The 226,314-nt window shown below is 38.0% G+C and overlaps 2 protein-coding genes, 1 long non-coding RNA gene, 1 other non-coding gene and 2 pseudogenes across 8 annotated transcripts; 1 reads left to right on the forward strand and 5 right to left on the reverse strand.

The window, feature by feature from the left end:
* Positions 1–2,180: 2,180 nt before the first annotated feature.
* Positions 2,181–139,420, reverse strand: CPLANE1 (ciliogenesis and planar polarity effector complex subunit 1). Of its 4 annotated transcripts, XM_078066651.1 has the most exons (54): positions 139,064–139,410; positions 130,817–130,953; positions 127,586–127,721; positions 127,352–127,471; positions 126,682–126,914; positions 123,632–123,738; positions 122,030–122,186; positions 121,515–121,618; positions 119,909–120,091; positions 117,317–117,566; positions 116,987–117,142; positions 116,047–116,816; positions 114,864–115,072; positions 114,589–114,669; positions 111,005–111,169; positions 106,320–106,493; positions 101,904–102,132; positions 100,611–100,750; positions 97,154–97,371; positions 94,881–95,045; positions 91,197–91,335; positions 90,155–90,264; positions 89,838–89,996; positions 89,610–89,718; positions 87,532–87,832; positions 84,488–85,391; positions 66,631–66,779; positions 65,867–66,030; positions 63,342–63,424; positions 62,517–62,596; positions 59,023–59,215; positions 56,005–56,298; positions 55,048–55,818; positions 53,551–53,717; positions 52,141–52,273; positions 51,276–51,330; positions 46,853–46,957; positions 44,594–44,665; positions 42,855–42,964; positions 42,305–42,500; positions 41,763–41,912; positions 36,856–37,109; positions 33,076–33,160; positions 27,657–27,821; positions 23,964–23,994; positions 23,102–23,233; positions 13,689–13,854; positions 11,557–11,615; positions 10,928–11,095; positions 10,065–10,177; positions 6,630–6,719; positions 4,819–4,902; positions 3,606–3,781; positions 2,181–3,166 (listed from the first exon to the last, which is right to left on the reverse strand). In XM_078066651.1, exons 2-54 carry the CDS (start codon positions 130,895–130,897, stop codon positions 2,999–3,001), a joined length of 9,813 nt encoding a protein of 3,270 aa, XP_077922777.1. In that variant the 5' UTR covers positions 130,898–130,953; positions 139,064–139,410; the 3' UTR covers positions 2,181–2,998. The 4 variants fall into 4 exon arrangements, with proteins under 4 accessions (XP_077922777.1, XP_077922778.1, XP_077922779.1 ...); XM_078066652.1 differs by lacking the exon at positions 4,819–4,902 and having other exon boundaries at positions 139,064–139,412; XM_078066653.1 differs by lacking the exon at positions 111,005–111,169.
* Positions 139,421–141,481: 2,061 nt separating this feature from the next.
* On the reverse strand, positions 141,482–143,169 carry LOC118524456 (elongation factor 1-alpha 1 pseudogene; annotated as a pseudogene).
* Positions 143,170–144,031: 862 nt separating this feature from the next.
* LOC144380945 (uncharacterized) lies at positions 144,032–147,227 on the reverse strand. The gene is made up of 2 exons (XR_013445301.1): positions 146,858–147,227; positions 144,032–144,405 (listed from the first exon to the last, which is right to left on the reverse strand). It is a non-coding gene; the product is annotated as an uncharacterized LOC144380945 (long non-coding RNA).
* A 6,007-nt stretch (positions 147,228–153,234) lies between these two features.
* NUP155 (nucleoporin 155) lies at positions 153,235–216,789 on the reverse strand. Of its 2 annotated transcripts, none has more exons than XM_036074672.2 (35): positions 216,416–216,789; positions 213,451–213,588; positions 211,200–211,296; positions 208,466–208,536; positions 204,419–204,511; positions 203,482–203,648; positions 201,478–201,583; positions 200,675–200,748; positions 200,292–200,383; positions 198,404–198,501; positions 197,756–197,908; positions 196,691–196,791; positions 194,265–194,435; positions 191,826–191,936; positions 190,583–190,677; positions 189,753–189,841; positions 189,212–189,274; positions 188,538–188,643; positions 187,121–187,187; positions 185,616–185,731; positions 179,705–179,802; positions 175,982–176,112; positions 174,156–174,347; positions 173,352–173,490; positions 172,500–172,635; positions 171,467–171,620; positions 171,156–171,260; positions 169,947–170,101; positions 168,696–168,825; positions 167,429–167,542; positions 166,554–166,674; positions 165,989–166,099; positions 162,821–162,957; positions 156,274–156,380; positions 153,235–155,703 (listed from the first exon to the last, which is right to left on the reverse strand). In XM_036074672.2, the coding sequence occupies exons 1-35, from the start codon at positions 216,570–216,572 to the stop codon at positions 155,565–155,567; spliced, it is 4,134 nt and encodes a 1,377-aa protein (XP_035930565.1). In that variant the 5' UTR covers positions 216,573–216,789; the 3' UTR covers positions 153,235–155,564. The 2 variants fall into 2 exon arrangements, with proteins under 2 accessions (XP_035930565.1, XP_035930564.1); XM_036074671.2 differs by having other exon boundaries at positions 188,538–188,685; positions 216,416–216,788.
* On the forward strand, positions 160,674–161,232 carry LOC144380946 (ribosomal biogenesis factor-like; annotated as a pseudogene).
* On the reverse strand, positions 184,507–184,634 carry LOC118524461 (small nucleolar RNA SNORA30/SNORA37 family). Its single transcript, XR_004911625.1, has one exon. It is a non-coding gene; the product is annotated as a small nucleolar RNA SNORA30/SNORA37 family (small nucleolar RNA).
* Positions 216,790–226,314: the final 9,525 nt, after the last annotated feature.

Genomic DNA, 226,314 nt, shown 5'->3' on the forward strand with positions numbered 1-226,314 from the left:
CAGGTGCCCCGTCAGTGTTTTATTTATATTTTTTTGGCGTAACCCAAGTCAGTGTTTTAAATCCAGGTCCACGTATATAGCTTCTTGGCAGAAGCTTTGAGCTTCCTTTGCTGGTGGATTCCAAGCTCAGCCAGAATACTTTGGTTTAGTGATGCATCATGCTCAATGCTGTATTACCTCTTCTAATAAAAATGTAAGCAAAGTAAGATTCAGTTTTGAGAAATTGGGGAACACTTTTGATAACTAGAGGTATTTACCAAGCATGCTGTTTAAAATCTATATATGGAAACTGCTTCCTTTAGTCCATGTATGGAGGGGATGAAGTCTAGACCCTTCCTTAGAAGGAGCTAAAACACTCATTTGGATGATTCCTCTGTGTTCAGATACACTAAGCAAAATCATCATATTGCAGTTTTTTGAAGACTGAGGACGTACTCAAGCTAGGGGTTGAGACTACCTAGGATTATCTGCCCTCTGCTGATACTGTCTGCCCTTGTTCCTTCCTCCTTTTCAGGTTGACTATACCGATGTTCCCCAAGAGACGACTTCTACTTCCACCCATGACAGAGTAACCGCCGACTAGTTTGCCTGTCTCAGCCATAGAGCTGTCAGACATTGGGCAACGTGCAGCACAAAACAGTGATCGTGGAGAGAAGGGAAACTCATGGGTAAGTCTCATGAATGCCTCGCTGTCTACTTAAGGGTATTATTCTGATGACTCCAACATAATGAGCTAGAGTCCAAGCACGCCACTGTGGCCCTACGAAGCTGAAGAGGTAGAGAGCAGGGTTCAGGGTCGTCACAGTGGCTGGAATCTGCAGGGAGGGCAACAGAGAGAAGGAAGCTGCACAGAGAGGATCCCCAGAAGCCCGTGTGCGGAGAGGGTTGAGCTGCTCGTATCAGTAGGAGAGTACCTGAGGCGTACCAGAAGTACTCACTACGAGGTCGAGAGCCGACAGACAGCAGAGGTGGAGCTCTGCTGGGGGATGAGGGAGGCCCGGCCCAGCTGGAGTGGAGACACCTTGCTAGCAGCACCTCAGTAATACTCCAGGCCTCCAGTCTAGACACCATAAAGGCCCATCTTAGAAGTAAAGATCTTGCCCTAGAATAAGGGCTACAAAAAAATACCCTTCAATAATGAGGGTAAAATCTAGAATTCTGTCAATGAAACCTGAAAGAATTGCCAGAAGATCTGTACTATAAGAAATGCTAATGATCTTCAGGCTGAAGGGAAACTAGATAGAAATTTGATCTACAGGAAGAAATGAAAAGCACTGGAAATGATAATTGTCTTAAAAGACAACTGAATGTTTAAATCAGAACAGGAGCCGGCAGGTAAAAGGGATTATACTATTGTAAAACTCCTTTATTTCTGAAGTGGTGTGAACTGTCGGGTTGGTAAGTTAAGGGCGCACATTGTTAGTCCTAAAGCAGTTCTCAAACTCTTTATACTCATAAAAATTACTGAGGGTCCTAAAGAGCTTTTGTGTATGTGGGTATATCTGTGAGTATTTATCATGCTACAAATTAAAACTGAGAAAAGTGTTTAAATATTTTTAATTACGGTGACCCATTCGTTTATTTTTAGGGAGAGAGAATGCGCACAAGCGCTCACACACACGTGCATGCACACAGAGGGCAGAGGGAGAATCTTTTTTTTTTTTTAAAGATTTTATTTATTTGACAGAGACACAGTGAGAGAAGGAACACAAGCAGGGGGAGTGGGAGAGGGAGAAGCAGGCTTCCTGCTGAGCATGGAGCCCGATGCGGGGCTCGATCCCAGGACCCCGGGATCATGACCTGAGGAAGGCAGATGCTTAACGACGGAGCCACCCAGGCGCCCGTGCAGAGGGAGAATCTTAAGCAGGCTCCATGCCCATTGTGGAGCCCAGCATGGGGCTCGATCTCACGACCCTGAGATCATGACCTGAGTCAAAATCAAGAGTCAGACACTTAACCAACTGAGCCACCCAGGCACCTCCCATTCAATGTTTGTAACACATATTTACAAAAGCAACTATTTTCCAAAACAAAACTTAGTGAGAAGAGTGGCACTGTTCTGTAGTCTTACAAATCTCTTGAATGTCTGGCGGAATTCTCATACGTGCTTCTGCACTCAGCCTGTTGCAGGATGTTGTTCTGGCTGAAGGACATGAAAACAATCTGGCCCCACACAGGTATGCAGTTGGAAAAGGAGGCATATTTAATAGCTTTTTCAGACAATAGTATTCTTTGATACTACACCAAAAATTGACAAATGAGTGAAGGTTTTTAGTTTCTTCTCATTAAAATTATCATCTCCAAAATGATGACATTATTTGGGGGCAACACCAGAAACTACCCAGGTTTCTGCACCATGGTCTTTACAAAGTTAACACGAGCCCCTGGAGTCAGGAGTCCTATTTCCCATTCAAAGGGCTCTTCCCTGGTTCTTTCCCCAAGGCTTCGCAGGCTGCAGGGCACAGGACAGGTGGAAGGTGGTTGGTTTCTTTTCACTCAGGGGCCAGGCCGGCCCAGGTGAATTTTAGGCTGTGCTCTAAAATGGAGTTCATTATCGAATCTCAGCGTGAGACTGTGACTTTCTTCTCAATTTTTCCATCAGGTTTATCCATATAAGGTTGTTTCTCAAAACTCAGGGGGTAGTAAAGAAGGAGACGAAACAGAAGATTTTTATTTGAAAGTAACTTAAATATTATGTAAACTTGACTTGAAAGGTACTTTTCATTTTTTCATCATTTAAAAAACTGTGTCTAAAGATAGATCAAATGCAAAAGCATATCACAGATCTATAGTTAAACAACCCTTTACCCATGAAGGCAAAATTATTGAGAAGTGTTTATTTTCCCTCTTGAAATGGCTAATCTGGGTAATAATATGGCTGCAGGTGTATATTCACATTGCTTCCTTCACTGCTTTTCTCTTTCAAACACACCAGTTTTTCAGAACTACTGTCACTGAAGCGCCGGCCTTTGTTTGGCAACAGAATGATACTCGGGTCTTACAGATCCAAGGCCCAGTGGACAGACAGACTCTTGTCCTCCACGCTGGCCACCATGTCTTCAACGGCATTCCAGTCAAGCTTGCTGAGGATGCTGCCGGTGCTCTCAGACATGCCGTCCGTGCCATGGAAAGGAGGCTCTAGCTCTTCTTCAGCTGCTGACAAGTCCTATCAAAGTAAGAAAGGCAGTAAGTTGTGTCTGAGCCTGAGAAAAAGTAAATGTAACATGAACTAAGCTTTCCAAAGATTCTAGAGTTGCTCATCCACCAACTGGTGAAGCAAACCAGGGCGGTGGTTGCCCAGCACATCTGGACGGACAATGGCCTGAACATCATCTGACACAACCAGATCTGAAGAATGGACACAATGGATTTTTATACTCATAATACAATTATCTGTTCTTTGTTATTCTTTAGTTGAAAGGAAAATACAAATTCAAGGAAAATTCTGAAAGATAAATGCTAGAGTACTAAGCCAAAAGTGTAGACGCTTTGAATTACTACTTCAATCTTGCAGGATCTCCACATCCCACAGAAAACAATAAGCAACAACAACTGGATAACACAGAGAAGTCACTAGGCAGACTGAAATCTGGAATAACACTTACTTGTAGAAGGGAACTATGACTCTCATGAAGAATTGTTTGGATGTGTGACGGTACCATCCAGGGACTCACCATGGTCTCCTCTCTCTCGTACTCTATACACACCTGCTTTGATCGAGGTGAAAGCTCAGCACTAATGTGATTTTTTGTACACTGCAGACGACATGGAGCACCAGAACCTTTCAAGGGAAAAGGACAAAGCTACAGGGGACTGATTCATTTATAAGCTTGTTTGTTTATTCTGACTTTTATCATCAAATCCAAGACAGTCACATTCTACCTAATATTTAAAGTTTTGTTTTTTTTTTAAGATTTATTTTTAAGAAATCTCTGTACTCAACAGGGGGCTCGAACTCACAACCCGGAGATCAGGAGTCACACACTCCACCAATTGAGCCAGCCAGGGGCCCCTTACCGAATAATCGAATCACAAGGTTTAGATATGGTTTTAACAATTTCTGCCCTGTCAGTGTAATAGAAGGAAACTGAATTCTGGCCATCTCTTCATTTTAAAAAGAACAGTAACCTGTAGGACAAGAGAGTCCAGGGCGGAGAGGCCGCAGACGTAACAGAACTGTGGAGAAGTCCCAGCTGCAAAGTTCGGTGAACAAACACTGTGGCGAAAAAGAAAACAGCCAGCTCGGGACGCCTGGGTGGCTCAGTCATTAAGCGTCTGCCTTCAGCTGAGGTCATGATCCCAGGCTCCTGGGATCGAGCCCCGCATCAGGCTCCTTGCTCAGTGGGGGGTCTGCTTCTCCCTCTCCCTCTACCTGCTGTTCCCCCTGCTTGTGCTCTCTCTCTCTCTCTGTCAAATAAATAAAATCTTTAAAAAAGAAAGAAAAAGAAAACAGCCAGTAAAACAGAAAGAGAGAAACCACCAAGTGGTTAAGCAGTAAGATAACCACGAGGGCAGGCCTTCTCCAGAGCAGACGGAAACTCGTGGGGCCGGGGAGCTGAGGCGGCTGCCCCAGGTGTTCAGGCTGTGAAAGGGCAGAACAGCTGTAACCACCAACTAATCCCAGCCCCACTTCCGCCACAGTTAATTTGGTAACCAGACTTCGATACTCATCAAATGAACATAATTACTGCAATCTAAAAAGAATGACAAAATCATCACCAAAATTAAGAAACTAAGGTGAACGGTCCTGCACTTTAGGATGAACCTTTGCCTGTGGGGAAGGCACACACCTTGGGAAGCTGTCTGGCTTTCTCTCACCTTGCTTCCTGCAGGGATGGCCTTGTAATTTTCTTCTCTTCAGATCGGAGTGCATTTCTCCAGGCTTTGTTCGGGATAGCCAATCTTAAAATACAGTATGAAAACAATGCTGCGAAACTGAGCATGTGCAAAGCTTTTCAAGTCTGGGCGTTCGTGCCCCAGTGTGGACAGTGGACGCGTTCTAAGGTAAAAGGTCAGTGATACATCAGGAAGAAACCCCACTGTGGAAACTAGGCCGGCAAGTACAGCAGCTTCCCTCGAAGCAGGACAGTGGCCACCGCCCCCGTTTCTTTATGAAGCATACTGCCAAACAGTGTCTATGGAGTCCTGCCTGAGGAATCTGAAACTGAACAGCAAAACTGAATCCATTCCCTGTTCCACCCCCAGAAGAAAACCCTGTTCCTCCGCTTGCCCCTCCTGTGTCTGATCCTGGGCCATACTCTAGACCCACAGCCAAGCTAGAAACTTGGAGTCATATTTAATTTCATCCTATTACAGGCAGGGCTACCCCTGGACAATGAAAGAAGTACTTCTGTTCGCCTTTCTATGGGCAAGGCCTCACGCTGGATCATAATTCACTTCGCAAAACCCTGGATCTCTGGAGCTTTCATAAATATAATATCAGTGTACACAGAATTTCAGCTATTTTCAGGGGCAACACTGTATTTTGGGGTATTTTATCTGTTAAACGAACATTGCTAGATATTTGTTTAGAAAATAATAAAATAGCTTTGGGGTACTCTAAACTAGAAAACACTTTATAAAAGATTAAAATGGAGACTTTGAAAGAAAAAAAAAGTCTGGGATTATACAATTAAAAGCACAGGAAATGATGCTTCTAGCACTCAAACTGATCCTAGTAATTACAGCCTTGGGTTTTAAGGCATTGAGTGGGGGAAAACCATGGAAAAAGAACCAAAGAGAGTTTCTAGGAAATACAGCCATCAGCAGTAAAACCTGACAGGTTAAAGAGCAGACGCAGCTGAAGAGAGAGGCGGTGAACTGGAAGATGGTGGCACTGGAGAGAGGCCTGAGGGTAGGAATAGACTCATTCATGTTTCTCATCATTTTTATATTACATATAATCAGTGTTTGCGTCGTTGTCCCTACCAAAATGTAGTTCTTTCTGTAAATCAGGATAATGCCATAGAGCTCACTCAGTTAATGTGAGGATTAAGTGAGATCATGCACAGGCAGTGTTAATACAATGCTCGGCATCAAGCATCAATCCCCTAAGCCTCCCTGGCTTCAGCAGGAAGACGGGGATCACAGGTGCCCTGTCTATCTACCAGGGCCGTTACGGAGAGCTCACGGGAGAATCATGTGAACGTGCTTTTTAAATGGTGAAGAGTAACACGGGGCAAAGGGTGGGCCAGGGCTAGATCTGAATTCTTAGGCATTAAGATCATGACCATTTCACTCTCTAGTTGATCAGAGCACAGCTAATTTAGAATCCCCAAACTGAAGGGTCTGTGTGCTGCATGACTCTGTGACAACGGCCCCCTCTGAATACTTGTGTTTATGTTCAGTACTCTGCTAAGCCCATAATATATGCTCTCACTCTAATAATCTGGAGTTTGCAGGTGAGAAAGTTGAGGCTTACACAAATGGGTTAGGAATTTGCCCAGAGCTAGAGAGTAAGTGGTGAACTAGGATTCTAAAGAGCTAACTCCGCAGCCTGATCCCTAAACCACTCTACCACACCGCCATACCCTTCATTCTGAAATCTGTATTTGAAATTTCTAAGAGGGTCTTACGATTTTTAAAAATTTAAGTTGAAGAAATAAAGTTATTCTCTATTTCTCCCTTACCTTTTTGGAAGGTAACTGGAGATGGCACAGCCGCTCTTACTGCCGCTTTGGCTCCAGCACCTTTACTCTGTACGGCAGGAGGAGCAGTTCCTGTAGAAACAGGCAAACTTCTTTAACCTTCTGTATGCGGCCATGACGTTTCACTACCGTACTGTACATTCTTTGAAGACAGAAACTACTGATTAGGAGGGGGCCCAATATATGGTGGTTGATTTGAACCAAGAAAGCAAAACAAAAGTGCAGATGCAGGAAGGGAAAGCTCTACTTTGAAACTTGGTATCCTCATAGCAGGACCACGGTCCTTTCTCAAACTGGCAATGTGCCTTGACAACCTCTTGGGCAACTGGAAAAGCCAGCCACATACGCCTATTAGCAGGAAACACCTTGACAGAATGCCAGGTTAGATGTTATCAAAAGAATGATTCACTAAGATTTCTTAAATTCCAGGATTAATAACCACCATTTATTATTTATGTTATGCAAAAGTTTTACTTTTTACCTTCAACACCCCTATGAGTTAGGTTTTAAATAACATAATTGAGGGCACCAAGTAAGCAGCAGAGTTGGGATATGAATGTAGGCCTGGATGATTCGAAAGGCTGGAACATTTTTTTATGTTTTTGAGGCCTCTCAGTTACTTATCATATAGCCTTTATATTGTTTTTGATAGAACTAAACATAAAACAAGCCAAAAAAAAAAAAAAGGCAGGGAGATCTCTAAGTATAATAGCCTGTAATCGGGGCTGGAGATATTTGCCAGAAACGACACACTGCTTTACAAGACAGACAACAACATATAGTCAGACGCATAAGCATCTTCAGAAAAACTCTTCTTTTACAAACGAGCTGCAGTGAACTTAAAAGTCTTGGTGAGTCCTCACTTCCCCATCTGCACTGACTGACCTGCCTCACGTGGGCCCCGGGGATCTGCGTCACCGACTAGGGGAGGGCCTGGGATCCACCATGCCTGCATTTCTCCCACTGCCCCACAATCCTGGGGGACCTGAAGCCTCGGAATGTAGCCAGGGGAAACGCTGGGTTCTAGGGGTGGTAGATCTAGGTCACACCGAGGCGCAACCTGGACAGAAGCCAGCATGGTCACCGGCCCCTCCAGTTGCCTTTGTCTCTCCGCTTCTGGGGAAGCTAAGGGACAGGTGAGCTGGGATGATGGCGAGTTACACGGTGGTCTTCTCGGACATAGTATGAATACAACAATACCCACCCACTAATATCCCTGAACAGTAGTTTATAAATAGCTATTTTTAGTCAGAAAAGCTAAACAGCCATTTTTTTCACGTATCCAAGTATTCAATAATCTCATTTGTTCAATGTGAGTGGTATACCAGATAGAGAAGACAGTGTTGCTACCTTCAAAAGATTTAGTCTAGCATGGGACAAAAGTGGGACAAGTTTACCAGTGACTACATGAGACCTGTGGCAGCAACGCCTCAGACTCACAAACGTGACCAGGCGGCCAGAGGACACAAATAAATGGCAGCAAAGGCAGCTGAGACAGTTGTCGCTGATACAACCACCAGGCCAGTTAAGTATTGGCCCCAATTTAAAATTCATTACATCAGTTTAGAAGAACTGAAGAATTAAGATGAGGGATGGCTTCCAAAACACAGAGGTGAGGCATTCAAGGTGAGGGAGACTTTTGAGGGGAGAGAGGGGTGCCAAGCACAGCCTGTGGCTGGAAAGCAAGCTGGCTCGCAGCACCTGTGAGATGGGGGAAGGGGTCTAAGAAGGCAGAGGGGGAGGCTGCCCCGAAGGCCGGAGATGAGCTCTGGACTGGTCTGTGTGGGGTGGGGGTCCCTGAGGGCTTCTGAACCCAGCGTGCAGGAGCACCTCTTCGAGGACAGTCCAGCAAGGGCAGGGAGCCGACCAAAGAAGGGCCGAGGCCTCAGCCCAGGCGAGTGCAGCGTAACCATGCAGGCCTGACACTGGACAGACCCAAGACAAAGACACATTTCCACAGAATCCAAGACTTTTCCATCTGATATTAAGAAACTGTGGATTCAAGTTTAAAATCCTTCCAATTTTTGGTATTTCTTTAACTTTGGTATTTCTTTAACTTTGGCAAATGTAAAATAAAAATTAAAAAAAGAAAACATGGTTACTATTTTGAAATCTTAGTTTAAAAAGAGCACTGTTTTCTTATTGTAATTTGTTAATCAAGAGCAAGAGTTAAACTATGAAGTTTTATTAAGAGGACTGGAATTTATGGAAATTTCAATTTTCTAAATTGAGGCAGCATAATAAAGCGTAGGTTCTAAGTGTGTAGCCTCTAGACCCAGACTGAGTTTAAATCCCAGCTCTGCTACTTCCGAGCTATCTGATCTTAGGCAGTTATTTCAACTTTCTCTGCCTGGGTTTTCTCATCTGTAAAATGGGAACATTTGTAACTAAAGAGTGTAACCAGAACCTGGCACGTTAGTTTTTATACAGCTAAAAGCTGTCTGCATTTATACCACATATTAACTATGATTATACATTTTTTAAAGATTTTCTTTATTTTTAGAGAGAGAGTGCGAGCAGGGGGAGGAGCAGAGGGAGAACCCCAAGTAGACTCCACACTGAGTGCAGAGCCTGATGTGAGGCTCAATATCATGACCCTGAGATCATGACCTGAGCCAAAATAAAAAAGCCAGACACCTGGGGCGCCTGGGTGGCTCAGTCATTAAGCGTCTGCCTTCGGCTCAGGTCATGATCCCAGGATCCTGGAATCGAGCCCCGTGTCGGGCTCCCTGCTCAGTGGGGAGTCCGCTTCTCCTTCTCCCTCTGTGCTCTCTCTCTCTCAAATAAATAAAATCTTAAACAAAAAAAGCCAGATACTCAACCGCCTGAGCCACCCAGGCGTCCCTATGATTATATATTTTTAATGTGTAATCATTTCACAAAATAAGTATGTTTTACTCTGGCAATCAAAACCCAAATATGGCAAAATTAACTAAAGGAAGGCTAGCAATAAATAACAGATATTATATCTTCAAATGTGGAAAAGGATGTTCAAAAGGTAAAAACATGGTATTTCAATATGAGCCTCATAGTATTCCTCTTCTGTGATATCCTGATACCTATCTATCTAAGTCCATCCTGACATCTATAAGAACTTGATCTGTAAAAATGCCTACCTCTTTAGCCAGACACACAAAAGAAACAGATTCCCAAATAAGTCTTACCTAAATATTGACTGTTCAAGTTTTATTATAAAAAGGCCATTTGTTTAAGATTTCTGGAGTCTTCCTATTTCAAAGCAATAGAACAAACAAAATCCCAGCATAGGTAAGTCTTTATCAATCCTGCAACTTGTATTCTGCTGGAATGAGAACTGCTTTTCACTAAGATTTCATTTTACTAATGAAAACCAACTCTGGAGACAAGGAGGTCCAAATTATACAAAATTTACAATTTAAAAAAAGCTTAAAGTCTTACCACGTGACCAAGGAGGGCCTTGAGGTTTCCCCTTTCGGATGTAACTTGGTCTGGATATATATTTGAATTTTCCAGGTTGATTTATTGGAATATTGTGACCATATTGATTCTCTCTAAAGTAGAAATTACATAATTATTATATTCCTAGAATCTCGTATCAGTAATGAACTACATTTCAAAAGACCCAAATTCTAGCTCAGATTAATACATTCACTTGACATTGCTTATTCTGTACCTTAGTGATACATTTCGTGTTATAACAATTCTCAACAAATTATTCTTCATGTCTCACACCTTAAACTTCACTTGTTTCTTTCAAAGAAATTGGTTTTGGTTATCTGTCCATTTCAAATTATCTATGTATTTGGCAGTTATTTATGTATTTAATACCCTGCTTTATATTAGAAAAGATTCAAGGGAGTCTCTGGTATTTTGAGTAGACCCCAAATTATACACACACAAGTGATCTGATTACATGTGGGTTTGTGTTGAGAAGAGACAGAGAAGAAGTGATAAGCTGGTGAGGACTGTTTCTGTAAGAGTAGAGCCAAGGGGAGAAACAGGGAGAACAGTTACGTGGCAGATTACAGAAAAGGAGGAAATGGAATTGAACGGGTATCAAAATTGTATTAGGTATGCCAAAGTGCTTTGTCATATCTTAGAGATATAATGACATTGTTATCTTTTTCCTTGGTGATTCTATAAACTTATAAAGACGTCGTAATTATGGGACCATGTTTTTCTTGATTTTCTTATTTCTGAGCAGGGTAGATGCAAATACACTGAACTTGGGTGACAAAAGCACTAAATTCTTATCAGGCCTGACATAATCTTGCTGAACAACATGCCAAACTCTGTCTTACCTTCTTGGAGAAAGAGAGTGTTGCTCTCGGGAAATGTGAGCAGTTCTGGGTTTGTTAGGCAAGGCTTTCTGGGCAGTTGTTGGTAGTTGTACTGATTCAGATAACAGTTCATTCATCAGACTATATGCTTGTGAGATCCGCCGACTATAGTGGTCAGAGAGTAGCAATCTTCAGACAAAGAATTAAACAACATTTAATAAAAGAGTCATTTTCAGTTCATACCTCTAGAGGGAACGTAATGTTTGAAGATCGCCTAGCATTTGTTTTTTCCAATGCTTTTCAAATGCAAATTCATGTTTCAGATTTCTGAAATCGATTAGGTGGAAATTAGTAAAGGTACCTGTAGTTATGGCCCTTTGGGTATTTTCCAAAATGCACATACATATCTGGATTGGGAGAGGGAGGGCAATAGCAGAAATAAAAATCATGAAAATTCAATGGAATAAATGATATTTGAAAGCAAATTCCTAAAAAGCCTAGTAGAGTCTATTTTCCTTGCAGTTATCTCTCATAATTTTCTGTTTATGGACAAAAAGGGGCTACTGTGAAGACTAGAGTTCCTCAGGCATTGTCTGTGCCTCAGGTGTGCAAACTGGAGAGCGTGCTGGGGGTCCAGCTACCCAGCTCACCTGTCCTTCTCGTTCTTCATCTTCTGTCTCAGCCTGATTTCCCGTGAAGTCATGTAAAACTGCATGAGAAATACCCAGTTACTCCATTATGGTTCAGTTCAAATAATTAAGCCCTTGTGATCCATGGAAAACATGAAAATTCCACTAATCAATTTTAATAGGAGGTTAAAACATATTTTTGCTATTCAGGAAACAGTGCAAAACACTGTCATATTTGATGAAGCTTCCTATCCCAAGCACCAAACACGAAAATGTTAAAGCATCATGTAATTAAAAACTAGTTTAATAAGTAGAATGCTAAATTCATGTATTTTCTCAAGAGAGAACCTTAACAGCTGCATTTATTTTAATTTAAATTCAATTAATTAACATATAGTGTCAGCTGCATTTAAAATGGGAAACATTTTAAGGATGAAGACACATACACTTCATACTCAGTCTTGTGATTAATCTCACTAACAGTGTGCTTGATAAAGCAGAAAGAAGTCAGACCTCTAAAGCTATCATTTTGATGTTTTAAAATGTCTACCAGTCACCTAATGTAGTATGTTCACTGCGACTTGAAAACTCCTCAAAACTTATGCACCAGGAGGCAAACTAGCAAGTGTCTTATTCCAGAATATTAAGAGTTACTATTGAGTTACGAATGAAGTCAAGTCCTTTTACACACAATTTTGTATATAAAAATGTGCACACAGAAGTGCATGCACTCTGTAGGTCCTACATGGAAGCAGTGAGTGACAAATTAAAGGTCTTATTAATTTCTGATATAAATTCAAATGAAATTTTTAATCACATTAACCCCTCACTAATCCCATACCTTCACCTAAATAGAAGCTAAAAATAAACAGGTGCTTGCAGTTGTGAAGGAACAGTCACAAAGTCAAAGAACCAAGTAATCCCAGTGCCCTCAGAGTTAATTTGTTCTAAATTTGGACACAATTCTAACTATCTGGGGTATTTGCTTGGTTGACAGAGAGGCCGATATCAGAACCCCCCGCCTGGGGGGGGAGGAGCACATACATAAACACATGCACTTGAAGCTTCTAGTCAGGTGCCTCAGCAGCCTTGATGGTCATTACCGGGTCCTTAACACTCTCCACACAACGTTGTATTAACATCAGGGCACCCGGGTGGCTCAGTCGGTTAAGCCTCCACCTCTTGATTCTGGCTCAGGTCATGATCTCAGGGTCTTAGGATTCTCTCCCTCTCCCTCTGCCCCTCCCTCCCACTCGTGTGTATATACGCGAGCACATGCTCTCTCTCTCTTAAAAAAAAGTTATATTAACACCAACATACTTTCTCTAGACACAAGTTAAGTAAAGTATGCAATTTATGTACTAGTTCACCTACTTTTGCACCATTTGGTGCTTAAATGTGACAGCCATATCTGGAAAATTCACTTTTATAGAACATGTTCCTCTAACGATGTCGAAAAAAATTAAGTACTATTGTATTTTATTTCCAATTACAAAGTAAAAGATAAACTAAGTATAATTCAAATGCAATTTTTATAGTAACGTGATATCAAAGTAACATTGCTTTATTTCACCTTCTGAAGAAAACTGCTTCTGACCAGCCACGGTGATGCCCACGGTCAGGGCTCAGTGCATAAATGTGGACAGTTTAAAGGGCAGCTGACACACATGCACACGCGTGCACACACACGCACACGTGTCTCACACACGCACACATGCCACTGTGCCCTTGGGACCTGACTGAACCATACTCTATTTTTTGTAGATAACTTGTGGATACAAAATTATTTTTTTAAATGGCTTTACTACACACAGTCAGTTGTTCAACTGCCACTGACTCTCACTGAAAATTAAGGGAACAGCTCCAACTGGTCACCAATCACTCAGTCTCTTCACTTGGTTAAAATCAGCGAGAGCCATAATTAGCCTGGGGAAGAAAAAGTATTTAAGATAGTTCAACAGAACATGGTTTGTAGAATACCCTATGTTTTGTTAAGGTAATTAACATTTTCTGACAAGTAAAATGGTGACATTTCTGTCTAATAAAAAATGCATCCAAATTACGTCAATCCTTTTCTTGAATATTTGCCAGGGAAACACTGCACGTATTCAGTGCTATCCCACTGCCCATTGCCCCTGATATTGCACACTTACTGGATTGCTCCTCGGGCAGAAAGGGTCATGTTCTTGCCCTCTCTTCTCCGCCAGCTGGTTTAAGTACTCTGCCATTCTTTCCTTGCGTTTTCTTTTCATCCACACCTGAATTTCTCTTCTTTCCTTCTCAGTTCTTTGTGTTCGTCTACCAGAAGAATGCTGAATTCTGAGAAATTTAACAGACAGGTCATCACTTGATTTTACATTTTTTATGGATCTAAGTAAACTAAATACTGTTTATTTAGAAAGGGATTTTTTTAAAAGATTTTTGTAAAGTAATTTCTACACCCAACATGGGGCTTGAACTCAAAACCCTGAGATCAAGAGTCACACGTGCCACCGACTAAGCCGGCCAGACGCCCCTGTTTGGAAAGATTTTTCCCATTCTCAAAAAGTCGTATACATTCATGTCTCTATCGACTTGCACCAACCTGTTCCCTGAAATCCACTGAAAATGATCTCAGAAAGCTCATCAACCACTACATCAAAAACTAATGATGTACTGTATGGTGACTAACATAACATAATAAAATAATAAAATAAAAAGAGATTAAAAAGAAAAAACAAAAAAAAAGCTCACCAACAAGAAAAAAAGAAAGGAAAGGAAAGGAAAAGAAAGAAAAGGAAAGCAAAGCAAAGCTCACCAACAGCCTCTTCATCCTACTGGACTTCTCTATAACATTTAATACAATTGGCTCCTCTTTTCTCTTACATGGGTCTTATTCTAACTCTGAAAACACTGTGCAGCCTCCTACGTTGGCTCCTTTCATCTCTGCTCACCATTTCAATATTAATGTCTTATTAAAAGTTCTGTTTTGGACTTCTTCACCAATTCTCTTACTCCTGGACTATCTCAATCACTTTCAAAACTTACACTACAGAGATGACTTCTAAACAGCTGCCCTTGTGGATCTAGCGTCACATGCATGCCCACGCCATACGCCCCATGGGCTGGCCTGAGCTAGTTATGGCTGGCCCATTCCTGCAAGACACAGGACTCCTCTGATGGGCAATGCTGACGGATGTCTCACCGATGACCCAGCTGAAACTTTCCTGGAACACCGTACTCCGACACTCCACTTACTCAACCTCCTCTTCCCCCTTCCCTCTCTCCTTCAAGGGGTGGGCACACCTACACTGTGGTCTGATGCTTCCTCCCACTTCTGTGTCCCCCCCCCTTCCCCTCACAGGCCTTTCTCCCGATAAATGTCTTGCACATCTAATCCCATCTTGGCTTCTGCTTCTCAGATGATAGGAACTGACACAAGTAGTACTGAAAATAATCCAAGAAAACAGGTGGTGTGAGACAGGGATTTGGGGCAGACTCATCACCCAGCATGAGAGGAGAACATCATCCATCATCCTAAATGGCAGGTCACTGGTGCAAACAATGTGGTTTATACTGAAAACCTGCTTTTCCTTCTGGAAATCTGGATTTGGTATGTGCCAGGAAGAGGCTGCCTACTCAACCAGCACCCAAGAAAAACTCTGGGCACTGAGTCCCTAAATGAGCCTCCGTGGTGAACATAATCTCACGTGTGCTGGAGGAATTGTGTCCTGTTGGGCCCGCACTGGGAGAAGATTCTTAGGAACCTGTGCCTGGTTTCCCTCAGAATTCACCGCATGCACTCTCTTCCCCTTGCTGGTTTTGCTTTGAATTCTCTTGTTGTAATAAATTAAGTCATGAGTATGACTCTGTAAGTTCTGTAAGTCCTCCCAGTCAATCCGTGACCCTCAGGTGATCCTGGGGACCCCTAACACAGGATCAGATCCACACTGGGACTGCAGTCTGACAGCTGTCCCCACTTCCTCAGGCTCCTGCCCCTTTCTCCCTCACAGGTGTTTCTCCAAATAAATCTCATGCTCACCTAAATCTCATTTTGGCATTTGCTTCTGGGATGACCTAAAACTAATGTGCCAATGAATATTACTAACGGAATATTCTCCTGGCACTTATAACATATCTGAAACTACATTCTCTATCTTGCCAAAGAAATCACCATCAACTTAGTCATCCAAATAGAAATCATTCTCACTTCCTCCTGACAGCCTCCAGGTTTACTCATGATTATTCCCTACACTCTCCATTCTGAGCCCCTTCATCTTTAGATTACTGAAATAAGACCTCCAGTTGGCTCCCATTTCTAGTTCAAAGCCCTTTGCTGACCCCCTTACTCTTGCAGATAAGAAATGAGTGCCTTTGGTCCCCAATCTACAGCCAGCACACCCAGCCAGACCCTCTCTCTCCTTCCAAGGCATAAACTCCAGTCCTATCTAACTCCCAGCCCATATCTAATCATCACTCCTTTGCATTTTATATTCTTGCTGCCTTGAATACCCTTTGTACTATTTATAAGCAACATGACTTTCTATCGGTCCTTTGAAATACAGCTCAAACACCATAACTAGTGAAGCTGCTGCCTTGGACTGACTCTCCCCGCAAGCTCCCATAGCACCCTGATACAGTTTGGTCTTATGTCACACTCTTCCTATAGTTCTATCTCCATTCAAGAGTACAAACCATTTTTTTTTTTTTTTTTTAAGATTTTATTTACTTATTTGACAGAGAGATACACAGTGAGAGAGGGAACACAAGCAGGGCGAGAGGGAGAGGGAGAAGCAGACTCCCTGCCGAGCAGGGAGCCCGATGTGGGGCTCGATCCCAGGACCCCGGGACCATGACCTGAGCCGAAGGCAGATGCTTAACCATCTGAGCCACCCAGGCGCCCCACAAACCATATTTTTATTCTAAATCTTGATACTTAATATATTATTGATGAAATATTCATAACATTCATAAGACTCTTTTTTTTTTAAAGATTTTATTTATTTGACACACAGAGAGAGACAGCGAGAGAGGGAATACAAGCAGGGGGAGTGGGAGAGGGAGAGGCAGGCTCTCTGCCAAGCAGGGAGCCCGATGCGGGGCTCCATCCCAGGACCCTGAGATCATGACCTGAGCTGAAGGCAGACGCTTAACGACTGAGCCACCCAGGCGCCCCAAGACTGACTCTTATATAAACAAGCCAATAGGTATATATATATCCCATGGAAGCATTAGTAGGAGAGCCAGACTTTATTCTATCAGGAACCAGTTCTTGGATCAGGACACGTTGCAAGGAAAAACATTTTAACCTAATATTCCAGGAAAAGACTACTTAATACGTATTCTAAGGATTAGTATTTAGGGCAAAGTACTATGGATGAAGTCTTTAATTGGGGTGCCTGGGTGGCTCAGTCAGTTAAGCACCTGACTCTTGATTCTGGCTCAGGTCATGATCTCAGGGTTGTGGGACTGAGCCCCATATCAGGCTCCACACTCAGTGCAGAGTCTGCTTGTCCCCCTCCCTCCCCCTTTACCCCTCCCCCCACTTGCATGCAGGTACACACACACACACACTCTTTCTCTAAAAATGAATGGATAAATAAAATCTTTTTAAAAAATCTTTAATTACTTCTACAAAGAAAGGATTAAATTTATGTTGTACTTAAAGTGATGAGAGCTTCCAGGGAAGACAGTAGAGTAGGAGAACCCTAAGCTCATCTCATCCCATGGATATGATTAGGTAACACTGATATCAGTGTAAATAACCCAGAAAATGATCAAAGACTGGAAGAACAAACTCTCCACAGCTAAATGTAGAGAAGATGCCATATCAAAGAGGGCAGGAAGGGTGGAAACACAGGGGCTAAATGGAACCACAGTACTGTCCACTGGAGGGAGGGATGCTGTGGGCATGGAGAGGGGAGAGAAACAGACCCTCACACTGAGGAGCTCACACAGGAAAAATGAATCCCCATAACATTTGGCTTAGAAAACCACAGGGGTTGAATTTTGCAAATTCTTATGATCAGCAGGACTTAAAACCTGGAACTTTAAACATCAGCAGGCTCAGCTCTGGGAGAGCCTGGAGGGAGAGAGGAAACTGAGTCCCTGCCCTTAAAGGGAGAGCACAAGAGACAGCCCTGCAGGATACAGCAGAGAAGAAGCAGTTTGAAAAATGCCTGGGGCATAGGGGAGGGAGGTTTGTGAAGACACAGAGGAATATGTCCCAAATGAAAGAACAGGGCAGAATCACAGAAAGAAACCCATGTGAAATGGACATAGTAATATGACTGAGAGAGAACTTAAAATAATGGTTATAACGATGCTCACTGAAAAAAGAGTAAAGGACATCAGTGAGACCCTGAACAAAGAGATGGAAAACATAAAAAAGAACCAATCAGAGATGAATAACGCAATAAATTAAATTAAAAGTACACTAGATGGAATGAATAGTAGACTAGAGGAAATAGAAAAATGGATCAACAACCTGGAGGACAGAGTAATGGAAAGCAATCAAGCTGAACAGGTGAGAGAAAATAATAATTCAAAATAAAAATAGTCTTAGGGCCTCAGCAACACCATCAAGTGTAATAACATTTGCATTATAGGGATCTCAGAAGGAGAAGAGAGAGAAAAGGGAGCAGAAAATTTACTTCAAGAAAATAATATCTGAAAATTTCCCAAATCTGGAGAGGGAAACAGAAATTCAGATCCAGTAGGCACAGAAATCCCCCAATAAAATCAACCCAAGGAGGTCCACACCAAGACACACAGTAATTAAAATGGCAAAAAGTAGTGATAAAGAGAGAATTTTAAAAAGCAGCAAGAGAAAAGAAAACAGTTACATACAAGGGAAACCTCATAAGGCAATCAGCTGATTTTTCAGCAGAAACTGGGCAGGTCAGAAGGGAGTGGAATGATATATTCAAAGTGCTGAAAGGAAAAAACCTGCAGCTAAGAATACTCTACCCAGCAAGGCTATCATTCAGAATAGGAGATAAAAGAGTATCCCAGACAAACAAAAGTTAAAAGAATTCATGACCACTAAACCAGCCCTGTAAGAAATGTCAAAGGGGACTCTTCGAGGTGGAAAGGAAAAATCGTAACTAGGAGTAAGAAAAGTAGGAAGTGCAAAAATAAGTATATGTATAAAAATCAGTCAAGGAACTCACAAAATAAAAGGATGTAAAGTAGGACACCGTACACCTAAAACACGGGAGGTGGGGAGAAGAGTAAAGAATGGGTTCAAACTTAAGCACACTTCAACTTAATATAGACTGCTATATGCATAAGATGTTATATACAAACCAAATGGTAACTACAAATCACAACCGATAATAGATATGCAAAAAATAGAGAAAGGAATCCAAGTATATCACTAAAGAAAGCCAGCAAACCATGAGAGAACAGAGCAAGAGAAGAAAGGAACAGAGAAGCAGCACAAACACAACCATAAAACAAGTAACAAAATGGCAATAAGTACATACCTATCAATAATTACTTTGAATATAATTGGACAAGCTACAAGAATTCTTCCTAGAAACATATAACCTCCCAAAACTGAAGCAGGAAGAAATAGAATATTTGAACAGACTGATTACCAGCAATGAAATTGAATCCATAATCAAAAAACTTCCAACAAACAAATCCAGGACCAGACAGCTTCACAGATGAATTCTACCAAACATGTACAGAAGAGTTAATACCTTTCCTTCCCAAACTATTCCAAAAAACAGAAAAGGAAGGAAAGCTTCCAAATTAATTCTATGAGGCCAGCATTACCTCAATACCAAAACCAGATAAAGACACTACAAAAAGAGAGAGAGAGAACTACTGTGGCACCTGGGTGGCTCAGTTGGTTAAGCATCCAACTCTTGATTTCGGCTCAGGTCATGATCTCGGGGGTTGTGAGAATGAGACCTGCATTGGGCTCCATGCTCAGCAGGGAGTCTGCTTGAGATTCTCTCTCCCTCTCCCTCTGCCCCTCCCCCCACACTCTCTCTCTAAAATAATAAATAAATCCTTAAAAAAGAGAGAGAACTATAGGCCAATATCTCTGATGAACACAGATGTAAAAATCCTCAACAAAATATTAGCAAACCAAATTAACAATACATTAAAAAAATCATTCACTACAATTAAGTGGGATTTATTCCAAGGACTCAAGGGTGGTTCAATATTTGCAAATCAAGGGGTGCCTGGGTGGCTCAGTTGTTAAGCGTCTGCCTTCGGCTCAGGTCACAATCCCGGTGTCTTGGGATTGAGCCCCGCATTGGGCTCCCTGCTCAGCAGGAAGCCTGCTTCTCCCTCTCCCACTCCCCCTGCTTGTGTTCCCTCTCTCACTGTCTCTCTCTCTGTCAAATAAAATATTTTTAAAAAAATCTCCAAATCAATCAATGTGATACATCACATCAAAAGAGAAAAGATAAAAAATATGTAATCATTTCAATGGATGCAGAAAAAGCATTTGACAAAGTACAACATCCATACATGACAAAAACCCTCAATGAAGTAGGTTTAGAGGGAACATACCTCAACATAATAAAGGCCATGTATGAAAAACCCACAGCTAATGTCATACTCAATCATAAAAAACTTGAGAGCCTTTCCCCTAATATCAGAACAAGACAAGGATGTCCACTCTCACCACTTGCATTCAACATAGTTCTGGAAGTCCTACCTACACAATCAGACAAGAAAAAGGGAAAAAAAGGCATCCAAATTGGTAAGAAAGAAAGAAAACTTTCATTATTTGCAGATGACAAGATACTATATGGAGGAAACCCTAAAGACTCCACCAAAAAACTAGAACTGATAATTGAATTCAGTAAGGTGCAGAACACAAAATCAATATGCAGAAATTCATTACATTTCTATACACTAATAATGAAGTGGCAGAAAAAGAAATTAAGAAAACAATCCCATTTACAATTACATCAAAAATAATAAAATACCTAGGGAAAAACCTCACCAAGGAAGTGAAAGACCTGTATTCTGAAAATATAAAACAATGATGAAAGAAATTGAAGATGACACAAACAAATGGAAAGATATTCCATGTTCATGGATTGGGAGAACAATTATTGTTAAAATGTCAATACTGGGGCGCCTGGGTGGCTCAGTCGTTAAGCGTCTGCCTTCGGCTCAGGTCATGATCCCAGGGTCCTGGGATCAAGCCCCGCATTGGGCTCCCTGCTCCACGGGAAGCCTGCTTCTCCCTCTCCCATTCCCCCTGCTTGTGTTCCCTCTCTTGCTATGTCTCTCTCTGTCAAATAAATAAATAAAATCTTTAAAAAAAAGAAAAAAGGGGCACCTGGGTGGCTCAGTTGGTTAAGCGACTGCCTTCGGCTCAGGTCATGATCCTGGAGTCCCTGGATCGAGTCCCGCACCGGGGTCCCTGCTCTGCAGGGAGTCTGCTTTGCCCCCTGACCCTATCCCCTCTCATGTGTTCTCTCTCATTCTCTCTCTCTCAAATAAATAAATAAAATCTTTTAAAAAAATAAAAAAAAATTAAAAAAGAAAAAGAAAAAAAAGGAAAAAAAAAATGTCAATACTACCCAAAGCAATCTTTTTTTTTTTTTTAGGATTCAATGCAATCCTTATCAAAATACCAACAGTATTTTTCACAAATAACCCCACCATGTGTATGGAACCACAAAAGACTCCATGTAGCCAAAGCAATCTTGAAAAAGTACAAAGCTGGAGGTATCACAATACCAGATTTCAAGATATACCACAATGCTGTAGTAATCAAAACAGTATGGTCCTGGCACAAAAACAGCCATGTAGCTCAATGGGACAGAACAGAGAGCCTAGAAATAAACACACTATTATGTGGTCAATTAATCACTGGCAAATCAGGAAAGAATATGCAATGGGAAAAGATCGTTGTTTCCAACAAATGGTGTTGGGAAAACTGGACAGCAACATGCAAAACAATGAAACTGGACCACTTACACCAAACAGAAAAATAAATTAAAAATGGATTAAGGACCCAAATATGAGACCTGAAACCATAAAAATTCTAGAAGAGAGCACAGGCAGTACTATCTCTGACATTGGTTGTGCAACATTTTTCTACATGTCTTCTGAGGCAAGGGTTATAAAAGCAAAAATAAACTATTGGGACTACATCAAAATACAAAGCTTCTGCACAGCAAAGCAAACAATCAACAAAACTAAAAGACAACCTACTGAATGGGAGAACTATTTGCAAATGGCATATCCAATAAAGGGTTAGTATCCAAAATAGATAAAGAACTTACACAACTCCACACCAAATAATCCAATTAAAAAAATGGGCAGAAGACATGAACAGACATTTCTCCAAAGAAGACATCTAAATGGCCAACAGACACATGAAAAGATGCTCAACAAACTCATCATCAGAAAACTGCAAATCAAAATCACAATGAGATATCATCTCACACCTGTCAGAATCGCTAAAATAAAAAACACAAGAATCAACAAGTGTTGGTGAGGATGTGGAGAAAAAGGAATCCTTGTGCATTCTTGGTGGGAATGCAGACTGGTGCAGCCACTCTGGAAAGCAGTATGGACGTTCCTCAAAAAGTTAAAAATAAAACTACCTTATGATCCAGTAATTCCACTACTAAGTATTTTCCCAAAGAATACAAAAAGACTAATTCCAAGGGAAATATGCAACCCCAATGTATATTGCAGTATTATTTACAATAGCCAAATTATGGAAGCAGCCCAGGTGTTCATTGATAGATGAATGGATAAAGAAGTGGTATATATACACCATGGAATACTACTCAGTCATAAAAATGAATGAAATCTTGCCATTTGCAACAACATGGATGGAACTAGGGAGCAGAGTATAATGCTAAGCGAAGTAAGTCAGCTTTAGAAAGATAAATAAATACCGTATGATTTCACTCATATGTGGAATTTAAGAAACAAAACAAACAACGAAAAAGAAAAGAGAAAAACCAAAAAACAGACTCTTAACTATAGAGAACAAACAGATGGTTACCAGAGGGGAGGTGGGTGGGGGATGGGTAAAATAGGTAAAGAGGATTAGGAGTGCACTTGTCTTGATGAGCACTGAGTAAAGTATGGAACTGCTGGATCACTATATTGTATTTCTGAAACTAATATAAGACTGTATGTTGGGCGCCTGGGTGGCTCAGATGGTTGAGCGTCTGCCTTCAGCTCGGGTCATGATCCCAGGGTCCTGGGATCGAGTTTCACATCAGGCTCCCTGCTCAGTGGGGAGCCTGCTTCTCCCTCTCCCTCTGCCTGCCACTCCCCCCCACGCTTGTGCTCTCTCTGTGTCAAATAAATAAAATCTTAAAAAAAAAAAAAAAAATATATATATATATATATAAAACACTGTATGTTAACTATACTGAAATTAAAAAAAAATCTCAAAATAAATAAATAAAGATATAATAATGACAACAAAAATAAAGTAATGAGACCTTGGGAAAACTCCCCAGATAGAAAAAAACCTAAGTTTTGTGTTTGTTTCATAAAAATCACATTAAAATATGGCCAATTTTGAATATTCTTGAACCGTAAACATTTTAAATGGGTTAAAAATGAATTATTCAAAGATTACCTGGAGATATTCTTAGCTTGTTGTTCTGTTAAACCGAGCTCCTCACTGGAAACACCATCTTTTGTTATAAGGTCCTCAATAATGTCTGCAATATCAGTTAATCCAGTCATCTGGAGTGGATCTACTGAAACGCTTCATTTTCAAATGCAATTTGAGAAATATAAGTCAGTATCTACAATTTAATTACATTAAGCAAAAATTAATATGTAAAGTTTAAAAGTTATGTCCTCTAAGAGCATAAATGAACACAAAAATAATAAACACAGATCTAATGTTCCTTCTACTTTCCAGTAATCCTCAGCTCAAGTCTAATCATCAGTAATTGATGACTTCTTATGTGCTCTTAAAAAAGCGAACATAAGGGGCGCCTGGGTGGCTCAGTCGTTAAGTGTCTGCCTTTGGCTCAGGTCATGATCCCAGGGTCCTGGGATCAAGTCCCGGATCGGGCTCCCTGCTCCGCGGGAAGCCTGCTTCTCCCACTCCCACTCCCCCTGCTTGTGTTCCCTCTCTCGCTGTCTCTGTGTCAAAAAAAAAAAAAAAAAAAAAAAAAAAGCAAACATAAGGCTCAGGAGATAACCTCTACCTGTCCTGCCTGCTGAATACACATGCAGTGAAAGGTATAGCAAACACAGTCTACTGCATTTTAATTACCTATACTAAAACATAGGTATATAAAGGATATAATAAAGTAATCCTCAGCTTCTTAAAATACTCCATTCCCGATGAGAATTATATTCTTTTAGTCCATGAAAAAATATGTAGTATAGAAGCTCACATGCACATGAACAACAAAATCTCCAAAGCACACAGTTTATACCCAACCTTAAGTAAACCTGTGAATTAATTCTTAAAAGATATTTACCTCTCAAATAACTCATCACTGTTATTCGCACCTTAAAAGAAGAGAAACATTATTACTAAAAATTGGGGGTCAATAATTTTTTCTATTTCCATCTATTAACCTGATTTGGAAATTATATAACCAGAAATTAAAATATTTTTAGGGATGCCTGGGTGGCTCAGTCGTTAAGCGTCTGCCTTCGGCTCAGGTCATGATCCCGGGGTCCTGGGATCAAGCCCTGCATCGGGCTCCCTGCTCACGGGGAGCCTGCTTCTCCCTCTCCTCCCTGCTTGTGCTCTCTATCTCTCTCTGATAAATAAATAAATAAAATCTTTAAAAAATAGATAAATAAAAGTAAAATTAAAATATTTTTAAACCTCCAAATAGGTTTAAAGATATATATGTGTAACCTATTTATCCTCCTCTTAAATATGCTATTTGTGAGGTTTTAATAGCAATTAATTAAATTTAACTATTTTTTTAAAGATTTTTTTTTATTTTTAAGTAATCTCCACACCCAACATGGAGCTCGAACCCACAACCATGAGATCAAGAGTCGCATGCTCTACCAATTGAGCCAGCCAGGCACCCCTTAGATTTAACTATTAAGAAAATCCTCAATTACTAAAAGAAAAAAAATGGTAATGATGTAGGTTATAGAGTAAACAGATATAAAAGGTCTGCCTGCTGTGAAATAAAATTTCTTTCTGATTCCTTTTATCAAACGGCAGAAAAGTATTATATCCAAATAAATACCTTTAACAGTAGTTACACAGGAAGATTTGATCCTTACTTCATTTTCAAACCATTTTTGGAACTCTTCCTTTGGGGACTGCCTTCCAATTTACTGAACACAGTAGATCAACTTTATTCCTTGAAAATCACAATTCCTTTTTTTTTTTTTTTTTTAATTCCAAACTGTGACACTCAGCCTTATTATCTACTCCACTTATCAGAAATGCCTCTGGAAATCTTGTGGCTGTTAGCCAAAATTAAATCCATCCTCAGTGAATAAATTATTTGCCACTGTTAAGAACATTCACAAGAATGTGCTAAGAAATGGAAGTCAATTTCAAAAGAGGAAATCTGAGCTTTTTTTGAGCACTAGAAGTAAGGGAATGACTATCCATCTTTCTAAGATGCCAACTTTGGAAAAGGAAACACCCATTAGGCATCTAAATCCTGCACTCTAAAAAATAGTAATTTGGTTTCCTTTTTAATTTACATTAGACATTGAATGCTAGAGAAAAACATTTTAATTATCCATCTTTATATGTGTTATGACATTTATTCACATTTTTCTTTTCTTCTCTTGCATCCTAATTTAAGAAGCTATTACAATTTTGAATGTATACTTTCAATCTCACTTTTCCTACTCCTTTGTTTTCTTCTTCCTTTAAACATTAAAGAGTTCGTCTCTATCTCCATCCTGAAATGATCTTTGACTTCATTTCTCTTATTCTTCTACTTCCTTTTACCATCAGAACTGTTAAGTAGTCTATACGTACAGATTCTTGAGCCTGTCTCTGTCCCCAAACAGCCTTCTACTCTGGATATTACCTGAAAGTCCCTGAGGTCCTTAACAAATTCAGTCTTTATTCTTGACATTCTGGTAGCTTGTGCAACTGTGAGCCACTCACTTTACCCTGAAGCCCCTTTACCGGAGTCTGCTTGTCCATCTCCCTCCTGGGGAGGCCTCTCGTGCTCTCTCAACGGTATCGTTTCACAAGCTGCTCTTTGGTTTTTTCCCTTTTTCCATATTTCTTGCTGAGAACAGATGCACCAAGTCTTGACTATATAATTAGGTAAAAGGCTCTTACATCTGTTTTTCAAGCATAAACCTATCAAGTTCCACTTGCTGTCAAAAACTGGGTCCTAAATATGGCCATTTATATACCCAACATCACCTTATGTTACATTTGGTCTTAGGGTACTCTAGAGTCTGACATCAGAGCTAGGATATCCTCGCTCCTACAGTCTGACAACACAAAATCGCTATTCAGTTTCTCCTTCTCCTCTTCTTTTATCCGCTTAGTCAGTGGGTAACATGAGCTGCCTTCAGAATGTCTCCTGCTTTCCCACAACACTGCCCAGGCCCTTATTATTCCAAAGTCAGATGAAGGTAATAGCTCACTAAACGATCTATGCCTCCATTCTAGTCTTCAAAACCTCCTCATTCCACTTCTCTGCTCAGAATTCTCCAATGATGCCCTGATATAAAATGGAGTGTAAACTTCTCAGATACCCTCTACCACCTCTTTAACCTCGTCTGTCAACCCTCCCCCGTAAGAGTCAAGACAAAAGCTACAAATGACTGAGGACTACAGGAATCAAACAGGTTCTCAGCTAGGTGCTTTACATACAACACTCAATCTTCATAACTCTGTAAAGTGGAAATGATCAACCCCATAGGATGATGACCAAAATACAAATGGAATCTAGGAAGAACTTAGAGAAAAAAATTGTAAGACTTAAAGGCAGCTTCTTAATAGCTTTTCTTTTAATAACCACTATGCCATTTAAAAATAGCATTTTTTACTGCTTATGCTACTTTAATAATAATAAAACTTACTACAAACACTTAGTAAATTCATCATTTTTGACCATCAATAGCTGAGAGAAAAAAAATATTTCAAAGCCACTGTCAGTAGTCCCAGTGTTGTATTTAGTATGACCTATTATTCATATGACAAAATGTGTTCGTTAGGACTAGAGAAGAGCATTTTTAATTGCCAACTCCAAATGAAATAGAATGAAAAGTGGCACTAAACTTGTCTAAGTCTCAATATTCTCAACTCTACAATGGGGCTAATAATGGCATCCACTTCGCAGGTTAGGCTCACACCAGGCTCAGTGCACATAGAGCAGCCTTATCTGGGACGCGGCAGTCTCCAGAAACTACAGCTGTTGTTTTGTTTTCATAATTAAAACTCCAGGTTCTCAATATTGGCTGAGTCTGAATTTCTCAAGTTTTATAAAAATCAGATAGTATAGTAAGTCCAGTTGCTATATATCTAACATTAATAAGTTAGCAAAATAACTTGGAGATATCTAATCATATATCTTATTGGAGATAATGATACATGCTTGCAATAGATCTTAGGAAGATGACAATCAAGTTCAAGTAAATGGCACAATCTTTAACTTCCCTCCCCTGAAATGTATAAATATTGCAAAATGGCTTCACAAATCCTTCACAACTGTGTTCCCAATAAAATACTCTTTAGTAACAGTATACTGGAAAACAAGAGTATAAATGAAGGGGCGCCTGGGTGGCTCAGTTGGTTAAGCAGCTGCCTTCAGCTCAGGTCATGATCCCAGAGTCCTGGGATCGAGCCCCGCATCCAGCTCCCTGCTCGGCGGGAAGCCTGCTTCTCCCTCTCCCACTCCCCCTGCTTGTGTTCCCTCTCTCGCTGTGTCTCTCTCTGTCAAATAAATTAATTAATTAATTAATTTAAAAAAAAAAAAAAAGAGTATAAATGAAAAAAGTGAAGAACAGGGCGCCTGGGTGGCTCAGATGGTTAAGCCTCTGCCTTCGGCTCAGGTCATGATCCCAGAGTTCTGGGATCGAGTCCTGCATCAGGCTCCCTGCTCGGAAGGGGGCCTGCTTCTTCCTCTCCCTCTGCCGCTCCCCCCGCTTGTGCTCTTTCGTTCTCTCTGTCAAATAAATAAATAAAATCTTTAAAAAAAAAAAAAAAAAGTGAAGAACAATACCAGGAGAAGTTGTATTCTGGTCACTGAAGAGGCTGAGAGCCGAATCAGCAGAAGGAAACACACAGGTTTTTTGACTAGAATGAGTTTCTGTTACTGAAAATTCAGCTTCTGAAGTCTCCTCTTTGTCCCTTTGAGCCTCCTTATTCATATGAGTCAGGAAACATACTAATCCAAAGTAAAATAGTAGAGGAAAAAAACACATGGGGAAAAAAAGATATTAACACTTAGTTAACACTTTCACATGGCAACAGATATATCAGAAGTTTACACATATTATTTTGATAACTTTCTACTGTATAATGAAATAATTTAATATGATATTTAAAATTTAATCTCCTTCATAGTAAAAAAACTATTAAATTTATTATCAGTTTCAGAAAACATGGCAGACTGAGCTAAAGTAGACAGGTTCATACTCTGTTATAGAAACACAGAAGAAATGCTAAATTAAAAAAATAGATTAATATGCAACCAAGCCCTATAAATAAAGAAATCCCCCAGTGCCAGAAAGAAAAAGGAATCAAAGCTGGGCAATATATAGGCAATGATGCTGGGAGAGTCCATACAGAAAGGAGATGTGGTTTCTGCCATCTGCAGCAGAGAGAACTAAGCTACCTTCATATGACCCAGAGCACTGAACGATAGCTTTGTCCATAAAATAAGGATAAAAACCCTGGAGAAGCAGCAAAGAAGTTTTCTATCTGCCTGAATAGCAGATGGGAGAAAAACGAGTCAACTCTGAGAAATCAAAACCTCTGTCACGAACCATGAGAGACTATGGACTCTGAGAAACAAACTGAGGGTTCTGGGTGGGGGTGGGGGGGTGGGTTAGCCCAGTGGTGGGTATTAAAGAGGGCACGTACTGAATGGAGCACTGGGTGTTATACGCAAACAATGAATCATGGAACACTACATCAAAAACTAATGATGTAATGTATGGTGATTAACATAATTAAAAAAACAAAACAAAACCTCTGTCATGCCACAAACAGGTATGGGATCTGAATTTATACTATCTATGTACTACAGCAACTACAAGCCAAGAAATGTATATAAAAACTTGTCCCCCAAATTTTTCTACTTCAGTAGATCCCAAGAAGCAAATACAAAACCACATCAAAGGCAAACATATACAACCCAGCAGAACTCCCCTAAAGATAAGTTCATGATAAAAAAAATTACAAATTGCACAAAGAAACCACCATAAAAGAGAGCATGCAGATCTGACAATTGAAAATATACACACATGAAGTAAAACAATCTGAAAGGGCATAAAATATTACTAAAATCATTAAATAGATAAAAGAAGACATAGAAACCATAATAAAAGAACAGGACAGTACATCCAGCAAATAGATTTGAAAAAGAAATAAAACTTAGACATTAAGAATATAGTAAAAAAATTAAATCCTATAGCAAAGATATAGCAGAAGAGAAAATTAGTAAACTAAAAGGCAGATCTGAGGACATCACCCTAAGTACATCACTGAGAGATAAAAAGGTGGCAATTAACACTTAAGAGACAGGGAATAAAGTGAGAAGGTCCAACATAGCTTTTTTTTTTTTTTAAGATTTTATTTATTTATTTGACAGAGAGAGACACAGTAAGAGAGGGAACACAAGCAGGGGGAATGGGAGAGGGAGAAGCAGGCTCCCTGCTGAGCAAGGAGCCCGATGAGGGACTCGATCCCAGGACCCTGGAATCATGACCTGAGCTGAAGGTAGGCGCTTAACGACTGAGCCACCCAGGCACCCCCAACATAGCTCTAATAGGTGTTTTAGAAAACAGAACAGAAAGAATGGGGAGGAAGCAATATTCTAAAAGAAAATGGATGAAAAATAACCAACATTAAAACTGAAAATTAAATAATCATTCCAACTCTCATTTAGAATAACTTTTAAAAATATACACACTGAGGAACCTGCGTGGCTCAGTTGAGTGTCCGACTCTTGATTTCGGCTCAGGCCGTGATCTCAGGGCTGTGAGATGGAGACCTGCATCTGGATTCTCTGTCTCCCTTTCCTGTGCCCCTCCCCGCCAAGTAAAAAAAAAAAAAGCTCTTAAAAAATAAATACATAAAAATAACAGTATGTACACCGAGACACACTTGTATCAAAAATATAAGATAAACTAAAAATAAAGAGAAAATGTTAAAAGAATTCAGAGATAAAAGAACAGTAACTGGACAGACAGCACATAAGTAGTATAAACTCAGCAATTAGAGATGTCAGTAAATAATGGAATATTATCCTTAAAATGTTGAGGGAAAATGAGGATCAACTTAGAATTCTGCCCCCATCTGTAAGCTATCACTCATGAATTGTAATAAAATTAAAGATGTTTTCAAAGACTAGGAGAATTTACCACTCACATGCTCTAGATGGAAGAACTAATAAAGGAAGGAAAGGAAGCAATCCTCAAGAAAGCAGATGCAAAAAGAAATTGTGAGCAACAATAGCAGAGAATAGAAAGTTTTGCCAGAGTGCATCTCAGGCAATAAGGGTAAGTATTATTTCCTGAAACTTGAGTTTTGGTTTTATACATTCATGGTTTACATATTTACATTATTTGAGTTACAAGTTTTTTAAAAAGAAGCAACTGAAGGCAAAGAAACTGGAAAACATGCTGATAAGTTCAAGTAAGTGTTGACTGAAAAGACATGGGAGACTAAATTAAAAACAAAGTAGATCTAAAATACTAGAAAACAGTATCAGGGAAGATGGGAGGGAGGGAGGGAGGGAGCAGATCAATGTTAAAAGCTCTAAAGTCTTTATATTGTTTAGGAGGTAAATATATTTGCCTTAAATTTTAATTCAACTATGAATATTGAACATTCAAGAATAATCACTAAGAGATTAAAAACAGAATGTGTAATTTTTGTACTCTCCACACCCAAGGTGGGGCTCGAACTCAGGACGTTGAGACGAAGAGTCGCACACTCCACCAACTGAGCCAGCCAGGTGTCCCAGAATGTGTAATTTCTGAACCAACAGAGAGGAAAAGAGAGAATACAGAAAACCCAATCCAACAGAAGGAAAGAAAGCAGCTCAAAAAGAAAAAAATACATAGTAAATAGGAAGCACAAAATAAGATTATAGAAATAAGCACAAATAGGGGCGCCTGGGTGGCTCAGTTGGTTAAGCGACTGCCTTCGGCTCAGGTCATGATCCCGGAGTCCTGGGATCGAGTCCCACATCGGGCTCCCGGCTCAGCGGGGAGCCTGCTTCTCCCTCTGACCCTATCCCCTCTCATGCTGTTTCTGTCAAATAAATAAATAAACAAACAAAAATCTTTAAAAAAAAAAAAAAAAGAAATAAGCACAAATGTATCAGTAATCACAATATACATAATTATATTTGATGATTAAGACACATAAATTAACTACTTTTAAAAATGAAATCTAGTTATATGCTGGACACAACTACAACATAATCACTCAACTTGAAAATAAAGGAATATCTAACTTACGGAAAATACGAGAGAAACATGTTAAATGACCCATAGAGAATCAATTAGCAAAATCCAGACTCTGAAAAACACTTCAGGACAAACATCTATGTTTCTTCAACAAATCAATTGCAAGGGGAAAAAGAGAGAGAAGGCACCAAGAAGTTAAAAGAGACTTATAAGCCATCAAACGACTGCCATGTATAGACTTCACTTGGATTCCAACTAGAATAAAAAAATAAGCTATTTTTAAAAATGAGATAGCTGACAACACTGAAACACTGATTAGATATATGACAATATTAATTTTTTTAAAAGGAGCAATAATATCATTATGCCTGTGTTTAAAAAAAGAAACCTTATCTTTTAGACATATTTACAAAATATTTATAGGTAGATAATATGCTATCTGGGATTTGCTTCAAAATCATCCAGGAAAAGGTGGGAGGAGTAAGTGGGCGTATATATAAAAGAGGATTGACCATGAGTTGATAACTGTTAAAGCTGGATATAGGGTACATGAAGGTTAATTATACTATTCTGTCTTCTATTGAAATTTTCCATGATAAATTTTTTAAAAATTAAATGTATCAAAAAAAAAATTAAATGTATCAAAAAAGATATAGCAGGGAAATATTAATAGTAGATAAAGTTGAGTCTAAAAACATTATTGGGGATAAAGAGGGTCATTAATGAGAAAAGGGGCAAAATTCAACCAAAAATATAACAATAATGAACATAATCATTTTATAACATAGCTTCAACTATATAATGCAACATTTAACAGAATCACAAGGAGAAATTCCACTATCACTGTGGGCAATTTTTAATGCACGCTTCTGAGCAAGCAAACTAAAAAATCAGAAAGAATATAGAAAATCTGGACAATTTAAAAGTTTGATTAAACATATATATATATATGTATAAATATACAATTTAAAAGCCTGACTAAACATACACACACACACCTTATGTATATGTATACACACACACACACACACACACGCACACACACACATCCTACATAATCCAACAGTAAATGCATATTCTTTTCAAGTAAACATTTACCAAAACTGACTATACATCCCAGGCCACAAAGGAAATTTTAACAAATATCTAAGAATTGTTATTATCATATACTTATCTAATCATAATGCAATGAATAGATGAATAAAAATATAGCCCAAACCCCATAATACTGGGAAGCTAAATATCCCTTTTATGAGCTAAAGAAGACATCTTAATACAAATTACAAACTAGATCAAAACAACACCAAAACATGATGCATATCAGCGCTCTTGTCTGGGTCCTTGCAGGGACATATTCAGCTTCAAATACATATGTTAGAAAAAAAGAAAGAATGAAGTTAGGAAAAAGCCAACAGGTTAAGCCCTCAAAAACCGAAGAAATAGTAAAGCTAAGGGGTAGAAATTTATGAAAAAGAAAATTAAACAACAGAATCAAACCAAAGCCTGTTTAAAAAAGAAAAAGAAAAGAAAACCACATTAAATTGCTGACAAGACTGAATGAAAGAGAATGTAGGGATAAACAACTATGGATACAGTAGAAATTTTAAGTAACTACCCTAATTTCATTCTTTCAATAAGAAATTCAAACATACACTATTTCACCACCGCCTGGCCATATAACCAGAACCTCAAATCCCAGTTCTGCAGCTGAGCAGGAACAAACAGCAACCTCAGCACCAAGCTCTGTGCAGCCCTCAGCAAGTGTGTGGCTGAAGCTCCCCACTCTAGGAGGCTATAGCACTGGCTCCTCAGGAAAACAATGGCCGGGGTGGGGGCCAGTCACATTATCACAAGAATAATCCTAATCTAAATTAGGGGACTGCGGGCTTGGGCTCACAAATGAAAACTATTCCTAGTTCTCTAGCTCCCAAAGGGCAATGCTTATTCTTTCAAAGCAAGGCTTCAGCCCCCCCACCAACTCCCCACTACACACACACACACCTTCGGAAATGCCAATGGCTTTTGAAGCCAATGGTTTTTCAGATTCAGGACCAGAAGACAATTCAATGTGATCTTCAGGTTCAACCTGTAGAAAAATACACACAACAAAATAACTTAAGAATTTTATAGTTTGAGGGGTGCCTGGGTGGCTCAGTCGTTAAGCGTCTGCCTTCAGCTCAGGTCATGATCCCAGGGTCCTGGGATTGAGCCCCACATCGGGCTCCCTGCTAGCTGGGATGCCTGCTTCTCCCTCTCCTTCTCCCCCTGCTTGTGTTTCTGCTCTCGCTGTCTCTCTGTCAAATAAAATCTTAAAAAAAAAAAAAAAAATTTTATAGCTTGATAATTTCACAATATTGTTAAATAATCTTATGTACCTTTTAAATATTAGGGTAACAAGTGAAAGAAATGGGATTAAATCTAATAAGAGCTAAATGTGGGGATGGGTGAAGAGAAGGAAATTTTTACTTATTTGTAGTCTAAATGATTTAACCTTTTTAGACATCATAAGGAAAACAACATCAGATAATTTTAGATTGGGGAGGAACATTAGCTACCATTTAGACAAAACCTTTCATTTTAAAAATGTGAGAACAGGGCCCAGAGAAATTCAGTGACTTTCTTAGTGGCAAGACATGGATTTGAACCGAGGTCTTCAAAGCCCGTAGTCAGTGCTTGTCCACAAGTATCCCTCTGTCTCTTCCAGGCTTGAAGTCTGTTCTCTTAATTAAAATAAACAAGTCACAATCTGTGTATCTATGTGTGCATTATAATAGGATGAGAACATTTTAAAACAATATCCCAAAATCTCTCATTTAAATTAGTGTTAGTTCCTTCGAAGTAGTCACCTTAGCAAACTAAATACTTATGGAGTTTGATCCACCTTCCTTTGGGAAACTTCCTTTGAAATTGTCTCCCAAGCTTGCACCACCATTATTAACAACTGTTCTGGTGATAAGTCTTTATTATAAAGATGTGATTTTATTACTGTCAGAATCCAAAACTGAGAGAGCAAAGACAACCATTAAATAAACATGTATTGAATGCCTGCCATGTTACCAAGCAAAAGACACGGTCCCTGTCCTCCAGTATTTAAAGACTGGGGCTGAGAGGGGTGCCGTAACAGAATTTTTAGGAACTTTTTCAAAATACATGTGTGTGATCTACACCCTCCCCCTTGCCAAGCCACTGCCCCCTCCTCTGTCCCCAGCCTACCACCCCAGATTCAGTAGGGCTGGCATGTATATTTTTGAAAAAGATCATGACATGCACAGCTGTCCTTTTAACTAATAGATCCAGATCTGTGGAAATTCCTTCTTGAGACTCTTCCTTTGGTTTGCTTTCTCCTGAATCTCTTAACTACCTTAGAATGCTCCTTCTCATGCTTTGTTGTTGAATCATCTTTAAAAGTTCATGCACCCACAGAATTCTGTCCTTTACCCTCTTTTTCTCCTCATTCAGTGTATTCTCTCTGGGTGAGTGCCCTGTTATGATTTTAACTTCCTCTTAAGGACTCTAAAATCTGTACCATCAACCCAAATCTAGCTCCTAAGCCCCAGAAGCATATATCCAACTGCCTACTAATCTCACAACACTTCAAATTTACGATGTTCCTGACTGAAATCACTGTGCCTCTCTTCCCCCAAAACACACAGACTTCTTCTTCCCTACTGTGGAAAATGACTCCCCCATTCACCCAGGCTCGAAATCTGGATACTACTGTGAATCTATTCTTCTTTACCTTCCCATAGCCCAATACCCTCTGAGTCCTGCTACATCCTTCTCCATCCCCAATGCTTAAGTTCAGGTTATCATTACTTCTTGGCTTGGTACTCAGTGAGTCCCAAACATCAATCAGTAAGCCCAGTATAGAGCTAGCTGCCTAAGAATCATTCATGAAGCTTATTAATTACACAAATTCCTGGGTTCCACCCCAGAATTACTTAAAATCAGAATCTCAGGGGTATGAGCCCACAAGTGTGCATTTCTAACAAGTTCCCAAGATGACTCTAATGAGCAGCAAGTTTAGAACCACTGTGACCCACCTGATCTCCTTGTTCTCAGCCTATTCTCTCCAATCTGCCCTCCACACTGCTGCCAGAGTGTCTGATCACATCATTTCACTGCTTAAAATTCTTCAGTGGTTCCCTCCTGCCTATTTATAGTATAGGACAAAATCCTAACCACTTGACATGGCAAACGATACTTCCCATCATTCCTTATCCACACACCTACATTCCTCTCCTGCCAGATGTCTTAAAGCCCAGTACCATCAACCTCCACCTCACGGTGTTTCATCAGCCCTTCATTATCTAACTCGTGAATATCGATTCATTACCAACTCCAGAGTTACCTCTACAAAGCCATCTCTGATGCCACAGCTTCACTTACTTACCTGTCCAGCCACAACAAGTCATGTGTACCTGTGGTGTTCTCACCACACCCTGTTCATATGTACTTACTGGTGTATACATCTATCTTCTTTTGTTAGATTCTAAGCTGCTTGAGAGTAGTGACTATGTATGCCTTATTTATCTTTCTATTCCCAGAACTTAGCACAGGGCCCAGCAGGTAGAAGAAGATTAATAAATGTTTATTGATGAAGAAACGATTCTCTTGGACTCTGGAGCAAGCCAGGATCAAGACGAGATTCAAGTGTACATAACATATTTGGCTGTAGATATGCTTAATATACTAAAACATAAGGCCATTTTGGAAAGTGATTCCTTAGAATAAGTAGTTCCAAAGATGACTCTAACACTTAACACTCATTGTGAAGTGCTAGATCTAAGTGTGGGTTAAAAAAACAAAAAGGAAAACAACCAAATAAACATCATAATATTATTACTTAATAGTAGTCCTACCTCATGTTTTTTCTGTGTAATTTCACATAAGTTTAATCTTAACTTCTTAATATGTGCTAAATGTTTGAATTAAAGAAATACTATAAACCTAATAAACATCTTTTAAAATGTCAACCTGCTAGCAACTAGAGTATTTGTTAGGTAAGTCAATGATGAAATTTTTATCCTGCAGACCAATTTGCATTTCCCAATACAAGGCTTTAACACATTCAAAATATTTTTACTATTTTGTTCCTTAATCTTTATTTTATGTAAATTTTACTTCCTAAAAAAAACAGGTTTGTGCAAAATAATTAATTCATGTTTGAGACTTCCTATTTGTCTAACTACCATGATATGCCAATACACATAAATAATCTCTTTCTTATGGGTATTTTTTAAAGATACAGAAAATGTTCTAAGGACCACATTCCTGTTGTATAAAATATTTAAAAGAAACTGAGAATTCCAAATATAAAGACAACAGTATCTTTATAAAGTTAAAAAAATCCTGCTGCAGAAAATGATACTCCATTATGAGCAGGGTTCATTTAAAACCACATTCTTGTTTTGTAATTCGATATATTTCTTTTCCTGGTAGGAAGCATTGGTTCACGTCTTAGAAGTTTAAGGCAGTGGTTGTCAACTGGGGGCGATTTTGTCCCCCAGAGAACATTTAGCCATGTCTGAAGACATTTTTTTACTATTACAGCAAAGCTAGCAGGTGAAGATCAGGGATGCTACCAAACATCCTACAACACACATGACAGTCTTCCACAACAAAGAATTATCTGGCCCAAATATCAATAATGCTGAGGTTGAGAAACCCTAGCTTAAAAAAAAAAAATTCCCATTATTTTGAAAAATCAAACGTCTAAAATTACATCACATTACAAATCATATAACTCAGTAACAAACAGCTAAAATAAAGACAGTCTACCTTATCACAATGTCGATCTAGCATTTTGTATCTGGGGCAATCCTGCTCTATGTTTTCAGCAATGTTCTGTATTGCTAACATCTGTGCATCAATTTCCTGAAGCTTCGAGGTGAGATGCTCGAGCCGGCGAGCTGCAGAGCTCTGCGCAGGACGAGCGGCAGACACACCCTGCAGTTGCTCCCACAGCGGATCATCCTCTGCAGCAGCTGACTTTGAGCTCTGTTCTTTGAATCGAAAATCTGGCTTCAGCATATCTAAGTATTAATAAAGGTAATCAATATCAGAATTGATTAGAATTAAGGGAGAAGTAGATGCTGATGATCTAATTCTTTTGAAGACCTCATTTTAAGTCAACATAACATTCCCTTCTAAATCTGTTTCAATACACCCAGAAATAACACTTCAGCTTCTCAACTTCGGAGAGCTGTCTGTGGTGAGATAAGAATACATAACAGTATTACTATTACCACATAACTCCATATAGAAGGCAGTTTGAATGTTACTTTTACCCTCTGCTACAAAAACATACTTCATCAAAAAGCAACTTTACTTAATATTTTTTACTTTTTATTTATCTTAAAGATTTGCTTATTTATTTTGGGAGAGAGAGAGAGCGTGGGGAGAGGGGCAGAGGGAGAGACTCTCAACCAGACTCCCCACTGAGGACAGAGCCCAGTGCAGGGCTTGATATCATGACCCTGAGATCATGACCTGAGCCGAAATCAAGAGTCGGACACTTAACCGACTGAGCCACCCAGGTGCCCCTATTTTGGACGTTTTAAAACTCGACTTGAAAACCAACAGTGTCACACAGTAAAAGCTAGGCCCACTGTGGGCCACCACCAACTCTACATGGGATGTCAGGCTAACATTAAACCTCCCAAGACCAATATCAAAGCAATGACTCTCCCTACTCTTAAACTCAATTGATTCTTGTCCCAAATTTGAAACACTTCTTTTTTAAATGTGTTATTTTTCCGGCTTCTGGGTCTCCTCCTCCCTCTATTGCTCTTCCTTCTTCATTGTCTTCTCGTTCTTCTCTTCTGCCACCCACCCCTCTGACCCATCAGTACTTCCAGGGTGCCCATCCCGGCTCACGTCTCACTCTACGCACTCTCCCTGGCTGATATCACTGGTGCACAGGTGACTCTCAAATTCACATGACATCTTCATGTGCTCCAGCCCTTAAATCCACCTATTTCCTGGATATCTCATTTAGGTTGTCCCAAAAGCCTATCAATTCAAACTCCTAGCTCTGCCCCTCCAACTTGCTCCCTCTTCCTGATTCTCCAGTTCAGTGAGTAGCATTATCATTCACCCACGTTCCTAAGCCAGAGGCCTGAGAGTCATTCAAGGTTCTTCTCTTTCCTTCAGATCCAAAGTAACACCAAATATTGATGGTTACCAACCAAAACCTCCATTCCTACTACCATTGCTTAGCTGAAGCTTTCACAATAGATGGACCCCAAATAGCATCTCTATCTCTAATTTATTTTACCCCTATTTAGTTCACCTTCCACACAGATCCTTTAAAACATAAATGTGATATTGTTCCTTTCCCACCTCAAATTCTTCAGTGTTTCTCTAATTCTTTCATCTTAAAAATCCAAATGCCTCAGTATGAGGACAATGCCATTCAATCTTTCCTCTGTCTCCCTCTCCAGCTCATCTCTTGCTACGTCTTAAACAAACAAAACCACTCCACTGCCTCCAAGCAAACTTTAATTCTCTCAGCCTCTGCAGTCTCCATCAAACCTCCACGTCACTGCACAATCTAGTCTCTCAGTCTCACTAAGTCCTGCTTCCCTTTAAGATTCCACTGAGGTGTCTCTCCTAAACGTCTCCGTCCCCCCTAGAGATGGAGTAGATGCTGTATTTCCCAAGAATCTCATCCAGACCACCTTGACAGCACTTCCCAAGCTGTATCGTAACCCTCTGTTTCTCTGCCTTCCTTTCCTCCTCTAGGTGAGCACCCAGCAGAGAGCCTGGTATTACGCTCTTCTTGAGCCCTGATATCTGGCCCCTGACTTAGTGTTTATTGAATAGCTGGTCAAATGAGGATGATGATGCCTGACCTACCTAACTTACAGAGGTTTTGTGAAGACTAAATTATGCAACAAAATACTCTGAAAAATGTGAATCCCTAAACAAGTGATTCAGCCCCAGGCCAGCATGAGGCTTCCCATGAGAGGATAATGGCAAACTGCAATGCAGGCAATGGCCGTTGTGTCACTTTCCACTACCCGTTTTGGCCTTACCTTTTTTTTTTTTTTTTTAAGTAATCTCTACACCCAACATGGGGCTCAAACTCACAACCCCAAGATTAAGAGTCACACGCTCTACTGATCGAGCCTGTCAGGAACGCCTGGCCTGACCTTCTCCAGCTTGACTCTCACAGTACTTTACTATCTATCCTTCCTGTTTTCAGCAGCTTAAAGTGTCTCCCTTAGTCACTCTCAGGAAAGAATTTTGTATACAAACTTCGAGTAGAAAATACAGCAAAAGAGCTGGACATGCTCAAAATCCAGAATGGCCTACAGACATAATGAAACTAGCTTCCCTCTCTTTAGAGAATCTGTTCCACTCCCACTGACTAATAGGAAAAATCACCTAGAGGGTTAAATACTGAGCTCCATTGACCCTGAAAAATTCTCTCTGGCCAGCAAAGCTCTGCTTGCTATTAATAGCTGAAAGCATTCCTACTGGAGATAGTTTCTAAAATAGGGAACTACTGTCATTCAAAATGGTGAGCAAGTAGCACTAAAAGTAGGAATTTATTATTTGCTTTGCTTTTGTTTTAAATACCTAGGGACCCTGTCCCTCCTCCCAGCCTTTTCCTATACTACAAATCCATTCAACTCTATTATGTAACTAGGTTCTGAATCTTTAAGGTATATTATGTAAATACCATGATGGAATATTTTCAAAATATAAAACACATCCTTTTAAATTGGCATTTTAAAGTTGTTCTCTTTAATAAGAGTAGAAGGGTCCACTGATATATTTTTGTAGCCAGTCTCCCCAGAGAAGGATCTTCCAAAAGGCTGAATAGACTTGATCTGACTGATGAAAGAAATTAACCTGTAGCTCGGGGTCATTTGAAATGCTGGCCGAGGATATTCAGGGGTAACAAAGAGATGCGTCTGGTTCCAGTTTGGCAGAATTTCAGAAGTTGACTGGTGTGAAATGAAGGGAAACTAGCCCACAGGGATATTTTTAAAAGATTTATTTATTTATTTTAGAGAGAGAGAGAGAGCATGGGGGGGCAGGGACAGAGGGAGAGGAAGAGAGAGAGTCTTAAGCAGACTCTGCGCTGAGTGCAGAGCCCCACGAAGGGCTCAATCCCATGACCCTGAGATCACAACCTGAGCCGAAACCAAGAGTCAGATGCTCAACTGACTGCACCACCCAGAAGCCCCAGGGAGCCCACAGGCATTGGCTAGATGTAACCCACATGATAACCCAATGAGTTTGTGTCCCACAGAGATATAAGTAAGGATCAGATAAATTTAATTTACTTGCAAAAAGTATCCAAACTATGAAGGGATAGAGCTGGGACCAAAAACCAGGTCTGTTCTACTTGAATCCAGAAGTCAAGCTCTTTTCATTTCCCACACACTTCCCCAGCCTAAAAGACTGTTAGTTTCATACATTCTCCCTTCAATACCTATACACCAAACAGCCCATGACAGGAGAGAGAATGGGCCAAGGCTTCAAAATCTGACATGCTAGCACTTACTGGTATACACAGCTGTAACAGACATACCCTAACACATCCTAACGTGAGGTTTCCCGGCCACCCATCCCTTCCTTACTCCTCACATCTCCTGAGTGCCCACTGTTGATACACAATTAGCAGGCAGGGCTGGACTGTGCCCCCAAGCATCTAACAACCACAAGGCTGGGTGCACTCCTCCTAGCAGCTGTGGAACCCAGAAGACAGACTGGCTTCCTGCTGCAGGAGGTCTGACTGCATATTAAGATGAATCTAATCAGGGGCGCCTGGGTGGTTAAGTGTCTGCCTTCGGCTCAGGTCATGATCTCCAGATCCTGGGATCGAGCCCCGAGTTGGGCTCCTGGCTCAGCGGGGAGCCTGCTTCTCCCTCTCCCTCTCCCCCTCCTCATGCTCTATCTGTCTGTATCAAATGAATAAATAAAATCTTTTAAAAAAAGATTAATCATGGGCGTCTGGGTGGCTCAGTTGGTTAAGCAACTGCCTTCGGCTCAGGTCATGATCCTGGAGTCCCAGGATCGAGTCCTCCCGCATCGGGCTCCCTGCTCGGTGGGGAGTCTGCTTCTCCCTCTGACCCTCCCCCCGTCATGCTCTCTCTCTCTCATTCTCTCTCTCTCTCAAATAAGTAAAATCTTTAAAAAAATAAATAAATAAATAAATATAAAAAATAAAAAAATAAAAAAAGATTAATCATTCATAGGATGTAATAACTTTAGGTTTTGGAGAAATATTCTTCTAAATCTTGCAAATATTTTACAATAATGCAACCTAATTTATAACTATAACTATATTATTTTACTAATAATATTTTACTGTTGGCTAAATACCTGTGTATATTCTATGTGCTATTCTACAATCTCCCTCCCACCTTTTTAAATAGGAGAATTCCTTTTTAACACCAAAGCACTCATGACATCCCATAGGATATTTATTTTTAGCTCCTTAATTAAGAAAAGACATATGTACAAACAGATCTGTAGTCTCCTTGCAAAATAATGGAACCATGACTTTGGAACCATGACTCTACCTCATTTACCTATCTGACCCCACTCTCCTTAGCAAGGGAAAAGCCTTTTCCTGGTTTCTTTTGCAATTACCAAGTTTTATAACTTGTTTCTATATATCAGTAATTTAGGGAAGGGGGAGAGTCATGTTATACATTCAGGGCATTCACCTTTGTCCTGCTGTATTTCTGATGGTCTAGGTGAGGTGATCCCAGGCTCCTTCACCTCCGTACTGCCTGCTCTCCAGCTTCCTCCAGCCAGACAGGATGGAGACACTTCCGCACGTTTAAAAAATAAATCCATAGTGGAATTGGCAGACTCTATCAAGAATATGAAAAGCATACAAAGATTGATTTTCTAACCTTCTAAACAAGGTAGTTAGAAGATTAATAGAACATTTCTAGGGGCGCCCAGGTGGCTCATTCAGTTAAGCCTCCAACTCTTGATTTTGGCTCAGGTCATGATCTCAGGGTCATGAGATAGAGCCCCACATCAGGCTCTGCACTGGGAATGGAGTCTCCTTGAGATTCTCTCTCCCTCACCCTCTGCCCTCCCCTGCCAAAAGAACATTTCTAAATGTGAATATAAACATCCAAAAGTATAGCGGGTTTGCAGGAGAAGAGCTAAGAGACTTAAGAAGGGGTAACAATGCTATATTAAAGAATTTTTCAAATGTTTTTAATCTACTTAAAAGGTAGGAAAAAATTATTACCTTCACTCTTAAAACTGTGCAGGGGAACAGCATTTGTAACTGAAGCTGCCATATAATGTAACTCTGCAGAAGATGGGGCCTCCAGATGATCACTTGGCTGTTTGATAATAGTATCATTTGAAGGCTCTTCTTTGACAGGCAATTCCTGTAGATCATCAGCTTTAATGTCAATCACATTTATGTAAGTGTGCCCAACCTGAACCAAAACACATAAAATCAAAGAGGGTTACATTCTTTTTACTCTGTAGGGCCAGTCTGCACCCTTTGCCCTTGTTAAAAAAGAAAAAAAGAGAGATTTAATTCTAAAGGTAAGAAGAGCTTATATGAGTCTAACTTAGGGAAAACTGCAGGAAGTATGTGTTATGGTCTTAGTTTACAATACTTTGGGGCATAATATTGAAATCTTTTTTTTTTTTATCTTTCCAACAAAGCTACATAGAATGCCAATTTAGGCTCATTTCATCTATACAATTAAATAATGCAGGTAATCATAATAAATTTTAGCAAATGTATTATTATAACCTCTGAATAGCAATACCAAATTTAGTACCAGATCAGACGGTGAAGGTGACAAAGGTTTCTCTGATATTTGAGTGGGAAGTTTGAGATTTAGACATACATCAGAAGCCAACATTTGAGGAACATTCGAAGGTTCATGTTCTGAAAATTAAGAAAAGAAAATCAGGAATATAAAAAAAAATCTGTAAATAGCTCTGAGTCATTAGCATTATAACAAGTTAGCAACAAACAACATAAAATTTTTTTTGTTATAAATCTAAGTAGGGTGCTCCTAGCTAGCTCAGTCAGTGGAGTATATGGCTCTTGATCTCGGGGTTCTGAGTTTGGGTCCCACTTTGGGCCCCACTTTGGGTGAAGAGATTACTTAAAAATAAAATCTTTAAAAAAATCTAAGTAGAAGTTTCACAGATATAAATAAATTCTATTCTATTCTAAAGGCAATTTACTCTAGAGTAATTCATAGTTGAATAGAGACTGATTATTGAATGATTATACGAATGATTCACAAGGATAATAAAGTATCTAAGTCATGTGAAGAAAATGCTGTAATTTCCTGGGTGGCTCAATCGGTTAAGTGTCTGACTCTTAATTTCAGTGCTCGCTTCGGCAGCACATATATTGACTCTTGATTTCAGCTCAGGTCTTAGTCTCAGGGTTGTGAGCTCAAGCCTCATGTTGGGCTCCATACTGGGTGTGGAGAAGAAAGAAGGAAAGGAAGGAAGGAAGGAAGGAAGGAAGGAAGGAGAGAGAGAAAGAGAGAGAGAGAGAAAGAAAGAAAGAAAGAAAGAAAGAAAGAAAGAAAGAAAGAAAGAAAGAAAAGAAAAGAAAAGAAAAGAAAGAAAGAAGAGAAAATGTTGTAATTTCCTATTTCCATTTCAGATATATTAAGTCATGTTTGTTTAGGAGATTACCAAAAAACCTGTTTAGGAAATTAACCTATAACTAATTTGTTTTTTTACTGTCAAAACTTTTTCTTATTATTCATTTGTTTTAACAGCTTTATTGAGATATAATTTATATCCATTAAAAGGGCACAATTCGGGGGTGCCTGGGTGGCTCAGTTGGTTAAGCATCTGACTTTTGATTTCTGCTCAGGTTATGATCTCAGGGTCATTAGGTCAAGCCCCAAGTCAGGCTCCATGCTGGGCATGGAGCCTGCTTAAGATTCTCTATCTCCCCCACCTTCTGCCCCTCCCCATCCCGCTGCTTGGGGTACACTCATCTCTAAGATAAGATGAGAGAAGACAAAATAAAACAAAATAAAATAAAATAAAATGGCACAACTCAGTATTCAGTACTTTCCAGTATATTCACAGAGCCCATGGCTAAATTTTACCACTTAAAAAGTGTTTAACATCTAAATTTTACAAAAGTCATTAGCTTCTTATTCAAAAGTACAACAAAGAAGCCTGTCACAATAGGTCAGCAAATGGTCTAACTCTGTGCTTTTCGTCCTAGGACTCTAGTTTTACTTCCTAGCATCTTATTTTTAATAGAACATTACTTTCAAATTTCATATGTAAAATATAACTTCTTGTTATATTGAATACTGGAAACCTGTTACCAAGGATTGAATTTAAACCATATGACAACCCAAAAACTTTAGAAAAAGGAAAGTGAAAATATTTAAATTATCATTCTATCTCTATTGAATCAATTGATGGGTTTTATTGCTTTTTTATGGATGATGGTAACTCTTGTTTTGGCATCACAAAAACATAGTCTTTAATTAGTAATGTTATTCTCAGGAAAAAAAGAAAAAAAGCACACCTGATATGGAAGAAATGATTTGTTGATTTTTACAACATTCAGAAACAACTTCTTGAGAAGTAGCTTTTTTATCTTGTAATGATTTCGAAGATTTGAGGCAAAAAAAGAAAACAGAAAAAGAATTTCACTAACAGAAAAAATTAAATATATGAATGCAGATTTCTAGATATTGTATATTAAAGGTAGTAAATTGACTTTTAAAAATTAAGAATTTAATTTTAGAAATTAATGGTATTTCTGATTTTATTATTATTCATCCTGGGCCTGATCACCTGGATGATAACAGACTTCTAACAAGCAGGCTGCCAATTCTAGAAGACTATCTAGCAGTAAATTACTTCCAAGGCTTTCTTAAAGGCTTTCTCTTATAAGAATGTTTCTCAAATGCATATGCACCATTTGCATCAAAAAACAACAACCTCATTCAGATAGAAACAAAAACTGAATAGTGAGATGCCTTTTTATGACTTATTAGATGGGTAAAGATAAAAGAATTAGGTAAATCACAGTGATAACCAAAACAAAGGCTCATATGTGAGAAGATACTCACTGAAACATTATTTATAGAAGAAAATACTGGAAACCACCTAATGCACTCAACAATAAAGAATTAGGTAAATATTTTATGGCACAGCTGGAAGAAGGAATATGCTTACAAAGTACTTTTTGATGACATGCGGCAATGTATGGCATAAGCAGAAATCAAAGTGAAAAGCAAAGGATACAAAATATAGGTAAATTCTGTTATCCAAATCCAATCCATTCTTATAAATGTGCTGCACAGATACCAAGAGACTTTTTAAATGGGGGAAAAAAGGTGTCCCAGCCCAGCCCATCCAATACTCCCAAACATTAAACAATTCTTAAACATCTAAATAACTATGCATCAAGGATTATTAAATATAAAGCATTTTAAACATCACTTCTTAATTAGCATTCATTTAACCCATTAGTTTGTGTGCATATGCAATAATACAGACCATATCAGATAGAATACTGATACTCTACTGTAAACATATACTATAATGTAAGTAAACATATAGTATAATATAAATAAACACTATACTATAATGTAAGTATATATTACAATGTATATGCTATATACATATATATATATACACATACACACACACACTATATATGTATAAACTATACTATGTTAATAAATAATGAAATAATATGTTAAAGAGACAGTCTACCTGGAGAGTGTCCAAAGGTAGCCAGGCAAAAAACAAACACTGGGACCCATTAAGGGTTAAATTCTCAGGGAAGATAGCAATAATATTTGGAAGATTAAAGTTCAGATAGTGAGGCAGGACACCTGTAATGTATACTGTATCAAACTATGTAAAATGTGCAAAAGACCAAAAGAAAAATCATCAAAATGTTACTTCTAGGGCGCCTGCTGGTTAAGTGTCCAACTCTTGGTTTTGGCTTGGGTTGTGATCTCGGGGTTGTGGGATCAAGCTCCACATTGGGCTCCACACTTAGCACAGGGTCTGCTTGAGTTCCTCTCTCTCTGCTCCCCCAAAATCTTTTTAAAAAATATTACTTCTAAGTGGTATGATTATAGTTAATTTCATCTTCTTCACAGCTTTGCTACATTATCCAAATATTCTATAAAGATCATATATTATTTTGAAACCATATCAATAAATACTATTTTAAAATAATATAAAATTAGAGGTTTAAAAAAGTACTTGAAGGTTCTGAACACAGTTAAAAGCAACTGTTTCCTAAATATCATAGAAAAAAATTTCTACAACACAAAGGTCAGAGCACTTACATGAATGAGGAAGTTCGTCAGGCAAAATTCCAAATAATAGTTCCTTCAACTTTTATTTCCTCTGTTCTTGGACACAGTTACATATGCCCTTCCCACACCAACCCAATCTAGTCCTCTTCCTAACTCAACTTCGCCAGCCATACATAGCTCCAGGCTTCTCGGTCTTAGGCATGAAATCCCAGTGAAGGCAATTAATGGCATAGAGAACCCAAATTCAAAATATTATTTCTACTGATTGAGGATGTAGTCCATGGTATTTTGCTTTAATTATCATAAATTCAATTTAAAATTTAATTTTAAGTTTAAAATTTGTGAAGTACATACCAGGATTGAGGATAAGAACCTGGGATGAGTAACTACTATCACTTAACTTAAAATTCGTGTTAAATCACTGTTTTGAAGAAAAAGTCTAGATATATTAAATGTTGCAAAAATATATGAATTTTAAAAATTAAGGTAAAATAGCATTTTACCTGGGTCTGTATTTGTACTTGCATCCTGACATTCTACAGCTTTCTTTCTCACAGAGGCCATGAAGTGCAATCCAGCTGAAGTATTAATATCATCTTGTAGCATTTCTTAAATATAACAACAAAACATGAAAGCAATCACTCAGAAGCCAACATTTTACCTGGAGTCCAAAAGCAGAGTACCTAACTCAAGGGAAGTAAGGTATGAGGTGCCAAGATGTTATCAAAATGGACTTTCTGAATGAGGTGCTGCCTATGTTAACTCTCAAAGGCAGCTCAGTGAAATCAAAACCAAAATTATGGAGGATTCTGTATGTCCAGCCTAGAAACATAGATGTTCCGCCTGATGAAGATCCAGTAGAAAATGTTAAACATGAAAATGATATGGTCAGATTGATGTTCTAGAAAAACCCCCCAGCCAGGGTATGGAAAGCAGATTCTAGTGGCTTCAGACAGATGAGGCTGCTGTAACAGTTCACAGCAGTACCTCCAGTAATGGTGAAAAATGGAGGAGAGATGATAAATTTACAAATTACAAAGGAGGTAAAACAGACAAGACCTGGGTATTGATTAGATGAGAAGGTGGGGGAAGGCAGAATTCAGATAACCTATGTTTTGGGGTTGAGTGACACCAATGGAGACGGAGAATGAGGAGAACAAACCAGCTGCTGGAGGAGGGACAACAAATTTGGACTGCACATGCGGCACTTGAGGTGATTTCTACCCAAGTGGAAAAGTTCGGCAGCAAGCAGAATCCAAGTCCAAAGTCTATTCTGAGAGTTTGGGTTTAGATGTGGATTTTCCTGAGAGATCATCCAGGACAACTAAGTCGCACAAGAGATTATCAATTATGGCACATTATAGTATAATAAAAAAATATATATTTGGCCTTCATCCTTGGTTCTAAGAGTTTGAGGTCCTTAAATCTTTGGAATTTCCTGAGTAATTTCCTGTCGTTATTCATGATGTGCCCCTTTTGATCATATCTGAGTTTATGCTAATGAGGTGACTCTTGACTCTTGCCCCTAGATAGCTTCAGGATAGGTGCTGGTCACCAGAGGAACAAACCACATGATCAGCCTCACCCCACCCCTACCTCTGTGGAAGGGAGAGCCGCTGGAGATGTAGTTCAATCACCAATGGCTAATGATGTAATCAACCATGCCTATATAATGAAATGTCAATAAAAATCCTGAAACAATGAGGCTAAGGGGGCTTCTGCATTGATGAGCAAGGGGATGTGCTGGGTGTGTGGCATACCCAGAGAGGGTGTGAAAACTCTGTGCCTTTATGCATCTCTTCCATTTGGCTATTCCTGAATTGCATCCCTTATAGTAAAACTGTAATCAGAAGTAAAGCACTTCTCTGAGTTCTGGAATCACTGTAGCAAATTAGTGAGCCTGGAGGGTGAGTCATGGGAATCCCTGAATGTGTAGTAGACTGGGCAAAAGTGCAGGTGTATGGGGACTGAGCCATTAATCTGTGGGATCTGTGTTAACTCCAGGTTATCGTCAGAATTGAACTGGTGTCAGAGAATTGGAGAATTATTGTTGTTTGAAATGATACAATACACATCCACTGGAGTACTATGCAGTCATTAAAAACGACATTGTAGAAGAATATCTAGTGATATGGGAAGATATTTACCTTAACACTAGTATGTAAAAACAAGTAAGTTATAAACAAGTAGAGGAGGTATTCTTTATATATATATAAATAATTATAAATAATAAAACGCAAATTTATATTAAGCATATAACATTAATATATAATTATTAAATGTTTAATATTTGATATTAAATATATATTAAATAAATAATAAAATATTAACTTATATAAGTATATATAAATACATATATATGTATTTACAGATATATATGAGTGGAGATATTTAAAAAATAAACCTTGGAAGAATACTAACACTGGCTATCTCTAGACAGAAAAATTATGGGAGTTTTTTTTGGGGTGGAAGAGTTTAATATTCTTCCTATTCCCTATTTGTATTTTCTAAATTTTCTCCAGTGAACATGCATTACCTTCACAAAGCAAAACAAAACAAAACACTGTTAAGAATGAAAAAGAAAGTGGTTTTAAGACAAGTGAGTGGGAAAGAACACCAGATGGGTTAGGAAGCTTAGAGAGAGAAGCTAAGGAGGTCAGTTAGGGAAAAAACTGCTTAGTTTAGGCATACAGAGGCTTGATGCAGGGCAGTGGTATCAAGTAAGGGAGGGAGGGGGGCACCTGGGTGGCTCAGTTGGTTAAGCGTCTGCCATCAGCTCAGGTCATGATCCCAGGGTCCTGGGATCAGCCCCACATTGGGCTCCCTGCTCGGTAGGGAGTCTGCTTCTCCCTCTGCCTCTCCACCCCCCACCCTGGCTTATGGTCTCTCTCATTCACTCTTTCTCTCAAATAAATAAAACCTTAAGAAAAAAAAAAGAAAGAAAGAAAGAAAGGAAAGGGAGGGAGAGAGGACCAGGTCAAGGAATAAGTGAAGGAAGGGGTAACAAAGGTCAAAGGTGAGGGATAAAGCAAGGGTGACTTTCAAGGTAAAAATCTTGACCAGTCAAGAGGCGCCTGGGTGGCTCAGTCATTAAGCGTCTGCCTTCGGCTCAGGTCATGATCCCAGTGTCCTGGGATCGAGCCCCGCATCAGGCTCCCTGCTCGGCGGGAGGCCTGTTTCTGCCTCTCCCACTCCCCCTGCTTGTGTTCCTGCTCTCGCTCTCTCTCTCTGTCAAATAAATAAATAAAATCTTTAAAAAAAAAAAAATCTTGACCAGTCAAGAGAATAGTGATATCACTAATAGCAAGATGTCAGTTTAAAATCTGGACATGGGGGCACCAGGTTGGCTCAGTTGGTTAAGCAACTGCCTTCAGCTCAGGTCATGATCCTGGAGTCCCAGGAGAGAGGCCCGCATCGGGCTCCCTGCTCAGCGGGGAGTCTGCTTCTCCCTCTGACCCTCCCCCTCTCATGTGCTCTCTCTCTCTCTCTCAAATAAATAAATAAAATCTTAAAAAAATAAATAAAATCTGGACATGTAGCAGATGCCTGGGCTCAGTCGTTTAAGTAGCTGCCATCGGCTCAGATCATGATCCCGGGATCCTGGGATTGAGCCCCTCGACCGTTTCCTGCTCAATGGGGAGTCTTCTTCTCCCTCTGCCTCTGCCCCTCTGGCCCCCCTCCCTGCTGCTCATGCTCACTCCCTCTCTCTCAAACGAATAGATAAAATCTTTAAAAAAATAAAATAAAATTTGGACATGTTAAACCTAAGATGAAAGTAGAAAAGAAAGATGAGAGAGGGTAGATGTGTATTTGAGTGTCATCAAAACAATTTAAGAGCTGAAGTCATGAGAGTGAATGTTTGTGTATATGTGTACGAAAATCACTGAGGAGAAAGTCTTGGGGAACACATGCATTTGGTGGCAAGAAAACAACTGACCAACTAGAGAAAGAAAAGAATTTCCTATCTTATAAACAAGTACTCTTTTCTGAACTGATTCCTTACTTTAATGTGCATGTATTTTTTATGAAGAATTCAACAGGCATGTTTCCATAATTTCCTTTTAGGCCTTATATATCAGTATCTTATCTGAGATTCTAATTAATTGTGCTGTTCTACTATAGGGATCAGCAAATTTTTTCTGTAAAGGGCCAGAAAATATTCTAGGCTCTGCAGATTGTATAGTTCCTCTTGCAACAAGTGAGCCCTGCTGCAATATAAAATCTGTCGAAAGCAATGTGTAAATAAATGGGCATAGCTCTGGGGGTGCCTGGGTGGCTCAGTCGGTTAGGCGACTGCCTTCAGCTCAGGTCATGATCCTGGAGTCCCTAGATGGAGTCCCGCATCGGGCTCCCTGCTCAGCAGGGAGTCTGCTTCTCCCTCTGACCCTCCCCCCTCTCATGTGCTCTCTCTCTCTCATTCTCTCTCTCTCAAATAAATAAATAAAATCTTAAAAAAAAAAAAATGGGCATAGCTCTGTTTCAATAAAACTCGACTTACAAAGGGGCACCTGGGTGTGCAGTCATTAAGCCTCTGACTCTTAGTTTCGGCTCAGGTCGTAGCCTCAGGGTCATGAGACCAAGGCCCATGTCAGGCTCCACACTCAGAGGGCAGTTGGCTTGAGATTCTCCTTCCTCTCCCTCTGCCTCTGCTCCTCCCCCCACTCATGTTTTCTCTCTCTCTCTCTCTAATAAATAAATAAATCCTTAAAAAATTTGATTTACAAAAACAGGCATGTCTGGATCTGGCCTGTGGGCCATAGTTTCAACCACTGCTCTACCAGATAACACATCAAAACACACACACACACACACTCCATTTTGTCAAAGATAAAATGAAAATAATTTAGTCTCATTTTTACACACACAATTCTAAAAGCTGATTTCAACTTTGAACTGAGACACTGCATTAATCATGCTTATACATACCAAAAGGAATATCGAAGTCATCCAAAGGCTGGGAACCAGGATGTTCTTGTTGCTCCTAAATGAATCCCCAAATGATCAATCTATGATTGTAACTCAAAGACACTCATTATTTTGAAAAAAAATTCAATAGCTAAGAGGATTGCTGAATGTTTATGTATAGGCTTGAATCCATTCGAGAAATATTTATTCTATCAAAGTAACTCCACAAAGAAGTTCACAAAACTCACAAACCAAGCAATAAAAAGGAACATTACTAATTTAATGCAGTTACTAAATTACAGTGTGCAGCTTTAACACTCAAATAGTGCCCCCACCCTATCAAAACTGCTCACGGACTCACCAATGTTACTAAATGCCTCCAGGCATGTTCTTGAGGCTTACTGAAGTGTGCTTTTAAAAAATCCTTGTAAACAAAACTGTTAGTGTTTATTTAATTTGTTGCAAAAATAGGTATATAGTCATCAAACTTAGAAGGAATGTTTGAAAAGATCTGATTTCAATATATAGGTTTCTTAATAAATCTGTGTGTGGGAAATGCTGGAGGCATCTAAAAGAGGTCAAACTATTTAATAGGAGCAAACCAAAGAACATATATGACATGCATTAAGATGTCACAGAAAAAAGCAAGGAGTGATTTCAAATATAAAAAAAGTCACACAGGCAGGTAAATCAAAAATTTGCTTTGCAACTATATGTCCACTATTCCATGGAGGAATGCAGCAGGGCTTATGTACTTAATGATGTAAAGATTTCTCCTGGTCAAATCAGAAGCTTCCAGCAATCAGAAGACTAGATAAACCACAAAGACATTCCCATCTCTGTGTACATGCAGACCAGGGAGGCATGTATAGTCGTGTTTCTGTACCTTGGGTTTCATAACTATTTCTGAATCATTATCATTCACAAGGGAACCCTCTGGTTGGAAAGCCACATTTGGTTTTCTCTTTAGTTTCTCTGATCTTTTTTCTTGCAGCTCTTTCTCAGCTCGTCGTCTTTGTCTGTTAAAAGCAAGAGAATAAAACATGTTACTATTTTAGTAACATCAGTTTTTCACTTATATCATGCTATACATGGAGACAGTTATCAAAATTATGCCAATAATATTTTCAATGGCATATAGTTAAATTAGCAAGATACTTTGATAGAATTCAAGCAAATAGAAGCAAATGTCAGGGACACATGAAAGTTATTTTTAGTTCCTCTCCTACTGAACTGACTTTTCTGTGTTAGTCACTGGAATCTCAGGTCAGAGTCACACCTGTTAGGTAATTTTCAAATTCTTTTCTGCAGACTCTGAGCTGACCCCAGAAGCCTTATGGGATGCCTCCAGTCACCCTTCTGAAGAAGTTAAGCACACTTAAGTCACCTCAGTGAAATCCCAGCAAGGAGGAAAGAGGGCCCAAAAAGTTAAGAAGACTTACTTTGACGAGGGAATACCTGAAAAAGATGGAAGGAAGGAAACGTTTCTGGAAAGAGAGCACTGGTAGTAGATTTTAGGGTCTGATAAACGTGAAATTCTTTTTTTTTTTTTTTAAGATTGTATTTATTTATTTGAGAGAGAGGGAGAGAGAGAGCACGAGCAGGGGGAGGGGCAGAGGGAGAAGCAGACCCCCTGCTGAGCAGGAAGCCTGACTCAGGGGCTCGATCTCAGGATCCTGGGATCATGACCTGAGCTGAAGGCAGACACCCAACCAACTGAGCCACCCAGGTGCCCCTAAATGTGAAATTCTTAAAGTATTTTCTAGACTCAGTAGTAATCTACCAGTCAATACATTTTTGAATACCCATTATGAGTAAAACAGCATAAATGCTCTTCATCAGAAGTCACAGCCTTGCTTTTTACATGCATGTTTCTTAGTGTCCTGAAACACTTCTTATGTAAGAATCTGGAGGCTATGGTAAGATGAATAACAATATTACTTCAGTGCATTAGATAGTACATGGAATATTGTATGAGATACCAAATATTTATCCTACAAAAAGTAAACTGCTCATGTTACAGAAAAATATAAAAGAATCTTCCAGCCTATGAATTCCAATAAAGAATTCCTTAATAAAATGGAAAAAATAATATTTCCCTCTCACACTATAGGAATTTTCCTCATCACAAGATGTGTTCGAATGCATGACACTTGATAAGAAAATTGAATATGCAGTTGTGCATAGGCTGGGAGGATGAACCAGATAACTTTTACCTTTATAACTATGATATTTTAACCAATAATACATTTGCAGATAAGTGATATTCTCAAATAAAATTTCACTTAAAACTTGCCTTTTTTTACTGTCCTTTCCTTGTCTCACTTCAGATGGTTCTATTTTGACATTTAGAAGCTGAAGGTGTCCAGAATCGCCTCGTTCAAATAAATTATGTGTTAGTTTCTCTTGGCTTTGTTTGAATGCAATGAGGTTTTCAAGTGGAATAAGTTGTGGATTTTTGTACTGTAAGAAATAAAGAATAATTTAAAATTACAAACCTCAATTATATGTTAATAAAAATCGAGAAAAAACATTTGTTTAAATGAAGTTAAAATGTGCGAGAGATAGAACATGTCAAGATAACAAATTAATTTGGCCCAGTAAGATGAGTATCCAAAGCTTAAAGAATAAATGATTTTAGAGGATGAGAAATGCGAACTGGGTCGTCTTATTTCAGAAGCTAAGCTAGAAGTCCTAATCTTTTTCTTTTCTATATTAAAAATCTTCCTTATAATTATAAATAAAATACATAATATCTGGCATTTGACTTAAAATTCTTTCAAACAGGGAAGATACAGAGAAGTGCAGATTATGCATGGAACAGATTAGCAGTATGTTTAATAATAAGTACTGACGTCAGGTGATGCAACTTGGGGGTTCATTATACCATCCTAATAAAATTTCTTTAAGTCCCTCTCAAAATGTTTACTTTTCCACACCTTTAATCTTTTCTTTTCTGTTCATAGTATATTCAGAATAAAAGGCATGGTAAGTACTTCCTCTAAAGAATGACCATTTCTTTTCCCAATACTGTCTTCAAATCTTAAAATTAAAAGTGCACCAGAGCATAAATTATTCAATTACCTTCCTAAGATGGTACCACTGACTTATAAAATTAGAGCCTAAACAATATGAATTTCATAAATCAAAGCTTACAACTTTAAAGAGGATTCTGTGGGTTTATAAAGATTCAATCTTTTTAAGTACTTTAAAAATACACCATTTTTAAAATATGCACAACTATTTATAGATCTGGGTCTATTTAACAGTTTTAAACTATAACTGAAGGCAATCATATCACAATTACTTGGAATATTAATGCGTGTGTGCACTTACACACGTGCCCTCCCTTTCTACACACACACACACACCCGACCCACATGAACAAGAATACTGGTCATTTTGTTTTATTTCTTATTTCTTCTCTGAGCAGAAGAAATACCTACGAAAAAGTCTCACGAGGGACGCCTTGGTGGTTCAGTTGGTTAAGCGTCTGCCTTCAGCTCAGGTCATGATCCCAGAGTCCTGGGATCGAGTCCCAAATCGGGCTCCCTGCTCAGCGGGGAGACTGCTTCTGTCTGCCTGTCGCTCCCCCTGCTTGTGCTGACAGATAAATAAAATCTTAAAAAAAAAAAGTCTCACAAATTCTAGTATTGGCGTACAAGACAGACCTAACAGCTTTAAAATTCCTAATTACCATTTTATTTATTTTTTAAAAGATTTATTTATTTATTTATTTGACAGAGAGAGAGACACACACAGCCAGAGTGCAGAGTGATGCAAAAATCATTACCGTGTTTTCCGGGTATAGGCATGAATGAAGTAATGACAGTCTTGGGTATTTTCTTTCTTCTGTTACAGTTCTGGTAGGTATTGAGGGAATTGTTACTGATGCTCTTGAGGCAGAGGAAAATATATAAGGAGGTTTAAGTTGCAGGTGCAATAATGGAAGTCCAAAGGAATTCTGAGGCGATATCTCAAGGGGTCCTGGCTTAACATCAAGTATTTTCCCTGGTTTTATAAATACTGAAGAGTCCTGTTGAGGTGTCAAGTTTTCTTGACCAACATACTGATCCAAGTTCACATGCTTAGTGATTTCTGTAATTACAGTTTCTGGCCATTTCTTCTGCTCAACTACTTTTTTTATGGCTTCAGTATCATAGTGGCTCAAACTCAGATGGGACACTGAAGTGGTGTGCACTGTTCTCTGTGGCAAAGGAGGCTGGAAGGAATCTGATAATCCCCACGCCTCTCTTGGCTGTGGCAGGAGCCTGAAGGGAACTTGTGGAACTCCTCCTGTATGGAAGGAAAGGGACTTAAATTCATGCTTAGCCTGAAACTGAAGCAAAGGAAAACCATCCCCAGGTCTGAAAGTTTTTGCAGCTGGGATGAGTCCAGGTGTCTTCGGGATGGCAGAAGATGGAGACAGAAGGTGGAGGGGAGTGTTTCCAGCAGGAGCTGGAGACAGTGCAGCGGTTGGGAAGCTTGGAGATGCTGGAGTCAATCCTGTGTTGGGAGGCAGGCCTTCTAACTGACATAGAGGAACACTCCCATGTGGAACATTCTAGAAGAGAAAAAAAAAGCTATTACATAAGTTTAGAATATATTACAAACTCCTTATTTTGTACATGATGTTCAATATATTTTGGAAGGAGTGGAATGTAATAACTGCCAAAAAGTTATTTGCTCAAATAACAAAAAGCCAACAACTGAACTACTAGAACTTTAATGATATCTTTAAATGTATTACCTGTAAATTTCCATTACTATTCTGATCAGACTGCACAATTCCTTTATGGCCGTGTGGACTCTTCTTGCCAGGCTCTGTGGTGTACTCGCCCATGGACTGTGGTTTAATAAAAGATCTCTCCTTAAAATTTCTACTGGTGTCATCAACATCACTACTCCCTCTTATGGGGTTTGATACTTGACTTCCCACCAAAGGCACGGGCTGAGGCTGCTGTAGAAGTTGATGTATATCTGGGAGGTTAGTAAAGGATGATCCTACTATTTGCATTAGGCTCATGAAGTTGATCTGTTGCAGCTAGAATAGAATAAAAATTAAACATTTTAAAATATAGTGAAAAAATCTAAAGAATCAACAACAATCATCTGAGTATTCCACCAACAGTCATACTTCCATCTTAATATCTGTCAGACCCATGAATGCTGAGCAGGAAGCAGAGCTGGGAGAGATTTTTTTAAAAAGGAAAAAATAATACCTTCCTGTTTTCAAGGAGCTGTCAACTGTAAATATAAACTCATAATGAGCCTTGGGACTATCTATAAAGCACTTTATTTACATAAACATCCCAGAGATCATAAAGGAGTGATCTGATGGAATGGAACGAGGATAATTAAAGAAGTCCTAAAATGAGTGTGTTGCGATCAGGTTTTCAAGAAAGAAAAAAGCAAAGATTAGCAAACAGGTGAAGAGTGAGGAATTCCCCTGGAAAGGCAGATGAGGTGAAAGGCAAAGGCATGCACCAGTGGTTGACAAACTGCTACGCGTTAGAATCACCTGAGAAGCATTTAAAATTCCCCATGGCCAGACCACACCCAGACCAATAAAATCAGAATATCTGGGGATGGAAGCCAGGATTAGTATTTTTTAAGATGACAAGGTGTCTCAGTGTGCGGACAAGCATGGGAACCACTAGCATAAATGCTGGCTTAGTGGAACAGGAAATTAATAGCAGCTATCATGAGAGGACAGGCAGTGCAGGAGTTCCCAAGCTTGAGCATGCAATCAGAATTACCTGGAGGACTTGTGAAAGCACTCTTTGCTGAGCCCCATCCCCAGAGTTTCTGATTTCAATAGGTCTGGGATGGGGCCTGAGAATTTATATTTCTAATATCTAAGTGATGCTGATGCTACTGATCCAGGGACCACACTGTGAGAACCACTGGACTTAGGAGAGTACAAAGGGAAAAGACAGAAGGTAAAAGCTGGTGGTGGGTCTTTCAAGCCCAACAGAAGAATTTGCACTTAATGAAACATACCGGTAGGGAAACACTGCAGGTTAAAAAAAAATGTAATTTCCCTTCCATTATTAAAAAAAAAAATTGCTGGGGCGCCTGGGTGGCTCAGTCGTTAAGTGTCTGCCTTCGGCTCAGGTCATGATCCCAGTGTCCTGGGATCGAGCCCCGCATCGGGCTCCCTGCTCAGCGGGAAGCCTGCTTCTCTCTCTCCCTCTCCCACTCCCCCTGCTTGTGTTCCCTCTCTCGCTGTGTCTCTCTCTGTCAAAAAAATAAATAAAATCTTTAAAAAAAAAAAAAATGCTTATTACAGAAAAAAAAAGCACAGAAAAAGAAAATAAAAATCACTCATTATCCTGTCCTCAAAGATAACTAGTACTGACAATTTTAGTGTATTTCCTTTTACTCTGTATTTAGACTGATTTGATATTATACAAATTGGTACCTGAAATTTACTGAACATTTTAAACCAGGAAAGTAATAGTATTAAAATAGCGTCTGAAGAAGAATGTCTTAAGAAATGTATATATAAGACAATGGAAGTATGAAGTTCTGAGTCTAAAGCTTGCTATTAGCTATAGAAATAGCAAGTACTGTACTGACATACAGTGTAGGCAAAAGAATCAGGAGGGCACAGAAGAACACTGGATATAGGTAGTGAAAAAAAGGCAAAGATGTCTAAGACAGTGATTCTTAATCCTTTGTGTGCATCAGAATTATTTGGAGAATTCTTTAAATATACAGGGCAGCTACCAGCAAAGTTCCTTGGTAATCCAAAAAAAAATTTCAGAAATGCTTCCAAAATTTTAAGCTGGTAGAATATACTAAAGGGAAAAGGGAAAGAAGGGACTGGGAAAAATCAAGATACAGTCAGTTTCCATAAGTTTCATGAGACAGTGAGACATACTGAAAAAGTATTCTCATTAGGGCCCTTAGTTCAAAGAGAAAATTAGTGCCAAGCATCAGTATAAAAATGGTATATCACATAAAAGGATATGGAAGTGAGTGTAGAATACATGAATAGAGGATTAAATTTGAGGGAAATTATGAGACTGAAATTTGAGGGAAATTAATGTTTAAGAAATAAAAAAGGGAAATAACTTAAAATTGTTGGTAAAGAAAAGGATAACCAATTGAGAAAAAGATGACAAAAATCAAAGTGAACAGTACTTTAAAATGCAGCTGACAACCTCAAACCAAGCCAAAGTTCAGCTTGAAGATAAATATGATGACAGATTGTGTTAAAAAAAAAAAAGAAAACTTTGGCTACCTCTGAGCTAGAGTCCACTGGTCTGGTTTGACTGTCACCCACCTGACTTTTGGGGGCAGCTCTGCATCCCAAAGAGCTCAAGTGTAAGAAGTCATTGTGAGGGCGCCTGGGTGGCTCAGTTGGTTAAGCAACTACCTTCGGCCCAGGTCACGATCCTGGAGTCCCGGGATCAAGTCCCACATCAGGCTCCCTGCTCAGCAGGGAGTCTGCTTCTCCCTCTGACCCTCCTCCCTCTCATGCTCTCTGTCTCTCATTCTCTCTCTCGCAAATAAATAAAATCTTAAAAAAATAAAAATAAATTAAAAAAAAAAAGTCATTGTGAGAAGTAAGTAGCTCAGCCTGGACTCTAGGCCCTTGAGTTAGGAACCTCTGAATAATAAATGAAGAGTGCCCAAAGCAGAGAAACCAACCCTAAAATTTAATTTCAATTTGGCCATTTCTAAAAGTTCGTTCATATTTAAAATCCTTACATATATATCATACGTGTAGATTTACTTGTTTATAGGGAGATGTGCTTACCTGAACTAATTTAAACATTTCATCTTGGAGCATCTGCCTAACAGAATCTGAAGAATCTGGCAATTGAGCCCTGGGTTCATTTCTCTGGGTCTGCTGAAGTGTTGGCCCAGGTGTTTGTGAAGCAACACTGACTCCATTTGATACGAAAGGTGGAGCTGAGGAAGATTTATCTTTAAATGCAGAGATCTGTGCACTACGTGGAAGCATATATACAAAAAACACAATCAAGAAAAAACCAAATCAGATGTCTACAATCTGAATATTTTGATCTCACCTTTTTCTTCTAAAGGCTTTCTGGAAGTTTTCAGGAAATTTAAGCCCTAAAGCTTATCACTCCGTACTCCTTAGCCACCAGACACATTTGTCATCAGCACAGTGCTCATGTGAATGCTGTTTTATTAAGGGAGATTTAACGTCTAGTCAGCCATGGTCCCTTCCCTATGGTGTTACAACCCAGAACAGTTCACACGTTTATTTGACTTGCCTGGTCCCTGCAAACATCTGAGTTTGAGACCATTATTCTGATGAGTTATACCAGGAATATTTTTTGTTACTAATTTAATGATCCAGAATAGAGTTAAGAAAACTAGAGAAAGTATGGGTTAAAAAAAATATTTAATTCTAAGATGGGTAGTGCAAACTCCTGTTGATCATCATTAAATGTGAAACAACAGCATTGTGAACATTTCATTTCCAAACAAATCACAAAGTTTGTATTTATAATTAAACCCTAACAAAAAATGCCTACATAGGAATAAAAATTAAAGATCAAAATAAGTTTTTGGTTTTTTTAACTAAAATGATTGGGGATGATTCCTTAAACACAGCAGGTACTCAAATGTTTTCTAAGCAAATTGATTTCACAAACTAAATAAGGGAGCAGGTATTATTATATCCAACTAAATTGATCATTATCTCTAAAAAGAATATATTGAATCACATTTAGATTATTTGGGTTTACATTCATTCCCTTTCAGCAATAATATTTGCCTTTTATCAAGCATCTAATACTAATAAGCTCAGTAACAAAACTTTATTTGGCAAATCCATGAAAAACAGGCATTATAACCGACTTGCCTATTCTTTATTTTTTATTTTTTTTTAAGATTGTATTTATTTATTTGACAGAGAGAGAGAGATAGTAAGAGCAGGAACACAAGCAGGGGGAGTGGGAGAGGGAGAAGCAGGCTTCCCGCCAAGCAGGGAGGCCGATGTGGGGCTCGATCCCAGGACTCCGGGATCATGACCTGAGCTGAAAGCAGAGGCTTAACGACTGAGCCACCCAGGCGCCCCTCGACTTGCCTATTTTAAGACAACTTTATTGGCCTTTGTTTCCAACAAGTAGCAATGAGATAAATTCCAATAATGGAGAATTCTCCTAAAGTAAGGCTATGCTATGTTATCCTATTTCAGCAAAATTTCTAAATACTAAACACATTATTCTCTGTCAAAGAAGTTCAAAAGACAGAACTGGATGAATCTGTTCTAGGAGAGAATTAAAAGCCTTTCATACACTATTAGAAATCTGTTAGAGGCTGAAAATAAGCAACTTTAAGTAATATATCCACTACAGTTGACCCTTGAATAACAAGAGGGTTGGGGGACCAACCCCCATACAGTTGAAAATCCACATATAACTTGACTCCTCAAAAACTTAACTACTCATAGCCTACTGATGACCAGAAACACTACTATAACATAAACAGTTGATTTACATATTTTGTATGTTATATGTGTTACATACTGTATTCTTACAATAAAGTAAGCTAGAGAAAACAAAATGTTATTAAGAAAGTCATAAGGAAGAAAAAATATATTTAGAGTACTATATGTTTTTATCGAAAAAATTTTGTAAGGGGTCCCAAGTGACTCAAACCAGTACTGTCCAAGGGTCAACTATACTTTTTTTCAGAAAAGACTATTCTAGAATAGTTTCTGTATATCTAAAACACAGCCGTTAGAGGAAAATATTCCAATAATAAACTTAAAGGTGTCAGAAATGTGTACCTACATTGCTCTTCCAATGCTTTGTGTTGCTTTCATTTTACTATTAATTTTTAGTCAAAAAATTTAGAATTATTTAAAAATGGCACAGTAGACATCATCTCATTCTCTTATCTACTTGTAAAATATGATTATATCAAAATGGTAGAGTATACAAAAATTCTTACCTAGAAATTTCTGAACTTGTATCTACACAAAATGAATAAGGAACAGTGTGTTCAGGAATTGAAAAGGCTTCGATCATACTAGAATTAAAGATTAATAACTGATTAAGAAGATATTCTTCATATTTCCTAAGATACAGGGGATCTAATGCTCAACCATCTAAGAGTCTAAACATTCTCTAATCCTCTATAATGCTTAGCTCATAATTACAATGTTTATATTTGTCTCCATAGCAATTAGTAACAGATGTAAACAAAAAGCAAAGAATATGTCTGGATGACTGAACATATAACTTGAACACTGTTGACTGCCCAGCAGAAATAAAAGAATCTAACATGGGGAAGTTGAGGTTAGCTGGGACCTCAAATTCCACCTATGGCAGAAGCAGACACTTTGCTCAGAAACACTACAGAACCCTCATTACATTTAAAACCGTAAAGATTAGTTTTTTATTAATAGAAGTATCTATTTGTAAAGGCACATCACATTTAAAATATCTTTTTGTTGGGCGCCTGGGTGGCTAAGTTGGTTGGGCGTCTGCCTTTGGCTTAGGTTATGATCCCAGGGTCCTGGGATCGAATACCACATCTGGCTCCCAGTTCAGCAGGGAGTCTGCTTCTCCCTCTGCCCCTCCCCCCTGCTTGTGATCTCTCTCTCTCTCTCACACTCTGTCTCTCAAATAAATAAAATCTTAAAAAATATATATTTTTAACTCTCCACAGAAATGAACAAAATTTTTATATTGAGAAGAGAAAGAAAACCTAATTATGTTGCCTCTATTATCCAAGGTAGTTCTAAAATTCTAAAACTTCAAAAATTCTAAAAATTAAGAAATCATGTCCCACCTGCAATAGATTAAAACTGCCTTTGGCTCTCCTTGAAGCAATAATATGCTAGCCAGGCGAATAGCCCTATAGTGTGCAGTAGTCACACCCTAACAGTGAACAATTACACAAACACATTGGGATTCATAATGGTTCTTTACTTGATCCAAGAAAAATGAAATCAGTATGACAAGGTGTTCCCCTAATTAGCAGCTGAATAAACTCTGTCTATTTACAGCTGTATTTTACTTTGATAAGGCTGATAGTGATGGGAGAACAAAAGGCATTTTAGATATCATTACTTATTTCACTTTACCAAGATTTAGAAGTCTACAATATTTACTGAAGAGCATCATTTACCATTGCTATAAAGTTAAATTTCACTAGGAACACAATATCACCATAAAATATATATTGTATATTATGAGAAAAATAACCTCTTCAACAAATGAATCCCAGATGACAGTAACAATCACTTCCTTATTTTTCCCCCTTACTTACCCTTTCTGTTCACTTGATTTTTTCTCCATACATGTCTTCAATGGTTCTTCCCTTACACACTGAACCTCTCCTGTGGAATGCTGTTAAAATTAATAGTACCCAAAAAGAAAAGGGGTTATATAAATAGGTATTACTGTCTTAGGTGTCCTGAGTTTCACATTATCCACTCACTTGGAGTAACAACAGTCTAAAAGCAAGGGAGAAACCAAACATTAAAATGAATTCCCAGTGCTGTTCTGATCAGATTTTTAACTGTGTAAATTGCCTTTGGCCCATCACCCTGAGGCTCTGAGCATATTAAAATACAAAGACAAACGATGTCAGTGGAAATTATTTACACAACATTTAAAAATACTCTGTAAATTACATATACCCATCACTACATGATTAATAAGTACAATCTGAAAACAACTATAAACAGGAAAAACTAATCCCTTTTGAAGGAATTTTTTCAGTAATTAGAAATGTCTGTGTTCCAACTGAAAATGCAGTGCACAGTTTTGAGAAAACAAATAATGCATAAAAGTGATATATGCGCAAAAACTGCATACTACAGCTGAATTATACATTCTGAATATAGAACACTTCTATTACTCTTGATTAAGTTAATTTACTATAGCAGTTTATGAAATAAAAATTTCATTGCCTAAAATTATTAGACATCTTACTAATGATAGAATTTCAGTGAAAGAAAAATGCTGCATGGTCTGGCTGTTCTCTACAACCCACAGGGTACTTTTAAAAAGATAATAGCCTTGGTTGAATGATTAAATAAAAACACTTAAGTATTATTTAAATAACATTATCCACTATTAATTGACTTACTTCTTCTAAATGCTGTGATAAAGTCTGCATGTTAATGGCAACAGGGGAACTTTTAAGACTTCCAACAGGCTCTTTGGTACCTTCTATAGGGAAACAAGGAGAAAGAGAAAAGTAACCATTTGAAAAAAATCAGTTTAGGGCGCCTGGGTGCCTCAGTCAGTTAAGCGTCTGCCTTCAGCTCAGGTCATGATCCCAGGATCCTGGGACCGAGTCCCTCATCAGGCTCCTTGCAAAGCAGGGAGTCTGCTTCTCCCTCCCTCTCTCTACCCTCCCTGCTGCTCGTGCTCTCTCTCTCTCTCTCTAGCTCTCTCTCTCTCAAATAAATAAAATCTAAAAAAAAAAAAAGAAAAGGAGAAAATCAGTTTATTTATTTATTTTTTGGTTAACATTCCAAACATGTATAACCAATGAACATGGCCTAGGTTTCTTTTTATTGGTATTCACTTCAGAAACTTGAATACACAGATATAAGCAGTATATTACCAGAAAGTTACAAGTAAACACAGATTATACATGCAAATTTCTGTTCACAAAGGTCACATGTGCAGGTATATGAATTAGAAGCATGCGTCTAGATTATGGCCAAACTGGTTTTAAATGCAGAAATGTAAAATTACATCTTGAAATATAAAGAGATGGTCTATACACTTCAAAAATCAAATGTTGCTTATACCAGATGTATGACAGCTACAGGATTCAAGTGACAAGCAATAAGATCTCAAGAAAGTAATACTGCTCAAAGAGAATGGGAATATTTTTACATTTCACTGAAAATACATTGACTACTAGAATACGAAATCTAGCAGGAACTTAGGGGAAAAAATTACAAAAATCTAAAGCCAATTACTTAGTATTTCTTATTACCTAAAATCAGTTTACTTTTTATAAGGTTCAGGAATATTACAGGAAACAAGTATAATGGAAGAAATATTTTCTATCCTCCTTATAAAAAGTTTTTTAAATTAAATTCAATTACTTAACATATAGTGTATTATTAGTTTCAGAGGTAGAGGTCAGAGATTCACCAGTCTTATATAATACCCAGTGCTCATTATATCACATGCCCTCCTTAAAGTCCATCACTCAGTTACCCCCCCACACACACCCTCTCCTCCAGCAACACTCAGTTTGCTTCCTATGATTAAGAGTCTCTTACGGTTTGTCTCCCTCTCTGATTTCATCTTGTTTTATTTTCCCCTCCTTTCCTCCATGATCCTCTGTTTTGTTTCTTAAAATTCCATATGAGTGAGGTCATATGGTAATTGCCTTTGTCTGACTGACTTATTTTGCTTAGCATAATACCCTCTAGTTCCATTCATGTCATTGTAAATGGCAAGATTTCATTTTTTTTTGATGGTTGAGTGTATTCCATTGTAAATATATACCATATCTTCTTTATCTATTCATCTGTTGATGGACATCTGGGCTCTTTCCATAGTTTGGCTATTGTGGACATTGCTGCTTTAAACATTAGAGTGCAGGTGCCCCTTCAGATCACTACAATTGTATCTTCAGGGTAAAGACCTAATAGTGCAATTGCTGGGTCGAGGGTAGCTCTATTTTCAACTTTTTGAGGAACCTCCATACTCTTCTCCAGAGTGGCTGCACCAGACTGCATTCCCACCAACAGTGTAGGAGGGTTCCCTTTTCTCCACATCCTCGCCAACATCTGTCACTTCCTGACTTGTTAATTTTAGCCATTCTGACCAGTGTGAGGTGATATCTCATTGTGGTTTTGATTTGTATTTCCCTGATGCTGAGTGATGTTAAGCATCAACAGAACTGGAGAAGATATTTGCAAATGTCTTATCAGATAAAGAACTAGCATCCAAAATCTATGAAGAACTTATCAAACTCAACACCCAAAGAACAAATAATCCAATCAAGAAATGGGCAGAAGACATGAACAGACATTTCTCCAAACAAGACATACAAATGGTCAACAGACATATAAAAATGTTTTTTAAAAACACCTAGAGACAACCCCTCTTCATCAAGTGGATCCCAGATGAGCCTTGAGAGACCTCTTATCAGTGTGTTTAACTCCATGCAAAGTTCTAAGAGTTTCTGTTTTATCAAAGACTGCCAAGGAAAGGTTCACAGAATTGGTTCACAAAAATGAAGAGGCCCATGATAGTTACATAACCAAGGCAAAAAGCCCAAGAATTGTAAATTCAGGTTAAGAGTTAATGTGTTCAACATTTCATAAATATTATGTTTTTTTTTTTTTTAAGATTTATTTATTTTCATTGGGGAGGGGCAGAAGGAAAGGGACAGAGAGAATCTCGAGCAGACTGCCCACCAACCGTAGAGCCTGCCGGAGGGCTCGGTCACAAACTGAGCCAAAACCAAGAGTTGGATGCTTACCCAACTGAGCCACCCAGACATCCCATGCTCTCTTTTTGGTTTTAGGCAATTGTAAACATACTAATTTAGATACAAGACTAAATAAATTATCTCAGATAATCATTCACCAACTTCAAATTAATAAAAGCCAAATAAAAAGATTAGCCAAATGAACTGACCTTCATAGTCTGATAGGTATATTTCCATTTCCTCTTGGTTAAGTGTTTCTACTTCTAAAAGATCCTCATCAATATCTATAAATTCTTTTTCAGTATCATCAGTAACAGAAATAATCTCATCTTTGGTTTCTTTTATTTCAGGATTGTATGCTTCAGTTGGCATTCTATTGAGACAAAAATAGAATTATAACTCATTCTTAGAAACAAAAAGCTTGCTTTCAATTGATTCCATTTACTGAAAAGGAACATTAGGTTTCATATTTATAGTGTTCTGTTTTTTAACCATGTCTGGTACATAGTAGAAGCTCAATAAAAGGCTGTTCAATGAATGACTAAACATCCCCATTTTTATTTACTCAAATAACTGGAATAATTTCAACCTATGAAATCTGCCATTCTCACAAAGGAATCTTCCTGCTATTAAAGGCTCAACCTTGTTATTCAAAGATACATTGCTTCATATGTAAAAATGGATGAAATGATTAGCTTAACTTCCTCTGACACAGGAAATTAATATAGTAAGAGAGGATCTCTCAGAATGAGAATTAGCTCCTCTCTCAGAAGATATAAGCTAGACCATCAGGGAAGAAACATATTTTGCAATTAATTGTTAAAGCACTTCAGAAAGTACTCACTTCCTCCTTCTCCACAGCTCAAAGAAATACTCATTCCTTTACCTTTCAAGAGTTCGATTCTTGCCGCTAAGCCCAACACCATCAAACAGGTATCATCCACTGAAAAGGAATGTATACTCAAAAACTTACTTCAAGATACTTTGATGAGATTCATTTTGATCATTTCTTTCCTCAGTCCCACCTTGAGTGGATACTGAGAAAGAACAGCCAGCATCTGTTTTGCAATCACTTTCAATGTTGGGTCCACTCTGAGACTGACAGTAATGATTCTCTAGCACCTAAAAACAAACGATTTACATTAGTTAGCATTCACAATCGAATCCCATACTTTTCATTGTTTTTAGATTATTAATATTTTCTACAGACCTACTCCTGGTTAAATTTTTCATTCATTTATCAAGTATTTACTGCATTTCTACAACTCAATATTTGATGCTGAGGCAATGATCAAGTCTTTATTCCACCTGGAAAAAAACAAACCTGACTACCTAAATAGTATTGGAAAGAAATCAGCCTTATAAATTTGTAAGGGCAGGGGCACCTCGGTGGCTCAGTCAGTTAAGCACTTGACTTGATTTGGGCTTAGGTCATGATCTCAGGGTCCTGGGATTGAGCCCTGCATTGGGCTCTGCACTCAGCATGGAATAGGCTTGTCATTCTCCCTCTGCTCCTCCCCCTGTCCATGCTCTCTCTCTCAAATAAAAAAATAAAATCTCTAAAAAATATATAAAAATAAATTTTAAAAAACCCAAATTTGTAAGGTATGTTACCAATGTTTTCAAGTCACAAAACAGTAACACAAAATGTAAAGTTGCTTTCCCTTAACTCTTTTGGCTATTATAAAGGCACTTAGTAATTATTCCAATATGACACAATGGGTAAAATTTTAATTTTAATTTTTAATTTTTTTAAAGTAATCTCTATACCCAACATGGGGCTTGAACTCACAACCCCAAGATCAAGAGTCACATGCTCTACCACTGAGCCAGCCAGGCACCCCAGAATGAAGGCACTTTAAAATGGAATATAGTTCTCTCTCTCTCTCTTTCTCTCCCCACAAAACAAAACAAAACAAAATAATAAAATGAAATGAAAGAGGACAAATACAGAATTAGAATGAGTGGAGGTAAGTCAACCAAGATGGTGACACAGGAGGCTCCAGAATTCCCCTCCTCCCCCAGACACACTGAATGTACCACTACACACAAAGCAATTAATGCTGAACGAAACTGAGAAATTAGCTGATGGATTCTTACATATCAAGCAAATGAGAAAATATCCACACAGAGATAGGTAGGAAAGGCTGAGACACACTCTCACCATAAACCCCACTGGTGGCACAGCACCCTATAAGCAGGAGGGAACTCCCAACTTCACTCTGAGGGGTGAAGGGTTCGGACTCCACACTTAGCACTCTAACTTTTAAGATTCCCACTTGAGGGATGGGCCTCCAAACCACCTAGCTCTGAAAGCCAATGACGGTTGCATCCTTAAGTCCCACAAAACCACAGCAAACACAGCAGCAGCTATTAACAGGTACATGAGCACTCGTTACAGCTATCCCCAAAAGGCTCAGCACAGAGGAACAGGTGAAAACACCCATCTCCCAGTCTTCTCCTGGAAGGAATACAGCTGCATACTTCTAGGGGCTAGCTATAATACCCCGGAGACTGGGAAGCTGATGGACACTTCCCCTGCCTTCTCTCTCGAGCCCATTCCAAGTCACCAGCATCTCCCTGCAAGCAGCCTGTACACACTCTTGGGTGCCCCAGCTTTTGCAGCTGCTGACTGAAGGACAGGTCCCCTGTCTCTGACAACCAACTGGACTTGCATTTATGAGTCCCACAGGAATGTAGGAAACAAAGCAGCAGTTCTTAATGACTGGAGGAGCATCCCCCCTGTAGCTATACACCTCAGCCTACTTCACACACAGCAAGCAAAAACACCCATCTTACAGTTTCTCCCCAGAAAGGGCTTACCTACACACTTTGTCACATGTTGCCTGAGAGTCCAACTTCCAGTCACTGTATACCTAAATGCTAAATGTGCCCCACACCTTTGGGACACTGATAGGTCTTGGCATACCCCCAACTACTAGGAACCACTAAGAACAAAGAAGATTTAGACCATCACAAAGATTTCAGAGTCAACCAAAAGCTCAGGCAAAGCTGATTGATGAGGTTTATCTCCTACACAAGACCATTCTATCCAGCCTGGGAGATGTAGCTGCTTTATCTAATGCACAGAAACCAACATAAAATGTCAAGTAAAATGAAGAAACAGGAATATATTCCAAACAAATGAACAAGATAAATCTCTAGAAACAGATCTTAATGAAATGGAAATAATGATATATCCTCATAGAGATTCAAAATCATGGTCACAGAGGTCAGGGGATGAACAAAGTGAAAATTTAAGTGATACATGAGCAAAGTGAGAATTTCAACAAAGAGATAGAAAATACAAAAAAGTAACAAATTACAGAGCTAAAAAATACGATAATTGAACTGAAAAATTCAATGGAGAAGTTTAAAAGCAGATTGGATCAAGTGGAAGAATGGATCAAAAAAGTCGAAGGCAGGGCAGTGGAATTCATCCAATCAGAGGAGCAAAAAGAAAAAAAAAATTTAGAAGAGTGAAGATAACTTAAGGGACTTACAGGACACCATCAAGCAGACAATTATATGCATTATAGTGGTCCCAGAGGGAGGGGAAAGAGAAAGGAGCAGAAAGCTTATTCTGAGAAATAATAACTGAAAACTTGGGGCGCCTGGGTGGCTCAGTCGTTGAGCGTCTGCCTTCGGCTCAGGTCATGATCCCGGGGTCCTGGGATCGAGCCCCACATCGGGCTCCCTGCTCCACAGGAAGCCTGCTTCTCCCTTTCCCACTCCCCCTGCTTGTGTTCCCTCTCTCGCTGTCTCTGTCAAATAAATAAATAAAATCTTTAAAAAAAAAAAAAAAACTGAAAACTTCTCAAATATGAGGAAAGGGAAACAGACATTCAGATCCAGGAAGCCCAGAGAGTTGTAAATAATATAAATCCAAAGAGACCTATACTGAGGCACATTATAATTAAATTGTCAAAAGCTGAAGAACCTTAAAAATGGCAAAAGAAAAACTATTTGTTACATACAAGGAACCCCCTTAGTGCTATCAGCATATTTTTCAGTAGAAACTTTGCAGGCCAGAGGGAGTGGAATGATATATTCAAAGTGCTGGGTAAACAATAACTGCTAACCAAGAATACTCTACCCAGTAAAGTCCTTCAGAATTGAAGGAGAGAGAAAGATTTTCCCAGGCAATCAAAAACTGAAAGAGTTCATGACCATTATACCAGCCTTACAAGAAATGTTAAAGGGAGTTCTTCAAGCTGAAACAAGAAAATTAATGGGTAACAAGAAAATATGTGAAAGTATAAAACCCACTGGTAAAGGTAAATATATAAATTCAGAATACTCTAGTGTTATAATGGTGGTGGGTAAAACACAACTCTAGTATGAAGACTGACAGAAGTTATTAAAAATAACTATAATAATTTGTTAATAAATACACAATGTAAAAAGATGCAAATTTTACTTCAAAAACATAAAAATGTGGGAGAGAGTGTAAAGATGTAGAGATTTTGTATGTATTAAAAGTTATCACCTTAAAATAGACTATTATAAATACAACATGTTTTATGTAAGCTTCATGATAACCATAAAGCAAAACCTACAATAGACATACAAAAAAAAAAAAAAAAAAGAAGCAGCAGCAGCATATCTTTACAGAAAATAATCCAATAACAAAGAGAAGAGCAGGAGAGGAAGGACTTAAAAAACAACCTGAAAAATATCAACAGAATCACAATATTAAGTCCATACCTATCAATAATTAATTTAAAGATAACTGGATGAGGGGTGCCTGGGTAGTCCAGTCAGTTAAGTGTCTGACTCTTGATTTTGGCTCAGTCATGATCTCAAGGTTGTGAGATCAAGCCCCGTGTCAGGCTCCATGCTCATCAGGGAGTCTGCTTGAGATTCTCTCTCTCCCTCTCCCTTTGTCCCTCCCTGCTGCGTGCTCTCTTCTTCTAAAATAAATAAATAATCTTAAAAGAATAAACAAAAATAAAGGTAAATGGACTAAATTCTGCAATCAAAAGACAGGGAGCATTCTCCTAACAGTCCTGGCTTAGGTCTGAGCAACTTTCTTTATTCTGCTTGACCTTGCACTACTACCAAAGCTGATCAGACCGGATGGTCACCTGACCTAAGCTGAGCCAATCAGTCTTTCTCAAAAATATGAATGCCATGGAACATACAGCCGAACCACATTGGCCTTGGAACCATAAGGCTCTATGGAGTTAGCATCACAAGTAGCTACATCTTAGTGAAACTTGCAAAGGTCTAGATGAGCAGAAAAAGGGTCTCAAAAAGGAAGAGAGTTTACACAGAGAATGGAATATTCTTGCAAAGAGAAGTAGAAATGAGAGGTAAAGTGTTCCCCAAAATAAGGAGGCAAAAAGAAGAGCTCACTGGTGACTCTCCAGTTGCCATAATGATCAGCTGTATTTCCTCAAATAGATTTCATAAGATTTTCCTGCATCTTTCTGACAAATTCCTCATTGACAAAGAAAAAAAAAAAAAGACAGGGAATAGTTGTATGGATAAAAAGAGGAAGATCCAACTATCTGCTGCCTATAAGAGATTCACTGAAGCGTTAAGGACACACAGAGACTGAAAGTGAAGAGATGGAAAAATATTCTATGCAAATGGAAATAAAAGGAAAACAGGGGTAGCTATATTTATATCAGAAAAAAACAGACTTTAAGCCAAAGAATGTAACAAGAGATAAAGAAGGACATTATATAATGATAAAGGGGTCAATCCATCAAAAACAATTAACATTAGCAAATATTTATACAGCCAATATAGAAGCAATTAAATATTTAGAACAAATATTAACAGGTAGGAAGCAAGAAATAGCAATACAACAACAGCAGAGGAGTTCAATACCACATAATAGATCAGATGGACCTAACAGACATTTACAAAATATTCTATTCAATAGCAGCAACATACACATCCTTCTCAAGGGCATATGGAACATTCTCCAGGAGAGATTATATGTTAGGCCATAAAAACAAGTCTTAATAAATTTAAGAAGATTAAAATCATATTGAGCATTTTTTCCAACGATATGAAACTAGAAATCAATTACAAGAAGAAAACTGTGCAAATCACAAATATGCAAAAATTAAACAACATGCTCCTGAAGAACCAATGAGTCAAAGGTGAAATAAAATGGAAGTAAAAAAAATATCTTGAGACAAAGGAAAATGAAAATACAACATACCAAAACTTGTGAGGCTCAGCAAAAGCAGTCCTAAGAGGGAAGTTCATAGCAATAAATGCTTGCATTAAGAAAAAAGAAAGATCTAGGGGTGCCTGGGTGTCTCAATTGGTTAACTGTCCAACTCTTGATTTTGGTTCAGGTCATGATCTCAGGTTTGTGAGATCGAGCCCCATGTCAGGCTCTGCAATCAGCAGGGAGTGTACTTCTCTCTTTCTCCCTCTCCCTTTGCCCCTCCCCCTGCTCACGCTCTCTCGATCACTCTGAAAAATTAATTAATTAAAAAAAAGAAAAAAGAAAGATCTCAAACAACCTAACTTTATACCTGAAGAAACTAGAAAAAAGAACTAAGTCCAACATTAGTAGAAGAAAGGAAATAAAGATCAGAGCAGAAATAAATGAAATATAGACTAAAAAGACAAGAGAAAAGATCAAAGAAACTAAGAGCTAGATTTTGGAAAAAAAAATAAACAAAATAGGCAAGCCTTTAGCTAGACTCAAAAAGAGGGGACTCAAGCAAATAAATTTAGGAAGAGGAGACACTACAACCAGATAGTACACAAATATAATGATCATAAGAGACCACTATGAGCAATTAGAAGCCAACAAATCAGACAACCTAGAAGAATTTGATAAATTCCTAGAAACACAGTCTACTAAGACTGAATTACGAAAAACAGAAAATGTGAACAGATCAATAATGAGTAGAGAGATTGAATCAGTAATCACAACCTTCCAAAAGAGAAAACCCCTTACTGGCCTTCCTGGCAAATTCTATCCAACATTTAAAGAATTAATGCCAATCTTTCTGAAACTCTTCTAATAAATTGAAGAGAGAGAGAACCCTCCCAAACTCATTTTACAAGGCTAGCATTAGCTTTATATCAAAGTGGACAAGGACGCTACAAGAAACATTTTTCCAAAGAAGACTTACAGATGGCCAACAGAATCATGAGAAGGTACTCAACATCACTATCAAGGAAATGCAAATCAAAACCACAATGAGATATCGCCTCACACCTATTTGGATTGCTATTACCAAAAAGACAAGAAATAACAAACACTGGAGAGAATGTAGAGAAAAGTGAACCCTTGTACACTGTTGGTGGGTATGTAAACCAGTACAGCCACAATGGAAAACAGTATGGAGGCTCTTCAAGAAATTACAACGGAACCACAATATGATCTTGCAATCCCACTTTTCGGTATATGCCCAAAGGAAATTAAATCATTATCTTGAAGAATTATCTGTACTTTCATGTTCATTGCACCATTAGTCAACCATAGCCAAGATATGGAAACAACCTGTCAATAGATGAATGGATCAAGAAATGTGGTGTACATATACATAATAGAATATTATTCAGCCTTTAAAAAGGAGGGAAATCCCATCTCTTGCATTAACTAGGATAAACCTGGAGGGCAATATGCTGAGTGAAATAAGCCAGACAGAGAAAGACAAATACTGCATGGCACTAATTACATGTGGAATCTAAAATCAAACTCATAAAACAGAGAATAGGAAAGTGGTTGCTAGGAGCTGGGGAGTGGGGGAAATAGGGAGAGGTTAGTACAAGAGTGCAAGTATACCTGATAGGTATTGTGGGTTCAGTTCCAGACCACCACAATAAAGTGAATACTGCAATAAAGCAAGGCAATGAAATTTTTGGTTTCCAAGTGTAGTGCATATAAAGGTTATGTTTACACTATACTGTAGTCTATTAAGTGTGCGATAGCATATGTCTTCAAAACCAATGTACATACCTTAACTAATACTATATTGCTTTCAAAATGTTAACCATCATCTGAGTTTCAGGGAGTCATAATCTTCTTGCTGGTGGAGGGTCCTGTCGCAGTGTTGATGGCTGTTGACTGATAATGGTTGCTGAAGGACGGGGTGGCTATGGCAATTTCTTAAAATAAGACAACAGCAGTCTGCCATATTCATTGACTCTTCCTTCCACAAACAATTTCTCTTCAGGATGGGATGCTGTTGATAGCATTTTACCCACAGTAGAACTTCTTTCAAAATCAGAGTCAATCCTCTCAAACCCTGCTGCTGTGTTATCAACTAAGTTCATATAATATTTTAAGTCCTTTGTCAGCATTTCAACAATCTTCACAGCATCTTCACTAGGAGCAGATTCCATCCCTAGAAACCACTTTCTTTGCTCATCCTTAAGAAGCAACTCCTCATTTGTTAAATTTCTATCATGAGATTGCAGCAATTCAGTCACATCTTCAGGTTCTACTTCTAATTCTAGTTCTCTTGCTATTTCTACCACATTTGCAGTTACCCACCCCCTGAGGTCTTGAAGCCCTCAAAGTCATCCATAACGGTTAAAATCAACTTCTTCCCAACTCCTGTTCATACTGATATTTTGACCTCTTCCCATGAATCGTGAATGTTCTTAATGGCAACTAGAATGGTGAATCCTTTCCAGGAGGTTTTCAATTTACTTTGCCCAGATCCATGAGAGTAATCAGCAATCTATGGCAGGTATAGACTTATGAAATGTAAGACTTTCTTCAATATAAGACTTGAAAGTCAAAATTACTCCTGATCCATGGGCTATAGGATAGATGTAGTTGTTAGCAGGCATGAAACATTAATTTCCCAGTACATCTCCATCAGAGCTTTTGGATGACCAGGTGCATTGTCAGTGAGCAGTAATCTTTTAAAAGAAAACTTTTTTTTTTTTCTGAGTAAGAGGTCTCAACAGTGGGCTTAAAATATTCAGTAAACCATGTTGTAAACAGATGGGCTGACATCCAAGCTTTGTTTTTCCATTTATGGAGCATAAGCAGAGTAGATTTAGCATAATTCTTAAGGGCCTTAGGATTTTCAGAATGGTAAATTAGCACTGACCTCAATTTAAAGACACTGGCTGCATTAGCCACTAAGAAGAGAGTCAGCCTGTCCTTTTTTCTTCTGTTTTATTTTTTTTTAAAGATCTGGTTGATTGATTGATTGTGTGAGTGGGGTTGGGGCAGAGAGAGAGAGAGAGAATCTCCAGGAGACTCCACACAGAGAGCGGAGCCCAACAAGGGGCTTGATCTCATGACCCTAAGATCATGACTTGAGCCAAAATCAAGAGTCAGACACTCAACTGACTGAGCCATCCAGGTGCCCCTATTTTTTTATTTGATTAATCATGTCTTTTTTTTTTATGTTTTTATTTAAATTCTAGTTAGTTAACATATAGTGTAATATTGGTTTCAGGAGCAGAATTTAGTGATTCATCACTTACATACAACACCAAGTGCTCATCACAAGTGCCCTCTCCTTAATACCCATCACATATTTAGCCCATCCACTGCCCACCTCCCCTCCAGCAACCCTCAGTTTGTTCTCTATAGTTAAGGGTCTCTTATGATTTGCCTCCCTCTCTTTTTTCCCCTTCCCCTATATTCATCTGTTTTGTTTCTTAAATTCCACATATGAGTGAAATCATATGGTATTTGTCTTTCTCTAACTGACTTACTATGCTTAGCATAATACATTCTAGCTCTGATCCATGTCATTGCAAATTCAAGATTTCATTCTTTTTGATGGCTGAGTAGTATTCCATTGAATATATATACCACATCTTCTTTATCCATTCATCAGTCAATGAACATTTGGGCTTTTTCCCATAATTTGGCTATTGTTGATAATGGTGCTATAAACATCGGGGTGTTGGATGCCTGGGTGGCTCAGTCATTAAGCGTCTGCCTTCGGCTCAGGTCATGATCCCAGGGTCCTGGGATCGAGCCCCACATCGGGTTCCCTGCTTTGCGGGAAGCTTGCTTCTCCCTCTCCCACTCCCCCTGCTTGTGTTCCCTATCTCACTGTGTCTCTCTGTGTCAAATAAATAAAATCTTAAAAAAAAAAAAAAAATCAGGGTGCATGTGCCCCTTTGAATCAGTATTTTTGTATCCTTTGGACAAATACCTAGTAGTGTAATTGCTGGGTTGTAGGGTAGCTTTATTTTTAACTTTTTGATGAACCTCCATACTGTTTTCCAGAGTGGCTGCACCAGCTTGCATTCCCACCAACAGCGTAAGAGGGTTCCCTTCTCTGCATCCTTGCCAACATCTGTTGTTTCCTGTGTTAATTTTAGCCATTGACATGTATGATGTGGTATCTTATCATGCTTCTCATTTGTATTTCTCTGATGATGAGTGATGTTGAACATCTTTTCATGTGTCTGTTAGCCATCTGGATGTCTTCTTTGGAAAAATGTCTGTTCATGTCTTCTGCCCATTTCTTGATTGGTGATTATTTGTTCTTTGGATGTTGACTTTGATAAATTCTTTATACATTTTGGATACTAATCCTTTATCAGATATCATTTGCAAATATGTTCTCCAATTCAGCATGTTGCCTTTTAGTTTTATTGATTGTTTCCTTTGCTGTGCAGAAGCTTCTTGATGAAGTCCCAACAGTTCATTTTTGCTTTTGTTTCCCTTGCCTCCAGAGATGTACCTAGTAAGAAGTTGCAGCAACTGAGGTCAAAGAGGGTGCTGCCTGTGTTCTCCTCTAAGATTTTGATGGATTCCTGTTTCACATTTCAGTCTTTCATCCATTTTGAGTCTATTTTTTTTTTTTTGTATGGTGTAAGAAAGTGGTCCAGTTTCATTCTTCTGCATGTAGCTGTCCAGTTTTCCCAACCATTTGTTGAAGAGACTTTCTTTTGTTCCACTGGATATTCTTTGCTGCTTTCTTGAAGATTAGTTGACCATATAGTTGTGGGTCCATTTCTGGGTTTTCTATTCTGTTCCATTGATCTATGGGTCTGTTTTTGTGCCAGTACCATACTGCCTTGATTACAGCTTCATAATATAGCTTGAAGTCCGGAATTGTGGTGACTCCAGCTTTGGTTTTCTTTTTCAAGATTGCTTGGGCTACTCAGGGTCTTTTGTGGTTCCATACAAATTTTAGAATTGTTTGTTCTAGCTCTGTGAAAAATGGTGTTGGTATTTTGATAGGAATTGCATTAAATGTGTAGATTGCTTTAGGTAGTATAGACATTTTAACAATATTTGTTTTCAGTCCAGGAGTATGGAATGCTTTTCCATTTCTTTGTGTCATCTTCAATTTCTTTCATAAATGTTCTATAGTCTTCAGAGTACAGATCTTTTACCTCTTTGGTTAGGTTTGTTCCTAGATAGCTTATGGTTTTTGGTGCAATTGTAAATGGGATTGATTCCTTGATTTCTCTTTCTGCTGCTTCATCACTGTTGTATAGAAATGCAACAGACTTCTGTGCATTGATTTTATATCCTGCAATTTTGCTGAATTCCTGTATCAGTTCTAGCAATTTTTTCGTGGAGTCTTTGGGTTTTCTAGAGTATCATGTCGTTTGTGAATAGTGAAAGTTTGACTTCTTCCTTGCCAATTTGGCTGCCCTTTATTTCTTTTTGTTGATTGCTGAGGCTAGGACTTCCAATATTAGGTCAAATAACAATGGTAAGAGTGGACATCCCTGTCTTGTTCCTGACCATAGAGGAAAAGCTCTCAGTTTTTCCCCATTGAGGATGATAGTAGCTTGGGTCTTTCATATATGGCCTTATGATGTTGAGGTATGTTCCCTCTATGCCAACTTTGTTGAGGTTTTTATCAAGAATGTGTGTGTACTGGGGCATCTTGGTGGCTTGGCTGAGCATCCAACTCTTGATTTCGGCTCAAGTCGTGATCTCAGGATTGTGGGATCAAGCTCCTCATTGGGCTCTATGCTCAGCCGGAAGTCTGCTTGAGATTCTTTCCCTCTGTCTCTGCTCCTCCCCCCACTCATGCTGTCTCTCTAAAATAAATAAATCTTTAAAAAATTTTTTCCAAAAAAGAAAAAAAAATGGGTGCTGTACTTTGTGAAATGCTTCTTCTGCATCTATTGAGAGGATCATATGGTTCTTATCCTTTCTTTTATTAATGTGGTGTATCACGTTGATTGATTTGTGAATACTGAACCACCCTTGCAGCCCAGGAATAAATCCCACTTGATCACGGTGAATAATTCTTTTAATGTACTATTGAATTCGATTTGCTAGTAACTTGTTGAGAATTTTTTTTTTTTTTAAAGATTTTATTTATTTATTTGAGAGAGAGAGAATGAGAGAGAGCATATGAGAGGGGTTAGGGTCAGAGGGAGAAGCAGACTCTCCGCCAAGCAGGGAGCCCGATGCAGGACTCAATCCAGGGACTCCAGGATCATGACCTGAGCCGAAGGCAGTCGCTTAACCAACTGAGCCACCCAGGCGCCCCTATAACTTGTTGAGAATTTCTGCATCAATGTTCATCAGGGACATTGCCCTGTAATTCTTTTTAGTGAGGTCTTTGGTTTTGGAATCAAGGTAATGCTGATCTCATAGAATGAGTCTGGAAGTTTTCCTTCCATTTCTATTTTTTGGAACACTCTGAAAAGAACAGCATTAACTCTTCTTTAAATGTTTGGTAGAATTCCCCTGGGAAGCCACCTAGCCCTGGACTTTTCTTTGTTGGGAGATTTTTTTTTATTATTTTATTATTTATCTACTTATCTATTTATTCATTTATTTGAGAGGGAGAGGGGAGGAGCAGAGGGAAAGGGAGGGAGAGAATCTTGAGCAGTCTCCACACCCAGTGCAGAACCCAATGCAAGGCTCGATCTCACAACCCTGAGATCATTACCTGAGCTGAAATCAAGAGTCTGACACTTAACTGACTGAGCCAACCAGGTGCCCCTGTTCGGAGATTTTTTTATTACTGATTCAATTTCTTTGCTGGTTATGGGTCTGTTCAAATTTTCTATTTCTTCCTGTTTCAGTTTTGTAATTTATATGTTTCTAGGAATGTATCCATTTCTTCCAGATTGCCTAATTTGTTGGCATATAATTGCTCATAATATTCACTTATAATTGTTTGTATTTTTGTGGTGTTGATTGTGACCTCTTTTATTCATGATTCCATTTATTTGGATCCTTTCTCTTTTATTTTTGATAAGTCTGGCTAGGGGCTTACTAATTCTGTTAATTCTTCAAAGAGCCAGCTCCTAGTTTCATTGATCTGTTCTGGGTTTTTTTTTGTTTGCTTCTATGTTTCTCTATCATTCATTTCTGCTCTTAGTTTTATTATTACCCTTCTTCTGCTGGCTTTAGGCTTCATTTGCTGTTCCTTTTCTAGCCCCTTTAGGTGTAAGATTAGGTTGTGTATTTGAGACTCTCCCTGATTGTTGAGGTAGGCCTGTACTGCTATGTATTTCCCTCTTATGACCGCTTTTGCTGCATCTCAAACGTTTTGAACCATCATGTTTTCATTATCATTTGCTTCCATGTATTTTTTGTATTTCTTCTTTAATTTCCTGGTTAACCCATTCATTCTTCAGTAGGATATTCTTTAACCTCCATGTATTTGTGGTCTTTCTAATTTTTTCTTGTGGTTGACTTCAAGTTTCATAGTATTATGGTCTGAAAATATGCATGGTATGATCTCAATCTTTCTGTACTTTTTGAGGCCTGATTTGTGACCCAGTATGTGATCTATTCTGGAGAATCTTCCATGTGCACTGGAAAGAATCTGTATTCCGCTGCTTTAGGATGTAGTGTTCTGAATGGATCTGTTAAGTCCATCTGGTCCATGATGTCATTCAAAGCCCTTGCTGCCTTGTTGATTTTCTATGTAGATGATCTGTCCATTGCTGTGAGTGGGGTGTTATAGTCCCCTACTATTGCTGTATTGTTATCAATGAGTTTGCTCATGTTGTTACTAATTGATTTATATATCTGGGTGCTCCCAAGTTGGGGGCATAAATATTTACAATTGTTAGATCTTCTTGTTGGATAGATCCCTTTATTGTGATAAAGTGCCCACTTTCATCTCTTATTACAGTTTTTTGTTTAAAATATAGTTTGTTTGATGGGCATTAATGGGCATGTGATGTGATGAGCACTAGGTGTTATATGCAACTAATGAATCACTGAACATTGTATCAAAAACTAACGATGTTGGGGATGCCTGGGTGGCTCAGTCGGTTAAGCATCTGCCTTCGGCTCAGGTCATGATCCCAGGGTCCTGGGATCAAGTCCCGCATCGGGCTCCCTGCTCAGCGGGGAGCCTGCTTCTCCCTCTGCCTGCTCTGCCTGCCCCTTCCCCTGTTTGTGTGCGCTCTCTCTCTCTGACAAATAAATAAAATCTTTGGAAAAAAAATGATGTTGGTTAGTTATGTTGGCTAATTTAATTTAAATTTTAAAAGAAGTTTCATTCTAAACACACACACACACACAAATATAGTTTGTCTGATATAAGTATGGCTACTCCAGCTTTCCTGGACATCCATTAGCATGGTTCTCTATCCCTTCACTTTCAATCTGCAGGTGTCTTTAGGTCTAAAATGAGTCTCTTGTAGGTAGCATATAGATGGGTCTTGTTTTTGTTTTTATCCATTTGGATACCCTATGTCTTTTGATTGGAGCATTTAGTCCATTTACACTCAGAGTGATTATTGATAGATATGAATTTGGTGCCATTGTACTACCCGTAAGGTCGCTTTTCCTGTAGATTGTCTCTGTTCCTTTCTGGTCTTTGTTACTTTTGGTCTTTCTTTCCCACTCAAAGAGTCCCCTTTAATATTTCTTGCAGGGCTGGTTTAGTGGTCACGAACTCCTTTAGTTTTTGTTTGTCTGGGAAATTCTTTCTCTCTCCTTCTATTCTGAATGACGGCCTTGCTAGATAGAGTATTCTTGGCTGCATATTTTCTCCATTCAGCATTTTGAATATATCATGCCACTCCCTTATGGCCTCCCAGGTTTCAGTGGAGAGACCTACTAACCTTATTTGTCTTCCCTTGTACGTTAGGGTTTTCTTTTCCCTTGCTGATTTCAGGATTCTTTCCTTATCTCTGTATTTTGCAAATTTTACTATGATATGTCTTGGTGTTGACCTGCTTTTGTTGATTTTGATGGGGAATTCTCTGTGCCTTCTGGATTTGGATGTTTGTTTCCTTCCCCAGATTAGGGAAGTTTTCACCTATAATTTGCTCAAATAAACCTTCTGCCCCTTTTTCTCTCTTCTTCTTCTGGGACTCCTATGATACGGATATTATTACACTTTATGGAGTTGCTGAGTTCCCTAAGTCTACATTCATGATAGAATCTTTCCCTCTTTTTTCAGCTTCATTATTTTCCATAACTTATTCATTCCTTTGCTTCTACCATCCTGTGGTCATTACATCCTGTCAATTTTACATCTTGGTTATAGCATTTTTTATTTCGGTCTGACTAGTTTTTATGTTTTTTATCTCTGCACAAAGGGACTCCCTGGTGTCTTCTATGCTTTTCTCAAGCCCAGCTAGTATTCTTAGGATTGTTGTTTTAAATTCCGGTTCAGGCATATTACTTCTGTTTTGATTATATCCCTGGCAGTGACCTCTTCTTTCCTTTGGGGTGAATTCCTCCATCTTGGCATTTTGTCTAGGTCTCTCTTCCGTGTGTTATGAAAGCCAGCTATGTTTCCTGCTCCTGAGAGTAACAGCTATATTAAGAAGAGGTTCTATACTGTCCAAGGCCTGGTGCTTCATGAAGTGTTTCTAGTGTATGCTATGTGCACCCTGCTGTTATGTTTTGGCTACTCTTTCCCTCAGGTAGGTCCTCTGCAGAGTTTCTCCTTTCCTGCAGTGGGGAGTATTTGGACTCTGTCCAGGGTGTGGCGAGTTTTAACTAGGTGTGTTTTAGTCTGCTTAAACGAGGCCAGGTCTGGGGCGCCTGGGTGGCTCAGTCGGTTAAGCATCTGACTCAGATTTTGGCTAGGGTCATGATCTCAGGGTTGGAGGATTGAGCCCCATGTCAGGCCCCACATTCAGCACGTAGTGCTTGAGATTCTCTCTACCTCTCCCTCCCCTCTGCCCCTCCCTGCATGTGCTGAAAGAAAGAAAGGGGCTAGATCCTATTTCCCCTAGACCTTAAGCTTTGTAACACTCTATGGTCAGTAGGCTTAATGCATGTGGGGGGGGGGGGGTCTGTGCTGATCTTCTGATGGGGGAGGGGGGCACGGGGCAGCTGCTGCTCTCTCAGGCACACTTGCCCTAGTTCAGAAGCACCTGCAGAGTGCAGAGAGGTGGGGCTTGGTGTAAGTGGCTCAAGCCTCCACTATGGGGTGCCATGCTGCTCACTGAAGTCCATCTGTGCTGACTGGGGGGGGAGGGGGAGGACGAAATGGCATCAGCTTCCTCTCTTGTCCCTGGAGAGGGGAGTTCATGCCTACCCCTGTTCAGGAAGCTCTCACAGAAGAGCAAACAATCTCCCCTCCTGTGTCCCAGGCTTCTGTCAGATCCTTGCTTTCACCCTGTCTGTGTCTGAGCCATCTGCCCACCTGGTGGTACAGTGCTCCTGTTTTATCTCAGGCACACCGGCTGGGTTTCAAAACTCCACAAATTTTAGGGACCTGGCACGGACCCACGCTAGTCCTCTGTGGGAGGGTCTTGCTGTGCTGTGGCTGGTGCCAGTTTATCCCAGAAGGGCAGTTGCACAAATGCGCAGGGGCTTGGAGTTTATGTAAAGCTCAGCAAAAAGTGGGGTCCAGTTAGCTGCCCACAGCAGCTGCCTCTGTTTGTATGCTAATGAACAGGGCAGCTAATGGCACCTGTGGGAGAATCAGCCTGTCCTTTGAATCCAAGCATTGACTTTTCCTCTCTAGCTATTAAAGTCCTAGATGGCATCTTCTTCCAGTATAAGGCTATCTTGTCTACAAAGAAAATCTGTTGTTTAGTGTAACCACTTTCATTAATTATTCTAGCTAGATCTTTTGGATACCTCGCAGGAGCTTCTACATCAGCACTTGCTACTTCATCTTGCTTGCACTTTTATGTTATGAAGATGGCTTCTTTCTTTAAACCTCATGAACCAACCTCTGCTTAGCTTCAATTTTTTCTTCTGCAGCTTCCTCACCTCCCCAGCCTTCACAAAATTGAAGAGTCAGGGTCTTGCTCTGGACTAGACCTTGCTTCGGCTTATGGGAATGTTGTAGCTGCTCTGATCTTCCATCCAGACCACTAAAACTTTCTCCATATCAGCAATAAGGCTGTTTCATGTTCTTATCATTCATGTGTTCACTGGACTAGCACTTTTAATTTCCTTCAAGAACTTTTTCTTCGCATTCACAACATGGCTAACTATTTGTTGCAAGAAGTCTAGCTTTTGGCCTATCTCAGCTTTCAACGTGCCTTCTTCATTAAGCCTAATTTAGTCTAATTGTTTCTAAGTTTTGACTTAAAGTGAGATTCACTTGAACTAAACTTAGGAGCCATTGTGGGGTTATTAATTGGACTAATTTCAATACTGTTGTGTCTCAGGGAATATGGAGGCCCAAGGAGAGGGAGCGAGATGGGGGAACAGCCAGTTGGTGGTAGAGTCAAAATGTACACATTTATTGATGAAGTTCATCATCTAATATGGGCATGGTTCGTGGTGCCCCAAAGCAATTACAATAGTAACATCAAAGATTACGGGTCATAAACCAACATAACAAATATACGGATAATGGAAAAGTTTAAGAACTTAATTCTTTACTTTTGATGTAATGGAAAAGTTTAAGATATTGCAAGAATTGTCAAAATGTGACAGAAACACGAGGTGAACAAATGTTATTAGAAAATGGTACAGATTTTGCTCAATGCGGGGTTGTTATAAGTCTTCAATTTGTATAAAATGCAGTATCTGCAACATATAATAAAGCAAAGTGCAATAAAACTAGGTATGCCTATACAAACTTTAAGTTATAAAGTAAATAAGGTCTGAGGAGCTAATGTAATTATGGTAACTATACCTGAAATTTGCTAAGGGAGTAGAACTTATATGTCTCACCAAAAAAAAAGTAAGTATGTGAGGGTAATCCTTTCCCTATGTATATGTCTATTAAATCATCACACTGTATACTTCAAATATCTTAAAATTTTGCCAATTATACCTCAATAAAGCTGAGGGGAAAAAAAAAAACAGAAAAAATTAGGAACTATTGGAATTCTCCAAATATTAAAAAAGTCCATTTCCCAACTACTTTACCATACATAAATTGGTTTTCCAAAAAGTTCATCTCCATAGTTTTTTTTCCAGTGCAATAGCAACAACTCAATCAAAAGATACTTATGTAAAAATTTTGTTCTTGCAAACAGGTTAAAAGACCAGCCCGCTAGTTGCCACTGGGTAGAGAAAAGAAAAAATAGCTAACAAGCACTAAGTTCTCTACTGATACCTATCTGCCTTTCTAGGTTTTGTTCTCTAAATTCTAGTCAAGACTATAAGAAAAATGATCCCCTAATGCATATGATGAGACACCAGTAATAAAAACTGTGTAGAGGCCTAGTCCTTCATCTGAACTAACCTGTAACTTGAAAGAGAAATAATATAAATGCAATACCACTCGTAGTATTACTTAAAATTATCTCCTTTTTCCTCCTTTTTCTTTTTTATAAACACACATAAAACCTCAAAACCTTAAAGCCTCTAGGAAAACATTTCACCCTAATTATTTTTGAGAATTAAAGGAATCACTTGAAGAAAAAAAAATTTGGTTATGCAGATTATAATCAACACTGTCATTAACTTTGTTACTCGATGACTCTTTAATAGATGGAGAAATATAAAAAAAGTTTTAATCTACAATGAGAATTCTCAATTGAATACAATAAAGAATTCAAGTACTTACCTTAAAAATGGCATTTTTTGCCTTATATGTAGCAAAATATGGTTGTTCCAAAAGCCACAATGATGTAAGAATGGCAGCTGTAGAGGTCTTTACACGAATGATGGGACTATATTCACAGGATAACTCAGTGAGACTAGGATCACAGAGCAGTCTTTTATTAGACCACCTTATCATCCATTCCAGCAGCCTTCTTATACTGCTAAATGTGTTGTTTAGTGCTAGAGGAAGATCTTCTTGAGGGTTAACATCATTGCATTGAATTGCTTTAAAAATACATCTTCTAGTTTTGTTGGACTTGGGAGTCCAAAAAATATGGTTTGACAATCTCTGGATTACAGGTTTCTCTGAACTGTCATCTTGTATTCTATAAACTGACTTTTGTTTTAAACCAAACAATCCACTTGTCCCTTCCTTTTTATCGACTTCATTCAAAGGGTTCTCTAAAAATGGCCAGATTTCTTGAGTAACCGGTACTGAAGCTGAAAGTGCTTGGTTTTCTGACTTTTCAGACTCATATGACTCAGAAGCAACAAAGCAGGAGCCAGCTCTAAACACATTCTGGCTTTTGGTTTTGCCTTGACGTCGTTTTAATGTTGTATGTACATCAAAAAGTAAAGAATTAAGTTCATGTTCTCTAAGATGTCCAGAAAAACTGGTTAGAAATGGAATGCCAGGATCCTTGGAATCAAGTAGGTCTCTTTCAAGAACATAACTCAAGAAGAGATCAAGAAATTTAATATATTCATCATCATCACGTTCAAATTCCCAAACACCTATTACAGGAAGTGCATTTTGTAATAACTTTTCATGATCTTTTCTTTCAAGATTTTCTTTCTGATTACATATCTTCTTTTTTTCATTGGACTTATCAATCGATGTTAATTCCACATGATTTGGTGCATCTCTAGCAAAAAAAAATTGAAAAAGACAAAATTAAAGATTTAATCACTAAAACACATGTTAGAATTGACAACAAAAATTTTCTCCACTGAGTTAATCATATATCTTTATATAATGGTCAATGCCTTTCAAATGAGGGGGTTAGACTAAATGAACATTCTGATTTAAAAAATATAACACATTAATACCAAAAGGGGGAAATTTGTGTTAAAAAAGACTGAAATGGGGGCACCTGGGTGGCTCAGTTAAGAGTCTGCCTTCAGCTCAGGTCATGATCCCAGGGTCCTGGGATCGAGCCCTGCATCATGCTCCTTGCTCAGCAGGGAAGCCTGCTTCTCCTTCTCCCTCTACCTGCTGCTCCCCCTGCTTGTGCTCACTCTCTCTGTCAAATAAATAAATAAAATCTTAAAAAAAAAAAAAAAGACAAATGTGTTTATAGAAATTTCACTTTTAAAAACATGAATTTTTGGGGCGCCTGGGTGGCTCAGTTGGTTAAGTGACTGCCTTCGGCCCAGGTCATGATCCTGGAGTCCCGGGATCGAGTCCCACATCAGGCTCCCTGCTCAGCAGGGAGTCTGCTTCTCCCTCTGACCCTCCCCCCTCAGGCTCTCTCTCTCTATCTCATTCTCTCTCAAATAAATAAATAAAATCTTAAAAAAAATAAAAATAAATAAAAATAAAAATATGAATTTTTTTCTGGAAAAAAAAAGGTCCACTAATAGGTCAGAATTTAGGAATATAAAGTCAATAAAAATCATAAGCCACCAATATACATCTTAATTTATGGTTTCTCGTTTTTTGCATCTGCCCCTTTCAGCTTTCCCCGTACAATGTGCAACAAGCAGGACTGCCCTCAAGACTGTACTACACAAAAGTTGGGAATTTTTTCTAAACTTTCTGCTGCTACTAAACCTGTTAGGCAAACCCTTTAACTGCCAATCATAATTACTTTTTAAATCTGTTTCCTTTCAACATGATCCTTAGGGAAGAACAGATTCCTAGTTCCCTCAGTAAAAGAAATAAAGGGTTCGTGTTAAGGCACCTGGACTGAAGGCGTCATGTCTCTTCTTATTAAGAAGGCACAGTAAGCAGCCTCCAGTGTATTCCACCAAAATTGTTTGGTGAAACAAGCACACACCATTTATAATACTATTAGATATGATTTAAGCAGACATTTATGTTTGAAGTAGATAAAATCATTTCATTTAAATAAGATTATGGTTGATTATATAGTCTTTCAGTCACGAAAAGGATAAACTGCATAGCAGATAATGGAATTATAAAGAAAAAAATTTACCTAGAGTAACAGAAGTTTAAACGGTAAAAATTTCTAGACAATTTATAGACAAGTTTCAAAGATGAATGTGCAATTTCCTTTCCCTGGAAACCCTTAAAAATAATATTGCTAACTCAATAATCCTAAATTATTTAATCTAAAGATTACTAAAAAAACTAAAATGGGGCGCCTGGGTGGCTCAGGTGGTTAAGCGTCTGCCTTCGGTTCAGGTCATGATCCCAGTGTCCCTGCTCAGCTGGGAGTCTGTATCTCCCTCTCCCGCTGCCCCTCTCTCCCTGCTTGTGTTCTCTCACTCTCTCTCAAATAAATAAATAAAATCTTAAAAAAAAAAAAAACACTAAATGCCCCCCCAGTGGACTCTAGAATTTCATCTACTTACCTGATTTTATACTATCAGGTAGCAAAATTATTTCATATCTCAATAATATTTTTAATGAATTTTCAAATGTACAGTTTCATTTTACACTCCTAACATCCTTGTGAGTCAGGGAGGGTAGCACTATCATTCATATTGTTAACAATGCAATCAGTGAGGGATAAGAAATCAGCTTCTCTCTTGCATGAACATACTGAAAATATTTTTTTCCAAAGGAAGTGAATGCTTGCCATTAAGAGATCTCAACTGGGGGCACCTGAGTGGTCAGATGGTTAAGCGTCTGCCTTCGGCTCCAGTCATGATCCCAGGGTCCTGGAATCGAGCCCCATGTCTAGCTCCCTGCTCAGCGGGGACTCTGCTTTTCCCTCTCCCTCTGCCTCTCCCCCTGCTCATGCTCTCTCTCTCTGTATCTGTCTCAAGTGAATAAATAAAATCTTTCTAAAAAAAAAAAGAGAGAGATCTCAACTGTACCTTTGATAGACACGTATCCTACTTTTTTCTTCAACTGACAAAGCTTCCGAGAAGGTGTCTGCTGTATCTGCATCACTGTGGACTAGAGAATTCCCCAGTTCGGTGAGTGTGCTCCTGCTCAAACTAGTTCCTAGGGAAAACCTATCAAAACCTGGAACCTCAGCTGGTTTTTCTTCTTCAACTGGTTCCCAGATATTCATCTCAAAAGAACCTATATTTCTCTGCACACGTTTTAGGGCTTTCACTCTCACTTTATGAATAGAATGCATAATAACAGACATCATTTCCTCAGTTTGGGGACCTATAAAGGAAAAAACAAAAGGCCTTAGAGTAAATTAAAATGTTTCCATTCAAGACAAAGGGGAACCCAATTCCAGTCCCTCCTGGGAACCCGGAATCCAACTGATGACTAACATTTATTTCCATATTCTTACAGAGCATGCTTTCTTCAGTATTTGTTAGAAAGCTATGTTTCGCATTTTGAAGTAGAATTGCAGAAGTTAGAGAAGGTCCATTAAAGAACAATAAAAGGGACAGAATCCAGACTCCATAAGACCATATGCCCTGGGAAACAAAAAATTAAGAAGTAATTTAACTATTTCAGGGCACCTGGGTGGCTCAGTTGGTTGAGTGTCTGGCTCTTGATTTCAGCTCAGGTTGTGGTCTCGGGGTCATGGGCTGGAGCCCCATTCAGGCTCCGCGCTGGGCATGGAGCCTGCTTGAGATTCTCTCTCTCCCCCTCTCCCTCTGCCCCTCTCCCTGCACTCACTCCCTCTCTCAAATAAATAAATCTTTTTTAAAAAGAATTTAACTATTTAAAAAATCAGACAGATAATTACAGAAAGAATCACTATAATTTTTCCATTCCCGAGTGATAAATAAGAGAAAATGAGTATAATTTTAGCCAAAGAAACAAGAACACCTTTCTGACTTCAAATAACGGGAAACATTAGGAAGGGAAGGTTTTCAAGGCTGCCTACAGAAAAAATTTTAAACATTATTATACATAAGCAGGACATTTTAGAGAATGTCAAAAAAGTATAAAGAAAAATATAAAACAGAAATATATTAATGCAATAATGTACAATCACAGGACATAACTAGACTTAAATACTATAGTTATTAAAAAAGAGGGTAATTTGAATTCTTTAAAAATTTCCACATGTGAATGTATTTAATGTCACTGAACTGTATACTTAAAAATGGCAAATTTTATATTATGTATATTTTAACCACAAGAAAAAAAATTTCCACAAGGGCATCTTGAATGTATAGGATAAAATTAGCAATACAAATAACCATAAAGGAAGAGGAAGAATAGTTTTTTTTTTTTTTAAGATTTTATTTATTTATTTATTTAGACAGAGAGACAGCGAGAGAGGGAACACAAGCAGGGGGAAGGGTAGAGAGAGAAAAGCAGGCTTCCTGCTGAGCAGGGAGCCAGATGTGGGATCATGACCTGAGCCAAAGGCAGATGCTTAATGACTGAGCCACCCAGGCACCCCAAGAATACTAGTTTTCAATAAAATATCTGCATTATGCAAAGAGCTATGTGCTCATTTTATATATCTTATTTAATCCTTTCTCTTTTTTTTGAGAAAGAGAGAGAGAGCGTGCAGAGGGAGGGGCAGACAGAGAGAGAGAGAATCTTAAGCAGGCTCCACGCCCAGCGAGGAGCCCGACATGGGACTCAATCTCACAACCCTAAGCCAAAATCAAGAGTCTGCCACTTAACTGACTGAGTTACCCATGAGCCCCTTAATCCTCTTTTACTACACATTCATAGAGTAGGTATTATTATACCCATTTTACAAATAAGGAAATGAGACCCATAGAGACTGAGAAACTTGCCTATAGTCACACAGTTATTAACTGACAGAGCCATGACATGAAGTCAGCTTTGTCTGGTTCCAAAGCAAAACTGGTAATGGAGGAGTGCTTATTTCTGCCTTTTCATACTATCTCAAAGAAAGGAGAAATGCATAAAAACATAAGCACTAGAAATTACATGCTTTCAAAAGAAAACGAGAATCTTCCATAATTCATCTATCAGATATCTAAGAAATGACAAATACTACCTTTCACAACACAGTGTCTGAGTCTCTGCTGAAGAGAGTGATATTTTTCTCTTAAAGGAACCCTTATGTCTTCAGGATTGGGAAATGCTTTCACAAAAATTTCTGCTACCTTCAGAAAAATTAAAAAAGTGAGTTTTATGAGCAACATCATTCTTAATTAAAATAAAGCAAAAATCCTTTAAAGTCTCTGATTTTCATTTAGTTTGTTTTCACCTACATTCACATTACCTTTCTGATTGGCGGCAGTTCTCCAATAAGGCTCAAAATTAGATCCTGAATAAGTTCTTCAATATCAGAAAACCGAGAGAAGGGCAGCATTCTGTACGCCCACTCCACTGCACTGAGGCAGTGCTCAACCATACAAGAATCAAACTCCACTTCGAGGTCCTAAAAGGATATTGAGAAATACATTTCCTTTTCAATTTAGATGGAAAGATCAGGATGAGTTCAAAAGAAAGATTGTTATTAACAGTAAAATCTTCTACCAAGCAATAATTTCCCAAGTAATGTTTGTTCATTTCCCTTATTCTTGTGCAAGTAAATACCTTTTTTCCCTCCACATTTTCTCTTGCTTTCTGATACTGCCTGCAACTATAGGATAACTTATCACGAATATGTAGCATCCAACACAGAGCACAAAGTTCTCTGAAGCAACCTAAATCAGGAATGCAAATATGAAAAATTGGATGAGTATATACATTCATATAGTAACAACTTCATCCCTGCTCGTTTTTTTCCCAAAATAAATGTCCTTATTTTGTTGATTATAAAAGAAACATATGTTCATTGACAACACCTTATATAAAAGTCATGAAAATCCTTTCAGAATTTTTATGTACATTATTCTAGAATATTTCATGCATGGGCAGTTGCATAAAAATATTGAAAACATTTTTAGAGTAAACAACTTACTCTATTTACTAGAAGTTTACTTGCTTTAGGCTTCATAGCGTATTGTAGATAATGTTCAAAACCAATACACACAGCTCTACTTAATACTGTATAGTTAATTTATTTGGAAAATCCCTTATGATAGGCAACTAAGTTTAAAATTTTTCAATACTAGGGGCGCCTGGGTGGCTCAGTCGTTAAGCGTCTGCCTTCGGCTCAGGTCATGATCCCAGGACCCTGGGATCAAGCCCCGCATCGGGCTCCCTGCTCTGCCGGGAGCCTGCTTCTCCCTCTCCCACTCCCCCTGCTTGTGTTCCCTCTCTCTCTGTGTCTCTCTCTGTCAAATAAATAAATAAAATCTTTAAAAATAAATAAATAAAAAATAAAAAAATAAAAAAATAAAATTTTTCAATACTAGAGACATACTTTCCACTATTAAACAATTTTTTAATTAAAAGCAATAAAAGTACACAAAGACATATATAATCATACTATGTATGCTGTGTTGAACCTAGGTCTTTTTTTCATTTAATGTGTCCTGGTTATCTTTCCATGGTGGTAACATACACATAACTGTCTTTTCATTGCCAATATAGTATTCCATTGTATAGAAACTTCCCCATATCAACTGTTTATATTATATCATTATTAATATTTAGGCCTAATTTCTAAGCAAGCAGTTCATTTTGGACAAACCTATTGCTTTAATGGAAACTTCATCAAGCTTGTGGTCTCCAGCTGCTCCAGGTCGAAAGAATGCTACACCTCCTTTACAGTAATTAAGTAATGACTGAGGGAAAGGACTCAATGAAGGAAGGGACCCTTTCATTCGAATCTGAAAGAATGACAGAATATGTTAATTATCAGTGATCTAAATCTATTTTTGAGGAAGCTATAAAGGAACAAACAAGGCAGGTAAGATAAACCATATAGAATGGAAAACACAGCATGGTTCCTATACTATGTAAGAAAATACCCCTGAAATGAGCTGTACTTTCAGAAACTTAGCTCACAAATTTAATTCAAGAATTCACTAGGCTAGGGACACTTGGATGGCTCAGTTGGTTAAGAATCTGCCTTCAGCTCAGGTCATGATCCCAGAGTCCTGGCATCAAGTCCCGCATTGGGCTCCTGGCTCAACGGGGAGCCTGCTTCTCCCTCTGCCTGCTGCTCCCCCTGCTTGTCCGCTCTCTGATAAATAAATGAATAAATAAAATCTTAAAAAAAAAAAAAGAAAGAAATTCACTAGGCTAGATCACAAAAAGAGAAAAGAAGATTTCAATAAAATTTTTTTCATCACTCAGTTTTGCCTGTATAAAAAGAATTTAATGCTATTTGTCCTGACTTTCCCCAAAGGCATAATAAAGGAAAAAAAGATATTTAAGTATCTCTCATCCAAAACAAAACTATGTGCAGTACCTAAAAATAAATATGACAAAAGTTATATCTACCTATATAATTTTTAAAAAACTTAAGTGACAGAATTAGAAAGTCACCATCTGGCAACTCCTAATAAAGTAATGACTCCAGCAAGGATAATCAATAAATGTTCAATTAGGTAAAAAGTTGCTGGGCTGATGGAGAACATGAGTGGGTAAAACACAACCCAAACTCATGAATCCCTCTCACCATCACTAAAAGTGAGATAAAAAGTCCTGTGTGTCACATGATATGATGCAACCATATGCATGGTTGCATATGGTTGCATCATATCATGTGACACATCATATCATGTGACACACAACCATATATATGAAGTATACCATACCATTTATGAAGGACCCATTTCTAAGAAAATGTGAACCTGATCAAGCCTCTGTACCTCAATGAGTATAGAGTAATTACTAGTTTATGGGGAAATAAAAGGAAAGAGGAATAAATTAAATGATACTAAATGGATAAACTATCAAACACATGCAGAATACGGTACAGGACAAATTACCATGTTTCTCTACAAATCAACAAGGAAAAGAAATTAAAGGAAACTGCTACAGAATAAAAGAAAAGGAATCTAAGAGACATAAACCTGAAAACAAAAGGATTGGCAGCAGGTTTGTAATCTACTTTCTCCCTCTTCTATTCACTTCCATAAAGACATGATCTTATCAAATCCTCTTGTAAGCATGCTAATGACAGACTTCTTGTCAAACAATTGAACAGTATTTACTAGATGTACAGAGCCTAGCTAGGTTGGTTATTATAAATAAACGTAGCATGCATGGATTTATGGAGTATGGCTCACTGAAAATGTCACACAAGCTATATAATTAAAGAGATATAAAAAAGGAGATGTTCAGTAACTGATACTCTTTTGCATCATGATGTTAAACAGAGGCCAGATCACATTCTTCCACAGCAAGAAAAACCTTGGGAACAACATATGCAATTGCAGGTTTCACCTGTGTCTTTAGTTATATCCTTGAAATCATTGGTATAAAGATTGATCCTGGGTAAGTCTGTTGATTCTTAGAAGTCAGACTTGATAATATAGTCCTTCCTATAATCTCATAACCAAACATGGGTGAACTTCAGTTGGACCTTGATTCCAAAAAACCTACTATAAAAAAAAAATTTTCAAAATCAGGGAAATTTTATTATGGACCAGGTATTAGATATTAATAAGGAATTATTGTTAACATTGGCATAAGAGTATGGTGGTTTTAAAATATGTCCACAAATCCTTTAAGACTCCTCCCTTCAGAGGTAGAGCCTAACTTCCCTCACCTGGAGTGTAGATCATTCTAAGTAACTAGTTTCTAATCAACAGAATACAAAGTGGTTGTATTGATTTCTGGGAATAAATCACAAAGGCATCATAGCTTTCGCCCTGCTGTCTTTTGGATCACGTGCTCAGGGGAAGCCTCTTGCTAACAACCAGCACAAACTTCTTAGCCACACGCAAGAGCTTCTTGTAATCCGATCTCTGCTCCCTGTCAAGCGTTCAGATTCCTACAGCAACAGTCCATATTTTGGTATGCAACTTAATGAGAAATGTGATTTTTTTGCTTTCATAAATAAAGACCTTATAATTTTGGTAGCAACAAGTGTTCCACCATTCCAACCAATTTAGAAAACATCAATTTACTACAACCAAATTTGTAATTAGATTATATGCCCAATAAAGTGTAAATGAAGGAGGTAGGGAATACAGCAATACAGGGAATCACTTATAAATCATTAATATTTCTGTAAGAATGGATCTCCACATTTTTGGTATCTCTCCCAAGATCAATAAATTCATGGGCTAACAATAAAACTATCACATAAATTGGAGGAATAGTGAATTAGAGGGAATTTACGGGTCCTTCTGTATATAGCCCAGGGGTTGACAACAAGCCTTAAAGATAAGCCACAAGTCACACGAGGCACTGGGCAATCAGAGCAGCAATGACTACACACAAAGGCTCTAGTCGATGGCCTGTTATTCCTAGGAGGCATGTCTTCAGCTATGTCACTAAAGTCTTAACGCTAGCTAAATTAGTTAAAGCTGGATTAAGTGAGATTACTGTCAGGATTTGTACGTAAAATCAAACTTCTATGCAAATCTAATTTTCAACTTCATTGTAGAAAACTGTTTACTTAAACAATTTTTAAAATGAAGTTTCCTATAATAAACAGGCTCAGTAGATCCTGAAACTATTAAAACCAATCTTTCAATAACACAGGAAAACTCTTCGCCCTTCTTAGTAAACATGCTTTAAAAACAACTTTGGGATGACAAGATACAGAAAGGGTACAATTTCATGTTATATTTTTATGGTAGCTGTAAGCAAATTTTACAAACCTTTCTTTCTAAAAAAAAGTCTAATTTTCAAAAACAACTTGGTAACTTCTCAAAGTCTCTCTAGAGGTTCCTACTAAAAAAAGTTGTAAATTGTTGTTTTAAATATAACCAGGGGCTGGGGCGCCTGGGTGGCTCAGTCGGTTAAGCATCCGACTCTTTGATCTCAGCTCAGGTCTTGATCTGACGTCTTGAGTTCAAGCCCTGTGTTGGGCTCCACACTGGGCATAGAGCCTACTTAAAAACAAAAACATTTAATCAAGGGCCAAATTAAAGATATTCGGGGCTAATAATATTTATTTCCACATTTCACAGAGACAGACAACAGGCCTACAAAGGACTTGCAGCTGGATAAGGGACATATGAGCAGATGTCCCATCTGGCCGCACATCAGGTAAGGATGCAGCTATGGCTCAGCTGAAGTCAGTGTAGAAGGGGATGACAGGCTTGCTTATTATAAACAAACCTGAAATCTATGGATTTATAGGGTAGGATTCCTTGGGAAAATGTCATGATTCTAAGTATTTGTAAATATGAATAAACATTAGTAGATTTAAATAGTTTAACATAGCACATAAGTGACTAAGACATTTCCAAACCTTCTGCATGACTTTTCTTGCCCATCTCAACTGCAAGATGTACCACTGTGCCACAGGAAAAGAACACCGAGCTGCCCGGAAAAGCAAGAGGACCCGTTGAAGGATTCCAGACACCTTTTGGCGGTTCTCTTTCTCAGCTTTTAAAAGAAGATCATCACCATCTTCCTGAAGAAAATAAAACAATTAATTTTAGTAGCTAGTAATATGAAATTTTAAAGGGTTAAAGTGAAAATAAATATAGTGTTTCTCAAACGAAAATGTTCCTGGAGATTTATAAGGGAAATTGTGAGGGATGACCTCAGAGATTTCAACTATAGCTATTTCTAGTGTCAAGGAAATATTTCTCTCATCTCAGTGTAAAGGGCTAAACTGACCCTAAACCCAAGTCTTCCCTACAACAGTTAAAACCCACCACTCCTGACTCCAATGGTACTAATGGACTGCCAAACAGAACCCTGCATTCTCCCTAGCCAAGAGTCAATCTCAGTACCCTGAGGGAGAGAAATACTTCTACTGTTTTTCTTTCTCCCCTTCCCTCTCCCTCTGGACATGGACAAGGTATCCTTAGAAGCTGCTGGTGGCCACCCTGCTCCCACAAAGGGAGCCAGCCTTAAGCTGAAGCTAACACCTTAGAAAACAAACTAGAGAGGAAGAGCTCCAATCTATGCTAACATAACTGAGTCAGAAGTTACCCTACTACTGGGCTTCTTAATTATGCCAGCCAATTTGGACCAAGTTTTCTATTATTTCCAACCCAAAGAGTTCTAATTGATATAAAGTGATTTAGAGTGATATTTAGAAATCCTACCACTGAGGATTATTTTAATAAAATGAATCACTACTAAGGATCATAACCACTCAAACTAATATTAGCATAGCATATTCCAAAAATACCTTAAAATGCTATTTCTAATTTCTAAGCCAATATACTGAAGACTCAGATGTGACAGAAAAGACCAATTACTGAGAATACAATGGTCTATTTATCCCTTCCATATATAACATATTACATTTGAAATAACAATAAATGAAATATTTTAACCTATTGAAACATAATCTTAAATATAACAAATAATAGAATAAAAACTCTTAAAAAAGAAGAAAAAACTAGATACAGAGAAGTTGCTAATACTAAAACAGTAAGTAGTAAAGAAACAATATCAGAATCACTTCAAAATATTAATCAGATGTTAAAATAATTTATAAGTAAATAATTTGTATTAATACTTTAAATCTTAAAACCAGCTAATTGTAATGTCATGAGAGCAGAGAAAAAGTTCCTGAGAGGAACACCATATTGCTATTTATGACAGAACTATCAATTGAACAGTGCAGGAGAAAAAAAATGACCTATCAAATAAAAAATAAATAAATAAATAAAGTCTTTCCAAAGAGGCAGACAATGAGGTGAATAAAAGACTGAAATAATGTATGGCTTCTAAATTCTGACATTCATTATTTGTTACCCTAAACAAATGTCTATTTTTTTAAAACCTGGATATAGAGAACTCTCTCTTTTGTTTTAAGATTTTATTTATTTGACAGAGAGAGACACAGTGAGAAGGGAACACAGGCAGGGGGAGTGGGAGAGGGAGAAGCAGGCTTCCCACCGAGCAGGGAGCCCGATGTGGGACTCGATCCCAGAACCCTGGGATCATGACCTGAGCCGGAAGCAGATGCTTAACAACTGAGCCACCCAGGCGCCCTCTTGATTTTCTTTTATTATTGCAATAATTTTAACATTTATTGACTGCTTACTGTGTGTCCTAGACCCTAAGGTAAAAGCTTTCACAGGATATCTCATTTAATCCTCACAATAATACTATTACAGGTACTATCATCATCTGCATTTTACAGATAAGGAAACTTAAGTAGTTCAGTACATTGCCTAAGATTATACAATTAATAAACAGCAAAGCTGGGATTTGGAAGTTTGTCTTCAGAGCTTGCATTCTTTTTTTTTTTTTTTTTTAAAGATTTTTATTTATTTATTTAACAGAGAGAGACAGAGAACACAAGCAGGCAGAGCGGCGGACAGAGGGAGAGCAAGAGGGAGAAGCAGGCTCTCCGCCGAGCAGGGAGCCCAATGCGGGGCTCGATCCCAGGCCCTGGGATCATGACCTGAGCCGAAGGCAGCCACTTAACCGACTGAGCCACCCAGGCGCCCCTTCAGAGCTTGCATTCTTAACTTGATAATTATTATCAAGTTGATTATTTTAAAATTTGGACAAAATCAACTTTAAATTAATTAAAAGATTAAGCACTAAGCTTACTTCACTGCGAATGGCTGGCTGAGGACAATACAATGGAGGAGCCGGAAGATACAAGCCGACCGGCACTAAGCCCCGCAGCCTCCTACTGAAGTCCTTGGCAGAATTTACCAGAAGCTGAAATGTCTCTGACAGAATATCTGCATCAGCCATAACTGCTGCTTTCAGTACTTCTTGCACTGAACCAAATAGCAGATTTACATCTTCTTCTTCAATGGGATCTACCAAATACAAAATTAGGTAAAACAGTTAAAATTTATATTATGTTGATCCTATTTTGTAGTGTAAAATTTCCTACCTGAAAAACCTAATCATCAAAAGTGAACATATTGTTTGACAGGCAAAACAAGGCAACTTCTAGACAGAAATTTAATAACTATTCTGCTACTTTATTTTTTTATCTATTTATTTGTTTGGGGGTTTTTTTGTTTTTTTTTTTTTGAGGGAGAGATTGACCATGGATGGGGGGCAGGAGGAAGGAAGAGAGAGAATATCTTAAGCAGGTTCCACACTCAGAGCAGAGCTCAATGCAGGGCTCGATCTCATGAACCTGAGATCATGACCTGAGCTGAAATCTAGTCAGGTGCTTAACCGACTAAGCCACCCAGGTGCCCCCACCACAGTATTTTTTAAATAAAGTTAGTAAAAATGACTTATGTCATAAAGCTAAAAAAAAAAAAGCAGGAAGATACAAAACATTCCCACCAACAGTGTAGGAGGGTTCCCCTTTCTCTGCATCCTCGCCAACATTTGTTGTTTCCTGACTTGTTATTTTTAGCCATTCTGACCAGTGTGAGGTGGTATCTCATTGTGGTTTTGATTTGTATTTCCCTGATGTCAAGTGATGTGGAGCATTTTATGTGTCTGTTGGCCATATGTATGTCTTCTTTGGAGAAGTGTCTGTTCATGTCTTCTGCCCATATCTTGACTGGATTATTTGGTTTTTGGGTGTTGAGTTTGAAAGAAACTGAGGGTTGCAGGAAGGGAGGTGGGTGGGGGGATGGGATAACTGGGTAATGGGTATTAAGGAGGGCATGCGATATGATGAGCACAGGGTGTTATAGGCAACTAATGAATCATTGAACATTACATCAAAAACTAATGATATATTATATGTTGACTAACTGAATTTAAATAAAAATTTTTTTAAAAAGATAAAAAACAGTCCTACAATCTAGCTTCAACTATGTAAGTATCTGTATTAATGTGGACATGTCCCAGAAGGTAAAAAATGCAAGGAGATACAGGTGATAGAACTGGAGATTTAGGGACTTTTATATTATGAAATATTTACATGCTTTAAGATATAGAATATAATAGGAAAACACTCATGTATTGACTTTTCATCCTTGTCTGATATTAACATTGTTGATATATTTAATTAATATTTTTTTAAAATAAAATGTTTCAGATATAGCTGAAATTTCTTATGTACCAATCATATTCCACTCACTCTCTCCAGAGATAGCTACTATCCACAATTTGGTATGGGTATATTGGAACCCCTATTACACAGATGTTGTGTCCTACACACCTAGAGAGTTCAAATTCATTTTCCACTTCACTAACCATCTGCTGAGTTTGTTTTTAAATCGGCTTATAAGGTATAATTTATACACACTAAAATTCATCCTTTTTAAGTATATAGTTCAAATGAGTTTTGACAAATCTATACAGCCCTGTAAGAATAATGCCATCATCCCAAAAAAGTTCTCCTACACCATTCTGTTGGCAACCACTGATCTGTTTCCTGTCCTTATACTATTACTTTTTTTTTTTAAAGATTTATTTATTTGAGAAAAGAGAGAGAACGAGGGAGAGGGAGAATGGGGGGAGGGGCAGAGAGAATCCTTCAAGCAGACTCCATGCTGAGCACTGAAACCAATGTGGGACTTGATGCCACAACCCACGAGATCATGACCTGAGCTGAAACCAAGAGTAGGACACTCAACCAACTGAGCCACCCAAGTGCCCCCCTTACAGTGTTACTTTTATTAAAATGTCACATAAATGGAATCAAACTATATGTAATCTTTGTTTCTGACTTCTTTCATCCCTCACAATGGTTCTGCAATTCAACCATGTTTTTGCATGTTATCAGTAGTTTGCCCTTCTTCATTACTGATTATTCTATTATACAGATACATTGAAATTTGTTTATCCATTCACAAGTTGACGGGCATTGGAGTTGTTTCAAGTTTTTGACTATTATGAAAAAGCTTCCATGAACATTTGTATACAGGTCTTTGGGTGGTTCTATGTTTTTATTATGCTTAGGTAAATACGTAGGGGTGGAATCCACTGAGTTTCTATTTCCTTTTTGTTTCTGACTCCTGGAAATTTCCCCTACTTTCTCTATATATTAGTCTTAAAATGTGTATTTTTATATTTTATCTACAGACACATTTTATCTATATATTTATTATGGGAAACTTTTGCAGATTATTTAAAAAAACATATTGCTAGAACTTTAAGTTCAGACTGGGACTTTTTTAGTCCTTTTCTTTCAAAACCAACTTTCATGTAGTTACATTATCTTTTCATTTATTTAAAAAAACATTGACAGGGGTGCCTGGATGCCTCAGTCGGTTGAGTGTCTCCCTCCAGCTCAGGTCATGATCCCGGGGTCCTGAGATCAAGCCGCACATTGGGCTTCCTGCTCAGCGGGGAGCCTGCTTCCTCTCTCTCTCTCTGCTGCTCTCTTGCTCTCTCTCTCTCTCTCTCAAATACATAAATAAATTCTTTAAAAATAAAAATTAAAAAATATTGACAGAAAATTATCAAAGAAAAGTTTTTAGTCAGATTTCCAAGTATTATGAGTTCTTTCTGGAAAAAGAAGTTATAATTAGTAAGTTCTAAGAATCTAGAGTCACTGCTTAATGGAGACATGCACTAATAAAACCAAAGGGTCCCACAGTAGTCATTAAACATACAACTTTAAATAACTGACTTCATTACTTTTCATCTAAACTTCTCCATCTATAAAACAGACAAATTTTATAAGGCTCCTGGGTAAATCTATGAAATATATGTGATATTACATTATTTTTAATTCTGTAATGCCACTCTGAACTTTTCAAACTAAAACAAAACCAACTCTGTGATTTATGCACTCAGCAAGAGTTGAACTAAATACTTTTAAGTACTCTCACGTGTGCAAGATTCTACAAGATTCTACAACTATGACTACAAAAGAAAATAATCCAAATGTAGCAAAATACAACTAAGTAAAAAGATATGTACAGAAAATCAGAGTATCATTCAGTTACTGACCATCGTTTTTTAAGCTGGCATAAGTTTTGAATGCTCCCATGATTAAGAATAAATAGCAAACTTATATCTTTGATAAGCTTACTGCAAAATTTTAATATATTTGTGGATATTAACAAGTTTTTTAAAATGTCATGAGGTTTATATTAATTAAGCTGATACACTGTCAGAGTATATGTAGGTAACACACCTGTAGACTGTTTGTATTTTGCGCCCATTTCATTTTTTGCTTCGAAAGAGGCTGGCCGACCTAAAAAACACTTCAGTTTTTCCTGGAAAATCTGTCCTGGAGTCAAATTTATTGGTAAATTTAGACCCTTTTTGTTGGACCTGAAATCACATCAAGTTAAGAGAAATGAACCCAAATTTTGAAAAAGAAAATATTAACACACTAAGAACTAAACATGAAATCTTAAGAAACAGTGAAATTCACTTTCCTTATTCATCCTCTATTTTAAAAAGAAATAATTAGGGGAAAAAAGAGAAATAATTGAGGAAATAAGGCACTGAGGAGATTTTTAAGGCTCTCCATGATTATGATACTAATACATCGTCCCATCATTATTTCCCATTGCTACCCTACAGTCTACTCTATCCACACTGCACCAAACTTGCCTTTTGCCATATGCCTTTGCTCATGTGTGGAATGTTCTCCCTCCCTACAGCTACTCTATTTGTCAAGATCCTGTCTTCCCTTCAATGCCCATCTCAAATGATATCTCCTACATAAAGTATTTCCTGCCCTATGCCCACTTCATACTATTGCTCTCTCCACTGCACAACTGGCACTTTTCTTACCACACTATCTAAATTATAATAATGTTTTGTCCTAATTTTTCTATTAAACTATAAATGCCTTCAATATGGAGACTATGTGCCATTTAAGTTTATATCTACTAAAATACCTGGCAGAGAGCTTGGTAAAGAAAGGTTACTTAATAAATAAATATATGTTGAATTATTGAACTGAAAAATATCAAAGATACAGCAATACCATAATATTCAAAAAAGTTAAAATACAGATATTAGATTGATTAGCTTAAAATTCAAATCCTACTCAAGACAGACAAACTCTCCCATTGACTAAAAGCCTTTTGAGGGCATTACTAACAAATGTGCTAAATAAAAGTTTTTTCTTTTTGGTTTTTTTTAAGTTTTAACACAAGAAAGCTGCTGAGCTGTCCAACACAGTAGCCACTAGCTGCATATTTAGCTATTTAAATTTAAATTTAAATTAGATTGAAAACTCAGTTCCTTGGTCTTACCAGCCACATTTTAAGTGCTCAATAGCTGCATGTGACTGACAGCTATCATACTGGACTGCACATATAGAACTTTTCCAACACTGAAAACAATTTTATTGGATACTGCTGGACTAAGGATTCCACAAAATGTGTAAATGCCAGCAATGAGAGAAATAAAAAAATAGTTAGATGATACTATGATACTATTTCTTAATCTAAGTCTGCCTAAATATACATACCTTATGAAATTTCTATCATGTTTACAGAACAGTTGGAAAGCCACACCAATGGAAACAGATGTCTTCCAGTCTCCAAGTTTATGTGCCAACCACACAGCCTCTGGAACTAGGCCTCCAATAAGTAATAATTCAAAGGCATATTCAACTGTCCACACATCAGAAAGATTCTGATCTCTTACAACACTGGCCACTTCAGAGTGTTGTAGAGGAATAAGTCGAAGGCACTGTTCTATGAGTAAATAAAAGAAAATGAATATTACAATTACATTTATCAGAACTCACTCCTCACACAGTTACATCTCTCTCTCCTCTTTTTTTAAGATTTTATTTTTTAAGTAATCTCTACACCGAATGTGGGGCTGAAACTTACAAACCCAAGATCAAGAGTCACATGCTCCACTGACTGAGCCAGCCAGGAGCCCCTATCTCTTTAATTAGTATTTTCTACACAAAATCACAACAAGAAAGATGGCTTAAGATAGGGGTGCCTGGGTGGCTCAGTTGTTAAGCATCTGCCTTCAGCTCAGGTCATGATCCCAGAGTCCTGGGATCGAGTCCCACATCGGGCTCCCTGCTCAGCGGGAAGCCTGCTTCTCCCTCTCCCACTTGCCCTGCTTGTGTTCCCTCTCTCGCTGTGTCTCTCTCTCTCAAATAAATAAATAAAATCTTTAAAAAAAAAAAAAAAAGAAAAAGAACAGAGTGGATACAGAAAGAGAAGAGAGAGCATTGAGTACATTATATAAAATAAATGTAAATACAGTTTAATGAAAACTTTATGTCAGATAATATAAACATACATATACACACTTAAGTATACTGGGCCACAGTGTACAATTTATTACTGTGGGCTGACTAAAATACATCTCTATTTCTCCTACTAGAAATTTGGAGAGCAGAGACACATTTTACATGACTTTGTATTCCTCATAGTGCCATGCAATAAAATACTAATTTGAGGTAAAACTCAAGCATTAAGTGTTCAATATATTAGTGTTTATAAGAAAGTAGAAAATAATCCTGACTAAATGGACAAGATTTCAGCCTGGCCTGGGATTAAATACAAAGGGTCATATCCTTCTCCCTAGCCTTCCATACCGTTCCCTAATTAAAGTAACATTCAAATAAGCAACTTGGAAATACAATGACTGAACTGCTATTTTTTAAAAAATATATATTGCTAAGATTCCCACTCACTTCCTCAAAATAAACCTGGCAAATGGTATGCATGGGTTTCTGTTCCTTGAAACAATTAGTTTCTCACGTGACCTAGTCTCTGCCTGTTCCAAACAATAACACATTAGCTTTCTGACAAACACATTTGGATAGAAACACAAAAATTTGTCATTCACTTGACTGATTCTGCATAGGCAAAGAGCCTGGAGATTGACGAAATTTTTCATACTTTTTTATTTACTATGAGCAAGGTACCATACTACTAAAAGAACTTGACTGATTTAATTTTCTGAAAATTTTATTGCTTTCGTACAGCAAGCATCACACCAAATAAGCAATTCAAATCCTCAATACATTCTGCCATTAGCTCTGATTAAAAAGATTAACATAAAATCTATTTTAAGTCAAGCCTGTGGATATCCTTTTTCAAGATACTAGGAAATTAAAGAAACTAAAGGATATATATCAAGTTTCAGGTATTTAAATTTTCAATAATCACAGTTTCAGGCTTAGGAAGAGATCGCAAAACTTTCTTTCCCACCCTCTCCTCTCACTGGGAAGATATTTACACAAGGAATAAAAATGTGTGTCTTTGAGCTTTTATGAATGTTTATGAATATGTCCAAAAACAATTCAATAATTCTATCACCTTTCTTCCTACAATGTGATAAAGATCTTCCCTAGGTATGCAAAGTGATCTGAAAAGATAAAGATCATGGCAAACAGCAAAGTCCTATAAATAATGTAGGACACGAAGACAAGAAATTGAGACAAATTTTCTAAGTCAGGATTTGATTTTTTTTTTCCTTTTTTTAGGTTTTTCAAAAAACCGCATGGAGTACTACCTCTCCTCTTTAGTAAAATAAGGTGGATTGAGGACACAATTTGTTGTCAGAAACCTTACTACCAAAAATAGAAACCACAGGTGGTAAGTACTTAGGGATGTAACAAAAAAGAGAGCTTAAATATAAAACCACTGTAATGATAATAAATACAGTTGACCCTTGAACAACACAGGTCTGAGCTGTGCAGGTCTACTCATACACAATTTCCTTGAATAAATACAGTACAGTAATACAAATGTACTTTCTCTTATGATTTTCTTAACATTTTCTTTTTCTAGCTTACTTTATTGTAAGAATACAGTATATTATACATATACAAAATACATATTAACTGTTGATCTTATGGGTAAAGCATGTGGTCAACAGTAAGTTATCGACAGTTCACTTTTGGGGGAGTCAAAAGTTATATGTGAATTTTTGACTATGCAGGGGGCCAGCACGCCTAACCCCTGTTTGTTCCTGGGTCAAATGTAATATCAAATGTACAAGGAAATAAGTAATAGGTATCTGAGAGGCTTAGAGGAAAGCATTAAAGTGAAAGGAGCACATGCTGTTAGGGAGGAAAGGCAGGGAGCACCAGCTGAATCTGAGTTAGGACATGGTAGAAAAGGACAATGGTGGGCAGGGACAGGAGAGCAGGCAGAGCCTGGTGAAAGCTGAGCACCTGTTTCGGTTCATACCAGCTCCCTAAAAGAAGCCAGATCAGGTCGGGACCAACATTTTTTCCCAGGGAAGCAGGGACCTACTAGAAAAGAAGCCACGAGACAAGTTCCCTTCTGATCCTACCTCACACACATGATTTTCTAGGGAGCAGAACCTCCTGAAGAACCCCAGATGAGAAGAGAGACTAGCACTACTGCTAAAGTGTTCAAGTGGGTACAAACAGTCCTCTGCTCCTACCCACATCTTGAGACATTTACAGAAGACTCTGAACACACAGTTCAAAATCCACGGTTCTGTGATTAAATTTGCTGACCACTTGTTGCTACCTCTTTTAAACTTTTTAAAAATATTTATTTATTTGAGAGAGAGAGAACGAGAGAGAGAGGGAAAGCACAAGCGGGGAAAAGGGCAGAGGGAGAGGGAGAAGCAGGCTCCCCGCTGAGCAGGGAGCCCGACACAGGACTCCATTGCAGGACCCCGGGATCATGACCTGAGCTGAAGGCAGATGCTTAACAGACTGAGCCACCCAGGCACAGGCGCCCCGTCTATTAAACTTCTAACTACCTGACATCTTGTACTATTCTAACGTATGTGTACGTATTTATCAGTTCATGTTACTTCCTGCTGAAACCCCACTGTATTTAAAGTGCAGATTCCTTCCCCTGGCTCACATCTGGCCTCATCTCTGACTTCATCTCATATCATTCTCACTTCTCCCTCTATCCTCCAGCCACACCAGCCTTTCAGTTTCTCAAATGCATCAAGTTTATTCTTGTTCTGGGGCTTCTGCACAAGCTCGGTTAGAATGCTGTAAGTCCTGATGGGTCCAAGGCTGCTCTTTCTTTCATTAAGAGTTCATCTTAAATGTCCCCCCCCCCCCACCCTCAGAGAGCACTTTCCCAAATTCACCATCTGAAATACCCACTCAGTCACAATGCATTACTCTACTTCAACTCTCTGCATGCCAATAATCACTTGTTTATGTATTCATTTATTTAATTTTCTGTTTCAAGCTATTAGATGTTATTTAATTAATTGTATGTTAATTTAATTAGATGTTATATTTAAACTCCGTAAAAGAACAGGTATTTTATCTGTTTTGTTCATTGCAGTCAGAATAAGTCTATTTCATACATCAAAACAAAAGAACTACAAATATCTTCACAATATTAATCTCATATGGTACAAGTTAATATATTTCTAGCACCTACAACTCTGCCTGGCACACAGCGGACACTTAATAAAATTAGTGGAATAAAATGAACATCACAGAAATCTGTGTACATTGTTTCTCTCCATAAGGGCAGAGCAGTTCTCTATGCATTAATCTGTGGTACATTTTGACATTAATAAAATGATTAAATAGAGGAAAGTAAATGATCCAAAGAAAATGATAAAAGTAAATCGTCCAAATAAAATTAAATTCTAAATTAGCATACTCAAAATTTGTTAAATTTCCACATTTTTATATAAATGACAGTCCTTTTACTTTAAAAATGGAAACTTTATAAAAAATACCAATTTGTCTAAAATTTGTAATTAAAAATCTATACTCAATAAAAACAAACCCAAGCAATACCTTTCTCAGATTTTATTCATTTAGTCACTGAGAATCTGTGCATCACACACTAAGCTAGAACAGTATTATTTCCATAGAATAATGATCACTATATAAGTTGATTTTAAATACTATGTGAAAAAACAAAGTGAGAAAATTATTTGCTTACTGTATTACCTGTTTTAACATGAAGGGGAGGAAGAACATTCACATTGTGAGGTGGCAAAATGTAAAGCAGCTGATTGGCGAAATAGGCGGCCATGAAACGAGCCATGGACTGGATAACCCTCACTGCCGCCTCAGGAACAACATTTCTAGTCATTCCAAACTCACAGTGAGACTTCTCAGGAACTAAGGAATACAGCAAATGACCAAAGGAGATTCTGATCAAACTATCAAAAAGCAATAATATTTAAGTTCCCAACATTATACAAGAAGAAAATTATAATTAAAATTTTTTTTCTCAGATGAGCACCCACGACCTGTATGAGCTAATTTATAATAGGTATCTATGCTTCTTGAGGACAATAAAACAAAAATAGTTAGCTCACAATTATGAGCACACGCACTTAGGAATACTGATGACTTCAAGTTACCAGTTTTATTTTAAAACACAGAAGGATAAATACAAAACAATCCAGCCATGATGGACTTGCAAGCTTATATTTCATTATTTTCCCTTTTCCTTCCCTTTCCAATGTTTTTTCTTTGATGAAAGGAGGCAGAGTTTACTATAAAAATAATCTGAAAATCAGCACTAGAACAATGACTTTTTTTTTTTAAGATTTTATTTATTGAGAGAGAGTGAGTGAGACAGAGAGCATAAGCGCAGAGAGGGGCAGAGGGAGAGAGAGAAGTAGACACCCCTGCTGAGCAGGGAGCCGATGCTCAATGCTTGATCCCAGGACCCTGGGATCATGACCTGAACCAAAGGCAGGCGCTTAACTAACTGAGCCACCCAAGAGCCTCTAGAACAGTAATTCTTAATGCTGTTTTCTGTACCATTACATCTGGGGATTAGGATACACTCCCATTAGTAAGAGTGGCTCACTATTGTAAGATTCTTTGGGGAGGGAGGGACAAAAGGAAAATGTGGGGTGGAGGGAGAAAATGGGTGGGGGAGCGGGAATTACATCAGGATTTCTGAGGTGATTCTGATATATAAACTGCAGGAGCAAATGTGCTGTCCCTATTTGAGAATCAAAACTCAGTAATATAAACTGGTATTCAGAGATCTGAAAATAGTTAAGCTAGTAAATATAGATAAATACAAAGTTAACATTAATTTTTTAGAAATTTATGGCCCCAGGGCACCTGGCTGGCTCAGTCAGTTAAGCATCCAACTCTTGATTTCCGCGCAGGTTACCATCTCAGGGCTGTGAGATCGAGCCCCAGGTGGGCTTGCGCTGGGTGTGGAGCCCGCTCAGGATTCTCTCTCTCCCTCTCTTCCCCTCTCTAATTAATTAATTAATTAATTAATTAAAAAGAAAATTTATGGCCCCAACAATAGCAAAATATTTTTCTTCCCCAGAAATCACTTGACACATATTCACAAGAATATTAAGTTCTATATTCATATGAACCACTTCTATCTTGTCACTGTATACCTCAGCATGTAACACTCTTCCTCTCACAGAGTAGGCACTCAAGATTATTGTTAATAAGCTTTTCTTAATAAAGGGAATCTTGAGAAAAAAAAATTTTTTTTTTAAGATTTTATTTATTTATTTGACAGAGAGAGAGAGAGAGAGCGAGAGAAGGAACACAAGCAGGGGAGTGGGAGAGGGAGAAGCAGGCTTCCCGCGGAGCAGGGAGTCCTATGCGGGGCTCGATCCCAGGACCCCAGGATCATGACCTGAGCCAAAGGCAGATGCTTAAAAACTGAGCCACCCAGGTACCCTTTGAGAAAATCTTATTAGCCTTCAAGCAGTATTCTTCATTTGGTCATTTAAAGAAAGTCTGGAAAACCCATACTATTTCTTCACATTGAACTTAAAAATACATGGGTATGAATAATTTTCTCCTGCATTAACCTTGCTGTAGGAATTATACAAAGGTAAGATTTCCAGTAATTCTAATCATACAAAACTCATTATTGGAAACTCAAAAATAAGCTCCTTAAATGGGGAGCAACCTAATTCTAAAAGATAGTCACAGAGTAAAACTGTATCAATTCAGAAGTAAAAAAATTTGAAACAGTAATTCTGTATGTGGTACCCTGATGATGTTAATAATGGCAACCTTATGCAATAAAAATTAAATTATGACCATATACAATGATGTAATAAGGTCAATGTGCAGAAAAGAGATAACAGAACAGGCCTGACTACTTGAAATGCTTGCATATAATGTTGGCCCTTGGATGGCATCTGCGAACTTGGATTTGGGAAAGATTTCCACCACCTTAAATGATGAGAATGGCTTACTGGACCTGTTTGTACAAACAATGTGGGTTATGCTGAACACCTGTTTTTTTTCTGAGAGTATAGAATTTTGGTATGGGCTAGGCAGAGAAGGCTAACCAGACTAACCAGACTCTAATTAAAAACGCTGGGCACTGAATCTCTAAATGAGTTTCCTTGGGGCGCCTCGGTGGCTCAGTCAGTTAAGCGTCTGCCTCCGGCTCAGGTCATGATCCCAGGGTCCTGGGATGGAGCCCCGCATCAGGCTCCCTGCTCAGCAAGGAGTCTGCTTCTCCCTCTCCCTCTGCCACTCTCCCTGCTCATTCTCTCTCACTCTCTCTCAAATGAATAAATAGTATCTTTAAAAAAAATAAGTGAGCTTCCTTGGTAAACAATATTCACATGTGTTGACACAACCTATTGCTAGAGGAATTAAATGTGTCCCGCGTGACTCCACTAGGAAAAGAGTCTTAGAAACTTGTGCCTGGTTTCCTCTGGACTTCATCCCATGCACCTGTTCCCTTTGCTAATTTTGCTTTCATTGTAATAGATCATAGCCTTGAGTATGACTATATGCTGGTTCCTGTGTGTCCTCCCTGTGAACCACCGAAGGCGAGGGGTAGTCTTGGGGACCTCCAACCCCGTAGGGACACACTTAATATATTCTAAACAATAGTCATTAAAAACTAAAACAAATATATTTATACAGGTTAAATTTATTTTAAAAGTTAGTGACACCAATGAGAAACAATGAAGAATATCCAATCACTTAAAAAGTCACATATAAAAGTTTTTCACTCATACACAGCTAGCAGACCTTCTTGGAGGGCAATCTGATACCAGTCTTAAAGCCATGGATTCTCTTTGCTCCAATAACCTCATTCGTAGAAATTTATCCTAAAGAAATTATTAGTAGGGGCGCCTGGGTGGCTCAGTTGTTAAGCGTCTGCCTTCGGCTCAGGTCATGATTCCAGGGTCCTGGGATCGAGCCCCGCATAGGGCTCCCTGCTCAGCAGGAAGCCTGCTTCTCCCTCTCCCACTCCCCCTGCTTGTGTTCCCTCTCTCGCTGTCTCTCTGTCAAATAAATAAAATCTTTAAAAAAAAAAGGAGGGGCGCCTGGGTGGCTGAGTCATTAAGCGTCTGCCTTCGGCTCAGGTCATGATCCCAGGGTCCTGGGATCGAGCCCCGCATCGGGCTCCCTGCTTTGCGGGAAGCCTGCTTCTCCCTCTCCCACTCCCCCTGCTTGTGTTCCCTCTCTCCCTGTGTCTCTCTCTGTCAAATTAATAAATAAAATCTTTAAAAAAAATAAAAATAAAAAAAAAGAAAGAAATTATTAGTAATGCCCACAAAAGTTTATGTAAACTGCAGCACTATAAAAAAAAAATAGTAAATAGGTGGCAACAACTAAAATATGCAACAATGCAGGAAAGGTTTAATAGGTTTTCAAAAAGGCGTATTATTTACATTGGAAAATATTCATCAAAATGTTAAATTTTAAAAGATTACAAAAGAGGGCGCCTGGGTGGCTCAGTCGTTAAGTGTCTGCCTTCGGCTCAGGTCCTGGGATCGAGCCCCACATCGGGCTCCCCGCTCCATGGGAAGCCTGCTTCTCCCTCTCCCACTCCCCCTGCTTGTGTTCCCTCTCTCGCTGTGTCTCTGTCAAATAAATAAAATCTTTAAAAAAAAAAAAGAAAGTTCTGATACACTGGGCATTTCAGACACATTCATATGCACAGTATACATCTAATGATCTACTACCTTATAAACATTATAGGTATGTGTTCATATATGCCTTTCACTCTGGTTACTGTTTAATTTAAATATACCTCTTTTAAAAAGCGCAATCCAGACACTCTGCAGCCTCTTAAATGAATTTTAAAAAAAGAGTTGGAATACCTCAGAAAGTGATTTTCATCACTTTACCAAGCCACCGTAAGCCATAGTTAAAATATAAATATATTAAGAAAAAATACTTGGATACCTGATATTATGTCTAACAAATATGGCTGTGAGAAAACAATTCTGTCAGTTCAGCAGGCAATTATTGCTAAGCCCTGCAGATCCAAAGATTTAAGAAAACAAAACAAGGGCACCTGGGTGGCTCAGTCGGTTAAACATCTGCTTTTGGCTCAGGTCATGATCTCAGGGTCCTGGGATTGAGCCCCGCATCAGGCTCCCTGCTCAGTGGGGAGTCTGCTTCTCCTTCTCCCTCTGCCCCTCCCCCTGCTTGTGCTGGCTCTCTCTCTCTCTCTCTCATTCGCTCTTTCTCAAATAAATAAATAAAAAAAGAAAGAAAAAAAAGAAAAACCCATGATCCTTGCTATTGAGAAGCTGACAGGTCAAAATTCACTATAACCTAATTTAGTCAGAGCAACCAACTTTTATGTATAAGCAATTTCATATCTAAACCTATGAATACAAATTAATGAGATTAAACATACTGATGGTCAAAATACATACCTGAACAATCCTCATTTTCTTTTACAGGTAGGTGGGACCACCTCAAAATTTCTCTTACTAGGTGATCACACAATCCTTGAGCATCATTTAAATTATAGCTATAGAGGTAGCAGTATAAAAGAGAAAGATAATAGCGTATCTGAAGAAAACATGTTCTTCTTCCTCCTTAAACAAGAAAGAATTAAGCTTATATTAAAAACATGTTAGCAAGGTAATGTTTTTTTTTTTTTTGAGTTTATTTATTTAAGTAATCTCTACACTGAACGTGGGGCTCAAACTCACAACTCCAAAATCAAGAGTCACATGCAATTCCAACTGAGCCAGCCAAGCACCCCAGCAAGGTAATGCTCTCAATCTGGGTACAATGTAGACAGGAATGTTCAGTTTATGAAAGCTGTACACTCAGGTTATGTGAATTTTTCTGTATTTGTTTTATACTTCAATAAAAGTTTTTTTTTCTTAAAACAGGTCAGCAATACTTTGTTCTTTCTCATTTTTTTTTTTTTTAAAGATTTTATTTATTTATTTGAGAGAGAGAGAATGAGAGAGAGCGAGTACATGAGAGGGGGGAGGGTCAGAGGGAGAAGCAGACTCCCTGCTGAGCAGGGAGCCCGATGCGGGACTCGATCCAGGGACTCCAGGATCATGACCTGAGCCGAAGGCAGTCGCCCAACCAACTGAGCCACCCAGGCGCCCTGTTCTTTCTCATTTTAAGTTCTGAACTATTTTATTATCTTTCATCAGGCCCTAGGAAGACTAAGATTTTATCCCGAGAGAGCTGCAAATCCTTAGCATCTCAGCACTAAAGTCCATTAACAACATCTATCTCAAGTATACCTGGTATAAAACAGAAGGAAACATGCTAAAAAAAGAAAACCCCAAGAAACCATACATTTATCAGTTAGTCAAAGAGACTTCCCAAAGGAGAAGCACTATCCAATGAGATAGGAGCCCCTGACCACTGCATCCAAGTATCTGATGGGTGTTTAGAACTGATACCTTATCCATTCTTCCTGAGTAAAAGAATTCCAATTTTATTTGGGGTTAACAATGCACCCAGGGGCGCCTGGCTGGCTCAGTCAGTGGAACATGAGACTCTTAATCTCGGGGTTGTAGGTTCAAGCCCCACGTTGGTTGTAGAGATTACTTAAAAATAAAAAAAATCTTTAAAAAAATAAATAATGCACCCAGATCACAATTTCTCACTTAGATGTGGCCACATGAAAAAAAGACTGAGTTCTGAACCAAGAGATAACACTACGTAGAACTTCCAGAAAAGCTACTCAAAGGGAGGTAACTCAGCTAGGAGGTGCACCCTTTCTTGCCCTTCCTGCTCCCTTCCTTTCTCCTGTCTAGAATATGGATGCAACGGCTGGAGTTCCAGTACCCGTTTTAGCTCATGTAATGGCCTTAAGACTGGAAGCAATGCACTAAGGACGACTGAGTAGAAAAACTAAAGGACATGGGTCCTTAATTAGACCACGGAAACACCAAATCAACCCCAGATTGTCAACTTCTGGTCTCTTTTTGTAAGAAAGAGAAATAAACTTCTTTCTTGTTGAAACCATTATTACTTTCAGTCTCCATTATTTGAAGCCATTCCTAGTGGATACAGTTGGAAATAAAATGTAAAGGTCCATAATGGAATTCATTTTTTTTTAAGATTTTATTTATTTGACAGAGAGAGAGAAAGAGCACAAGCAGGGAGAGTGGCAGGCAGAGGAAGAGGGAGAAGCGGGCTCCCTGCTGATGTGGGACTCAATCCCAGGACCCTGGGATCATGACCTGAGCCAAAGGCAGTCTCTCAACCAACTGAGCCACCCAGGCACCCCATAATGGAATTCATTATGAAAACTTTTCTCCATCAGAACTTCTCATCTCCTTGAATGCCACACTTCTTCATCCAGTTGAATAATCCCCAAATGTGAGAACTACATTAGACTTCTTTCTCCAGATCTACTCAGTCACAATTCCAACTGATCAAAACTATTGTCTGTCAAGTGTAACCTCTGCTCTCCAGTACTCTTGACATTGCTTTCAGGACCTACTCAACAGACTAAGTTTCCTGCTTCCATGTGAAACCCACATAGCTACACCACATTCCTACAAATGACTCTCCACACTGTACCAAAAGAATCTTTCCAAATGGCCTATATTCATTTGAAAAGTTCTCTTTCCTACATAAAGTATCTAACTGATCCCAATCTCGTCGGGATAAAATCTTAATCCCTTCGCATTGCATACAGTATGTTCCTTATCATCTATTCCCTACATACCTCTCAACTTAGCTCTCACACCCTGCCCCTAATACTGCATACATATATCATATAATCTAATCCTATTAAACAACTTCCAATTTACCAAGTTGCCATGGTTTCTCACGCCTTTTTGCTTTTATAATGCTACCTCCTTTGTTAAACCATTACCACAATTTTAGCTCGCTAATTTATATTCAATTTTAAGTGTCAACTCCTCCAGGTTTTCCCCAGACTAATGCTTACACTCCAGCCTCAGATTGCGCAAAGGGCTCTTCTGTGCTTCCCCAGCATCTACCAAACAACGTAATGAAAAAGTACTAGTTTTTTATGTAATCTCTCCTCCACATCGTGGGCAACTTGTGGGTAAAGTTATTTATTTCAGTTATTCCTAGTGCCTAATATAGTACTAGGGACATAGCAGGACCTTGATAAATACTGGTTAAAATAGGGGAATGAATGAAATATGCAAAGCAGTCAGAAAATAAGCTTAATAATTGGCCAAACCTGACCATGTAGTAGTTATAGTCATAGCTAGCTCCAAGGTTGCTAGCTGAGTGAGAACTTGCCATCCTAGCCAAACCCTCAATACCATAAAAACTATCACCAGTTTCTAGAATCTACATTCCTCTAGTCTCATCAAAAATTCCATGAAGCCCATACTTAATCCAACAATCAGTCTAACTCACAGGAAATTCTTAAAGTCGAATTACTTAATGGCAGAGAGCCTTAGCTCCACGTTTCTCTAAGTCTGTAAAAAGGTGGTAAATGGCAAACAAAACAAAACATTATTTTACTTAGGATATAAATCTCATTTTTTCCCCATCAATAATCAGTCACAGCTCCCATCACCAACCAAAAAACAAGGACAGAAGGAGCCTTATCTATAGATAACAGAAAAAATTCTTAGTGCTACAAATTCCAAGAGTAAAAATAATTTTAAATAAGTATTTCTGATAGTCAAGGTGCCTACCATTGTGTATTCCATTTGAGCATTAAGAAATTGTGAGCACTCAGGGCGCCTGGGTGGCTCAGTTGGTTAAGCGACTGCCTTCGGCTCAGGTCATGATCCTGGGGTCCCGGGATCGAGTCCCACATCGGGCTCCCTGCTCAGCAGGGAGTCTGCTTCTCCCTCTGACCTTCCCCCCTCTCATGTGCTCTCTCTCTCTCTCACTCTCTCAAATAAATGAATAAATAAAAAATCTTTAAAAAAAAAAAAAAAGAAATTGTGAGCACTCAGAAATCTGGAATTATTTTTAAGTTCTACAGCATGCCAAAATACATTCCTACCAATATTATGGCAAATATTATTTTTTAACACTCTCCTACCTTTCTCTTGAGTTTCTTGTAGAGCTTTCCTCCACAGTTGAACAGATTTTTCATATGATCCTAACAGGAAACACTCTTCACCTACAAAGTTTTTAACCAACAATCAATCATGGTTAATATTACTTTATAAAAATTTACTTCATTTTAAAATTTAGTGGATACAGCTCAGCCAGAAACTATTTTGAAAAACAAATAATTGCAACCGATTAACAAAATCAAAGCCCAGTTAACTATATTGCTTATTCACAGCTAGAAAATGTTTATAAACTACTGACCATGGATAGACTGAAGTCCTAAGGCTTGGTTCAGGTGAACTCCAGCAGTCTGCAGGTTAGCCTGTATATGACATAACAGAGCCTTGACAGTAGCTGCTTCCCATGCCATCTTTTCAGTTAACTGTCGGTCACCTTCAGGAAGTCTTCGACTTAATTGTGTTTGATACCATACGGTGTTTTTGTACAACACTCTCCAGAGAACAATCAATCTGCACACAAAATTAAGTGATCATCAAAGCCAAATTTCAGACTAGGAATAAAAATGAGTACAGCCTTCTACTCAGCCTTATTATATTTGCCTGTATTCTTCATTAATAAAATAATATATATACAAACTGATCAGATTTAAATATAGCACAAAGTCCACTGATCAAAAAATGCATAATACATTTTTTAAATCTTCATGGTTATTTTTCTGTAGTGCTCACCTAAACCAAAATCATTCAATACTTCAGCATGTATCATGGCTGCCCAAGGCTAATAAAATATGTGTGTTGAATAAAATTTGGCATAAATCCTAAAATATTTAAAAAATTAATATAAAAATCTATTAATGCTGACTGGTAATGGATATAGGGTTTCTTTTTGGGATTATAAAAATATTCTGGAGGGGCACCTGAGTGGCTCAGTCAGTTGGATACCCAACTTTTGGTTTCTGCTCAGGTCATGGCCTCTGGGTCATAGGATCAAGCCCTGCATCAGGCTCAGCGAGGAGTCTGCTTGGGATTCTTTCCCCTTTCCTCCCCCTCAAATAAATGAATAAAATCTTTTTTTTTTTTTTTAACTTTTTTTTTTTTTTTTTAAGATTTTATTTATTTGACAGAGAGAGAGATAGGGAGAGCAGGAACACAAGCAGAGGGAGTGGGAGAGGGAGAAGCAGGCTTCCCGCGGAGCAGGGAGCCCGATGCGGGGCTTGATCCCAGGACCCTGGGATCATGACCTGAGCCGAAGGCAGACGCTTAACGACTGAGCCACCCAGGTGCCCTAAATGAATAAAATCTTAAAAAAAAAAAAAGCATTCTGGAAATATGCTAATAATTCTACAACCTTGTGACTATGTTAAAAATCACTGAATTTCACACTTTAAAATGGTGAATTTTACAGTATGGGAATTATTATCTCAATTTTTCAAAAAGGAAAACATCTATAATGTTGATGGTATCCTGATATAAAGTAAATATACCTGTGTCCTGGTCGCTGAGCAAGATTTACTACTTGAGGACGAATCTTGAAAGATGAGTCCCAAGACCAGTTTTCCTGAGAATCACTATATTGAAACATTTGAAAAATGGGTACCACCAATTTGTCTTGATCTGCTGTTCTACTTCCATCAATAGATGCTGAAATAACTTCAGGCTGAAGAATGTATATGCCATTTAAATTATCAGCTACCATTTTAAGTAAATGAAAACAAGCCAAAAGCTTCTCTGAAAATAACTGACCCTGTTGTTGCTGAGTCAGCAAAAGCTTTATAGTATTTGAGGTCAGCTTTACCAAATGTCCCACATCTTGTTTGTATCTCATATCCCAATACTGCATTGATAAGCACTGATGAAAGAGTTGAAAGATACAAAGTACCCATGCATTTTGTCTTGTGCTCTTGCTTAAAAAAGGATCTAGTTTGGGGAAAGGACATTTTATAAATTGAAGAATGTAGAAAAAATGAGTGATACAAACAACTGTGTAATTTAACATTACATTTTTTTCTGTCACATTTTTTGAAATTCCAATAGCCCATGCTGCAAGGAGATTTTTCTGAACAGAATGCAGTTCTGTAACGGTTTTATCTGTCTCCTTGATATTATCCTTTGCATGTATTGTATCAAACATAGATGCAAATTCCAATCTTCCCTCCTTGACACTACTGAACAATGGATCATTTTTTTGGTTCCAAAGTGAGAATAAGTTGTCTGGAAAGTGTTTGCCTTCATTAGTTTCTTCTGCTTCAAAATCCTAAAACATGAGTGAAAAGAATTATACTTAATGTTATTTAATACCTTATAAGTAAAATCACTGGTGTTCTCAAACTTCTCCCCCTTAACAAGAGAAAAACAAAATATGTTTCTTGGAATAAAGTCAATATGTAACTGTTCAAATAAATAAAAAACACTGCTACTTAGTACCTGGAAATCTGTTGTTTTTTCACTTAACTTCATTGTTTCTTCTGCCTGTAAGAATCTGGGGACAGTAGAATCAGCTAAACTTTTATTTCCTTGGTGTTTTAACAGGCTACATCTCAGGGAATCCAGTGATCGCAAGTTCAGCCCTTTGCCTTTTGGCTGTAGAAGATAAAAGATTTCCAAGAGTAAAATTTTATCTGTAATTCTATCACAAGCAGTTAAAAATTCTATAGACAACCGTATATAATCCAAGGATATTACTGTCAGTACGGTTTTAAATCTGAGAAAACTAAGAAGCCAACTTTTACCAATGATACCAAAAAGCACTATTACCTTAGACAATATCATACTTTGGTATGTTTTCTCAAGCCTCTGGGTTGAATCAAGTAGAAGTGATCTCATGAGCACTGATGGAGACAGGTTATCAACAAATCGAAGGGTTGTGACCATGTATCCATCAGAAATAATGAGGTAGGGTAACCGTGAGTGTGCTTTTATAGAAAATCTCTGTCTCATAGGGTCACTATCAGAAGCTGATGAATCTACAGAATTATTTGAATCTTGAAATGTAAACTGCTGAGGTCTAGCAAACAAACACAAAATTAAACAATTAGTAAGAGAAAAATCTTAAAGGAAACAATCATATTATTCCAAAGACGAAAACAATTAAAAACTACAGAATGATAAAAAAGTCCAGTTAAACATACTAACATTAAATTGTATTATCTGTAAGGAAAACATAAATGATTAAATAATATGTAGGTTTATATGTTTTTTAAATATTCCCTGAATTTTGGCATTTACTCTATTTTGTTTTTAAATTAGTTTTATACAAACTATTTCAGAGAAGAATTAAGGCAGTTCATTTTTACTATTAAAGAGTTAAATAGTTAACCTTCCTTCTTAACATATATTTAAATACACTTATAAGAATATAATTATAAGCTATGAATATACTTGTTATTGAGGAGAAAGAAGGGGTGCCTGGGTGGCTCGGTTGAGTGTCCAACTCTTGGTTTCAGCTCAGGTCATGATCTCAGGGTTGTGGGGATTGAGCCCTGAGTCGGGCTCCGCACTGGGCATGGAGCCTGCTTAAGATTCTCTTTCCCTCTCCCTCTGCTCCTCCCTCTTAAAAAAAAAAAAGGAGGAGGAGAAAGAAAGAAAACTGAGAAAGACATTTGGAAAAGATGGTAGTGAGGAAAATTTTATCAGTTTAAGCTTAAATTTGACTGAGCTTCCACATAAATGTACATATTTACTGTTATGGTGGTATACCTGATTATGATTACTTAATATCACTGCTTATTAACTTTGGGGCTTTATAAAGAGAACAAATAATCAAAAATATAATCTCTTTCTGGTTAGGAAATTACACCAAATGGTCAATAACAGGAGACTGGTTAACTATAGAATGTACACACCACAAGGAATCTATAGAACATTAAAAAATTACTTCATGGAAATATGTATAATATAAACAGTTTAATCAAAAAAGCAAAATAGTAAACAGCATATATCATAGAACTTTTTGTTTTAAAAAAGAAACTAATATTGTTATTATTATAAATACCATATATATTTTTTTTAATTTGGAGGACAACACACTAAAATGTTAATTGTTATTTGGGAGGAATAGGATTACAAGAGTATTTCATTTTCTTTACTATTTATTTTTATAGAACGTGATTTTTTAGTTTTTTTAAATAATAAATATGTATTACTTTTGTAATCAGAAAAAGTAATCCATTTAATTTTTTTTATTTTTTTAAGATCTTATTTATTTGACAGAGAGAGACACAGCGAGAGAGGGAACACAAGCAGGGGGAGTGGGAGAGGGAGAAGCAGGCTTCCCGCCGAGCAGGGAGCCCGATGTGGGACTTGATCCCAGGACCCTGGGATCATGGCCTGAGCCGAAGGCAGACAGCTGAGCCACCCAGGCGCCCCAAAATTAATCCATTTTAAAAGGTCCTAAATTAATTTTAAAGACTATGAGGAAATTCAAGTCAATTATGAATTAGACCATAAAAAATAAGGAAAAAATACTTTCACTGCAGAAAGTGACAAATTTCTCAATTAGGATTTTCTAATACTAAAAATTAAGCATCCTTTTTTGCTAAATATAATCAAGGACACACCCCTCCTCAATTTCCTTTCTGTGAGGCAATGGCAATGGATTAATTTCAAAGGACTTTTCCAGTATTTTTGTATTGTAAATACCTGTGTATATATGTCAGGTCGTATCTAATATCAGCATCAATAACAACAAATATTTACTGAGCACTTACTTTACGTCAGAAGTGTGCTAAGCAGTTTGTTACTATTTATTATTTCACTTCATTCCCTCAACCCTAAGAGACAGAGTCATCTTCATTTCACAGTAAATGGCTTAAAGTATAACTTACCCAAAGTCACACAACTAGTAAGTAGAAGAACCAAGATCTGATTTTTAATCTGTCTCCAAAGCCAAACTGCTACCCCAACCCACAATTAAAAATTAAAATATGGCTAAATTCTAAAGTCTTCTATCCATTTCCCACAACTTTTTCCTTTTTTCCCCTTGGGGAAAAAAAAGATAAATCCATGTGCCAAGTTAAGTTTGAGTTACTAATTTATGTAAGTGCTCTTCTTTTAAAACAATAAAACACATAGCATACGTTTTGAACTTTTACATAAAAGAAGATATATGTTTGTGTTATTGAATATTTAAATAACTTATACTTACATAGTCACAATGTCAAATTTTCACCAGGATTAAGCAACAAAAAGAAATAGAAGAAAACTATATATAAGAAACAGATATTGAGATGACAGACTCAAAGAAGGAATGAGACAATTTGAAAGATAAAATTATTTTAAAAAATACATAGTAAAGTAATACCAAAGAAGAAAACCTGTAAACAAATTAAAACAATTCAAATGTCTCACCTATATGTTATTAGTGGGTGAAAAGGAATAAATTCTGCTGGCCCAAATTCTATGGAGCAGCCAAATGTAATTAATGTTACCAATTCACCTTGACAGGTCAATAAAACCAGGGAGCCACGTTTTAACATACAAGCCAGAAAAAGACTATCATGAGTCCAGCTGATATCACCTACCCAGTAGGACCTAGAAAAAGCAAGACAGTATGTTTAGAAAGGACTCTCTACAATGTCTTTCACAATTTAAAATGGCCAAGCAAGGGTGAAACATTTCAAAAATAAGGGAAAAAGAATGAATAGTAGGCAACTGCCACATACATTTTTGTGTATTTTACTTCCCAGAAAAAAGGTAAGAAACAAAGATGTTTGCTCATAAATATGTACTCCATACAACATAGCAATTAGAAATTCACAGATACATAAGCAAATAAGATGAAAATACTCCCTAAAAGAGTTAAGCTTTTCAGTCACTCACATTTTAATTAGAACAACTTTAATCATATTGGTGTCTACAACTAAAATCCACTGATAGATTTAAAGGTCAATACCCCACCTGTCATCTCTGCAGTTTGCCAGAGTTCCATGCAGCAGCAGACTTCCTCCTCCCAAAGCCATCCTTACTACTCCTGAACTATCTGGTAATATTAATCTTTCATGGAGACAAAAAGTAGCTCCTCATGTAAATTATGACAGACACTCTAAGTCAAGCAGACCACCGCACTGAGACCAATAATACTTTCATTTATTTATTTTATTGAAGTATAGTTGAGACATGATGTTGTATTAAATCCAGGTGTAAGGGGCACCTGGGTGGCTCAGTGGTTAACCGTCTGCCTTCGGCTCAGGTCATGATCCCAGGGTCCTGGGATCGAGTCCTGCATTGGGCTCCTTGCTCAGCGGGAAGCCTGCTTCTCCCTCTCCCACTCCCTCTGCTTGTGTTCCCTCTCTCACTGTCTCTCTCTGTCAAATAAATAAATAAAATCTTTAAAAAAAAATTTCAGGTGTAAGAATGAGTAATACCTTTAGAAAGGAACTTTTGGAGAGGGAAAGAAAATGAAGAGGCAAGGCTAGATAGACCTGAAAACTTTGGAAATTCAGAGAACAGCACAGAAAAGTGTTCAGAAAACGAAATTAAGAAGTCCAAGAGGAAATCTGGTAGTGGCTCATGTGCCATCCAAAATCATGACTTATGCTGACTTGTGTTGCTATTAACCTACATGCAGAGCATGCCAACTTTGTTTAAAACGCTAACACCTCAGCCTCCCTGAGTACATAATGGTTTTCCCAATCCAGGTTATTTTCATTTTGGTCTCTAATTAAGCTCAATAGTTCCCTACCCAGTTGTAACCCCACTCCTCCTGAGACAACCCAGGAAAAATTAAAAGAGAAAAGAAAATATGTTCATGTATCCTCCACCCTACCAAGACCCTTTCTTAAAGTAGGATTTTCCTTACATAAAGCAATTTTAGAATCTATCAAGCACAAATGCTGAAAGGAAATTGCATTATCTATCTAAATACCTATTTAGATACCTTTTGAATTATCAGAGCCTTAAACTTATTAAACTATTGGAAAATAAAAACAATATGTAGAAACACAAGTGTTCTTACCTGATAAGTGTAGCTGGGACCACAGGATTCTTATTACTACATCCTCTCAGGCTACCACAGAGAGTAACAAAATTCAGTGTGTTTATAAACAATACCTGAGTTGCCTAAAAAGAAAAATAAAGACAACAAAACCATTAAATTATTTTATTTTAATCATTACTTTTAATTCTAGAGACCTAGAGACTATTATTGTATCAATAAACTATCCTAGAAGTCTTTCCTAACTGGCAAAACAATACTGAAAACTAAAACTCCACGCCCTTTTATACTATATTTTAAGGCCATCAGTTACCACTTTGCCCTTTTTGTTCCTTTTTGCTACCCTCTTTTCACTTCTGAAGGTCAAGTTTTGAAATTACAGCAGCTAGTTTAAATAACTTTACCAATCTACAATGTTAAATTGGATCAGAAAACACCAATTTAAAAAACATAAAGTCGTTATTAAAAAACAAGGAACTCCAAACTGGACTAAACTCTTTTATAGGTTGCTTCCAAGACAGATTACATTTACTGACCTTTGGGTCTTTCTGATTAAGAGTTACTGCCAGGGTAACACCATCTCTTGAAAAGGCAGAAAGTAGAGCTCCTCTTGACTTTACTGATTCACATTTAGGAACCAGACTGCACAGAAGGCAGTTTTGTTGTGCCCAATGAACATGGTATGGCAATGATCTAAGAAAGTAATGAAATAATTGAAAATAGGAAATATGGTAACTTTTAAATTAATATTTAGTTCATCACAAAAAATTTAAGAGTCCAACTAAATTCCTATATGTGCACAAATATTAGGGGGCCTTTTAGCAACTGTTCAGAAGTTTCATCCAAGGCACAAAAGAGCAGTTGCCAGTTAAACAAGTTCAATATCAGCATTTTGTTAGTAATGGCATGTTCCATGTCAACCCCAAATACATCTGCTTTGATGAAAGGTTCAGGTGACACATATTTCTACATTACTATAAACATTTTTACAGAAATTAAATAGGTAGAAAAGAAAGGATTTTTAAAATAGTGGCAATGTTCTGGGGTGCCTGTCTGGCTCAGGTGGTAGACCCTGCGACTCTTGGGTTTTAAGTTCAAGCCACACGTTGGGCTCCACGCTGGGCATGAAACTTCCATACAAAAAAATAAACAATAAAATAAAATAAAATAAAAATAAAATAAAATAGTGGCAATATTCTATATTTGATATGAGCATGGTTATACATACATTTATCAAAATCCACCTCATTATACACTTGATTTTTTCATTTTACTTTATATAAATTATATTTTAATAAAGTACTGTTAGCATATAAAAATGAAGAAAATAAGCAAAAAAAAAATCACACTATTTTACTAAATCCTACTCAGGCATTTTATGCTTTTAATGCACTCTGTATATTACTGGGTTTTTTAGAATAAACAAAACTGTTTATTTTATTTTTATTTATTTTATTTAAGTAATCCCTACCCCCAACGTGGGCTCAAACTCACAACCCCAAGATCAAGAATGGCATGCTCTTGAGTCAGCCAGGTACCCCTAAACAAAGCCAGGTACCCCTAAATAAAACTATTTTTTAAATTTTTTAAAAGATTTATTTATTTGAGAGAGAGAGAGAGAGAACACACAAGCAGGGGGAGCTGCAGGCAGAGGGAGAAGCAGACTCCCCACTGAGCAGGGAGCCCGATGTGGGGCTCGATCCTAGGACCCTGGGATCATGACCTGAGCCGAAGGCAGATGCTTAATTGATTGAGCCACCCAGGCGCCCCAATAAAACTATTTTTTAATTTAAAAAGTACTTGAGCATTTAAAAGGTACAGTAGTAAATTCAAATTATGTCCCTTTTAAAATTCAATTGAATTATTTTTCGAAATAGCTATCTCTATACCACAACCTTTCTTACCTTTTACATGTTCTCATTTCCAAGAAAGGAAACAAAACAAAAACAAGAAAAACCTAGAGTAAACAAACATTTAAAATGAAAACAAAATAAAGTATTTATGGGAAGAACACCTTTGTAAAATCTCGTAAGTTCAAATTCACATTTCATTTAACTAATCTTATTATGTTTTTATGGGAGTAAAAATATTGCTGTAAAAGGGATAAAAAATAAGGAAGAATGAAATCTTCACCTTACCTTATAGGTGTAAATACATTTTCATGCCACCGAATTGCTAGAAATGTCAACTTCAGACATTCTCCAGAATAAAAAGTAAACGAACACAAGCAGCAATCTCCAAATAACTGTAGATAAATTTAATAAACTTTAGTATATAACTCATCTGAAAATAAATCAAGATATATAGAACATGTATTTATCATAAATAAAATAAAATATGGAAATCCTGCTTGTATTTTTATTCTTAACATTAGGCTCAAGAATAAATAGTTAAAAAAAAAAAGAAGTAATTTATTTCTGAGCCAGAGGCATGCCCCAAGAAAACAATGCCATTTACTGTGACTATTACTGGAAAGATTCTTATATATTCTTATGTATTTTTCTCTTATTTAATAGTTATATATTATTTAAATTAGGGCACTACCTAGAGGTGGAGGAAGGTAGAGGAAAATAAAATTTCAAAACGCGATCTCTAACAATAGTGGATTGGGTAATGAAATGTTGGTCCAGACGTACAAAGAATGCATGCAGCTATTTATGTTTTTTAGCTAATGAATAGGTTCTTTCTTGGAAATTAAATGTCTTACTTAGTATCACCAGTTCTAGCTTTTTCAATTATTAAACTAGTTATATTTTGAAACTAAGGAAAAGTACAGAATCAGTCCTAGGGAACAAACTGCTGGTTGCCAGAGGGGAGGGGGGAGGAGGATGGGCAAAATGGGTGAAGAGGAGTGGTAGGTACAGGTTTCTAGTTATGTAACAAGTCATGGGAATAAAAGGTAGAGCATACAGTATATAATCAATGGTACTGTAATAGTTTCGCATAGTGACAGATGGTGACCATACTTGTGGTAAGCACAGCATAACATAAAGAGTTGTTGAATCGCCATGTTGTATACCTGTAACTAATGTAACACTGGGTCAACTATACTCAAAAATAAATAAATAAAAGTAAATAAAAACTTAAAACTAGGGAAAAGTGAAACTAGGGAAAGAAAAAGGAAGCTCTAACTTAAACCATTTTTTAAGTATAATTAACAGTATTATATTAGCTTTGAGTGTACAATATAATGATTCAACAATTCTACACATTTCTCAGTGTTCATCAAGACAACTGTGCTCTTAATACCCTTTATCTATTTCACCCACCCCTCACCCACCTCTCACCCACCTCTCCTCTGGTAACCACTAGTTTGTTCTCTGTATTTAAGAATCTGTTTATTTTGTTGTTGGTGGTGGTAGTGGTTCATTTTGATTTTTAGATTCAACATGTAAGTGAAGTCATGGGTATTTGTCCTCTGACTTATTTCACTTGGCATTATACCCTCTAGGTCCATCTATGTCATCACAAATGGCAAGATCTCATTCTTTTTTATCACTGAGTAATATTCCATTTTTTATATATACCACATCTTCTTTATCCATTCACCTATTGATGGACACTGGGTTGCTTCCATAGTTTGGCTACTGTAAATAATGCTGCAATAAACATAGAGGTGCATATGTCTTTTCGAATTAGTGTTTTTGTTTTCTTTGGGTAAATATCCAGTTGTGGAATTAGTGGATCATATGGTATTTCTATTTATAGTTTTTTGAGGAAACTCCATACTGTTTTCCACAGTGGCTGCACCAATTTATATTTCCAACAGTGCACAAGGGTTCTTTTCTCCACATCCTTGTCAAACACGTGTTATTTCTTGCCTTTTGAGACTAGTCATTCTGACAGGTGTTAGGTGATATATCTCAGTGTAGTTTTGGTTTGCACTTCCCTGATGATTAGTGATGTTGAGCATCTTTTCATGTAACTGAGGCCATCTGTATGTCTTCTGTAGAGAAATGTCTATTCAAGTCCTCTGCCCATTTTTTAATTGGATTATTTGTGGGTTTTTGGTGTTGAGTTGTGTAAGTTCTTTGTATACTTTGGATATTAACTCCTTAACAGAAATATTTGCAAATATCTTCTCCAGTTCAACAAGTTACCTTTTTGTTTTGTTGATGGCTTCCTCCTTCCCTGTGCAAAAGCTTTTTATTTTTGTGTACTCCCAATAGTTTAACTCTGCTTTTGTTTCCTTTGCCAGAGGAGATGTATCTAGGAAAATGTTTCTAAAGCTGTTGTCAAAGAAATTACTGCCTACGCTTTCTTCTAGGAATTTTATCGTTTCAGGTCTCACATTTAGGTCTTTAATCCATTTTGAGTTTATTTTTTTGTGGTGTAAGAAAATGGTCCAGTTTTCTCAACACCATTTGTTGAAGAGACTACTGTCTTTTCCCCACTATATATTCTTGCCTCCTTCCTCATAAACTAATTGACCATATATACATGGGTTTATTTCTGGATTCTCTATTCTGTTTCTTGAGCTATGTGTCTATTTTTGTGCCAGTACCATACTGTTTTGATTACCTACAGCTTTGTTCCTCTTTTCCAAGATCACTTTGGCTGTCTTTTGTGGTTCTATACAAATTGTGGGGTTATTTGTTCTCTTTGAAAAATGTTGGTATTTTGATAGGGATTGCATTAAATCTGTAGACTACTTTGGGTAGTATGGACATTTTAACAATACTCATTCTTCCAATCATGAGCATGGAATATCTTTCCATTTGTTTGTGTTATCTTCAATTTCTTTAATCAGTGTTTTATAGTTTTTGGAGTACAGATCTTTCACCTCCTTGGTTAAGTTTATTCTTAGGTATTTTATTCTTTTTGGTGCAATTATAAATGAAATTGTTCTCCTAATTTCTCTTTCTGCTACATCATTACTAGTGTAGAGAAATGCAAGAGATTTCTATATATTCATCTCATATCCTATGACTTTACTGAATTCATTTGTCGGTTCTAGTAGTTTTTTTGGTGGAGTTCAAATCATTTTTAATAAGCATTTTAAAAAATATGACCAAGAAATGTAAAAATATTTTTTCCACAATAATTTCATATTTACTGTGACAATTAATGATGACTAAAGATACAGAACAATGCTTTACACACTCTGCTCAATAGCTTCACAAATAGTGTCTGTTCTTAGAGTCTGAGATCTCAACTTCTATAACACCCTGTCTGATTTGGATTTTACCTCGTTTTTTATAAAAACAGCATGCACTACAGCTTCTTTATCTTCATTAGAAGGCAAATGAACTGCTTCTTCAGATATGATCTGAGACCACTGGCCTACCAATGAAGGGCTTTTAGAAGAGAAGATACTCTTGAATTCCAAATATTCCCAAAGAAATATGCATCCAGAAGGAGTTACAAGCAGAACTCTTTTCCCATTTCCAGATACATACAAGTACAGTCTCAAGGAGCTTGCTTAAAAAAAAAAAAAAAAAAGTTAATTAAACTTCTGAAGTCTGAATTCTTCCCAGAAAGTACATAAATCTATTCTGACAATAAGAAACCTAAATGATGCGTCCACTCAGGATAAAACTAAGGCACAACTAATAAATTAAAAATACAAATAATAGTAACATTTATCATGTATTTGTTACATGATATTAGGAACCCATTGTTATCAGATATGATAGGCCACACTTTTCTTCAAGATGAATCTAAGTATCACAAATGAACACCACCAAAAAAATTCATACATATATAAGAAAACATATATGTATATATTCTCTATCTATACAGATATATATATGCACACATACAGAGATGTGTTTTTAAAATAGGAATAGGAAAATGTTTCATCTTCTTTTCCTTCTATTTACCAAGTAAACCAATTTAAGTAAATAAAAAACTCCTACCTACTGCAACTTGAATCATTTTCTTAGGCTCTTCAGTTGTCTGTATAGTTTTCAAGCAATCTTGATCTTTGTTCCAAAGAAAAAGCTCCCCTGTAGTGAGTACCCCAGCCAGCCAGGCATCTGTTTCCAAAAAGGAAATACAATACTTATAATCTAATATTTCCCTTGATATTACCCCAAATTATGAACAAACACAATTAATCTAGCCTTTTGAAAATATCAGTACTACTTAACCATTACTGGATGTTGTTAGGACAATAACATCCTTCAGTAAAGGCTGCAGACAAGGAATTTTCTTCTTTGTTCTTCCTGACAGCAAATTAATTTCATTTATGAATTTATCATCCAAAAGAAAAACAGCTTCATCTTCCTAAGAGAAGAAACATGTGAGACTTAAGAGGTTCCAGAAGTTAATTCAACCTCCAAGCTAAATAATCCCAGAAAGGAAAATAAAGTGACATTCAAGAAAGATTATATACTTGTACCACAAATAATAAAATGAACAATAAGGTTGATTAGGTAACCTGGAGATTTTTTTCATTCTATCTTAAAATACTTCTTAATAGAATTACTAGGTAGAATAATCTAATGGTTGCATCTAGATCTTTTTGACCTTTAAAATTATAGGAGTGTTGGGGCACCTGGGTGGCTCGGTCATTAATCGTCTGCCTTTGGCTCAAGTCATGATCCCAGGGTCCTGTGATGGAGCCCCGCATCGGGCTCCCTGCTCCGCGGGAAGCCTGCTTCTCCCTCTCCCACTACCCCTGCTTGTGTTCCTTCTCTCGCTTTGTCTCTCTCTGTCAAATAAATAAAATCTTTTAAATAAATAAATAAATAAATAAAATTATAGGAGTGTCTTCTAATTCTGCTAGCCAAAATTGAGTTATGTGTTGTTTAATTTCATCAATTTGAACAGTAGTATGGGCAAGTTTTTAAATTATTTACCTAGATTAAAACAGATATGGCTTCTGAAATTTGTAAAACCCAGGTTCTGATCATTTTTTATTATCTAGAAAAAGCATGCTGTTTTGAATGAACTGTGTTTTCATATATTTTAGGGCAGTGGTTTTCAAAGTACCACCTAACCAACACTATCAGCAACACCTGAGACCCTGTTAGAAATGCACACTCTCCACCCAGAACTACTCAATCAGAAACTCTGGGAGTGGGGCCCAACACTTGTTTTAAAAACATCACCAGGGCGCCTGGGTGGCTCAGCTGGTTAAGCAACTGCCTTCGGCTCAGGTCATGATCCTGGAGTCCCTGGATTGAGTCCCGCATCGGGCTCCCTGCTCTGACCCTGCCCCCTCTCATGTGCTCTCTCTCTCAAATAAATAAATAAAATCTTTTAAATAAATAAATAAATAAAAACATCACCAGGTAAAGGGGTGCCTGGTGGCTCAGTTGGTTAAGTATCTGACTCAATCTCAGCTCAGGTCTTGATCTCAGGGTTGTGAGTTCAAGCCCTGGGTTGGGCATCACCAGATGATTCTGAACCACTGCAAAGTTCAAGAGACACTGTTCTAGAGGAAGTTAAAAATACAATTTCTCATAGGAAATGACTCTAAACACCAAATTTTTAAATTTTCATAATTATTACATATTCTAAGAGGATTTTATAGGTTTGCCAACTTTCCCTAAGGTGAGGAATCTATCCCATATATTGTAAATGGTATTCCTGGATTGCTGGTATATTTTGGCCCATCTTTATTCTAAGTTCTAAGGGGCACTTTTATTGAATACTCATGAAAATCACAATGGGAGGAAACACTCCACTGACTGTTCCAGTAAGGAAAGGTTCAGAAGATTAAATATTCCCTTCTGGTTATACAAAAATAAAAAGCTTTTGCACCATGCAGGAGGGAACCATCAACAAAACAAAAAGGCAATCTGCTGAATGGGAGAAGACATTTGCAAATGATATGTCTGGTAAGGGGTAAAATCCAAAGTATACAAAGAAATTATATAACTATACACCAAAAAAACCCAAATAATCCAATTAAAAAATGGGCAGAGGACCTGAATAGACATTTTTCTACAAAAGACATACAGATGGCCAACAGATACATAAAAAGATGCTCAATATCACTAATCATCAGGGAAGTGCAAATCAAAACCACACTGAGATATATCACCTAGCACCTATCAGAATGACTAGAATCAAAAAGACAAGCAGAGGGGTGCCTGGGTGGCTCAGTTAAGCATCGGACTCTTGGTTTTGGCTCAGGTCATGATATCGAGTTCTAGCCCCGCACTGGGCTATGCTCAGCGGGGAATCTGCTTGAGATTCTCTGGCTCTCCCTCTGCCCCTCTCCCTGCTCGTGTTCTCGCTCTAATAAATACATAAAATCTTTAAAGAAAAAAAAAGACAAAAGGGGCACCTGGCTGGCTCAGTCAGTGGAGCATGAGACTCTTGGTCTCAGGTTGTGAGTTTGAGCCCTATGTTGGGTATAGAGCTTACTTACAAATAAAATCTTTTAAACAAACAAACCAGAAATAACAAGTGTTTGGCAAGGATGTGAAGGAAAAAAGGACTCTTGTGCACTGTTGGTGGGAATTTAAATTGGTGCAGCCACTGTGGAAAACAGTATGGAGTTTCCTCAAAAAATTAAAAATAGAAATACCATATGATCCACTAATTCCACTACTGGATTTTTTTTTAAGATTTTATTTGTTTATTTATTTGTCAGAGAGAGAGAGAGCACAAACTGGAGGTTGCCAGAGGGGAGATGAGTGGGGAGATGGGCAAAATCCTTGAAGGAGATTAAGAGGTATAGAGTTCCAGTCATAAATAAATAAGTTACACAGATGAAAAGTACAGTACAGGGTATATACTCAATAACATTGTAATAGTGTTGTCTGGTGACAGATGGCGACTATACTTATTGTGAGGAGCACTGAGTAATGCACAGAATTGTAGACGATGTTATACACCTCAAACTAGTATAATATTGTTATGTTAATTATATTTAAATTAAAATTTTTCATTAAAAAACTCCCTTTGAGGGCAACTGGGTGGCTTAGTCAGTAAAGCATCAGACTTTGGCTCAGGTCATGATATCGAGATCCTGAGATGGGGCCCCACATCATGCTCCATGCTCAGCAGGGAGGCTGCTTGCTTCTCCCTCTCCCTCCCCCCGCTCATGTTCTCTCTCTCTTTCTCTCAAATTAATAAATAAAATCCTAAAAAAAACACCTCCCCTTGATATATGCCATCTCAACCTTAAACATAATAAGACAAAAAAAATTTTTCAAAGTAAAATACTTCTTTTAGACCATTTAACTTTCTGGAAAAGCTAACTTGCTCCCATAAAAAAACAAAAACAAACACAAAAATCCTGTTCTGTGAGCACGTGATCCTTCTAAAGATGGTGGTTTAAGACCACAGAACATTCTAGCTTAGAGGCAAAGTATAAATTTAACACATTATTACAGCTGGTATTGTATGAAGAAAGAAAAACCTACCTGTCCCAACCAGGAGACTCGTGGCCAGGGCTTTTTCTGCTTGATACTTGTTGATGTTAAAACTTCTAATCTTATCTCCATGCTTGTTAAGATAACAATGACCAATTAAGTAAAAACAGTCCACCAGACACCAGATGCTGTAAAAAAAAAATAATAATAATAAATAGCCCATAAGATTTACTAAGCATCTTAATTTAGAATTTTCACAAAGTAAATTACTTTTTCATCAGCTCAATTTAACTCTTCTTTTAAGGTAAGATATTGAGAATGCATTTAGTATCTTGTATCTCAGTTAGGCAAAATGTATTTGCTTTTTTTCACAAGTTTTTTTCTCAGACTATAAAGATAAAAATAAAAATAAAATAAAAATAAACTAGGAAAAGATCCTGACGATAAAGTTTCTATGCTTTTCTCAGTGCCATAGGTTGTATTACCCAAAGATGGCCACAACAGTATCTCCCATCCCACATGCTCTTTTTATACTGTGACTTTCACACCTCTCTCATTGAAAACTATTTGAGATATGAGATACTAAATGCATTCTCAATATCTTACCTTAAAAAGAGGAAACCATGAATCCATATAATAAGTAAACTAATCAATTGAACATTTTATTAAAAATGGTATATTTACATTGTTTCAAAGTATAAAAATACACTATAAAGTACTCATTAATTGCAAAAAAGAAAAGAGTAACTTTATAATGAAGAAGCCAGGCAGACTCCATGTAATCCAGTGATCAAAATGAAAATTATCAGAAATGGGACAACTGGAGATCATGTCACCTAATACATAAAATGAGAAAAATGTCTCTGTAACACGAGCTAAAGATACATAACCTGAATCTAATCACAAGGATGTATTAGGCAAACCCAAATTGAGGGACATCCTACAAAATAATTGATCTGAAATCTTCAAAAGTTTCAAGGTTATGGAAGTTGGGAAAAAGATCAAGAAACTGGTCAAGTGGAAAACCTCATAACTGAGTTGCAATGAGTAATTGTAAATTTTATCTTTTCATGATAAAGGACAATATTGGCAACTGGAAAAACTTGAATAGAAACTAAGGATGATATGGTTGTAATGTATGAATGTTAATTTTCTGATTTTGATGGGTGTCTTCCACATATGTAGGTAATTTCCTTGTTTGCAGAAAATACACACTAAAATATTCAGAGGTAAGAGACCATCAGTTTGTCACTCACTCTCAAATGATTCATGAAAAATAGTTCCTTGTACTATATATGCAATTTTCCTATAAGTTTCTGACTGTTCCAAATTAATTTTCTTAATTTTTAAAATTGAGAAATCATGGGGCGCCTGGGTGGTTCAGTCGTTAAGCATCTATCTGCCTTCGGCTCAGGTCATGATCCCGGAGTCCTGGGATCAAGCCCCGCATCAGGCTCCCTGCTCTGCGGGAAGCCTGCTTCTCCCTCTCCCACTCCCCGTGCTTGTGTTCCCTCTCTCGCTGTGTCTCTGTCAAATAAATAAATAAAATCTTAAAAAAAAAAAAATTGAGAAATCATATGTAATTTGGCCATTGGCCTATATTCAATCATAGCCTTATTCTTTCCTTTTTTTTAAATTCTATATTCCTAATTCTAGTTTATGAAATCCAAAAAAGTTGAATTTATTTGGTATCATTAATGTCATCTTTAAAAAGAAAGTAGCTGAATTTTTTTATAAAATAAGCTTAAAAAAAAAAACTATTCAAGTATAGCAAAGAGGACCTATTAAGACGCTAGCCATCCTCATATTTTATACTGTAACATTGTTTTTCAATTGCTTAGAACCCTAATAATCTAAATGACGACTTCCTGACACACCATTTTTATAAACTTTAAATATAAATAAAATTATAAATAAAAATAAATAAATTCTTTTTTTTTTTTTAAAGATTTTATTTATTTGAGAGAGAGAGAGAGAGCACATGAGAGGGGGGAGGGTCAGAGGGAGAAGCAGACTCCCTGCTGAGCAGGGAGCCCGATGCGGGACTCGATCCCGGGACTCCAGGATCATGACCTGGGCCGAAGGCAGTCACTTAACCAACTGAGCCACCCAGGCGCCCAAGAAATTCTTTAAAAAGAGTTAACCAGGGGTGCCTGGGTGGCTCAGTTGGTTAAGCGCCTAACTCTTGATTTCGGCTTAGGTCATGATCTCAGGGTCATGGGATGGAGCCCCGATTTGGGGCTCTGCACTCAGCAGGGAGCCTGCTTTCGAGTCTCTTCCTCCCCCTCTCTGCTCCTCCCCCGCTTGTGCACACACACTCTCTCTAAAATAAATAAATCGGGGCGCCTGGGTGGCTCAGTCGGTTAAGCGGCTGCCTTCGGCTTGGGTCATGATCCCAGGGTCCTGGGATCGAGGCCCACGTCTGGCTCCCAGCTCAGCGGGAAGCCTGCTTCTCCCTCTCCCTCTGCCTGCCGTTCTGCCTACTTGTGTTCTCTCTCTGTCAAGTAAATAAATAAAATCATAAATAAAATCATCAATCAATCAATCAATCAATCTATCTTTTTAAAGAAAAGCTAGCCAAATGCAAGAGGAATGATTTCATTAGAAAAGCATCATTTGCAGTTCCTAATGAAATAACAGATCTAGTCAACAGTGTCAGTGGTTGCTAAGACTATTTGGTGAAAGTAGATGGAGAACTTTATTAGATGTACTGACATGGCCTACAATCTTAAAATTACTAACTATGAGAAAAAGACATATTCCTCCTGTTATGTTGCTATGTAGATGGGAAGTACACAGACCTATCTATGAAATATTCTTTTTTTTTAAGATTTGATTTGAAAGAGAGTGTGCATGAGCAGTGGGTGGGGAGGGGTAGAAAGAGAGGGAGAAGTAGACTCCCCACTAATTCCCCTCAATCCTAGGACCCCAAGATCACGACCTGAGCCAAAGGCAGAAACAAAGGCACCACTGGAATATTCTTAAAAAGATAAAAAATTTAAAACTGAACCTTAATCTGTATCTGACTCTAAATACCAATTGACAAGAAATAAAGAAAATAAAGGAACATACTGAATACACAAAGGAGAATAAAATCAACCAAATTCAGAATGTAAAAAATGTTATAGGATAAATGATACAGTTTCTTCAACAAACAAATGGTATTTTAAAGGGAAGGGGGAGAGGGGCACCTGGGTGGCTCAGTCAGTTAAACATCTGACTTTTTTTAAGATTTTATTTATTTATTTGACAGAGAAAGACACAGCGAGAGAGGGAACACAAGCAGGAGTGGGAGAGGGAGAAGCAGGCTTTCCGCTGAGCAGGGAGCCCGATGCAGGGCTCGATCCCAGGACACTGGGATCATGACCTGAGCCGAAATCAAGAGTTAGGCACTTAACCGACTAAGCCACCCAGGCGCCCCAAACATCTGACTCTTGATTTCAGCGCTGGTCAATGATCTCAGGGTTGTGAGATAAAGCCCCAAGCTGGGCTCCACACTCAGTGCGGAGCCTGCTTGAGATTCTCTCTTTCTCTCACTCTCCTTCTGCCCCTCTCCCCACTCACATGTGTTCTCTCTAAAATAAATAAATAAATAAAATCTTTTTTAAAGGGGGGCAAGGGGGAGAAACTGGATATTATTATATAGATATAGATATGCATATACATAAGGAGGGGAGTATTAAGAGACATAATAACCAAAAGCAATATGTGAAGATCTTTTTTGGACCTTAATTTAAATAAACCAGTTAGAAATAGGTATTCAGCAGCTGCCAAAAATAAGGAAGATCTCAAAAAAAAAAAAAAAGGAAGATCTCTATGAACTGTGATTTCTAAAATATATTTTTTGTTGTTTTTTGGGTTTTTTTTAAGATTTTTATTTATTTGAGAGAGAATGAGAGAGAGAGCACGCGTGCACGAGAGGGGGGAGGGTCAGAGGGAGAAGCAGACTCCCCACTGAGCAGGGAGCCCGATGTGGGACTCGATCCCGGGACTCCAGGATCATGACCTGAGCCGAAGGCAGTCGCTTAACCAACTGAGCCACCCAGGTGCCCCCTAAAATATATTGTTAATGTAAAAAAGTAAAGTGCAGGGATGCCTGGGTGGCTCAGTCGGTTAAGCATCTGCCTTTGGCTCAGGTCATGATCCCGAAGTCCTGGGATCAAGTCCCACATCTGGCTCCTTGCTCACTGACAAATAAATATTTTAATAAATAAAACAAGCTTCACTGACTCTTTAAAAAAAAAGAGAAAAGTAAAGTGAAAAAGTGCATATATACGGGTCTCTGCCTGGCGCAGTTGGTACAGCAAGCAACTCCTGAACTTGAGTTTGAGCCATACGTTGGGTGTGGAGTCTACTTTAAAAAAAAGAGTATACCTAGTATGCTACTTTGTATTAAGGAGATGAAAATAACATATGCATCATTTAATTTTGCAGAAAGAAACAGAAAAATAAAACAAATGAATAAAATAGGTTAACTACCATGGTGTGGGGATGGCAAAGTGGAAAAGCAAGTGAGAGAGGGATACTTAATACAACTTTCTATATAGTTTTGACTTTTAGAATTACATTAATAAACAAGAATGGGGGGGGACATAAAACCTAATACAAAGAGAAGCAAATCCGACTATATTTCAAATGAGTAAAATAACCACAATCAAAAGAAAAAGGATTAATTCAAGTAACTTTTAAATACAGTATTTTGACTCAAACTGAAGATAAAAAGAACTACAAACAAATCTCAAATTCTTCTTAGTAGGTCTGTTTTTCCTAGGGGTAGGAGTATAGAAATTATGAAGCTATTTTTTGTGTATGGTGGGACTGAGGAAATGAATATATATATCTGTTGATGGGAGCCAGTACTTTCACTGTAGAAGAAATGGAAAACAATTAAAGAATGGGGAAAGGTAAAGAAGAGCCCTAAGGAGCTGGATAAGAACTAGAGATAATCAGTATAAAAACTCATGATTTCTAGCTCTGTCTTCTAAAAGGGCTTATAGAGGGGCGCCTGGGTGGCTCAGTCGTTAAGCGTCTGCCTTCGGCTCAGGTCATGATCCCAGGGTCCTGGGATCGAGCCCCACATCGGGCTCTCTGCTCAGCGGGAAGCCTGCTTCTCCCTCTCCCACTCCCCCTGCTTGTGTTCCCTCTCGCTGTCTCTCTCTCTGTCAAATAAATAAATAAAATATTAAAAAAAAAAAAAAAAGAAAAGAGAAACCAGGGCTCCTTGAAAAAACAGCTGATTTCAGGGCAGAGATAGTGAAGGAAACAGATGGCCCTGAACATCTTGTTCCAAAATAAAGAAGCAAACATATAATGGGGGCATGTCAAAAAGAAACAGGACCAAGGGGTGCCTGGGTGGCTCAGTCAGTTAAGCATCCGACTCTTGGTTTCGGCTTAGGTCATAGTCTCAGGGTTATGGGATCAAGCCACACCTAGGGCTCCATGCTGTGAGGACAGAGTCTGCTTGGGATTCTTTCCCCCTCCCACTCCCCGCCCCCCTTTATCCCCACCTTGCGTGCACATATGCACACGCGCGCACTCTCTCTCTCAAAGAAATAAATAAATAAAATCTTCAAAGAAAGAAAAAGGACCAAGATAGATGGGCCAAATCCCACAGGTCAAATTTGAGACACTCTTAGCATCAAAAATAAAGAAGATGAGCAACAGGTTACAATCTATTAAATAAAGAATAAATGAGGCCACACTGGTTTGAGGATAGATGTGGAAAATCATTTTACAACTATCATAGTAAAAACTGATTCAGGAAAGATGTGGATAGATGTGGAAAATCACCATTTTGATTCAGGAACCATCAACAGATGCTAAACGAGGCAGAGGGAGAGGGAGGATTCTGATAAGGCACAGGATATTTACATAATCTGGAGGTATTTCCCCACAACTGCAGCTGACTCTTGAACAACACAGGTTTGAACTATGAGGATCCACTTATACACAGATTTTTTTTCAATAAATATGGTATAGTACTGTAAATGTATTTTCTCTTATGATTTTATCAATGCCATTTTCTTTTTTCTAGCTTACTATATTATAATACAGCATATAATACATACAACATACAAAATATGTGTTAAATATTTATGTTAACGGTAAGGCATGGCCAACTGTAGGCTATTAGTAGTTCAGTTTTTCGGGAGTCAGATTTTTTTCAACTGCAAGGGATTGGGGGTTTGCACCCCTAACCCCCACGTGCTTTAAAGGTCAACTGTACTTAATTTGCAAAAAAGGAAAAAATAACGGTGAACAGGAAAAAAAAAATGGTAGTGGAGAAAACGGATTAACATCTTAACTTACATGAGGGAGACATTATGCTCCTCTGATTGTGATAATTTGAAAAAGACATAACATTTATATAGTATTCCAACCAAAAAACTCAAACCTAACTCTATTCATGAGGAAACTAATTCATATTGAAGACTTTGATATAAATGGGCTATTAGTCCTTAAAAAAATCAATATCCTGAGAAACAAAGGCTCAAGAACTATTCAAAGCTAAAGAAGATTAACAGTATAAGACAACTAAACGAAATGAAATATCCTGAACTGTATCTTGTACTAGAAAAGACAATTTGTTGTAAAGGATATTATTGTGACACTTGACATAACCGGAAATACGAACTATAGCACAGATAAAAGTAACATATCAATGTTAAACTTCATGAATTTGATAAATGTACTTGTTTACATGAAAGAGTATCATTAGGAAATACATATTGTACTACTTGAATAGCAAGGCAGAAAGAGGGATGATGTATGCAATCGACTCTCAAATAGTTCAGAAAAAAACGTGTGTGTGCACATGTATAAAGAGAAGGAAAAAGCATGGGCAAAACGTAAACAAGTAGGCAAACTGGGTAACAGTATAGTAGTTCTTTAGTGTTATTTTTGCAATTTTTCCATAAACCTGAATTTCAAATTCAAAAAAGATGAAAATTGAATATGACAGGATATTAGATGACATTGAGGAATTAATGTTATATTTGGTGGTATGTGGTAATTCTATTATGGGTTTGGGTTTGGTTGGGTTTTTTTTTTTAAGGGTGCTTACCTCTCCTAGATATGAGAGATACAGTATATACTTAGGTATTTATGCCAGGAATTTGCTTTAAAATACTTCAGAAGGGGGCGCCTTGGTGGCTCAATCGGTTAAGCATCTGCCTTCGGCTGAGGTCATGATCCCAGGGTCCTGGGGTGGAGCCCCACATCTGGCTCCCTGCTCAGCTGGGAGTCTGCTTCTCTCTCTCCCTCTGCCTCTGCACCTAACCCCGCTCTTGCTCTCTCTCTCTCTCAAATAAATAAAATAAATAAAAGCTTTTAAAATAATAATAAAAAATAAAATATTTCAGAAGTATGGTCAACTAAAATGTAAAGGATAAAAAGATGGCTCAAGGTGTAAAGATAGAGTCCTACAGGATTTGATGATGGATGGTCTTTCATCTTTTAGAACTCTAAAAGATGTTCTCACCTCCTGTTTTATGGCAAAGATTATTTCTGCCTCATAGAGAACTGGCAGTCAAAACACTAAAGCTACAGATAATAGTAAACATCACGAAACGAGTAAAATTAGTTAATGGTAGAAAGAAATTTAAAAAAACAATAAACTCAATCACACAAAATATGTTAGGAGGAAAAATGTTAAGTCTACCCCAAAAAAGTACCTTTATTCAAAACTTATTGGCGAACGCAATTTCCAGAGAATAATTCAAGTTCTTCTGTTTTTTCCCACCACAGACGAGCCTAAGAAATCGCATCTATTCCTCAGTGCTCAATTTACACTAAAGAACGTCAAACAGAAGCTTCCCCACGACCACCTCGCACAAATCACCGGGTCATCCCCAGGGACCCCTCCGGGGTTTTCTACCCGACCCTGCGGCGTAGGCTTGGGAGGGAGGGCGGCCCTCCGCCCCGTGGGGTGCTCACCGCGGCGCCCCCCTGGACCGCCAGGGGCCGGAGGACCAGGGTCCGGCCGAGGGCTGGCGCGCACCGGAGGTCGTCCCACGCCGGCGGGAGGGCGACCCGGCCCCCGGAGCTCCCGCGCCTCCGTCAGCCCGAGGATGCTGCGGCGGGAGGGCGACGCGGGGAGGCTGGGGAGGGCCGAGCGCGAGGGAAGGACGAGGGCACGGGGTGCGGCGGCAGAAGGCGTGGGGGTGAGGGGTGAGGGAGGTCGCGGACGGGCACGACGCGAGGGTGGAAGTAGCGACCGAGGAGCCCGCGGACGCCGGCGGCCCGGCGGTGCGGGGAGGCGGCAGCGGCCGTGAGCGGCAGGAATCTGCGGGCAGTTACCTGAGTCGGGGCCCCGCCCGTCCGAGGCGGGGAAGGCGCGGTGAGGCGGAGGGCGAAACCCGCAGCGTGGCGAGGAGGCGGAAGGGCGCCCGCCAAGGGCCCAGCCGTTCGCCCAGACCAGACGCGAGCCGGAGCCGTGGCGACGGCGGAGGGCGGGGAAGAAGACGCTGGCACCGCCAGGGCGCCTGCTCGCCGCGCGCCGGGAGCGCGGGCGGGAAGCTTGTGATGCTCCTCCCTCCTTCCTCCTCTTCCCCCTGCCGCTCCGTGTTCCCGCCCCTCGTTTTCCAAGCCGCCCCGAGCTCCCGGCTCCAGGCTTCCGCCTCCCGCTACCGGACTCCCGCGCGGGCTCCCACTGCCCCCCCGGTCTCCTCAGCTTCCGCCGGGGGTTCATCCCTTCGGCGCGCTTCAGACGCTGGCCTCTTGAGTGCCCAGGAGCTGCGCGGCGCTTTTCCGGGAACTGTTTACTAGCCGACTAATGTGTAACTCCCGGGATGTCACCTCCCTTGTGGAGACCTCCCAGGACCCGTAAATAAAAGGGTCGCACAAGGCACTCCACAGATCAGATGTGCAACCTACAGGAAAGCGTGTCTGTACTCGCCATCCTAGTGACTTGTGAGTTTACGATAGTTTTGGCTTCCTTTGCCCCAGTCCTAGTCCAGCGTACTGACTGGGGACAGGGGTCACCAACAAGCAGCTCTAGAGTTCTGTCTAGCCTGAAAAAGCATTTTTTCCTGTAACTTAAATTTTAATGCCTTAGGCAGTGGCATGCTCTGTTTCCCTCCTCACCCTTCTCTTACACGTTGATGTCATGGGCCTGGTTTGGGAGATTTTGTTTTGTATTCTACAATGTTTCTTTATTAAGCATTTGCTTCATTCTCCATTTACACTATAATAACATTACTGAAGTTCTCATACATAAACATTTGTGTACAATCTAGTTTTATTCTTTAATATCAGAAACAATGAGTCAATATATATGTTAAAGTTTTTGACTTAGTGTTTCTCAATTCTGGCTGCATATTAGAATTATTTGGAGAGCTTTTAAAAAAATGTTGGCACTTGGGGTCCACTACTGAAGATTCTGATTTGATTGATCCGGGATAGAACCCACGTTTGTCTTGCGTTTAGAAGTTCCCCAGGTCAAAAAAAAAAAAAGTTCCCCAGGTCTAGCAGTGCCTAGGTGGCTCAGTCCTTTGAGTGTAGACTCTTGATTTGGCTCAGGTCATGATCTCAGGGTAGTGAGATGAGCCTCGGGTCAGGCTGGCTGTGGGCGTGGAGCCTGCTTGAGCTTTTCTCCCTCTCTCTCTGCCTCTCTCCCTGCTTGTGCTCTCTCTTTCTCGCTCTCAAATAAATAAATAAAATCTCTAGAAGTTCCCCTGTCTTTACTGGAATTAAAATGTAAAAAAATAAAAATCACACTTAAAAAATAAAATAATATTTTCCCAGGTGATTCAAATGTGAAGTCAAGGTAGAGCCTGATACGTATATTACAAAATCGACATTCTTAATCATAATACTAATTCACAGGCCTCCAGCATCATGAACATTGCATATTGGCCTCATTTGAATCTTTGTCAAGTAGGTGACAATGGTAACTCATTATCTTAATATGTATTTTTGATTTCTAGTGAGATTGAACATTTTTCAAATATTTACTCTCCATTTGTAATTTTCCTTTTATGAATTGTCTCTTTATATTTCCTGACCATTTGTTCAATTGCATTGTTCAAGTTTTTATTATTGTAAATAATTACTTATGAGAATTAAGTAATTATTCTGCCAAATAGAGCAAATTTGGCACCCAAGAATCAAGTAATTTTACTTGGAGACTTGAAACTGAAAATGAAAACTTTGTTAGGTGGTATCTATCTTCTTTTTTTTTTTTTTCCCTCATTAAACTTTTGTTTTAGGGGCACCTGGGTGGCTCAGTCGTTAAGCATCTGCCTTCGGCTCAGGTCATGATCCCAGGGTCCTGGGATCAAGCCACACATCGGGCTTCTTGCTTGGCGGGAAGCCTGCTTCTCCCTCTTCCACTCCCCCTGCTTGTGTTCCCTCTCTCGCTGTGTCTCTCTCTCTGTCAAATAAATAAATAAAATCTTTAAAAATAAATAAATAAATAAAAAATAAACTTTTGTTTTAATGGGTCTCAAAATTCTGTGACAGATTTTTGGTCAAGTTGTTTCCATTAAAAAGTACTGATTTTAAAAACTAATAACTTAGGGGCGCCTGGGTGGCTCAGTCATTAAGCGTCTGCCTACGGCTCAGGTCATGATCCCAGGCTCCTGGGATCGAGCCCCGCATCGGGCTCCCTGCTCGGCAGGAGGCCTGCTTCTCCCACTCCCCCTGCTTGTGTTCCCTCTCTCGCTGTGCCTCTCTCTGTCAAATAAATAAATAAAATCTTTAAAAAAAAAAAAAAACTAATAACTTAAAACTAATAACTTAAATACACACACAAAAAAATCAAATGGTCCAGAAAACATTCTACTTTCCTTCTGAGGGTTTTACAAATGCACTGTTATCATTAACCAGTCTTTTACTATTAAACCTAAATGGCCAATTGACACAAACCGTTCTGAGACCATTCTTCCACCACTCATTAAGACTGGGGTGGCAGGTATTGAGGATAATATTCATTTAGCTTTCTGAGCTTTCTCGGCAGACTTGGTGACCTTACCAGCTCCAGCTGCCTTCTTGTCCACTGCTTTGATGACACCCACAGCAACTGTCTGTCTCATGTCATGAACAGCAAAATGACCCAGAGAAGGATAGTCAGAGAAGCTGTCAACATACATAGGCTTGCCCAGAAACATATCAACAATGGCAGCATCACCAGATTTCAAGAACTTGGGACCATCTTCCAGCTTTTTTCCAGAACGACAATCTATCTTCTCCTTCACCTCAGCAAACTTGCAAGCAATGTGAGCTGGGTCACAATCCAGCACAGGTGCATATCCAGCACTGATTTGACCTGGCTGGTTCAGGATAATCCTCTGAGCCATGAAGCCAGTTGCTTCCATGGGTGGGTCATTTTTGCTGTCACCAGCCACATTGCCACGATGAACATGTTTTACAGATACATTCTTGACATTGAAGCCCAATTGTCCCCAGGAAGAGCCTCACTTAAATCTTCATGGTGCATTTCAACAGACTTTACTTCAGTTGTAACATTGACTGGAGCAAAGACGACTGCCATGCCAGGTTTAAGAATACCAGTCTCCACTTGGCCCACAGGGACAGTACCAATACCACCAATTTTGTAGACGTCCTGGAGAGGCAGATGCAAGGGTTTCTCAGTTGGACGAGTAGGTGACAAAATGCAATTGCAATCCAGAGCTTCAAGCAGTGTGGTTCCACTGGCATTCCCATCTTTACGGGTGATTTTCTGTCCCTTGAACCAAGGCATGTTAGCACCTGGTTCCAGCATGTTGTCACCATTCCAACCAGAAATTGGCACAAATGCTGTTGTGTTGGGGTTGAAGCCAAGTTTCTTAATATAGGTGCTGACTTCCTTAATGATTTCCTCGTATCTCTTTTGGCTGTAGGGTGGCTCAGTGGAATCCATTTTGTTAACACCAACAATTAGTTTTTTACACCCAGTGTGTAAGCCAGAAGGGCATGCCCGTTCTTAGAGATACCTGCTTCAAATGCATCAACACAAGCAGCCACAATCAGGACAGCACAGTCAGCTTGAGATATGCCTGTAATCATGTTTTTGAGAAAGTCTCTGTGTTCTGGGGCATCAGGACATAGTACTTGCTGGCCTCAAATTTCCACAGGGAGATATCAAGGGTGATACCACGTTCACGGTCAGCTTTCAGTTTAGCCAAGACCCAGGCATACTTGAAGGAGGCCTTTCCCATCTCAGCAGCCTCCATCTCAGATTTTTCGATAGTTCTTTTGTCGATCCCACCACATTGGTAGATCAGATGACTGGTAGTGGTAGACTTGCCCGACTCTACATGTCCAATGGTGATGATGTTGATGTGAGTCTTTTCCTTTCCCATTTTGGTTTAGGTGTATGACACCTGTGTTCTGGCAACAAACCTGTTGTGAAAAAACTAGGTGGTATCTATCTTTTTTTTTTAGGATTTTATTTATTTATTTGACACAGAGAGAGAGAGAGCACAAACAAGGGGAGGGGCAGGCAGAGGGAGAAGGAGAAGCAGGCTCCACGCTGAGCAGAGAGCCTGACATGGGGCTCCATCACAGCACCCTGGGATCATGACCTGAACCAAAGGCAGATGCTTAACTGACTGAGCCACCCAGGCACCCCGATATCTATCTTCCATATAAAGAAGTGAATGTCACTGATTCAATAAATGGGTAGTAATGATAGCTTTGCACTGTGTCAACTTGGCTATGCTGAATCCCCTCCTGGTATGTTCTAGCCAGAGTAGACCACAAGGAAGATTCTTTTTTTTTTTTTTTTCCCCACAAGGGAGATTCTTATGGGAGATTTCAAGGGCAGAAGTGAAGCAGCTGTCTTGTAGCTCACATATGTGGTCACTTATCTGCTGGCTTTGCAGCTGCTCTAACTTCCCTTGGGTCCTCTTTCAAAGCCTCCAACTCCTGGGCCAGGTGTAAGTATTTAGCTCCACGAAGAAGGACTCAGCTTCTGCAGGACATCAATACCACCAAGGTCAGAAGCAACAAGAACTGACATGGGTTTTGGTCCATCCTCATGAGCTCCAATTCATGCTTATAGGGTCCAACCTGTCCTTACCCTCTTCCCTTTTGCAGCCATCTTCCCTTGCTGCTTGACTGCTCTATGAACTTCAAACTCCAACATCTGATGCAAAGAAACAGCCTTACAGAGACTTAAACCAGCTCTCTTGATTGCATAATGTCAAATTCCGGTAAAAATACACACCACAAACACACATTTTCTAGTGCTCCTTTTTCAGAACCTGACTGATATAATATGTAAGGCAACAAATTTTAATGAATATAAAATTACTTCCCAAAATGTTATTTTTTAAAAAAGATTTTATTTATTTGACAGCGAGACACAGAGAGAGAGGGAACACAAGCAGGGGGAGTGGGAGAGGGAGAAGCAGGCTTCCCGTGGAGCAGGGAGCCCGATGCGGGGCTCGGTCCCAGGACCCTGGGATCATGACCTGAGCCTAAGGCAGATGCTTAACGACTGAGCCACCCAGGCGTCCCTTCCCAAAATATTATTTAAAAGTATCATTTCTGCTATGGTAGCAAAAGGCTACAGATGTCTCAGATCCTACACTGTGACACCGCACCAACATGAAAAAAAAGATTTATTTCTTCAACCTGTGCTTCACTCTGACTGGAACAATTTAAGTCACATATCCACTTTGAGTCAATCCCTTGTCCTAAAAAAGAAAAAAAAAGCATTGATTGGTTTAGGCTTTAGTTAAGTGTCATAGACTAATCACTGTGACAAGGTGAGTTACAAGATTGCAGTAGCAATAGCTAATTATGGATTTTCCCTGTCACCTGAAATGTGGCCATTTTATATTTTAAGTATGCTTCCCATTGCTTGTCATTTGGAGGGTCAATTTATCAAGTACTTGGGCAGAAAATGAAGAAGTATCCAGAAGTCATTTTGACCATCTTCCAGTTCAACAGGAACTATTAAACTGAATTATGCAATCTGTTAGAGTTGCCAGAGTTGTCAGAGACAAAAGACTATTTCTCATGGCAAGCACTATGGATCCATATGTCATCTCAGTAATAGGGACTCATCCTCTGATTTCTCTTCTGAGGCTATACTTCATTTTTTTTTTAAAGTTTTTTATTTATTAATTTGACCGAGAGGGAGAGACAGCCAGAGAGGGAACACAAGCAGGGGGAGTGAGAGAGGGAGAAGCAGGCTCCTCACTGAGCAAGGAGCCCGATGCGGAGCTCGATCCCAGGACCCTGGGATCATGACCTGAGCTGAAGGCAGACGCTTAACGACTGAGCCACCCAGGCGTCCCTGAGGCTACACTTCAGAAAGAGACCCACAACAACTGTGTAACCTGACAGATGAACTGTGCTGGGATGCTTTGATAGTTTACCAAGCTGCTGTTCGTTCTTTATCTTTAGATGAGTGTAACAGTACTGTTGTAACATGCATCCTTTTAATTTCAAGTCCTGGGGTGCCTGGGTGGCTCAGTCGGTTAAGTGTCTGCCTTTGGCTCAGGTCATGATCCCAGTGTCCTGGGATAGGTGTACCCCGTGCCCCCCCCCAATCGGGCTCCGTGCTCAGCAGGGAGCCTGCTTCTCCCTCTCCCTCCGCCTGTCTGCCTACTTGTGATCTCTCTCTCTGTCAAATAAATAAATAAATAAATCTTTATTTCAAGTCCTAAATTCTCCTCCTGTTTAAAGAGAAATTGGAGTTGGTATTTTTACTTTCGGAAAAGCCATCCAAAGGAAAAAGACAACCCATGTAGAGGAAAAAAAGTAGGTTAAAAAGTGAGACTGGCCCAAATTCCTTCGCTATCAAGATAGGACATAGGAAAGAATATATGCTTTTAGGTTCTATATCTCGACTGGGTGGTAACAAAGTGTGTTCACTTTGAGAAAACTTATCCTATGATTTGTATGCTATTCTGTATGTTATTTCAATTAAAATCAGGGTTTTGTTTCGTTTTGTTGTTTTGTTTGGAGGGGGCATGCAGAGGGAGAGGTAGTGAGAGAATCCCAAGCAGGCTTCACATCTAGCACAGAGCCTGACACAGGGCCTGAAATCACAAACCAGAGATCATGACCTGAGCTGAAATCGAGAATTGGATGCTCAACTGACTGAGACACCCAGGTGCCTCAAAATCAGTTCTTAAAAAATCATATATTGGGGTGCCTGGCTGGCTCAGTCAGTAGGCCATGTGACTCTTGATTTTGGAGTGATGAGTTTGGGCCCCACATTGGGTGCAGAGATTACCTAAATAAATAGATAATTAATTAAAAAAATAAATATCATATATTGAAAGCTACCATTTATTTTTTTTTTGAAAGCTACTGTTTATTTCTTTTTTAAAAAATATTTTATTTATTTGAAAGAGAGAGAGGGACGCTTGGGTGGCTCAGTCAGTTAAGCATCTGTCTTCAGCTCAGGTCATGATCCCAGGGTCCTGGGATCGAGTCCCATGTCGGGCTCCCTGCTCCGCAGGAGGCCTGCTTTTCCCTCTCCCACTCCCCCTGCTTGTGTTCCCTCTCTCGCTGTGTCTCTCTCTGTCAAATAAACAAATAAAATCTTTAAAAAAAATAAAAAAAATAGATAAATCTTTAAGAAAAGAAATGCCTCATCACCAACATTCTTGGTGGTCAGAAGTTGTTATTTGTCAGGGTCTGTGAAGAGTTTGGGATTTTACTCGTTGTGCAAACTAACAAACTCTTGTTACTATTTCATGAAGACTGCCAAAAACCATGAGACTCCTGGGGTTAGAGACTATTTCTCAAGGCAAAAGCAGTAACCGGAGTGTCAGTATAATGTCCACAAGGTTCGCCATACTTCCCAACTCCCACGGGCAATATAGGTGGCTAGAAGGATGAAGTGGGTTGTGTTACAGGAGAGGAATGTTGAGCTGGGAGATTTCTCACTTTTATAGTCAGTGGCAAGTAGGCCAACTCATTATCTCAGCAAACACAACCCTCAGAAATGGCCTGGATAAAGAGCAGTCAGGGCTATGCATTCTTGGCATGACCTGCAAGGGCATGGACAGGCAGGGTCATGACGGATTGCCTATCCCATAAAATTGTATTGAAAAACACAGATAGCATTATCTGAGTCCAAAAATAATTCAGAAGAGTTAATCTGTCAATATAAAATCATTTTAGGAATACCTTCACCAAATTATTGAGCTGTTTTCTTTTTTATGATTGGCAGATACACATTTCTCCAATTATGAGAGACAGAGGCATACTGTATGGTAATGTAATTCTTTGAAAATAAAGCTGTAAAACAGTAAGAAAATTAATACATTATTAATTTTATATTAAATATCACTCACCTAATGCCTATGTAAGTAAAGGCTATCCACTTCCATATACATCTTGTACACGATATTCTACACGGTGAATACTTAGGTGAGGATGACACAAAACATTTAACATAGTTCTCACTGTACAGTTATTAGATTTTCACAAGAAGACACACACATAAACAACAGGTAAGTTTCTTAACTGTACAGCATGATGATTATATGCTATTCACTAAGTGGAAGTGGAGCATCATAAAGGTCTTCATCCTCATTGTCTTCATGTTGAGTAGGCTGAGGAGGAGGAAGAGGAGAGGCCAGTCTTGCACAGAGACACAGGGATGGCAGAAGCAAAGAGGTGGAGGAGGTGGAGGGGAGGCAGGCACATTCTGTGTAACTTTATGGAAATACATCATAATTTCTGTCTTCTTGCTCTTTCATTTTTCTAAAAATATTCTATGTGGTACCAATTTTTCTTCCACAATTTGCTTTAGTTTCAGTGCCCATATCATAGAAGGTCCATGTCATAAAGAAATCAAAAGCAGTCTCGTATAACCAGAACCCTTCTGCCTGATTGTCTAATGTCAGTTAGACATTTTTTCTGGCACTGCTTCTTCTATGTCTTCTTCATCATCTGCCATTTGTTTGGAAGTAATCATCTCTATCAAGGTGTTTTCTGTTAATTCCTTTGGTGGGATAGCTACTAGCTCTTGAATTTCTCCAGGATTCGTATCTTGAAACCTTTCAACCCCCATCCCCACCTTTTTTGCCATATCCAATCTCTTTCATATTTTCTTGATTTTGTCTTAAATCCTGTGAAGTCAGGCACAACATCTGGACAGTTTTCTCCAGCAGGAATTTATTGTTTCAGGCTTGATGGCTTTCAATGCTTTTTCTATAACAGCAATAACATCTTCAATTGTTGGATCCTCCCAGACTTTCATGATGTTCTCTCTATCAGGGTTCTCTTCCATAGCATTGACAGTTCTTTCCATAGACTACCATGTGTAATAAGCCTTAGGGGTCTTTATGACCCCCTGACCTAGAGACTGAATTAGAGATGTTGTGTTTAGGGACAAGTAGACCACTTCAATGCCTTCTGCGTCGAACTCGCAAAGTTCTGGGTTGCCAGGGACATTGTACAGTATCAAAAGAACTTTATTTATTTATTTATTTATAAGATTTTATTTATTCATTTGAGAGAGAGAGAGACAGAGCACAAGCAAGGGGAGAGGCAGAGGGAGAAGCAGATTCCCCGCTGAGCCAGGAGCCCGACATGGGGCCTGATCCCAGGACCTGGAGATCATGATCTGAGCTGAAGGCAGACACTTAACCATCTGAGCCACCCAGGTGCCCCTCAAAAGAACTTTAAAAGGCAGTCCCAGGGATGCCTGGGTGGCTCAGTCATTAAGCGTCTGCTTTCGGCTCAGGTCGTGATCCCAGGGTCCTGGGATCGAGTCCCACATTGGGCTCCCAGCTCGGCAGGAAGCCTGCTTCTCCCTCTCCCACTCCCCCTGCTTGTGTTCCTGCTCTCGCTATCTCTCTGTCAAATAAATAAATAAAATCTTAAAAAAAAAAAAAAAAGGGCAGTCCCTTACTAGCAAAGTACTTCCTGACATCAGGGACGAAGCATCAATGGAACCAATCTAGGAAAAGCGTTCTTGTTTTCCAAACTTTCTTGTTGTACAATAAAATACGGCAGTTAGTGTTTATCTTTTCCCTTCCAGGCTCAGGGACTAGCAATTTTATAGATAAGGGCAGTCTGATCATAAACCTGATTGCATTTGCACAAAACAGTGAATTTAACCTATCCTTTCCTATCTAATCCTGGTGCTCTCTCCTCCTCCTTACTAATAAATGTCCTTTGTGGCATTTTTTTCCAGAATAAAGAACTTTTGTCTGCATTAAATGCCTGTTTAGGCAGATATCCTTTCTCCTCGATGATTTTAATATAATCTGGGAACTTTTCAGCTTCCTCTTGGTTGGCAGAAGCTGCTTCTATTATCTTTTAAGTTTTATTTTTACTTTAGCGATCTCTACACCCGTGGGGCTTGAACTCATGATCTCATGCTCTTCCAACTGAGCCAGCTAGGCACCCTTACCTTGGTATTTTTAAAGCCAAATCACTTTCTAAAATTATCAAACCATCTTTTGCCGGCATTAAATTCTCCAGCGTTAGATCCTTCGCCTTCCTTTTGCTCTAAGTTATCATTTAATGACTTCACTTTTTCTTGAATCATTTTAGTCTACAGGTATGTCTTTTTTTTTTTTTTTTTAAGATTTTCATTCGAGAGTGAGCAAGCCAACGAGCAGGGGGAGGGGCAAAGGGAGAGGGAGAAGCAGACTCTCCCCTGAGCAGGGAGCCCAACGCAGGACTTCATCCCAGAACCCCGAGATTACAACCAGAGCCGAAGGCAGATGTGTAACCAACTGAGCCACCCAGGCGCCCCTAGGTATGCTTTTCTTATGGCAATCCTGCATGCACATAAAAGCTGCATCTTCAATACAAGATAAAAATGTATTTTGCAAAAAATGCAAGGTTATCGTGCCTGCTGGTGTAGCTGCAGTGTTTGCTTCATGACTTTTTTTTTTACAATGGTCTTTACACTGGATTATCTTGAAATGGTGGGTAACCACAGTTGCAGACCTCACGCTATGATACATACCAAGCAATTCAACTTTTTCTTGTAATATGAATTTGCTTCTTGAGCATTCTTTCAGCATCACTAGTGGCACTTTGTATTGGTCCCCTAGTGTTATTCAAAGTTTATGGGATAGCACTCAATATGATGAGAAATGCACAAGAACCATGAGAGAGCTCTTTTTACTGCATTATGCAATTTACTGGAGAGACAATTGCTTGCATGATTAGCATCACTTGGCATTTTAAGCAGATACTCCCAACATTTGAGCTGCAATAGAAACAGGTGAGCTACTAAATTATTATAGAAGTATAGCATGTACTGCAGTTAATTTTAGGCAATTTAATACTGCATTTTTATGTTTATATCTGGACTACAAATGGTGTCATGTACGATCTGTAAGTATGTCCCTAAGTTTTGATAAACTTTAACTTTTTTTTTTAGTGATCTCTACACCCAATGTGGGACTCAAACTCACAACCCTGAGATCAAGAATCGCACAGTCTTTCAACTGAGCTAGCCAGGCACCCCTCTTATTTTATGGCTTTTTAAATACTATTTTAAAGGAGTATTTTAACATTTTTGATTGTTGCTAAAAAATATAGAAATGCAATTGATTTTGTAGGTTGACCTTGCATCCTGTGATCTTGCTAAACTAACGTTAGTTCTAGCAATTTTTCCTACTTAGTAGTGCTATTTTCTGTATATTCTATAGGATTTTCTGCATAGGTAATTGCCCATGGATGAGCTCACATTTACTTCTGCTTTTCTAATTTGTATGTCTTAAATTTCTTTTGTTTGCCAAATCACAATGATCAGAACCTCCAATACAATTTTGAAAAGAAACATCCGTATTTTGTTTCCAACTTTAAGGAGAAAGTGTTTAGTCTTCTACCATTAGATGTGATTTTGGCTGTACATTTTTCATAAATGTCTTTTATCAGGCTGAGGAAGTTCCCTTCTACTTTTTATTTGCTGAGAATTTGATTATGATGTGCTTTGGTGTGACTTTGTATCTGTCCTGCTCTGGGCTCATTGTTTCTTGGATCTACGGGTTTATAGTTTTCATTACAGCACAAGGAAGTGAGTGGTAAGCAAGGAAGGGTGACAGATATAGTGGACTGATGTGAAATGCAGTGTGCCTAGCAGTCAATTCTCTAAGCACTTCTTTCCAGTTCTGTACGGTTTGGGTGATGATCCTATACCACCATACCCCAAGACTGAGTCCATGATTCAAGCTGAGTTAATCAGAATCCTTCTTAGGACTTCTCTTGTTGACTACACCTTTGGGTTAGAGTGAACAGATAAAGTAACGTGACACTGCCTTGACATTGCATTCTCTCAGGAGGTATGGAGCAAACTGTCTGCAGACACAGAGAATAAACATGAAAAGAAGAGCCAAAATGACCTAAGAAAGCCCTGAAGATATCCAGCTCTGGGACTAGCCATGTGGAAGTAGCTCCATATTAGACTTCTTAGTTTTGAAGGCTAATAATAAATTCTTTTGCTTAAACGAACTTAGTCTTAAATTTTTATTTTTGTCAACTGCAATAAAGTCCTAATGCCAACCAGGAATTTGGAATTTCTATTGAGGGAAAAGGTGGGGGTGTAATATATTTAGGTGTACATTTTAAAAAGACCACTTTGATCTTAGTGTGGAAAAGGAACAAAGAAAGGGTCAAATGAGAGGCAGGAAGACCACTATGACATTACTGCAGGCATCTAAGTGAAGTAATCTCATTAAACTCTAAAAACCCAAAATAGTAAGATAATTGAACAGATAATGGTGGATATTAAGAAAACAGTCTTGCTTAGAAATTGGTAACTGATTCGGGCGCCTGGGTGGCTCAGTCGTTAAGCGTCTGCCTTCGGCTCAGGTCATGATCCCAGGGTCCTGGGATCGAGCCCCGCATCGGGCTCCCTGCTCTGCGGGAAGCCTGCTTCTCCCTCTCCCACTCCCCCTGCTTGTGTTCCTGCTCTCGCTATTCTCTCTGTCAAATAAATAAATAAAAATCTTTAAAAAAAGAAATTGGTAACTGATTGTATTTGGAAAGAGAGGGAAGAATTTAAAAATACCTGTATTTTGGAGTTGAGATTTCATTTTTTTTTTTTTAACAAATCCATTTCAAAATATGGAACACTTCATGAATTCAGATAATAAAGACTTAAGTAGAAAGTAGAGGAGGAGGGGGGCACCTGGCTGGTTCAGTTGGTAGAGTATGCAACTCTTGATCTCAGGGTCATGAGTTCAAGCCCCATGTTATGTGTAAAGCTTACTTAAAAAAAAAAAAAGAAGGAAAGAAAAGAAAATAGAGGAGGAGGAGGAGTGGGTAGATTTCAGGGAGATAGGAATGAACGCAGATCTAGTCACATTTTGACTGAGGAGCTTTGGAGGTCATCTAAGTGAAAATGTTCATTACACAGGCAGAAACTCAGGTGTGGGCTGGAGATATAATACTCCTAACTCCTGCATGGTAAATTGATTAATCTTTTTTTTTTTGAGAGAGAGAATGAGAGAGAGAGAGAGAGAGTATGAGAGGGGGGAGGGTCAGAGGGAGAAGCAGACTCCCCGCTGAGCAGGGAGCCCAATGCGGGACTCGATCCCAGAACTCCAGGATCATGACCTGAGCCGAACGCAGTTGCCCGACCAACTGAGCCACCCAGGCACCCTAAATTGATTAATCTTAAAAAGAGTTAGTCTTCCTGACAGGAGCTTCCTAAATGCAAAAAGCATAACCGAGAGTTTTAAAACAAAATTTTAATTTAAAACGTCATGATGCAGTTTAGAAATGTTTATTTGCAATGAAAAAAAGTAAAAATAATAGTATTGTTAAATATTTGAAGTGTAGAACAAAATTGAATAAAAATAGATTATTTTTAATAATATTATTATTATATTATTATTATAGCAGAGAAGTGTTCTTATAAGTTTTTGGATTTAAGAGTCTTATCATTTAGGGGCACCTGAGTGGCTCAGTAAGATGAATGCCTGCTGGATCAAGTCCCGAGTTGGGCTCTCTGCTCAGTGAGGAGTCTGCTTCTTCCTCTGACCCTCCCCCCTCTCGTGCCCTCTCTCAAATAAATAAAATCTTTAAAAGAAAAAGTCTTATCATTTAGCTTTAGTCTTCTTATGAGGAAATTTTTCTTTTTTAAAGATTTTATTTATTTGACAGAGAGAAAGCCAGAGAGGGAACACAAGCAGGGGGAGTGGGAGAGGGAGAAGCAGACTCCCTGAGCAGGGAGCCTGATGCGGGGCTCGATCCCAGGACCTTGGGACCACGACCTGAGCCGAAGGCGGATGCTTAATGACTGAGCCACCCAGGCGCCCCAAGAAATTTTTTTTTTAAGATTTTATTTATTTATTTATTTGAGAGAGAGTGAGAGAACACAAGTAGGGGGAGTGGCAGAGGGAGAGGGAGAAGCAGGCTCCTCGCTGAGCAAGGAGCCCGATGAGGGGCTCAATCCCAGGACTCTGGGATCATGACCTGAGCCAAAGGCAGATGCTTCATTGACTGAGCCACCTAGGTGTCCTAAGAAATTTGTTTCTTAGGAAAATGAAAGTTTGAAGAGTTTAAATGATTTACTAGAAGACTAAAAAATATTCTGGAAAAAAAAGCTTTATTAAGAGAATTTAAATGAAGAAACTGATAGAAAATGAAAGAAAATTATGTGCCCTTTCAAGACCTTTACATTCAATATTCCAGTTCTTCATTTTCTTGATACAACTGTATCACTATCATAATTTTTCCTCTCATGAGTAAGAGGAAAAAAGAGGTGGGAAGTATCCTGAGGAAGAGAATGAGCAATCTGTGAATCCTGAGATTGAAATTAACTATATAACATAAACGTGGAGGAAATGCAAGTGATTAGCAGAGAAGTGTTCAATGAAAAAGTCACTAGTAAGTCACATATGTTATAACTAAAGAAATGTTGAACATACATCACATGCATTTCAGGGTCAATATCCCATACCTTGCACAGTTACTCAAAATAGATTTTTCTCTTCTTTCCTGACCATTTTGCCAAATGAAAATGACCTACCTAAAAAAATTTGTCACAATCAAGATCTTCAGTGACTCGTCATTGCCTACGATGAATGCACTGTTTCATAAATAATGTTCAACTTATTATTCGTTGCCTGTATGTTTAATAGTCACTATAAAGAAATAACGTGTTGAATAAACAAGTACGAGATATATTAATACAGTGGATAAATGTGCTAGAACAATGCTACTCCAAGCTTGATCCACTGACCACCAGTATCAGCATCACATTAGAGGTGGAACATCTGTTTTAGCAGGTTATCCAGGTGATTCTTACGAATTACAAGTTTTAGAAACACTGTTCTAGAGAGCTAAAAAGGAGGGGACCTAAGTTCTCTTAGGGATCTCACCCTCCCAAGGGTATGGAAAACATCTGCTATGCAGCTGGAACTGTTAAACCCTCTCAAAAGTGCTCTGTGATAAAAGGAACAGGGTTCAGATGTCTGACTCCTAAGGACCATTTAGCCATGCTAGCTTACAGTCCTTTTAAAAGATGTAGCTTCAATATCGTGAGTTGAGTATATTTAACATATATATTAATATGCTTGTGTGTAAATGGACTTAAAAATACATATATTTATAGCAGAATTGGAGTCACAGCTAAATAACATTTAAGCAAGACTTTCATTTTAAGTAGACGTAACAGAATTTTAAGTTTACAGAATTAACAATGTATAACTTACATTCATTTTACATATTCAAAAAAACTGAACTTAAGGAACTGAAAGCTGAAAAATATGAGAGGTAGTGGTACCTAATGAGTGACATTTTGACAGTCGATTAAATATTATGTATTAGATTACAGGAAAAAGGGAGCTAAATTCTAAGAGAATAAATACAAAAAAGGTCAACCTATGATCTTGGGGACAAAAGAAGGGAAGGAAAATTATTTTCAAAATGTACTATAAAAATTGTTAGACCTGCTTTAATGACAATAAGCAGAAGGTAATTACTCTTGATGGCATAACAGGTGAGAGGAAAGAAGTCCATGTCCTTGCTTTTTTGTTAGTCCTGGTCATTCCCACTCTATTCTCCTTCCTTGTTGTTGCCATGACTTGGTTTCGTTATTCCAATTTGTTGAAGACTAAAAACTACATTACTAACAATTTTACTTTATATATTGTGTCTTGGGTAAAACTCATTTGTTGTGGTTCCTGATTGGGAGGAAAAAGAATCAAACAGGGAGCAAATTCCCAGATGAGGCTTCTATGCGGGTTTGGTGCACACACTTTGAGAACCACTGCTTTAATGCAGTTGGTAATCAGTCACAAGCACTGGCAGGTAGACACTAAATGGAAAACAGTATCTCCTTGTGTAGGTTTTTAGGACATAGAATATTAGTTACACGTTTGCCACCTGCTCAAAAAACAGCCAAGAATATCTTCAAGAATTACAATTGACAAAATTACTAGGTAGAAGAAATTTCTTTCCAAAGATGAACCCAAACCTAAATGATTTTTTAAGAGACAGTGTTTATTTGCCTATATTAGGATTACTGTAGAATCCAGTGTTATGGGACTTGCTCAGCTAGCCTATTTAAGTTTTGATATCAATATCCTTGGACTAACTTGAAAATGAATAGTATAAATTCAAAATTTCTGCCTTCATTAAATTAAAAATAAGAATTTCTAAATGTTTTTATCTTTGTGTTAAGATGATAAGTAATGTTATTTCACTTGTTTTTTAAACCTGATTATTAAAAAAGAAAATAGTAATAAAAAATAATTCATCTGGCAAATGTACTGTTTGTAGATATTAGCCACTTGTTAAAAACACATTTCTATTAAAATTGTTCTTAAATTCTTAGATTTAAAGCACCTGATATCTGGACCCAACTGAGCTTTTATTTTACAGATTAAAATGCATGGACGACAATACATTACAATAATTAATGAAGCCGTTCTAGTTTAGCCTGGAGAGATTTAAAATTTCCCGTGATGGCTTGTACTGCCACTGAAGAGCTCATAGACTGAAGCTCAACCAGATAACCACAAATGGCATCCAGGCACAGATTCGTAAATCTTCTCCTGTAAAGGAAAAGATACCTGATCAACTATTGATACATTTAGAAACATTTCCTCCTGTAAGACTTCTCTCCAACTTCTGCTAAACTTCTATAGTCCCAGAAAGAGCAAGGAGCATATGATTAAGTAAATGGTAAATAAATGAAAACAGACAAGAAATGCAGGGGGTAGGTGAATTACCACATGACCACCATATTCCTTTGGAAGATTATAATGGGAAGGAGGCAATAAGGATGATTCCTTAAATTAATATTAAATTATTTACATTCTTTTGGTCTTTTCAAACAAATATACCTTCTAATGGCCAATAATCTCACAAAGACATAACTGAATTGCCCTAGATCACTAATTCAATGCAGAAAGAGTTTAGAAGTAATTCAAAAATTACATCATTTACCTATAGAAAGGATTCAGGATGGGGGGTGAAAAATGGAAAAAACGCTAACCTTTCATACATGCTGATCATTCAAATAGTTAATCTCCATATCTTCCCCCATTCTAACTTTATTGCTCAGATACTTATTAGAAAACATTTAAGCTTTTGCCATAACACAATACCTAATTCATAGTTACCTCTCACAATTTAAAACCTGGCTAGGATTCTCAACATATCTTGCCAACAGTACATGTATACAATCCAAAAGGTGCAGTGGCTTCTTCATTCTGTTCCAGAATGGATCCTATAAAGAAAATATAAGTCACGAGTTGTAAAGCAAACTGTGTCAACTGATTTTTCAACCATTTATGTTATTAGTTAAACCAGTTATCAGAGTCCCAGGCAAAATTTCCCAATATTAAAATAAGCATTTAACACAGGAGCACTGCGACACTGGGTGTGCTGACGGTTCTCACTATTCTGTGAGGACACCTGCAGATTGAAAGTGAGGGGACAGAGAACCATAATCATGCAAATGGACATCAAAAAAAAAAAAAAAAAAAGAAAGAGAGAGAGAGAAAGAAAGAAAAACAAAAGCTGGAGTAGCCATACTTACATCAGACAAACTAGATTTTATTTATAAGATTTTTGTTACTATGTATTTATTTGTCAGAGCACAAGCAGGAAGAGCTGCAGGCAGAGGGAGAAGCAGGTAGGGAGCCCGATGGGGGATTCAATCCTAGAACCCTGGGATCATGACCTGAGCCAAAGGCGGGTGCTTCATTGACTGAACCACCCAGGCGCCCCCAGACAAAGTAGATTTTAAACCAAAGACTGTAATAAGACATGATGAAGGGCATTTTACCATAATAAAGGGGTCTATCCAACAAGATCTAACAATTGTACATATTTATGTCCCTAACTTGGGAACAGCCAAATATATAAACCAATTAATAACAAACTTAAAGAAACTCATTGATAATAATACAGTAACAGTAGGGGACTGTAACACCCCACTCACAGCAATGGATAGATCATCTACAGAAGATCAACGAGGAAAAAAGGCTTTGAATGACACCCTGGACCAAATGGACTTCACAGATATATTCAGAGCATTTTAACCTAAAACAGCAGAATACAGATTCTTTTCAAGTGCACATGGAAGATTCTCCAGAATAGATCACATACTGGGTCACAAATCAGGTCTCAAAAAGTACAAAAAGACTGGGATCATACCATGCATTATTTTCAGATCACAATGTTATGTAACTTGAATTTGGAAAGACCACAAATACATGGAGGTTAAAGAACATCCTACTAGGGGCGCCTGGGTGCTCATTCAGTTAAGTGTTTGCCTTTGGCTTAGGTCATGATCCTGGAGTCCTGGGATAGAGCCCTGCATCAGGGAGGCTCCCTGCTAAGTGGGGAGCCTGCTTCTCCATCTCCCTCTGCCCCTCTCCCCACCTTGCATGCACGCTCTCTCTCCTCTCTCTCAAATAAAGAAATAAAATCTTAAAAAAAAAAAAAAAGAATATCCTACTAAAGAATGAACCGATAAACCAGGAAATTGAAGAAATAAAAAAATACATGAAGGCAATTGAAAATGAAAACATGATGGTCCAAAACCTTTGGGATGCAGCAAAAGCAGTCATAAGAGGGAAATACATAGCAGTACAGGCCTACCTCAAGAAGCAAGAAAAGTCTCAAATACATAACCTAACCTTACACCTAAAGGAGCTAGAAAAGGAACAGCAAATGAAGCCTAAGCCAGCAGAAGAAGGGTAATAATAAAGCTAGGAGCAGAAATAAATGATATAGAAAACAAAACAACTAGACCAGATCAATGAAACTAGGAGCTAGTTCTTTGAAAGAATTAAGAAAATTGATAAACCCCTAGCGAGACTTACCAAAAAGAAAACAGAAAGGACCCAAATAAATAAAATTACGAATGAAAGAGATCACAACCAACACTGCAGAAATACAATTATAAGAGAATATTAGGAGCAATTATATGCCAATAAATTAGGCAATCTGGAAGAAATGGATGCATTCCTAGAAACATATAAACTACCAAAACTGAAACAGGAAGAAATAGAAAATCTGAATAGACCCATAATCAGTAAAGAAATTGAATCAGTAATCAAAAATCTCTCAACAAACAAGAGTCCAGGGATGGATGGCTTCCCAGGGGAATTCTACCAAACATTTAAAAAAGAATACCTATTCTTCTGAAACTGTTCCAAAAAATAGAAATGAAAGGAAAACTTCCAAACTCATTCTATGAGGCCAGCATTACCTTGATTCCAAAATCAGACAAAGACCCCACTAAAAAGGAGAATTACAGGGGGCTCTTGGATGGCTCAGTCAGTGGAGCATTGGACTCTTGATTTCTGCTCAGGTCATGATCTCAGGGTCGTGAGACTGAGCCCCGCAGTGGGCTCCATGCTCAGTGCAGAGTCTGCTTGTCCCTCTCCCTCCCCCTCTGCCCCTCACCCTGCTCGCGCACTCTCTCTAAAATAATAAATAAAATTTTTAAAAAGGGAGAATTATAGACCAATATCCCTGATAAACATGGATGCAAAAATTCTCAACAAGGGGCTCCTGGGTGGCTCAATTAAGCAGCCAACTCTTGATTTTGATTCAGGTCATGATCTTACGGTCCTGGGATCAAGCCCTGCACTGGGCTCAGTGCTCAGCAGGGAGTCAGATTGAGGATTCTCTCTCTCCCTTAGCCCCTTCCCCTGCGCATGCTCTCCCTCTCTCAAATAAATAAATAAATAAATCTTAAAAAAAAACAATTCTCAGCAAGATACTAGCTAATCGGATCCAACATTACATTAAAAGGATTATTCACGGGCGCCTGGGTGGCTCAGTTGGTTAAGCGACTGCCTTCGGCTCAGGTCATGATCCTGGAGTCCCTGGATCGAGTCCCACATCGGGCTCCCTGCTCGGCAGGGAGTCTGCTTCTCCCTCTGACCCTCCCCCCTCTCATGTGTTCTCTCTCATTCTCTCTCTCTCAAATAAATAAATAAAATCTTAAAAAAAAAAAAAAAAAGGATTATTCACCACAACCAAGTGGGATTTATTCCTGGGCTGCAGGGGTGGTTCAATACCCACATATCAAGCAATGTGATAGACCACATTAGTAAAAGAAAGGATAAGAACCATATGATGCTCTCAATATGTGCAGAAATAGCATCTGACAAAATACAGCATCCTTTCTTGATAAAAACCTTCAAGAAAGTAGGGATAGAAGGAACATACCTCAACATCATAAAGACCACATACAAAAGACCGACAGGTAATATCATCCTTAATGGGGAAAAAAACATAGCTTTTCCGCTATGGTCAGGAACAAGACAGGGATGTCCACTCTCACCAATGTTGTTCAACATAGAACTGGAAGTCCTAGCCTCAGTAATCAGACAACAAAAATAAATAAAAGGCATCCAAATTGGCAAGAAGTCAAACTTTCACTATTCACAGACGACATGATACTCTATGTAGAAAACCCAAAAGACTCCCCCCAAAAATTGCTAGAACTGATACAGGAATTCAGCAAAATTGCAGGATATAAAATCAATGCACAGAAGTCTGTTGCATTTCTATACAGCAATAATGAAACAGCAGAAAGAGAAATCAAGGAATCGATCCCATTTACAACTGCACCAAAAACCATAAGCTATCTAGGAACAAACCTAACCAAAGAGGTAAAAGATCTGTACTAAGACTATAGAACACTTATGAAAGAAATTGAAGATGAAACAAAGAAATGGAAAAACGTTCCATGCTCACGGAATGGAAGAACAAATATTGTTAAAATGTCTATATTACCCAAGCGATCTACATATTTATGCAATCCCTATCAAAATAACACCAGCAATTTTCAAAGAGCTAGAACAAACAATCCTAAAATTTGTATGGAACTAGAAAAGACCCCAGATAGCCAAAGTAATGTTGAAAAAAAGAAAACCAAAGCTGGAGGCATCACAATTCTGAACTTCAAGCTGTATTACAAAGCTGTAATCAAGACAATATGGTACTGGGGCGCCTGGGTGACTCAGATGGTTAAGCGTCTGCCTTCGGCTCAGGTCATGATCTCAGGGTCCTGGGATCGAGCCCCACATCGGGCTCCCTGCTTGGCGGGGAGCCTGCTTCTCCCTCTCCCTCTACTGTTCTCCCTGCTTGTGCTCTCTCGCTCTCTCTGTCAAATAAATAAATAAAATCTTTAAAAAAAAAATAAAAAAATAAAAAAATAAATAAAAAAATAAAAACCCTATTCATTAAAAAAAAAGACAATATGGTACTGGCACAAAAACAGACACACAGATCAATGGAACAGAACAGAATGCTCAGAAATGGACCCACAACTATATGGTCAACTAATCTTCAACAAAACAGGAAAAAATATCCAATGGAAAAAAAGTCTCTTCAACAAATAGTGTTGGGAAAATTGGACAGCTACATGCAGAAGAATGAAACTGGACCACTTTTTTACACCATACAAAAAAATAAATTCAAGGAACTTCCTGAAGATCTTCTGCGTGCAGATGGTGTCACCCGGAGCATGAGCTGCTTCACGAGGGTACTGAAGACAATGGCCAAGAACAAACTAAGAGGGCAGAAATCCAGGAATGTATTTCGTACAGCCAGCCAAAAAAACTTTAAGTCTAAAAACAAAGCAAAACCAGTTACCACTAATCTTTTCTTTAAAAGATTTTATTTATTTATTTGAGAGAGTGAGAATGAGAGAGAGAGAGAGAGCACATGAGAGGGGGGAGGGTCAGAGGGAGAAGCAGACTCCCCGCTGAGCAGGGAGCCCGATGCAGGACTCAATCCCGGGACTCCAGGATCATGACCTGAGCTGAAGGCAGTCGCCTAACCAACTGAGCCACCCAGGCGCCCTACCACTAATTTTAAGAAGATAAACATTGTATATGTGCTGCCGAAGCAAGCACTGAAGATAAACATTGTGAATGATGAAAAAATTAAGAGTGAATAAAGCTTTTGTAGATATACAAAAGGAACTTGCCCATTTCTCAAAAGGCCTTTCCTTTGAACCCTTGCAGAAACAGCTGATTCCTCAGCAGTGTCATGAAAATGAACCAGTTAATGTTGATGAAGCGACAAGATTAATGGCTCAGTTGTAATACACTGGAGATACATCAAATACCCCCAAAAGACCAATAAATTAAATGTTTTATACAGTTAAATAAATAAATAATTAAAAAAAAATCAAAATGGACGAAAGACCGAAATGTGAGAGAGGAATCCATCAAAATCCCAGAGGAGAACACAGGCAGTAATCTCTTTGACCTTGGCCACAGCAACTTCTTACTAGACATGTCTCCAGAAGCAAGGGAAAGAAAAGCAAAAATGAACTATAGGGATTTCATTAAGATAAAAAGTTTCTGCACAGCAAAGGAAACAGTCAACAAAACTAAAAGGTAACCAATGGAGTGGGAGAAGATATTTGCAAAGGACATATCTGATACAGAGTTAGTATCCAAAATGTATAAAGAACTTATCAAAGTCAACACCCCAAAACAAATAATCCAGTTAAGAAATGGGCAGAAGACATACAAATGGCTAACAGACACATGAAAAAAGCTCAACATCACTCATCATCAGGGAAATACAAATCAAAACCACAATGAGGTACCTCCTCACACCTGTCAAGAGGAAACACAGGTTCCTAAACAGGAAATTTGCAAGCTCTACAAAGTGGGTTATTTTTCCTAAATAACATCACAATGCAGTTTTTAATGATTTTCAAATATTAACCATGACCAGATAGTTTAGTAACCACATAATATTAAATGCTTATTTTACTTCACTTATTTTTTTTATTTTCTTCTTGTCAGCTGTGATACCCCTTTTACTTTAAACCTATATAGACTTAGTCTGACTAAACCAGCAAAGAATCTTAATTCTCATTCTGGCTATACCAATAACTAGCCATGTGACTTGAGTAGGTTATTCATTTAAAATCTCTGCCCTTGTCAGATGCTCATTTCCTATCACAGGTTCATTTTGAGGCTTAAATGAGATATACAAGTGCCTTGTAAAGCACTGCATAAATGTTTTGATGGTATTACCATAAAAGACATGATATAGGTCAACAAGGTTTTATTTGGATCTTTTATCTCAGAATAAAAATTATAAAACATATAGTCTGATAAGGTTCAATAAGATGAGAAAGATTTTTTTTTAACTGAGGTATAACTGAGACATAACATCATATCATTTTCAGGTATACAACATATGATTTGTTATTTGTAAATATACAATAACAAATCAGTATGGGACATGATCACCATAGTAAGTCTAGTTACCATGCATCACCATCACAATTGCAAAGTTTTTTTTCTTGTAGTGAGGAAGATCTTTGAGCACTGATATTTTAGATGAAGTTATAGGGAATAAATACACTATTATTTTGTTCTTGTAAAGCAAATGGTGATTCTTAATGTAACGGGCTTAGCCTATTACACAAAGAGTAAAGCAAATATGTTTACTAAGAAATACTTGATTTTTATCATGATATACAGCAAAGCAACTCATTATCAATTTTAAAAATCTAAAGTATGATAATTTCTTATATTCAAACAATGAAGCATATTTCTGATGTAATTTTATCAGATGACGAGACACTTATAAACATACAATCAAAATATTCTTTTATCTAAAAAAGGTTTGTTAACTTTAACTAAATTATTTCATTCTATTTAATATTTTCCTTACCCGTGATTTGAACAAGTGATCATATACTTCCAGTAGTCTAGGTAATGGCACTCCAATCTCATTCATTGTCTGTATTACAAAACCTACATCCCAGTTCAAAGTACAAACTTGCTGCTCTAAAAACTGCACAATAAAATCTGGAGAGGGAAAAAGATCAGAAATTAGAATTGTTAACTCTTCCCGCCCCCCTCCCCCCCAACTTACTGAGATAAAATAGCCATACATTGTGTAACTTTAAGGTATAGAACATGATGATGTGATACATATATACATTGTGAAATGTTTACTCCGGTAAGGTTAGTTAACAGGTCCTTCACCTCACTTCATTACTCTATTGTTGGTACAGAATTGTTAAGTCCCGGGGAGCCTGGGTGGCTCAGCTGGTTAAGCCACTACCTTCAGCTCAGGTCATGATCTCAGGGTCCTGGAATTAAGTCCTGCATGGGGCTCCCCACTCAGAGGGGAGTCTGCTTCTCCCTCTGCCCCTCCCCGCCCCGCTTATGCACTCTCTCTCTCAAATAAATAAAATCTTTAAAAAAAGAAAACCAATTTTCAAAAAAAAAATTTTTATAAAAATAAGTGATATATCAGAATAGGCAAATATATAGAGATATAAAGTAGATTAGTGCTGGAAAGTGGGAAGGAATAGGGAATGATTGCTAATAGGTACATGGTTTCTTTCTGTGGTGATGAAAATGGTCTAAATTTAATTGTGGTGACTGTTGCACAACTGTGAATGTGCTATATAATTTAAAGCTATTAGGAAAAAAACTACATTTTGGTGAGTTTGGAAAATACAGAAAGGTACATGAAATAGAGACCATGCATAATCCCACTATTGGAGAGGACCCACTGAATCCTCGATTTAACAGCTTTTCAGAAAAGAAGGGTTACTGCATCCTGATTTTAGAAATATTAAATGTGTAGTTTTTTCTTTTAAGATTTTATTTATTTATTTGACAGAGAGAGAGATAGTGAGAGCAGGAACACAAGCAGGGGGAGAGGGGGAAGCAGGCCTCCTGCCAAGCAGGGAGCCCTATGAGGGGCTCGATCCCAGGACTCTGGGATCATGACCTGAGCCAAAGGCAGACACTTAACAACTGAGCCACCCAGGAGCCCCAATATTAAATGTGTTTTTAAGTGCCTCACCCCCTAAGATGTGTTATTTATTTTGATGGTTCTAATTTTAGCCCCATTCTCACTTTTTACTACCTGTCATATCGTAAGTAAGATCGTAATAGTAACGATCACATTCATATTTATGATCCTTGAAATCTGCGACTGACCAATGTGCATATCCACAGGCAAGAAGAATCACTGAAAAGACTGCCAATGACTGAACCTGCAACTATCCCAGAATCTACCATACAAAACTTTTGCACAGGTGATCAAATTTCTAAAAACTCTAAATTTGTTCTGGTTTGAAGCCCCCTGGGGCTTGTTTGCCATTGAAAGATGGACCAAAGAAGAAGAAGAAAGGCCTCTTCTACCCTAAACTTTACTAGGCTCAAAAATTAAAAATCTAAGTCGAAGCAGAAATACCCTAAAAAAAAATTATGTATAATGTGGCCTTTTTATTATTAAAACTATTAAGCTTTAATTTTTTCTTTTTCTCATTAATGAAATAGCATGGCAGTTTTTTTTTTTAAAGATTTATTTACTTGAGAGAGAGAATGAGAGAGAGAGAGAGAGAGAGAGAGAGAATGTGAGAGGGGGAAGGGTCAGAGGGAGAAGCAGACTCCCCTACGAGCAGGGAGCCCCAATGTGGAACTTGATCCCGGGACTCCAGGATCATGACCTGAGCGGAAGGCAGACGCTTAACCAACTGATCCACCCAGGCGCCCCAGAGTGGCAGTTTTAAATACTATACTTACAAGATTATAATGACTTTATTTCTTGCCATTTCTAGAAAATAAGTCATAAATCAGAGATGGTCTATAAAAAAGTCTCTATCCTCATTAAATAAACAATTTAATGTTATGTTGTGAGCATTTTCCTGGTTCTCAACATTTTTCAAAGACCCTGGGTGCTTAACATCCTACTTTACGGATATATTTATGTTGATTCTATTCTTTTATTTTTTATTTTTTTAAGTAGGCTATAAGCCCAGCATGGAGCCCAATGTGGGACTTAAACTCATGACCCTGAGATCAAGGCCTGAGCTGAGATCAAGAGTTGGATGCTTAACCAACTGAGCCACTCAGGCACCCTGATTCTATTGTTTTACAACTGAAAAAAACATTATACATCGGCAAATCTCTAATAATTAGAGTCATATACATAACAATTATAGTAATATAGCTGATTAAAGGGTTCAAAAAATTGCATTTTTAACACAATTATTTGCTATTTTTTTTTAAAGATTTGAGAGAGAGAGAGAGTGTGAGCAGGGGGAGGGTCATCACAGGGAGAGGGAGAATTCTAGAGCTGAGTACTTGGTCAGCGGGTAGCCCAATGCAAATCGGGGCTTGATCCCAGGACCCATAGATCATGACGCCAAAATCAAGAGTCAGCCACACAACCAACTGAGCCACCCAGGTGCCCCAACTATTTGTTATTTTAAAGAAAAATATGTCCTCAATATAATTAGAGCAGAGGGGCGCCTGGGTGGCTCAGTCGTTAAGCGTCTGCCTTTGGCTAAGGTCATGATCCTGGGGTTCCGGGACTGAGCCCCGCATCGGGCTCCCTGCTCCGCGGAAAGCCTGCTTCTCCTTCTCCCACTCCCCCTGCTTATGTTCCCTCTCTCGCTGTGTCTCTATCAAATAAATAAACTCTTAAAAAAAAAAAAAAATATATATATATATATATATAATAAGAGCAGTTGAAGCAATCACAGATTGCCCATGCAGAAAAACACTAGCCATTTTTCTTTCCTCTTTAAACTTGTAGAGGGTTACCAACAATATAATCATTACCGTCTGTTAGCACTATTCCCCAGACAGATATATAAACTTACAAGGTCAAAGAAAGTTTCATACCTAACTATTTGTCAACAAATTCTGTTATCTTTGGAGGTCTTTCTGGAGAGGTAGAATTAAACAGCTGAGCTAAACAGCAACAAAGGAACAATTCCACCCTGAAGAACATTATCTTTCCATGTCAATGAAGAAAACCATCAAAAGAAAACACAGCACAACACCCATGACAGCACTTAAGGTCACTGCTTACCTAAAGGAAAGAAGCGAGGTGTGCCAGCGTAAATTTTGCCAAGGAGCACAACCTTGAGACTGAGAGCATGCATTCTATCTGAGGAGCTCAACGCTACACTTTCATTCAGTTCTGCAAGAAAAAGACATGCCATTAGAAACCCAAACTGTTTTTAATGTGCAATTGTTTAAATTGCCTATTTTATTCTATTTCAAGGTACAAAATAGCCTACAAATGATATTCTAACATAATGAGCAGATACTGTTTCTGTTAGTGTCTGAAATACTTTCCTCTTACCAGACACTGGTTATGGGATTCTGAGGAAAGTGTCTCAGAATCCCTTATTAAGAAGTACAACCAAAAATGACACATCCTTTTCTCAGTCCTCTCCAATATAAACTGAGGACATTCTCTAGAGGACCACCCTCCACCACATCCAGGTACCCTCCACTTAGCCTCTACTTAGGTATATACAATTTTCATGAGCTCTAGATGTATGAAAGCCACTAGCAGTTTGCATTCCTCTACCAGTTTGCATTCCTCTACCAAATAACGTATGCTAACATACCTGTAAGTGAGCACTTACCTTTCTCTATGATATCTTGCCAAAGTGTCTGCACCAATATAGGGTCTGAATAACCAGCACAATGAATTATTGCAAGTTTACACTCTGCAAGTTTAAATGGGTCAGCAAATTCCCCATAAAGCTGTCGGAGAAAATGCCAACATTATACATACAACCAGAGGTCAAGAGTCAGAAATTAATAGTGATGCACTCCTTGAAAATTAAAAATGATCAAAGATTTTATCCAAAGTTCTTAAAATACGATATAAAGATGTGATGACATGCAGCTGGTCATAACTCCAGATTAAGAATGGTGAAGGCTTGGTAAACGCATTTAAATAGATTCCAACATGTGTGCCTCCACAGCCCCCCCGCCCCTCGGCTGGCAGGGAGATACTGCAATAACATGTCTTTTATAATTAGCATTGTCTAAATCAGGGTTTAAAGAATCCTAGAAACATGGAAACACAAGTCTCGGTGCTTCATGGTACGTGGAGAAATGTCCAAGAGTTATTGAAAAAGGTACTGCTCTGAAGTACAGAGTGGGAGCGGCTTGGAGAGGTAAGCAAAGATAAGTTACTTTTCCAAGACAATAAGCAAGGCCATAAAATAGATGGCAGGAGGTTTAAGGAAGCTTGATGTGAGGCTGAGAGATTCTTGAGAGAAAACAGCCTATAAAGAGCAAGTTAGCTCTTCCTAAGAGTCAGATACCACAGCAGTGATCTGTCAGCCCAGCAACATGCTCCCCAGGATGGCTTATCTTAATTTTGTGGAGACAGATTATCTCCACATTTTTTGCATTCTACTGCAGAATGCAAAAAAAACAAAACAAAACAACCAAGGAATTTGTAGATACTAGGTGACTGCTACAGAAATTCACCTTGCCTTTTTATTACCTTAGTTATGTCCATTAGCTCAGAATCCAGCTGAGAAATTGCATCCTGTACAGAAGAATGATGGGAATACTGCCTTTGTAGTGTCTCTTGTATCTGAAGTTGGATCCTAGCAACCTAGTTTGGATTAAAAAAAAAAAAAAGCAAGTCTCAAGTTCTTGATGATAAATCAACAAGTACTTGAAGGAATGATTCCTAGTATCTGACTTCAAGTTGGTTAAAGTAAAAATAATGTATAAATAACAGCATAGTGACTGAGTTAATAACACTGTATTGCATATTTGAAAGCTGTTGAAGAAAACAGACTGTAAAAGTTCTTATCACAAGAAAAGATTTTTGTAATTACGTATATGGTGATAAATGTTAATGAGACTTATTATGGTGATCATTTTGCAATATCTAAAAATACTGAATCATTACATTGTATACCTGAACTAATATAATGGTATGTGTCAATTATACTTCAATTAAAAAGAAATGAACGAATAAAGATTTCTATCATAACAAACTGGCAGCTCTTCATCACAACATAAAAGATCTCACAGGAAGTTTACTATGGCAGAGCGCCCTTGCTACCACGCTAACACCCATCTCTCCCACTACTGCAGCCAAACAATGGCTAGACCCTATTTTCCAACCTCCTCTGTAGGGAGATAGGGCCATTAAGACTAAGTTCTCTTCAAAGGAATGTAAGTGGAAGTAAAGTATGTCACTTCAGGGCTGAAGGTCTTTAAGAGAGTGAATGTGCTTATTACATGTGATTTTTTTCTCTTACTCCCTCTGACAGAAGAAAAAGGTAAGGCCATAGGGAATGGTAGAGCCAGAAAATAGAACTTGGGTTATTAAAATCAATCAAGTGGAAGAAAGCCACTGGCTAATCAGGGACACCCACTCTGGATATTTGTGAATGAGAAATAAGCCTTTGTATTTGGACCATTATATACTTTTGGGTCTCTTAATTAGGGCAGGTTAGCCTACTCTACTTCACATATCTACTCATTAGCTTCCAGAATAAATGGTAAATGTGATATAATCTCCTTTGTGTTGGAATAGTTGGAAAAAAACTTTCGAAATGCCACAGAGAAAAAATTTAATTACAGCAATGTCCTGTGACCCAATAAAAGATTTATGTTTAAATATGAAAATAAATACATATAGGCAGAAGAGACGAGAATTACTAATACTGACTGCTACTGACTTATGACTTACTAGAGGGAAGAAGGGAAAATGGAATAAATGCAGGCAAAGTTTAAGTATCTTTAGTGCTTACTTCCATTTTTTCTTCTAATTCATGAAGGAATTCACCATCTGCAGCTATCGATGAAATGGCAGTGGAACTTTTGGCACTAAGAATGGCTCGAGCAATGTACTCTAGTCGCTGCTGAAGTGAAATTTCTGTGCTGGGGGGGGAAGAACCTTATTTTTATTTATATGAATTCTTAAGGATCCAATATACAAATATATTAATTATGATGCACTATTTTGTATATACCAAATGAACATAAAAGGTCATTAGAAACTTGAAAAAACTATTAGAGGGGGGTGCCTGGGTGGCTCAGTCGTTAAGCGTCTGCCTTCAGCTCAGGTCATGATCCCAGGTCCTGGGATCGAGTCCCGCATCGGGCTCCCTGCTCTGCGGGAAGCCTGCTTCTCCCTTTCCCACTCCCCCTGCTTGTGGCTTCTGTTCCTGCTCTTTGATTAAAAAAAAAAAAAGAAAAAGAAAAAACTATATTAGAGGACTTCTAATAAAAGAGATCTACAGTTTAAGGCAACAAATAAAAAAATACTTAAGTTTACATCCAAAAAAGTAACTTCCTATTTTAAAACTTTAATTCAGTGTGTTAAAACTTGGATTCTTCTAAACACTAAGGAAAATGTTTTGTTTTTTTTAAGATTTTATTTATTTATTTGACAGAGAAAAACACAGTGATAGAGGGAACACAGCAGGGAGAGTGGGAGAGGGAGAAGCAGGCTTCCCACGGAGCAGGGAGCCCGATGCGGGGCTCGATCTCAGAACCTGGGATCGTGACCTGAGCCGAAGGCAGACGCTTAACAACTGACCCACCCAGGCGCTCCTCAATGCTTTCTTTAATAAGATTCTTAACAGTCTTCAACATATACACTCAAAGTTTTTTTGGTAAGTTAAACCAATAATAGAGCAGAGGAAATTAGTCTAGAATTAGTAAAGCATTTAAAATTATAAAGCCTTTGAGAAGTTTTTGTCCTTTTAATTAAGAATACTAATTAACTGCTTAGTAGGAAAGACTCTAAAGACATACTTTAAAGAAGAGATTTAGAAGATAGTTTGACTAGAGAGGGTCTTGGGTATTTAGTATCTCCCATACACTATTAAAAAAAAGAAAAAAAAAACTGTAAACTTTAGGTAAATCCAAGTAAAAGCATAAAAACTCTACATACTGCAACCTGAATAAGGTTTTATTTAATTTCTGAAATCTGGATGTATCTAGTTATAGGTCAGTTATCAATCATTATTCACAGTAGTAAGGGTATTATACCATACCTATGCATGTCAGCCAATTTGGACAGGACACGAGCAGCATTACTAAAGCTTCTGTTCTTTTCATAATACCTCCAGAGTAAATCCATATAACGAACTTTGTTTTGATCAACTTTGGCCATTCGGACTAGATGTGGCTCCAGAAATGGAGAAGCAATCTGCAAATTATACAGTCACTCAGAAACATTTTCTGGACTAGGCACTTGCTCTTTATGTAGTAACTATAACATTTTTAAGTCAACTACAGGTATGTCTTACTTCATGAATACACAAGCAAAATTATAATCCAACAACAGAGGGCAATTTTTTTCATTATAAATGATTTTTACCAGAGTTAACCAAAGAGTTGCTATGAAAAGTTGAATTAGGCTGATTAAACTAATCATAATCCAGTTACAATTTTTTTTTAAATTTTTATTTTTTTGAGACAGAGTGAGCATGGGGGGCGGGGAGAGAACCCCAAGCAGGCTTCATCTCACAACCCCAGGATCATAACCTGAGACGAAATCAAGAGTTGAATGCTTAACTGACCGAGCCACCCAGGCATCCCCAATTACAAATCTTTTAATAAACTTTGAAAACACAGCTACTGATTCCTAGACTCGGAACTCAAAGACATCCTTGCCATTATCAAATGCCACACATTTATTTTACAGACTAAAGAATACTGAAACTTAGGATAGTAAAAAGACATGTATGAAGTCACATACTGAATTAATGGCAGAGGTAATGCCAAGTTTAGGACTCCTAATTCATAATCCAGTGATTTCCATCCCACAATATAAACAACCCAAATCAGCTTCAAAATAACAAGAAAATTAGAGCAATAGTACCAGGAAAAGATATTACATTACTTGGCTTGACGCTAACACCTAATGGTAGGTTCAGGATAAGAAAATGAATTTCCTGTATCTATGTATTTTTTATTTTTATTTATTTTTAAAGATTTTATTTATTTGACAGAGAGAGAGAGAGCAAGAGAGTGAGTGAGCACAAACAGGGGGAGTGGCAGACAAGGGGAGAGGGAGAAGCAGGATCCCCGCTGAGCAGGGAGCCCCATGCCCAGGGCTTGATCTCAGGACCCTGAGATCATGACCTGAGCCAAAAGCAGATGCTTAACCAACTGAGCCACCCAGGTGCCCCTCCTTCAACTATGTATGTGCTACTTGAAAATACAAATTAACAATACTGGAATAAAAAAACTTTTTTTACCTGTAATAACTTATCTGCAAGATCAGCTTGTATTAGCCAATTATAAAGGGCAATACTAAAGAGCTCATCTTTGGATCGTTGAGACAGTTTAAGCATTTGTTCAAACTAAAATAAAAAAAATAGTAAGAATTAGCAGTTAAAGGCCCTCTTGCTGGACATCATAATCATCAGCCTTATAAAATCCTGAAATCAAGAATCTTTAAATGTTTATTTCTAAGATCTACTACCTTTCCCAAGAGGAGCTGCTACCACTACCACACAGAACTTCTAAACAATGTATTTTCAGGATAAAAATATGCTTTGTCCCTTACGTGATGTCCTGCTTCTTCATTACTCAGCATATTGGGATCAGATGACAATACTGGAGGCCCAGGTTTTTTGGGTACACTGGGAGACTGAGGAGCAGCCTTACTTTGATTTACCAATTCTTGAAGTGTATCTGTAATACACTTGTAACTGTTTAATCTGAAAAAGAATGGAAAAGAAGCAACTGCATTATTTAATTAGACAGCAACTGACTAATTTAAATACATAGAATAATTTGAAGACTCTTTTGGGGAAGAGATATATGTACACACACACATATATTTGGTATTAAAATATAAATTGTATACTTTTTCTAGGTTTGAGAAACATGTGGTTAACCATAAAAGGGTGAAGTCATAAAAATTAACGTATTAATAAAAAACATGTTTTAGATAGGTTATATATTTCCTTTATGGACACACATTTTTTTCTTCTTTAACAGTCACTACTAATTTGTGAACATTTAAAAATTGTAGCATAAAATAAAATAAAATCCTAATCTTCACCCAGAACTAGAAATTAGGTGGGCGGGGGGAAATGGTTCCAAATAAGTTATCTCATTTGAAATTGACATTAGTAAAGTGTCATAAAAACCACAGAGGCAAGTTCAAAAACATTTATAAGTCCTTAAGAATTTCCACCAGATTATGGGGCACCTGGGTGGCTCAGATGGCTGAGTGTCTGCCTTCAGCTCGGGTCATGATCTCCAGGTCCTGGGATCGAGCCCCACATCAGGCTCCCAGCTCAGCAGGAAATCTGCTTCTCCCTCTCCCTCTGCCTCTCCCCCCTGCTTGTGCTCTGTCTCTCTCTCTCAAATGAATAAATAAAATCTTTAAAAAAAAAATTTCCACCAGACTAAAACTTGAACCCTAAACTAAGAATTATAATCCTAATTTAGGCCCATGATAAAAAGACATTTTTAAGTGAAAGCATAATTCAATTTTATAAGTGTTGTACTTAAGATATTATTTTCCTAATACAATCAATCAAACTGTACACCAAGAAAAGCTGACAAGCAGCTAAGGTGATAAAACTTGCCTTTCTTGGAAAGCCTGCAGTCCCACGATGTCTTCTTCTGGTTCTCCATGTTTATAGAAATGAAGTCCAAGACCCTGAGGATCTTTTTTTTCTGCAGCAGTAAGAGAGAGCTCCACTACACCCTCATAAAAACGGACTAATGGGAAAGGAAAAGGACAAAGAGATAAGGCTTATTAAGCTGGATGCGTTCTTCCTTAGCTGGTTTATAAAAATACTGATCAAGGTTTTTACATCTCTACTGTATGCTAGTCACCTTGATGACACTATCATATAAAATATGTTTGGGGAATCTACCAAAGAATAAGGTACCAACATGCCTAAAAGGCAGCTATTAAGTATATTTTCTTCAATGGAAAAAAATTTTCAAAGTTAGAATAATAAAAGGGATGGATTCAGTTCCTTGATGGAAAAAAAATCTTAGAATTCAAAACAGTATCTGTGCTAACAGTTATTACTTTTACATTACGCTAGATTTGATTTAAAGTAATTTAAAAGCAAGCAGACAGGTACTATTTTAAAAATTAGTCAAAAGAATTTAAAGCATCCAAAAAATAAATGTAACCCAGAATCTATCTAATACAGTTAGTAGTTTAACTGGACAAGGACTGAAACTCCTGTGTTAAAAAGTTACACGTTTCAAGATATAAAAAGAGCATTATAGTTTTTGCAGAGGCTAGTGTAGTCATCAAATACTAAAACACAAGGCATGAGTTTCCCATGTCATATCACTTGGGAAGGTGAAGTTGAAGAGGGGTTTGCTTCTGGTAAGAGGCTCTTTATCAGTAGCTTGTTTTATTCAGTCGTTTTTCTCCTGAGTTAAGAAAAAGATATGAAAAACATTTTGTTTCTCACCTTGTCTATACTGAGCACAAACACTGGAAAGGTCCACTTGATTGCTGATTTTCTGATATTCCTTTAAGGATTCTCTTAACATTCTTTCCTTTTCAATCTTATTTTGAACTTGTCGGGAACGCTGGAGGAGTTCATTTGCCTAGAATCAGAGATGACAGGAACTTAAAAAGATGTAAAATCCAGCACACAGATGATGTTATCAATATAAGTCTTGGTCTATGTCTCAATTTACATCTGGTTTATTATCATAAAAAATAAAAACAACTCTACAAACTTACTTCTTCTTAATTTTAGGCAGAAAAATTTTTGACCAAAAAAATCCTAGCTATTTTTAATTCTTTTCACAAATATTTTAAGCAAGATAGCTTTGACTGGTAAACCTCTTGCCTAATCAATACATTATTGGTCAGCAGGCAGTCCATGTGATACTGATTTTTTTAATTATTTTCAACCTGTAAGAAAGGATCAATAAAAATTACCCAATTAACTCTAACTTATTATAGACTTAAAGTTTTAGTAATTTTTACTTTCTAAGGAGAAACATATTTAACCATTTAAAAAAACATGGTCTAAAAATACTATCAAGATTATGAAAAACTTAAACACACAAGGATTTTAAGAAATGATGTATTCCAACTCCTCTCATCATACAGATGAGGACTCTCGAGGCCATGAGAGGTTAGGAGACCTACCCAAGAGACGTCATACGTTAAGTAAAAGATGGTTTCTGATTCCAGTTCTATTGTGCTTTTTATACCATGAAACCCCCTTTAGAACACTGAAATAGCTGATAAAGCATCATACCTTAGAACAAACTGCATCGTCAGTGCTATACAGAAGTGGGCAGATGTCCTGTAAGTGTGAACTAATGCCATCAACAGCAGCATTATCTCTGATGTAGCAGTTGATAAGAGAAGCAATTAATGCCCCAGTCAGTTCCTTGTCCCTGATTACCAGATCTTTAAAGGTGGTGATTTTCAGCTGCTCTTGAAATTCCTAGGAGTGTAAGAAAAAGTCCTTTTTTCTACCAAAAATATAGGAATATCCTATTTCTACCTGGAACAAAATTTCTTTAACAATTTAAAATAACCAAAAAATTAACAGACTCTATAATTCAAAAGAGAAAATATGCTAAACTATACAGACTAGCACATTTTTGCAAACTTTCATAGAATCATAGAAAATTGTTAAAGAACCCACGGTATGACCAGTCTAAATCTCTCAATTTACAAATGAGAAAAGTAAAATGTAGGCAGATCCAAAATTAGAGCCAGGTCTCCTGATTTTAGTCACAACCAGAAAGAATAATCACTTAGCTACATTAAAAAATCTGGGGCTTAGAGGGCACCTGGGTGGCTCAGTTGGTTAAGCATCCGACTCTTGATTTCAGCTCAGGTCCTACAAATGGACCTTGAGAGCTCGTTTGGAGGTTCTAGCAGAGACACACAGCTACTCGTATACCCTTGACCAAAGAATGGTCCGCCTCTATCAGGGAAGGTCATCCTCTTTGAGCACAAAGCTTTGGAAGGGATGCACATGGAGTGGTGAGGGAGAAGGGGACAACTGCCTAGCCAGTCAGATCAGCCGAGTCAACCCTGGTGATCAATGGGCGTGACAGATTCACATCACACCTTTCCTTAGAAATACACAGTAAACTATACAGGAGTGAAATGACGCTGTATCTGGGATCATCTTTAAATTTGGTAAAGAAAAAGAGAATAGATTAATAAAAGATGATAAAATCTTGAAAATGCTGAATACAAGGGGCGCCTGGGTGGCTCAGTCGTTAAGCATCTGCCTTTGACTCAGGTCATGATCCCAGGGTTCTGGGATCGAGCCCCACATCGGGCTCCCTGCTCAGCGGGGAGCCTGCTTCTCCCTCTCCCACTCCCCCCTGCTTGTGTTCCCTCTCTCGCTGTGTCTCTGTCAAATAAATAAATAAAATCTTAAAAAAAGAAAAAGAAAATGCTGAATACAAGCGCATATGGGGATTATAATATAGTATTTACTCTATTTTTGTATACGTTTAGAAATGTTCACAATAATAGGTAGGAATACATTCCCCTCAGTGTCCTAACATTTAAATGAATGCAAATTGCTATTATACTTAAAAAGGATTCAAATGAGGACAGCAAGAGAAATATGACCCATTTATTTCTCACAATGGTAAACATCTTTCTTTAAAAGAAGAATGTTTAATTTAAGTCACTGGACTCTTTGAAATTACATGCAAAAATTTTGTGGATATATCTGTATGCATTCTTTGAGGGTGGGAAGAAAGAGTTTTGATCAAATTCCCAAAGGGATCTGAAACCCAAATAATGGTTACAATCTGTTTTAAAAAAATATTTTTGGTAAAGATTTCATTCATATACCACGAGAACATGATAAAATTCTCACATATTGTAAAAACTTGTGGTTTTGACAAAGCAGATCCCTCAAGCTTTCATGCTTTAGTGCAATCTTCCATTAAGAAGATTTCCATTAAGCAGATATTAACTTACTCATAACCTAAATGCTTCTCCCCAAAAGTCCCCTCCCAAACCCAAATATAAGATTAAAGCTTACTCAAAAGAAAACAAACTAAGCACAGCATTAACAGTATGATCTTAAGGGAAAAGAAATCCTACCTTCTGAAGTTCTCCTACAATGACAGTGAATTGATGTTCACAAAGAAGCTTCCATAAAGCCAGAGCCTGGTATGATTTTCGAACCAACTGCTGGATTGCCTGAAGTGAAACCTTTTCACTCAGTTGAGCCTCTAATTACAAAACACAACTAATGAAGTTTTATACAATGACATAGGTTGTTTTGTTTTAAATAAAACAACACTTTACTTTCAATAAGAACAACTATAGTTAAGGCTGAAATCCTTACTGGTCTCCTCCTTCCCCTCATCACAGCCAACCATGATCATGATTTGTTGAATTCATGCTTTTTATCCTGTCATTATGTGTATGTGCTTCTATGCGTCTGTGTGTGTACACACAAACAACAAAAACACTGCTATTTTTAAACAATTTACACCACTTTTTCTACCCAGCTGTATTTTCACAGGCTATCTATATTAATAAGTATAAATCTAATGTATTTAAATTACTGGATGTTCCATCACATAAGTATACCACAATTAGATCCATTTTCCACCTTAAGGACATTTATATTGTCTCCTATGCTTTGCTACTAAAACAATAATGCAATAAACATCCTTAAGAAAGGACTCCTGAAAAGCACCGTTAGTTTTCGCTAGGACTATGTTCCTCAAACCCTGGATTAGGATAAACTGGTGAAAAAAAAAAAACAAAACAGGTGAGTCATGAAATCAATACAGTCAGTCATGACAGCTTTTTTTTTTTTTTTCTTAAAAAAGGAAACAGAATTGGGGTGCCTGGCTGGCTCAGTCAGTAGACCATGCAACTCTCGATCACAGGGTTTTAAGTTCAAGCCCCACACTGGGCGTGGAGCCTACTTAAAAAAAAAAAAAAAAAAGAAAGGAAATATTAGAGTATAAAACAGGTAGCTATTTCCTACAATTTTGTTTCAGTTGTGTATGTATGCTTTCAAACATCAGAGTCATAACGTAAAATGTATTCCTTACTATAAGGAAAAAAGTCCGATAAAGAGTGCTATACAATGGAGGCGCCTGGGTGGCTCAGTTGTTGAGCGTCTGCCTTCAGCTCAGGTCATGATCTCAGGGTCCTGGGATCGAGCCCCACATCGGGCTCCCTGCTCAGTGGGGAGTCTGCTTCTCCCTCTCCCACTCCCCCACTGCTTGTGTTCCCTTTCTCGCTATGTCTGTCAAATAAATAAAATCTTTACCAAAAAAAAAAGACTGCTATACGATGTATCCATAGAAGTAAAGCTGCTGGCTTTCAATATATATGCATTCTCAGCTTTTACAGGATAGTATCAAACTGCTCTCCAAAGTAGTTGTTTTCAGTGTACATGTGCCAACAATTTGAACCCTCCCTTTTGTTTTAATCCTTACCAGTGCTTGGTATTGTCAGGCTTAAGACCTACTGAAGTACCAATAGCAGTAATGAAAAAATGTTTATAAAATAGAAATGTTTATAAAACAGAAAACTAGATCTAGCAGGAAGGGACAAGAGTAAATGGCTGGGTCTTAATTAGCAAAGATCTATCAGCCAGAAATGGCTCAAACAGAACACAAAAATTCTTTTTTTTTTTAACAATTTTTTTTCAAAGGATTTTATTTATTTATTTGAGACTGAGAGATACAGAGAGAGAGAGCATTAGCAGGGGGAGAGGCAGAGGGAGAGGGAGAGGGAGAAGCAGAGTCCCCGCTGAGCCAGGAGCCCGATGTGGGGCTCGATCCCAGGATGCTGGGATCATGACCTGAGCCGAAGGCCGATTCTTTTTTGGGGGGGAGGGTTCTTAACCATCTGAGCCACCCAGGCGCCCCTAGAACACAAAAATTCTTTAAAAAAACGGCAGGCAAAATTTAAGCAATGATTTATTATTCCAGATTACTTTGGAATAATAGATGATTATAAGTTTTCCATTACCTTGCTCTTTCCACGACTGTTACCATTTATAATAGACAAACAAAAACAAAAACAACCAAAAATTTGATTCACATTTTTAACTCTATAAAAAGGTGTGTCACTAATCATTAGGAAGGAAAATACATCAAAAACCAGTGATATGGTGATTAACATAACAATAAAAAATTTAAAAAAAAACCCCCAGTGAGATACCACTTTGTATCTACTAGGATGGATATTACAAAAAGAGAAAAATAACTAGTGAAGATGTGAAGAAATTGAAATACTTTATGCACTACTAGCAGATATGTAAAATGGTGCATAGAGAACGGTATGGCAGTCCCTCAAAAATTAAAAACAGAATACCATATGATCCAGCAATTCCATTTCTGGGTATATAACAAAGGAACTGAAAGCAGGGACTCAAATTTATATTTGTACAATACATTCATAGCAGAATTATTTCTAATACCTCAAAGGTGGAAGCAACCCAAGTGTTCAAAAACCCAAGTGTTTTTTTTTTGCTTTCATGAAAATACACCCGAAAATCAGCATTCAGCATTTGTGTTGTAGCGAGCCATTACACAGGCAGCATGCACCCTGCCAAACTCCTTTCCCAGAAACGATACACATCATCTCGGCATCAAGCCGCCACAACTTTGAAATGTGTCTATGGGCTTCTGTGCTCTATCTCTAAATGTGTCCTAAGGTGGGGCGCCTGGCTGGCTCAGTTGGAAGAGCATGTGACTCTTGATCTCAGGGTCGTGAGTTCAAGCCCCACAATGGGCATAGTGATTACTAACAAAAAATTAAATAAACTTAAAAAAAAAAAAAAAGTGTCCTAAGGAACAGAAAAGCCTAAGAAAGGTTATTTTTTGGGGTCTGGGAATGCTCAAAAATTTGTCCATATAAATTAATGGTAATTACTTTCTCACTTTATGCCATTTGGCTTATGAAAGGTTTCACAGGAACACTACTTTCAAATAGCAGGGGAAACCTGTGTAGACATACAATGGAATAATATTGTCTTAAAAAGAAAGGAAATTTGGACATATGCTACAACACGGATCAACTCTGAAGACATACTAGCTGAAATAAGCCAGTTGCAAAGCTGGTCATTGTATAATTCCACTTATATGAAGTATATAAGGTAGTCAAATTCAGAGACAAAAAAACAAACAGAAAACTACTGACAGTTGTTAGGGGCTGGGATGGTATGGGAAATGGGGAGCTTTGTTTCATGGGTACAGAGTTTCGTAAGATGAAAAAAGTTCTGGAGATGGATAGTGGTGATGTTTGCACAACAAAGTGAATGTGGTTAAAATGGTAAATTTTATATTATGCTTATTTTACAATTTAAAAACTTACTTTAAAAAAAGTATCATGTTTTCTTGTAAAGGAAAGGAAAAAACTTAATGGGCTGAAAGTTATGGGGCGCCTGGGTGGCTCAGTTGTTAGGCATCTGCCTTCGGCTCAGGTCATGATCCCAGGGTCCTGGGATCGAGGCCCACATTCGGCTCCTGCTCAGTGGGAAGCCTGCTTCTCCCTCTCCTACTCCCCCTGCCTCTGTTCCCTCTCTCGCTGTCTTTCTCTGTCAAATAAATAAATAAAATCTTTAAAAAAAAAAAAAAAAAGGGCTGAAAGTTATGGAAATACATGAGATCCATACAGTCCCACTTTTCTCAACCACACTGATGTTATTTTAATAAAAAATACTTGTGTTATCAAAAAACAAGATCTTACTGAGAGATGTCCACTGTTTTCTATTCAATCCAATGTTTTCTACTCGATGAATAAAACTCTTTATTGGGGTCATGTACAGTCAACTGATCAGAAGGAATAACTTACCATGAAACTTCCTCTGCAGTTCCTGTTGCATCTGCTGGGTATTTCCATTTTCAGGACGCATGAATCCTATCAGCCTCTGCTGCACTTTGGCTGTTGTACTGAAATAAATTCCAAAATGTGTATTTGTGTTTTCAACAGCTTTACTGAGATAGAATTCATATACCATACAATTCAACCATTTAGAGTACATAATTTAGTTTCTCAAAATATATTCATAGGGTTGTGCAACTATCACCACAATCTAATTTTAGAACATTTTCACCCACTCTCTATTAGCAGTCAATCCCCAACTCTCCCACCCCTACCCTAAGTAACTGCTGGTCTACTTTCTGTCTCTTTAAGTTTGCCTATTCTGAATATCTCATATAAATGAGCTGGGATACATTGTTAATATTCTTTTCCTCTGCAGAATAGTGAAATAATCACTGGCGAATCAATGATGATTTAAAACTGAAGCATTTTAATCTTGTGGATGCTTAAAGTTTCAATTATTTGGTTATTGTGATGTCCATTTTATTCAGAAAGGCTGAATAAATGGTTGCTTCTTTCTCTTTATCTGCCAAATTTAAAAGTAATGAATTGGTTTCTAGAATCCTTCAAAGATGAGCAGTATTTTGGTTTCAGGTTACATAACATCCACCTTTTCCGTGTGCAGTTTTATGAGTTTTGACAGATGCATGGTGTCATGTAACTACCACCACAACCAAGATACAGAACAGTTCCATTACGCCCCAAAATTCTCTTGTGCTGTCTCTTCTATCCAAATCCTCTTCCCACCCGCTAAGCCTGTCCACCACTGATCTCCTTTACCTCTCTAGTTTTGTTTTGTTTTCTAAGATTTTATTTATTTTTTGAGAGAGAGAGAGACAGTGAGAGAGGGAACACAAGCAGGGGGAGTGGGAGAGGGAGAAGCAGGCTTCCCACCGAGCAGGGAGCCCGATGCAGGGCTCGATCCCAGGACCCTGGGATCATGACCTGAGCTGAAGGCAGATGCTTAACGACTGAGCCATCCAGGCGCCCCTTTTGTTTAAGATTTTATTTATTTACTTGACAGAGAGAGAGAGAGCACAAGCAGGGGGAGTGGCAGATGGAGAGGAAGAAGCAGGCTCCCCACTGAGCAGAGAGCCTGATGCAGAGCTCGATCCCAGGACCCCGAGAACATGACCCGAGCCCAAGGCAGACACTTAACTGACTGAGCCACCCAGGCACTCCTACCCCTATAGTTTTGCCTTTTCCAATATGTCATACAAATCAATTCTGGCTTCCTTTCTATAGCATAATACATTTGAGAGTCATCCACGTTGTTGCACATATCAGCCCTCTGGAGAATGTCAGTCTTGTTTGTTTTAGCAAGTAATCTATCTAGTGAAATCTGGTATTCACATTATAAATGCTAATTGTCACGAAAAAGGGAAAATAAAAAGAGCTCTCAGAATTAAAAATATAATGGCCAGAAAAAAAATGTATCAGAGAAACTGAACAGATGCTATTTTTTTTTTTTTAAGATTTTATTTGACAGAGAGAGACACAGCGAGAGAGGGAACACAAGCAGGGGGAGTGGGAGAGGGAGAAGCAGGCTTCCTGCTGAGCAGGGAGCCTGATGCAGGGCTTGATCCCAGTACCCTGGGATCATGACCTGAGCCGAAGGCAGATGCTTAACGACTGAGCCACCCAGGTGCCCCAGATGCTATTTTTTTTTAAAAGATTTTATTTATTTATTTGAGAGGGAGAGAGAGAGCACGCGAGAGCACAAAAGCAGGGAAAAGGAGAAGCAGACTCCCTGCTGAGCAGGGGGCCCAATGCAGGCCTTGATCCCAGTATACCGGGATCATGACCTGAGCCAAAGGCAGCCGCTCAACCAGACTGAGCCACCCAGGTGCCCCTGAACGGATGCTGTTTAAAATATAATTGGGACACCTGGGTGGCACAGTTGGTTAAGTGCCAGACTCTTGGTTTCAGCTCAGGCCATGATTTCAGAGCTGTGAGACTGAGCCCAGCATCAGTCTCCGTGCTCACTGCGGAATCTGCTTAAGACTCTCCCTCTCCTTCTGCCTCCCCCAAAGTAAATAAATAAATCTTTAAAAAAATAAATAATTATATATACACACACACACAATAATTGGTAACAACAACTCTAGGAATTCTGTAATCTACCGAACCACCACAACAACAAAAGGAAGGAAGAAAGGAAATTATGGAAGAAAAGAGAAGAAACTGAGGCTAGATCCAGGAGAGTTAATAGGATTTTCCCAAGAAAAGGGAAATGATCAGATAGTACAATAAATAAAAAATAACAGAAGAAAATTCACCAAGGTTTAAGTCTAGTTCTAAATGCTCATTGAGAAAGTTTAGTTCTCAACACTCATTGAAAAAAGACATATTGAAGACATGGTGAAATTGCTAAATTTTCAGTAATAAAGACAAAAAGCATAAAAAAACTTCAAAGTTAACACAAGCCATTTACAGAGAAAAGAGAATCAGAAAGGCAATGTACTTTTCCTCTGCAATATTAAAGTTCAGGAAGAAAATGGAACAAAACTATAAATGAAAACCTGAGAGAAAATGGCTATGACCTTACAATCCCATACTCGTTAGGCAATAAAAAGGGGTGAAGTAGTTATTTATGCTGCAACATGGACCTCGAACACGAACCTCAAAATAACGCTAAGCAAAAAAAAGCTAGATTCTAAAGACCATAAATTATATGATTTCATTAGCATGAAATGTCAAGAATAGGCAAATCTATAGATAGGATAGATTAATAAGTGTTTGAGGCTAAGGGGTGGAAATGACTGCAAATGGACAAAAGAACTGTCTTTGGGTTGAAGAAAATGTTCCCAAAATAGACTGTGATAATGGTTGCACAATTCTATATATTTACTAAAATTTGCAGAACCGAACATTTAAAATAAGTGAATCTTGTGGCATATAAATTACATCTTAAAAAGCTATTAACAAATACTCAGTGAGACTGTTGCAGGCATGAAGGGTTGGTTGAAATTAGAAAATCTGTTAATAAAGGAAAAAATATCTCTGCAAAATGCAGATATTTGACAAATTCCAATACTCACTTTATATGAAAATTCTTAAAACAGAAATGGATAAATACTTTCTTAGCATGATAAACTGTATCTATGTAGGCATGATCTTTATTTATTTTTTAAAGATTTTACTTATTTATTTGACAGAGAGAGACACAGCGAGAGAGGGAACACAAGCAGGGGGAGTGGGAGAGGGAGAAGCAGGCTTCCCGCAGAGCAGGGAACCTGATGCGGGGCTCGATCCCAGGACCCTGGGATCATGACCTGAGCCGAAGGCAGACGCTTAGCGAGTGAGCCGCCCAGGCGCCCTGGCATGATCTTTAATAGAGAAACACTCCAAGCTTTCCCACTACAGTCAGGAATAAGACCCAGATGCCCAGTGTACCTCCACTACTATTTAACACTGTGTTGGAGATATTAGCCTATACAGACAGGAGAAAGCAACTAGAGCTAGAAAGAAAAGGTAAAATTATCTCTATTTGCAGATGACAGGACTACATATTTGAAAAATCCAAAACACTCAATGAAAAAACTAACTAAAGAGAAATTAGTAAAGTAGCAGGGTATAAAATTAACAGACAACTGCAGTTATAACTGTAAAATTCAATAAACTGCTAAGAAACTATTAACAGAAGAATATAGTGTTAAAAAGAAAAAAGAAAAAAAATACCTTACAACTAAAATTCCAGCTAATTTCCAAGGAGGATACTGGTGGAGGGCAGGGGAAAAAGGAACGGTAATAGCTTCTGTCCAATTACTAATGCTGACAGAGATGTGTATTTTTCAGAATTTAAAACTAACTACTAGAGAAAGAAAATCATGTATAAAACTTCTAAATCTGTGTTTGGGGTAGGGAGAGGTCTGATCAATCCAGTAAAATAAGGGGATGGGGAAGGAAAGAAAAACAAAACACACAATAAAAAGCACAAATTCAGGATGGTGAAAATAAGATCAAACATTAAACTAATCCCAAACATGGGAAGAGGTTATACTGTGTTATTAAAAGATAGACTCTTAAACTGGGTTAACAAAAGAAGGGAGAAATCAATTTATACATTAAGATATACGTTAAGAGTGTTCCAAAGGCTCAAAATAAAGAAAATTGGTTTAACTTTCTCAGGAGACAACTAAATACTACATATCAACTTTTTAAAAAGTTCTTAAACCCAATAATTCTACTTCTCAAGAAATTCATCTGAAGATTACTGAACAAGTACACCAACATGTATAAAGAGGAGTAATCACTGTACCTTCTTTATAACATGAAAAAACAGAAACACTGCAATTATTAATAGAGTTACACCATTAAATGTCTGCATATAAATAATGGAAAAATATGCAGCCAATATAAAAATTATTTATTCTTGGGCGCCCGGGTGGCTCAGTCGTTAAGCGTCTGCCTCCAGCTCAGGTCATGATCCCAGGGTCCTGGGATCGAGCCCCACATCGGGCTCCCTGCTCAGCAGGAAGCCTGTTTCTCCCTCTTCCGCTCCCCCTGCTTGTGATCCTGCTCTCGCTGTGTCTCTCTGTCAAATAAATAATAAAATCTTAAAAAAAAATTATTTATTCCACTGATTTGGAATGTTGTAGAAGATATAGTGAGTATATACAATGTTTCATAAAAGTGTGCCTATTTAGATTCTATTTGCAGTTTATTTTTTAATTTTCCTTTTTTTTTTTTTTTTTTTTTAAAGGAGAAGACCTAAGATAAGAGCAGCAGGAGAAAGATACAATGTTGAACATGATGGCACAGAACAGTCTCTCTGTCCCACTGAGTGACAGCTGCCCCTGGCACGGTTCCAGGGCCAGGATGCAATCAAGGGTTTTCTTTCAGCACCAGCTACCAAATCCTGGCCCCAATGTCAGGGGAGGACCTGTGAAAGTGCTATATTTACAGTTTTAAAGAAACACATATTTATATATTTCATATAGTTTATACTGTTATACTATAGATCATAAATTTTCTGGGCAGTAAAGTGAAATCTTTACAAAAAGCCCATATTATTTCTATAATAAAAAAAATTTTTATCCTAAACATACGCCCACACAAAAACCTTTATAAGTATGTTCACATCAGCATTTTTCATAGCAACCAAAAAGCTAACGTAACCCAAATGAGCATCACCTGATGAACTGAAAAATGAAACAAAATACCAATACACGTTAAAACACGTGAACCTTGAAAATATGCTAAAAGAAGCCAGAAACAAAAGGCCACATTTCCATTTACATAAAAGATCCAGAATATGGCAGATCCACAGACACAGACAGATTAGTGGTTGTTAGAGACTGGAAAGGAAATGGGGAGTGCTATGGACTATTTGGTCCCACCATGTTCCAATGTTGAAGTCCCAATTCCCAGAGTGATGGTATTAGGAGATTGGGCCTTTGGGAGGTAATTAGGTTTAGATGGGGTGATGAGAGTGAAGCCCACACAATGCGATTAACAGCCTTACAAGAAGAGACCAGAGAGATTGTCACCTAGTTTTCTCTCTGCCATGTTAGGACACAGAAAGAAAGTAGCTGCCTGTAAATGACAAAGAGGGTCCTCACCAGAACTCAACCATACTGGCACCCTGATCTCAGACTTCCAGCCTCCAGAACTGTGAGAAATAAATGTTTGTTGTTTAAGCCATTCTATGGTATTATTGTTACTGTGGTGTGAACAGGGAGTGACTGCTAATAGGTAAAGGGTTTCTTTTTGGCATGATGAAAATGTTCTGGAATTAGATAGTGGTGGTAATAGCATAACCTCATAAATATGCTAAAAACCACCGAACTAAATATTTAAAAGGATGAATTTTATAATGTGAATTATATCTCAGAGAGAAAAAGGAAAAAATAGGCAAATAAATCTTGTTTATTCTTACTTTGGATTTCCTAATGGTCCCCCTGCAAATTGGGAGTTTCTGTCTAGAAATTCTTGCAAACCTTTTAGTTCTTGTAGCACTGACTCCAACAGTTGGGAGGGAACACTACTTTCAATCTGTAAGAAAAAAAGTATTTTCAAAAGCTTTAAAACACTGAAAAAGTGTATATGTAAAAAACATACTCTTTATAACTGAATGTCAAGTTTTAATAAACAGTAATTATTTATGCTTGGTGCAGAATAAAGGACTAGATAGCCACATCCCTCCTGTCCTGCTCTGGTTTGTTTTAGGTATAATTTACAGAGAGTAAAATAAATACATCTTAGTGAATATCTTGATAGCTTTTTATATTTTAATTCAGTCACCACCCAGACCACAATACAGAGTATTTCCAACATCCAAGAAGTTCCCTAATGCTCCTTTCTAGTCACTAGTCATTCCATCTCCCAGCAAACCACTTTTCTTATTTGTCACCATAGGTTAGCTTTGCCTGTTCTTGAACTTCATATAAATGGAATCATATACTATGTTAAATAAATATATTCTTCTTCTTAGAAATGTGAACTTTAAAAATCAGAATCGAAAAAATATTTGGTATCTTTCAGATTTAAAAAGAAAAAAGCTTAAAATAAATTGCATTCATATTTCATGTTAAAAAAATTTTACTACCTGAATTTATGAATTTATGATAATACAAAGTTTTACAGGATTTAGTCTTTATTTATTTATTTTTTTTAAGATTTTATTTATTGGGGCACCTGGGTGGCTCAGTTGGTTAAGTGTCTGCCTTCTGTTCAGGTCCTGATCCCAGGGTCCTGGGATCGAGCTCCACGTCGGGCTCCCTGCTCATAGGGGAGCCTGCTTCTCCCTCCCCCTCTGCCTGCCACTCTGCCTACTTGTGCTCACTCTGTCAAATAAATAAAATCTTAAAAAAAACCTATATTTAATTTATTTATTTGAGAGAGAGAGACAAGCAGGGGGGAGAGGGAGAAGCAGGCTCCCTGCTCAGCAGGGAGCCCGATGCGGGGCTCGATCCTAGGGCCCTGGGATGACCTGAGCGAAAGGCAGACCTTAACCGACTGAGCCACCCAGGCACCCCTACAGGATCTATTCTTAAAGTACTCTAGAAAGTATACTTATGCATGGAAATTAGTACTGGGTTCATGGAATTCGGGAGCATATAAGCAAAATATTAAATAGTAGCTTTGAGTAAATATTAAGGATTAGGACTTACTCTGTTTAACCCTCACAACAGGTTATTATTCTCACCTTATAGTGAGGTATCAGACTGAAATATTAAGAAAATGACTCATCATTTATATAAGTGACGGAGCTGGGACTTCACCCAGGGCAAGGAGTTTATTGGACACGTACACAAACATGTCCATAAAAGAATAATCAGCATCTTGTTTCTAACACCAAGAAATGTGAAACAATCTATTTATACAGTTAATACCATAAAATGGTTACACACAGCAATGGAATACATTATACAACACACTTACTGCAGTGATTTCTCTGTTGCCACTCTTGAATACTCTCTCCACAACTAAACTCGCATCCCAGATATTTCTGAAATAAAAAAATGTTTTAATAATTATGCTGTATAAACAAAAACAATTACAATATGTAGTAAATTCCTTTCTGTGTGTTTATCAAAGTACAGCAATGATTTAATACTTCACAAAGTTATCCAAAAGAACGGAAAACAAGAAAATTTCTAAACCTGATATACCTAAGTTATTTCACATAATGAAATACTGCTAAGAAAAAATCAAAAGACTCTGGGCAATGAATTGTAAATAAAGTTTATAATGCAAAAACAAATTTCTAAAAGAGTATTGCACTGCTTCACATTTTAAGCAAATGATTCAAATGAAAGCATCCATCTCAAATCTAAGACAAATATATAGCAGACAGGATAATTAACTGGATGATATGGTAGACTAATTGCAAAAATGGCTGTAATTCTTTGTCCCTCCTTATAGTTATCCTTTACAATATGACTTTGATGTGTATCTCATAATGAGTTTATTTCCCATGTTTGAATGGATTCAATTTTTTTTTTAAAGATTTTATTTATTTGACAGAGAGAGACATAGCGAGAGAGGGAACACAAGCAGGGGGAGTGGGAGAGGGAGAAGCAGGCTTCCCTCTGAGCAGGGAGCCCGACGCGGGGCTCGATCCCAGCACCCTGGGATCATGACCTGAGGCGAAGGCAGACGCTTAACGACTGAGCCACCCAGGTGCCCACCCCCCGGCTTTTTAAAAAGATTTTATTTGAATGGATTCTATTTTTTAATCTGGGTTGGCCTGGAGATGTTTCCCTGGCCCAGTGAATGAGGTTAAAATAATGGTAAGCCAACTCTAAACCTAGGCATCAAGAAGCTTTGCAAATTTCTACCCTGTCTCATGGGACTTTGCCATCACCAAGGGAATAACCCCTGGCTAACCTGCTGGAGGATGAGAGACCATGTGAAAAACAAAAACCCAATCGTCCCAGCAGAGACCATTCTAGACCTGCATACAAACATGACCCTAAACATGTGAGACTCCAGCCAAGATTGACAGGGCTCTCTTCAATCCCACAGCTGAATGAGTATAAATGAGTTAGTCTAGCTAAGACCAGAACCGCCTAGCTGACTTGCAGATACAGGTCACTGAGTTAATGGGGTGGTTTGTAACACCATATGTTAATATGTATGTGTATACATATATATAAAACACAACAAATATAGATGGTTAGATGATTAAAAAAAAAGCTAAATAGAAAACAATTTTATTAATGAACAAGTGAGCTAAATAAAACTGTAAGTTAAATTTAACAGGAATAAATGATGTCCCAAATTTAAAGTTAAAAATATTCAACTACACAAAATAGGACAAGGTGAGCAATAGTTGGTTATTCCATGCAAAACTTACCCCATGATTCGAGAAAAGTAAATGCAAATACCATTGTGTTTTCCAGAGTACACAATCTCTGGTGCAGCCATACAACTCATACTTGCGGCCTGAGTTGCTGGGTTTCCTGAAACACACACTGGAGTTGACATGGCAGGAGGATGTACACCTTGTACACAACGTAAGAAAGACAAATCTTTAAATTTAACCTTAAACATTCAGCATCCTCAATAACCACAGCCTGTGTATGTAGGCCCAAAGGTAAGAATATTTACAAAAATACTGGAATAAATAGGTATTGAATTTGGTTTTCCCTGGTAAGAAGAGACTCAGATTGGATAGATGCTCCCAGGTAGGCTTTCTAAGTGTCGGCATGCAGGATAAAAGGCAAGAAAGCTTGCAATCACTCCTCCTTAATGTTGGGAGTCAAACAGAGCTAATTATACAGATTTCATGGCTGCATATTAAATCCTGGTACCCAGATAAGGAGCTTTCAGGTATACTACTAAAGGTGTTCCTACGCAAAGGCATTCATGGCCAAATGTCAATACTTGCTTGGATGTAACTTCTATTCAACTACATTATTTTCAAGAGACTAGGGGAAGTTAATATTTCTTTCACTAAGCATTAAGGATAACAGTGTTAGCTCTTCAAAAAGAATAGTAGTAGCAATACAAAACAAAGAAAAGAGGTACCTTGAGATGGTGTTCCCAAAAATGATGGATTTGGATATGGACTACCACTAGGAATAGGAGAACCTAAAAAGGAAAGAAGACTATAAAGATTTATAAAATAACCTCCCAATCTTTTAAATCTGATTAAATTAGGAGAAGCTGTTTCTCAGCATGAGTGCGGAGTGGCACTATCCATGAAATATTTAAGATTTAGGGACTCCGCTCATTTCCCAGGCATTTTCTAATAACTCCCACTGAGGAAAACATTGAGGTGGGAGTTTACTTGTTATGAAATCATTCACCTCCTTCCTTTTGGATAAATAACAAATGAGTTCTATAAATACTACTGGTTACATGTTATTTTGTTCTCTAACATGCATAAAGAACTCAATATTAATATATCCTTGCTTTTAAGAGTCAGACATCTATAGAACTGTATTCACCAATAAAACAGTAGCAAGTAAATAAAATATAATGAAAAGCTTTGTTCATTAAAATATGCTAAGCAGTTTCTAAAACTCAAACTATTAGAAATAGTCTCATTTCAGTATTTTGTACTCACTAGAGTAGACAGGAGACCCCAAGATGGGACCAACATTACTTGGAGCAGGGAGAGTGGGTGGAAATCTCATCTGTGCTTCACCACCGTACCTGTTTTTATGACAACAGAGGCTGAGCTTATTCAGTGAAATTATCCACCTTAAAAGATGGAATTGTTCCAAGTCCTGCTAGCTCCCAAATAAATGCCTTAAACATTATAGACTTTAATGTATTTTACAGTGCTTATATCTATAAGTATAGATATAATACTTATTTAGAAACTGTTGACTTGAACCTCTACCAGAAAGAATTATAAGGGACTCTAGCAATTTCTAAGGGTCAGCAATGCAGAGAATTTACTTAAGAGTATATGGCACTGTAATTTTCATACCAGATTACAGTTAGATAGCACTTGAAAAATTGTTTTAAACAAATCACATTTCAAATTCTTACCTATAGCTAAATATTTTCCAAATAAAAATATCGTTTTGATACCAAGTTTCCTTAAAGTGATTTAGAATCCCTCAATGCCAATGATACAAGTAAAGCAGAAACGATATAGTGTTTTAGGAAGTAAAAAAGATATGGTAACTGTAGTAGAAAGTGTAGAAAAAAGACTAGACAGAAGAAGTTGAAGAACAGAACCCAGAGCAAGGGTAACAATTCATACATTGTATTAATCTAGCTACGTCTATTAGCATTATAATCTTTCCAGATTTCATCCTTTTGCAAAAAGATTTTACTATCTTGCCTATATAGGTCTTCAAGTGTTTGGTAAGCCCTTAAACTACCACATTGACCAATGCTATCATTAAAAAAAGTGGCCAAGAACAAAAGAAAACTGACATATACCTGAAGAAAGCCCGAGTGGCCCATGCAGATACTTCTCTATCACAGGCAGCAGTGGAACAAGCAAGGATAAGGCAGGTTGCACAAGCCTGGTCTTCCTATTTAAAAAAAAAAAGTTTCTTCCCTTATAGTAAACATAAACATTTAAAAAGAAGTTTTAGTTATTCTTGTATCCAGTGTTTCAATTTGTGCCTAGCACAGAGCAGGTGCTCAATATATATCTGCTAAGTGAATGAAATCAGTTGGTATGAAAAAGGAGAACGTTTATCAGAGGCACTATCATTAAAGGGTGCTTTTTCTTTTTATCTAGACTCTATTTTAGTCTATAGTTTATTCCCCTAATTTTCTTTCTCATGGTCTTTTTACCTTTTAGAAAATAACAACAACAATATAGCTATTTATTAAGTACCTGTCATGTGCCAGGTACTATTTTAAAAGGTTAGCATATATTAACTCCCACATCATACACTATTATAATGCCTGTTTTACACATGAAGAAACTGAAGTTCACAGAACTAAAGTAATCTAACCTGGTGGCAGAGCTGGTGATTTGAATCCAGTCTCTCTGTACTTAACTTTGATCTGATATTCTTGATCTTAAGCTTTCTGAGTTTTACCTTCTCAATTCTAGCAATGGCTTTGAAATACTAATGGCATTATCATTACTGCCCCCAATTTTTTCATCAGGTCATTGGCAAAAAAATAAAAAAAAAAAAATTAAGAATTAAAAAAAAAGGGGGCGCCTGAGTGGCTCAGTTGGTTAAACGTCTGCCTTCGGCTCAGGTCATGATCCCAGGGTCCTGGGATCGAGCCCCACATCGGGCTCTCTGCTCGGCGGGAAGCCTGCTTCTCCCTCTGCCTGCCACTCTGCCTATCTGTGCTCTCTCTATCTGTCAAATAAATAAATAAAATCTTAAAAAAAAAAAAGATTTGTCCACAAATATCCTGTTTTAATAAAAATGTATTTATCATATAAATTGAACATGAGTTTCTTACTAGTATACTTTAAAATAAGAACTTATCAATAACAAATAAAAATCTGAGTTTACTGTATAAGCTTTACTTATTAATACTGCTCCCAAATATTAGTACACAGATAATGACCAATGTAAAGAAAGAAAGACTAAGAGTATCTATTAATCACAGTATTTTGATCCTAGCTTACATAAAATTCAGGTATTATTCTCATTGTTTTATTGTTTAAAATATCATAATATTTTTTTAAAAAGTACAAATAATTAATTACCTGATGTAATTTAAAGAATCTTTCAATCTCTTCTCCATCTCCACCCACATTACTCACAAGTAGATGTCTCAGTTGATCTACAGGTCTAAGTTTATGAAACATAAGACTTCCCTAAAAAGTTTAAAAAAAAAAAAAAACCACAACCATAAATAATAGATTTATTTGGCATGGCTGGCATCAACTGACCCTGCTATTTTATTTAATAAAATCAATAAAACAAAAAAACCCCCTTCAAGAATACAAAGTAAACTGGCCAAAAAGAACATCTACATTTCAACTCCCAACCTATACTAGATCTATATATGCCCAAAGAAAATTTAATAAGAAAACAATGCTCTGAATGTCCACAATGCCAAACTGTGGAAGGAGCCGAGATGCCCTTCAACAGATAAATGGATAAAGAAGACGTGGGTCAAATATACAATGGAATATTACTCAGCCATCAGAAAGGATGAATACCCACCATTTGCATCGACATAGACTCAATGGAGGGAGGGGACTATGCTAAGTGAAATAAGTCAAGCAGAGAAAGACAATTATCATATGGTTTCACTCATACGTAGAACATAAGGAATAGCGTGGAGGACCACAGGAGAAGGGAGAGAAAACTGAATGGAAAGAAATCAGAGAGGGAAACAAACCATGAGAGACTCTGGACTCTGGGAACCAAACTGAGGGTTACAGAAGGGAGGGGGATGTGGGGTGGGGTCACCAGGTTATGGGTATTAAGGAGGGCATATGTGGTGAGGAACACTGGGTATTATACGCAACTAATGAATCATTGAACACTATATCAAAAACTAATGATGTACTATTATGTTGGGTAATTGAACATAAAAAAAAAGATATCACCTCAAAAAAACAAACAAACAAACAAAAAACACTGCTCTGTAACACACAAAATATATTCAGAGGGCATGTGGTAATAGCACATAAAATAGCATAAAACATAGGTTTATAAAATGTTATATCTACAGAGCCACAACCTTATTTTTTTGGTGGCGGTGAGTGTTTTCTTATTAAATTTAGAAAGTTGTTATACAGGTTCAAGTAAATATTTGAATTTAGAATACGATAAAAGCTGTCCCTCAAACCAGAGGATTAAAGTTAAGATTATCCATTAATTATGTTGGCATATGTCCATTTAGAAAAAAAATGAAGCTGGATCCTTAATCAGGATAAATTCCAAACAGATCAGAGATTTAAAGGACAAAAATAAAACTATAATAGTACTAAAAGCAACTGTGGGTAAATTTTTTTTTATAAACCTCAGAATGAGGAAGTTTTTTTTTTTTACTACTTTTATAAATCCGAAAAGATAACAGAAAATTTCGACTAATATGCTTACCTGTATGGGAGAAAGTCTCAGTAAACAAAATAAAATGACACACCAGGAAAAATATGATACTAAAATTACAGTAAGTTTCCTTGATAAAGAGCTTCTATAAATCAAAACGAAAAAGAGAACTCAATAAAATAGGGATAGTCCATAGAAAAATAAACACTTGAAAAGACTGTCCAAAGAAAACAAAAACAAAAAACAAAAAAGAACAACAACAAAAAAGACTGTCCATCTTATCTTAATAAAATGGCATATTATACTTGGACAGGATGTAAGGAAACAGGTATCAATATTCATCGATAGTGAATGTATGCACGTATATATGAATACAGGGGAATCTGGCAACATCTATCAAAATTAGAAACGCACATATTCTTTCACCCAGCAGATATAATTCTACAGCTTTATTCACACACAAAGAAAATGATATACACATAAGGTTGTAGCATTACGAACAGCAAAAAATAATCCATCAATAGGGACCTAGTTAAATAGGGTACATTCATATAAAAGAAAACCTTTCAAATACAAAATAGAATGAGAAAGTTCTTTATATAATGATATGGAAAGATCTCTAAAATATGTATTTGAGATATAAAAAACAAGGTATAAAATGGTGTATATGATACACTACCATTTATTTAGAAATATTTTGTTTGTATGTCCACACCTCTGGAAGGATACACAGATGCTGATGACATGGGCGTCTGTAGGGAAGGGACCTCAACTGGAAGGGAGATTTTATTCTGTATACTCATTATACCATTTGAATTTTAAATGCATCACTATTCCAAAATCAAATATTAAAAAATGTTTTTTTATAAGTTAAGTGAGAATTATAATAATAAATTTAGGTTATTTTGTTTTATGCTGCTAAACACTGGTACTAGAAATGCTACTTTAAAAAAAAATAGAACACTTTATAAACAGCAAGCTCTTTTTGTTGCATTTTTGGTATTTAAAATTATTCCTTAAGAATATCTTTAAGAGTAAACTCTCCTAAAGTCCTTAATGACTCCATTAAGCAAATATTGCAAAATACATAACATTAAATATGGCTTCTTTATTGTCTCCACCTTAACAGAGTATGTACATACCTGTGCTGAGAGGAGAACAAATTTCTTTGGAGGCAACATGTGCTGCTGTACCACAACCGGTGAGTCAGTTATTGGAATATGATCCTTATTTAAGGGTGTAATTATTTTATCTACTTTCAATTCATCTATTGCAGAAAGAGCCCAGGAATGACCATCAACACGGGTTGTCATCTATACAAAAGAAATAAACTTTTTATACATGCTATTAAAGTTACATAAAGCAAACCTTCCAAAAAGGAAAAAACATATAGACCTAATTTCTAAGGAAATGCAGAATTTTACAAATTAATAACACATGTATGTGAGCATTCCTAAGTTTCTATTTAATGCTCTACTGTCTATTCCTTTAATCAGGCCAGCTTCTATGACAATTATCTTTCATGAAAGAAGGGAAAGACAAAATCTTCTTAGGATAAACTGTAAATAGTGTTTACTAGAATTGTAATTCTTTCGATACCCAAAAACTATATTCTACCATCTTTAGTAGTAGCAGAGGTTGGTTTATCCGGTTTGATCAGCATCCTCAGGGGGTAGGCAGCATGGGCTATGCAAGGGCATTTAGGAGAAGTAAATGGGGTAGAACAGGTGATACCAACAGTGGGGAGCAGAGATAGCCTTCCTTGGCCATACCCTTGGAGGTGCTGGCCTCTTCTTAGCTCATTTTGTGCTGAGGGCTGACGAGCAGCCAAGGTGTGAGACTGGGCTAGGACAGGCTGGGGCTGCACCTCTCATCCAGGACCTGTACATCAATTTCATGGAATATGCAGTGGTATTTGCTTTTAAAACACAATTATGGGGGCGCCTGGGTGGCTCAGTCATTGAGCGTCTGCCTTCGGCTCGGGTCATGATCCCGGGGTCCTGGGATCGAGCCCCACATCAGGCTCCCCTGCTCGGCGGGAAGCCTGCTTCTCCCTCTCCCACTCCCCCTGCTTGTGTTCCCTCTCTCGCTGCGTCTCTCTGTCAAATAAATAAATAAAATCTTAAAAAAAAAAACCCACAATTATGTGTTTATGTGTGGACATTTGTATATGCAGGGAAGAGAGATCAAAACAAGATGGGGGGGGCCTGGGTGGCTCAGTCGTTGAGCATCTGCCTTTGGCTCAGGTCCGGATCCCGGGGTCCTGGGATCGAGCCCTGCATTGGGCTCCCTGCTCAGTGGGAAGCCTGCTTCTCCCTGTCCCACTCCCCCTGCTTGTGTTCCCTCTCTGGCTGTGTCTCTCTCTCTCAGTCTCTGTCAAATAAATAAATAAATAACTTAAAAAAAAAAAAAGAAAACAAGATGGGGAAAATGTTGGTAATTGTTAAATGTGGCGTTCAATTTATCATTCCTCTATTCTTCTGTATGTTCAAAAATTTCTATAATTAAGGGGCACCCCTAAATAAATAAAATCTTTAAAATAAATAAGTAAATTTAGGCAGAACTACAAATTAAAGACATCATTAAGATAAAATTCTAAGGGGCGCCTGGGTGGCTCAGTTAAGTGTCCTACTCTTATTTCAGCTCAGGTAATGATCTCAGGGTGGTGAGATCGAGCCCTGCATCAGGCATGGCACTCAGCAAGGAGTCTGCTTGAGATTCTCTCTCTCCCTCTGCCCCTCCCCCACCCCATGTATGCACACACTCTCTAAAATAAATAAAATCTTTTTTTAAAAAAGATACAATTATTTTATTTTTTTTTTAAGACTTTACTTATCCATCTGCCAGAGAGCGAGAGCGAGAGAGAGCACGCACGAGCGAGTGCACAAGCAGGGGGAGCAGCAGACAGGAGAAGCAGGCTCCCTAGTGAGCAAGGGGCCCAACACGGGACTCAATCCCAGGACCCCAGGGGATCATGACCTGAGCCAAAGTCAGATGTCCAACCGAATGAGCCACCTAGGCATCCCAAAAAAGATACAATTCTAAGTCATAACTATAATGGATGACCTCATAATTAAATAACTAAAAACATAATATATTTAAACAGCACAAAAGTCATTTCAGAAAATATGTATGCATTTTTCGGATACAGTATGAGAAACATTCTAAAATGATTCCAATGTTTAAAGATATTTTTTTTTTTAAAGATATTATTTATTTATTTGAGAGAGAGAATGAGATAAAGAGAGCATGAGAGGGGGGAGGGTCAGAGGGAGAGGCAGACTCCCTGCTGAGCAGGGAGCCCAATACGGGACTCGATCCCAGGAGCTTAACCAACTGAGCCACCCAGGCGCCCTGTTTAAAGATATTTTTAATGATTACCATAATGACTTCTAACCTCACAAAGGAAAAACAAAGAATTAACAGGATACACTTCTTTTCAATATGATTTCCAATCATATATGATTGCTCAAAATAAATGCTATTACAACATAAAGATTCTTATAATTTTACTCTTTACTTAAAATTATAAATTATATAAAAAATTAAGATTCTCAGGATAACTTACCTGGGTTTCCATCATTGGCTTTTGGAAGGGAAATGTATCATGGTTGACACACCACAAAATGTCATTATCTTCATTTTCTGAAGCTGCCATCAGTAGAATGCCTAGAAGTTTAATACACAAAATCTTATTATATGATGCCAAATAATATGCATCCCCAATGTTCTTAAAAATATTAACTACTAAGGGGTGCCTGGGTGGCTCAGTCGGTTAAGTGTCTGCCTTCAGCTCAGGTCATGATCCCAGGGTCCTGGGATCGAGCCCCGCATCAGGCTCCCTGCTCAGCGGGAAGCCTGCTTCTCCCTCTCCCACTCCCCCTGCTTGTGTCCCCTCTCTCACAGTCTCTTTCGCTGTCAAATAAATAAATAAAATCTTTAAAAAAAAAAAAAAAAAAAAAATATTAACTACTAACATTAATATATATAACATATATACATAGCATGCATTGTTGTAAGTAAACAAGTCACAAAATTAAAAAAAATTAATCCCTTAAAAGGACATATAATTATTGATAGGGTAGAATCATTAAGTGTTCCAGATCTTACACTTCGTTTCTTTTGAGTAAATGCTTTCTTCACATCTTAAAATTTCTGACGTTATGACATATTTTGCAATGGGCTTATGAATTTAATTACTAACTTTAAAAAAGTATATTTAATACATAAAAAATGTTGTGACTTTCAATCAATGGTATCTAATATTCAATGAAACAGAATTTCATGTACTGATTATCTCAAACATATCATGAATAAAAATGACGAAGTTACTAGTGGAATGGCAGAGTAAACTATAAAAGCATCATCTCAGCAATATTAGTTGATTTTGAAATATACTCTCTTGTGCTCAATTCCAGCTCCTCCCGCTAACTTGTTTCCTTTATACTGACTTGAGAGATAGCAGCCTTAAGTCCACTGGATGATTACAGGTGTAAGGACATTATTAATGTAAGAAATTAAAATAGTCTAAATTTTATTGGAAAATTTATTATTTTCAAATGGCTCAAAAGACATTCTAATTTTAACAATTTAAAAAATCCAATCTTAAATCTGATAGGATATCAGAACTTACCTTTACTATAAAGAGCTTTATGTACTTTTGAAGGCTTTTCCACTGTTGAAGACGCTGAGAATCCAGGAGGTAAGCGGACATGAACCAGTGTCAATGTATTAGGTCGTGCTAATGGTTGTCTGAACGGACAAGTGCTGAAATATAACCTTACACCTGATGATGGGATAAAATTATACATCAGTAACAGAAAATGAAAGACTTGAGGTCCTCGTGTGATTGAAGCAATTCCACAGAGAAACACAGACACTTGTTAAAGTCCTAGAATCACTTTCCTGACTAATCTTAAATCACCATGTGTAATACCACCTGAAGTAGAGTTCTAAGAAAGTGTCACTTGGAATTGACAGGTGAATCAACATATTTTAGCAGAAAGAATCTGCAACTATAAGCCAAGAGAGTCCTTTTTCCTATTCAGGCTCTGTCACTGAATATTACCCATTTCACCCGTCAGACCTAGTTTGACATCTATAACATGAGGAGACAAAACCAGAAGAATCTTCCAATTTTCAAAATCCTTAGTTTTACAAATTATTAATATGGCTTGATAACTGATACAGAAGTAAAAACGCATTTCTAATCACAAATTTCCAAGTCTGAGGATTATTAAATTCTAAAACCAAGAGCAGACACAGAAATTAAACAACATACCTGCATGTGTAACCGCCAATAACTGACAGTCCAGGGATTCAGAATTTTCAATCACTGCTATTTGAACAATTGGCTTAAAAACAGAACGATCTATGGTCCTACAAGAAAGGAAAAAAACTAGTCTAATATGCTAAAATAAGACTAACTTCTTGGGAAATTAACACAGCAGCAGCAAGAGCAGGCAAACCCCCTGAATATGAGTTTACATTGTTAGACATTACCCTGTTTTCAAAGATCATAAAAGAAGGCTAACTCCATTGGGTAAATGGTTAATGAGGAAGAAGGTGTTCTCAGAGCATCAAATTATCATTGTAAAGATTACTGCTAATTAAAAAGAAGGAAAAATGAAACTTTATAATGGAGAAATCTGGTAAATAGCACCTTAACCAAGTATTCAATAGTGGAAAACCTGGTGGTTATGTGCCTACTGATGTAACGCTGCAAGGAGTAATTCTGGTAAAACCAAACCAAAACCTCAATCTAATGATAATGGAAAAAGGACAAATTCAGAAACTGGGATATTCCACAAATAAGACTCTTGCCCCTCCCCACCAAATGTGAATATTTAGGGGAAAAAGAAAGACAGTGAGACATCTATTCTATATTAATGAGACAAATGACCAATTTAATTCATGGGCTCTGACTGAATCTGGGGAAAAATGGAAAGAAAAACAGCTATGAAAGATTTTTGGGACTGTTAAGTAATGTTAATATGAACTATATAATTAGAAGATAATACCACAAAATTATTAATTTTTTTAGGTGTCGAATTGGTATTGTGCTTATGTAAGAGACTTAGGACATGAAAGTTGAAGGATTTCAGGGTGAAAGTCATGATGTCTGCAACTTACTTTCAAATAGCTCATAAGAACGAAAGTGAGCAAATAAGGGAAAACAGTAACAACTGTTGAATTTGGATAATTTGATAGGGTATTACCAGTTTTTACCATGCTGCTCTTCTAGTTTTTCTGTAGATTTGAAAACGTTTCCAAAAAAAAAGTAAAGGTGGAGAAGAAAAAGGAAACCCTTTGTTTAAGATTGTCTGCCTTGATAATTTTTTTGTCACTGAAAAGCAAAGAAAGCACTGAATTTTTGCTAGGATAGGTGAATGCAGCAATGACCCAAGCACATAGAAAACCGAAGCTGAAAATTTGAGGCCTTTGTTATGTGAAAAGAATTTCTGCAGCTGAGCTAAATTAGTTGTGATATACATAAATCACAGTGTACAGTGTCTGAAAAGTTGGCTTGTAACTTGGGTACTAGTACTTCTCTAGGACTCAGACTTCAGACAAATCTTAACATCCTTTAGTTTCAGTTTCGTCAAGAATACAATGTGAACAATAAAACTGTGAAGTTCTGTATTCCCAAACTGCCCTGTGTCAATTATCACACCAACTAAACTTATACTACACAGGCCTGTTAAAAGGTTGGAGCGGTGATCCCAGGGTCCTGGGATCGAGCCCTGCATAGAGTCTGCTTCTCTCACTCACTCTCACTTGTTCTTTCTCTCAAATAAATAAATAAATAACATAACATAAATAAAAGGTTGGAGTGGGTACTAGTGGGGAACTTTGAGACCTGTAGCTTCCTAGTGACAACTCCTGTAATTGCCTACATAGACCACCTAAAGCTTAACACATTCCAAGGAAAAATCAAGCTGTACTTTACATTGTAAAAAAAACCAGTCTGCCTTATGTTTCAAACCATCCAACATTAGAATTAAAGGAAGAGTCTTTCTCTAGGAGCTGTTTCAAACATAACCTCCAGTGTCATCTTCAACATTCCTTACCTTTTAGAGATATTTTGAAGAGGAAATAATTTTAGTATGCCGCACATATATAGCATAATGATATGCCTTGTACAAATGAAATGCCTGACAATTAATTACCTAGCAATGTTTCCAGCAGCAGAAACAATAGAATTCTGTGAAACTGAGGCAACTCGGCTCATTCCTTGTCCATCTTGGCCCAAATCATATACCTGTGAATAAAAAATTGTACCCACTTAAACATAACTATAGCCCACACGCATTTTACAAAATAAACTTTTAGAAGACTCTTCCTTTTTAGGGATCCTTTAATTTAGACACTTCACACAGATATGGAAACATCAGAGATTTGAAATTTCATAAAAAAGAAGCCCTAAGAAGTAGTTTGGGATGTATTTTTAAAAAGCACACAGCTCACAGGAAAAGGCTAAGAGTAACTGAATCTCTTCCTTAAAAACAGGGATGTTCTTACTCCCCTTAAATAGTAGTGTATTAATACTTGCCTGTATTACTCCTTTCTCAGACCGTGTATATAAAATGTTTCTAGAATTATCAACTGCAATTTGAACAATAGGATCTAAAAAGAAGACAAAGGAAAAAAACCTCTAAAGATTAACGAATTAAACAGAGTAGCCATTTATAACAAATTTAAATTGCTGAATTAGAACTTTGCATTCAGGGGCTTTCTCTTGCTTTGCAGGTAAGTCCCATGATATTTGCATGAGGACAAAGGCAAGAAGCATTTAAATCAGACAATGTATGAAAAAAGCAGACATCAAATACTGTGACTAGATGAAGAGCCTCACAAATAAATTACTCTGTCTTCTTAATGAATTTTAAGCCAAATCAAAACCAAGTTCTAGATTATTTCTTCCTTCAACAAACATTTAATGAATGTCTACTATATGCTAGAAACACAGGAAATAATTATACTCAGTGCATTCCTTCAAGAAAATTGTGTGCGGGTGCCTGGGTGGCTGAGTCGGTTGAGCATCTGACTCTTGATTTCGGCTCAGGCCACGATCTCGGGGTCATGGGATTGAGCCCAGTGTTGGGCTCCATGCTCAACACGGAGTCTGCTTATCCCTCTCCCTTTGCTCCTCCCTGTTCCTCCCACTGTTCATGCTCTCCCTCTCAAATAAATAAAATGAAAAAAAAAAAAAAAAAGAAAAGAAACCTTATGACTATATAACTGTTATTTATTTAGTAAGACAAACTTTCAGTTAAGAATGAGAATTTCTGAAGAAAATGTTAAGTCAACAATCTTAAAAAATTTTGTTTGCCAAATTTATTGTTTTCTACTTACCATCTTCTGAGAATGTGAATTGTAGCAATGAAGGAACAAGGAAAGAAAGTGCGCTCTTTGAGTGGTTTATTTTCCTACATCTTTGGCTAAACCAACCTGCTTCTGCCTTAGAAGAAAAATTGAAAGAAGCAAGACTTGTAAATGTAGACACATTTGTCATAGCAACTAACCATATAACCACATGTACAAAAATCCTCAAATCTTAGTGAAGTACTAATAATTGTAAATAAAGTGAGACATACTATTTGGAATAAGTACTGAGTTTAATCCTTTAATTAATAATAGAAAAGGTAGTTAGCCATAATCAAATCATAGCTCTCAATGAAATCAGCTATTTCAAAACCTCATAGTGCTATGTTAATAAACTCATATTTTAATTATCTTAAAAACTCTTTTATTTGAAAGTAGTAAAGCAAATAATAAGTGCAGTCTGTAAGAGTCCAAAGTACATAGGATAGGGGTACTTGTATCATCTCTTCCCATTTTGGCTAAAAAGAAATCTTTTTCTTTTTTTTAAGATTTTATTTATTTATTTGACAGAGAGAGACACAGCGAGAGAGGGAACACAAGCAGGGGGAGTGGGAGAGGGAGAAGCAGGCTTCCCGCTGAGCAGGGAGCCTGATGCAGGGCTCAGTCCCAGGACCCAGGGATCATGACCTGAGCCGAAGGCAGATGCTTAACGACTGAGCCACCCAGGCGCCCCTAAAAAGAAATCTTAATAGCAGCCGTCGCCACCATAATCTACAGTTTACCTCTCAATGTCTGACTTTTGCCATACAAAACCTTTGGGGTGGGGTGGGGCGGGAGCGCGGATAATGAACAAAGCCAAGAGAAACTAGGTAAGAAAGAGGTACAATGTAATATAAAAAACACAGCTGACCAGGGTTGTAATCCTAGCTCTGCCACTAATTAATTAGTCATGTGACTCTGAGAATATTACTTTATCAGTTTCCTAACATTTACCTTATGAAAAAAAGCCAATAATACAGTAGGAAAAGACATAAAAAGACATTTCAGAGTAAACATACATGACCAATAAATACATGAAAAGATCCTCCCTCAGCGAGTAATAAAAAAAATTTCCTTCTATCAGATTGGTCAAAATTAGTAAGTGTGATAATACTACCATCAGTGAGGGGTGGTGGGATATATTCATAGAAGCCTGCTAAGTGGGGTGCCTGGGTGGCTCAGTTGGTTAAGCGACTGCCTTCAGCTCAGGTCATGATCCCAGGATCCTGGGATCAAGCCCCACATCTGGCTTCTTGCTCAGTGGGGAGCCTGCTTCTCCCTCTCCCTCTCCCTGCTACTCCACCTGCTTGTGCTCTCTCCCTGTCAAATAAATGAATAAAAATTCTTAAAAAGGAAGGCTGCTAAGAGTCTAAAAAACTCTCAGAGGGCAATATGAAAATATTACAATTTTAAATGCATATGCTCCATAACCCAACCATAGGAATTCTAAGTCTCTACACAAAAAAATATCTACACATGTATACAAGGAGACCTGCAAAAGAACACTTATTATACCATTATTTATGAATAGGAAAACTGAAAACATAGAAGTCCATCAAGAAAGGAATTATTAAGTGAATAATGTACATCCATTTTATAGACAACTGTACAACAATCACAAAACATAACACAGTTAAGTGAAAAGCCAATTATGTAACAAAACATAAGCAATAATCTAAGGAAAAACATACAAAAGTACATCACATATTTGTATATGTGTATACATATAAATACACACATATAGAAATTTATAGATACTTATCAATGTATCATGTCCTAAAAAGACATACTCAGAACTGGATTTTACTTCTGGAGAGAGGACTGGGTTTTGTAGGCATGGTGTAGTCATGCAAGACTATATACGGTTTTAACTGTATGTCTGAATACTTTTCATAAGAATATATTAATGTGCTTATATAATTAGAAAACAAAAGTAAAATCTATCCCTACTTTATCCAGGGGGAGGAAAAAAATGTTTATAAATGCCAGACTTACTTGGTATGCTACTTCATATAAACAGCCATCTTTTCCAGCCAAGAAAATTCTCCCATTATCAGTGGAAGTTATTGTTAAAAGGTAAGTATTATCAGTGGGAAGAGAATACAAAGGATCTGGAAGCAACTGCATTCCACCACACATACTGTCATTAAGAACCCCAGAACCTATTTTTTTTAAAGAAAGAATATGAATCAGCTTATTAGCGTTTTTGAAGTTTGAAATAATCACTACATTATCTTCAGAATTGGTATTTTTACTGAATTCTTATTGACACACCTAAAAGCTTCTATAACATATACTTTTAAATTACTATAAAAAATCTGATACAGTTTATTCAAGTTAAATAGAACCTACAATATGTATATATACACAATATATGTTTTATATACATAACACTGTAAAACATCAATCAACAAACTATCCCAAATTACTAGATTTGGGGAAAGAACCCAAGGATTTGATAGTAATAATCATTAATTTCAGTCACTGAAATTCAACACTATTTCACCCAAAACAGACTGCCAGAATGCAAAAGAAACCATTGAATGTACTAGTAATAAATTCAGGTCTTCTTATGTTAAAGGAAAGAATAATGTATATTTCAGTGTTCCATATGTTAAAACAGCCATTCAAAAAACCAGAAACAAAGAAATTGAAAGCATTATAGAAAAACTCACTAGTGTCAATTATTTCTCTTCTATTACCCTTTTATATTGTACACTTAAGGAATGCACATTAATATGATAAGCATATTCAAAACACTTGCTTGATGGAGCTACTAACCTGAAAGTTATCATACCTATAGGGAAATATTATTTTCCTATGAACAAATAGTCTGGAAAGTTAACTTAGTGGAAAAAAAAAAAAAGCTTTTAATTATATAAATTGGCTAACATATTTTTATTTTAAAAATACCACATGTGGTTTGCCATACCTGTTTGTAAATTAGCATAGCTAAGTCCAAGAATCACTATATCCACAGGGGTTGCCAAAACCAGGAGGTGTCGTACATGAGGTTGAAAGATGCCTAAGATAAAGCAGACATGGGTTAGGGATGATTCCAAAAAACATCCACTTACACTATTTAAGCATTGATAGACTAATGGTTTTACCATTAAAATGAACTAGTGATAAAACAGTATATGAAGGACGTGTCTGGCTGGTTCAGCTGGTAGAGCATGCGACTCTCAATCTTGGGGTCATGAGTTCAAGCCCCACGTTGGGCGTGGAGTCTACTTAAAAAAAAAAATTAAATAGTATATGAAAAGTCTGAACTCAATTTAATTTTACTACCTATGAATATTTAAGTAAGTAGATAGTAATAAAAAAGAACCATCTTAGAAAAGAAACACCTTCAGTATTTAATACCAATTAAAATCAGCATTACATTATAAAATAGTTTATTAAAATATAAAGCCTTCTATTTGTATACTTAACGCCCACAGCAGCATAATTCACAGTACCCAAAAGGTGGAAGCAACCCAACTGTCCACCAACGGATGCATGAATAAACAAAATGTGGTGTGTGTGTGTGTGTATACGTACACATATATGTATACATACATAGAAATATTATCCAGCCTTAAAAAAGAAGAAAATTCTGACAATACTACAACAAGAATGAATCTTAAGAACATTATTAAGTGAGGGGCGCCTGGGTGGCTCAGTCGGTCGAGCATCCGACCCTTGATTTCGGTTCAGGTCATGATCTCAGGGTGGTAAGGTCAAGTCCCACACTGAGCTCAGCACTCAGTCTGGAGTCTACTTGAGATGCTCTCTCTCCCTCTTCCCCCCGATTCGTGCTCTTGCACTCTCTCTCTGAAAATAAGCAAATAAAATCTTAAAAAAAAATCATAACTGAAACAAACCAGTCACAAAGAGGTAAATATAATTCCATTTGTATCAGGTACCTGGAGAAGTCAAATTCATAGAAACAGAAATGAGTTTATGCTAAATGAGATTCCCAGATGAATTTATATATCAAAACCAGATAATTTATAGTTTCAGAGGGGACATTACCAAGTACACATTTTTTTTTTTGTTAATTCATGCTAAGGTACTGTTTATTTATTTGTTTAACATTAAAAGGTGTGCAGTGACATGAGATTCTATGTATAATTATCATTGTCATGTTACAATATCCAAAAATAGTGTCTTACTGACAGTAATAAAAGAAAATATATCTTATGTCACAATTATGGACATATCTTCATCATTTATTCAAGTATTTCGCAACAGGAGATGGTAGAAATGGAACCCATCTCCCTTCAGAATGCAACAAGGTTAAATGACTGACATTTCTCACTTTTGTCAGCTCTCACATCTTATCATAAAACACATCTTATTAGCACTTTTTAGAAATTAACGTAAGTTGTTTAGGTCTTTGGAACAGTTCAAAGTTTCACTGCTTTTGAATGAAAAAGTTTTAAAGTTTTGAAAAAGTTTTGAAAGAAATAGTTTAATACTTGTGCACAAATATGAACACTTAGGATCCTTTGCTAACATCTGTTTTTGCTTATTTTTTTAAAAAGATTTTATTTGAGAGAGAGAACAAGAAAGAGAGAGAGAACACGAGTAGGGGCACAGGCAGAGGGAGAAGCAGACTCCCTGCTGAGCAGGGAGGCTGATGCGGGACTCCATCCCAGGACCCTGGGATCATGACCTGAGCCCAAGGCAGACATTTAACTGACTGAGCCACCCAGGCGCCCCTGTTTTTGGTGTTTTGATAAAAAAAACTCAGCAGAACCATAACCCATTGCATTTTAGAAAGGCATGCTTTGGCACCAAAAACTTGGCCAATGGTACTTTCAACTTCTAAGGCAACTTCATGATGCCTTTTCAAGAGATGCTGGTTCAGAAATAGGAAAATACTAAGTTCTTCTCTTCTACTGAAAAGTCCACTGACTTTCCAGAACTGACTGACTGAACTTGAGGTAGGAGGTTTACTGTATTAGGCAAGGAAAGACCATTCCAAGAATAACTTCCAGGAAGGAGTTTACACATGATTTGACTTTGATGGCAGCCCTACTTGGTCATACAGATGAGGTAAAATGACTCATAATCACTAATTACTCATAATCACTATAATGAATAATGTCCCAAAGCCATAAGCTCTTTCAGCTACATTACCACCCTGGAAGATGCAAATGAAGCTAGACAAGCACGTGAATCTTTTAATACATGGAAAATGCTTCCCTGAACTCAGAAAAGTGTGATTAAGTCTTGTCAATTTCTCTGTGGACAAAAACCTGCAAATGCTAGAAAACAATGAAGAACTCTTATGTTTTATTCAAGCAACCATAAAATTGAAACATGTATTCATACTCTTCTTGCCAATAAAGCAAACTCTTGCCAAAAAGCTTGAGTTAGAAAACAATGACTTTAAGAATATTTTCTTACAACAGGCAAAGTGAGATACGAACTTTGTTATAACGCTTTATGTTCGAGAGTCAGAATTTTCAGTGCTTATGGATAGCAAAGTCAGAGTTGTTTCATAATCAGGGTGGCTCATTCGGTTAAGTGTCTGACTCTTGATACTGACTCAAGTCACGACCTCACGGTGAGATCCAGCCCCAGAGTCCAGCTCTTTACCAGGCATGGAGCCTGCTTAGGATTTTCTCCCCCTTAGCCCCTCCGCCCCCCACTTGCACACTCTCTCTCAAAAAAACAAAAAACAAAAAACAAAAACAATTGTTTCACTATCAAAGATCACACCTTTGTTGCCATATGAAAGACTTGCCATAATTTTAATTTTGCACTGAAGTTTATATTTGAGTAGAACAAAATTTTACTATTTATTTTAGATGGACAATTTATATTTATTAAAATACAGAGCAGGGAGAGCCCTCCACTGTTATTATGAATAAGCTTTTAGATAGTAACTTTTTTTAAAAAAAGATTTATTTATTCATTTTGAGAGAGAGAGAGAGAGAGCATGTGCGTGAGCGCACATGAGCAAGCAGAGGGCAGGAGCAGAGGCAGAGGGAGAGTCTTAAGCACACTCTGCACTGAGTGTGGAGCCCCACGCAGGGCTCAATCTCACAACCCTGAGGTCACGACCGGAGCTGAAACCAAGAGTTGGATGCCTAACGGACTGTGCCACCCAGGCGCACCTATGAATAAACTTTTAAATGTAGATAAAAGAGATACATACCTCAGGGTGAAGAATACCTTGAGGTTCTATTTTAAGGAAATAAGTTTCCAATGTAATCACATAAACAGTGTATAAGACTGCATGTTTGTACCATGTGAATTATCATTTCAAACAGCTGCGAACTCAAAAAATTTTATTTAGGCCTTACAAACAATTTTGTCTACTATTTCCCATTGTAGGAAGATTTCTCATACATCCAAAAAATGTATGTTAAATTTAAATCAATCTATTATTTTGTCATTAGCTTTTATAAAAAAATCTGGCACAATGAAGTTGAAACTGTTAAACAATACTTGCCACTTCTTTAAGAGTTATTCTGAACTCTTTTCATTTCTATGGGCTATCAAGACTAAAAAAACGCAGAGACAAAAATGGTTTTTACATTAAATTCAGTAACTGATGAAAATGTATAATGCAAAAAAAAAAAGATGTATAATGCAAAAAACTTCAGGTAAATAAATCAACAATGAGTAACAAAAAATAAGCAAAACAAAATTCAAAAATTATAGTTTAACAATTTTATTTATTAAAAAGTATTTTTTTTAAGTAAGCTCTATACCTAACGTGGGGCTTGAACTCATGATCCTGAGATCAAGAGTCACATGCTCTACCAACTGAGCCAGCCAGGTGCACCAGTGTAACAATTTAAAGACAGATTCACTTCTACCATAAAGTGAATAAACTATTAAATATTCCTAATCACTTTACATATTTCTAATTAGAATTCAGACCAAACTTCAATAAAAATTTCAACTATGTTAAAATGTGCTGTTATTCAGTCCTATGCATATACATATGTAAATTAATCATTACATTTTTATTTCTTACCAGCTTTTGGTTTCACAAGTCCCACAGCAAGAATAGTCTCACTAAGTCCATCAAAATAGGCAAGGTCTCCTCTGCCAATAGTTAAAGAAAAACATGTTATACATATGAAGAAAACAGTTTTATCTAAAATGTTCTTTAAGACTACAGAATGTAATGAAAAATAAACCAGCAAAGAAAAGTGTTTCAATTCCAAGATCCAGGCACACAGGCCTGTCTAAGGCTAATAAGCATAAACCAGGAAAACAGGGAATGCTGCTCCCCATCCCAAACTTCCCCCCAACCAGGTTGCAAGGTAACAGCAATTCTACTGCTGGGGCAAGACCCCCTCAGAAAAACAGGGAAAGTATAAGGCTGAGAGTGGAAGGGAAACATTGAGAAAAAATCTCCGGCATCCCAACCTGTATCCTAAGTATAAAGTAATTCTACAGGATGAAACCTGTGGTCCACTGAGGATAACCACAGCAATGACAAAACCAAACTCAGCTCAACTCCTGACTTGAAAAAAGTCAACTTTCCCCATTATAAACGCCTACCTGCTAGGCCCATTTCTAAGGATAAATACTATTTACTGCAGTATCCACTGTCCTACACATGATATCTAGCTTTCAGAAAACACATGAGACAAAAAAAACACAGAAAAAAAAGCCTGTCAAGAAACAAAGCAATCAACAGAAATGGACTCAGCTATGAGCTCGATGTCTTAACTACAGACAGAAAATTTTAAATAAATATGATTAATATAGTATGGGTGCTAATGGAAAAGGTGGATGACATAAATAAACAGATAAGGAACTTCAGCAGAGAGGTGAAAATTACAAGAAATAAGCAAGTGAAAATATTAGAAATAAAAAGCACAGCATAGAGAAAGAACATCTTCTAAGAACTTTTTAAGTAGACTTGACATAGCTAACGAAGGAATTGGTGATCCTGAAGTTGGGTCAATAGAAACTGTCCAAATTGAAACAAAAAGAAAAAAAAAGAAAAGAATGGAGAAACAAAAATAGAACAGAGCATCCAAAACCTGTTGAAGAACATCAAACAATCTAACAAAAGTATAAAAATCTCAGAAGAGGGAAAGAATGGGACAGGACAAATATTTGAAGGTAATCACTGAAAAACTTCCAAAATAATGAAAGATCAAGAAAATCAGAAAATGCCAAGCAGAATAAATACCAAGAAAAAAATATATGATCCGGACTTTGAAGAAAACTTCTGGTTGTCCTGAAAAGGACCAAGCAAACAGGAAGAAAACACCTCAATGGCCACTTAGGTAAGCCAGGTTTCCCGCTTTTTTCCATATTGTGATAACTGGCACAGCCTCCAGAAACTAAGACCAATACTGGGGAAGTTAGGGGTTACAGAACAATAAATGGGACAAGATTATGCGCCTATTATCCAGGTGGAATTAGGATTTATAATAGAAAGCTAATGGAATAATTGAAAGGAAGCCCAAGGCTTTTGCAGTATTGAACTTGTGAACAAAATAAAGATTTATACCCAGGACTTGTGCCTTGATTTTTTTTTTCAATAAGCACATTGTTCAGATGATTTTTCTTTAAATGAGTTCTAGTTTTAACACAGTAAGGTTGGACTGTATGTTCCATGTAGACAGAGACTATATTTACCACATTCAATGCTGTTCCTAGCACAAAACAGTGTCTGATACATGATAAACTCAATATTTTATTATGATGGATATATTAGATGTTAATGGAAATATAGAAATTTTCATTAAAGGGAAAACCCTTAAGGAAATTATCCTTACATTTATCTATTATGCAGTTTTTTGGCATTTGGTTTTCTTAAATACATTCATGCCTAAATGAAGAGGTTTTATTCCTTAGTATCAAAATGACCATGTTGCAATAATACAACAAACTAAAGTTCAAGATATATGAAGAACAATCACAAGCACACATCACTGCTATTAGGACTATATAACAGTTCAATCGTAACTCTAGCTATAAAAGGTTCTAATCGAAAAAAATCAGTGAACAAAAATGGTTTCATTTAAGCTACAAGTTCAAGTTGTCATTTAGTGTCACTTCAACTCAATGATACAGTGTATGTGTGTGTGTGTGTTCCTAACAGGTGTCTTAATTACCCAAGGAAAGAGTAACAACTACATGGGTTTTCTTCTCATTAACCCACTTAACCACCTAAAGATATTATGACAGAGAACTGGTAATATGCCAAAATTTATCTCCAGAAAGCCAGGTGAGATTACCAGATCAATAAACTTTATTTTAGCAAGAATATCTTGGACCTTCACTCAGACTGTTACATACATTCAAATTACACATAGATCAAGCTCACAGACCAACAAAACTGTTTAGTCACTTCAGTAAGTTAAGAGACTCCCAACGCATAGAAATGCATCGAAAACAGAGATCCTTAAAAATGTCAAACGATCTCTCAAAAAACTGATAGGCTATCTTATTGGGAGGTAAGAGCTTGGCAACTAGACCCCTGCTACTCAGAGTGGTACTCAGACTGGCAGCATCACTGGGAGTTTGTACAAATGCGGACTCTTGAGGCTCACTCAGAACTACTATAACAGAATCCACATTTTAACCCCCAACCCAGGTGATTGGTATGCATACTGAGAAGCAATGATTCAGATGTTAGATGAATGAAAGACAAACCATGCAGCTTCTGATGAGTAGAAGATCAGCTGCAGTTAAGATAATCTAAATTCTAACCATGCTACAGCAAACCAGCATTAAATACATACCCGTCTTCATAGTTCCACATGAATATGTCACTGTCAATTGTGAGCCAAGCTCTGCTGATAGGAGGGAACACGCCCATCATGCAGTTACACTGCATATCTGAAGTAGTGTGGATTAAGGCAAAAAGATTTCAATCTTATCTTTCCTAAATTTGTTTTGAAAGATTTTGGTTTAAAATTTATGATTAAGGGGTGCCTGGGTGGCTCAGTCATTAAGCATCTGCTTTGGCTCGGGTTGTGATCCCAGGGTCCCAGGATCGAGCCCAGAGGCAGGCCCCCTGCTCAGCGGGGAGCCTGCTTCTCCCTCTCCCACTCCCCCTGCTTGGGTTCCCTCTCTCGCTCTCTCTCTCTCTGTTAAAAAATAAATAAAATCTTAAAAAAAAAAAACTTTAAAATTTATGATTAAAAAATCATGACCTAACCACTCTTTAATAGAAAGAGCAAATAAAATATCTTGATTTCTAATAAATTTAATGAAAGATATAGCTATGACAGAAATAAACCTGTAATTTATAATTTCTAAATAATGCTGACTACTTGAAATGCATTCTAAAGGACAAATGTAATGTTTTTACCATTACTAACTTAAAAAAAAATACGGATTATGAGTAACACCATTAAATTTTGACATGAAAAAACTTACTGGACCAGTTTCTCCAACTGTATAAGAGCAAGACTGATTTAAAAAAAACAAACACACGGTATGCTAAAGTCATAGCTTGACTATTTGCAAGCTTCTTATAAATAGTATGATTGAGGGGCGCCTGGGTGGCTCAGTCGTTAAGTGTCTGCCTTTGGCTCAGGTCACGATCCCAGGGTCCTGGGATCGAGCCCCACATCGGGCTCTCTGCTCGGCAGGAAGCCTGCTTCTCCCTCTCCCACTCCCCCTGCTTGTGTTCCCTCTCTTGCTGTGTCTCTCTGTCAAACAAATAAAATCTTTAAAAAAATAATAATAGTCTGGTTGAAAAACAAATAATTATGTAATTATAAGACAAGGAAACAATTATCAAATAATTTCCTTTGCAGAAATAGTATTATCAGAAGATAAAAGAAGAATATTAAGAAACTAAGCAAGGGGGACGCCTGGGTGGCTCAGTTGGTTGAGCACCTGCTTTCAGCTCAGGTCATGATCCCAGAGTCCAGGGATCGAGTCCCACGTCAGGCTCCTTGCTCAGTGGGGAGCCAGCTTCTCCCTCTGTCTGCAGCTCCCCCTGCTTGTGCACTCGTGCGCATGTGCTCTCTCAAATAAGTAAAATCTTTAAAAAAAAAAAAAGAAAAAGAAAAAAGAAACTAAGCAAGAGTAGAATATGGGATAAGGTACGTTTTATATTTAATAACACTATTTCACAAAGTCTCAGAGAAAGAGTGAAAATTTTAGAGAAAATATTAAATTCTACTAGTTTTTCTACATACAAGTATTCCTCAATTTTCCATTTCCTTTATTTTTCTGTCAGACTGTAATGAAATTTGAAAAGCTTTTACTTTAAATAGATTAATATACTTTTAAAAATCTCATTAAATATTAATACAGCATCTTAATGTCTAAATTATGAGGGCTATAGATTGATAAAAAAGCTTTCTAGCAAATTTAACTATAAATCTAATGCCTTTATAGGATATGCCACACTTTAAAAAAATTAAGACAAAATCTTTCTTTTTAGAGGGTAAGAAAACTCCTCTAGTAACTCAGTCTATGAAGATGCCATTAGTGTTCCATTCTTACTGTGATCCTTAGAAATGCCATCACTTACAGACTTTAATTCTAAGATAGCAATAAGTGCAAAACCATACCAAAAACTTTTGGGGAGGGGGGAAAAAAGAAGTACCTGGCAGTTTGTTTTTAAACAGTTTTAGAACAACACCCCAGTTTTAAAAATGTTAAAATATGAGAAAAAATAAAAATGAAAATCATGGGTCTTCCAGCTAAAATATGGTAGTAAAAGCTTCCTTGTATAGCATTTAACTGGAAAGTACTACTTTGCAAGAATATCATTCAAAAATGCAGAATTCCTTGTAAACAATTCACTCTCTTCAGTGTCCCAGATTAATTAAAATGTGATTCAATTTTCAACATTCAATGTTATATGAAATTTTCTAGGCACATGGCAAACCACCCACATACTTAAAATATTTTTTAAATAAAACTCTTAAATGAACTGATATACACACACCAATTAAACACAAAGCAAGAATTATAATAAGAATAGCAATTTTAAAAAATTTTAAGGAGTTAAAAAACAAGGTAACAGGATACGTCCAAACTGTTCAACAAGTTCAGGTGGGAGAGGAACTCTTCGGATGGAACTCATCTCTGGAAGGTTGGGTACTGACAGCAAACCAGGTCCTTGTAGAGGATAATCCATATCTGACATGCCAGAAACAGTGGGATTATCTGCAAGTAATAAAACAAAGCATTTATTAAAATAATAATGTTTTGGGCATCAATTAGGCATATTGAAGCACTGCAAGCTAAAAAAAAATTGTGCATCTGGTGGTTGTAAAAGGTACAGAGAAAGAATAAAATAGTTCTGACCCAATACAAAGGAGGCCTGAGAAAATCCAGTGTTAAGGTGGGGGCAATTACAGGTTTCAGCACTAAACACAAGGTTATCTTTCACAAAGATTCCATTAGAAAGGAAATACTTAGTTCAATAATTTAGGTTTTTTTCCTATTATTTTACTAATCTGAAATGGGCAAATATTTATAAAACCACTTTGTGATTGTCAGATAAAACAATTATGAACAAAATACTGATTGGGGAAAAAACAGATTTCTTTTCCCACTTAAATATTAATAGATTAAAACAATCTATGCATTTTTCTGTTAGACCACCCCCAAGACCAATAAGATAAATACAAATAATACCACATAAGCAACATTTTACTGGGGGAAACCACAGACTGCTCTATAAAGTGTTCTCATTTGGCAACCCTTCTCTTGCCCTAAGACACAGTCACCTAAGGACAGGAGTGCGCTGCTCTATTCAGCCTCTCCTTTCTATGTCTTGAACAGGGAGATGTTCTTTAGATCTGACTGATGACCTGTTTATCCCAGGCACCTTTCCAGGCTCTCTTTAAGTACAAAGATGTTGGGGAAAACTGACATATAAAAGAAATTCTAAATGTATTAGGGAAATTTAAAATATACAACTAGAGAGAAAAATGCAATCAATTCCTATGTACTGATTGATTACCCAGTTTCAACAATTACTAATAACATGCCTGATCATGTTTCATTTATATCCCTAGCTATTTCTTCCCTAATGGATTTTTTGAAGCAAATCCCAGACATCCCATTTAATCTTAAAACATAATTTTAATGGGATATTGCACGGGGCGCCTGGGTGGCTCAGTCGTTGAGCATCTGCCTTCGGCTCAGGTTATGATCCGAGGGTCCTGGGATCGAGCCCCGCATCGGGCTCCTTGCTCTGCGGGAAGCCTGCTTCTCCCTCTCCCACTCCCTTTGCTTTTGTTCCCTCTCTCACTGTGTCTCTCTCTGTCAATAAATAAATAAAATCTTTTTTTTTTTTAAAAAGGATATTGCACATGTTAAATGACAGTGGGAACACAAAGGATGGAATTAATAATTCCAGTAAGAATGTGAATGGTTAGGGTTTTAGAGGGGAGGGGGGGTGGGGGGGTTATCCCGGTGATGGGTATTAAGGAGGGCACATATTGAATGGAGCACTGGGTGTTATATGCAAACAATGAATCATGAAACACTACATCAAAAACTAATGATGTAATGTATGATGACTAACATAACGTAATTAAAAAAAAAAAAAAAAGAACGTGACTAGTTAAGAAAGCCCTCACAAAGGAAGTGATATTCAAGCGAGTCTGGAAGAATGTCAGGCAAAGAAGAAAGAACAGTCCAGAAGTGATGAAGTAAATGATGATGTAAAATAGAATCCCAAAGAAAGAGCTTCTTATGGAAAACATGTTAAATTCAGTGTGACTGGAACAAAGAGTTTGAGAATAGGCTGGAAGAAGGGGAGGAGATTAGGTTGAAGAGGTTGGTGTAAAGGTGGATAGAATCGATTTGAATCAGATTAAGAGAGGACAAGAATGTATGGACTCTTTTTATGTCTTGCTTTTCAAACCTAAGGAGGTCAAAGGGAGTAATGCTGTTCGAGATAAGAGTTACTAATAGGCCACTCAGTTCTTTTTTTTTTTTTTTTTTTTTTTGACAGGGAGAGACAGCCAGAGAGAGAACACAAGCAGGGTGAGTGGGAGAGAGAGAAGCAGGCCTCCCGCCGAGCAGGGAGCCCGATGCGGGGCTCGATCCCAGGACCCTGGGATCATGACCTGAGCCGAAGGCAGACGCTTAACGACTGAGCCACCCAGGCGCCCCGGCCACTCAGTTCTTATAAGCACTGGTTAAGTAGCTGTCAGGAACAAATACTACATGTGTTTTATTTCCATCTTTTCTCTGACTACAAGTCTACTCAATGACTTTTATAAATCGCCACCAAGTGTCGTTTAGGTTTACATTGCACAGATTATCCTTGTTACTTTATCTTGGTTACTGTTTACCAAAAACCTTGTCTCTTACACTTTTTTTCTCCAATATAGGTCTCACAAAGGGAATTACTTATGTAATTACATGCCTTGAGGAACCTGGTCATAATTTAAAACCATTAAACAAAGTTTTTTCCCATCACCTCTCTTTTGTGGGCCCATACACTGCCTTACCCTCCCTGTTCATCATCACAGCTAATATCCCTGCTCTCTTCCTTTATTCCACTGGTAGTTCTTCTCAACTACCTATGTATTACAGGGCTTTGTATTACACTAACTCTACACATAATAAAGACTATCTTTGAGAGAAGATGGTAAATTTCCAAATTAACTTCGTTTGCCCGTCTGTTTTAGTCTAATGTTAATGAGGAATGAAGAAGAATGAGACCTGGATCAGGTGATCCTACTCAACTGGCCTTAGCGATGAACACTCGGAGGCAGTGAGCAGCTCATTAAGTTTGGGGTCTTTGCTTCAAATGGGGGATTGCTCGTCACTCCTACCCTCTCAAATATCGGCAGTGAAGTGAGAACAGGAAAATAAACGGAAAATAGGCTCTTTTTCGCTCTTTAAAATGTAGCACAGCTAAATCTCAAATGTCTTCGCTGGGCCCACCCTGGGGATAAGGACCTAGTTAGGAAGTCAGGCGAGAGTCCTTTCGGCTGAGAAAGCAGTCACCAAATGGGCACTGATCACTCACTTGGGGCAGACACCATGAGAAGCTCGGAAAGGTCCGGGTACATGCGGTCTTCTTGCAACTGACGGTCGATGAGCCGCCCTGCATTTTCCAGAGCTTCCTGCAAAGCTGAGGCCGACGTGGAGGCCGGCATCGCCGTGCCCAGTAAAGAAGACGGCATGTCGAGACTCGGAGACACCAGCGTCTGGAAAAAGTAAAAAACCAAGGAGAAAAGAGAGAAAAACCCAACACCCTAGCTCAGACCCACAGCTTACAGCGCGCGCGCCAAACGAGCGCCTCGGCGCCTGTACATGACGCACTTCCGGTTAATCTGGAGGGGAATTTGAAGGCTGCGTTTTGAAGCTGAAGAGAGGAAGCTGTGGAGGGGGCTGGACGTTAGGGGGCGGAGCGAGTGAGCCGAGGCACTTTCCCGGGCGTAGGCTGGATGCTTGAGGGTGGGGGAGGGGAAAATCCGTGGAGGTTATCTAGGGAATGGAGGAAAGAAGGGGAAAGGACCGGGGAAGGAGAGGGCCGGGAGGGGTGGGGAGGTGGAAGGGAGCAGGGGTCGGGTAAGTGGGAGCTGGGTAGTGCCCGGCAGCGCAGGCCGCCCCGGTTCTGGTGGGTTTCGCGAGCGCTGGATCTTGGTGTCGCGAGCTTTGCAGGTTAGAATCTCTCAACTGCAACTACGTAAGAGTTTGCGCGTCAATTTCTTTGGCACTCCAAACTGCTCTTGCGAGAGTGGATAGTGGTAGCTTGTCAGAAAGTTTACGTGTGAACGAAAATTTCACATTTCTTAGGGGCTTCACTGTAAATTCATCAGACTTTTCTGGCCGGGTCAGTCAGTAGAGCATGTGATTCTGGGTGTCTGGGTGGTGAGTTCAAGCTCCACCTTGGGGTGGAACCTACTTAAAAAAATTCATCACGCTTTTCTGTTTGTGTATGGCTACTGTTACTATAAAGAACTGTGTGTTTACTGAGTCATTCGTTGCATGCAGGGGGCTGTTGCCTTCCTTTATTTCTCATTACAGAGAGGAAAAAGAGTGTTCTAATTCATTGGTTGATCCCCAGCACAAAGTAGAGGGGCTGGTATAAAGTAGGTCACCCAATACATCACCAAGTCCTACAGAAATTGAATTTATAATTTGTGTCAGGCACTGTGCCTGGTGCTGGGAATATCAAACTGACACATTCCTGTCCTCAAGGTGCTTCATGCAGGGACACACAAAGTAAAGCAATAAAGTGCATCACCATAATTTTTTATGGGGTATGTGTTAATTGCAATAGGAGGATAAGATGAGCAAGAAGAGGTAAGATAGGTTCATTTCACACACAAGGCAACTGGAGTGTTCAAATCAAAGCACTCTTTCAAAGAGCATTCCTTATTTAGAAATACTAGAATTTGTCCTTATTTAGTGCTCATTTAGAACCACACTTAAGTAAACTTCATCCCCTTATATTCTTAATAGTTTAGCTAGTCAGTAACTGAATTACTCCTTTGAAAGAGGACTTCAGCTATCTCCTTTTTTTTTTTTTTAAGATTTTATTTATTTATTTGACAGAGACACAGCGAGAGAGGGAACACAAGAAGGGGGAGTGGGAAAGGGAGAGAAGCAGGCTTCCTGCGGAGCAGGGAGCCCAATGCGGGGCTCGATCCCAGGACTCTGGGATCATGACCTGAACCAAAGGCAGATGCTTAACGACTGAGCCACCTAGGCGCCCCATCAACTACCTCCATTTGATCTCAAACTTTCCAATTGATTAAGTTCTTCTTTCCAGCTTATCTCTTTTTTTTATAATTTTTTTTTGCATTTTTTAATTTTATTATGTTAATCACCATACATTACATCATTAGTTTTTGATGTAATGTTCCATGATTCATTGTTTGCATATAACACCCAGTGCTCCATTCAATACATACCATCTTTAATACCCATCACCAGGCTAACCCATCCCCCCACTCCCTCCCCCCTAGAACCCTCAGTTTGTTTCTCAGAGTCCATAGTCTCTCATGGTTTGTCTCTACCTCCAATTCTCCCACTTCATTTTTCCCTTCCTACTATCTTCTTCCTTTTTTTAACATATAATGTATTATTTGTTTCAGAGGTACAGATCTGTGATTCATCAGTCTTACACAATTCACAGCGCTCACCATAGCACATACCCTCCCCAATCTCTATCACCCAGCCACTCCATCCCTCCCACCCCCTACCACTCCAGCAACCCTCAGTTTGTTTCCTGAGATTAAGAATTCCTCATATCAGTGAGATCATATGATACATGTCTTTCTCTGATTGACTTATTTTTTTTTTTAAAGATTTATTTATTTGACAGAGACACAGCGAGAGAGGAAACACAAGCAGAGGGAGTGGGAGAGGGAGAAGCAGGCTTCCCGCGGGGCAGGGAGCCGGATGCGGGGCTCGATCCCAGGACCCTGGGATCATGACCTGAGCCGAAGGCAGACGCTTAACGACTGAGCCACCCAGGCGCCCCTCTCTGATTGACTTATTTCGCTTAGCATAATACCCTCCAGTTCCATCCACGTCTTGCAAATGGCAAGATTTCATTCCTTTTGATGGCTGCATAATATTCCATCATGTATATGTGTGTGTGTGTGTGTGTGTGTGTGTGTGTGTGTGTGTGTGTACCACATCTTCTTTATGTGTGTGTGTGTACCACATCTTCTTTAAGATGTGTACCACATCTTCATCTTCTTTATCCATTCATCTGTCGATGGACATCTTGGCTGTTTCCATATTTGACTATTGCGGACATTGCTGCTGTAAACATCGGGGTGCCAGCTTATCTCTTAACTCAGGCCAAAGATCCTGCTGGCAAAGCATCCTGTGATGGGAACAGAAAGTACCCCCTCAAACAATTAGGACTGCCCTGAGCCAGCAAACCCTGCCTGTAGTTGACCCCCAAGATAATGATGGACCTGACCTTTACTGCCCACTTGCCTGTATCTACTGACCTTTGTCCCACATTTTCCTTATATAAACCTAGGAGTATTTTTAGCAGTTTGGAGACAGCCTTTGAGATACTAGTCTGCTGTCTTCCCAGTGTTGGCCTCAAGTAAATTCCTTTCGTTTCATCACCACTTGTTTCTCTGCCTTTGGATTTTTTAGTGGCAAGTGGCTGAACCTTGTTTGTTTGGGACCCCTTGAGCCAGGTGCTCTTGTGCCCCTGTGCCCAGGATACAGAACTACGGTCTTTGCTAAACTATGGTCTTTTGCTACTTGAATTATTTTTTACTCCCTCAAATAAGGGGTTGACTAAATTTCTGAATATTAAAATTTCTGGGATGTTAACAGATCTATCAGTATAATTTAAGACTTTGTGGTAAATATATCAGGAAAAATTAGATTTGTATTGTTGGTGGATAAACAGGCAGATGGTTCTCCAGCCATCAACTTTCTTTTACTTGGTAGACCACAGATTGAAAACTGATGGTTTGGCACAGTGTTTGTTTTTACTTTAAGATAAAACATATGATTGAGAGTTTTCAATTCAACAAATTGGATCATCTGGCAATACCGGTCTAATATTCCTGCACTGCAACAATATTCCCAGGGGCCTAAGTCCAAGGACTTCTGTTCAGTTGTATATTGCCTATGGTTGCTTTCCAGCTACAACTGCTCAGTTGAGTATTTGCTACACAGATGACAGGGCCTCAAAGCCTAAAATATTTACCATCTAGCCCCTTACAGGAAAAGTGTGCTGAAGTCTTCCCTAAACAGTGATTCTAAAACTTTTTTTTTTTAAAGATTTTATTTATTTATTTGAGAGAGAGAGAGCACATGAGAGGGGGAAGGGTCAGAGGGAGAAGCAGACTCCCCGCTGAGCAGGGAGCCCGATGCGGGACTCGATCTTGGGACTCAAGGATCATGACCTGAGCCGAAGGCAGTTGCTTAACCAACTGAGCCACCCAGGCGCCTGATTCTAAAACTTTTTGATCTCAGGACCTCTTGAGACTCTTAACAATTATTAAGGATTACAAAGAGTTTTTGTTTTGTGTGGGGTGTATTGATTAATAATTGCTAATATCTCTTAAAAACAAGAAATTTAAAAAGTCATTTAAAAGAATAAGCCTTGGGGTGCCTGGGTGGCTTGGTCCTTAAGCGACTGCCTTCAGCTCATGTCATGATCCCAGGGTCCTGGGATTGAGCCCCGCATCGGGCTCCCCACTCATCTGGGAGCCTGTTTCTGCCTCTCCCTCTGCTGCTCCGCCTGCTTGTGTTCTCTCTCTCTGACGAATAAATAAATAAAACCTTAAAAAAATAAAAGAATAAGCCTAATCCATTTTAATTTAAATGATACGTATTTTATGAAAAACCACAGTTTCTAAAATTAAATATTAGAAGAATGCATTATTTTACATTTTTTCTAAGTCTCTTAAATGTCTGGCTTAATAAGACAGATAAGATAGCTAGATTTTCATATCTGCATTTGTCGTCATTATGTTGTGATCTGTTGTTTACTTGAAGTATATAAAGAAAAGCGGGCCTCACACAGTTATATAATGGGAAAGGGAGAAGTATTTTAATAACCTTTTCAGATAGTTGTGAATGTCATTCTCTGATAGATTACCAAAACTTGACAAGTGGTATAGTTTTGTTTTTTTTTTTTAAGTGGGCTCCACACCCAGAGTGGAGCCCGACACAATGCTTGAACTCATGACCCTGAGATCAAGACCTGAGTTGAAACCAAGAGTTGGCCATTCAACCAACTGAGCCATCCAGGCATCCCAAGTGGTATAGTTTCTTTTCTTTTTAAAAAATTTTAAAACTTATTATTTATTTGAGAGAGAGAGAGAATGAGAGCACACGATTGGGAGAGGGCAGAGGAAGAGGGGGAAGCAGGCCCCCCGCTGAGCAGGAACCCGGGATCATGACCTGAGCAGAAGGCAGCCGCTTAACCCACTGAGCCACCCAGGTGCCCCACCCTAAGTGGTATAGTTTCTTAAAAGTTAATTATGATGTGGAATTTGAAACCATCAGTGAATTTTTTTTGAACTTTGTTAAATTAAAAACCACTCGTCTATCTTATATTTTGGACCTTCTATCTATGCATGATTCTGTAACATTATGTGTTGGTCATTTGGGAAATATTGGCTGTCTAAGTTATACAGAACTTCCAAATGTTGACATATTTCATTAACCAATAGAAAAAAAAAATGATCGTGTTGGGGCGCCTGGGTGGCTCAGTCGTTAAGCGGCTGCCTTTGGCTCAGGTCATGATCCCAGGGTCCTGGGATCAAGCCACACATCGGGCTCCCTGCTCTGCTGGAAGCCTGCTTCTCCCTCTCCCACTCCCCCTGCTTGTGTTCCCTCTCTCGCTGTGTCTCTCTCTGTCAAATAAATAAATAAAATCTTAAAAAAAAAAAAGAAAAAAATGATCGTGTTAATATTACTACCTATCTTAACAGAAAAATCTTTTAAGTATTAGGAAGTTGTCAAGCTTATGGTTGTTGATACAATCTTGATACAATCTTGGTAAGTTTTTCAGGATTCTAATTTTATCTTAAAAGCTCAAATTTTCATTGGTAACAAGTACAGTGAGTTGTTTTCCTTGAAGTGACAAACACATTTCATTCATTTTTGTTTAAAGTGAGTATGTAACCTTGAGGAATACGAGGACTACTACGACAATTTGCTTGTAGCTGCCTTGATTTATGCTGAGGCACCAGCACTTTTACCCACTATTGCTTCTGCATCATCAGTGCAAACACCAATAGAGTGAAAAAGCAAATGTCTTAGTATTATTATGAAAATAATTTTGATCTCATGAACAGCTTTACAGGAATCCACAGAATATACTTTGAGAACTACTGCTCAAGTAGCTCCCTATTTAAGTAGACTATCTAGCTCTATTAAGTATTTAGGGTTTTTAAAAATATCCTCATTAGAACAGAAATTCCATGAGAGCAGAGACTATGCCCTATGTCTTTACTACTCTCAATAGCATCTGGCACTTAATAATGGCCAATATTTATTGGGTGTGTAATACATGCTGGGCACTATTCTAATTGCTTTATGAGAATTAACTCATTCAATCACCAGAAAAATCTATGAGGTGATAGGTGCTATTGTTATTTTATCCACTTAACAGATGAAGAATTTGAAGCACATAGAGACTAAGCACATTATCAGAATCATGATTTGAACCCAGACATTCTAGTTCTGGAACTCATTTGCTTAATGCTATGCTATCCTGCCTCTCAAATATTTAATTCACAAATAATTTTACTTTGTTTGCTCCAAGAAAATCAAAGTTTTTCTGGCATACTTAACATTTTATTATGAAGATGTTTCACATAGGGCCCCTGCCTGGCTCAGTTGGTAGAACATGCAACTCTTGATCTCAGGGTCATGAGTTCAAGCCCCACATTGGATGCGGAGCCTACTTTAAAAAAGAAAAAAATAATTAAAAAAAAAGACGTTTCATACAGACAAAAAGCAGAAAAAAATAGTTTAATGTAGGTCTCCACTATTGCAATTACATCGTCTCTCTTTTTTATCAAAAGCAAATACGTCTTGTGATTTTTCTGTAATCATCGTTATTATCTACTCCTATTGGTTGATGATATATATCTTCATTTTTCTTTGTTTATTTTCTCCAGCACTTTGTAGTTTAACATTTTATATATATACAATGGAACCTTCTCAACAAATGGTGCCAGAACTACTAGACATCCACATGCAAAAAAATGAATCTAGACACAGAACTGTCACAAAAATTAACTCGACAACTGACCTAAATGTAAAACACAAAACTATAAAACTCCTAGAAGAAAACATAGGAGAAAATTTAGATGACTTTAGATAAAGCAATGACTTCTTAGATACAACACCAGAAGCATGATCTATGACAGAAATAATGGTAAACTGTCCATTAAAATTAAAAACTGCTCTGCAAAAGATAATGTCAAGAGAATGAGAAGACAAACCACAGACTGGGAGAAAATATTTGCAAAAGACATCTGATAAAGGACTTTGTATAATCCAAAATATACAAAGAATTCTTAAGAATTCAAAATGAGAAACAATCTGATTAAAAAATGGGTTAAAGACCTTCACAGACACCTCACCAAAGAAGATACACAGATAGCAATTAAGCATGTAAAAAGACACTCCACATCATATGTCATCAGGGAAATGCAAATTAAAGCAATAAGATACCACTACATACCTATCCGAAGGGCCAAAATCTGGAACACTGACAGTACCAAATGCCGGTGAGGATGTGGAAGAAAAGGAACTCTCATTCATTGCAAGTGAAAATGTAAAACGGTACAGTCCCTTTAAAAGACCGTTTGGCAGGGGCGCCCGGGTGACTCAGTCTTTCAGCATCTGCCTTCGGCTCAGGTCATGATCCCAGTGTCCTGCTTCTCCCTCTCCCACTCCCCCCTGCTTGTGTTCCCTCTCTCGCTGTGTCTCTCTGTCAAATAAATAAATAAAATCTTTAAAAGAAAGAAAGAAAAAAAAAGCCCATTTGGCAGTTTCTTACAAAACCAAACATATTCTTACTATATTATCCAGAACTCATGCTCCTTGATATTTACCCAAAGGAATTGAAAACTATGTCCCCACAAAAGCTGCACATGATTTTCATAGCAGCTTTATTCATAATTGCCAAAACTTAGAGGCAACCAAGACATCCTTCAGTAAGTGAAGCAGGGTAAGTAAACTGTAGTACATCTAGACGATGGAATATTAAACAGTGCAAAAAGAAATGAGCTATTAAGTCATGAAAAGACATGGAGGAAACTTAAATATATATTACCAAGTGAGAGAAGGCAATCTGAAAAAGGCTACATTCTGTATGATTCCAACTATATGTCATTCCAGAAAAGGCAAAATTATGGAGACAGTAAAAACACCAGTGGTTGGTAAGGGTTGAGGGGAGTGAGAGGATAAGCATACCATAATGATGATACCATAATGATGGATACATGTCATTATACATTTGTCATAAGCCATACAATGTATAACACCATGAATGAACCCTATGTAAACTATGGACTGTGGGTGATCATGATGTGTTAATGTAGGTTCATCAGTTGTAAAAAGTGTACCATTCTGGTGGGGGATATTGATAATGGGGGAAGATATGCATGTGTAAGGGCAAGGTGATACATGGGAAATCTCTGTAACGTCCCTTTGATTTTTTTTGTGTGAACCTTAAACTGCTCTAAAAAATTAAGGTCTTAATAAAAGGAAAAAAATGTATATATTATCTCAAGTTCTCACCTATAAATCCTTGACTACCAAGGAGCTGAAATAGCTAGGTATAAGTTCGGGCGATGGTTTTCCTAATGAGCTGTATACATAAAGTTCTACTTTACTACCTAAGGCCTACTTATTTGTACTCAGAAAAGAGACAGCGGCATTAATAACAACTTATTTTGTGGAAGGCACAAAGAACTGGCGTTATTGATTGGAGTTCACATTGGCTTTTGACTTTTGAGGTTGAGTTATCTCTTAGGATAAAACCAAACTTTGTTGTCCCAAGCTATAGAACATTCTGCATATAAGAGTAGTTGTTTTTGTCTTCATAGCTACTTTCTTTCTCTTATTCGTTCATTTTTTTCATTCATTTAATAAATACTATGTGTCCACCTAGGCATTGTGCTATGAAGGAAGAGTACTAGCTTATGTGATAGTTAGAGGGGCCTAATACAGTTGGAGGTGTATAAAGGCCTGTAAATGCTTAGAAGAGCACTGAAGTTTATTTTATTTTATTTTATTTTTTTTAAGATTTTATTTATTTATTTGAGAGAGAGAATGAGAGAGAGAGAGAGCATGAGAGGAGGAGGGTCAGAGGGAGAAGCAGACACCCTGCTGAGCAGGGAGCCCGATGCGGGACTCGATCCCGGGACTCCAGGATCATGACCTGAGCCGAAGGCAGTCGCTTAACCAACTGAGCCACCCAGGCGCCCCAGAGCACTGAAGTTTAAAGTGAGTTCTGAGGGGTGCCTGGGTGGCTCAGTCGTTAAGTGTCTGCTTTTGGCTCAGGTCATGATCCCAGGGTGCTGGGATTGAGTCCCGCATTGGGCTCCTGCTCAGTGGGAAGCCTGCTTCTCCCTCTCCCACTCCCCCTGCTTGTGTTCCCTCTCTCCCTGTCTCTCTCTCTGTCAAATAAAATCTTAAAAAAAATAAAGTGAGTTCTGAAGAATGAGTAGGATTCAATGAAGGGCATGGGGATTGGTGAAGAGTTAGTTTTCAGGACATGATGTTCTCTGAGGCTGCTTATTGAGCTGAAAGAAGACTGGTGTAGTAGAAAATAGAAAATGATGAGGTTGGAAAGGCTTTGGGGCCATGTGAATAATTTTGCATTTTATTTTAAGAACAATGGAAGTGATATTAGACTTGATAATTATCATTTAGGTTGTATAGCTAAAGCATAATTTGAGATAGTAGACTAAGGTGTAGTAGTCAGGCTAACGAGTAACTCTATGAAAATAAATTTTATTATGCAACATTTATTAGGACTATATACGGTTTTGCTAGAATTCAGAAATATAAAGATAAATAATACACCATTAGTTTGTAGCACAGGTAAGGAGTTGTATTGTAAAGAAATTAGAGGCAAATATGAAGTAAAAATATAATAAATATGTTAATAAAGTGCTTTGGGAACCCTTGCTGTCAGCTGGGAAACTCTATAAGCAATCATGACTCATAGCCAGAGGGAGGCTTGGGCTAAGAATAGCTTTAGAGTATTTATTTTTATTTTTATTTTTTAAAAGATTTTATTTATTTGAGAGAGAGAGAGAAAGAGAGAGAGAGAGAGAGCACACAAGCAGGGGGAGGGGCAGTGGCAAAGGGAGAGGGAGAAGCAGACTGCCTGCTGGGCAGGGAGCCCAACGTGGGGTTGGGCCCAGGACCTGAGATCATGACCTGAGCTGAAGGCAGACACTTAAC

Source organism: Halichoerus grypus, chromosome 2 (genome assembly GCF_964656455.1).
Source record: "Halichoerus grypus chromosome 2, mHalGry1.hap1.1, whole genome shotgun sequence".
In the NCBI taxonomy this organism is placed as follows: Eukaryota; Metazoa; Chordata; class Mammalia; order Carnivora; family Phocidae; genus Halichoerus; species Halichoerus grypus.

Excerpts from the sequence above, each read along its gene's own strand:
- CPLANE1 (XM_078066651.1), bottom strand. The coding sequence starts at position 130,897 with ATGGAGATAAGATTAGAAGTTTTAACATCAACAAGTATCAAGCAGAAA. Across the intron at positions 66,031-66,630 it reads TCTCATCAAAGTATCTTGAA|AATGCCAACTGAAGCATACA; the intron begins GTAAGTTTTTGA and ends TTGTCTCAATAG. Across the intron at positions 55,819-56,004 it reads ATAGTAATGGAAATTTACAG|AATGTTCCACATGGGAGTGT; the intron begins GTAATACATTTA and ends TTTCTCTTCTAG.
- NUP155 (XM_036074671.2), bottom strand. The coding sequence starts at position 216,572 with ATGCCGTCTTCTTTACTGGGCACGGCGATGCCGGCCTCCACGTCGGCC. Across the intron at positions 213,589-216,415 it reads TCTCATGGTGTCTGCCCCAA|ATAATCCCACTGTTTCTGGC; the intron begins GTGAGTGATCAG and ends TATTACTTGCAG. Across the intron at positions 176,113-179,704 it reads ACTGCAGAGGAAGTTTCATG|AGGCTCAACTGAGTGAAAAG; the intron begins GTAAGTTATTCC and ends TTTTGTAATTAG.